General features: G+C 34.6%; 26 protein-coding genes and 2 long non-coding RNA genes across 34 annotated transcripts; 13 read left to right on the top strand and 15 right to left on the bottom strand.

The window, feature by feature from the left end:
• Nucleotides 1–5,150: 5,150 nt before the first annotated feature.
• On the bottom strand, nt 5,151–22,347 carry LOC126755696 (rho GTPase-activating protein 92B). The gene is made up of 5 exons (XM_050468446.1): nt 22,115–22,347; nt 21,521–21,762; nt 18,650–18,825; nt 8,677–9,637; nt 5,151–7,961 (listed from the first exon to the last, which is right to left on the bottom strand). Exons 1-5 carry the CDS (start codon nt 22,162–22,164, stop codon nt 6,808–6,810), a joined length of 2,583 nt encoding a protein of 860 aa, XP_050324403.1. The 5' UTR covers nt 22,165–22,347; the 3' UTR covers nt 5,151–6,807.
• Nucleotides 16,979–17,869, bottom strand: LOC126755707 (uncharacterized). The gene is made up of 2 exons (XR_007666517.1): nt 17,397–17,869; nt 16,979–17,276 (listed from the first exon to the last, which is right to left on the bottom strand). It is a non-coding gene; the product is annotated as an uncharacterized LOC126755707 (long non-coding RNA).
• A 316-nt stretch (nt 22,348–22,663) lies between the features above and the next one.
• Nucleotides 22,664–23,780, top strand: LOC126751558 (surfeit locus protein 6 homolog). Its single transcript, XM_050461926.1, has 2 exons — nt 22,664–22,877; nt 22,940–23,780. The coding sequence occupies exons 1-2, from the start codon at nt 22,772–22,774 to the stop codon at nt 23,713–23,715; spliced, it is 882 nt and encodes a 293-aa protein (XP_050317883.1). The 5' UTR covers nt 22,664–22,771; the 3' UTR covers nt 23,716–23,780.
• A 599-nt stretch (nt 23,781–24,379) lies between these two features.
• Nucleotides 24,380–30,776, top strand: LOC126751557 (ATP-dependent Clp protease ATP-binding subunit clpX-like, mitochondrial). Its single transcript, XM_050461925.1, has 6 exons — nt 24,380–24,986; nt 28,104–29,064; nt 29,177–29,453; nt 29,541–29,690; nt 29,828–30,049; nt 30,118–30,776. The coding sequence occupies exons 1-6, from the start codon at nt 24,914–24,916 to the stop codon at nt 30,319–30,321; spliced, it is 1,887 nt and encodes a 628-aa protein (XP_050317882.1). The 5' UTR covers nt 24,380–24,913; the 3' UTR covers nt 30,322–30,776.
• Nucleotides 30,777–31,328: 552 nt separating this feature from the next.
• LOC126751556 (uncharacterized) lies at nt 31,329–45,345 on the bottom strand. Its single transcript, XM_050461924.1, has 8 exons — nt 42,059–45,345; nt 41,805–41,941; nt 33,586–33,674; nt 33,287–33,520; nt 32,946–33,216; nt 32,435–32,884; nt 32,043–32,201; nt 31,329–31,959 (listed from the first exon to the last, which is right to left on the bottom strand). The coding sequence occupies exons 1-8, from the start codon at nt 44,052–44,054 to the stop codon at nt 31,894–31,896; spliced, it is 3,402 nt and encodes a 1,133-aa protein (XP_050317881.1). The 5' UTR covers nt 44,055–45,345; the 3' UTR covers nt 31,329–31,893.
• A 4,532-nt stretch (nt 45,346–49,877) lies between these two features.
• LOC126767745 (opsin Rh1) lies at nt 49,878–52,799 on the top strand. Its single transcript, XM_050485342.1, has 6 exons — nt 49,878–50,113; nt 50,981–51,038; nt 51,153–51,643; nt 51,700–51,847; nt 51,914–52,191; nt 52,294–52,799. The coding sequence occupies exons 1-6, from the start codon at nt 50,106–50,108 to the stop codon at nt 52,418–52,420; spliced, it is 1,110 nt and encodes a 369-aa protein (XP_050341299.1). The 5' UTR covers nt 49,878–50,105; the 3' UTR covers nt 52,421–52,799.
• Nucleotides 52,800–53,374: 575 nt separating this feature from the next.
• LOC126767743 (mitogen-activated protein kinase kinase kinase 15) lies at nt 53,375–60,259 on the bottom strand. Its single transcript, XM_050485339.1, has 12 exons — nt 59,579–60,259; nt 59,317–59,511; nt 57,952–58,112; nt 56,991–57,885; nt 56,586–56,927; nt 56,317–56,517; nt 55,642–56,243; nt 55,414–55,572; nt 54,796–55,349; nt 54,420–54,723; nt 54,096–54,338; nt 53,375–54,037 (listed from the first exon to the last, which is right to left on the bottom strand). The coding sequence occupies exons 1-12, from the start codon at nt 59,696–59,698 to the stop codon at nt 53,749–53,751; spliced, it is 4,065 nt and encodes a 1,354-aa protein (XP_050341296.1). The 5' UTR covers nt 59,699–60,259; the 3' UTR covers nt 53,375–53,748.
• Nucleotides 60,260–60,524: 265 nt separating this feature from the next.
• On the top strand, nt 60,525–81,572 carry LOC126767746 (tetraspanin-8). Its single transcript, XM_050485343.1, has 5 exons — nt 60,525–61,078; nt 74,987–75,181; nt 76,467–76,646; nt 76,810–77,025; nt 77,860–81,572. Exons 1-5 carry the CDS (start codon nt 61,013–61,015, stop codon nt 78,007–78,009), a joined length of 807 nt encoding a protein of 268 aa, XP_050341300.1. The 5' UTR covers nt 60,525–61,012; the 3' UTR covers nt 78,010–81,572.
• Nucleotides 63,488–69,715, bottom strand: LOC126767748 (uncharacterized). The gene is made up of 3 exons (XR_007669156.1): nt 69,552–69,715; nt 63,780–63,955; nt 63,488–63,718 (listed from the first exon to the last, which is right to left on the bottom strand). It is a non-coding gene; the product is annotated as an uncharacterized LOC126767748 (long non-coding RNA).
• A 4,846-nt stretch (nt 81,573–86,418) lies between the features above and the next one.
• LOC126767744 (methanethiol oxidase) lies at nt 86,419–92,641 on the top strand. Its single transcript, XM_050485340.1, has 6 exons — nt 86,419–86,527; nt 86,977–87,140; nt 90,839–91,311; nt 91,425–91,917; nt 91,989–92,114; nt 92,196–92,641. The coding sequence occupies exons 1-6, from the start codon at nt 86,515–86,517 to the stop codon at nt 92,391–92,393; spliced, it is 1,467 nt and encodes a 488-aa protein (XP_050341297.1). The 5' UTR covers nt 86,419–86,514; the 3' UTR covers nt 92,394–92,641.
• Nucleotides 92,642–94,362: 1,721 nt separating this feature from the next.
• Nucleotides 94,363–123,449, bottom strand: LOC126767747 (Kv channel-interacting protein 1). Of its 3 annotated transcripts, none has more exons than XM_050485344.1 (8): nt 123,272–123,449; nt 122,734–123,196; nt 103,571–104,721; nt 102,702–102,771; nt 102,476–102,546; nt 102,203–102,397; nt 100,460–100,708; nt 94,363–100,381 (listed from the first exon to the last, which is right to left on the bottom strand). In XM_050485344.1, exons 3-7 carry the CDS (start codon nt 103,724–103,726, stop codon nt 100,580–100,582), a joined length of 621 nt encoding a protein of 206 aa, XP_050341301.1. In that variant the 5' UTR covers nt 103,727–104,721; nt 122,734–123,196; nt 123,272–123,449; the 3' UTR covers nt 94,363–100,381; nt 100,460–100,579. The 3 variants fall into 3 exon arrangements, with proteins under 3 accessions (XP_050341301.1, XP_050341302.1, XP_050341303.1); XM_050485345.1 differs by having other exon boundaries at nt 122,734–123,271; nt 123,332–123,449; XM_050485346.1 differs by lacking the exons at nt 122,734–123,196; nt 123,272–123,449 and adding an exon at nt 121,179–121,248.
• Nucleotides 123,450–126,581: 3,132 nt separating this feature from the next.
• On the bottom strand, nt 126,582–129,241 carry LOC126760809 (gamma-taxilin). Its single transcript, XM_050476730.1, has 6 exons — nt 129,062–129,241; nt 128,727–128,926; nt 128,452–128,661; nt 128,247–128,393; nt 127,999–128,179; nt 126,582–127,930 (listed from the first exon to the last, which is right to left on the bottom strand). The coding sequence occupies exons 1-6, from the start codon at nt 129,134–129,136 to the stop codon at nt 127,049–127,051; spliced, it is 1,695 nt and encodes a 564-aa protein (XP_050332687.1). The 5' UTR covers nt 129,137–129,241; the 3' UTR covers nt 126,582–127,048.
• A 479-nt stretch (nt 129,242–129,720) lies between these two features.
• On the top strand, nt 129,721–130,955 carry LOC126760567 (V-type proton ATPase subunit G). Its single transcript, XM_050476289.1, has 3 exons — nt 129,721–129,932; nt 130,106–130,206; nt 130,319–130,955. Exons 1-3 carry the CDS (start codon nt 129,851–129,853, stop codon nt 130,487–130,489), a joined length of 354 nt encoding a protein of 117 aa, XP_050332246.1. The 5' UTR covers nt 129,721–129,850; the 3' UTR covers nt 130,490–130,955.
• A 625-nt stretch (nt 130,956–131,580) lies between these two features.
• LOC126750906 (protein SYS1 homolog) lies at nt 131,581–132,498 on the top strand. The gene is made up of 3 exons (XM_050460698.1): nt 131,581–131,905; nt 131,973–132,094; nt 132,153–132,498. The coding sequence occupies exons 1-3, from the start codon at nt 131,741–131,743 to the stop codon at nt 132,346–132,348; spliced, it is 483 nt and encodes a 160-aa protein (XP_050316655.1). The 5' UTR covers nt 131,581–131,740; the 3' UTR covers nt 132,349–132,498.
• Nucleotides 132,499–132,879: 381 nt separating this feature from the next.
• On the bottom strand, nt 132,880–139,492 carry LOC126750899 (ATP-dependent RNA helicase bel). The gene is made up of 4 exons (XM_050460685.1): nt 139,031–139,492; nt 136,372–136,675; nt 134,413–136,260; nt 132,880–134,293 (listed from the first exon to the last, which is right to left on the bottom strand). The coding sequence occupies exons 1-4, from the start codon at nt 139,073–139,075 to the stop codon at nt 134,160–134,162; spliced, it is 2,331 nt and encodes a 776-aa protein (XP_050316642.1). The 5' UTR covers nt 139,076–139,492; the 3' UTR covers nt 132,880–134,159.
• Nucleotides 139,493–140,308: 816 nt separating this feature from the next.
• On the top strand, nt 140,309–142,254 carry LOC126756258 (protein FAM114A2). The gene is made up of 3 exons (XM_050469206.1): nt 140,309–141,174; nt 141,246–141,613; nt 141,682–142,254. The coding sequence occupies exons 1-3, from the start codon at nt 140,419–140,421 to the stop codon at nt 142,091–142,093; spliced, it is 1,536 nt and encodes a 511-aa protein (XP_050325163.1). The 5' UTR covers nt 140,309–140,418; the 3' UTR covers nt 142,094–142,254.
• Nucleotides 142,255–142,349: 95 nt separating this feature from the next.
• On the bottom strand, nt 142,350–145,107 carry LOC126756250 (parafibromin). Its single transcript, XM_050469194.1, has 8 exons — nt 144,803–145,107; nt 144,636–144,741; nt 143,887–144,559; nt 143,708–143,818; nt 143,430–143,650; nt 143,159–143,321; nt 142,940–143,081; nt 142,350–142,865 (listed from the first exon to the last, which is right to left on the bottom strand). Exons 1-8 carry the CDS (start codon nt 144,931–144,933, stop codon nt 142,829–142,831), a joined length of 1,584 nt encoding a protein of 527 aa, XP_050325151.1. The 5' UTR covers nt 144,934–145,107; the 3' UTR covers nt 142,350–142,828.
• Nucleotides 145,108–145,930: 823 nt separating this feature from the next.
• On the top strand, nt 145,931–189,784 carry LOC126755078 (protein neuralized). 2 transcript variants are annotated; one of them, XM_050467406.1, is made up of 3 exons: nt 145,931–146,138; nt 184,551–186,370; nt 186,483–189,784. In XM_050467406.1, the coding sequence occupies exons 1-3, from the start codon at nt 146,114–146,116 to the stop codon at nt 186,741–186,743; spliced, it is 2,106 nt and encodes a 701-aa protein (XP_050323363.1). In that variant the 5' UTR covers nt 145,931–146,113; the 3' UTR covers nt 186,744–189,784. The 2 variants fall into 2 exon arrangements, with proteins under 2 accessions (XP_050323363.1, XP_050323356.1); XM_050467399.1 differs by lacking the exon at nt 145,931–146,138 and adding an exon at nt 158,725–159,653.
• Nucleotides 189,785–191,229: 1,445 nt separating this feature from the next.
• LOC126760277 (uncharacterized) lies at nt 191,230–192,299 on the top strand. The gene has a single exon (XM_050475804.1). It carries the CDS (start codon nt 191,368–191,370, stop codon nt 192,232–192,234), a length of 867 nt encoding a protein of 288 aa, XP_050331761.1. The 5' UTR covers nt 191,230–191,367; the 3' UTR covers nt 192,235–192,299.
• Nucleotides 192,296–193,979, bottom strand: LOC126760271 (protein Peter pan). The gene is made up of 5 exons (XM_050475792.1): nt 193,520–193,979; nt 193,281–193,460; nt 193,039–193,223; nt 192,528–192,979; nt 192,296–192,461 (listed from the first exon to the last, which is right to left on the bottom strand). Exons 1-5 carry the CDS (start codon nt 193,850–193,852, stop codon nt 192,358–192,360), a joined length of 1,254 nt encoding a protein of 417 aa, XP_050331749.1. The 5' UTR covers nt 193,853–193,979; the 3' UTR covers nt 192,296–192,357.
• Nucleotides 193,980–194,649: 670 nt separating this feature from the next.
• LOC126750912 (ras-related protein Rab-11A) lies at nt 194,650–199,916 on the bottom strand. The gene is made up of 5 exons (XM_050460703.1): nt 199,821–199,916; nt 199,108–199,363; nt 196,871–196,992; nt 196,274–196,622; nt 194,650–196,200 (listed from the first exon to the last, which is right to left on the bottom strand). Exons 2-5 carry the CDS (start codon nt 199,145–199,147, stop codon nt 196,070–196,072), a joined length of 642 nt encoding a protein of 213 aa, XP_050316660.1. The 5' UTR covers nt 199,148–199,363; nt 199,821–199,916; the 3' UTR covers nt 194,650–196,069.
• A 496-nt stretch (nt 199,917–200,412) lies between these two features.
• Nucleotides 200,413–205,973, bottom strand: LOC126750911 (major facilitator superfamily domain-containing protein 10). Its single transcript, XM_050460702.1, has 8 exons — nt 205,262–205,973; nt 204,856–205,197; nt 204,717–204,790; nt 203,628–203,803; nt 203,388–203,555; nt 203,183–203,320; nt 202,273–203,126; nt 200,413–201,995 (listed from the first exon to the last, which is right to left on the bottom strand). The coding sequence occupies exons 1-7, from the start codon at nt 205,706–205,708 to the stop codon at nt 203,032–203,034; spliced, it is 1,440 nt and encodes a 479-aa protein (XP_050316659.1). The 5' UTR covers nt 205,709–205,973; the 3' UTR covers nt 200,413–201,995; nt 202,273–203,031.
• A 481-nt stretch (nt 205,974–206,454) lies between these two features.
• On the top strand, nt 206,455–209,336 carry LOC126750909 (exocyst complex component 6). Its single transcript, XM_050460700.1, has 3 exons — nt 206,455–206,628; nt 206,697–207,784; nt 207,848–209,336. Exons 1-3 carry the CDS (start codon nt 206,553–206,555, stop codon nt 208,952–208,954), a joined length of 2,271 nt encoding a protein of 756 aa, XP_050316657.1. The 5' UTR covers nt 206,455–206,552; the 3' UTR covers nt 208,955–209,336.
• Nucleotides 209,329–212,093, bottom strand: LOC126750910 (TBC1 domain family member 22B). The gene is made up of 8 exons (XM_050460701.1): nt 211,368–212,093; nt 210,988–211,255; nt 210,756–210,936; nt 210,516–210,677; nt 210,263–210,449; nt 210,012–210,194; nt 209,729–209,952; nt 209,329–209,637 (listed from the first exon to the last, which is right to left on the bottom strand). Exons 1-8 carry the CDS (start codon nt 211,747–211,749, stop codon nt 209,503–209,505), a joined length of 1,722 nt encoding a protein of 573 aa, XP_050316658.1. The 5' UTR covers nt 211,750–212,093; the 3' UTR covers nt 209,329–209,502.
• Nucleotides 212,094–212,793: 700 nt separating this feature from the next.
• LOC126750907 (uncharacterized) lies at nt 212,794–216,510 on the top strand. Its single transcript, XM_050460699.1, has 7 exons — nt 212,794–212,977; nt 213,081–213,211; nt 213,270–213,453; nt 213,511–214,795; nt 214,849–215,053; nt 215,134–215,306; nt 215,370–216,510. Exons 2-7 carry the CDS (start codon nt 213,088–213,090, stop codon nt 216,381–216,383), a joined length of 2,985 nt encoding a protein of 994 aa, XP_050316656.1. The 5' UTR covers nt 212,794–212,977; nt 213,081–213,087; the 3' UTR covers nt 216,384–216,510.
• A 710-nt stretch (nt 216,511–217,220) lies between these two features.
• LOC126751155 (uncharacterized) lies at nt 217,221–251,220 on the top strand. 4 transcript variants are annotated; one of them, XM_050461176.1, is made up of 18 exons: nt 217,221–217,777; nt 220,572–220,662; nt 241,920–242,407; nt 242,806–242,870; nt 244,979–245,126; nt 245,321–245,775; nt 245,850–246,172; nt 246,242–246,694; nt 246,814–246,990; nt 247,072–247,370; nt 247,448–248,159; nt 248,249–248,454; nt 248,528–248,671; nt 248,737–248,917; nt 249,328–249,444; nt 249,525–249,648; nt 249,744–249,898; nt 249,968–251,220. In XM_050461176.1, exons 1-18 carry the CDS (start codon nt 217,704–217,706, stop codon nt 250,190–250,192), a joined length of 4,437 nt encoding a protein of 1,478 aa, XP_050317133.1. In that variant the 5' UTR covers nt 217,221–217,703; the 3' UTR covers nt 250,193–251,220. The 4 variants fall into 4 exon arrangements, with proteins under 4 accessions (XP_050317133.1, XP_050317131.1, XP_050317132.1 ...); XM_050461174.1 differs by having other exon boundaries at nt 245,832–246,172; XM_050461175.1 differs by having other exon boundaries at nt 245,318–245,775.
• A 4,024-nt stretch (nt 251,221–255,244) lies between these two features.
• Nucleotides 255,245–266,734, bottom strand: LOC126751172 (hematopoietically-expressed homeobox protein Hhex). The gene is made up of 2 exons (XM_050461219.1): nt 266,188–266,734; nt 255,245–255,895 (listed from the first exon to the last, which is right to left on the bottom strand). The coding sequence occupies exons 1-2, from the start codon at nt 266,732–266,734 to the stop codon at nt 255,393–255,395; spliced, it is 1,050 nt and encodes a 349-aa protein (XP_050317176.1). The 3' UTR covers nt 255,245–255,392.
• Nucleotides 266,735–275,839: 9,105 nt separating this feature from the next.
• Nucleotides 275,840–279,579, bottom strand: LOC126751174 (doublesex- and mab-3-related transcription factor dmd-4). The gene is made up of 4 exons (XM_050461221.1): nt 279,412–279,579; nt 277,354–277,618; nt 276,255–276,538; nt 275,840–276,187 (listed from the first exon to the last, which is right to left on the bottom strand). Exons 1-4 carry the CDS (start codon nt 279,577–279,579, stop codon nt 275,993–275,995), a joined length of 912 nt encoding a protein of 303 aa, XP_050317178.1. The 3' UTR covers nt 275,840–275,992.
• Nucleotides 279,580–280,310: the final 731 nt, after the last annotated feature.

The following is a 280,310-nucleotide window of genomic DNA, read 5'->3' as shown; positions in this document are numbered from 1 at the left end:
GCTGTAGTCCATTTTCACAAAATTTCGTCATCAGGTGGCAAATCTTAAAGGCACTATTCGGGCAAAGTTTTACCCCATTACTTTCAATGATCTAATTTACATACTGGAAAGTGAAAAAATCTGAAGTAATAAAGAGTAACATCGCATATAAAGTTCGATCGAGCGTACAACAAACTGACCAGATATTCACCATGCGCCAAATCTTGGGAAAGACCGGTGAAAAAAGATCGACACACACAATACGGCTGTGTAAACTGACGTTGAGCAATACCAAAAGCTCCGTCAGGATCGAGAAGGCCGTCTCCAAACCGTTCGATACCAAACGAGGTTTCAGGCAAGGCGACTCCCTATCGTGCGACTTCTTCAATCTACCCTTTAAGAAAATAAATCGGCGTATGCCTATGATATTGATATCAATGGTTTCAACATCCGGATGGTTCTGCTTTCTCAAGACTGGAAAAGGAAGCGAAGAAAATGGGTGTGGTAGTGAAAAAGGGCAAGACGAAATATCTACTGTCATCAAACAAACAGTCGTCGCACACGCGATTTAGCTCCCACTTCACTGTTGACAATCATAACTTCGAAGTCGTATATAACTTCGTCTATCTTGGAATCAGTATTAACACCAACAACAATGTCAGCCTGGAAATCCCACAAAGAATAAGTCTTGCTAACAGATGCCTCTTTGGACTGAGTAGACAAGTTGAGAAGTAAAATCCCCTCTCGATGAACAAATACCAAACTCTATATGACACTCATTACTCCCATCCTGCTTAATGGTGCAAAGGCATGGAGGTTACGAGTTTTCGAGATAAAGGTTCTGCGGATGATTTATGGTCCTTTGCGCATTGGCCACGGCGAATATCACATTCGATGGAACTATGAGCTGTACGAGTTATGTATACGACGACATTGACATATAGTAGTTCAGCAAATTAAGAGACAGCGACTGCGCTGGCTAGTTCATGTCGTCCGAATGGATGAAAACGCTCCAGCTTTGAAAGTATTCGACGCAGTAGCCGCCGGGGGAAGCAGAGGAAGAGGAGACCTTCACTCCGAATGGGGAAGAACCTGGCTACACTTGAATCCAAGTATACAATTTACGCCAAACAATGGGAAGGGAGAACGATTGGCCCGCTGTTGTAAACTCGGCTATAACTACGTAAGCGATGTCTATGCCAATAAAGAAGAAGTCAAAAGTGAAGTAGTAGTTGTGTTATATGGAAAGTAGGCGTGATTTAGTCCGATTTCGCCAATTATCGCACATAGGAATGTTAGGATAATGTTTGTACCAAATCTGGTTGAATTTGGTAGAGCAGGTCCCGAGATATGGGTTTTCACCGAATTATGGGCAGTGCATTATAAAATTTTGATATTGGATCAACTCGAGAGCAAAATTTAGTGTCCTTTAGTAGTTTTCAACATAACCCTTATATGGAGAGTAGGCAAGGTTATAATGTGACTTCAACCATTTTTGCACTTATGTATATAAGTATGTTCATAACCCTATATCTATCTCGATTAGCTTTTATTGTACAAATAACCGACTATGAGACATATTTATGAAACTTCAATAATTTTGGATTAGAATATCTTAGACTTTATATGACTGCATTCTCCTTAGTTCATATGAATCCCTAGATACGAATGTTCTGCGAGTCAGTAATCTCGCCAATTTGATAATACAATAAGTTCCACAAAAATTGTTTCTCATAATGTTATAGCTGCATTAAATGCATTTTATTTATTTATCTTTTTTGCATAATTTTTTACGAGTATGTATGTATGTATGTAATACAACTGCAAAACTGTTCATGCTAAATTAAATTGCAATGAAGTTGCAAAACAATAATTGCTGACTAACATTTTGCCGTTGAGTTTGACTTTTCCACTTACAAATATAGAATATATTTCATTGTAATATATGTATATACTACAGTATACAGAGCCAAATCTATAAACGATAATTTTTTTTTTTTTTGCGCTCAATTATTTAATGTTATTTTTAATTGTGTTATATGTACTCGTCACATTAATTACATGCACATACATGTATATATGTATAATGTATAGTATATTCTCCTTAATTACAGAAATATTTCACTTCTCAAAGCAGTCCACTCACATATAAGATATGAGAATTGCCGCGACATACAATTTTGCCAACAACTAAAATGCCGTTGACATTGCAAGTGCAAATGCTTACAAAAACACCAAAAACAAAACAATAATCCTACCATCCAACTGTGCGCGCGGCCTAAGCATACAGTACATTTTGAGGTTATGATTTCAATAACATTTTCGGATATGCACGAAAAGTACTAAGTATATAAAATATAGGTTCTAACATAAGTTGAGTTACTAAGTTTAACTTTTTTGAATACACAAGTGCTTATTTATGTATTTTTTTTAAACATACATATATAAATTAATTTAACAACAAATGCACTTGAACTGCGAACTAATTAGCAAATTACTTTAATCTATGCATTTCTACATACATATGCATATTGTATATGTATATGTATGTACATATGTATGTATATTGCTCTTTTGCAAAATTAATTTTCCTGCTTTGCCGCTAAGCAATTCTATAAGTTAAACTAATTATAGTAGTTATACATATATTTAGACGATATGCAGTATAAATTTAGAATAGCAGCTTTATCAGCCTAAAGGATAATAGCCAACACACACGCATGCGCAGAAGGTGCCAGACTTGTTAGCACACACATTTATAGATATTTTACAGCAATTTAGCGCATTGCGTTGCGAATACAATTTGTAGTTTATCATTCTTGTGCGTCGTGTACTCTAGTTTCGTGTCAGATTTGTCTTTTAAATTACATAAGTGTTTTATATTCGCTTACAATACTCGTATAGTTTATGTATTCTTTCTTTAACTCTCTACAACCATCCACGAGTTGGGTTTATCTTTTGCGTGCGTTTTAATTATTGCATAATGAAAGCGTTTTCTCGACGCAATAAAACTTGCGCACTTCCAACATTCACAAACATCGTCACATCATCGACTGTCGACTGAGTTCATTTCACCTGAGCTGTGCCATTTTCGTGGAGGTATTCATACATTGTTCTTACATATGTATATACTATGTATGTACATATGTATATGTTTATTTTTCACTACCATTGCTAGTTTGAAGTGCAGTTGAAACTGTGTAGGGGGTAAAGTTTTGGAGGTTTGCACAATAAAATAGACACAAAGAGGTTAAAAAAAATAATAATAAATGTCTATTTATATTAATAATAAAAAAATAATAATATTTATAATAAAGAAATAATAATATTTGTAATAAAAAATAATTATTTTAATATTAAAAAATAATAATATTAATAATAATACAGCGCGTAAAAAATAGTTAAACAATACAATCAGTAAAATTTTGTAAACTTGTTAATTTTTTCCTTATACTGTTTTACAGATAAAGGTTAGATTGGTAAAAAAATTTGAATATTTTTTTTACATAAAAATTTTTTATATAAAATATAAATTTTTTTTATATATTTTTTGTTATATTATCAGTAAAATTTTGTAAATTTTTTCCTTATACAGTTTTGCAAATGAAAGTTAGATTGATTAAAAAATTCAACATTTTTTTATGTAAAACTTTTTAATATAAAATATTAATTTTTTATATATATTTTTTTTAATTTAATAATTTTGGTTAAAATATAGTGTTTTGGTCTGCATATAATCATTTTTAATATTTTAAAATAACATTTTTTTAAATTAAATCAGGGTTGCCATTTGCATTAAAAGATAATTGAATTAATTTATTTTTATATACTTTTATTGCGGTTTTTTTTTATTTTGTTAACCAAAAAATGGGACTAAAAAATATCAAAAAAATTTAATTCCGCAAACCGGATAAAAAAAATTAAATTAAACATTTTTTTTATAGGTTTTTATTTTATAAATTTTTGTTAAAATATCGTGTTTTGGTCTGTATTTAATCATTTTTAATATTTTAAAATAACATTTTTTTAAACTAAATCAGGGTTGCCAATTTGCATTAAAAATAATTGAATCAATTTATTTTTATATTCTTTAATCGCGTTTTTTTATTTTGTTAACCCGAAAACGGGACTAAAAATTAAAAAAAAAAATAGTTCTGCATACCGGATAAAAAATAATAATATAAATTTAATGTTTGACATACATTTTTTGTATTTATTTTTAATTAAAAAAATCGATACCCTGTGTTTAATTTTTTTTATACTTATAGTACTTTAGTACTATATTTATGTGCAAATTTTTCTTTTATATATAAGATATTTTTTATATTGAATAATTGTTTTCATAAAATACATTGGGTTTAATATAATGAATTTGTTTTGCTCTTGTTTTACTAATTTTGTATAAATTGTTTTTCTGTTCAATATTTTGGCATTTAATCTGTGACCATATTAGACAACTATCAAAACTTAACAAAATTGTATTTAAATTACTAAATAAACTACTACTTAGTTTGAAGCCAATTCCATATAAATACTCAAAATACCAAATATATAAATATAAAAAAATATATGTATATATTCACCAAAAGTTTTTAGCAGCACAAAGTGCAGTATTAACCCACTTTTTATAAAGAAAAAACCAAGTTTCAACTAAACAAATACTTAAATAAAGAAAAAGTGAGGTTATATAATATACGATTTATAGATTTTAGCGCTTTTGCGCCTACATACATATATAGTTTCTAAAGCACAAGTACGCACTTTACACGGTTATATAATTTTAGCGTTATGAATATGTATAATAGAGAGCTGCACATGATAATCTGTCTCGGAGAGAACCCGATCTATATTTTTACTGGTTTTAAACTGGAAATATTTTTCGTTTGCGCATTTATATAAGAAATATAAATTCTCAACACCTGTTCACGGCTTTGTATTATGAAGAGAGTTGCTTATGCGAACTTATATAAAATCTTAAGAAAAAGAAAAAGAGTGTATATGCGCACAGTTACGCTATTTTACGATATACATATATTACATCAACCGAATTGATTGCAGTAGTATTTTTTACAAAATGCATTGCAAACATTTTTCTTTACCTACTCTTTAAGATTTTAAAACTCGTATTTAATTTTTTGAAAAATTGAAAAACCCAAAAAATAAAAAACAAATTGTTCAATGAAAATTATATTTCAGTACCAAATATGCTCAAAACAAATTTTGTACAATACTGTGGCAGTCACTTTTAACTTTTTTTTTTAATATATATTTATTTGCAATCTATCAATTGACAATCAGCAAATTTTTTAATTACATAATTTTTGATAGACATTATTTTTCACGCGAACACGACATACAAAGTAATAGCACTCTTGATAAAAAAAAATCGAGGAGCAAACACAAAGAAGTTTATAGAAAATATATAATATTAATATTTTTATAAACGCATAAAGAGATCTGTAAAGCTTTGCTTTAAAACAAATTCTTTTTTCCAAATGATAAATGGACTTGTTGTTGTATGGTTGTTGTTTTATTGATATTATTTTATCATTATTTAAAATAATAAAATTGTGTTTTTTTAATAATTGAAAGTACTCTTAAAATTTCTTTATAAAAACAAATTTTCAACAAAATTTTCTTGACTTTAGTCAACAATCATTTAAATATGTGTTTTATATGTATATATTTTTTTATTTTACAAATAAATAACAGCTATTTTATTCAGGAGACTGTTTCAAAAATAGAACAACAAAATTTACAAATACATAGTTTTTAAATTTCAAAGAGGTGGTACACTGAAAAACAAGAGTTGTATTTATTTCAAATAAAGCAATTATTTAGTTACACTCCGCATGCAGCAATAAAGAAAATAACAAAATTTAAGCCAATATTAATAGAAGTATATTCCATAGATTTTCTTAACATAAAGAGTATACGGCTTTAATCGTATGTTGTCAGTTTTGAAAACGAAAAATTAAAAAAAATTAAATACACAGTTGCAGCAATAAACTTTATGAAATAAATAAACAAAAATAATAACAAATAAAAAATAATAATAAATAAAAAATAATAATAAATAAAAAATAATAATAATAAATAAAAAATAGTCCCAAAATATTAAATAGAAATTTTATTTTTTTTATTGAATTTTGTAATGAAAATTATTTTTCTTGCTAAATTTGCATTTTTTTTTTTATCAAGAATTTAAAATTATTTTATCTTAATTTTTTGTAAAGAAATCCTAATATAAAATTGTATAAATAGTGTAATCATGCAATAAGAATTGGAAAGTTAAACTTTTTTATTGCATAATAATAAATTAAGTGTATATTTTTTAGCAGTAAATAAATTGATTAAAATAAAACAAAAGAATAAGCATATAAAAGAATGAAAAAAAATACAAAATAATACACAACTTTAAGAAAATGAGAACAAACAAATATTTTTGGCGCATTGCAAAATTTTCCAAACGCCTGTCCACGAAAAATAATATCGCATATTTACTGCAAATATATTGCCAAATACATACATACATATATACATGCAATTTACCCAAAATACAATTTTTATTAGAAAAATACTCGTAGGTCTGTTTGTTTGTTTCGAACTCGAACACATTTCACCGTTACACAGTTTCAACATTTTTTGCACTGCCAAAGCAAACGCAACGCACTATTTATAATACAAATTGCTACATTTCTTACAGCTTAGTTCTCTACTAGTGTGTCTTCGTATGTGTGTGTGTGTATGCATACACATGAGTCAGTGTGCGTGTGTGCGCTACAAACAACTACAAATGTTTACAACGCAACGCCGTTATGAGCGCACTTAATCTGATTGCTTTTTCACCACCGAGGGCGGTGGTGGCGCTGGCACCGTGGGCCGCTTCGTCAATATCATGTGCGGCGAAACGGGTGTTGTGGGTGTGTTGCGTGTTATCGGCGCCGGTGTTTGTGTCTGCGCTTGTGCCGTGCTCACCGTTGACGTTGCCGACACCGACACCGATGCTGTTGCCGCAGTCGACGATGCCGCAGCAGCTGTCGTCGTTTCCGTTTGCTGCGGCTGCGGCTGTTGTAGTTGTAGCTGTGGTGGCACAAAAGTATTGGCATTCGCATTCGAATTGGAACGCGAGTGACCACCACCGCCGAAGCTGTAGACGCTGGCAATGCTGTTTCGATTGCTGTTGCTGTTACTGTTGCCTTGGCTGCCGACGCCAGCAGTGCTGTTTATATTCGCATTCTGCTCCGCACTCAGTAGCCGTTGATTGTGTTGATTTTCACGCATTGTCGTCGCTGCGCCGTTATCACAATTGTCGCTGCGTAGTTTCTCGATGAACTTCTCAGTGGTGCGTGACACTATACCGCCTCCACCGACAGCTACACTGTTAACACCGTTAGCGCCAATACTGGCAACGTTGCAAGTTTCGTTGGCTTGCGTTGGCGTCGGTGTTGTCTCATCATCACTTTTGCCACCACTGCCGCTTAGGCCCAGCACCATCGGGCGTTTGGGTATCTTTGGTTTTTGTGGTAAATCTGGCTTGAAGACCAGCGATCCTATGCTGTCGGTGCTCTTGCGATCCGCTACCGGTGAAGGTAAATTATCCAAACCGAAAAATTGTGTACGAGTCATGGGCACCGGTTTGGCCGATTGTGGTGGCTCTGGTGGTGGCATTTGCTGTGTCAGTGGCTGTTGGAAATGTGACAGCTTCGGTAATGGCGGTTTTTCGGGCTTCTCTGTGCTATTACTGTTATTACCATTGTTATTATTATTGTTATTGTAGTTATTATTGGCTGCCGTTGTGGTGGTTGCTATTGTAGTTGTTGTTGTCGATGTAGCTGCATTCGGGAAGAGTTCTTTAACGCCGTTTCGGTGTGACTCGTGATTGGTGTGGATTTTCTCCACAACTTTGGCGGCACTTGGCGGAGAGGGAGCGCAAGCCTTTTGGCGACGAATGGTACCGTAACGTGGACTCTCAAGAGAATCTGAAAATTGTTAGGATAGGTTAAAATGAAGATGCTCTTAAAAGTATCTAATACCCGTAGAATTGTTGAAAGAAAGCTAAAACGAGACTTTGTTTATAAAAAAAAAAATTAATAGTCTAATAAATTACTATTTTTGAGTTACTTTGTGTTTACGCTAATGGAAAATCTAAAACGTAGAATCACCTCTATACCAAGTCCAAATTTCTTTTTATTAGTATTCCAAAAAATATTCATTTATTACACTAAACATTATCTTTAGAGTGGACGCTTACGCTTTACGCAACACGCGAGTTTACGTTCGGCTTTGAGCGTCCACTCTTCGGGCTCCCTTAGGATATTTATAAATAAGAGCCGGTTGGGGATTATACATTATCTTTTGTAAGAGACAAAACTAAAGTTTTTTAAAGGATTTTCTTTCTATCTCTCTCTCTCTCTCTCCATCTTTATACAGATCTCTCTCTCTTTCTCTCAATCTTTATAAATCTCTCTCTCCCCAACTTTCATTTTCTGCTGCCGTCTTCCTCTACTAACTTTCCATCTATCTAATCACTCTCTCTCTCCTCTCTCTTTTTTAATGTGTCTTCGATTTCCTGTCTTCTCCGCAACATCAATCACACTGTGTCTCACCTCATCTCACTCTCTGTCTGTTCTGCACTCTCTCTCCCTTCATAAATCGCCCTATCTCTCACTTCCATTCTCTCTCCCTTTCACTCACCCGTGTCATTCCGATCCAAATTTTCGTTGGACGAGCCAGATTTGCTTTTACCTTCCACAAAGAGTTTATTGCGCGACAACGTCACAAAAAAGTCTACATCTCCTTCGAAAAAGTAATCCCACTGACTAATCAACAGTTCCACAATCACATTCACAGCCGATGAACTGTTCACCTGTCCCAGGTAGTCGGCCGGATTGCTTTTATCCATACGCGGCCACAACATATTCGGCGACATTACAATCGCCACATTCTGCGAACTCATCTTGTTCTGGTCGACATTCTGTGTGACCAGCCAGAGGAAGCGTGTCAAATACCGTAAATTGGCATAATTCGACGATGGCAATTTGGCCAGAGTAGCCTTGATTGCGGCTTTCCGCTCCGCTTCACTGCTACATTCCGTCGCGCTAATAAAGTCTTTATAGTATTTATAGGTGAGTAAGGGTTCAGGCAATTCACGCAAATACAACTTGAGTATCGAACCAATCACATGCGGATCCTGATACTCCACTGGCAGTGGCGTCTTCACGTATTGTGCTTCGAGCGCATGTTTCATACGTCGCAATTTTGTGCTTGCACAACCCACACGCAACAAACCCTCCTCGTACAGACCGTTCTCGATGAGGCAGCAAATGCAGAGCTCTAAAATGTGTGATATCTCACGATTCGTCGACTCCAGATGCTCGGTTAGCGAGGTGCCGAAGCGCGATTTCGCTGTCGATTGTATAATATCCTGTATGGAGGCGAGCGATGAGTTGACCTTCTGCAGGGCACGCTCGTGGTAGTTACGCTGGTATAGCACATAGTCGCGTATGCATTGGACGATGACGTCCTCTTTGGTGATCAACTCGAACATGAGTGCGGCGAGCGAGTCGCGCTCCTTCTCCAACTTCACTTCACATTGTTCCTGTTGGTCTTTAATGTGATTGATTTTTGCCGGTGCCTCGTCGAGACGTATGGCGGCCTAAAGGGGGGCGAGAAGAAGGCGAAATAGTTAATATGCGAATATAATAAAAATTTTGAAATAGCAGGTTTAGAAAATTTTTGAAAATACTTAATATTTTTTTAACAGTTATAACTACATATTTTAATTTTTAAAACAATTTTTCCTCAAAAATCTTTTTTGTATAATAAAAATTAAACATAGTCTCCCAATGCTCCTTATCTCGTTCGAAATTCGATTTGCCTATCGTAAATATTCACTTATTTAGACGACCCCCCCTCACTCCCTTCAATACAAAACAGCTGTGCAGCGATAAGCGTAGATTTCGCAAATCTGCTTTTATCGTCGAAACAATAGAATGATAGTGACATCAGAATCATGAAAAGGCAACAACAAAAACACGAACAAGTCTTGTCGGCGTAAAAAGAATCCAAAATACAAATCATAAAAATAGAAGAGTGCAATATGCCAATAAATCGGATTAAAACTCTGCAGCGCTGAAGAAGTGAGCGCGGAGAACACTGAAAAAGCACGATAGCCATACAACGGTATATGTATTTATGTGCACGCATGTATCTATGTTCGGTGCAAATTCAATCAATAAACTTCTGACTAAGCCAATTGAATAATCGCGTTCGCACCTTCCCGCATTTGCACAGATTCACACCATTGCAGCATAGAGCGACCATATAAGGCAGCCATGTTCACATGTACATATGTACATACATATATTCATACATACATTTACATCCAGAAATGTGATTTATACTTTTTGAAATAAACTTTTAATATGCAAATTGTATTTTTAGTTTATTGACTAATAATAATGAAAATATGAGCAAGAGTTCATCCGAAATTCTAGTCATAATTAAGACAATGTGAAAAGTTTCGTCATTGTTTCCTCTCATCCACCACAACCACCTGTGTCTCCTATACCGCATTACAGCCGGAGGCGTCACAAACTCACAATACATCTTGGTAAACCGGTAAAGCTAAAAACAAATTATGTAATGCGCTGTTCACACTACACTCCAGACTACTTCATTTCGCACAAATTACTTTTGACGGTTTTCAAGCATAAATCGGCCTATACTGCTGCAATTATATGTTCGATATTCGTAGAAAGTTCATCAATCTTCGCTGGCTTGCTAGCATAGACAATAGACTTAACGAAGCCCCACAGGAAATAGTCTAACCGCGTCAAATCGCACGACCGAGGCGGCCAATTGACTGGGCCATTTCGTGAGATAACACGTTCACCAAACTTGGTTTTCAATAAATCGATTGTGACATTCGCTGTGTGGCTGTGGTGCCGTCTTGTTGGAAACACATATTGTCCCAGTCCACGTCATCCAATTCTGCCGGTCTTCATCATCACGGAAGAAGTACAACCAAATGACCCCGCCGGCCCATAAACCGAACCAAACCGTAATTTTTTCGGATGCAATGATGACTCATGGAGTACGTGTGGATTGCCAACAACGCATATTTTGCTTATTGACGAGGCCGTTCAGCCAGAAATGAGCCTCATCGCTGAAGATGCCCAACGCCTGAAAACAAGGCGTGAGAGACTGATTTGGGTCTTCCTCAATTGATGCACTAGCGGCAGCAATATTCTCCACACAACGGGCACTTCTTTGTCTAACTGTCACGGAAACATTTTGTACTGTGCCTGTAGATTCCACTAGACCCTCAATTTTTGGTCTGACAGGACGATTATGACGACCATAAATTGGACGTAGAGCTCTTAAAGTTGAGACCACTGACTCCAAATTTCGGTAGTCAATTTTAATAATTTCGACTAGTTGTTGGATTTCATTTTTCCATGATGAAATGGCAAAATTTTACTGAAAAGAAATGTCAAAAGAGCGGGAAATGGATGTCGTTTGCTGTCCCTATCCACTTTTTGTAGCATCCCTATGAAAAAGCCCTGTATATGACCTTATACAAAATTCTTCTTTTAAGAGTTAACAGTTAAATTCAAAGATCATTAGTTTTGATATAATATATGACCATTATCTACTGTACTCTTTAAAATAAAATAATATAAAGACATTAGCACTTCCTGATAAGTGCAAAAGAATAAAAACAACAGGAAATCGCACATACATATGTACATATTAAAGAAGAAGAACGGTGCAAAGACCCACAAGTGAATAACACAATGAGACATAGTAAGAATATATGCGATTAATGTTTCGGCAATTTCCATAAATAATAGCTATGACTATGGGAAATAGCAGAGCAATAAAAATATAGCAACAGAATAAAGCAGAAATGAGAATTTTATAGGCGCAAATATGTACATATGTACATATGTAAGAATATTTAAAAAGAAATAAAAGCGCTAGCATTAAATGGAAATTAAAATTCAAGATTCATATGTCTTATATACATACATACAAACATACATACATATGTATGTACAGTATATACATATGTACATATATTTATATGTATGTATATAAAGCATGCATATGCAGCATTTCTATTGAGAATGGCATGACAGCATGTCAACAACATTACCATTAGGGATACAAGCACACATACATACATACCTACATACTCATATATGTACATATGTATATAATGTTTGCTCCAAAACTAATTTTTGGACATCGTAACACAGTTATTTATTTTATTACTTTTCTGTCACATTGCCACAGCTCTACAGCTCTAGCCACGGCTGCATGCTCACTTGTCGCCAGCGCAGGCGCCATATACGGCAGGCGGACTTCCTAAACAGTTAAGAGACATACATTCAAACACACACACACTTAAGGCAAATTGAGAAATACGCAACAAATGAAAGAAAAAGGTAATCAAACTTCAGCAATAAGATGTGGAATACACTTATAAGCAAAAGCAATGCAAAAATTTGCTCCAAAGACACAATTTCGCGTAAAAATCGTAGAAAATAAGATCTTAAACCGCTTAAACGGGCGAATCAGTACATAACGGTGACGAAATCTGACTCACGTTTGATCAACGGAACTGCAACGAATAAAGCAACAAAAGGAATAACATATGTCGAAAATTGCCAAATTAGTTTCAATGAATCGCAATAACGTCAACCAAAAAATTTCTAGGCGACCGGTATGAGTCAATAGACGGACCAAATCAATGCTTCGAAGCGGTGAAATGGACGTCACAGCAAAGGAATATAGTACATAGCAGTTGCGAATGACAAGCGGCATTCTGTTATTAGAGCTGTTAGCTGCTTTTCCACTGCTGCAGCAGAGAGCGGTTTGAAGTTTCTAACAGGCAATGGTTAATAGCAGACTATCGTCTTTGAACTCAGAGACTGATCAGGAACTTATAAAGCTCTTGAAACTGTAGGATCTCTTTTGTAGAGACAGTGCTGCTATCCCAGCTTTATGACTTCGATTATTTAATAATGAATTTCCAGAAAGAAATAATGGCCCCACATCTTTCTGTTGGGGTATCAAGATCCACAACTCTCAATACAACGGCTCCGACTAAATTAAATATTAATAAATTGGTCAAAAATCAAATACCTTTGATATGTTGAAGATAAAAAAATAGATATTGATAATCTTGGCTTTCATAACTCAATCCATATTATTAGCTACATACTTACATACATATGTACAGACATATGTATGAATTATTAAACACAAATATTGAGATATCTTACACACAAGAAACCTATAAAATAACTATAAACTATTAATATTAACAAAAATAACACAAACAAAACTGAAAGTTAACACTGTTGGAGAATTAAATAATATGTACATACATATGTATGTAAATGTTTGAATCAGTATTTATAGAGAAGGCGATGGCTGTAATAATGACGGAACCCCAACACTAATTTCGATTGCTTTGAAAGTGTGCATAGAAAGGTGGCGGAGGTGACAATGCCAAAATTAAATTGTCAAATTTTGTGACACAGCAACAAAAAACAGTTATAAATATGTATGAATAATTAAATAGATATACATACATATGTACTTAAGTGGCAAAAGTAATAGTAAAATGGAAATAAAAGCCATAGCAATTCCATACATACAAATACATATGTACATATAATTGGAAGGTTCAAGCTAACAATAATAACAACAAATAAGCGGTAAAAGCCAATGTCGAAGACGAAACAACAACAAATCGGCAATAAACTTAATATTTCTACAGAATTAATATTAAAAAAAGAGACGGCTCCTAACGTAATCGCCGGCACGCCCAACCGCAAAACCCGCTTCAGCGCTCACCGCAAAGTTAACATTGCCCTCCGCTTCCTCTGTCACACCTTCTCAACAGTAAAGCACTTGAATGACCAACACAATACAAACACGCACACACACAGTATAAGCCGACACTGCGATTTCGCTTAATCATAATAAAGAGGCATGCGAAAGAGAAATTAAAATGATAATAATAATAATAAGCATAATCATGACGAAAATTATACAAATATAAGTAAATAAAACAGTTACAAATGAACGCAACTGCAATAGTAAAACTGCATAAGTCATAAGCGAGTTAACCTCAAAAGAGTAGTAAGGAATAAGGAAATCATAAAAAAAAATAAATAAATAAAAAACAAGAAAAAACGTTAACTTCGGCTGCACCGAAGCTAATATACCCTTCACAGGTGCATTTCTTTTAGTAATTATGTGTTCAGTTTGTATGGGAGCTATATGCTATAGTTAATCCGATCTGAACAATTTTTTCGGAGATTATATTATTACCTTAAGCAGTAATCCATGTCAAATTTCGAGAAGATACCATGTCAAATGCGAAAGTTTTCCATACAAGCCTTTGATTCCGATCGTTCAGTTTGTATAGCAGCTATATGATATAGTAAGCCGATCTGAACAATTTCTTCGTATATTACATTATTATCTTAGAAAATAACCTGTGCCAACTTTTGTGAATATATCTTGTCAAATGTGAAAATTTTCCATACAAAAACTTGATTCCGATCGTTCAGTTTGTATGGTAGCTATATATTATAGTGGTCCGATATCGGCAGTTCCGACAAATGAGCAGCTTCTTGAAGAGAAAATGACGTTTGCAAAATTTCAAAACGATATAAAAACTGAGGTTCGAATAGTGACTAGTTCGTATAAGTATATACACAGACAGACGGACATGGATAAATCGACTCAGCTCAACATACTGATCATTTATATATATACGTTATAGGGTCTCCGACGCTTAATTCTGGGTGTTACAAACTTCGTGGCAAACTTAATATACCCTGTTCAGGGTATAAAAATCGGAAAATTTAAAAAAATATATATGTATATAAAAAAATAAAATAAAAATATAATTACATACAAAAAATATAAAAAAATAAAAAATATATATAAAAATTTTATATTTACATATATTAAATAAGAAAACGAAATAATAAGGAATTAAAAATAAAATTAAAAAACTTAAAATAAAAAAATTAAATAATATGCAATAATTCAATTGTATTTAGCTGACGCACTGATAAGCGAGTTAAACTCAAATTGAAACGATAAATTCTTGAAAAAAATTAGTAAAAATATAAAAAACATACATTTAAAAAGTATACAATTTTTTAATAAATTAAATAATTATATTATAATTAAAAAATCTAAAATATATAATAATTAAAAAATAAATTAATTAATTTAAAAAAATACATAAAAAATAAAAATAAATAAAAAATATTAAAAATAAAGTTAAACTAAAAAGAAAATGATACACAAAATATTATAAAAAATTGTTTAAAAAAATTTGCAATAATTCAATTAAGTTGAGATATAACCTTGATTTTTTCTAACTCTGCTCTTATTGTTGTTGTTATTATTTTCGAATGTTTGTGCAATGCGATGCGAACTGTTAGCTGTTTGGCCAAAATAACTGATTATCAGCATTAACTAATTATCTGATTCACAACAGCATTGGAGCAAATACAACAAAAACAACAACAAATGAGGACAACATACTGATGTAGTAGTATGCCATGCAGGTAGGCGTGTCGGCGGGCATTTACACGCGCCATGAACGCAATTTATGAATAGGCGTAGCAAGGCATTGGCTACGAAATTTCGGAAATAAATTATTTAGAGAGCATAAAACTGGATAAAAAATCAAAATCATGCCAATGAGAAAACGCATACAAAAATTAATTACAGAGATTCAGGGTTGCAAATAATACATTAAAAAAGTCATTGAATAAACACTTGAATCATTTTTTTTAATTCTACTATTCCAAATGCGGAATTAAAAAAAAATTTATTCCAAAAACCTTTTAATCCCAAGCATATACAAAATTATTTAAAAAAATTTATAATCCAAAATGTTTGAATTCAAAAATTCGCAACCCTGTCGAGAATACCCTCATTAATTGGCAGTAATGCTTAGCTACATTGAAATTCCAGAGATATGATTATCGATAATATAAACAACATACATAAACGCACATTAACAAGTAAATACAGGTTGTGTAGCAAACATAGAATAAGTATAGCACAGAAAAAATATAGATCATTTAGGGTGAGCTCTGCGAGGAGTGAGCTCTAGGAGAAAATTACATTTTAACGTACCTGAAGGGATTTAAAAATTTAAATAAAAAATATCATAAATAAAATGGAATAACAACGTGTATTTATACAGCTTTACAAGGTAAACAGCTTAAGTTGATTTTGAGAAATGGACGATATTGGCCTTTCAAATCACAAAATCACTTCAAAAATTTAGACTTTTCTGAAAAGAGTCAAATGTAATTGTCTATGTATCCCATCTTTTGCAATAACTTTAAGTAATTTTCTGACTGAATACAATTTGAAAGTTCTAAAATTGCCACTTTCATATTTTAAAATTCGTTGCATTGCTATATTTCACACACCACTACGTGCTTAGCCTTATGTCGCGTTAATTGGTGATATCACGATCAATTTGTCAGCTGTAAAAGCAAAACCACACGCTTATCATCACGCTTGTTGGCTTATCGAATAATAGCAAAACAAAAAGCAAAATCTACAGCCAATCAAAGTTTATACCGCAAGAAGCTTACGATTTGCTATTTAAAAGTATCGACAAATTCAAAAGTTATTTGTAGCTTTCTTATCACATCACGATAACAAAAATTTACTACGAAAAGGAGCTAAGGAAATTTATTGAGCAAAGCTTCAGAAATCAATTGATAATAAATTGTGAAGGTAATATTGCCGTGGATGTTTATTGTTAGGCTTTTAATATGACATAGATCACGCTTGGGAATACTTTTAGACAATAAAATATATAGTAATAGTTAACGGTTTTTATTACATAGCCTTAAAAATTATAACTTATCAGTTTTGAATATATGTATATCGAATTTTATTATCGATATTTATCAAAAATTATATTTTTTTTACATACATATATCCGTTTTTATTACATAACCTCAAAAATTGTAAAAACAAAATAATAACTTATCAGTTTTGTGTACTTAACGGATTTTATTACATAACCTTAAAAATTATAACTTTTGAGTGTTATTTAAATATTCTTACTGCTTTTAAGCTGCTAAATGGAATTTTTTTACATGCCAGAGAGACCTTATCCTTTTTTCAAATTTCCACCGATTCAAAAAATGTATCGCTGAGCAAAATTTTACAAAAGGTGTATGAAACATGACACGATCAAGCAAACGTTCGAATATTATAATATACATCTAGAATTTAGATATAATTAGGATTAGAGTTGCCAACTAAAAGAAAAATATTCTCTACAGAGCATCAAACGCTGTTCGAAAAATATTGCCCGCTATAATTAGACCCAGATTTGAACTCACCACACTCTTCGTGGTGGTCACGCACTTAAACAATTCTCTCTCAATTACCAATTAAACAAATTTGCTCAAAATACCAATCAAGTAATATTGAATGGCGTTAATTATTCAATGTCATTGCGAAGTTCAACAAATTAAGGAAGAAAACCTTAGCACTGCCAACGATGTAACGTAATTGCTGAGTATTATATAGCAATCCGATGTAACGTATGTATGTATATATGTATGTCATGTAAATGTATGTATGTATATTCGTAATATTTTATATTTTTATAGCAAATTGAAGACAATGACTGAACCGCGACACGTGTTTAAAAAATTAATCGATACCATTGTGCTTATTATATTGCCTATAATGCCTATAACGCAAAATATAATAAAAATACATATATGTTTTTTATATTATTTCCAGCTATCGCGCAGTAGGCATACAAAGGTAGTACGTAAGGTAAGGGAAAGGAAAAATGGATTTGTAATAGAATAGTTGCGGTATTAGCAATCATCAAGACGATAATTTTACATCGTGTAACTAAGCATACATACATATGTATGTACATATGTACTTATCTACTTATATACATGAACATATAGTTTTTCAAAATTTGTTATACCCTGAACAGTTAAGTTTGGCACAAAGAAACGTCAGAAACCCACCGTCTTTTTGTAGTCCCTCAGTTTTGGTCGGTATCGGTATCGGACTATTATATCCAGCTTCGATGCAACGAAAATTAACGATTTTGGTTTTATTTTGTTTTACAAATATGTACGAGTACTTTACATACTGTACTACATATATAAATATTACGGCAACATTTTATTTGGAGAGGACTTATAAAAAGCAATATGGCAAATATTTTACAAGCTTTAACGCTACTCCAATCAAGTGCTACAGCAGCGGACAGCAAGCATGTCAACGCCTTCATTTCCTAACTACTTTCTTTTATTGATTCACTTATTCTGCCATTCATACAGCCACTTAGACTTTTTCATTCAATTTTCCGCTTGTCAGCGCATAAACACTTCAGCTACATAAATACAACTTGGGAAACATTGAGTAAGTGTATTCAACGCCCATTTGACAGTTAACTGTTGACAGTTATGTCGACTTCCCAGGCGCACATTTGCACGCGTATTGTTGCACATTGATAAAAAGTAGGCAAATGTATGCTTATATAAAATATATATGTACGTGTTTATGTTATGTATGTCGATATACATATGTATGTATGTGTGTACGTGTTATTATGGGTAAATACCTCATAGCTGCGCTTTAGTGACTGATACTCCTGCACTGTACGTGATACATTGCGTTTGAGTGATGAGATCTCTTGGATTTCATTATCCAAAATTTGCTTCAAACGGCGCACCACTTCGTTCTCCGTCTCCAGTTCAGTGTCGACGATGCATTCCGCAATTGACTTCTCAAGTTCGCCTGCAATTGAGTAATACAACATTTAGTGACTAAATAGTTGGATGTATTGTATGTAAGTGTACATATATGTATATACATATGTATGTTTATCTTATAAATTATAGCACATATGCGCACTCAAGTTTTGCACATATGTATGTATATATGTATTACATCTGTAAAATGTAAGCATGTTTCGCATGAATAGTAGCAAAACAAAAAAGCCCAAAAATATAGTCGAATAGAAATAAACTGACGAACGAACAATAAAAGGGCAGTAAAGCTGCTAAATATGAGTAAACTACATAATTAACATTTGTATATATGCATCTGTGTATATTATATATTTAAATGTGTGTAGGTGATGTACGTTTGTAAGTGGAAAAGCAATGAGGCAAGAAGTCACAAGTGGTTGCGAACGAATGAATAGTAAATGCGATGTTTTTAAGAATGAGCTGTTAAAAAAGAAGTATTTTTAAATATAAATATATATGTACATATATACATATGTATGTACATATATAGAGTATTACTCAAGAAGGCAACTTTTCACCAAATTGTCTTTATAATACGGATAACGGGTTTTTCGTTAGGGAAATAAACCGATGCTGTAACTCAAAAATTTTGAATTTATAAAAATAATGACGTATTAATAATTATTATTTTTTATTTAAAGTAAAATATGTATTTGTAACTCTGTATTATTACATAACATTAAGAACATTCACAAAAAACACTTTTTGTAAACCCTTTTAATGAGAATTGTTGAAATAAATATTATTTAAATTTTAATAAAAATCTAAATAAGCAAAATAGTAGAATATATTCGAAAATATACAAATTTATGCATAAGATAGAAAATGATTAATGAATTTGCATATGTATAAATTTTTCTTAAATTTCAAAAATATATTTTTTTTAACTGAAAATAATTTTACTTTTGCACTCAAAAACTTCAATTAGCGAATTTTTAGACACGGATTTCCGATGGATCATACGAGGTAGACAATATACACATAGATGCTTTAAAGAGTATTTTCATATACTTATACAATACATATCCTTCATACTTCATGACTAAACACACACCGCCGATGGAAATGATAAAAGCCAGCCAAAGTCAATAAATTCACATGCAATGCCTAGCTTCGACGAAACTCAACATCATCATAGCCACTCTCTAACGCATTACAACAACAAAGTAAAAGCAATTAAAAATTTGCAACACTAAAATTAGCAGTTGTAATAGATGTTTGGACACAGACACCAACTCAAAGTGTAAGCTTAAGCGCAGGCCGAACTTCTATGAGTTTTTTGCAGAATAACTGCGATGGCAGCTGAGTAAGTAAATGATGAGTGGCTATTTAGTAGCTTGGTTGACTACCAGGCTGCCTGACTAACTGTCTATGTATCTGCTAGCTGGCCTAAGATGAATGGGTTACTTATGTATATACATATAAATGATATGTTAAAAAACGCAAAACTGTTGCTGCCACTACTGGTAGTATGGGATTGAAATGCAATTCCCACAATGTGGCTGAAAGCAAGCTTCGAGCGTGAGTTTTGGTTGCATGCCTATTGGCAGCTGAACAACAACATACAACCCTCGTTCACACAAATGTATATGCATATGTACACGCATATATGTATGTCGAGACATCCATAAATATATGTATATTTATGTTCATGTTTGCCTCTCAATTGATTTAGATGTTGTTGCTGCTCTCCGAAATTGTTACATAATTAGCAGTAATATAATTTGGTAATAATAAAAAGCAAGTCAAGAGTTTAAAGGCTTAAGCGGTTAAGAAATGAAATAGATGAGCTAAGAACTGGGTATCCAAACATGTACATAGTAACGTCACAGTTTAGTACATACAAGTGCATTACTTTTTCTGTTGTCTGCCATACAAAACAAAGTAAAAAAAAAGGTAGAACAAGTGGGGTAAACCTTTAAGATAGTAAAAAAGACTTGGCAGCTTAGAGAAAATTAAAAATGCATTACCAAAAAATATATATTTAAAAATGAGTTAATTCACTTCTCTGCAAGTGCCTACCGAAATAAAAACTTAGAAAAAGCAACAAAGTCAACCCTTTAGAAAAGGAAATTGAGCATTGTGTTTCCGACATGTATAAAATGTCAGCGATATGTCGACACGAGACAGCTTTTCGCTGACTAAACACAACAAGGCCAAGCACAGCAAAGGCGAGGTCAACGCCAGCGCCACACTCATCGCAGTTGACAATATGGTTTGTCCAGTGCTGCAATCCAATACATTAGGTCAATCGTAAAAATCATTGCAAATATATGAAAAAAAGCAACAAAATTTTGACGTGCCTTTCGTCCCGTGATCTATCTACATAATTGTTAGCACAACTACAGTGTCTATGCATGCCGTAAATGGACATAAATGACAATATATACTTTGATAGCACAATTCAAGTGGTCGCACAAACTTTGGCCATATAACATATTTTTTGATTAATACACTAGGCAATAAAGGCTTTTGAGGTATTATGTTTCGAAATTTTTTACGAAACTGACCACTCCTTTTATTTGCGTGTGTAAAAGTCTTTTGAAATTTATCAGTTACATTTATAAATTACACAATCACAACAATAAAATATTGCCTTAAACAAGTCTACCTTGCACTCTTCTACTTGTAACGGTCAGCACACAATATTTACATATTTTGTTTTATTGTAATATACGCACCACAATTAGATAAGACATGATGTAACGGCATTTCTTTGTAAAGATCCTTGGATGACTCCTCTAGCGCTTGCCCAATCTTGTAGTGACTGTTCTTTTTGATACGTTTATCACGGTCCTGTGTGTCGGTTGAGGAACTAGCTGCCGGCAATTTACGTACCATTTTTTCCAGTACATCTTTATACTTGTCAACTTGTTTTTCAATTATTTCCAATTCGGAATCCTTCAAATCGGATTTATTTGATCTTCACAGGATTTTCATGAAAAAGTAAAAATTAAAAACATAAGTCTTCGCTTGCATATTTTGAGTATCATGGCGTAGGGCTAGTAGCAATAATAGCTGCAATACATAACACATTAGCAAAATGCCGACACACCCTTCCCCTTTGGCACACAAATCAAAGAAAAGGTATAATCTTTTCACCATAGTGCAAGACCAGCAAATGCGGCCATCTATGCTTCAGTAATCTCAGTCCTTTTACGCATCGGCATCTATATACATACACTTGTATAGAACACAGTGCCACACCATTGTGTCTAGCCCATGCCTTATGACTTTGTGCTATCCAGCCAACTTCCAAAGCTTACAGCACTCACCTCCCCAAATTTTCAGCTGCAATTTTTATTTTCGTGAATTGTTTCTTCATTTTTGCAGCACTTCACAATTACACCGCAACCGATATTACTTTTTCAATCGAATAACTGTGTTTTGGTTTTTTTTACACTTCAATATTTCGATATTTTTCTTCAATTTTTGCAGTAAACATAAAAATTAGTCATCCTATTCTTCTATCACCAACGAATGCGAGCAATCAACTCAAGTCTGTGAAGCTTTAAGGGGTGTGTTCAATGGCAATATGACGTTTGAGGCAATTGAATAGGGTATGTTAAACGGACCATATGACCTTCTAGGGCTTAGTTTGCTATATATTGTAGTGGTATAAATAATTATTGTTATATCGCGTTATTGTAAGATCATTTGTTTGTTTCAAATCACATAATAACGTATTTCTTTCATTTATATCCATTTACTTATTTATAGATACTAGAATAAAAATCTTTCTTGTTCTCGGTCTAATTTCTTTCAGTGTATACAGTTGATAATTGCTGAACATACGATTGTCAAATTTGACAATTCGATTTGGTTTTTTGTTCTTCAATGTTTTCACTTGGAATCAAAGGTGCACGTGTAGAATTGTAAAGTTATAAATATAAAGAATATTAATTTATATAAAATACATCAAATTGTCCGTAATGACAATACAACTTGATAAACGGGGCTTAATGTCTCTAATGCGCACAGAGAATGAGCGTATTATGGATATGTTACTTACTTATAATGTACCGGATTCAATTGAAGGTATGTAAATGTACTAAGCACCGAGAAGAAAGGTAAATATTTATAATTTTACTTCTTTCTAGACATCGAATATGATGATTATCTGTTGAATAATGAAAAGTCTGCTGCAAAAGCCAAAAATGCGCTGGATGCGCGAAAAGCTACACCAATTGACGAATTGCAGGATCGTCTTAATATTATCAAAAACAAGATGAAAACCAAAAAGCGTCCAGCGTCAGAGCGTTCACTGAAAAGACGTGAAGCAAAAAAGTTGAGAAAAAATAAAGAAGTTAAAAAAATATTGGTCTCCGCGGCGAAATCAATTAAAAACGAAAATCAAAAACATGGAAATGTGAGGGAGAGTGGGGACGAGGACAAAAAGGATATTAAGAAAATATTACCAAAACCTGTCTTCAATGAGGAAGGTAAAATTGTATTTTCTAAATTTGATTTTGCATCTCATCCCGGTGCCAAGGTGAAGAAATCACATCAAAATCCTCGTGAGATTTTGAAGAAAATAAAGCAAACGGATAAAAAAATAAACGAACTCAAAGAACAAGGCGAAGTAGAGAAAGCTTCTGAAATAAAAAACGAAATGGCTTGGAAGAAAGCCTTTGATAAAATTGAAGGCAAAAAAGTGAAGGACGATCCGAAGTTGTTGTATAAGGCCATTAAAAAACGAAAGAGTGAAAAGAAGAAATCTAAGAAAGATTGGGTGGAACGTAAACAAAAGGTTGAGTCAGGCATAGAACAGCGACAAAAGAAACGGCAGGAGAACATCAACAAACGTATCAAGGATAAAAAGACCAAGAAACTAAAGAAGTTATCGAAAAAGGGACGGGTGATACCCGGTTTCTAATATAGTTAAGCAGTTATATTTAAGATCCTAATAAAATAAATTAAAAATATTCATAAAGCTGACTATTCATTGAAATTTCATTCAAACAATATTTGTATTCGAAAGATTTTAGAATAAGATAATTCTTTCATAAATTTTCTATTATTTATAAAAAATAAATTGCTCTAAGTGTGCTGAATTTGAAGTTAATAAAAGATCCTCTTTCGTTATACTCCCTTCCAGTAGAGGCAACGAGTTAACCATAATTAACGCGGAAACAATAACATTACGTCACGTTACGTTCGTTTTATAGCAACGCTCCGAAAACAGCTGTTTAGAATTTTGCATAGCTCGGCATTAACTGAACATACTGCAGATATCAGTTGCTTGTGATGACATTTCATTTTTGCATATGTTTGGTATCCTTGTCATATAATAATTCAGCCGCTGTTGACGCCGTCGCGAAAACATAAACAGTGTTGTATTTTGAAATATTGTGTTTGGTAATATCATTTTGTTTGTTGTAAATGGTTGTTTTTTTGTACAGTTTATCGTTCTTGCTAAGATGTGTATTATGAACAATTAGTACTATTTTAACCTGCTATAACGAGAGTATTAACTTGCAGATTTTACAAGTCCGTCAGTTGATATTCAAAGTGAATTGCAACCCTGTTCACAGCTGTCTGTCAATTTGCATAAGGTTTCGCAGTCGCAGCAGCGAAATAAAGTTGATAATTGACAAAGACAGCAAGGCGAAAGAAACATAAAAAGTCAGCAGTGCAGTTGAAGATGAAGAAGTTTGCAAAGGGTATAAAGATATAAATGTAAAGGAGGAAGTAAAAAAGCAAAGAAAAGCGGAGAGAAAGAAAGAAAAATATATTTTGACAACGTTTTTTCCATTCGCGAAACGAACTACGTCTTATAAAACAAAATAATCAGTTTAAAATTTAGCTGAAATACAAATTGATCATAAAAAAGATAGCGAAACACATATTATTAATCGCTGAAAGTGCAAAACAGTGAACGGGTTCGGGCAAAAAAGCCTGGAAGGTGACAAGGATCAACCAAGTAAAACAACAGCAACGAGACCATTAAAAATCACTACGTACGATTCCATTGGATTCAATTTGCGTATAATAAATAACAGAGCTTTACTGATAAAAAAGCGAAAAGTCTTGAGGAGGTGTAAAAATAGACGAAGGCAAGAATTAGCGGAACCATGAGTGTTGTACGACACTTTGTGCTACTGTCACAATTGCCTAAACTGGGACCAAATTACTACTGGTTAAAAGGTGAGTTAAAAAATAGAAAAAAGTGTTAGGCTACAAATTCAATCTGAACTTGCTTCTAAATTTTCTTACCTGGTGGTATATCCTAATCAATATGGCACTTTTATACTATTTCGTAAATGCTATCTTGTTGGTCTTAGGCCCTGCTTTTTTTGTCGTTACAAGCTTTTTCACCTTATAAAAATTATGTCTGTCTATTAAAAACAGAGGGAAAACAATCTGTTTCATACTACGCCTCGATAGAATGGTAGCGCCATCAAGAATAACAAAAATATGTTTATATAATATGCATACATATTAAGGTGTACGTATGTCTGTAAGTATATATGAGAGTTGTTAGAATCAAAGTCTGTAAACAGCAGATCTTGTATACTTCATATGTTTACATGTACTTATTTACCTGATTTAAGTTTCTCAATATTTGAGGAAGAATACAAGCTTTATAACATTTTTTTAGAAGATAGCATGATTGTATATACAATTTTTTGGAATAGTTTACCAAGAAATCGTACCTGATATAATATGTTCACTACACTAATATGTACAAGTAAAATATTACAACAGATTAAAATATATATGTACATACGAGTACATACATACATTTGTGTGTACATAAATTGTTGTTTTTTATTTACGTCAGCTATTTGTGCAGAATATTCAGTTTTTCCCTTCTGTTAGTCCTTTTCGTGTTGTTTTTCACTCAAATATAAATATGTATTTTTTAACAATTAAATTTTCAAAGAAAATTGTCCGTTTCATTATGCAGTCGCTCGTTAATGTAAGCAATTTTTACGCACTGATTTTCCATAGCATTTACTTTAAATAAATTAACTTTTCTAGATACATTGTCATATTTTTGGCACAATATACACATACTAAACAACTTACAAATAATAACTAGACTAGCTTGGTTAAAGTAGGTTGAACATTTTAGTGTTTATACATATGTATGTACATATGTATATAACTCAAGATTATACGCAACATTTAGCACAACTTTTTATATCATTGTCTCGAATTGCCTGTCATACGCTTTATTTTAAATATATACATATCTACATACATAAATCAGTAAGTTGATAAGTAAATTACAACACAAGTTTGAAGGTCAGATGAGCAAACTTTGAATTTTTAAATCCAATAATTAAGCACAACCAAAAATATCAAATGTATAAATTAACTTAGTGAAGTATTAATATATGTAAGTATTGTGTCCATATGTATCTTTATAAGTATTCGTATGTATGTAAATATTTCAGTACATAAATTTGCAAACTTCAAATCAAAACAGAACTAACAAAAAACAAGTCCATCAGTAAGCGAACAAGCTAGCGTCTTTCAAACCACTCTCCTCCTCTATTACTTTACCTTATCCAATTTGTTTAGCGTTGACGACAGCTTTGTTGTTTTTTTTTTTTTTTTGTTATAATGTTATAATTTTTTTCGCACAAACATAATATGTGGTAGCAAACGTTAAACAAAAAGCAAAAAAACAAAAACAAACAGCAACAATAATATTGGTCAAATTAAAAACTAATAAATATTTAATTATTTTTAATAGAGATGCACTATTTGCGCGCCCAAAGTGTTACGCACAGCATCGAAAGGGGAAATATAGATGCATTTTAGTTTTCGCACAAAATATTTATTTTTTTGTTTTGTTGCTTATCGCCTTTTTTCATTAAATTTTGTTATGGATTCCGTCAGTATTTTATTATCTGTTGCTTTCCTTTTGTCACGTAGTACATACAATTCATTTAAAGTTCGGCCGATAAACAAACACTCATGCATGCATGTCAATTCTTAACGGTTATAAATATACAGAGTCAAAAACGGGTATTTGCTCGAATACCTCTGGTAATGAACTTGTCTCACGCGACCCTGTCACTCCACATGCTATCAGGGTCTGTGTGTATTTTATTTTGGAGACAAGGCTAAGGCCAGATATAACAAACGCTCGTTACATCCAAAAAAGGGAAATGAAGTTGAAGGCAAGTTTGTATGCTCGGGGCTCTGAGCTGACAGCTTTAAACTCCATAATATTTTCGAACCATCTCTGCAGGAAGAGCAAGATATGTTCCATATTCTATGCTCTTAGAAACGATTCATATTGAATTTGAAAACCAATAGTGGTACAATTCAAACTAAGGCACTCATATTTTCAGATTTATTCATACATATTATAATACAATTATTTATGTAATCAAATTGTGCAACCTCAGTAAATAATCATAATAAAAATCAGAATTTTATGCATACACACATGCAAGTGCAGAGAGGCTTGATGCACGGAAAGTATCTCTTTCATTTTGCTTAACTAATTTAAACTGATTTCATATGTTTATGAGCATTATTATTCGCTGGCACTTTGCTTTCGAGTTTCGTACGAATACAGTATCGTGCAAAGAAATAAAATCATTCTTATAATGTTGAATAAATCAAAAATGTAATTCATATACACACTCTAAATATAGTAATTAAAAGATCCAATTATATAAAATACAAAATTAGTTTTAAGAAAATCCAGGAGAATGATTATTTTAGAGTTAGGTTTTCAATCCTAAAATCTTAACTTATTTTGCTATTGTATTATGTCGAATTTAGTTAAAAATATTAGTCATAACTATTTTTTTATCATATACGTACATACATATACATATACATACATACATACATAAGTGTGTATTCTATTTGGTACATTTTGATTTATGATAGAAACAACATTGTAGATCGTTACTAATTATATGGCCAACGCTCGTTTTTACGAAAAAAGCAAAGTCAAATGCCAATGCCCTCAGTTAAAATATAAAAAATTGCATTTTGAAAAAATATATTGTGCTGAAAAGTGCACTCGAAATTTGGAATACAAATAAAGATGATTATGAGCACTGTCTGTGTTTTTGGCTAAGTAGGCTATACTCATCTACTTGTTTTTGAAGCTATATCAGTTCAACGGCCCCGATTTTATTTTAGCGCATTTTTTTAATTTGCGACAATAAACAAAGCACATGCCAAATACTTGCAAAAGAACTCAAAATTCAAAACAAAAAAATATTTTTTTTATTTAATTACATTTGTCACACTAATTTTCTTCTTCTTCACTTTCTTTTCTCCATTTAGGAGTCTGTTGCGCCAGCGTCGTTAGTCAGATCAGAAGTCCCAATGGCACGGTAACCTCAACACGTTGCCTGCACAATCATACAGATGGCAATGGACCCTTCCGCACAACCGTCACAGCTACCGCGGCGTCGTCGGGCAATGGCAGCACCACTAGCGGCAGCACCACATCGGGCACAGGCGCCAGCAATGGCGGTTCGATGGGTGGTGTCGGCGGTGGTGGTGGCGCCACGACCACAGGCAGCGGCGGTGAACCACCCAATGACAAGAATATACTCTCCTGTCCGAAATGTGGTAATCCATGCACCCAAGTGGAGACTTTTGTCAGTTCGACACGTTTCGTGAAGTGCGCCAAATGTAATCACTTCTTCGTTGTGCTCTCCGAAGTCGATACGAAGAAGAATGCAAAGGAGGAGCCGAAAAATTATCGCAAACCACCACCGCCACCACAGAAAATTATGGAGTACTTGGATCGTCATGTGGTCGGACAGGATTTTGCGAAAAAGGTACTCGCCGTCGCCGTGTACAATCACTACAAACGCATACACCATAATTTGCCACAAGTGCAGACGCAAACGAACATACAGTCCAACGATGCAATGGGCCGCACCGATTTGCTGCATATATCCGGTATTGGACACACAATAGGTAACACATCAGGCACAGAATTGCCGCCGAAGGGGCACTTGTCCGGTGCTGGTAATAGCAGTGGCGCACATCATGCGCATTCGGATAGCGGTTCGGAAATATTGGATAAGCAAAATTACGAAGTCAAATTGGAGAAGAGTAATATTTTGATGTTGGGCCCAACCGGTTCGGGTAAAACTTTGATTGCACAGACAATTGCACGGTGTCTCGATGTACCGTTTGCGATCTGTGATTGCACCACCCTCACACAAGCCGGCTATGTTGGTGAGGACATCGAAAGCGTAATTTCAAAGCTGCTACAAGACGCTAACTACAAGTGAGTAGCACTGTAATATTTTTATGCTCAACTATAGAAATTTACTAATGACAGTTTCCATTCAATTTCCCTACTACCTTTCCACTCTCTTTCTATACACCTTTTGTTGCAGTGTTGAGCGCGCTCAAACCGGCATTGTGTTCTTGGATGAAGTCGACAAAATCGGCGCTGTGCCCGGCATACATCAGTTGCGTGACGTGGGCGGCGAGGGTGTGCAACAGGGCATGCTGAAAATGCTGGAAGGCACCATCGTCAACGTGCCCGAACGTAATTCACCGCGTAAATTGCGAGGCGAGACTGTACAAGTGGACACGACGAATATACTTTTTGTGGCGTCGGGCGCCTATACTGGACTGGATCGTCTTATTGCAAGGCGACTCAACGAAAAGGTTTGTATGGTTTGGGTCTACATCATTTTCCGAGCATATGATTTAACTATTTTATATAAATACTCTCGCTTTCCTCTTGCGTTGCAGTACTTGGGTTTCGGCATACCATCAACAAATTCGTCCGGGCGTCGTGCCGCTCAATCGACCGCTTCTCCGATGGACAGTGATCAGGAGGAACGTGATAAAAGCCTGAAAAAAGTGCAAGCTAGAGATCTCGTCGAATTCGGCATGATACCTGTAAGTTTAGAGCGCAACTTGAGAACCATTGTCACTATTGACGAGTTTTACGCCCATCGCCGTTATTTATGTTTCCATACATTTCGTCTCCATTAGATTTATTACCGTATTTCTTTATAATTCTGAATTATTTGTAGGAATTTGTTGGTCGCTTCCCCGTCATTGTTCCCTTCCACAGCCTCAATGTGAGTATGCTGGTGAGAATTCTAACCGAACCCAAGAATGCCTTAATACCGCAGTACAAGGCGCTCATTGGCATGGATAAGGTGGAGTTAACATTCGAGCGTGATGCCATCGAATCGATAGCCGCCATGGCAATGGAGCGTCATACCGGCGCACGTGGCCTCCGTTCGATTATGGTGATTTGCAAATAAATATTAAATTTTTAAAATTAACCAATATTAACCAATTCACTCTCGTACAACAGGAGCAATTGTTGCTAGATCCCATGTTTTTGGTGCCCGGTTCCGACATCACCGGTGTACACATCACCGCCGACTACGTGAAGGGCGACGCACAGCCTGTGTATGTACGCAAAGAAAATGGCGATGACGGTACCGCGGATGAGAATGATAGTGAGGGTAAAAACTATGAGGACAGCGAAAGCGCCAAAGTACGCATCACGCAATAAATTGACACTATAGAACACGTCAGAAATGTTGCGGCAACATGTTGCTATCAAAGCAGTGCATGAGTGCTTTTGTTTAAACAAAAACCAAAAAAACTCGGCTTTTGTTCGAAGCATTCTCACCAAAATAACAACAAAAAACAAGGCAAATGTGTTTGCGGTTGCGTTGTGGCGTTGCGTTGGTCCTCCTTTTACTACAACTACACAAATTGTTCAAGTACACCCCGTACTTTACGTTATATTTTTGAACAGCTAATAGGAAACAGAATATCTTTAAGAAATATTTAAAGGCAAAAAAGCAACAAAAAAAAAACACATTTATATATTGAAATTGCCCAGCAAACAATAATCAATTATTTTCAATATATATTATTATGATCATTATTATTATTAAATGAGCACTACTTATGTATATTTTTAGTCTATATTTTGCAATAAACGCAAATAAGAAAAGTTAATGAATATTTCACTGTACTGCGCATGTGTGAACGGCAAATGTGAATTACTTGATCAAAGCAAGCCCAAGGCGATGTTGTTTATCCACAAAATGTCTATGTATGTACGCTGAATGCCAAAATTCGAAAATTCTACAAATTTAAGCAATGTTTGTCTAATGTTATTAAAAGTGAAGAAGAAAGCGATAAACTATTTTTGTTGAAAAAAAAATGCAAAAATACAAAAAATGCTAAACGTTTGTATAAATATATATTACCTTTACGAAATACAGGTTAAAAAAATTGTTTCTGTGAGACATGTAGACAACAGCAACAAGAAAAACTATTACAAGTAAAAGGCAAAATAAAAAAAAATTGAAATTTTTTGAGAAAAATATTAATTTTTTTGATAGCATTAAATAATAAAATGTAGTGTCAAGTTTTATTTTAAAATAATAGCGTATTTTATATAATATAAATATATATATAATTCAAATAAATCAAAATAAAAAAGTAAGAAAACGAAACTAAATTTAAAATAAAAAATTAATTAATTAAGTCAACAACAAAAACATATTGAGACTAATTAATATAATTTTTTATTATTTTTGTATTCTTAAAGCGTGCTTGTGGTCAATATTTAATTGCACTTAATTGCTTTCACCAATGGTTCACATCGCTTATGTTGCTTCCGTTTCCATTTACCGGCTCAGCGCTGTTTTCTCGCTCATCAATTGTTATGATTGCAAGCGTTATGCAAATAATGAGTGTTTGTGACTAGATTTTCCGCCATTCAACGTTAGGTAATGGCTGTACGAGTGGTTCGTGGATTTTCACTAATATTCTCCAAATACCGCTCGCCTTTGGTATTTGTTAGTGTATGCATATTTTACTTTGGTTCATGCGAAATGTGGGTGTGTATGTTTATAAATAACTAGGATCATAAAAAATAAATATAATTTAATAGGTTATTGTTAGGTGTACTAGAAAAATTTGCTCCCTCTCCTTATAAACTTTCTTTCGTTTTTTGGTTTTGTTTTTGTTTTTGTATAAAAATAGCTTTGCACATATTTGCTTTATACAAAGAACTTGTAGATATGTATGTAGTTTGTACGATTTGTATGCATGTTATAGTATGTGTTCATTCGTTTTCCTCAGAGATGAGCAGTTCGTATTCCTGCGCCGCAAAGCGATCCCAATCCGAAGACTAAGCAATAGAAAGAAAGTAGGGTTATCAATTTAAATAATTTTTTAGTAATTATTATTTGTTGATTTTTTTCATTTACTCACATATTCATCTCTTTGCGAGGCAAATGGATCACGTTGCTCATGATCCAAGTATTTCTCCAGATTGAAGAATGTGTCGAAGAAGACATGTGTCATTTTGCAGCGCTTCAAATCGCCCAAAGTGACGCAGTCGCGACGTGCAGGCTTAATCATGTCCAGCATCTGAAATCAGATTAGTTTGTTTGTTAAAACAGTGCTTCTCAAACTGTATAGCATGACTCAAGTTATTTCTATTAGATATTTCTAAAAAAACATAAATTTCAATAATATAAGAGCAGCAGAACTGCTGGCTGAGCATCGGCCTCTGGTTATGGGGATACATGGCGCTACAATTGCGAATTTCCAATCCCCCTCTCCTACCTGCACTCTGTAGAAACATACTAAAGCGTACTCACCTGACACAAACAATCCTCGAATGGCAACGTCTCTATGCCAATCGATTCCATGCGCTGTTGTTGTTCCTCATAGAAGTACTCCAATTCGTACATGGACAAAACGCCATCACCATCGATGTCCATACAACGGAACCAATACTCGATTGCGGTAGGTGTACGCTTATCCTCCTCGGAAAGCAGAAACCACACAAAATCGGTATACGACATTTTCGGCTCATCTTCTGGCTGCTTCTTGTTATCGCCACGCGTTACGCAACCCGAAAATATTCGCTCAACAATGCGTGTGGACAAAGCATGATCACTATGCCGCGCCAGATCGTCCTGATTGATAAGCAGATCGTGATCTTTATCCAATTCCCAGAACTTACAGTAGATGACATAGAAGTGTTCATAGCTGAAGAAAGCCATAATTTGATTGATATCATCCTCCTCTTCCAGTAACTTAAGCACCTTAAAGTGAAAGTGTGACTTTTAGCAATAGCAGTTCAAGCGTTAGCCAGCATCTACAAACCTCCAAGAGATCGGATTTCTTCAGTTCCGATATGTTGATCCTGCCCGACCAGCATCTATTCACCGAGTAGAATATTCGCGCAATGACTGTGTGTACATATCTGGAATGAAACTCGGTGGCCTCTTTGAGGAACGCCAAGCCAGGATGTGTATCGACCACGTCTTGCACGAGCGGCGCCAAATCCTCTGGCAGTATGTATTGGCGAAAACGTTGACCGCGTGATAATATGTAAACGAAACGTGAGGCGGCATCATGACAGTAAACATTCATTCTAAATTAGCGAAATAATAGTTTCGGGTTATGCATAAAGATACTTCGGAATAATGTTGATTAGTAGTTACTGTTTCCAGAATTCCACGAATCTTTGTCGCTCCACCAGTCCAGAATTGCCCTGCTGACAGAAAACCATTACCGGCATGCGCCAATAGAAGGGCAGACCGCAGATTTTCAAAATGCGCGGCAGCTCGTCTTTGGTCACCTGATTGTTCGGAAATGAGTCGAACGCGGCCAAAATGCCGCGCAAAGTGCGTTCCAATGCGATTTGTGGCTGTGGCTTGCCATGTGGGAAGTAAAATCTGTGGAAGTGCGAGAATTGTTGTGAAGAAGTTTACATTAAGGGGCGCTTAAAGCGTTCACTCACCTGGGTATGTAAGCTGATTTGGTGTTCCGAATTTCACGTTGTATTGAATTGTGTTCGGGCGGCGGTGGCGGCGTTGAATGCAATTTAACCTGCGGAGTGGCGAATAAACTTTAATTTGGAATATTTAAAAATTATCAATAATTTTTGAAGAAATTTTGGCTTTTTGGCCGAAATTAACCTCTTGCGCGCAATTGCTATCGCCTAGAACATACCTAAAGGGTGATCCATTTCGAGTTCCCCTTTCTAAAGAAAAACACAGAAACTACAAATTTAATTGGGAAATGTTTATTATCCTTTGAAAAGACATTCTTTGGCATTTATTTTTTGAAGATTATCTCTTTCAAATGTGGGTCGCGGCTAAGTCTCAGTTGATCCATGTTGAGTACAATTTTCAATGGCTCGTTCGAACATTTCGACTAATAACGGGCGAATGGCACGCTCAATATTTTTCTCCAAGGTCTGAATCGAAGCGGGATAGACTTTAGACTTTACATATCCTAACAGGACAAAATCTAACGTTGTGATATCACACGATCTTGGTGGCCAATCGATCGACCCAAAACATGAACTTATCTGCTCACCGAAGTGTTCTTTCAATAAATCCATTGATTGATGCGATATGTGGTAGGTGCCGCCATCTTGTTGAAACCAAATGTCGCTGAGATCACGAGCTTCAGTTTCAAACATTTGGTCATCATTGCGCTATAACGGTTTCCATTGAGGGTTACGTTCTCACCGGAATCATTTGAAAAAATATGGACCGCATATAGGCTCAAAAAACCAACCCAAACCGTTGTTTTTTGTGGATGAAATGGCAGCGCTTGAATCTCTTCAGGTTTCTCTTCGTTCCAAATGCGGCAATTTTGCTTGTTTACATACCGATTGAGCCAAAAATGGGCGCCATCGCTGAACAAAATTTGCATCGAAAACGTCGGATGTTCTTGGAACTTCTAAAGAGCCTAAAGAGCAAAGCGATATCGCTTGGAAAGGTCGAGCGGCTTCAGTTCGTGCACAAGCTGTAGATCTCAACGTAAAATGCGCCAAGTCTTTCCATACGTCAGCACGAGTTGCTGCGAACGACGCCGAATCGACTCTCCACGGTCTTCACACTCTCAGCTATGACTGCTTTATTTTTTTCGATGGGCGCTGGACGTGGTCTATTTAGTCGAATATTGTCCTATAATGAATGCTGGCATAAGTCTTTCCATGATGAAATGCCGAACAATACTGAACAAAATTAACATGACAGCTTGACACGACTCACGCGTGATCTGCCAAAAAAAGCCTACTGAAAAAAATACCTCTACTTGGACCACCCGTTACAATTTAAAAATATCTAAAGCGCTTTGCCACAAACATTAACATTTTAGACTACTCGGTTTTCCAGCCGTCATAAGAAACTACGATGAAAATTTTACCAATAAATTAATTACAAAATTTGCGTTGTTCATTCTTCGCTCATTCCACATACACGCTTTTTATATACAATCACACGATTTTTAATCTTAAAATTATTTATATATAGATAATGTACATTTTGCTGTACTAATTCCAATATTGTTAGAGCCCACGTAATATAAAATTCTTTGTAAAACAATAATAATAAAAGAAACTCGATTTTTACATTTTTGGGCAGGGCTTCCCAAACTCTGATGACACATAATAGGGTATGATGTGCAAAATTACCAGACCATAGCAAAAAAACTTCCTTTATACACAAATCCCAGCAATTAAGACGTAAATAAAGTTTAGTTACTTGAGCTGTAGCAGTTTTAATGCTTAAAAGTACTACTTTATATTATGAGTGTCATGTGACGCTGATGAAAACCTTTGGAACAATATTTCTACTAATTTTCGTTGCGATCGTGTACTGATCTTAACACAGAAGCAGCCTAAAAACTGTTTTATCAAAGTCTATAAACATAATCGCCATACTAACACAGTTTGTGTGCCGCTGGTTTAATGAGAAAAATTCGCCATTAAGTGCATACTTTGGCCAATAAGTATGTTTGTGTTTTGGTTGCTTCCTTCGCTCTTGTGGGAATGTGCATACATACATATATACATATGTATGTATATGCAAATAATTAAAAGCGGAGGCGGTGCACCTATGTACATACATACATATGTACATTTTTTGGAGTGAAATAAAATAAACACACACGCATATATGTATGTACATATGTATGTATATATCGTCACCTAAAATGCAAAACAACGTATCATCAAAAAAATCGAAATTGAGTTTTTTATTGTTTACGATTCACTAAATCATGTTACATATAAGTATACAATTTTCAGCTTCCACTGTCAGATATAACCACTATATAACCAATATACCATCATATAACCATTTTATAACCAAAACTCAAATTTTCTGTGAATTTGAGTGGTTTCTATTATATCGTTTTTCCTCGCCTGTAAACTTATGAAAAGTAATGTTGCGTTATTTTGCATTATAGGTGACGATATACATACATATGTATATGTATATATGTGTGTGTGAAAAGGAAATTTCCGTGTTGAGCGCGTTAAATTTGCGCTGAATTCGTGCATATCCGCCTACATTTGCGCTCCCCCGACCGAGTAAGTGTGTGCATGTGTGCGCGTACCGACACACGAGCAGCAACGAGCGCGTGTTGAGTAATTGAATTAATTTCAACAAAAATATGTACCGATCGCATCGCAGTTTATGGAATTTCTGTACACACAAGAAATGCTTTTATTTATTTATGTAAAATACCTTAAAACAATTTGCAGTTAAACAAAAAACCGTCTGAAACACATGCCCATATTTATGAGATAGCAACACACATGCATTATATGTACATATGTATAAGTATATGTATATGCATAAGTATATGTATATGTATGTATGTACAAGTCTATATTAAACAAAATATTTTTAAATTGTTTACACATTTTCCCACTTGTTTGAATCAACAAAAGAACTAGCTCGGCCTATTATTATTTGCCTTTTTAAAATACCGATTTATGTACATACATACATACATCCTTATGCGAATGTAGGTTTATATGTGCATTGAAATATTTCGCAATGAGCGACAATTATGACGCATGCCATAAAATTATGCTTAGCATTGTTGCATGCTATATAAATTGCCGGCAAGCTGACAGGCGACGACATCTTCGTCACACGAAAGCGGCTTGAGTCCAACGATCACCATAAATGTACATACATATGTATGCATGTATGTATATAAAACATGCTTTAATATTTTTGCGAAAATTCGCTTTTTTCTCAAAATCGTGCAAATTTTCGGTTTAATGAACTTGTCGCCATGGCAAAAAGGGAAATTTCACACACACAGCCGCACATATTTTTATTGCGCAATAAAAGGAAATGCTTACACACATTGGCGCATATTGCATGTGCGCATGCAAATTTACAGTCGAGGCCGAATAACATTCACAGGAGCATAAAAAGAAAATTGGTAACAAAAATAATAATTTTAAATTTCTACTGAAGCATTTCAATTTCTAATTATATGTAGTACTATAGAATGATATCAGAAGTGGAGCGAAACTATCTAGGAAGAAGAAATAAAGTATATTGAAAATACTGATTATTATGATTATTATTAACGGTTATCTATTGTGTAGTCGAAAAAGTCGTTTCGTGTTTTGTCAATAGATATCGTTGCAGTCGTATATCTCCAGTGCTACCAATCACATTGTGGCATACAATATAGTGTTGAAAAGGTGAGCGAAAATAATGAAGAAATTGGCTATATTTTGAAATTTTTGTATAAAAAAGAGAAGAATGCCACGCAAGCCACCAATAAAATTTGTGAAATTTACGGAGACGGTGCTGTATAAGTTCGTGTGGCATAACAATGGTTCGCTCGCTTCCCTTCTGGAAATTTCGAAATTTCGATTTACACCGATGAAAGTTTTACACTGATGAAATAATGTCTCTAGCGGAAAAATGTCATAACCGCGTTTTCCAATAGGAAATTGGCTTTGCATTCACTTATGTATATTGACAGTTTGGCGTGGTTTTTGGACTGATGAAATCATCGGTCCATGCTTCTTTCGAAATGAAGCTGGCGACACCGTTACTGTCGGAGTAATTCAGATCAATGATAACCAAATTTTTATGGCCGCAATTGGAAGAAGTTGATCTTGACAACATCTAGTTCTAAGAAGACGGAGCTACGTGTCGCACAGTTCGTGTAACAACCGAATTATTGCGAGGAAAGTTTGGTGATTCGATTATTTCAAGTGATATTGTGACATTGAATGGCCTCCAATAAATTGTGATTTAACACCATTAGACTACTTCTTGTGGGGTTATTTGAAGTCATTAGTCTCTAGCAATAAACCAGACTCTCTTCAAGCTTCAGAAATCAATATTGAATGGGCTATTCATGACATACGACTTGATTTTGTGGAAAAAGTACTCGAAAAGTGGGTTCATCAAATTCGTTACTGCAAAAGAAGTCGTGGAGTCCATTTGAATGTTGTTCTTTTCAGAACTTAACAGTATCGATTTTACTTCAAATCAAATAAAAAACATTTGAATTTCCTCAAATATTTTTTTTTTGTTAAAGAAATCATATGCCTCTAATCGGAAACCCCTATATATAAATATAAAATCCGACAGGTATAAAAAGACTCGTAACTTCGTCAATTTTTTCTCTAATCAGCTCAAAATCTTTTGTTAGTTTTATTGATATTTGCTTTGACAATAAGTCTTTCCTCGATTAAAAACGCTTTGTAGCAATTTTCTGACCACCACTGTAATTATATACTCGCAAACAATGATTTTGCTAATTACTTAAGAGAACTCTTCTACTCACCAGCTACTGCATAAATATTTTAGCGCATGCTTTCGGTTAAACTTAAGATCGTTCGACACGTCACAATAAAATGAAAATACACTAATAACAATAAAAACGACTACAAGAAACCAAGAGTCAGAGTGTGCACATCTCAACAAAGAATTCGACTAAATAAAATAAATAAGCAAAAAAAAAACAATCTTGAAAGATAGGGAAAATTTGGAATGAGTGATTTTCCGTTTTTCCGATTATTCGATTTTCAAATTGGCCTTTTACAACTTTACCGTTTCGCTGGTCATTGGCGAATTGCACGAGGCGCAGACATTTCGACAATTATATGTGTGGCCGCCAAGGTGGGACGCTAATGCGTAGGTACACCATTTACACACACAGATACACTCACTTATGTATGCATGCGGGGCTGTGTGTGGGTTGTATTGACGGGCGTTCGTCTAAATTTATGTCGATTTATTTAGAAAGATTACAAAAATATATTCACAACTTGTGTAGATAAAGCGAATTGCCAATAAATCACAAGTAAAAACAATTTGTACTTCAAGCTAAATACACACATATGTACATATAAATGCCAATACATACATATGTTTACGTATATTTACGTTTAGATTATTCTATGAAGATGTACACAGAGCAATGCATGCAAATATTAAGGTGATCGTGGCAATGAATAGTGTTTTCTTAGTACGAAGCAAGAAATCGCATTTCTGTCAGCTTTAATTATTTCTTAATTATTTGGTGGAAAAAAGTTGATTTGCCTGCTTTCACAAACAATTTCACGCATTTTTCGCTGGGAATTCTATAAGCGTGAACGATTGGCGTAGCGTTTGTGGTAAAATATCATTTATGTATGCTCGTTTTTCTTCTTTTGACAGCAGAGACATGGGAGAACGGCGATATGGATTTGACTGTCAACCGAAATTGAATAGCATTAACGGTAACACATTGAAAATTAAATATTCAAATACATGTACAAGGTAGTTTTGAAAGTTATTTAATTAAAACGGAAGTTTCCATAGATACTAGGGTGGGCCAAAATAATTCGAGCTGCAGAACTAAATAGCAAAGGCACCATCTTCTATTAGAGTGTACAGCTGCTGGCGTGCGCCGATGACATCGATATCATTGGCCTCAAGTATCGCGCTGTTAGTTTTGCTTTCTCCAGAATGGATAAGAAAGCGAAGCAAATGGGTCTGGTAGTGAACGAGGGCAAGACGATCAAACAAACAGTCGTAGCACTCGTAGCTCTCGCGACTAGACTCCCACGTCACTGTTGACAGACATAACTTTGAAATCGTAGGTAATTTCGTCGATCTTGGAACCAGTGATAGCAGCAAGAACAACGTCAGCCTCGAAATCCAATGGAGAATATCTCTTGCCAACAAGTGCTACTTCGGACTAAGTAGACAATTGAGTAGTAAAGTCCTCTCTCGACGAACAGAAACCAAACTCTATAAGCCACTCATTATTCTCGTCCTGCTATATGGTGCAGAGGCATGGACGATGACAACATCTGATGAATCGACGTTACGAGTTTTCGAGAGAAAGGTTCTCACTACGTTGGAGGGACCAGGTGGAGAAGGACCTGGCTTCGCTTGGAACCTCCAATTGGCGCCCCATTGCGAAAAGAAGAAACGACTGGCGCGTTGTTTTTAACTCGGCTATAACCATAAGCAATTTCCACGCCAGTAAAGAAGAAGAAAAGCTGTGACGAAGTTTTAAACAGTAAAACTAAGTCTAAGAGTTCCTTAGATCATACACGGTGTCTCTTAAAGAGAGTAACTTAAAAAATATAAAACACTCACACTTTTTATTGTGCTTTTTGGGCGGGTTAGACGACTGACCAATGTAAATTAAATGATAATAACAAATGATCTTCATTATCAGCTGCTAATTACACGAATACCACCTTATATGTTCTTATATATTATATTGAACTTTTTCGAAAAAGCGGCTAGAAGTGGAAATAATAATAAGCTTCTCAAAATGTGTTGTCTAAAATTGTAGAAAAAGCGGTAAACACAAGCCGCAGCAATTAGCAGCGATATAAAACTGAAGAAGATCATTTGAAATCAATTAAATGAAAAAGTAGAGCCGAACAATAGCAAAGCAAACTGATCTTCGTTCCATTGTACAGAGATTACGCTAATCTCATGTCTTATCGTATTATGTCTTATGTCGATTTTTTATATTTTTATTTTAGTCGCTTTCACACATAATACTTTTGCTGTATTTTTTATTTGTCTGAGCAAAAAAAACGTTGCATTAACACAGTGGCGTTGCGGCGGCAACCTTTAAAATTGTCGGCACGCATTTGAGGTTCGGCTGCAGATCGTGTTAATTACGAGTACACTGTGCAATTGCGAAATGTTTATGGCGAAATTGGGAAAGAGTATTTTAATTTTGGGAAATAAATAGAAAGATTTTTCAATCTTAATCACCATATTTGTATGCTAATAAGATATGGAGAAAACTGCTAATTTATTCAATTAAATGTATATTTAATATATATTTTCATAATTGACGATCTTTAAGAAACAAACACGGATTCATCTAACACCTGCATTGCCAGATCAATTGAATATATGCTAATAATAATTAAATTGTTCTAATTAGATGTTTTTGAAGCTTGAAGTTAGAATTTTTTGAGCCAAGAAGTAAATGTTTATGTTTTATATTAGATGCTTGGAAAGGATATGGTACAAATGGTGTCAAAAACTGTATTTGCCTTAAAGAAGTCGGCTAAATCTTAAAAAATATAAAGCTGATTTTTGAAATGATAAGCAACTCAAACATAAACATCATTGTTTTTTTTTAAAGCAAAGGCTCTATATACAAATTATATGCAAGTAAGATTCTTCCAATCTGATAGTTGACCGTGAAACAGTTGTCAAATTTTTCAATTTTTGACATAAGTTTTTATAGACGAGATCGAAATTCTAAAATTCAACGTTTTGAATTTTTTAAATTTTTTTAAAAACCTTTTTCGATCTCTAACTTTTCGGCTGTTGTTGCACAGTGCAGCGACGTGATTCATTGGCCACTTTATGCATTTCGCACACCGCTTGCCGCACTTCACTGCCGTGCATACACCGCTCACTTCATTTTCATCATGTCGGTGCTTCGCGCTGTTGCTGTTGCTATTGTTTTTGTTTTTCATCGCTCTATTAGATAACCGTTTTGCAGTGTAGCGTTAGAGAAAAATATTGAAAATCCGTTGTGATTTTATGACGAGTCAATTTTCATTTTTTTAACGGTATTTTGCACCTGAACACCTCACATACAGACATACATATATTGAATGAGCGCACATACACAATCACAGTCACAAATGTAGATATGTATATAGGTGCTAGGCTTCGAAGCGCACGGCGACGTCAGTGATAATTTACTCACCTTGAGCAGACTTTTTGGTGGCGCATCCGCTGGATCGGGTCTTTTGATATTCAAAAACGAGTTCCGCACATCCGGACACTTCTCGAACATAAGCACACGCTCTGCAACCGAGCCGCGCGTAAGTATCGGTCGACCAACTAATTGAGCAGATAAATTCTTGTGGTTAATATTCAAATTTGCAAAGCGCTGCTAAATCTTTATATGTGAATATGTATGTATGTATATTGTAAGAATACTTTATGCTGGCGCTTTACCATATTTATCCTGTCCATTGGTCAGCGTACGTCCAGATTTGGCAAATTTTGAAGGTGTTGTTGTTGACGCGCCACTTGCTGCTGCAGGCATAGCTGCCATACCGTTCTCATCCGTAGCGCCACCAATTGTAGAGCCTGCCGTTGCTGCTCCTGTACCGTTGCTGTTAGCAGTTCTTATATCCTTTTTTGCGCTCGACTTGCTGCCACTACGATGTTGACTAGCGCCACTACTCAAGTGATTAGTAGTATGTGTATTGGTATTGTTGTTGCTGTCGTTCTTATTATCCTCCTTAATGGTAGGCGCTTTGATTGATTTGTTGCCACTACTGCCACTGACAGTTGCAATCCGCGTGCTCGGTGTCGCGCTCGTCGTTGTGGTGGTACTTTTTTCGCCGCTTTCTTTGCTCGATTGCTTGTGGCCACTGACGCTAATGGCACTATGATTCGATTGATTATCGGCTGGCGTTGATTTCGAATTGTTCACTTTCGCAGCCGCCGCCGTGCTCCGCTTGCCGTTCGTGGCTGTTGTAATGGCCGCGCCACCACCTTTGTCGCCACTGCTGCTCGCACCCGCGCCACTGGTGCCGCTATTTTTATCAACATTGACACTTTCTGCAACAACAACAGCAGCAACATCAGCAACGCCACCGTTGCCAACAATTGTGATAGCCGCTTTATTGACACTTCCTCCGCCGCCATTGTTGACAGCAATCACATCACCCCTGCCACCACCGCCACTATCGACATTGTTGCTTTTGGGCGTCAGCTCTCCGCGGCGTGAATGATGATTAGCGCTATGTCGCGCGGCGTCGGCGTCTGTCGTTGCTGTTGCATTAGCTGTCTTCCTCGACTGCTTCGTTCCGCTGTTTGTTGCTGCTTTCGCTGTTTGTGTTGTTGTTGTTGTAGGTGCATTTTCCTGCAGAAGTTCTTTGATTTTGCGCAAATTATGCGTCTGCAACTCTGAAAGGTCCGACAGATCTAGATTTAAGTCCACGGTTAAGTTAATATCCAGTGGTGCGGAATTCGAAACATGCGGCTTACTGCGCCCAATAGTGGTAGTATTAGCTGTAGGGTTTGAGGCAGAGCTTGTACCTCGCGACTTAGTTGACGTTGCTGCGCTATTGCCGGTGCTAGTTGTGTGTTGTTGTTTCTCATGTTTCTGTGCAAGCGCCGACTTATTAGTTACCGACGACGACACCGCACTGGAAGACGTGGCGCCGACCGTTTTACCATTGGATTTTGTAGTCTTCTTCTTTAGCGTATCCACTACATCAGCGCCGGGTGCATCGGCGCTTTTCATCAGTATAGCCGATGTGGTTGTGGGTGACTTCGGCGACGTTACGCCCTTTTTTGTTGTAGACGCCGTTGCCGATTTCAATTTACCCACCATATTGACATCGACGTTCGACTCTTGTATTGCGTTGGCGCTACCGGCGCCAACTAGTCCACCAACACCCCCTATACCAATAACACCGGCACTCACAACACCGCTACCTAATCTGCCAACCGCGCTACTGGGATTCGTGTTCGCCTTGCCCGCGCGCTGTTCCTTATCCTTTAACACAAATGTTTTGACCAACTTCTGCAGCCCCTCCGCTGTTTGCTCGTCATCGACCGCAAAAAGATCGCCGGCGTCACTTGCACTGTCGCTTGTTGCAGCTGCAGCCGCTGCATGCGTATAGAAACCCAACAATTCAGTCGGTGCTAGTCCCCGACTCTTCCACGTGTGGTATAACGCATCGGCGTGCTCAGATATTTTTTTTGAGATCTCCTCGATCTCTCGTGTGGGATCGTCGGAGAGCACGACGCTCGTTTTGCCGCTACCAATCTGACTACCAACTGTTTGTTGTTGCTGCTGCTGCAATGTAGACTGATATAGTTGGGAATCTATGTAGGGTTTCGTTTTCACTGGATGCGTTATTATGGTCGGTTTGGTTGTGGTCGTTATGGAGGCGGTTTTAGGTTTTGTGGCGGCGTTCGGAGGCGCTGCTTGCATATTTGCCCGCTGCGTAGGGACTGCGGCAGGAAATCGGTGGCACTGGTTTGTTTACAAACTATTTATTACTACTTTATTCCTCTATATTTGTTTCCGCGTATAAATAAAATGCCACAAGTTACAAGATTAGTTGCGTTGCAGCAAAACACACTACGCACAAACTCTAATTTCACGACGCGCAACGCGGAACAACTCACCAGCGTTCGAATGCTGAATAAATGGCGAAATGTAGCGAAATTTTACGGTATCGACACGATTCCCACAATGTGCCAGGGTGCGCTACTCTCTTGTTGTCTGTTTGTGTTTCCCCTTTGGTGGCGCGGCGCTTGCTTCATATCTTCCCGTCGACGTTGTGACGACAACAGCGGCAACTACGACAACGGCGTCGACGAAAGTGGAGATGTTGTAGGAAACAACGACCAAGTCGAAGTGCGCGACGCCTAAGCTGACGGCGTTGCTATCTACATGGGCTAATGCCGAAGAAAGCAGCAATGACGCAGACGTGAGCGACGTCAAAGACGCTCTATACATTCACCAAATGCCGTATGAGCACACTCAATACACTTGTGCTTCTTCTACTACTTCCACTTTTTTCCTTCTAGAAATCTTCCTCTTTTGCTTCTTCTTCGCGTTTCGGTCCTCCAACCGCCTATACCGCGATGTGTAGTGTATGCGCGCGCGTATATGTGTGTGCGCCGCTGCTATGTTTTTCGTGTACTGACTACTGACTGCTCCGTATTGCGGACGGCGGCACGTCTATTTTTAAACACCGATTTGCCTATTTTGTAGAGGTTTTTGTACTAATTTCACTACTGCTCGGATGCGTATGCAGCATTCGTAATCGCCGCGAATCGCTTGACTTTACTTTACTTTAATCAATTTTCCAATGCACTGCGTACGCTTGAATAAAAAATTATATGTGTGTGTGTGTTTAATTTCCATTTACATAAAAATTTTCACATTTTCGTTCTTATTCTCTTTTTTTTTTGAACCCCGCGCGTTACGAAAATCAAAAAAACATGCCAAATATGACATTCAACCGCAGCGATCACCTATAGAAGAAGTCTACCTTGTGAACCAGAAGAACCTTCACACCTTCGTTAAAATTGTAATTTTGCTTTCCGTAAATTTTTCAAAGAGTACTCGCACACGCTCCGCGAACGCACGAACTGAATTGACTCTCCGCCTTGAAGCAGCGTTCGTAGTTGTTGACGATCACTGCACAGCAGACAGCGACTATTGCGAGCGCCGCAGTGTATCTCCACAGTTTTCCAAATCGGCAAAAATGCTCGGAAATCAGGCCTAAGCAAGACTGAATGCGGGTGTTCGCTCACTAAATTATGGGCGGAATATAAGTTTGTGTGCGTTCAAGAGACACAGCTCTTTGGGAGTGTCAGGAAAAAAATTTGCAAAAACGTTATCAAATAAAAAAACAATTACAAACTAATATTCTTAAAAAAGTTTTTTGCTATGCTTTTGAAAAAGCACTAAGTTTTGCTAGTCTTTGCACACCATAATTCGTAGTGATCTCATGCGCATGAGATGTCGAAATTTTGTATACAACAGATTACAACCATTTGCGTTCGCTCGACGTTCAATTACTTTTTCAATACAAAATATCATGTTCTGAGAATGTTCAAAACTCTTTAATGCGCTCATTTTCATATTTTTTTTTGTTTCAAATATATATGTAGTTTTTTTTACATATGTATGTATTGCACATATTATTCGACAGCATCTTTCAAGTGTTTCAAGTGTTCCGAACGCTTGAGTTTTCAGCGCTTGCGTTTGAGCAGCAAAGACTCCTACTATTCACGCTATTCAGCACGCCGATCTCACTGTGATTCTCAAAAAGAAACGTACTATATTTGATGCTGAAGGAAAAGCAATTTTTCTTAAACACATGTCTCTTCATATATGACTAAATCGCTTGTTTATTTGTCGCATGTGTTTTTAAAAATGTGCTCATTCGACTCTCAATCTCTCACGATGTTCATAGAGTGCACATGAAACTAAAAAAAATATTCATATGTTAGTATATATTAAAAAGATGTCGCCCTTCGTCCCACAATTTTACTTATGACTTTGGCTACTTAAGCTTTTCACTTTTGCCCAGTGCAACATCAATAGGCACTCGCTCTCCCCAGTGCATCTGCCAGCGCGTTTTTTCTTAATTTTCAATAAAAGCCGTGTGTAGTAGTTAGTGGCTGTCTAATGTGTTTTCTTTGTCCGATATTTTGGCTTTTGTCAGCTTAATTGGCAATAATCTGCTTTGTTTTCATTTGAGGGAGAGACCAGGAATTCTTCCACGAGCGCTTGCGCCCACAAATATGTACATACATATACTTGCAATACTTTAGAGCTCATAACACCGAAATGCATTTATTAGAATGTCTATTATAATCATACTTTCAAAACATAAACACATTCAAATAGCTTCGTAAAAATAGCAATAGGGTGGTCAGAAAATACGCGATACTTTTTATAATAACGAGTATATAAATGGAGATAACTAAAAAATTAAATTGAATAGAGAAATTTTAACAAAAAATGTGTTATTTTTATTCATAGTCTATCGTTAATTCAAATTTAATTGATTTTGCTTCGGCCACGAATGAGATTTATCTATCTATGTACTATCGAAATATTTGGTGGCGGTACACGCCCGCAGGATGGCGCTGACAGATCAAGAAGACTGCAAGAAATGAGGGCAGGGCACCAAGGAAACAATGGGGCATCTCCTGTGCACTTGTTCCGCGTTGACAAGACTACGCTGTAAGCATCTGGGGCTCCCACGGTATGATGCACTGGAGGAGGTATCGATAGTGCGGCCGCAAAGTCTGTTAAAGTTCGCATCAAGCGCAGGCATCCTTTAGGACCAGCATTTTTTGAGAACTGAAAAAAGGAAATAGTCGCTGAGGGCCAGTTCTGAAGAATACTGTGGATGCGGAAGCAATTCGAAGCCCAATTAATCGATTTTTTCTCTCGTTTCGTGACACGGTCCAATAACGTTTTGTTATAGTCGTTGTTGATGATCCTTCTTTTTTGTAGGTAGTAAATAAAAATTATATCCAAAATACAGATGCCATAACCTTGCCAGCCGACTGTTGCCTTTTTCCACACTTTGGAGCGGGTTCATCGTGTGCAGTCCACTCGTTTGACTGCCGATTGGACTTCGGAGTGAAATGATGGAGCCATATTTTATCCATTGTGACATATCGATGCAAAAACTCGGGTTTATAACGCTTGAACATCTCCAAACACTGCTCCGTATCAAAAACTCGTCGTTGTTTGTGGTCAAAAGTGAGCTCGCGCGACAGCCACTTTGCTCAGAGCTTTCTCATACTCAAATATTTACGGTCATACAAAACTATTTTGTGGACTTATTTGATGTTTTCGTTGGTAATAACCTCTTTTGGGCGTCCACTGACTTTACCATCTTCGGTGCTCATTTCACCACGTCTAAACTTAGCATATCAATATAAGTACATATATATTTTCTGATATGCTGCATTGTTGTGGGAGCTTATTGTGTATGACAAATATTAATTTTATCACTGTCTTTAAAAAGGACAAGGAATTGATATAATGTTTTCAAATTAGTTTACCACGCATATATAGAAATAATCATTTATTAGTATAATACGCACTAACCCACGAATGAAACCGAAGAGCAATGAAAGAACCAATATTCTAAGTTTTGTCTTTAGCCTATCAATATTTTCATAATCGTGATATGGATCAGTATCCCCGAAAATTTAGCGAATATTCGGCTAGAGCGCTTATTTTGAAGTCACTAACAAATTGAACTACAAAAAACACTGTCTTATTTGCAGTAAAAGTTTATCTGATGAATTTTCTGACCATCTTTATCGCTGTGGTAATATGCTCGAAGGTTTGACATTACATTATTCCTAGGGACCCGAAGGTTTCCTTTTTACCTGATTCCTGTCTAATAATATGAGAAATTATCCCAAATCCTGGTAGAATTAATATATAAACTTCTGGATGTTCAAAGAATCAGAATAAATGTTGGTATGGAATGGGATCACCTCGCCCTGCTGGGTTGAAAAAATCCTCAGAAGAAACATACGAAAAATAAAACTTCTGATAAGATCGGAGCGATATGCGATAAATCTACTTTTCTATATATTGGCCGGAAACTGTCATCAAACTAACTTTTTTTGAAGAGATTTCCGAAATTTCCCAAATCAAAAGAAATATCAATAAATTATCCATACTTATGCTGCATTCGTAACTCATACGCACTGTCGTACTTGAAAGCCAGTTATAGATTGCAGGCAACTGAAATCGATCTTAGGCGTTGTATAAGTGATAATTGCTTATTATTACTTATTTTCTTCTTTCAAACACTGATAATGAAATATTTAATAATAAGAATACATGCATAAAGACACATGAATGTGTATATATGTACATATTTTTCACTGTCTTCAATATATTCTCGTATTGGCGAAACATTGAAACACTTTTGCGAAGCCGTTGAAATGTTGTATTGACATTGGCATCGAGCGAAAAATATACCGTTAAAAGATGGTATACAAACAATAACCCAAAATAATCGTCAAGGTGGTCAAAGTCGGCACTTACCAAGTCTACACATTCGTGTTTGCTGAAAATATTTGCAAAACTGCACCGTTACGTTTTTATGCAAGCACTCATGTGCGTTTGTTTATACAAAATATGGAAAGAATAGTTGTGAAGGTGTAGAGATAATGAGCTTAGCAGAACTATATGCATATTTTAGAAAATCTCACACCTACTAGGGTAATTTGTTAAGTCCGTGTGTTTTTTGACTTGTAACTATGAATTCAGTCCGGTTTCTCTCCACAAATATTCGTTATGAAAGTGTTTGGCGAGTCAACAATTATGCAGCACCAATATAGTTACAGGATTAATAGAACAGTCCAATTCGGACAGTAACATGATGATTGATTGAGCTTGACGGTTCCCGAGCACCCTTATATTATATATAAAATGAGATCTAGATGCCTGCTGTCAAAGAGCATAACAAACTATTATTCAACTCTATAGACATATTCTTAAAGTTATGGCGCCTCCTAGGAATATTAGAAGTTATTTTCACATTACAGTGATAACTCATAAACACTGCATCCTTGAAGGTCGTCCGGGGTGAGAAATTACCACACATCGTAGTTGAAAACCAACTCTCAATCAATCGAGCTCGTTAAAAATACTCGATGGAAGGTCTTTCCTTTATATGATCTCGAGAACAATCTCTAATTTCTTACAGTTTCTGACAGATAGAAAATATCAACAACAAACTAATACTTTACTAATCGCCGAAAACGCAGCTCTTGGTGGAATAAAATCCCAGTAAATTTCCGCAGCATAGAACCCCATTAAAAAAAGCAAGTTTCGTAGAGAGGACCTCATCGAACACTTCCTTATTGTTTCAAGTCCTCATTTTGTTTTTAGAAGAAATGCAACTTAAAAACTAAGTAACACATCCAACATACCTCGTATGTTCCCACAATTATCATCATGAAATGTAAACTACTAATTATAATCATTATTATCGTCATTATTATGTATACCCTCACAAGTAGCATTATCTCAATAGTTATTATCATCAACAACGGTTTAAAACGTTTTTCGTTATTTTTTTCAAATATTTTTAAATTTAGTTGTATTTACACATTAACTAACATACGCACAGGCTTTCTTCCATGGCAAACGTGCCGCTTAGTTCATAATTTAATTTAGTGAACTCATTAGCGTGGCTTGGGTCTTTATGAGATACTGAAGGACCGACGAACCTATAAATGCAATAGCAGCGTGCGGTTTGCTCGCAGGTTCCAACGACAAATCGCCGCGAACAGTCCACTCCGGGAATTATCCCAAAAAATAACAAAAAAAAACTTTACTTTGAAAGAAATGAGATTTAATCTTTAATTTGCATCTTTTTTGAACGTAAATTAAATTTAAAAAAAATCAAGAACGGTCTTTCGGCACGAAAGCACTTAAAGGCTTATAGACCAATACCCACCGAACAACAACAACTCAATAATGGATAGGTATGCGTTGGTGAATTAAAATATATAAACAAAATTATAAAAATGGTGTATTTTGAAAGTCATTATGTGTTTTTAATCCAACGGTGGATCATAATTGTGTGCTGTAGAATATGTTGTGGAACGCCAAAGCTTGCTTCAGAACAAAGAACTACAAAATTTCTCGTGGGTTAGCGGTGAGTCCGCGTATATCGGATTAGACTTCACATCAAACTAACTAACTGGAATTGCCGCACTACGGTACCAGAGCAACCTAAAATTCCGGTCTTGCAAAAGACCACAATACGAGTTCCTTTTCTAGGATTCGTCCACAATTTCGGTGAATAATATGGCCGATGAACTTTTAAAGGTCACGTAAGATAGTGAAAACAATAAAAAAGAGAATAACAGCTCTTTTGAACTTGAGTTCCTGACAAAGCCTCAATCTGCAGATAATTGTCTATAAATGTCAGCATAATTTTCCCAAAAATCGCCAGCACACCAGAACGATATTTAGTTATGAAAAATAATAAAACGTCGATAACACCCTACCTATCTGCTTCCGGTACTTCAAATAGAAAGCTTTTCTTATAGAAAAAATATTTTCATTGAAGGGCATTAAATTATAGTGTGAGAGCGAAACCAAATGAAAGGGAATGAATTAGACGACTTAGATAGCCTCGTGAACACATTTTTTAACAATTTTTTTACCAGGCAACGACAACTTAAAGTTTAGTCAAACTACGAATATTTTCAAAGTTTAACCCAGTGAAACAAGAAGCGCTCCAAAAGAAAATTCTTTTAAATTAACACTTGAATTTAAAAAACCTTCTTTAAGAATACCAAGTTATTATTTATTACTGATCTCACTTCCGATTTACTCAATTTTAGTTTACAATCCTTGGGGCCACACTTTGCCGCGCTGTCCAATGGGTCAGTCACAGACAAGGTTAGTAGAGAAAATAAGCTGAAAAATCATAAAAATCCCTTCAATATAGGCATCCCTAAAAAAGTTCACCTTCTTTACATATTTAACTCCCTTGGGTTCTCTCTCCACACACAGGTCACGCCCGATATGGCGCACTTAATTCACCCGTACTGGAATCAATTCCCAGCTATGGATCCCATCTGGGCGAAAATCCTCACGGCGTACATGATCATCATCGGTATGATTTCATGGTGTGGAAATGGCGTGGTGATTTATATATTCTCAACAACGAAATCATTACGTACACCCGCTAACCTGCTGGTCATCAACTTAGCGCTATCTGATTTCGGTATAATGATCACAAATACGCCGATGATGGGTATCAATTTGTATTTCGAAACCTGGGTCTTGGGACCGGCCATGTGCGATCTATATGGTGGTTTGGGCTCGGCCTTTGGTTGCAGTTCCATTTGGTCGATGTGCATGATCTCTCTGGATCGTTACCAAGTCATTGTTAAGGGTGTAGCGGGACGACCAATGACGATTAAGTTGGCGCTGATGAAAATCGCCTTCATCTGGGCAATGGGCAGCATTTGGACATTGGCGCCAGTCTTCGGCTGGAGCAGGTGAGCTGCGCTTGCTAAATGCATTAACAAGCGATGCTTAACACTTACTTTTAAAGGTATGTGCCTGAGGGTAATTTGACATCTTGCGGTATTGATTACTTGGAGCGCGACTGGAATCCACGATCATACTTGATCTTCTACTCCATCTTCGTCTACTACGTTCCGTTATTCTTGATTTGCTACTCTTACTGGTTCATCATTGCTGTAAGTGCGCGCATTTAATGCAAGTAATGAACTATAAATATATACTACATTGTGTTTGACATCTAGGCTGTATCAGCTCACGAGAAGGCCATGCGCGAACAAGCCAAGAAAATGAATGTCAAATCTCTGCGCTCCTCTGAGGATGCCGAGAAGAGTGCTGAGGGCAAACTGGCCAAGGTTGCGCTAGTCACCATCTCACTGTGGTTCATGGCGTGGACACCATACTTGGTGATCAACTGCATGGGCCTGTTCAAGTTCGAGGGATTGACACCACTGAACACCATCTGGGGTGCTTGCTTCGCCAAATCGGCCGCTTGCTACAATCCCATTGTCTACGGTATCAGGTAAGTGTGTGGAGATATTAAAATCTTTGCTATTGGTGAACTCCAACTCATCACTGTTCCTCTCTCTCTCTCTCCCACACACACTATTTTACGCTCAACTAGCCATCCCAAATACCGTTTGGCATTGAAAGAGAAATGCCCATGCTGTGTGTTCGGCAAGGTCGATGATGGCAAGTCCAGCGACGCGCAGTCACAGGCCACTACAAACGAATCGGAGTCCAAGGCATAAATTCTCCGACATGTGCCAGCCGTTAGCGATGTAATGACAGCAACAAATACGATAAAAATAACAACAATAGCAACAAAATTAGCGTGGGCATTCCGCGCGAATGCAATATTAGTAGCAACAACAACAACAACACTGACAACAGTTATGGAAACAACTAGCAGCAACATAACGAAGAGATTCAATTGTTTTATAAGAGAGAGCGAATTTATAAGAATGAAATTGTTTATGAGTATAATTATTGACATAGATAAATATATAAACCATAAAGTGCAACGTCATCAAAGACTTAAAAAAATTAAACAAAAAAATAAAAGAGCAAACGAACTTGTAAAAAGTTAATAAAAAAAAACAACGGTTTTTTCTTTAATAAAAAAACTAATTTTAGGTATATAATTTAACAAATTTCCGCTAATCTACCTCAATGTTTAAGCGAGAGTTGTTAACTTTCAAAGACCAAAAAAAAACAACAACAAAATAAAAACAAAAAAAATTCTGCTAATCTATCTCAATGTTTAAGCGAGAGTTGTTAACTTTCAAAGACCAAAAAAAAAACAACAAAATAAAAAAAAATAAAAACAAAAAAAAAAAAAACAAAAAAAAAAAAAACAAAAAAATAAAAACAAAAAAAATAAAAAAAAAAAAATAAAAACAAAAAAATTAAACAAAAAAAAACAAAACAAGATGGTTTGAAAAGCTCTTGAGAAGTATTTTGCCTTTAGGCAAAATTTGATAAGAAAAGTTTTCGTTGTTGTATTCAAATATTTTTATAATTTAACTTAGTAGTTCTAGTACCAGCTTAGTTGGGCATCGGCGTTATGTGCATTATTCCGATAAAACATATTTAATAAAAATATCAACTACTATATCGAGACATGTAAATAAAAAACATTAACTTACCCGCTATATATAGTATTCATCTCACCTGCTGACAGCTCACATAGAAATCCTCACAAGTAGTTATGTAATAGTTATTAACAGAATTATGCTCATTTTTTATTTATAACTTGCGGCTTAACTAAATTTTTAACTTGTTTAACATTAGAAAATATATATTTGATTTTTATTATTATTTCTATTTGTTTTTGATTGTAGTGATTTATGCGTTTTAGCAGAGGTTAGTAGTTTTCTCTTATTTTTTTTTTGTTTTTTTTTTTATGTATGCATGCAGATAAGTGCTAAATCTTAGAACGGAACGAAATTGAGAACAACAACAATGATAGAATTTAGTGGCGCTAGGCGCCCACAGGTGTATGAAACCAATGACACATATGAACAAGCACACATACTCGTATATGATACAGGTATAGGTTATGTGCTCGATTTGTAATTTATTCACTACAAGAATCATATTCACTTTCAGTTTGTCGCGTATTGGCGTTGGCATTATCATTAGCGCTGGTATTATTGTTAGCCGCATTCGCATTTAAAATCCGCTTACGACTACTCTCACTTCTGCTTCTATAATTTGGTACCGTAGTTTTACTACGCTTTAAGGCACCGACACTATCATTACTTTGTGCATTGGTCTGCTGACTACAAGTGCTCTCCGCATCAATCATATCCATACCCATGCGCGTTTGGTTGATCAACTTCCACAGACGCACTTCAACGCCCAGTCTGAAAATAATTGAAGCTTGCATCGAAGAAAATATGGTTAAATATTTGTGTCACCAACCTCAATTCCAAACGCATCAGATCTAATTTCTCTGTATTGAACACAAAATCTTCATAAGTGAAGCCCTCATTCAGGATTATTGTCTGTGAGAATTCGTCGATGCCGTGATTGGTGAGCCATTGCGCCAGCTGCTCATCGATTTCGCAAATATCATAAGTACGTTTATTCAATGAGCGACTAAAATTTTGTTGTTTTTGTGCGGCGGTGTGCTGGGCGCGACGATGGAGATTGGCGAATGGACGTCTGCAGCGTGAAGTGAAATAAAGATTCATATTATATAAAAATCAATTTATTTTCACCACAAAGTAGTTAAGCAAAACTCACCGCGCTTTGCGCGAGCCAGCAAAGATGTGTGCTAACTCTTTGCTTAAGTTGCGATGCGCTCTCAATAGCAGCTTTTGTTGTTCCAAATGCTGACGCTGGAATTGCTTGTCACTATCTCGCATATCGCGCAAGATGCGCACACATTCGCTCGGCGCAAAGCTGCCGTCATCCTCTTCGGGTAGTGTGACTATAGTCTGTTCGCCAGTGATCTTCTCTTGACTATCCGTTGAGGTGTGTTGTGGATTATTGACACTCTCGTCATCATTGCAGGAAAGCTCCTTGCCAGCTAAGTTGGCGCCAAGCTCTAAATTAAAAAACGAACAAAAATGCGAACAATAAAAATGCAAAGCCTATTTCGATGGCATTTGCCACAAACCTGGCGATAAAATCGTGACCGCCGCCTGCACAGCACTTTTCACCAAATTATCCAACGCGAACATCCAATGTGGTTTAATGAAATGTGAACGCAACACGGTGACGACAGCATCTTGGAAGGCATATAAAGCTAGGTGTAAATGGTCGACAGCAACATCGTCGTTTAGCGAGTGTTTCAGTCCAATTATGGTAGCCTCTAAATTCTTCTCCTTCTCATTCACAATATATTCGCGTAGTCCACGTATCAGAGTTTGTAATTCGGTTTTTGTTATTAAAACGCTTATTTTATGATCCGTTTGAATACGTTCCATCCATAAATTGCAAATCTTATCCTCGTCCATGCGCAGCACCTTCGATAGTGTAGTGCGACGCTGTGAATCCTTTTTCAAGCGATAGAAGCCGTCAGTTTCACTGGTTTCGCTTGCGTTTGTGCGCAGCGACGGTGTGGAAGCCTCAATTTCGGGAGAGAGCAGAAAGCCGGATGAATTGCGGCGTTCCAGAGCGAACTGTGTGCTCGGCAGCTCATCGATATCGACGGAAGACGCATGTGTTATTCTAAACGAGCACGAAAAAATTCATAAAATAGTATAAAATTACAATTGAAAAGCGTAAAACTAACTCTAATTCAGGCGTGGTGGGAGTATTACAGGTGTTGGCGCTGATTGAACTTATAAGGGCAGGCAAGGTAGACTTATTTACTAAACGATCGGCAGGCACTGAGATGCTGCGGCCGAATTCCGATGAAGATGGTGGGTTCAAGCGCAATTTACGGTGTTTACTACACAAAATGAGAATAAGGAAAAAATTAAAAACTAAAATGTCTACAAAGCTATGCACTACAACATACTCATTCAAGAACGGATCTTCCAATAATTGCGCAGACGTTGGCCGATCCGTCACGCTAATGGCAAAGCAGCGTAAAATGAAATTACGCGCCATAGGTGATAGCTCCTCTGGTATATTGGGATGCTTTTTATAGTAACCAACTTTAAACATGGCCGCCTGCGCACAACCCAACTCAATGAACGGCGGTTTGCCCGTTGCCATTTCTACATTCGTACAACCGAATGACCATATATCTGCTGCAGGTCCATAACCACGAAAGCCTTGATCGATTACCTCCGGCGCCATGTACTGTAGTGTGCCGGTAAATGTCTCTGTCATGGGATTAATGCCGGCTAAACGCTTTGATGTGCCAAAATCTGATATTTTCACCACACCACTGTAGGTGTTCACCAACACATTGTCGCCTTTGATATCGCGATGCACAATTTTCTGTTCATGCAGATACTTTAGGCCTTCGAGTATTTGTTTCGAATAGAAAGCCATGGTGGACTCATTATCCTTGAGCGGACCCCATTTCTTTTCCAGCAAATCAGAGAGTGAACCACCGGGCACTTGCTCCATGAAAATCTTAAAGAAGCCATCTTCTGATATGGAGCCCAAGTACTGAAAAAATATTTTTATATTATTACAATTAATTTTTTACTATATAACAATAAAAGAGGTAGCAATTAAGCACCTGCACGATGTTACGATGACGCAGCTGCGAATGCAGTTTGATTTCTTCGTGCAACGGTTGCACGTCCTGTGAGTTACGCTCTGGCACTTCTTTTATGGCAATGCGTACTTGTGTGTGTTTGTCACGCGCCGCATAGACAGTTCCGTATGTGCCTTTTCCCAGTATTATTTTCCGATTTTGGTCATCATAATCGTATTCATACTAAAGAATAAGTAAACAAATCAATTTTGAGTAAGAAAGAGATTTACGCGCTAAAAGAAAATACACACCTCAATTTGCCGCACTTCATCGACGTCAAGATTAACAAACACCTCTTGATCTGACGCCATTTCCAGTATGAGCTCATAAAATTTTTGACGACATTCCGTGGAGGGAAAATATATTTGGAAATCGTCTGAGTTATGATGCACATAAAGGTATGCACAACGATCATCCCGTTTATACAAGCTTACAGACTTAATTTGTGAAGCATTGAAGACGAAATCATGCACCTTTTTACAAGCATTCTTCGAGTGCGCCAAACAAATATTGATAATTTGTATTGATTTTTCATCAGCGTCCATATTAATGTTGACATAACTTGGCATGTAAATTTTCTGTGGCTCCAAGATCTAAAGAAACACAAAAATAGATATGTTCATTAATCAGAAAAATCCGTTAAAAATCAAACTTACGAGTATCGGCATGCGCACACTAGTGATCTCCTCTGTATTGGTGGCTACCATAAAAAAATCTATCCAAAATTGAAATATTTGCTCTTCTATTGAGTAAATGTGATCCTCAGGTTTCTTACGGAAGCGATGTATCAACGATATATTACCAATTGTTGACTTGAGATACCAATTGGGTGGCTTCAATTTGAACATGCACTCTGCCGCCTGTATCGCTTTCGCATAATCCTCAGCCAGCACGGAAATCTCAAAAAAGGTGGCCACATCCCAATATTCAGTCAGTGACGACAAGCTCCCCTTTTTACCAATGAGATTATTCAATGTTATACCAATATTTTGTAACTCTTCCGTATTGCTAAATTCTTTTCCATCAATTACTAACAAGGTAGCTAAATTTATACCGGCATATTCATTCGGTTGTACCTCAAAACTTTGCCGATACCATTTTATTGCATTCTTCAAACTATCTTTATCCTCATAATCGGACTCCACAAATATATCCTTATAAATTCGTCCACATAGGCACAACATATCAGGGAACTCGTTCTCTTTTTTCTCCAATGCCTTTAGCGATGATGCCAACGCTTTCTCGCGATCACCTTTGCGATTACGACGATTCAGGGCGAACGCATACAGAAAGCTCATATTTCCTGTCTCAACATATTTTCGTGTGTTTGGTATGTTTCGTAGATCGCTCACCAAGCGCACCATTGCATCGTAATCTTGTACATCGCGTAGTGAACACATAAAACTGTGCACCACTTCACCGGATAGCACATGCACATCATCCAAACGCTTGCGCATGTCATGGAGAAATTTTTGCAATTTTGGTGCATTCGCTCCGTAAGCTTCACGCGCCGAACGCAGATCGGATAGAAATTTTTCACGCATATGCGCCCTGTTGAAAGGAGATAGAATTAGAAAATTTAAATATTATTATTCCTTGTAATTAAAAATAAAATACTTGGATTGAATTTCTACATCCTGCAAAAGACGCTTCAAACGCGACAATAGTGTTGGCATTTTAGTATCCGCTGGCAGTTCCTTGTTGAAGTTGGTTAAAAAACAGGTGGAAGTCTCTTCGTTTCTTTTGTACGATAGAAATTGATAATTGGCACATGAAAGCTGAAAGAAACCCGTATATTAAGAGCTTAAAAAATATATATAATACATATTTAAGTTTTTATATTTATATAAAATAAATTTAGCTTGTTTCGATAAATTTTCATATATCATTACAATCGATAACAATATAAAGGCCGGAAGTGGCTTCACGCTATCGAATTAGCATAAAAGCCAACAAACCACAACCAGTATGAAATAATTAAAAATTGATATATACAAAATTAACAATATTAGCAATTCGGGCTAGAAGTCCAGCAACCGGTAAAAATAAATGAAAAAATAAAGTGAAAAAGCAGTAACCACATATTCGTATAAATTTATAAAGTAAACAAACGCGGAGGAAGTAACAAAACAAAAATGCAAGCAAAACAAACTGTTCAAGTCATACGCACACACATATGCAATCAACAGTACACAAAACAAAAAGTTAAAGCAACACCGACGTCGCAAGAGCCCGAATTACGTGAACAACAACAAAAATTGAGCAAAGATAACAAAAACAAAGCATAAAGCGGCTAGTACAACATTTAAATTAATTTATTTAGTGGTGTGGGTTTATTATTAGGTCCAACAAAAACATTGAAAACTTCTGTAGGAAAATGAATACGGCAGCTAAAATAGCAACAATAAAAGCAATTATATACGATTAGAATGTGGCAAATATTACACAATTGTTGTGGTTTCACGTGTGATTTTTTATTGCACTTTTTATTTTCATTTGCTTTTGTACACTAACTGGTTGGCTAAGCCGAATATGTACATAGGTGTTTTGTTATGTTGGTGGGAGATGTGGAGCATTGGTATTGCATACCAATCAAAAAGTGGAATGTGAACGCTTTTCTTTTCAGCTATAAAACGGAAGTTTATTATACATACATACATATGTAGATATATATTTTGAAAATAGTTTTGTTCTATTTAGCTAATGCTGTGAAGCATATGGACACTTTATTAACGCAAATGAAAATAATTAAGAACTTAACGAAGCATATGAATGTCATATCATTATTTAATAAATGCATCAAATTATGCATAATTTCATTAGACATGATTAGGTGTCCGTTGGTCGATTTTTAAAATGTAGATTATATTTATGTATATCGCTAGCGAAGTAATGAAAACACTTATCTTATCACAAGGTCTTTATTAGTAACAAGCGCAAAAACTCGATTTTAATTTATATTATTTCGGATATTAAGCTCACCTTAAGGCACAATGTTTGCTTGGACTGCATGTCATTGTATACGATTATATTTCCTTTCATACCGAAGCTTTCACGTACGCCCAGATGATAGGAAAGTGAACGCTGTTGTACCAATATACTCAAATCAATTATAGCCACATCTGCATTGTAGAAAGTTTCTAGCATGTTCGTTTCGCCAAAATCGAGTTTATCAAACTACAGTCAAGAAAAATTGGCATAAATTAATGTCTATTAGGCATGGTAAAATATGTGTTAACAGTACCGGCACGCGCTGAAAATTTGCGCCCACTGATTGAATGGCTTGTTTCATTTCCTCCAGGGCGCATTTTCTGTCTTCCAGATATTCTGTTATTTGCGTATCAATCACTACAGCAACATCCATTTTGTAAAACTTTTCTTTTTTCTACTCGTCGGTCAACATAACACCCACGCAAATCTACAGTTGTGCGTTACTAAGATTTCATATATACATATATTTATGATTTTGTTGCAGTTTTTTGCTTTATAAAATAACTTTTGCGTTTATCAGCTTTGAATGTTAAAGGTGCAGGCCTGACGGTGTTTCTTCGGATATAACAGTTACCGCTAGTACACCTTAGCACTTCACACCAACAAAAACAGAGACCAAAATTTCTTAGATACCGGGTGGGGTGCGGGAGCTGCCTCCTTTAGTTACAATTGTAGCGGCAGCTCTTCGCCATCGGAATTCGCGTGTTCATTTAATTGGCGTTGGGGTTAAAACTGATTTGCACTTTGATTTACTGTAGGTGAACACTTGTTATGTTTCTCAACTTTACAATTTCAAATAAACACTTCAATATGAACAATATAATGAAATTTTTAACAACCTAACAACAAATAGATAAATTGACGAACAAATAATGAGAAAATAGCACTGTTGATCGCAATTTGCAAATTGGATTTTTTCGTGTCTCTGGCGCAACATTGAAATGTCAATTGGCAGTGTTCACAGCCTTGCCATTCGCAACAATGTCGATAACTTTTAATAAATTTATCGCCGAGATATATCTAAATTCACTTTTAAATAAGCACACATAATTCATCGATTTAATAAGTGTTTTCAAGAAAATGGAAAGGAAGCAACAGTGGAGAAATATTAATATTACTAATTTACTTTTCGTATTTCAAGCACTGTAGTAAAACTTTCAAAGAACCAGTATAGTAAGATGATCAAACGTTAATTTGCCGAAAATTTTTTTCTCAGCTATTTAAAACCAAATGAGACTTAAGAGTTTTGAAATATCACACTGACTGGCAGCACTGTCAACACTCTGTATGATACACGCACTCAATAAACGCCATTCAGAAATAAATGAGCAGTGTACAGTGAGTGAGTGAGCTTCGAATGAAAACAGAAACAGAAGCGGATAGAGAAGCGGACGTAGCACAACCGATTAAAAACGTAACGGCAGCAGCAAAGCAGAGTGTTTCAAGTAGCAAAGATTAGTGCAGAAGAAAAAGTGAAGATTTTTCTCAAAATTTACTTAAAAAGTGATAGGTTTATGAAAATTTCAAAAACTAGAGCGATACATAACCACAAAATATTGCCTAGTAAGGCAGTGTGCAAAGGGGAAGTGTGTTAAATCAGTGCTTGTCAAAGTGAAAGATACCTATAGTGAAAAGTAAAAAGGTCAAAGGAATCAGCAGAGTAAAAGTATAATACAAAAGTGCAAAAATGGGATTGAACGGCTGTTGTTCGTGTGTAAAATACTTGATGGTGCTGATAAACATCTTATTTTGGGTATGTACTACGTGAAGATAACTCTATAGAGACTGAGTGGGTGGTGTTATGCATAATATTACGGCAATGGGTTGTCCGGTAGATTTACGAATATCCTATTGAATGAGAGTGAATACGTATGGTACATATGTATATGTAGTTGTGCAAGTGTGTGTGCCTATCTAGAGGATACGCGTGATGCTCTTCGAATAATTCGAAAATCGGTTTATAGAGAGCTTAGACAAAGGAGAGAGGAGTGCTAAACAACCAGAATGTAGCATATGCACAAATTTGTTTATATACATACATATATACATATATTTATGTACATATGTAAATAACGAAAAGCATTCATAAATTCTGTTAATCCCAATGAACGTTATGTCCCCTTTTGATTATGTCAATATGTTAATACTAATCTATCTACATACATATTTACATACATATGTATTGAAGTTTCATTCAGGGCGTATTTTATTTTTTGCACGTCTGTCAAAATTGTCGATATTTTGAGTGACAAGCATGATTCTTTTTGGTATGTGCGCCTTTTTTGGATTGCGAAAAGTAATTTTTTCATATTTTTTATTACCAATTCGCCAACTTTTTCTCTTACTGGCATAGTAGCCAGCTATTTTTCCACTATTTTTCAGTTGGCACAATTGCCCTCTTTTACAATCATATATGTATGTACCTCCTTGCGCCGAGTCGTAATTCTCGATACGGCCTTTTCACCAGCCTGCAGGTATTATAGACGCCCTATGTTGGAGTTCGTCCTAAATTGACTTTGCGTTGCAATCACTGCTTGTAGCACGCTTAAGAGCACACACATGCGGATCCACATAAATTCATACATACATACATACATATGTATATAAGTACAGACGTATGATTGTGTGCAATAGCTCACAACGTAAGCCTGCACAAAGTGTCATTGCTTCCGTTGCATTGCCGCTTTCTTACGTTCATAACATTGTACACATACCATTTTATAGGTATGCACCAACATAATATATATATGTTTGTATGTACATACACACGTACAGCAGTTGTTGTTGTTGCGTATTCAATTGTGGACAAACTGAAAAATACTTGTTTCTTGATAGTACTACAAGTGAACGTTAGCTCCCCCGCACTGCAGCCGGAGTTGTGTTTGTTGTTGACGTTGCGGTTGTTTGCCACACCAGCCGCAATGAGTGGCATCCTCATACACATATGCGTGTGGATGTGTGCGTGCTTATATATGGATATTGTATTTTCTTGTTGTGCTTTTCATTATTGTTTCTTTATTATCTTTTTGTGTTTTATTGACTATAAACAAATTTCTTATCTCTTGTATAACAAATATTGAAGAATTTGTCGCTGCTTCTTGTTTTATGTATGTTTGTTTGCTTATAAGGTTTTGATTTCCATCACCTTCGATTTTGTTTTTCTTTAAAGCATTACAAAATGTAATTTGTTTAGTGCAAAATCCCTTCTCTTCTGAAAGTTTCTAGTATGTATGTACATAAATACTTACATATGTATGTATATTTGTGTGCTCTCTCGCTTGCTAGTCTGTCAGCACAATAGAAAGAGAAAATATAACCAAATTTACGCAATGTATTGTATACGAAAACCATCATTCAATTAAAAGTACTATGATTGGAACAGGAAGTTAAAAGTTAAGAGTTTGAATACTTACAACAAAAAGGATGTGTACGTTTTTCGTATGGGTTTGCAAGACAAAACTACTTGGTAGAAACTGCTTACATGTATACAAATGCATGTTGTTGTTGTGATTGCAGCGGCAGAAAACATTCCTGAAATAAATTCGAGGAATGGTGCCGAGCTGACGGTCATTGGCCGGATAAAAATCCGGGACAGCTCCGATTACCCGACTGCCATGTCCAACGGTACAAAGACGGGTCTCGGTACTATAGGGCACAGGATATTAATTTCGGACTATTTCCGACATATTTTCAAAAAAAGCTTTCAAAGCAAATACCGACAATTTCGCCCACAAAGTTTTACAAATTTCAATTTTTTTTAAATTTATAACATCATGTGCAGATTCTTTTGAAGATTATAATATTACTATAGCTGAGAATTAGCGTATTTTTTGTGACTATAAAGCGTAGTTTAAACGATTTTTTTTAATTCTGCTGCAGCCATACTCCTTAAAAATAATTTAGACACGAAAATTTACATCTTTTTCTTTCATCATTTCAATTCGCAGAAAGCGTGTTCACAAATTTGAGAAATGTCGGGAAGAGCGAAATGGATAATTAATAATTACTATCTACCATCTTTAATTTTTTGAGATCCAACACTTTTTACTTTTCCTGAAATTGCGAGCACCTACATACCATATTGTTTTGGTTTAATTGATGGACGATATATTTCTATAAAATAAAATGTTTACCAAAGTTAAATATATTTTTTACACTCAAACATACATATTTACATATGCAATATACACAAATATCGCTTTTAATCTAATAAAACGTAATAATTCCATTGCAAATCCGATCAGAATGCCACTTGTATCGACAAACAAACTTCTAAAACGCCAGATTATATTTACTAGGTTGTGCGTCTGCCTTTAACCGCACTTCGAAAAGCCAAATATCGGTCATCGGTGGCAATATTCGAAGGCATAAAATCAAAAGCTTTGCCGCGCGTCTGTAATTATTTTCCTTTAAACAATATAGTGCACGCATTTCGTAAACCAAAAAAAACTCACCTTTCATATAAACATTTGCGTACACAAACATACACACATACACATATGTTGTACATATGAATGTATAGTTTGTGGTTTATAATAAACAAATACAGCAATCTGATGAGCAGTCATCAGTATGCAGGGCCTTCCTCCAGGGCAGCAATCAATTGGAACACAGCGCTGATGTGCGCGGGCTTTTTAGAGGCGTGCAGTGTTGGGCGAAATATAAGCATTTTTATAAAATATTATATGAAATTAAATTTTTATACAAATAAATGTGGTAATACTGTTAAAAAAAAATTGAGAAAATATTTATGAAATAGCACATAAAAAATTGTAGAAGAAGATAATGACTGGCCGAAGAAAAAAATTCCTGCTTGGACTACGTAAGGGGATAAAAATCTAGCTTGCGCTTGTTTAAAATTGCGTTGCATATTTTAAAATATGGATTATGGCATTTGAATTAAATTAAAAAAACAAGAATAGTTTTCAACCCTACCCAGTTTGAACCTCATATTGTAATATTTTGGTTACATTTTGCAGAATAAAAAATTTTAAACTCTGGCCAACTTACATTAAGTAGTTGGCATCTTGCAAAAATTTTATACGCTGAACAGGATAAATTAAGCCACCAAGGCTTAACCCCAGAAAGAAAGAATACCCTTTACAATATATATATACATATGTATATATGTATATATAAATGGTAAGTGTGATGAGGTGTGTGGTTTTAGACAGGTCCGTCCGTCTGTCTGTATACATATATGTAAACTAATCCTTCAGTTTTTGAGATATCGATCTGAAATTTTGCACACATTTTTCCATCTCCAACAACCGTCGAGACCGCTGATATCAACCCACTATAGCAAAATATCGAGCCAATATAGTACGATGTCGGGCCGTTCTCACGTCAGTCCAATTTTAGTAACCGAAACGGACTCGCAATTTTCTCTGGTCAACTCGGCATAATTCTCGAAGTTACTTAAGAAATGTTTTCTGCCGCTACAACAACAACAGCCACTATAGCATATACATATGTATGTAGCTATCATAGAAACGGACCGTTCAAAATAAAGTTCTTGTATAGACAATTTTTTTATTTCACAAGATATCTTCACTAAACCTCACTTTTAGTGCTTAATTTCACGCAGTGCTGTATAATATAATACAAAAGCATTTTTATATATGCTATGAAATTTTACATATATGTATATGTACATAGTATATATGTATTTACATGTGTATATGGGCGTATTCAGTATTCACATGGTGGCATCCACGCAAAACGCAAGTTGCCCCAGACGTTCAGCCTAAAGCAACTGTAAAGCATTTAGTAGCTGGTGGAGCCACCTATGCGGCATGCCGCAAACAATACAAATGTAATCTGTTCAAAACATACAAAACCACACTTGAGCAAACAATTGTGCGCGCCTACTTTTGGCCACACACACGCACACACACGTATCTACTTGGACGCAGACACATTTGGTAATTGCCTACGTTTCGCTGGGCGTCCCAGCAGCAGCGCTGCGGTCATTTGTAACTGTCGGAAGCCATTTCAAGTGTCAGTCAGCTGGTAGTGATGGCAACTGACCAGTATCTACTATACATATGTATATGGTATATTCGGATGTAAACATTTGTTTGTTTGTACATATACATATATTTATTTCGATATTACTTTATTCGGTTTTTTATTATGTCACTCTTATAGGCCCCTGAGCATATGTGCTGTCCTCCCTTTGACTTACCGCGCCCATTTCACACATCATCACACACTCAATTATGAAAATTACTGTTGCGGCTGTGTGTGTGCGCGTCTCTCATTTAGTCATACGAATATTTACAAGCACACACTCAATCATAGCAGCATCTATGAAATCATTTATATGAACTATCCAATTTTATTTTCTTATTTCATTCGAAGAGTCGTGCTTCTAGGTTCCTGACCATTCAATTCATCTCCTCACAAGTGTGCTCTGATGCGCGCGATTGCCTACAATAGGCGAATACTAGCCAGAAATATACATACAAACATATACATATGTATATATATAGTATATATTTATTAGTCAAGATCTATTTTCGAATATCAATACAATATGGAAGCTTTGTTTTTCCTGTTGTGTGTATGTATGAGCACGTTCGTCACACATATGTATGTACATACATACATATGTATAAGTTTGTATGCATGTACGTATGTCGATTTGCTATTATTGTTGCATTAGTTGCGCATTCATATCGCATCATAGCGTTTGAAGAATACCTCTTATTTATGTACATATGTATGTATGTATGTACAAATGTACTATATAGCATATTTGCCAATATTTTTCTGGTTGCGGCACAAATTTGTGTTTCAACACGCATACACACATACATTCATACATACATATGTATGTATGTATGTATGTACATATGAACTTCCTTTTGGGATTTTCACGCTAACGCAATTTTGAAAAGCGTCAAGGCAACAATGCCAACTAAAGTTAATAACAGAAGAAGCACTTATTTAAATATAAAAATAACAACAACAAGTGCCAAGAATAACAAAATATACACATACATATATATAAGCGATGCACGACCAGCTGTTGGAAAAGCAAAAACATATTAAATAATTTAGTTTTCTTTTTTATTAACGTTTTTCACTAAATGTTGTCGGCATAAATGTGTGTTTGTATGTACATGCATATGTGTGTTGTGTTCTAAAATAAACCTACAATGTCATTAGCACATAAACGTTTGTTTTGATTATGTCAGCGGTTCTTAAACATTTCTATAGCACTGCGATGGAAAGCCTTTAAGGAAGTTGGAAATCATTTTGGAATAAAGGAATCTTATTTACGACTTTTTCCTTCATCATACTTTTGTCGTTCGTTAGCTTATCGAACTTAAGAGGCACATATGGTGCGAAATTAAGAAAAAAATCGATTTTCTTTAATATTTTGATAAACGCATTTTCGAAAAACCATTAAGGGAAAAATAAAATAGTTTATGGGCGATCTGAGGTCGAGAAAGTGAGAAAAGAGAGAAAAAATTAAGAAAGTAAGTCTACACCAAATTTCGTGAAAGAAAAAAAAAACTGTACAAGTTAAAAAAATTTTTTTTTTTGTGAATTTTTTACATATGTAGGTTTTGAGGTTATGTGTAAAAGTTTTTATGCAAAAATTATAGATCCTTTCATTACCATATAATTTTTCTTCTATAAAAATGGTACTTTTGTCGGAAATGGAGAGGCACAAGAATGGTTTATTCTTAACCCTTTAAGATTCTATCTGCTTCCTTTTCCCGACTTCAGAACGCCCGTAAATTATTTATTATTTTTCCTTATCTTTTCGTTTTCCATAGGTTTCATTCTCCTATGATTTTTTGGTTTTCAAAAATTATCTACTTGCTTTAATTTCGCCCCGAACTGGTTATGCAATTCTATGTTGAATTTTACGCTAATAATATTTACTGTCTAATTAACAAAGCAAACAATGGCAAACATGAATGTATACATATGCAGATGCCTTTCAAGAATACCCGCCTCACTCAACGATTTTTTCGACATTTTACATCTTTTGCGAACGTTCTAAGTCTCTTCAGATACATATACAAATACCATATAAATATAACATATTATATATATACTTACATATATACATATATGTTTGGCATATATAAAATTGAATATTTATGTGTTGGTATACTTTTCGCAATACTCTAACTGCCATTAACAATTTTGAACGTAACTAGGTCATTGCAGCCAAAAGGGCTTTGTACGCTCTCACATACACTCTCGCACGTACTTTTTCACTCTCTAATCGTGCTCTTACTCACGGGTAGGCACTAGCAATATTTCTCTATACTACTACTCGACGCTCTCTACCATAATATACGCCTGCATAAAAGGATACTCGAAACGAAAACAACAAAAAAATGGGTGGGCGTTTTGACCCACTGTCGCTTTTCGTATACTCGTGTAGCTGTGTCTACAAATACACCCGTAGACAGACAATTTGACGTGCCGACTCTTGTTTATAGGTCCTTCTCGTCCGCGCCCTGCTACTGTGATTATATTTAGCACATCCTCGGTGGCATGTCGTCGTTCCACTTAATGCTCACAAAACGATTTTTATAATATTACAAAAATATATTATATACATATGTATAAGTACAAATGGATGCCTATATAAATGCATATATACACCTACTTGTATTCCTGTAGGCACGCGCATAACGTATATTGTTTATACTCCTACTTGATTGCTAAAATTAGTGCTGTCCTTCACTTTGCTGTTCGATCAGGAAAGTGTTTACAGTTATTTAAAATTTATCGCTAGCGATGATGAATTATGTACTTTTATTTATTGTTGTTGGTTAAATCCTTTGAACAGGGTTTTCCTAATATTGGGTTCATAAATATTGATTTTGCTACCAGGGTCCAAGAGTATACTTATTAAAAATAAAAATCTCTGACTTGCCCTATACTGACCTTATAAAAGAAACTTAGAGTGCTGAAAGATAAGATATCTAGAGAGTTGAAATGCGATTCTGAGTCCCCATTCACATTCACTGGATTATTATATACCAATATTAACAGATATTCAGACTCCTAGGCATGCATCTAATATACTGGTGAGATTTCTAATAATGAAAGGTGCACTAATTTTTGAAAGCAAAAACCCAGATACTTCAAATTTCATTGTCATTTATTTTTTGAAGATTATCTCTTTCAAATGTGGGCCACGTCTCAGATTGTCTATTCATTGAGTCCAATTTTCGATGATTCGTTCGAGCATTTCGACTAGTAACTGGCGAATGACACGCGTGATGTTTTGCTCCAAGGCCAGAATGGAAGCGGGATTGACCGCATAGACTTTAGACTAGATAACTCCATTGATTGATGCGCTGTGTGGGAAGTGGCGCCGTATTTTTGAAACCGAATGTCGCCGAGTTCACGAGCTTCAATTTCAGGCATCAAATGGTCGGTTATAATGGCGCGATAACGGTCGTCATTGACGATTACGTTCTCACCGGCATCACTTTTGAAGAAATATAGACCGATTTTTCCACCGGCCCTCAAACCACACCAATCCATTGTTTTTTCTGTATGAAATGGCAACTCTTGAATCTCTTCAGGTTGCTCTTCGTCCCAAATGGGGCAATTTCGCTTGCTTACTTACTTATTGAGCCAGGGATCGAAAACTTCGATCTTCTTGGAACTTTTCAAGAGCCCATAGAGCAAAGTTATGCAGCTTGTCATTGAACAAAAATAACATGACAACTTAACACGACTCCCGCGTGATCTGTCAAAAAAAGGCTATTGAAAAGAAGTCATCTACTTGCAGCACCCTTTAAAACCTCAAAAAAAGTTCTATTAGAATTGGGTTTGTGAAGAGTGTGAGCAATATACTGTATTGCTCTCCAAATTAAATTAAAAAAACAAGGTTCTGGGATGCACATTTTAAGATTAGTGATTTTAGATTACTCTTCTTAGGTCAGGTTTGGTTTCACTAGAACATTCGGTGGCTATTTATTTCATTTTACTTTGATTACATTTCATAAATTCTTCCTATATTAAACTTCTCTCTTCAAAACGTTCTTTACATATCATTGCTTGTGAAACAACCACACAAGGTTCCGATAACACCTCCTAAGATAAGTTGTCATGCCTGTAAACATTCCACATCTGCTTTAAATTTATTTATAGATTGTGGTAAAAATCTGGTAGTCCACCACCAGCTTCAACATCCATTCAAACAATAATTTTATCTTAAAATTCATCGCCTTATCACCTACCTCTGCCCATTTCGCGGAAATTATCTTCTTCCTTTGCCAACGTCCTCATTTGGTCTCTTCTTCCACCTTCGACATCAGCCTAACCGCCCGAACAGTGCTGCAATTGTGCATTTGCTACTTTTATCTTGTGAATTGCAAGGTTTGCCCGCTTTTGCGCGGTGCCGCAACGTCTCCTGCCACATAAAAATATGAAAAGTCGATTTGTAATTATTTCAGCCAGTCTGTGCGCCTAAAAGTATGTCACATCTTTTTATATGTGCACATATTATTGCTGTTGTTACGTCGGTTTTCTGCATGGTTTGGCGTTAATTTTTTTGTTTGAAAACTTTCCATATGATTTTGATGTGCCAGTTTTCAAATTTACTGACAAGCTGCTGAACTTTGCAAAATGACGCCGACGAGAAGTGTCTATTAACACTTATAAGAAATGCGCCTTAAAATATGTTAGTGTATATTCTGAAATGTATTGGTGGTAGTTAACAATGCCGTGAAATTGTATTGTGGTAAGTTGTTTTCAACAAAGGAAACCAAATAAAACAATAAGTGAAAATATTAATTGGATTAAGCATGACTTTTATTGATTGCATTATTTAAGCTCGGAACATTACTTGTGGGTATTTATGTTAGGTTTATCGCCTAACTGTAGACAGCAAGAAATGACAGTATAGTATATAGTTTTGCCATTTTTATAGTAACCAATTAGTTTTAGCGCCCGCTTCATACTTCTGAAATCAATTAAACGTCCTTACAAGCCGGTCTGAAGCCAACGAAGTAAACTTGTCTAACCAAATCGCATTTTTTTCTGCAGGCAATTCATTAATATCTACAAATTTAATGTATACACACATACATACATATATATCCATAGTAATATATTTCTCATACAAATTAAGTCCTCTTGAACTAATCAGACCATTTAATCAATTCAATATAGATGGACACGCTTATCTACCATACAACCAAAAGCTTTATATAATTTATTATAGATAAGAAAGTAATAAAACGATCAATATTCACATATCGTCACCTAAAATGCAAAACAACGTATCATCAATACGAATTTGAGATCTTACGATTCACTACATCATATTACATATATGTATGTAGCATAAAATTTTCGGCTTCCGTTGTCAGATTTAGCTATTTTATCACCAAAACTCAAATTTTGTTGCAATATGAGTGGTTTCTATTTTATCGTTTTTCTTTCGCCTGGAAACTTATGAAAAGCTATGTTATGTTATTTTGCATTTTAGCTGACGATATACCTGTAGATAAATGCCTATAACAACAACTACAAGATATTTTTCAAGCACGCCTTAACGAATAGCTTTGACAGCTATCTGTCTGTCAGAATTTTTGGTACTCTATAGATGTCTAAATTATAGCATCACCGGCTATAAATAAGTTATGGGAGTGAATAACAAATTAGCGAATAAGCTATATTGCTGACGACTGAATGCCTGACGAGAGAATTACGAGATGTTAGTTTATGAAAGCGAAGAGGAAACGGGGTGCTTTTTCATTAATTAGTATTATGCTGACATTATTAAATATCTATGAGAAACCGCTATGAAAAACATTTGTAGTCTCCGTAAGCGTGTCTATCAGAATCCAGACCGTAGCTTGGCCAGTCAACTTCGCTCCAAGATGCTTATATCACCGTAAATATCTAAACTAAACGAGCCTATGTCGATGTGAGATAATAAGAATGTGTAAAATCAACTCAATCGATGTGCTTTATCCAAAGCATTAGCTTAGAACTGAAAGCTTTAAACTTCAATACAACTGTTATAAAAGATATTTCCAGAGTGTACTTATAAATATATTTGGCTAAGTTGTCTTTATCTATTTTTACATTTTAGTTATTATTAAAGCTATTAAAACCTATAATTTCTCAATAAAACATCCTCAATCTGAAATTTGATTTAATTGATTTACATATCTCCACAAAAAAAGTTATTCAGCACTTATTGATATACAATAGTCAGCAATTCATTATTGCAAATGAGAAAAAAATCGCATTTCTGACAAATTGTTTGTATTAATCTAATTTATTGCCGAATGACTAATATTTTATCCCACAACACAAACAATATATGACGATTGTACTTCGCAGCTGTTGAACCGTTCGAAATGTATTCAATATTTAAAACACAAATATGCAGTATATATCAAAGTAATTTTCTACATACATATGTACATATTTTTCTATGAGTTTTAAAATATAATATATTTAAAAAAACTGTTTACCATTTATCTAACTTCTATCTCATTTACCACTTTGAGTAAAAAATAGTTAGATTTTGTTCATCATTTTCAAATTCTTAAGTTATTCCTTAAAATCTTGTTGTCCCCCCAAAGTAATGCCGACGGGGAATTATTGTGGTTCGAAAACCAAGAGATAATTCCGGCCTCCTTTTACGAAAACTCACTTCATTACACTCAAAGAGTATTCCTTGTTGACAATTGGCCGTGCGGAAGGAATTCGGAGTGCACCACACCTCAATAATTGAAGAAAACTGTCAACATAACCTTGATGTTCAACATTCTTTAACGTCGGCTTCGTCGTCCCTTTGACACGATATTCGGCCGATTGATCGTCTGTTTCCGGATCGTAAACATAGATCCAAGACTCATCGTCAATAATAACAGGTTTTATGATATCCTGGTAGCCGGAAAGCATTGTTTCACAGACGCTGTTTTTCAAAAAAATTTAGTGATTTTGGAACCAATCGTGCTTGCACTTTTCTTAAACTCAAATGATTTTTCAAAATGGCTTTCACTGATCCTTCCGATATTCCAACGATGCCAGTAAGATTTCTGACTGTAATCGTCGATTCTCAAGCACCAATTCCTTTTTTATTGACGTTTTGATCATCAGTTCATGATCAGTAAGGGCCATCCTGAACAAGGTTCGTCGTCAACGCGTTCTTGAATAATTTGTACCATCAAAAACACTTGCTCGCGACAAACAATTATCACCGAAGGCCTTTCCAAGATTCTAAACCTTTCGGCACTAGAAATTTGATTTCGCACACAAAATTTAATGGAATTTCTTTGTTAAATGATTTCACTCATCGTAAAAATCGCCGAATGCACTTTATATACTTTAAAAAGACAAGCGTATACTAAACACTAATTATTATTTTGATAAGACAATTGACACAGATGTCACTGACAGTCATACCAACCCAGAAAATAAATATTTCGACGAATGGGTTTTCGCAGAAATTTAAATTAAAAAGTCTTACTATTTTTTGCCCACTATATTTTACCTTTGAATAAGGTAGAGTCTATTCTGGTCATTATAAGACACAAAAATATATATACATATACATATTTTTTTAATAAAAAATTCTAGGCTTTGATCTCTGTACGATACCCCTCAGTCCCCTTTAATCGGAACAAAATTGTATACGTGTGTGTTATCCTCCACTACATAGGCATCGTTTGAGAACGCGGACTGACAAATATTGTTCATTTAAATTTTTTAAGAGCAATCCTAATATATGTACATATCATCTATCTATTAACGATCTACGAATGCACACATTGGAACGAGTATGCCAACTATTTCACGCCGTTGACGCACAATAGCGCCACCAAATAAATATAGCAAAGCATTTAACGATCTCCATATGGACGATTATAATTGAGCAATGCGCACAAATGTAAAAATATATGGACATGTATGTTTTTCTGGTATTTATGTTTGTAGATATTCAGGAAAGAGTTATAGTTTTCAAACAATTAAACAAATAATTGATTAGAAATGTTTTAAAGCATATATAAATAAATGAATGTATATAAACATTAGGGTGTTCGTTATTTCCGATGTTGGTTTTTTTTGCAAAAGCGTACTGAGCATTCATAACTATAAGTTCTTCACAAATTCGAAGTTGCTCATACGACATGGTGGTACTGTAGTGTACAGCTACTGAAGTACTGAGCTTCAGTGCATTTGAGATACATATAATTTAACTACGTATAACTTTCAAAGGAATGATTTTATGGAAAAAATCATTAAGAATTTTTTTGTAGTAGAAAAAATTTTACTTTAGAATATACTATTTTTAAAGATGGCGGATCACTTGTTGAACGCAAAATATTAAAAAACCGCATGATATACATACATATGTATATTATGCATACATGGGAGAAGAAACATGATTTAGACACGGTTTAAGCTTTATTTACGATGGATAGTTTTTTCAGAGCAAACACTTTAACTCCAGGAGGTGTGAGCATAACAAAAATCCACATGAGAAATAACGGACACCCTAATGTACGATATTTGCTAATTTATGGAATTTAACTAATAGAGTGCTGACAAGCCACAAGCTGGAAAATAATGTTTAAACGCATACATACATACATATATGTTAGAAACGTATATAAATATTTATTTTTCTACGAAATGGAAAACGTTTTCATAATAGAAGTTGAGATTTAACACCTATTCTATATAATAAAATAATTGGAAATGCAGGCGAATTTTGATTTTCGTGTAAACGCCTGGGCGATACCTTGTTTGTGTTCGACGAACGGTTTTATCAGAATCGGACTAGAATAGGACAGTGATTATGGGGATGAAAATACGGTGGACGATGGACATCAACGTGACGTTCAAGCTTCTCTATTATTATTATTATATTTTTTTGTTTAAATTAAAATTTTAAGAACGGCATTATGTTTATGTAAAAAATTAACCAATTTGCGTTAATTTTGAAGCAAAATATATTATTTCCGATTTTGTTTTTATTTTCTACTAACGGAATATGTTTAGGTTTTTAATTTTAGATGAACTAATAATAAGTTTTTGTGAGACACCCAGGAGGTTGAGGTCTTTATGGCTGAATTTTCAACATTTTTATATCAAAAAAAATTTCAGGAGACATTGTTCAAATACATATGTCTCTTTAATATGCCATATTATATTTATCAAATATATGGTTGCTTATACAACAAAAAAATCGTAAAAATACCTTTGTTTTGTTCCTCTGGAACCCACCTTACCCCTTAACTTAATCTTTCATAAACAAATCTAAGATTTTTAATTCGATTTTTAGAGACATTCCTCTATTAACTGCACATTTGCATAGTAAATTGTTTGAAAATTGTAAAGAGTAATTTCATTTAAAGCTTATGAACATAAAAATACAAAGTCAAAACAAGTTGTTTTCTCAATTTCCAATTCCTCACAACATGCCTTCATAGTCAAGCTAAGCGCTATACAATACAACTGAAATAAACAATCAACACTACATTATTGTTTTTATGCATTTCCACTCACTTAAATACTCATTAATCTTCGTTTTATTTGTATACATACATATGTATTTATTTTTTCCCGAAAATTACTCGTGCTTTAAATATTTCTGAAATATTCGCTGTTATTTTCATTGCTAATCTTTAACTTTTTTAATTTTTTGCAGATTATTGGCCTAATCATTGTGATCATCTCGGTGTGGATGCTTACCGATCCCTCGTTCGTGCTGTCGATGACCCAATCCTATAATCACTACTACATCGCGTTGTATGTCTTCCTTGGCATCGGTGTGCTCATCACGCTGGGCGGCTTCTTCGGCTGTTGTGGCGTCGTAAAGGAATCGCAATGTCTGCTTATATCGGTGAGTGAGACAACACAAATAAGTATATACATACATACATATGCATATGTACATATGTATGTATATGTATATTTTAATATAATAAGTCATATGGCAACCTCCAAAAGTTTGCGCTGTGATTTTCATTTAAATCAAACGCCAACGCAACGCGGCAACTCGTTACTTAGTCCAGGCGGTGTTTGGCGCACGCACTTAGCCACCCACTGCGTATGTTACTGCGAGTGCACAGCGTCTTGGTGCCTTAAGCTCATCAAAATAAATGCATATACATGCACACATACGAGGGAGGTCCGATAAGTGCGTAACCTCTTCGCACTACAGAATAAAAATAAAAAAGCGAAAATGGTAGGTGATTCAGTTCTTGTTTTGCAACGCGTAGAAAATCAAATATCGTCCCTCAAAAAACGAGTTTCAACGTCATCGAATTTCGGTTTTTACTAATTAACGCTCAGATGCCCCCAAAACTTCATTAACCGAACAAATTTCTGCGTCATTTCCTGATCGATGTTAAAACGTGGATCCACTGGTACACACTAGCGACCAAAGCGTCGAAACATTGGATTTCACGCGCCGAATCTGCTCCGAAGAAGGCGACGACTATTTTATCGGTCGAATAGGCAACGGTAACCGTTCTCTGAGATTTATAGCATATCGTTAATGAGTAGGCTATAGGTGCCATGGAGGTTTTGCAGACCTCTATTTTATACTTCAAACAAGTTAAGGGGTATTCTAGCCTAGAGCACAGAATTTCAAGCGTTTTTTGGCAATTGATAAAAAAGCATTTGATATTTTTACTATCCAGTTTTTTACATTTATTTATTTCTGTAAAATAAAACCATAATGGCTTCCTGATTAGTGCGAATGTCGCTACCTCAAGAAGCTACAAAACGTTTATAACTACGGAAATAATTCGAATTTTGAAAACCCTTTTAAAGAGATATTTTTGAATGTCTAAACAATAGAATTATGAAAAGAGTTCGTATTTTTAAATTTCTAGACTAGAACAACCCCTAAAAAGGTGAGGTCAAGCGGTAAGGAGACTATGTTAAGAAATTAATCGCCGTTTTCGAAAATGCTCGTTTCTCTTACTGTATGCTATGTACATATAGAACAAGCCTCGTATGTGCCCCGTAGGCGACTTGCGCGAATTCTTAGCAGCTGTAAACTTTTGGCGGCATCTAGCACACGTTTTTATTAGTGTGTAGTTGTTGTTGTTCTCATTTAATATTATATCTTCTTTTACGATCATGCACATGATTTATGACTTACAATGTCTACTTTGTAGTTCTTCTGCGTTATTCTGGTGGTGATGGTGGCACAGATTGCCGCCGGCGCATGGGCATTCCACAACAAAGACAAACTCGATGACATTGTACGCGCGTCGGTGAAGTATTCGGTGCAGGAGGAATATGGCCAATCAAGCATGAGTTCGCGTACGGTCACTTTTGACAACATACAAAAGAATGTAAGTGTCTCTGTTTGCTTGTATGTATGTAGTATGTGTGAGATTTGTGGCATGTGTTTATTTACATATTGGCGCCTGCCTATGTAAACACTATACATCAAGTTGATACTCAAATTTCATGAATTAATATGCTTTATTGTTGTTGCTTTCCGCTTCGTTACAGTTGAAATGTTGCGGTGCTGATGGACCGGCCGATTGGGCAACGAGCCGTTTCAACAATGTCGATCGCACAAATATCGTCGATATTGCCATATCATCGATGAATGTGTTCTACAATATACCCGAATCGTGTTGCAAAGACGAATTGAAGGAGAATGTGTGTGAGATGTCGAGGAAGTTAAAATTCGGTGGTTCGCTAAATACAGCAATATATCAACAGGTTCGTTATTTATATATTTAGTGCTGCGAAATGTCGTGGGACCAAGCAGAATTTACATGTATCAATAAAATTTCGAAAATATGGTGTTCGTTATCCATATATCTCATATCTGAATAGCGGGCTTTATACGGGCTTTGTCCTAAACTCGGAAACTTATTTGGAAACGAGTTTTCTCATCGTATTCTCATCACAGTAAGAAAACACTTAAACACAGCATTTGAGAATCGCAAAATTTTCATGGAATGTTAAGACTTGCTGAAATGTTGTCGCTTATAAAAGAATTGAGAACACGATTGTCCTCGAAACGCCTGGGTACAGTCTATGTTTACCTTCGATGTCAATTAATCACACAGGTCGAATTCTTTACACCTTGATGTGACTCATTTGCTTGCGGTGTGCCATGACAGACCGAGGCTATTCTTGAGGCGAATATAAAGGTGAACCAGGGTAAAAAAATGATATTGCAAATCGGTTGAGACGTTCATTTTAATTCATTTCATTTTAAACCATCTTGTATATAGTAGTTCCAAAGGCGACTTTGACTAAGCTTTTCCTAAGAACGGATTCATATCCATTTGCGATCCAACCTGCAAATTTATTTTCGTGCATTCATACAACCTAGATTGTACTTATGTAATAAGTTACTTAAAGGAAAACAAATGAATGTCGGCTATTCAATGGTCGGTTTCGCTCGAAAATTACTCTTCTACTTTCTTCTTAATTGATTTGTGATTTTGAGTTTCTTTGTTTTAATTTTTTATAATAACACATGTATGTGTGTTGGTATGAAAAAAGGAATCTTAAAATTTATGAAAATACATTTTTCCTTTTCAGGGTTGCGTTGACAAACTAATTGAACTCATTTACGAGAATTGGGTACTGATCTTCGGCATCTCAGCGGGTGTGATTCTATTGGAATTGTTGGCGTTGACCTTCTCATTGAGCCTTTGCTGTGCGGTGCGCAATCAACACTACAAAGCCTGAGAATTACTGAATTCCCAGCGGGAAATAAATGACGACGAAAAATATTAACAAACCAAACCGAAAAGGAGGAGAACAAAGGCGTTCTAATTCGTAACAAAACAAAGATAACAAATAAAATGATGAAATCAACACATGCGAAAACATGAGCGAGGCAAGCGGAACTACATATAATGGGGTAGAAGAAATTGAAGTAAACGCGGAATTAAAAAATATATAAAACACTTGATATACGAGTTGCCATGTGTAAGGCAGGAAACTTGCTGAGACCGGAAGTTTATGCATTCAGAAATACGCAAACGAGTGTAAGCTTGCAATTTAGTGCAAAAGGAGGAGAATTCGTAAAAACACATACATACATAATTCAAGCATTAAAAGCGAACATTGATGTATGTAAAATTGCTTGGAGTGAATCTCTGGCAAATAGAATTTACTACAAAATATGCTGGTAAATTATATCTAAGGAAAACAAGGAATTTTCATTTGTATTTTCCAAACTTTTGTAAAACACAGAAAAGTTTTGAGCAAAACTTTGTAGAAAAATGTGAAAATCTTCATCTTCATAAAACAATAATCAAAATGCATATGCCACACACAAACGAAAACAAACAAAACTAGTTAGTTATAATGGAATGTTGCAAAGAAAAAGAGGAAAAATTTAATTGCAAAATGCTCACCACACCATTTGCACTACTTTGTATAATTTATGGTATGACCATTTTTTAAACAATGAGAATTTACAGCTATTTAATACACTATGATGCCAAATTTACGTTTTTGCAAGTACTATTTCTATCGTAATTAAACAAATGCGTTAGTGCACAAATAATTAACGCCAATTGCACGAAATCTACCAAGTTCGAGGTCTTCCGCCATACAAAATATGTATTTATGTTTAAGTTTTTTGCCAAATGCCAAATGTAAAACACTTTTTATTTATTTAACATTAAATAAAAATGTTTTGAAAAACGCTGATTAAGACGCTTAGTACAGTGCGAAATGAAAATGTTTCCCGCAGGAAAAAAAATTAAAAATATATTTTTCGTAATCTCAACCGCATACGTGGTTTTCTCAAAAATAGTTTGTCGTGCGATTTGATTTGCATTAAATTAATAAAAACATGAAATAATATTTAAGACAAAAATAAAAATTACACTTTGAATTCAAGTAATGATACAATGTAGAACAATAATACCCTCAGTCTTAGCCGAAATAAAATATACATGAAATCTTGGAAAATTTTTGTTACAGTTAAACATAAAGAATTATGTCAAATAACTGTTAACAATTTTAAGGAAAAAAAATACATTAAATGGTGTATTTTCAGTTGTGGTAAAAAAAATAGCAAATTTTTAGCACTAAAATCAACAATATTTTATTTATTTGAAAACAAAATTAAAATTTAGAAGTTAAATATTATTGTGCCATTGAAATTATTTATAAAATATAATTGTACGGTTAACAGTTAAAATAGCTTTGATTTTATGCGAAATATTTTAGGAAATATTAATAATTTTTATTTAATGTACTACATACACATATTTTTATTTTTATTATTTTGTTTTCATTTTGATTTATTTTTATTGCTTACACTGTACATTATAATCTTTCGTAATTTTACATAATTTTTATATTGTAGCTCATTTATACTTTGAGTCAGTTCAATATTTTGCGGTATTGACATTCCATAAACGAAAGCAATTAGAGATGGATTGCGAAAACTAAGATGAGAAAATTTAATCAATTTGTGCAACTGTAAGAGTGTGACGTTTCCAATCGCATGTCAAACAGAGCAAAGCAGGTAGAGCGTCAAAAAAATTAAAAAAATCATATGTATGAAACTAGTCTCGTCGATCGCTATATTGATAACCTCAAACTGTTTAAGATAACGGACTTACGTTAACTAGAATGTCGAAAATTTTGCAAAATTTATAATCTCATTTTTTTTAAATATGTTTTAAGCATGTCGTTTGTTTTTAAAACTGGAAGTCGAAAAACTCGTCATATTTGCAAACTCAAACTTGTCTAAATATATATTTTTTGAATATGTTTGTCGTTAATCTGTAAACATGGTGCTCATACTTGTAAGACAATCTAAACATTACAAAAATATCAGTTTTTTTTATGAAAAACGACTCTCAAATATTTCTTTTCATAAATGTTATTTTAAATATTAGAAAATTTTTTATGACATGAATAAAGATCATGTCAAATAAGAAATAGTTTTGATAGAATAATTATTTTGACTAAAAAGTGATATTCGAATTTTTTCAACTGAAAATGTCAAATTTTATTAGATAAAAATTAAATTAAATATTATGTAACGATGAAGAAAAGGTTATTTGCGAATTTCATATGAAGGAATCCATCTCTATATTCGCTGAAAGTTAAACACTGGTGATGTAGTTGAGTATTTAAATCTTTGTCAAACAATATATGATTGCTATTATACATACATACATACATACCTACATAGGAATGTGTAAATTAATGTTCCGAGCAATACATTAGCCCAACATTTTACAAAACCTTGTCACAAACCTGTAAAGAATGTCAAAAACTCACAATTTTATATTTCTATACTTTTATTTCATACAACTTAAGTTTACTATTAAAATTTTTTAATTCTTTTGTAAAGAAAATTTTAAAATACGTAAAAAAAATGGTTTTTCTGAACTTAAAATGCTTACTTAATTTTATCACACATAATTTTATGCGTATTTTTACGAAAGAAATTATTAAACTTACTTAATCGCCTGAGCCAACGTAGTCCAAAAACAACAAGAATTTAGGTACCTAACGCACATTACAAAAACAAACAAATTTATTTTATAAATATTTTAAGTTTTAGTTCTATTTTGCCTTTGAAAAAAAACACACTCAAACGCATTCGAAATAAATTTGAAAATTTTTTAAACCATTTTCAAGTAAACGCCCATATAAACGAACGAGCATTCAGGCACAAACCTTCGTACACACGTACGCACATATTAACTGTTATAGTATATGTAAAAAAGCATAAATATTATATATGTATATATATGCATTTTTAATTTAGTTTATATTTTAAAATAAACTTTTTTATTAGTATTGTAACTAAATTAAATTTAAATAAAAAATAAAAACTTGTAGTTCAAGATGCCCCAAAACACACACACACAAAACGTAATTATTTAAATAAAATGACAGAAACTGTTTGTTGTTATTATTAATTAAAATGAATAAATGTATTTTAATAGACACTATTACTTATCACTGTATATTCATATGTAGCCACCCACTAGATACATAATTTGTTTGTTAAAAATGTATGACTTTTAAATGAAATATACAACAACAACTTAACAAATGGTAAGGTGTTCAGAATCGATAGCGAAATTTTCAACAGGAAGTTAAGCAGCCGAATATAATATTATATATAAATATTGATTAGTATATACAAACATATGTACTATATATACATAGTGAATGATGCACTCGTTTTGAATGCCCCAAGAATACGAAATGAAGGTGATTCAATATGATAAAGAAAATAAAGCGAAAACTGATGAAAATTTAAATTTAAAGGAAGATGTGTCTAGCTACATTTAGTTATAGGAAAATTGTTAGAAAAAATTTTGAGAAACACTTTGCGGAAAATGCCCACAAAGTATCAATTGTGCATATGTACATATGTATGTACAAATGTGCATAAGGCACATAAACGGTAACATATTTAAAGGTATTTAATGCTGAAAATATGTGGTCATTAATGAAATGCAATATTTACAGTGGTGGCGAAAATTTGAGAACCTTATTTTTGCCAGCATATGTATATTAATACATACAGATGTTTATATACGAACATATATATATGTTATATACGATCATATGGATGGCGCAAAAATGTGCAGATTCCCACAAAATAATCGAAAATTGAAAAACGTGACAAAAAGTGTGCAATGGTGCTTAAGAAAACCACGCCAACCTAAGAGTTGCTTCAAATATTAAGTAATATTGCGCCTGAAGCATTGATATTAGTAATTATTATTTTTATTTTTTACTATTATTATTATTATTTTAAAATTTTGTATATTTTGTATAAAAGAGCAACTACACGCCACCCTGCGTACTGTTGTAAAAACATTTTCAGCTCGTTAACTAATGCGATTATTTTGAAATACTCCCGTCGGTTAGAGAGTTCTTCAAAAAATTCCCAAAATAATTTCTTCCCAATATTGCCACATTTTTATGAAAATATTTCTTATAATATGATGAACTACATGTATGTTAGTGCATTTATAAAACTCGATTTTCCCGTCCAGACTTAAAGCTTTTCTTGCCTTACAATTTAGTTCTAAAGCTGTAAATCAATACCTGGCTTTTAGGCGATTTGGCATTCAGCTTTTTATTGAGCTAATTTCCTTTGAAGCTTAATAAGTGCTGTAAGCCAAAAAGAGTGAAAATTCCTTCACGAACTTTCAGCTTTGCTAAAATCAAGTTTGAAAAACAAGCAGTTCGGAAAACGCCAAAAGTTTAAGAAGCTGCGATCGATGTTGCTTTTAAAGGGAAAACGAAATTTGCTTTGTTTCCGAAAATTACCTAGTTTCTGGTATTAAAAGGTGTATTTTCGGAAAAAAATTGTGGAAAACGACTTATATGTATCTCTTATTTTGGTATCATTCCAAATTACTTTTGAGCGAGTCACTTTTTATATGAATAAAGGAAAAGACTTTTGAGGCCTTTTTAAGTATATAAGTAAATTTTAGGTATATAGTTTTTAATTGTTATAGATTAAATTTAAATTTAAATTTGGAGTTAAAAATCAATTAATTCACATTATTTTCACTTTTCACGATTCTGTTTCATTTATAACGGAAAATATGTATTATATAATCCGACTAGTGTTATAAACCGAATGGATATTCTTGAAATCTTGATTTTTGAAATTTTAAAACTGTTGTTATTCAGCTGTAAAAGAGTTTTTGAAACTTTCTACGGAACTTCGCAAAGAGAAAACAATATTCATATTTTTTTGGCACAAAAATTTTTGACAGAAAAAACAAAAACGAAGCATAAAACAGTCACCTTTTGCAAGCAGTGTTTTGAAAAGTAGATTTATAGGTCATTATATGATAAACACAATAAATGTCATCTTGAAAGTATGCTCAACTTTAAAGTAGTAACAGAATAAAAATAGAAGTATTAAAAAACTACTATAAAAAAATTTGATGAAAGAGTAAAACAAGCTAAATATTAATAGGAAAACTCCAACTTTACAACATAAGCATTTACAATAATAAAAGAGAAAACAAAAAACACTTGGAAACTTTATTAATGGAAAAATTGGCTGCCAGAATTATACAAACTTATTAAACACAAAAATACACTAAAAACACAATTTTTACTGTAAATGTCTTACGGCACAAAAATTGTGTGAAATTTATAGTAAGTGTGATTTTCATTAAAAGTTTACCCAATTTGCATCAGCCGAAAATAAAGATAAAATGAAATAAATTGGGAGTCTAAAAAATAATAAATGAAGTTTCACAAATTGTCTTTGATTAATGGAGAAGCATGGGAAAATCGATTACTTTATACAAAAATAAACATGTCAATAAATAAAATACACTTCGATACTTTGACACTTTTTTACCAGCTACGTAAATGAAAAAAGCCTTTAAAAATACACTTCTTTAAAAATAATATCAAAGAGAATCTAAAAAGAAATTCTCAGATCCAACTTTGATACAAGTTATTTGATTTATTTAAAAAAAAGTCTGGAAGGAATAAAATAAATTTTAGGAAAAATACGGGATACTTGGTTAAGAACTTTATGGAGTTTAATTATATAAAAGTTTGAGCAAATTTCAGATTAAAACCAAGTAAAACATTACTATATATATTCTGCTTCAACCCCTCAAAGTCCCGTGCTTGTTTTCAGTAGCATAATGAAAGAAGAATGAAGAATGCCTGTTTTCAACTCCAGTAACAATGAAATCGAAAATAATCTTCATGCAGCCTCTTTATATACAATTTTTTTAGTTGCTGAGTTCGCTTAGTTTTGAAAGGTTGGATTGTTCGTCCAGAATAAACGTATGGTATCAATGAATAGTTTAATCATCTCTGTAAATACTTTCAAGTATGTACCACATTAACGAAAATTCGTCGGTTTGCTTGTAAAAATAACAATTGAAATCATTTTTCCAAAGCTGGCTGATCGATTTTTGAACTATGTCAACAGCTTAACTGTAATATATGTATGTGTGTTTCTTTTGATAGTTTTGATTACTTGAGCTTTGCGTTAGGCTCGTGTTAATGCTCGATTAGAATTTCACAACTCTTTACTTATATTGTATAATATGCTTTGACGTCAATGTGATGAAATTTCCATTTGTCAAATGCAATAAATAAATCTGTGCGGAATAAACAGTCTTATTTTTAAGGGCATGAGGTTTAAAACTCGTTTTAGTGATTGCAATTTGAAACATATTGTAAAAGAGCGTTTTCTCCAAAAAATTGCAGTTTCATAAAAAGCTTTAACTTTAAGTAATTAATTCTTTAATACCTGCTAATATAATCCAAACTTTAATAAAAGAAAAAGGAGACCATGACAAAGAGCGATCTTATATGTCCAGGACAGTGGTAATGTCGGCGAATAACATAACTTATTCCCGTCATCCCGCAAAACTTTGAGAAAAGGGAAACGGAAACATTAAATTTAAATCTCAGAGACCATGACTACCATCAGGTCGGACCCATGACTGTTTTCCTTGAAACTTAGAAAGTCTAGATCAGTGTTTCTTATACTTGCTAAAAACCCATTTTCATATCTAATGATTTGCAGAGAGTGTTTTACTTTCATTTACCAGCATTAAAACGTGGATAATTGTGAATTGTGAAGATGTAATTAATATTTTAAAACATTTTGTTTTTTTACTCTAAGCTATAATCTATTGATTTATTCTATAATTAAATAATATCGCATGTTGGTGAAGAACGTACTTTATACACAGCATTAAATATAAAATGAAGCAATAAAAATAAATCTATAAGAATCAAAAATAGTAGGAAATTAAAATGATTAACAAAAAAATTTTAAATATTATACTTAAAAACTCAATTCTTTCAATTACAATATTTAATAAGTGATTTCATATAAATTTTATTTTATTTTCAAGAAAAACTGCGAAAACTTTTTCTAGCTGGATGACATTATATGTAAAAACCACAAGTAAATAAATCCATAAATCAGAAAATTAAAAAAAAAAAATACATCTATAAAAAACAAAAACAATAAATGATTAAATTAATAAAAAAAAAAATAAATGCGATTTAAAGCATATACTTCTTACTTTAACTACTTTTACAGCAATGTTAGAATAAAAATCCGCGGAAATCGGAAATCAAATTTGAGATGCTTATATACAACATTGTAATCTCCACTTGTTTAGATATGGATTGTATATCTTATTTCAATGGAACACTTATTTTGTTTTACATTTAAACTAGTATATAAAATACTGAAATATTTACTAGCCTTAAGATCTTCGAAATACATACATACTACATACATTCTACTTACATAACGATAAATAATATTGAAGAGCGAAAAAACATTGAAATCATTAAAATTAATAAATAAAATTACATTAGAAAAATAAAAACAAACATATATCTTTTACTTACGAAATCGAGAAAATCGCATTTTGCTTCAAATGACGATCACAAAAAGCTACCTGAATTTTGAAGCCTGAGCACGTTTTAATCGTCTCAAATGGATAACGCTAGTACTACATGTTTAAAAACATAGTTTTTGTGAGCTTATGCAACTTTAGACCGCTGTCTAATATAGCATAACACCATAATGAAAAATTAAAACTGTCAAACTTCCATAGTTATTGTAAACATTGTGCCTTCCCTGCTTTTGTTCATGACGTCATGAACTAACGTTTTTGCTGTCAAACGCATACCAAAAAAGTGGCTAAACAAAACTGTCGAAATCTCTTATCTCTATATAATGCTTGAGACGTACAACACTCTAAAATTAATTTCTCAGCATCCATATCTCTTTCTATAGTATAATATATTAACCGTAAGTGAGATATTTCTAAAGAGAAACTCGCTCCCAATTGTTTACTTGTGATAAAGAATAAGTTTTTAGAGAAGAAAATAACATTTGTTTAACTACTTATGAAAACTTTGAATTGAGAGAGAAAGCCGGCACAACACTTTTATATACCTGACTCCGTTTACCCATTTTATAATGATTAAACTCAAAAATGGGAGCACTTTAATTTCACCAAGAGAAAATTTTTCGCTCTCTTTATGTACATATATACTTATATCGTATATATTCTCAAGTTTGTGAGGGCATCTACTGCGCTATCACTTTCGCGCATTGATCAACTTGTTTTCGTCTACTTGCTTAATTATTGCCTTATTTGCGCCAGTCGCTCAGTGATCTTGATCAGTTGTGGATCGTTTTGTGTGCAATAAGAAATTGTTATCAACTGAAAAACATCAAAAATGTCTAGCAAAGGTAAGTCTTCATATTATTTATTACTTTTAAAGACTTTTGCACTTAGAAAATTAAATAATATTATAATTATAAAGCTATTTTTGATTGGCTTCATAGAAAACAGTGTAATCTCCGTCGAATTTCTTCAAAAAATCGGTGAAAATGAATATGTACGTATGTGTATATGCGCATGCATATAACCAAAAATAGGTATAGTGTTAGTGAGGCTTAGTGCCTTACTTCGAGTGATAAACAAAGCTTTTTAGATCTTATAAAGAAACCACTTGCAATTACTTCAATTGTCTGTGCCAAAATAGCGCTAGATTAGAAGCAAAAATAGGAGAAGCTTAAAAGTGATTAGTACTTGAATGATAACAGCATACTATGTAGTTACTTATATGCATGGGCACTTGTCTACTACATGAGAGTGCAGAATTTCATTTCTTATTCTTTTTTTTTTGTATTTCCAGCTTGTTGCCATGGTCCCGGTTATAAGAGCCCACTTGACGCCATGAAAAATGGACCTCGCGAAAAATTGCTCTACACAGTTACTGTGCAGCCTAATCTAGACGAGCCCCACGGAGATTACCTATCAACTGTGGATGTGGATCCCGAAAGTCCAACTTACTGTCAGGTTAGTTATAAGAAAATGCTATCTAGTTAGCAATACATATTTGTATATAAATACATATGTATAGCCAATTCTGAAATCAAAAAAACTGTTTTTGCTTTATGCGAATTGCATTGCATTAAAAATTAATTAGAATTCAATAATTACCCACATAGTAGATATATATAGTATATTATATATACATAGGTACAGAAAATTCATTAACAAATCACGTACAAACTTGGATTTTATATTTTGCTTAATTTTTAGTCTTTGCACATCGTTTAGAAAAATGCATACCATAAATATGGGTAGTAGTCATATATGTATGTATGTATGCTTAACAAATAACACAATAATATAGTGTTGGAAAAGTGAGATTTTAACCAAAAAAAATAAATTAAATTCGTGGATGCTGAAAAAAAGTTACAGCTGTTCGGAAATGAGTGAAAATAATGAAGAAATTCGCTATATTTTGAAATTTTTGTATAAAAAAGGGAAGAATGCCACTCAAGCCACCAATGAAATTTGTGAAGTTTACGAAGACGATGCTGTATCAATTCGTGTAGCACAACAACGGTTCGCTCGCTTCCGTTCTGGAAATTTCAAAATTTCGATTTACGCTGATGAAAGTTTTACACTGATGGAATAATGTCTCTAGCGGAAAAATGGCAAAAAGTGGTCGACTAAAATAGTACATTTTTGTTTATTTATTTATCATTGTAAATTAAAACAAGAAAAAACGGTTGCACCGAAGCTAAATACCCTTCACAGGTGCATTTCAGTTAGTAACTATGTGTTCAGTTTGTATGGAAGCTACTTATATGCTATAGTAATCCGATCTGAACAATTTTTTCGGAGATTATATTGTTAAGCGGGGATTCATGCCAAATTTCGTGAAGATACCACGTCAAATGCGAAAGTTTTCCATACAAGCTCTTGATTCCGATCGTTCAGTTTGTATGTTTGTGAGCCGATCTAAACAATTTCTTCCGATATTACATTATTTCTATAAACAATAACTCATACCAAATTTTGTTAAGATATATCGTCAAATGAGGAAATTTCCCACACAAGAACTTGATTCCGATCATTCAGTTTGTATGACAGCTACATATATGCTATAGTTAACCAATCTTAACAATTTCTTCGGTGATTACATTGTTGCCTTAGAAAATAACCTGTGCCAACTTTTGTAAAAATACATTGTGAAATGTGCATCTGCCGTTCCGACAAATGAGCAGCTTCTTGAAGAGAAAATGACGTTTCCAAAATTTCAAAACGATGTCTTAAAAACTGAGGGACTACTTCGCATACATAAGTATATACAGACAGACAGACAGACGGACATGGCTAAATCGATTCAGCTCAACATACTGATCATTTATATACATATATACTTTACAGGGTCTCCGACGCTTCCTTCTTGGTTTTACAATCTTGGTGACAAACTTAATATACCCTGTTCAGGATATAAAAAAATAAGTTAAAATTTGATTAGAAATACGAAAAGACTTTTCCGACTACCAATATTAGTGCCAATAATACTAAAACAAAATTTATTTAACTAAAAAAAATATATTTTTTCGATTTGGATTGAAAAGCAAATTACTGATTGCTTTTTTTTTGAATTTTCTTCATTAACTTAATTTATTTCTTTAAAATTTGTAAGCGTGCTCCAAGCCAAGTAAATTTAAATAATTGCATATACATACATATATTCATTCATATGTATATGTATATTAAACATATTTACATAAATCGGTAACAGTCAATAGGTGGTACGCATTTTAATGAGGACTGGATCTATGCATACGAAATGAGTAAATCTTTGATTGTTTTTGTAAACTTCAGCTATTAACATGGCATGTGAGTTTTTGAGCCCATTTAGGCAAATTAAGGGAGATGTCACACAACGGTAGCACACATTTTTTAACTTTTTTTTAGGCAATCCATAAAAAACGTTGACAGCTTTTAGAAAGAAATTTGTAACTATTAACACGAATGCCGAGATCTATAAATTTTATTACTAAGCCGAACTAGAGCGATTAGGCGTCTTTCTTATCTGGATGAGTGATTAACTTTTTGCCGAGTCACCGACAGATGTAGATCCGCATATGCCTGCATGTATGTACATATGCAGATTAAAGGGCAGGAGTCATTAATTACACTTGCTTTGATATTTTAAAATTAAAGATTATTATTATATTAAAACAAGTAAGGAAGGGCTAAGTTCGGGTGCAACCGAACATTTTATACTCTTGCAACTTGCAGAAATCAATGCCAGGGAAATACTTTAAGGTTTAAAATGTCAACATCGTATACATATACTCATACACTGACCGACATAATACTAGAAAAACGTCCAATTTCATATATTTTCAGCACAAAGATACACTGTAATGAGTAAAACACAATCTGTAATTTCCGTTGAGATAACTTAAGTATTGGCCGATATTTTCGGTCAAATACTAGGGCCCACATAATTGATACCTAGGGGCTGGAACAGTTTTTGTTGGATTTGTGCAGTTTTAGGTCGTACGGTCGCATACCTTAAAAGAGTTATTGCAAATTTTTATCCCGTTATAGTAATTACTTCTTGATTTCTTGACCGGAAAGTGAAAGAATCAAGTTGAATTTAAAACTGTGTTATATGGGAAGTAGGTATGATTGTAGTCTAATTCGACCATTTCGACCAATGTGACATAGTAATATGAGAAGAATGTCACGTACTTAAATTAGTCGGAATCGGTCTAGCGGGTCCCGTGATATGTGTTGTCACCAAAAAGTGGGCGGGTGCAAAGTTTAATGTCTCTGGCGTATTTAGTTACTGATTTATTGCACTTTCGATGGTTTTTAACACTACCCTTATATGGGGAGTGAGCGGGGTTATCTTCCGATTTCATTCATTTTCATACAGTATATATACATACATAGGAGTGTGGTAGGGTTCATATAATATTTGTGCTACGGAAATTTGGTTGTTGTTGATTTAGTGGTTTAAGAGATATGTACATTAAACTTTTTATAGGGAGGCCCACGCCTACTTTTTCAAAATTGTTTGCCCATAGGTGCTTCATGCTACTATGATTCTCTGTGCCAAATTAGATTTATATATCTTAATTTAGTGCTTAGTTATGGCACTTTACAGGTTTTTGGTGGGTGTGGCAGTGCACCGATTACGTCCATCTACGAACTCGTAATTTTTTTGTACTAAGGAACCCACATACCAACATTCATCAAGATATCTCAATTTTTACTCAAGGTGTAGCTTGCACGGTCGGACGAACGGAGAGACAAACAGTAAGCCAGATTTCAACTTTTCTCGGGATCCTATTTATATATATAACAATATGTCTATCTGATCTTAACCCGAATTTTTTTCGCTAAGTATATCAAGATTTCCATGGGATCGTTAAATAGCACTTTACTATATCAGAGTTGCCAAAGTCTATAAGTAACCCTGTTGCATTCAACCGGCTTTAACTGTGATATATACTCAAAATACTAGAGTTAGTGCCAAAACATGTTATATAGCAAAAATATGTTATATAACCGATAGAAGGTTCGAAGATCATTATGTCTTTTCAATATTTAAGTATACCAATTTATGTAGCTTATTCATTTTGCCACTCTCTTTTGTTAAATTTTTCAATGCATAGATATAAATAAATGTTTATAATTCATAATTTTTCATATTTCTCATATCTATTGATGTTTAGGTAATTCATAGAACCTTCACCAATCGCAAAGGCAATGAACTCCACCACTCGGGCTGGAATGCTTGCTCCAGCTGCTACTATGTGGATGAGAATTCTAAACAAATACCGAAGCGTGACAAACTTATATTGCCCTCGCTTGTTTCCGATTTCATTTACGTAATGGATGTGGCGACTGATCCACGCAAGCCCTCTTTATACAAGACCATAGATGGAGCTGTGTTCAAGCAACATAACGTAACTGCGCCGCATACAACGCATTGTCTGGCTGATGGTAATATAATGATTTCAACGCTGGGCGATGCTGAGGGTTATGCCAAGGGCGATTTTATTCTCTTCGAAACGAATAATTTCAATTGTGTCGGCACGTGGACCAAGGGCAACCAAGTGGCATTATGCGGTTATGACTTTTGGTATCAACCATATTTTGATGTAATGGTGTCAACGGAATGGGGAGCACCCAATAAGTTTAAACGGTAAGTTATGTCCGAGCTAAGTTATTCAAAATCCATATAATGTTTTTGTCAAAGAATGTACCGATTGACATCTTCCTTCTCTGCTTCTTCCCTTTTATAAAATATTTTAATAGCGGTTGGCGTACCGAAGACCTCGAAGATATGACACAATATGGTTGTCGATTGAATTTTTACAAGTGGTCAACGCATACGCTATACCAAACCATTGATTTGGGTGAGGACGGTACAACACCATTAGAAGTTCGTTTTATGCACAATCCGAAACGTCCGGATGGCTTTGTTGGCTGTTGCTTGAACGCAAATATATACTATTTCAAAAAGAAACCCGATTCCGATGAATTTATAGCAAAAAAAGTTATTGACATACCTGGAAAGCTGATTTCAATTGATGGTGGCAAGCCTGAGACTATGAACGGCATGGTTTCCGACATATTGCTTTCACTGGATGACAAATATCTCTATGTAAATTGTTGGCTGCACGGTGATCTGCGTCAATATGATGTTACTGATCCAGAAAATCCACGCTTAACCGGTCAATTATTTTTGGGAGGTTTCATTTGTGAAGACTGGAAGAATGTGGAAGTGCTTGAAGATAAAGAATTCACGGTTAGTCTTTTAGAACGGTTATAATAATTAAATATTTATTTAATTTCCAATCACCTATTAATAATGGTTAGAAACGTCCTGAACCACGCTTTGTTAAAGGCCGCAGACTTGAGGGAGGACCGCAAATGTTGCAACTTTCTTTGGATGGCAAGCGTTTGTACGTTTCATCTTCACTTTTCTCCCCTTGGGATAAGCAGGTATGTCTTTAAAACATTGGCAAATAAATTTTTAACAACTAGATTATTTACATGGCTTTTTTTCAATATTTCTTCAAACAGTTCTATCCGAAAATGGTTGAAAAAGGCGGAACCATAATTCAAATTGACATTGATGTCGTTAATGGTGGCTTAAAGTTGAATGAGGATTTCCTAGTTGACTTCGGTAATGAACCATATGGACCGGCATTACCCCATGAAATGCGTTATCCCGGTGGTGATTGCACCTCCGACATTTGGTTGGCTAACGATGAAAAATGAGTTTTGTAAAATGTAGGAGTCAATGCTATCTTCAATTCGCTGTAAATTTCAGTAAAATAATACGGAAAACAGCGCATTGCAACAATTACATATATATCTCATTCACAGCATGGAAGGCGGCTCTATGTGTCAAGAATGGCTTTTTAACTGTGCGATTTTCGTTTTTGTAAACTTCAAACAAGACATTTCATTCGAAATGAATTGTCAATTATGTAATGCAAAGTTTTTGAATAAATTTTAAAATGCAATTCTTTGTGCTGTTTATCATGTTTGTCAATATTTTCTTTATGTAATAGGCGATTATTTAAGGCATTTGTAGGCGATGTTGCGATCTCATCCTCAGTTGGTAAAGCTCTTCGTAAGATCCATGAACTTTTATGAAGTGACCGAAACTAAATACGACATTAAAAGAGAAATTCCTGACTACGCTCCTAAGTTGGCAAAAGCCATGTGAACTATCCTGGTCTCTTCTTGCATCGCGACCTTTTTGTATAATTAGTAATAAGCTCACCATTTTGGAGTAATATAATAAAATATTAACAATATTTTGTTGAGGTGGCTCATATAGTTTTTGAGCTATTGGCATCAAAGTTTACCGTTCCTCATTTAAGGGGTACACCTACTTTTTTCCAAAAATTTCAGAATTTCTTTGCTAATAGTGTATGTTTGTAACACTAAAAACTTCTAATAAAGTATTTAATTTTCTTGTATGAGAAAAAATTGTTGAAAAAATACTTGTTCAATTCACAACCTGTCGTAAAGCATCGTAAAATCGTAAAATTATAAATTTTTACACTTGTTTTTTTTAGGAAACCTATGTAATTCCTTAAGCAGTTTTCTTAAAAAATTCAAAAATAGCAAAATAGCAAATAAACAATTTTATATGGCTGAATATTAGCGGCATGAAGGCTCTTTATTGGTTTCAATAATTGACCGAAATATATATATTTTTTGCAATGCCTTCAATTTGGATTTAAACACAACACATATTTTTTTTTAATAAAAATGCTAAGTAGTTTAATTAATTCTTATTTTTTATTTATTCAATTCTCTTTTTTTCATTTTATTTACCAATTCTATTGCATAAGTAGGTGTTATTTCAAATTTCAATTATTTCTGCATTATTTTAATTTTTATTCTTACATTTTATTTATTATTACTAACAATAAATATAAGTTGCATAAGAAAAAGTTGAATAACAAATTTAGTCGTAAAATACATTTTATGAAATAAATAGTTTGAAAAATATTCATTTACAACAGAAACTAAATATATTAAAAATATGTTTTGTTGTTGTTTTCTTTTTGTCGTTTGACAACACTTACTATTAGTGTACGTGAACATTTGCTTAGACATACATATGCGCCTGAATATAGGCCACAATCAAAAAAATATACATGTGGCAATACATATGTATATTAAAGTAGCCTAAGTCAACTTCAGTTAATGCCAGCAATTGTAGTTTGTTTTAACCAATTAATATGAGATCCGATGCTATATTTTATTTAAGATAAAAACTGAGTATCGAGGCTCCAAATTAGGCGGAAATAGGGCAAAAAATTTGCACCGAATTTTTGTGGAAATTAAACTAGCCACATTCACTTTACTTGACTTAAGCTACTTCAACTAGAACGGCAAGTATACATATCTATATACACACTTCTATACAAGTATGTGTGTTTCCATTAGACTTTTTGGTATTTATTTATTTCATACAATAATTAATTTTTCTTTTTTAATATTTGCTTTTCAGCTAAATTTTTTGTGCTACTAAAAATTATTGAGTACACATAATTACTTACGAAATATCTTTTTCTAAAGAAAATACCTTCCCCGTAAATTATATTTTAATTTTTCTCATTGTATTTACTTTTTGTATGCTTAAACATTCCAATCACTAACCACAATTTGTTGTTGTTAAGTTCATTATTACTACATATTAACATTGTTGTGAGTTGTTGCCACTTCGTTTAAGATTTGCTGGTTTATATAAATCAGTTATGCTATTAAATATTACTGCTTTGATTTCTTTGTGGAACAACTCAACAACTCAGACTAAATAATAAGTAAATAATTATTATTAAGGTTTATTAATATGCTTATAAATTATTACTTTTAAATTACCAATTTCTAAAACTGATTTTTCGCAATTGAAAAATATTTATTTATTTAAGTTTTTATATTTTTCTTTATGCTTTATTTTTAACTTGTCTTGTTGGTATTTTCTATATTAAATTATGCATTTAATATATTATACAAATATATTATTTTCAAAAAATGTTTTAAACTAATTACTTATACTGAGTATGTTTGTATGCGTGGACATATTACTTTAATTCATTTAAATTTGATTTAATTAATTTTATTATTAACTTATTCTTACTTGGTCTAAGGTACATTTTGATTTGCAAATTTTATTAAAAGTATTGTTTTTAAAGTAATTTCAAGTAAAACGCAAAAAGCATATGGAGATCACAGTAATCGAACTTAAAACTCAGCAAATTTATGTTAGAAATTAATTTTTCGTAACTATAAAATACACATTTACAAAGTAGCTAAATTTAATTTTTTTTTTATGTTTTTGTAAATTTAAAATTACACTTAAATTATTTATTTTTTGTTATTATTTATAATTTTTTTTGTTGCTTCAGTACATAGTATACACATCAAAAACCATTTTAGTTCACCAAAATTGTTGTGTACTCATTTATGTTGTTTCTACAAAAAATTATTTTTGTAATACATAAAACTATTCAAAAAAACTATTAAAAGGAAAAGAAGATTTTAGTTAAAAATGTAACCTAAAACTGTTTTCCCGAAATGTTGCTTTATAAGAAAAAAGAATCGATTCTTTGACAAGTAATATCGATATTGTGTTATCAATGAAATCGGCTGAGACATTTGCTGAAATGTTTAAAAACTATAATATTGAGTTGATTTTAGCAATTTACTTTGAAAAAAGCATAAACAAGTAACAAAAGTAGTCAAACAATATTTTCAACCGTACGCTTTATTAACTTTTCAGTTTCAAGCCTTACTAACTTACTTACTTCTTTTCAGAAATGCTTGTTTTTTAAATAATAATTTCTTAATTATTTAACCCTGATTCATTGTAAAGAAAAAAACGATATTTAAAGGTAAAAAATTTCAATAAAAAAAAATAGTTTTTTAAAAATTATTTTCGCTCAAATATACGTATACATACACTCTGCCAATAAATATGTAAATTCACAATTTTAAATACGTAAATTTTTTATGAAATACATATGTATAAAGTAAGCAGAATCTTGCTTTCATAAAAAGTACCAGCAGAAATATTATCAAACAAGAAAGTAAGAAATAAGTTTTACGAGTAAATGTATAAATAGTAAATTTTAAGTCGTATTTCGCTACATAAATACACGCATAAGTTTCTTGGAAGGATATTCGTTCCGCTATACAAATATAGGACGTTAAATTATTCAGTTTTTTCGTATTTAGCTTTTTAGTTTTTAGCACTTGCTTACATTTAATAGATAATTACGCAGTAGTAGTAGTAATAGTACCTTCGTTTATCAGGTGAAGTATTTGCAAGAGCTTTCATGCAGCTTCCATCATTTTCAAGTTACATGAAAGCAATTACAAACACTTGCTTGAAACTAACACTCAATATGCAGCCTATGGAAATCACCTTGCAAAGAAGCCACTTGTCTAAATAGATTTAAATATAGTCAGTAGAGAAAATTTGTTAAAGGTTCGTAAGAACTCTAAAAGATCTGACGCTTGTGGCGAATAAGTAGTATGCTGTAAGGCCATATTGAAAACTTGCATGGTGATCCATAATGCCGCATTATCAATTATATACAATAAGACACATACACATAAAGTTAGTTAGATTCTTAAACACATACATATACTATACATATGTAGAGCAGATATTTTTCTGTTATAATTTAGTAATATTTAGTTATTTCACTTATTTAGAACTCGTTTAGTTTAACAGTTTCCTAAGTAGCTTAGACACACACATTTTTGGAAGAATTTTCAATTCAATTTCGTTTTGTTGGTTTTTGCTTTCATTAGATTAATTTATTATTTGCCTAAATGGAAGGATAACAGCTAATTCGATAGATTACTTCAATTTATTACCTAATTTATTATTGATTAATTTTGTATCTTTTTTAGCAAGCGAAATGTGTAGCACAAAGCATAGAGCTGCGAATTAGCAAGCCAAAAAGAAGTTCACTTTCAAATAATGCCTTGGATTTGCACAAATATAACGCATTAGCTGATTATTAGTAGTATTTGTTTGGGTCGATGCAAAACTTGTCAAAAATGTGAATCCGCTTTGATTGTCCATTTCGTCTAAATACGAGTTGTAGTATTACAGTTGCAAACGACAGCTTCGTTAAGCGGCAAAGTTGTTGAAAAAATCAATTTAAATGAAAATATATACATATGTATGTATATATTGTTCAAAACAGCTGTCGTTTTGTGGTAAAAAAAATGTTGGTGTATGGGTGTGTTGAATTTTGTATAATGCAAACGCGTTTTGGAAAAAATTATTTTTAAAGTTAATAATCGTTAATTGATTATTAGCAAATATTGCGGCTTTATCGAATTCAATTAAGCAAACAATTAATTTCGAAGCAACTTAGAGCAATAATTATCTCGATAGTTGACAATAATTTTTTTTTTGTTTTCATTGAAACTAATTTTTTGCTAGTTTGACCAATCGATTCCCTTCATAAGCTGTTAATAGTTATTAAAAGGTTAATTTTTGTACTTAAAAGCAAATTTTTAAATCTCCGTTATAGATATTAAAATTTTTGGTTATAAAACGAAAAGTATATACTTTATAGTCAAATTTATCGGTAGCAAAATTGAGTTTAATGGAAAATCAAGCAGACGGTTTCAAGTCTTATAAAGCACAACTATTTGCGTTTTTTTATATATAACTCAAGAATTTTTTGACTTTACTCAGTTCACTATTTTCAACGTCATTTTCTCTAAGAACAATATAAAAAAATTTTAAGCACTCAGAAATGTCGCATCATCTAAATGTTGCTTGGCTCCAAAACGCTGCTCGTTTGCTATGAAATTAGTAAATTTTTGACAAAAATTAAATACCCGCTTAAAAAATAATATTATTCGCTTTATTTGCGTAGAAAAAAAAGCGTTTCAAAAATCAATAAAGTCAATGCTTATTTACATTTTCTCTCGTTATAACATTTTACAAAGTAATCCATTGGCATGTGTGTGTGTATGTATTCTGTTATTCTGTAAATGTTTTGCTTATTTTATTACATATTCTTCAGGTATTGCTTACAGCTTCGGTGGAATTTGGCTCCATGTACAGAAGTGAGAAATAAAATATGAATAAAGTAATTAAATTTAAAAATTTACACAAATACACTTTAAGTTCTTGTATCTTTTTATAAAATTTGTTTTAATATATTCTTAGTTCTTGGTGTTGATTACTCTTTTATTATTATTTTTTACTTAATATTTTTTTTTGTTTTTTTACAATAAGAACACTCTATAAGCTGCATTTTACGTTCAAATTCATTTTTGTTTGTTATTTATTCTATTGGCGCTGGGCTATCGGTGCACGAAATTCATTTTTGTGTTACTTTTTTTGTTTTCAATATTTTTCCTTTTGTGTTATTAACTATGTTTTTTTATTGCAATTCATGCTTACGATTTTTTTTCTCTTTTTTCGGATTTATTCACTATTTATAGTACAATATTTCAAGTGTCCGCTGTGTTGAAATTATTTTTAGTACAGTTTCAGTTCTACAGTCATAGTATAGTTTGTGATATTTGTTTCTGTTTCAACAGTTTTGTATGTGTGTATGTGTGTTTCCGTTTTTTGTTTACGTATGTATGTATATGTGTACTTAAATGAAATCTTAGTAGTAAATTGCCTTTGAAATTACATTTTCAATTGTCATTCATATGTTTCGGTGTTGGTTTAATTGACCGGAAATACGTAATAACAGTAAAGTAATAACAACTTTTGTTACGACACATATTCACCACATTTACAGAATTATTTTTAGTTTGGCAGATGTTCTTGGTATTTCAGTTATATGTATGTAGGTATTTTGCTGAAACTTATGCAATATAAATATATGTTTGTATGTATGTATATGTTATATGTAGTACAGTGTTTTCGTTTTTCATGACATTACTTTAATAGTACATATTTGTTTTAATATACATTGCACAGAGAATATGACGAAACCGTACATGCCCGCAGGGAAATTTATGAAATTATTTTGCTTGAAGAGATTTTTAAAATAAAAAATTCACATTTCTTATGAAAATTTATTATTTCGAAATAGCAAAAAAAAAATTGAAATAATTGATTGAAATTGAAAAATGAAAATAATTGATTTTTACGTGAAATTTACAAAGTACAGTCTGCTCTCGATAACCGTGCAATTCAAAACTAAATTATATACTTCATATTGCTCTCTAAAATAACTTTTTATGACGTAAGTAGGTAATATAATTGCTTTAAATAAAATAAAAATAACTACATACACATACGATATTATAAAAGGAACCAATTTTTTATAAAAAACATTTGACAAGTTCTATAAAAAGCACATTAATGTTATACCCATCTTGTATTATTTTTGCTTTTTATTTTTCCTGCTTTTCTTTCAAAAATTCACCCTGTGCTTGACTCAACTTATTGTCAAATTTACAAATATTACAGAAACTAACCTTAAATATATGCATGTTTCAATTTTGCCTTCCGCCTTGTCTTTCTACCCAATCCTGTTAACTTTAAAAAAAATTTCACACAGCTTTAAAAAACATATTAATAGTGCACGAAAGCATTCCTGGACTAGCAATTCAAGTTTAGCGTCCACGAATTTCAAAACTCCACTGCCGGCAGAATCAATCACAATGGAAAGTACTTAAATTAGTTTAGAATTTTCAAATTATTTATTAAATTTATTTTATATTTATTTATTAAATAAAATTTACTAATATTATTGTTATTATTATTATTACGATTTTTGTTTGGGTTTTGTGTGTCAATCGCTCTTCGCTAACATTTTCCAGTCACTAATTTGTAATTTTCAGTTAGCATACTTATTCGTTGGCTTTTATTGTTTTGCATCCATTCTGGCCACACTACAACTGCCAACGTTTTCGTACTAATAAATGTATGGTATCTATGTATGCAATTGCATACCGTTATTACTAAATAGTAAAGTAATTCATTCTCGGCAATTTGGTATTACACTTTTTTTTACTAAATTTACTGAATTTCAATTTTATCTGCTTAAACATGTTTAACTTTATTATTGCTTGACTCTGTTCAATCTAGCTTTGACATTGGACAGCTGACATCTATTTAATTAACATAAAAATCTTCTGGCTCTTATAGTTGAAAAACTTTTTTTTTTTGTTCATTGAAGGAACTCCGAATTTCTAAATCTTAAAGAGCTGTTTTTAATACGTTTAATCCACTGACATTTGTGAAAGTGAAAATGGGTCTCAGTTCACTCATAAACTAAAAAAGCATGTAGTTTAGGGCAATGCAGAAAAGTTGTGCAGGTAATTATGAAATACTGAAGCATTTATAATAAAAATAAAATTTTAAAGCATTACGTCTGACAGTGTCAAATGTCAATTCTGGCAACACGTACTTTTGTTGTATGTAATATGACTAATTGGAGCTTTAAATAGCTCCATGGGATATTTTAAGGCTATTTTCAGTTTGTGTACGACTCAGTTGTGACAATTCTTTTAGCATTTCTTTTTACAATACCCTCTCTTCAATGAAACTATACAGAATATTCGCAATCTGAAGCTTACTAACTGTTAAACATTTATATATGTATATATATACTACACGCATACAAATACACCTGATTTTACGCCTTTTCATCGACTTTCTTTTCGCTAAAACGAATTTCATTTTCTACAAACTGGAACTTCTGCTCGCAATTTTACGTCTTTTTATTTTTGTCTAACGGTTTACTCGTCTGCAAAAGTTACAATAGATGAAATTTATATTAATAAATTGTATATACATATGTATATGTGTGTGTGAATGTGCTTACCTGTGGACTTGCGCTGGCTTTGCGTGTGTTCCTGCCGTTATTGTTCTTGCTATCTCAAAGATCTATCAGCGATATAACTTCTTGATTATTCAAAATGCTCTCGAAGTCACTCTCCGACCATCAGGGATCCGAGTGAAATACATGGAATGAGTTCACAATGGTTCGATTGGTCAGCAAACCCTTCATCCACATCTCGAAATTAATATAGCCGACATTGTGCGGATCAAATGAACGGAAGGTGCGTTCCAACTGAAAGAAGAAACGGAGAGGTTTGTTAGATCACACAAATGAAGCACCAGAATATGTTAAAAGGAGGAGTCGAGTAGTTTGTTGAAAAATGTTTTCGAAAGCAAATCTTGTCAAAAAACAACATTATTTGATATTAATACTTTACGGTTGTTTGTATCTCCTATAAATAATCAAGGATGCATATAGTTATATATATATAAAATAAAATACCTTGAAACTGAACTTAATACATACGTATGTAAAAAGTAAGAACGAGTTCGTAAATGGACGTAATTGACCTACTGCCACGCCCTAAAACCACTATTAAACGAAAACCTAAAAAGTACCCTAACTAAGCTCTACAATAAGATACAAGATCGCTATTTAGTACAACGAATCGCACTAAAAAAATCTCCTAAAACGTTCGAGCTATAATAAACAAATTCGCTAAGAGCTAATATTTTTGGCATCTCTACGTAATCAGTGAAAATATCTGAATTCGGATTTTAACCCCGTCCATTCCCCATATAAAAGTTTTGTTAAAAACTACTTAAAGTTTTATACCCGATATGCTACGAAAGGACATTATAGGATCCGGGGTCAAATTTGGACGATGGGCATGAAAACCCATAACTTGGGCTCTACTCGACCAATATCGACCAAATTTGGTACGTAATATTATCTTGACATACTTATATTCCAGTACGAAAAATGGACAAAATTGGATTACAACCACGCCAACTTCCCATATAAGACAATTTTAAATTCCATCTGATTCTTTCATTTTCAAGTCTATAAATCAGGAACTAATCTACATATTACGAGCTTTTCACCGAAAATATCAGTCGACCTTTCAGATATATTATTGAAATTTAAAAAAAAAAAATTTCACGGTTTTGATCTTTGCAAGATCCGAACTTAACTTTTCCTTTCTTATTTAAATTTGATTAAACCCAAAACCATTTCAATTCAAGGTATTGGCATTATTCGCGAAACAAAATGCGTTCTAAAATTAAATCCTTATATATTATATGAGATTGTTAATGCTTTCAATGTCATAGGAATGACAAAAATATCTACCCTATATTGGACATTGACTTGGGATTGGCTTCGAATTCATTGAATGTACAATTATAAAGAAGAAAAGGAAAATTGTGCTCTATTAATTTCCGTCATTTAGTTAATTTCTGACCGACTAAAATACATCTATTCCATGAAAGTAAACGTCCGAGTAAACTGTGAAGCTGTTAGTGACCGTAACAGCATAATGAGCACGAAATCTACAATATGCTTCTTAACCATCACTGAAATATTTGCCCAAATTGCAAACCTGGTTTCTAGAGCTTGTTTCAACATAATCATCAAAATTTTGCCTACAACTCATAAGAATCCATTTTGGTTTTCTATTATATTCTTGTAATTGCATAAAACTACTCAGTCTATTACTTTAATGATATTCAATTATGTACATAACAGTATTTTATATAAATACCTTGCACTTTGGCTTAATTATACCTGTTCTTTGGCTTTTCGGTCCTCCTCCGGCTGATGCGGCCGTCGACCCATTAGCTCGTGTATGGAATGAAATAAATCGCTCATTTCGCCACGTGTTATCCGGCCATCGCCATTTACATCGTACAATTTAAAGGTCCACTTGACTTTGTCGTAAACTGTACCGCGCAACAGTGTTGAAAGAATATTGAGAAAGTCCTGCGGCAAACCAAAATAAAAAATATATGATTAAAAATAGCTAATAATATATGTATAATGAATAATTTATTTAGTTACCCGAAAGTTCACGGAACCAGTACTGTTTATATCGAAAGTCCGGAACACATGGTGAGCATATAAACTGGAATCTAAACAAAGAGCACATATCAATACAAATGTACATGTAAATATATAAAATGTATATGCTACGTTAGGAAATTTAATATTTCAAAAACATTACAGTTAATCAATAAAACTTAATTCAATTAGATACTTGTATGCTTTTTATTTTCGTGCTACTTACTGCCATGTGGAAAGAATTTGGCGTAAATTTCCTTGAAACATTCCTCATGGACAACACCTTCGGGACATTCCTGCAAAAGCAATGAGGCGTAAGTGAAAATGTATAAAAAACAGCTTTGGTGGCGTTCACATCGCTCAAAAATCAGGCAATAAACTTATCTTAAAGGTTTTATTTGCTCATAATTTTGTAAAAATATTTTTTTTTTTAATTTATGTTCATATGAAATAAAAAGTATGACTTTCGATTTCAAGTCATTACTAAAGACGTACTAAAGAGACTCAGTAAGTAAGGTTAACGAAAAATTCGGGTCCGCACACGCACCGCACCGTCTACAAATACATTTAACCAAAAGCCGTATTATCGAGAATGCTATACGGAGAAAGATTTATATATATAAAACGTACAACTTTGCGGTTTTCGAAGATCTAACGATAATTTTTACTAAAAACACGGTGTTCTAAAGTATGAAACCTCCATTATGACGGTAACCGGCTTCTCATATCGCAAATTGACTTAGGAGATATCGCTATGCAACAGTCAGGGAACTCGAAATTATGAAATGTTCCACAAGACTATACCTAGTTGTCTAGCGCTGAAAAAGTAAATCTAGTCTATTTTATATGTTAGCGCTTCTAAAGAAGCTAAGTACCCGAAACGTTTACGAAACAAACATAATTCAAATAATTGAAATTCTTCTGCTCTCTAAATCACTAAGTACAGAAACATGAAAATTGTCGATATAGTACACGTTCTCTTAGAGGGAAACTTTGGAAAATCATAAAATACAACAAAGTGGTTTTCAATTTCACTAACTACTTGTATATTATAAATATTCACGTTTCACTATTTATTACACATAATTCACTCACCGTTTTAAATCCTCGATACATAATTCGTATTTCTTGTTTTGAGAATTTCGTCTCACGATACAAATCTTCGATTGTTACATTAATCGGCTTAGGCACTCGAGTGTGTTCCAATTCGAAGACAACCTCCTCAATGGGGCTTTCCGGTGGCGAAGCCATTTTGAATTATCGTCTGTAACTTGTTATTTCCTGTAACTTTTGTATTATTCTGGTGTATTTTTTTGGATTCCTTTTTCACTTTCGTTCAGTTGAAATACGAGATGTTCCACGAATAACGTAGTATCTATATAGTATTGGGAAGCTAGCAGAGGCGAAAAAAACAGTGATGGCGTTTGTGATTGCGTTTGTAGAGACTTACAACAAGAAAACGCTTGTTCTTCTCAACTTGTTTCAAAATCGCTAATTCTTCGCAAGCTATGGCGTTGGCTAATTTTTGAGATAGTTGTACTTGGTAATTAAGTCAAAATGAGTAGCAAATAGTTTTGTGTGGCAAAGCGTAAAATAAGAGGGAATCGCTTTGGCTTCTATGTAAACGCATAGTCACGCGTGATAATTCCATTAAATTCAATTCCACTTTTTAAACTTTTTCATGTGCATGTTCTTTTTTTGTTTTTGTTATTACAGTTGTTGGTGTTAAAATTCTCATGCATTTATTGACTGCAGTGTGGTTTGTCTTTGTTTGATTGGTTAATTAGTTCGTTAGTTCGCTTGGCTATGGCTTGGCTTGGTGTGCTACCGCAGCTTTGACCCCATTCTTTGTCTAGCCGTTACGGTAACAATTTGGATACGAGTTGATTGGACAATTGTTGTTGCTCGCTTGCTCCTTTTCTAGCTGTTTTGTTATTGTTGTTTGGTATAAGTGCAGATTTGTATTTGTATTTTTTTGTTTTTGTTATCTTGTTAACTTATTGTTTCGGCGGTTTGCGGCGGTCTTGATTTTTACATAGTACTTACATATATACTACAAACGAGTTGTTATTGTTTTTGTTGTATTTACAAGATTTGCAGTTGAAGCTTTTTCCTTTTTGTTTCCTTCAAAATATTAATATATTCAAAACATAATTCAAGTACAATCGCTCATATTAGTAATCACAGTGTTGGCATCTTCTACTACGATCACAACTCTACATGTGTGTGTGTTTCGTTGCCAGCAACTGTAAATGTTAAAAATAAATATATGAAACTTTATTAAAATTTTTTGTGTCCGATATTCTTTAAATATTGAACACAATTGGTGATTGGTTGCTGCAAGAACTTGCTTTTAATCGGTCAGTTTATATAGCAGCTATATGTTATAGTAATGTGGTCTGAAAGCACTGTCTTGAACAATAATAATGGGTTGTCAAAAAAGTTTTGCGGTATTTTTATTCAATTTTTTTTTTTTTTTATTGAAATTGAAATGCATTTTTGATGACTCATGCCCTGCTCTTGACCGATGCTACGGCTGCTACTATGCCGGTCTCTTTCGACCAATTCAGCGATTTTATCGCAATTTTCGACGACAGGCCTTCCGGAGCGTGGCGCATCTTCGACCACCTCTACACCAGAACGAAAACGTTGAAACCATCGTTGTGCGGTGGAAATGGAAACTGTATCGGGTGCATAAACTTCACAAATTTTATTAGCGGCTTGAGATGCATTTTTGCCTTTATCGTAGCAGTACTGTAGAATATGCCGTATTTTCTCTTTATTTTGCTCCATGTTTGCGACGCTATAACTCACGAACGACTTAAGAGAAACGGCATTCAACACGTGTTAGCGCATGAAATGAGCTTTCCAAAAAGGTATAGCATGACCCGATGCGACAAATAAAACTAGAACTACGCGCTTTCAGTGCCAACCAGCGAAAATACCGCAAGACTTTTTTGACAACCTATTATATGCCAAATTTCCTGAAGATATCTTGTTCAATAAAAAGTTTCCTTACAAGAACTTGATTTTGATCTTAAATTTTTTTGGCAGCTATATGCTATAATGGGCCGATATCAGCCGTTCCGACCAATGAGCAACTTCTAAGGAAGAAACGTGAATAGAAGAAAAATGTGTAAAATCTCAGCTCGACAACTCAAAAACTGTGGAACTCGTTCGCGTATATACGAACCGACAGAAAAGTACAATGAAGGGTTTGTTTTCATATCGGAGATTATATCTGCTCTTCGCCCTCACTTATATTGGATTAAAGTTATTAGCTTTTAGGAAGACAGCATAACTTTCTTCCTTATATTTATTACTTAGCAGAATACTTGAGAGTTTGGTGAATAAGTTTGACGAGCATAAATATGTAGTAAAATCTTTTTTGTTAGTTGAATACCGTTTAAAAGCATTACACATATGTATATTGCACTGCAATATAAATTTTTTAATTATTCTCATTCTTACGTTCTCGAGATCACACAATGCGCCACTTTTATATCTTTTATGAAAGGATTGCACCTAACATTTCCTTTACTTTTACTGAAAGTGTATTTTACAACACATTACCCGTTCACTTACCTTGACCTATCATACATGTAAACTAGAAAAAACATTTTCGCACTGACTTGATTTATTATAATATCAGAGAAGAGTATATATTTACATATTTATATGTATGCATTAATATGCAAATACAAGTTTAGTTTTCGGCTTGGACAAAGAAAAATTCATATTCATTTCACTTCCTTGCTGGCGTGTAGTTTTTCATCGAGCAAATAATGAGAAATACGACTATCTAGTATGAAACCTAAAAATGTCGAATGTCATACCATAAAAGTGTTGCGGAAAAAATTACAACAACAACACATATAAATACTCATGTAGAAGTGAAAGTGCAGAATGACATTTATCGCAGTGTCTAAAATGTTTCGAAGTATTTATGTGCTTATGTATGATAAATGCATAGACGTATGTTTGTATGACCACGGCAAAGAATGAGTGAATTTTGAACGTGTGGATGAAGCGTAAAATCGCAAATAGTTTAAGACACGCAAGGCATTACTTGAGGGACGCCACTTTGGCTTCAATGAAAAGCCAGCAGAGAGCCTGCCATGCCCGCTGACTAACATGCAATGCATGAAAGGAGTGCCGCCCCGACTTTTACCAACGGCAAACAAGCAGCACACACATGCAAAATAATCAACACAGGCACACATACACACAGCTGGCGTGCGAAATAAGAATGTCAAGTATAATTGTTATGCACCAAAAACCACAAACCAAAAAAAGAACAAAAGGCATCAGAAATAGTAGGCCAAAATCAGTTATAAACCTACTTACATATTTGAATAAAGTAAATATCAACAAGAGCAGACGTCACGCAGTGTGTGTGTGTGCACCCTAAGCGCCAAAACCCACTCAGCTGGGCATTATGGTCGCAATTGAAGCGTTTACAAAGCGCGACTCTAAACAACTCCAAGTGACATAATTACGCGCACAAAACAAATTGCCAATTGTCATTTCCTTTGTTTTTACCAAATTCTTCAAAACATTTAAGCCAAAAGGAGCTTCATCGCTTGCCACATCGAGTTTATAAGCCTTAAATATCCTTGCCAAAAGTGTTGGCAAAAAGCACGACGAACACATGCAAAGGCACAATGAATAAAATAGAAATAATAAACTCAATGAGCTGCTTTTACATAAATCAACGCCAATAATTGCCATTTATTTTTTGTCAAATTAAATATCACAAAATGACCTCAAATTTGTGGCGATAAAAAGGAATTGGCAGAATTACAAGAAATGACTGAACGCCAACGAAAATGACAAGCGAAGTCGTAATGGGCGGCCAAAAGCATATTCGCGAAGCACGCGAGACAATAGCAATATAAGAAAGGAGACGTCAACTCGAGTCAAACCGAAATTTGCGGCGCTACTCAGCGTGCAATAGATACCCAAGGCAGGTATCATCAATGGCGTTGTAGCCTCTATAGCGATCTTTTAACTTTTGGTAGCATTTTGTTCTTTTGCTTCCCTGTTGGGAAAGTATAATTTGAAGGACAATCAATGCATTAAGATCGTTTTCGTTGCTTTGCTAGGAAACATCGGTCGATTGTGAACCCTCTTTGATCTTTCGCTGATAAACGATATATTTAACATGTTCTTTTAATAACTTATTTATTATTTCCTTTTTTGGTAAAACAATATATAGTTTAAAAAGGCTCTGAGAATTGCTGATTACGGGGCAGTCATTGGGAGGATGTATAACAGATCCGACCGCCGTCAGAACAACAGCATATTTGCCGTTAAACGCTTTTCGTATTCAAAAAATTGTGATAAAATGATTTCTTTGTTCAAAATTACATTCGGGAAATGCTGCTTTCTGTGAACTATTTTATAAAAACTACAATTCTTTGTCACAAATAAGGCAATCTAGAGAAGTGTCCGATCGATTTCTAGAAAAAAAGGTTGGGATAACTATTTTATTTTTTTATTTTTCTTTGGACTCGAGAGATAGATCTATTATAAACTTACATTTCTGTTGAGGTTGCTTTGTCTAAGTCTTTCTCACACCGTTTCGATCTCCTTTTCTCGAAAATAAGAAACAAATATTGACAGAAACCAGAGGCAGGTAGAGGCAGGTTGTAGTTAAAGTTTAATACAAAAAAGTCCTGAAATATCTAAAAGTTGCCGCCTTTAAATCACTTTCATTACTTCAGTTAAGTACTCAAAAAACATTCGTTCATTACTGACTTAGCGCGATCCCAACAACGACATAAATACCATTGCTGCCAAGCCACTGCCGCGTGTTCGCGGTTCGCCACATAGCCGAGTCCATTGTGGAACGCATTTAAATCGCTATTCTATTTCTACTTCTATGTATGTGACGTTATGCACTGGCATGTTTTTTGTTATTGTTTATAGCCGAGTTGAGCCGTCGACAAGCGCGTTAATACACATTTGTTTTGTAAGTGGGGAAGCGTCGTAAATTATTTAATGGCGGAAATAAATTAAACAAAGCAATAAATTTTCGCAAAAACTCCAAAGAATGAAACAAGCAAACCATAATAAAAAGCAAAGCCAAACAACAAACAAAGTTTCAGTATATGACATATGTATTTAGTTTTTTAAATCTAGAAATTGCTATAAAATCATTAAATTATGTTTACTCTGAATTTTAACTTCTTTAAGAAGTGATTTAAACTTAGACTACCAAATTGTTGGCATACTATAGATATGTATATATATTATGTATATAGTTATGAGTAGAGTCCCACCATTATCATCATAAATCATTATATATTAAAAATGCATATCGATCTGCTGATCAAATATCTTTTAAGCCAACTCTCGACGCTAATGGGGGTGAATATTGGTTTGTATTTTAAAGCAACCAGTGTCAAGAATAATAAAAATAAAGATTTCTAAAGTTTCTTTCGTTACTTACAGGTATTTTTGCTGGTATTTAAGAAGAAATATTTTACTTCCTGATATTACGGACGAAGCACAAGGGGAAAGTGGTTCATCATTACTATTAAAGCTAGACAGTTTCGATTGAGTTGTTGTGTTGAAATTCTGTCTATATCGTTCGTGGCAAGAAATATCATAGAGAACGGCACCCAAGAACTTGGCGCCCTTGATAATTCAGCCATCCAAGCGGTCTTCCGTGCCAGAGACGCTCCTGCTGTGCATGAAAATATACCATTACTCTTTTTCGCTGCCACCTACACGCAAAGTCTTGTATGAGCCCTTATTACGCACTCTACCAATTTTTCAAAAAAAAAAAAAAACAAAAAAGTGTAAGACGAAAGACAAAAACAAACTACTCATACGATTTCGACAATATTTTCTACTCAAAAGTTACTTGTTTTCCATTTTTATAAACTTTCTGTTTTATTTGCAAAGCGCTCTGTGTGTACGCCGAAAATACATAAACGTATCCTTGTAGCTTTTTCAGTAAGCACTTAAGCTTTGATAGCCTCATATATGACTTTCTGTGATTTTTATTTTTTTGTTGTTTTTATGTTTTTGGCAGTTAGAAGTTTGAAAGCGCGCCCTCGCGCACGCAAAAACCCACAAACTTATGTAATAAATTTAGTTAAATTTTTGGCTCAGTATGCAAAATTTATACAGTTATTTTAGTTTTACCAGACGGTGGGGCGACGTCACTCTCCTCTTCGGCAATGGCAAACTTTTACTTTCGCTGATGCTTGAATGTGATTTGGGTTAGAATTTTGTTTTGCTGCGGTCACTTAGCTATTTACCTGCTCACACGGTTGCATTGGCATGAACTGGACTTCATTTTCATTTGAGCTGAGTGGCGTTGGCCTGGTGAGTGGTCGTTGTGTTGGCGTTTTCGGGCTAATTTTACACGGACTGTGTATGCTTGTGGTTTGGATGGTTTATGTGGTTTTGTTGTTTTCGTTTTTGTTGTTCACTCATTTCGTTACTATTTTGGTTTGTTAACTACATGGTAATCATGTTGGCTTATACTACGTGTGTGTGAGTGTCTATATTTAGTACTTGGAATATTTCGTGTTTTGGAATGGCGGGCGACCGGAAACGCGGTTGTAAAAAGAATGCCAGCAATGGTAATGATACGGAAATGATAAGCGTCCGTAAGGTTTACTGCTTATTGCAATTTTACTTGCAAGCAGTTTTCTCAACAATTTTACGCATCCAAAGAACAAAACTATATTTTTAACAGTATTTTAGGCACTATTATTTGCAACCAATTCATAATAGACCAAAATTTATTTATAAAATTTTCCCTTAATCAAACATAGCTTTAAGCTACTGGTACTCATTTGTAGGAGAGCACATATCACTTATAAAATAAGAAGCTTGTACTAGTATATTTATCCTTCATCATATTATAGCTTTTATTCCTGGACCTCCGGTCTTTAGAGTGTCAATATATTGTTCAGAAGGATGCTATAGTTATTGGAGGTGCCCAGTAGCACTATACAGGATTAACGTTTCTATCCAATTCCATGCAACACCCCAAATAACAAAAGAGTTTCATTCGAATATTTATCAGTAATGCAAATATCAATATATGGTAGCCATTTAATATAAATAGTCATCTCGTATATTCGAAAATCTTGGAAAAGACCATGAAAAGAGGATCGACACACACCCCCTCTTCGTCGATTTAAAACTGCTTTTTACAGCACGTAAAGAAGCAGCCTTTATGCTGCTATGTCTGAATTTGGTATCCCCGCACTAATACGACTGCGTAAACTGACACTGACACTATCGGGAAGGACCTTTCCGAGCCGTTCGATACCAAACGAGGCTTCAGACATGGCGACTCTCTATCGTGCCACTTCTTCAATCTAGTGCTGGAGAAAATTATTCGAGCTGCAGAGCTTAATCGAACAGGTACAATCATCTATAAGAGTGTACAGCTGCTGGCGTACACCGATGATATTGATATCATTGGCCTCAACACCCGCGCCGTTAGATCTGCTTTCTCCAGACTAGGTAAGGAAGCGAAGCAAAATATCTCCTGTCATCAAACAAACAGTCCAGCCCTGAAAGTATTCGACGCAGTACCCACCGGAGGAAGCAGAGAAAGAGAAAGCCCTTCACTCCGTTGGAGAGATCAGGTGCAGAAGGACCTGGCTGCACTTGGTATCTCGAATTGACGCCAAATTGCGAAAAGAAGAAACGACTGGCGCGCTGTTGTAAACTCGGCTATAACCGCATAATCGCCATCTACGCCAATAAAGAAGAAGAATGCAAATACCAATGTAGCCAGTTTATATAGTCATCTAGTATATTCGATAACATTCCAAGCTCCATTCCCTCGACCATGAATTTATATATAATCAAGCTTTGAAGTTCAACTAAAATGGTCGTTCTGTTGGTCACTGAGAGCAAAGAAGTTATTATGTATCTCCTTGCAGTCACAATATATCCACCTTTATTCGCCCAGTTTACCATATATGGCAGCTATATGCTATAGTTGTCCAAACTAAAAATTGTATTCAGAGATTGTATCGTTGTCTTAGCCAATGATCTTGCTAAATAAAACATTTTTTGCGACCATTCAATAGGGTCTCTGATGTTTCCTTATGGGTGTTATAAACTTTCTTTATGCCATGTGATAATGGCTATATATCAAATTTACATTTAGTTCCCCAATCGCATGCAGTGCCAATTATATTTCAGAAAATTCTTTACAATTCACTTACACTAAAATGAAACTGCACAAAAACCTCACTACCATTAACTGTATTTCCGTTTAATAGCAGCACGCCACGCATACCGTTAATCAATGCCAAAGTTTCTCATACTGTCGGTCAGTCAGTCAGTCACTCAGACAGCCAGTTAAGTTATCGTGTGAAATCCGCAACTACTTAACTGTTTTCACTATTTATAACAGCACGTTGAGCGAGCCATACAAAAGCACTGCTAAAGAGCTTGAAAAAAATAAGAATAAAAAAGCCTTTAATGCACTTTCACACATGCAAAGAAAGTTGTGAAAAGTTAAAATGTAAAACAGAAAACAAGCTAACAACAAAGAATTCCTACACATTAGCATGCCTGTGTGGTTGTTGCACAATAAAAGCGATTCAAAGAGGGCAAGAAGGAAAACTTTTCTTTAAATGCACATTAGGGTGAGTTGCTATTGAGGGAACATAATATTTAAAGTGCATTTGTTTTATTTAATTATATACAAAACTTAATTTCTATGTATGCATGTAGTAATGTGCAATCGATATTTAGTGTGACCACAGTGCGTATGAGCAACTTTTGTAAATTTCCCTCATGCATAATGCGATTTAGATGGCGAAAATAGTTACGGGTTTTCGAAAATAATAATATAACATAATATGAAAAACAATTGTAAATGCAGACATCTATATATCTAGATTATTTCTACGCATATACATACATACAAGTATACCGTTTTGCATAAACGCCAAGCTCTTCAATGCCTTTTGTTTGGCGCTTAAATTTATTCACACATCAATTAGCGCTGTATTAATGTTAAGAGGAATCCAACAATCTATATAAAACTGCCTGCACTTGAGAACGACTTTGAAAAGTTTACGCTGGAACAAACTATGGCAATAACGGCAGAAAAAACGAACTTATGCGACTAGTGGGAAACCGCTTTTGTTATAATTAAGAGCGAAAATTCGTAGGAAGGTCGTTAAAATAGTTGTGCAAATTTGTTGTGCAAACAACATAACAACACATTTGAATACTTAATTGAAACAAAAATTCAAAACCAAATGAAAACATTAAAACTCAAGAATCATTGAAGTCAAAAAGTGAATATAAAATGTAAAACTAAAAGGCACAACATGAACCTAACAAAAGTTAGGCGGTTCTCGTAAAATGAGGAAAGGCCAAACGCAGATGTCTTTAATAGTGCCGCCATTAAAGTGTCAACGCCAAACGCAACATCACCCAAAAACAACAACAACAGTACGAGTATATGCATTAAACTTGGTTAGCGTCGTTATTGGAGGCAATTATAAGTTGTCAACACAATATCGACGTTCGACATATGCACTTACATCTACGAGGATGGCTTGATAAGCATGTGCGTAAATTAAATGCAATGCTGATTCTGCCAAGTGCTTATATTTGATAATTATTGACAGTAATTCATTTTACAAATATGATGAATTTCGAACACTCTGCAATTATTATTTTACAATAACTTCAATTTTAGGTCAAATTAGACAGAAAGTATGAAGGAAGTCACATAAATTTACAAGAAGCTGAAAGTTTGAGAATATGAGTACAACGTGACTATAAATAACATATTAAAACTCCTCAACATTTCTATATGTGAAAAAAACTGGTCAAAGCTCAAAAAAGACTTTTGTGATTTTCAGCAAAACGATCGGCTTTATAATAAAAATTAAAAAAATTGAATTATAAAATTGTCTATAAAAATACTTTTTTTTAATAGCTATCATTTCTGAATTGCCCGATGACGTCTTTTATTGAGATTATGCTTCCTTTAATGATAATATTTATTAATCCATAATGCCCAATAAATTTTTTACATTTTTCTCAAGAATTTTATGTTTACGTTTTTTTTATTTAAAGCAAAGCAGCTGATTCTGACATTATGATTTAAAACACTTTTAACAAATTGTTGTTTTTGGGCTATCGACACAAACTTTCATAATTGAATCATGACATCAGTATAAATCTTCCAACGGCACCGAAATTATACATATACAGACTAGTATCATTTCAGAGGCGCCGCTCCAATAATAGCTGCCAACTAAAGCAAATCAAATCACAAGCTTATCAAACCGTTCTCATACTACATATATGCTCACAATCACACCGCTTTAACTTGCGCCCAACAAGCCAATCAGCTAGTACATCCGCAAGTAAAGGGAGAAGAACACCAGCAACCTGCGCAGTCCAGGGAGGAGTTAACCCTCAAAAGCCCACTTTTAATTTTTATTTGCTTAACTAGCGCCTTTAATATATACTATATGTACATATACGCATATAAATATATGTTTGCACGTGTATTTGCATGTGAGCTTCATTCGCCTGCTTAGTAAGCTGGACATGCACACCATAGCTTTTACTTCTATACCATACATACAAACACACATACATATCTACATACATACATACATACATACGTGTATTAAGCGCGAATATTTGTTTACACAGTCAAACACTTAGCAAATATCGTAATAGCCGAGCGCAAATGAAGCGACGGGGTGAAATGAACAGTACAATTTTTATGTTAGTTATTTATGTGCGAATGGCTACAATGCGAATAGTTAGTACGTACACTTGGGTGTGTGTGTGTGTGTGTGTGTTTAAGTGTAGCCATGTGTTTGGGTGTGAGTTTAGCAACGCACATAACTTTTATGGACAGCTTATGGTTGGAGGCGCCAGTTTGAGTGCGGTTTGTTGTTGGTTGAAATCGTGGCAGGAGTTGGTCCTTCCTTAAGCGTAAATTTGCATTTTTTATTTGTTTTGTTCTGCTGTTTATTTGTTCTTTCATGTAACATCGATTTTTCATGCTGTTTTTTTTTTTAATTTTTTTGCTTTGGTGTTTGTGTTGTTATTATTGTGATTGTTGGTGATGTTGTTGTTTATTGTTAAAAACGTGTCCAACTAAGCACAGCGTGTCGGTTACGAATGGCAGTCGGTCAATGCCATTGTAGTTGGGAAAAGACCGTTAATGAATGAGACTTGCGTGGGACTATAGTGACCATTCGTTGCTTTCGCTCAAATACTAGTTATAAAAATAAATGATTTTCGCCATTCACGTTAGATAAAAATAGTTATGCGGAAGTTATTGATATTGAACTTCAACGAAGGCACGTGTTTCAGTGGACATTTGCATGTTTTATAAATATGTACGTACATTTATATAATGTAATACTTTTCAAAAATGTATATCGATCATCAATTTAAAATATATATGAATATACATTATATCTAAAAAATTGCATTTTGATTCTACAAACTGTAAAGTTAGGTTAAGTTTGTTTAAACATTGTTGATAGTTCATTTTGCTCCACATATATTGGGTAGTCGGTAAAATACGAAAAGACTTTTTCGACTACCCAATATAGTGGTTTCACTAAAAGTATAATACCTTTCACAATTAAAAAATATTTCCACACAAGAACTTGATTTTGATCGTTTAATTTATATGAAGCTATACGCTGCAGTAGTGACAGAAGTACGATCTGTACATTTTGTTCGAAGATTGTAAGGTTGTCTTGCACAATAATCCATTCCCAATTTCGTGGAGATAATTTGCCAAATATGAAACAAAACTAAAATCTTTATCAAATTTTATAAAGATATCCTGACAAATAAAATTTTTTTTTTCAATACAAGAACTTAATTTTGAGCACTTAGGTTGTATGGCAGCTCAATGTTATAATGGTCAAATATCGGCGGTTCCGATACATGAGCAGCTTCTTGATAAAAAAAGAACGTGTGCAAAATTTCAGATCGATATTTCAAAAAATTACGGATCGATATTTTAAAGAAAGACGGATATTCCTAAGTCTTAAGTATTCTTTATAGCGTGTTATAAATTTCGTGGCATACTTAATACACTCTGAATAGGTTATAAATGAAGAAGAAGTGCCAAGACTGAATTAAATGGATATGTAACATTTTCTCGCCTTTATGTCGCGATATCTTAATTTGGTATCCCCGCAAAACTAATGCGGCTGTGTAAACTGACGTTCAGCAATACCTAAGGCTCCGTCGGGAACAGGAAAGATCTCTCCGAGCTGTTCGATACCAAACGAGGTTTCAGACAAGCCGACTCCTTTTCGTGCGACTTCTTCAATCTAAGCTTGGAGAAAATAATTCGTGCTGCAGAACTAAATATAGAAGGTACCATCTTCTATAAGAGTGTACAGCTGACGGCGTACGCTGATGATATTGATATCATTGGCCACAACAACCGCACCGTTAGTTCTGCTTTCCATAGAATGGTTAAGGAAGTGAAGCAAATGGGTCTGGAAGTGAATCATTGGCCTCAACAACCGCGCCATTACTTCTGCTTTCCCCAGACTGACTAAAGAAGCTAAGCAAATGGGTCTTGTAGTAAACGAGAGTAAGACGTAATATCTCGTGTCATCAAACAAACAGTCGTCGCACTCGCAACTAGGCTCCCACGTCACTGTTGACAGTCATAACTTCGAAGTCGTAAATAATTTCGTCTATCTTGGAACCAGTATTAACAGCAACTCTTTCCAACAGGTGCTACTTCGGACTGACTAGTCAATTGAGAAGTAAAGTTCTCTGTCGACGAAAAACGAAACTCTATAAGTCACTTATTATTCTCGTCCTGCTATATGGTGCAGAGGCATGGACGATGACCACTTCTGATGAGTCACGAGTTTTCTAAGGGGGAAAGGTTCTGCGAAAGAAAAATAGTGTTTTGCGCACTGGACACGGGGAATATCGCATTTGATGCAACGATGAGCTGTACGAGATATACGACGACATTGACATAGCTCAACGATTTGAAAGACAGCGGTTATGCTGGACGAAGACACTCCAGCTCTGAAAATATTTGACGCAGTACCCGCCGGATGAAGCAGAGGAAGAGGAAGACCTCCACTTCGTTGGAAATACCAGGTAGAGAAGGTCCTGGAATCCCCAATTGGCCCCACATTGCGAAAAGAAGAAACGACTGGCACGCAGATGTTGTTTATTCACATTTTTTCCTAGCAAATAGCTTTAAAAACTATCATTAACTAATTAGAGGAACGAAGTTCAGTGTTGGTCCATAAATAGAACTGTGCGGTAGAAAGTATTTAAATTGTAGTGAGCTAAAATAGAGAATCGCAACACAACTCATATTCCCCCACACAACAATGAGAAATCAGAAACAATATAGAAACTTACCAACTTTATCTAAATATGGAGCATCCACCAGAATCCGGTATGATTAACTTCACAACCAAATCTTATAAAATGTTATAAGTTTCTATGGTAGTCTAATGCATTTAGCTGAAACTTGGCGTTACTCTTCTCCCAATGTGAGGTATAGAATGCCAACTGACTAAAGGTGTTTATTGAATATCTACTCAAATGAAATTAACATGATATCCGCCTTAAATACCTGTCTAAAATTTGCCGACAGTATTCCAACATCTAATTAATCCTTTCAATTATATCATACTTCCACATTCCAAACAATTCAGCTTCCTCATGTCACATTATAGGCAACGTGTAGTAATCTTAAGCGGCAAAATTAGGTCACAAGCTATTTGCATTTCAATGTAATTAGTCAATATTCGTATTCCACTCTATTCATATGTGCTTAAGTACATATAATATATACCGCACCATTGAGAATTCGAACCGTATTTGTGAGGTCTGAGAAATTCTCAAATTCCCAAATGCATCTGTCACAAAAATTAAAGCACACACACAAGCATACATTGTTTCATTTATTTTTGCCATCATTGCTGCTTTGCCTTTGAGTACACATTAATTTGATCTCTTTTGCATGTTTTTTGCTGTTAAGCCTGTCATTCAAACCTCCAGCTGTTTCTGCTTTTAATTATTTCGCAACTAAAAATAACCGTTAGGTCATGCTCTTGACTGAAGTAAAATATACCATTGCACAAATAATTGAAGGCACGAATATCGGTGCTAAAGACGTCTAAGAGTGACCATTGGTTAGTGTTAATCCTGTGTTCGAAACTTACTTAAGCTTAAAAACAACAAAAAAGTTATTCACCTGATTGAATGAACGCTTCGTAAAAGTGTATACCACTGCCGCAAAATAATGATATTTGGTTATGCCAATGAACTTGATTTATACCAGTTTCTTGTTCAATCCGCCTCCGAAGCTTAGAGCCAGCATAAAGAACAGAGAAATTCTACTGTTTCGGTTTCAATAAAATGTTAGTTATAGCAAATGAAAAAGTGAGTTCTGTGCCACAAAAAGTTGACTTTTAAATTTAATTAGTTTTGACCGCAGAAATGAATTCGGTATATCCAAAACTAAGTACTTTCTTTGAATTAATGTTTGGCCTATATTTTTTATCTCTCATTCAGCGTGCAAGGTAACTGCAAGGCGGTGTGTACAAAAAAAATTCGCTCATATTTTAAGTTGAAATCTCTTTAAAGACTCCGAATTTGCAAATAAGGAAGTGGAAGTGAAGTAACTTCGGGTGTAACCGAACATTTTACTCGCTTGCAACTTGAACAAGGAACAAAGACTGGGAAATTCCTTCAGGTGCTGACAATACTTTATATTATCTATTTTTGCCAATACCACATACTGTTAACACGCAATATATTAAAAAATGTTCCCTGAGCTTCATAAAGTACCTCATATACAATCACCAATCATATAGAGTAAAATCAGCCGGATTTTCGAAAATCTTGATATTAGTTATATGAGAGCCAGGTCAAATTTTTGCCGAATTTTAGCTATTTTAGGGAAAAAGATATACTGTTATGAGTAAAACACGCTCTCTAATTTTCATTGAGATATCACACATATTGGCCGATATATGCGGTATAAAGTCACCCGTAAGTTCGATTATCTTTATATTAGGGATATGGGGGCTCAGAGAAGTATTGGTCCGATTCAAACCATTTTTGATATAAGTCACAATCAAGAAAAGATTCTATTGAATTTCAATTGTATATCCCATATATTTATAGATATTTGCGATCAAAGTTGAACTATAGACACTGGGGTACACGTATTCGGTACCTTGTCTTGAACAGTTTTGGCTGGATTTGGACAATTTTTGGTGACATACTCTACAAGCATTATTCTTAGAAAGTTTATTCCTCTCGTCATTCTGATCATTTATATATATATATAACCCCATATCCATATATATATCTATTAGTTTTAGGTAATGTATACAACCGTCAGGTGAACAAAATTATTATACTCTGTAGCAACATGTTACAAGAGTATAAAATTCTGAAGGACATTTATAATAAATTGCAACCATCTTCATATAAATAAACGCATACTTATACGTACATGTATATATAATTATTTTGTATATTTATTCTCATTTAATTTTACAGAAAATATCCAGCTGGCACACTCACATGTCATTCTACTCAGATTTCATGACAACTTAAGCAAAAACTAAGAAAACAGTGAAAGGTTCAAAGCAAACTAAGAACAATGCGGTTAAAAGTTGTATTGCAATCATATGAATTCGTTATAATCGCTCATGGCATGTAAACAGGTGTCTTTTGCAGGAAATGACAAAGAACTTATTCTCAGCAAGGATATGGTCAACAAGTAAACGGACAGACGGAGTCATATTTGTACCTTGATCACAAATGAGTATACGTAGCACTGGACTGGAAAGATTTCAAGGAAAATTGGAATGAATTGGAAGGAATGATAAAACCAAAGTCGTCATGGAAAATGGTTAAAAAGGCCTCTCGACACCTCAACAAGTATTTAAATAACACCTTTCATTTGTCGAATAACATCCAGATACACTTGATAATAAGCAGAGAGAAGCGAGGCTAAGGATCTGACAATGATATATGAGCAAAACTATCCACTGGAACAATCTTTCATTACGGGGTATTGACCCCTTTTTAAAATAAAATATTTTATTGAAACATTTTATAATTCCATAGATATATATTTAACAACGATTTTGTGAAATTTCCAAAGGAAAATATTCAAAACTCCGCCATTACGACGACATTTCCGGCAGCCCCTCGAAAAAAAGATGCCTCCGCGTAGACAGCAGAACTTCTTACAGGATCATCAAAAGTAAAAAAGAAAAAATAAGTGTTTTAATTAAGACCATAAACTAGGCACAAACTAGGTATTACACGAAGAAACAAGTTAGAATTATATTTTTGGCAGACGTTTTTATAAAAAAACGCAAATTTTGAAAAAACACTTATCGACTTTTTTTTAAATAGTAGCTAATGAACAAAAACTAAATCCTTCGTTCTAGACCTTGTATATTATATGTATTTCAAAGGTTTATGCAAAATTTCATTAATGTCGGTTGAGTAATTAATATTTTGGGTGACTCTATAATTCATCTCGAGCACCCACCTTTCAAGGCGGTATCTCCCAAAATATTAATCGGATCAACTTGAGAATTTAGGAAAAATTTTTAGAGATGTTGTATAAACAATAATTCTTTCAAGCCTTGAAACCCATGTCCCTCTTAAACAAAGCTCTCGCTTTAAGCTTTTATAATAAAGATCCGAGCAACTATTGCGGTAACTTCTGGACTGAAGAAGCAATATTCGTAATGTCAATTTGAAGGTGATAATTCCAACTTTCGAATCTAGCCTTGAAAATAACTACGGAAATGAGTTCATTGAGGTGCTTAAAAATGTCAAGCTTTCTGAACTCAAGTAACGTAACTTAAATAAAAGGAAATTCTGAGACAAAAATTTCAAATTAAAAATTCAGGTCCAGACATTGCAGATCAAATATGATCCGCGCGTGCGAACCAAATATTTTATAAATTGGTATAACCTTGTTTTAGGTTCGTGAGGTTGGAGAGATCTCCCAATGTCAATTAGAGTGTGTTTAGCTACCGTTTATATGGAGCAATCTGGGTCAAATTTGATCCTAAGTGTAGATATCTTTCTTTCAAAATCGTTCAATATTTTAAACTTTTGCTGATAAGCTGCTTTATGCATTGCTCTGTGTGAACTACTCTTGAAGTGTGTTGGATCATGTTCTCTGCATCGATATACACTTAAATACAAATGGAAATGTGATACTATTACAGATTAATGAAGGCCAGCACAGTCCTTCTTTTCTCACCTTCTCGCTGAAATTTCTCATTAAATACTTAAACCGCACCAATCTTCAGGCATTGCAAAATGTTTATTTACAATATTTGTGTGTGCGTGTGTGTATACGCCTACATTGCCTATCACCCAGGGAGAGCCGCCCCGAAAAAATTTGCACAGAATTTCTACTTTTTCTCCCCGTAAAAAAACTCCGCCCCATGGCTTGACTGCTTATGCAGCTTGTCGGTAAACAGTTGTTGGTGTACTCATTTCACCTGACGGACTGCTTAATGGCTCGCGTGTTTCGAGCAATTCTAGGCATTCGAAAGCATTTTCACCACTAAGTACATGTGCGTGCATATTTTGCATTAAATGCGTTAATTATATTTATTTAATATACCATATATAGGATTTTCAATAGAAATGATTTAAACTTTTGCAATTCGCGCTTACTTACGATTATGGTGAGCAAAATAAACTTGCTGGTGAGCTAAGGAAGTTGTACGGAGTATTTAGATAAACATATATTTTTTTTTTATTTTTATTATTATATTTTTTTTAATAAATGGTATTATTTATTTTATATACTCATAATTTTTTTTTAGACACATTAATTTATTTTCTAAAACGGAAATTCCTTATTTATTTAAAATTTTTACAGCATCTTTGTCATCTTTTTAATATTATCTGATTCATTTATTTATATATTGCGGTATGTTCAATATTCTTATTATTTAGATTAATTATTTCACATTCTATTATAATCTTGCGTTTTTTAATATTTTTTAAAAATTTTTAACTTATCATTACTAAATTTAGTTTATTTATTTTATTTTTTATTTACTTCGTTGGGTGTGATAAGCTGCTTGCGTTGCTGTTTTAGTTGCTGTTGTTATTATTAATATTTATTACACATGTGTTTGTTGCTGTTGTAATTGGCACTTGAACTTTGCTTAACACCTTCTGGAACCCTACTGGCTGTTGTTGATGGCCAACACACTTTTTGTTCTTTTTTTCCTGCTCTTTTCACTCTTTACTTCCTGCTTCTTTTACGTGATGCTGTCTGTGCTGCGAAAAACTGCCACAACGCTGCCTCAAGGGGATAAATGTAGCACCTGCACTTTACATAAATGGTGACTTTCGCACTTTTCTGCATTTGCAGACACATATTCTTAATTAATTCAATTATTATTTTATTTATTTATTTAAATTTATTTCAGTAGCAGCCGCCGCAGTAATATCCTCTCTATGCCACGACCACATGTACGCACAGAATTCACACCAGTCGTTTGCAAACTTTTCATATTTGCCATTATCTCTCCTTCTTCGTATCCTTATTTGATCCGTCTGCTTACATTACGATTTCCACATCATTCGTAAGCTCGCATACACATCGCACAGCATCGCGTTGCTTTCAACTCCGCTTTGCGGCTATCTTCGGGGAACACCCTCCCTCCTATACACTGATTCGCTTGTTACCCTGGCTTCAACTCCTACACACCTATGCACATACTCACCCAAACGTCCAGCTGCCTTGATAATTACAAAATTTTAGTTGTTTTATTGCAAATATTTGCAGAAAGCTGTCGCTGACGACGCTGCTGCTAAGCGTGTGAGAAATAAAACTCCGCACAGCAGCTCGAGCTAATCGAGGCTGAGCTGAAGAGAGATAAAGCTAGCGCTTGTTGTAGTAGAAGTGGCGTCTTCGGCCTTCTGCTTGGGATGTGTGGCCCTAATGCACACCATAGGCAGACCCAACAGATAACAGATAAAGCAGAAACACCCGCCGCAGCAGCAGCAGCAAAGTGGCGAGGGAGCAGCTGTGGCTGTGAGCGCATACACACAACAGTTGAAAATCGCTTGCTATCTTTAACCTTTGCTGCTTCATCCGCCGCTGCTGCTGCTATTTCAAGGCATTTCACCCAAACTTTATTGCTAAAACGCATTCTACAAATGCGTTAAATTAAAAAGTAGAAATTATTATTATTTATTTTGCACAAATTCACACGCACCGTTTACCAGCCGCAGCAATTTACACTTGTGAATAAATTAAATAGATACCGAACCGCAGTTGCCGAAAGACAGTCCTACGTATACGCGAGCAATCCAAACACACAACTGATACTAAAAACGACTCGTTGGTGCTTTTCGCTCTGCTACCACTGCCATCAACTGCTGCCGACTGTCGCTGCAAACGATGTTTAGCCCTGTTAACGCTGACATTGACGTCGCTGCGCCACTAACTGTCATATCTACTTAGTTCTTGTGTGCAAATATGTGTACTTGTATCGACGATTTCAATTTAACACACACATTTCGCGGCCTTAAGGGAGCAGCATTTCCCGTGCCTTGCCGAAGTTCAAACGACAAGACATGCCGAACGCCCTCAGATAACATAGAAAGGCTTGTTTTGTAATTCTGACTTTCCGTATACGTTACTTTTTGGGTTGCTTTTTCAATGTCTGTCAACTTTTACTGCAAAAATTTTATGGAAATATAAAAATAAAAAAAAAAGTTTGAACATTTATAATAGATTTCAATTTGGCGAACCTGAAAAGGATACAATTTTGTGAGATTTTGTTTTGCAAATTGTGTTTTACGTTTTTACACTTTTATGTTTACATGACGTTTCCATGCATGCCAACTTGTCGGCTTATGTATACAAATATTTACTTGTTCATTTGACGTAGAAGTGCCGCCACTTAGTGTTTTAAATGCTCTCGAGAGCTTTTTAATGTCAGTTAGTTATCCTCTGTTAATGTTATCATTTATCTAACTGAGTAACCACGCACTTCAACATTAACAGTGCCTGCAGGCTCTGTTGGTAGTGCTGTTAGGTTTTGTGTGGGTATGTTGTGAACATTGTTGCCATTCTGCTTAAGCGTGTTTTACAAAAATATTTATATATTTTAAATCAAATAAAACTTCTAAATTAAATAATAATAAAACTACAGAGTCTTCATAATCGCATTGCAGTTTTTAAAGTATTTTCATATCCATATGTTTTTTCTAATATCTTTGGTCGCATGCATAGTTTTTCTTATTAAAAATCAGATGACATAAATGTAAATAAAGTTTTACGCGACGTTCCGATTCAAATTTTTTCCGATTTTTTTTTTTTTGCTAAAGAATATCTCGTACCAAAAATTTGCAAAAAAAAAATATAAAAATGAGTTTAATTTCTAAGCTTGACTTGTTCGTGTGGGAAATATCTATAACTTGGTTATGGGTTATTAGTTTTAAATAACAAGTATGAATTTACAAAACTGTTGGTTGGCAACTCTGTTCGTGAGTCTGCCTAACCTCCCCTATTTAAGCAAGTTCTCGCAATTTACAGTTAAGAGCGGCGTATTTTTATTTGTTTATGATAACATTTACTGTATATTTGTTGTACTCGTTCTTAACTTTACATTTTCACACGAACACACTTAACTGTAGTTGTAACAGCCAGTTGGAGTTAACTAAATGCCAAAAAAAAAATTGACTTTGTAGAGTTTTCCTAACTCTGTTCAACAGGTCGACTTGTTTGGAAGCGTTGTTTCGTTTTTTGAAAATTTTAAATTAAATAAAAAAATACCTTAAATGAAATAGTTTGAAATCTTTTGCTGATACGAAACAAAAATACTGAAGAGAAGACAGTATTCTAGCAAAACTATTCAAATATGGTACTCTACAAATATCAATTGAGATCGTTAAATCATAGAATGAGGTCGTCCAATGAAATAAGTTAGATTTTCAAAACGATGATTCATATTTATACAATTGAAATAATGAGAACAATGAGTTTATATAGCATTATATTATTTAGTTGAGATTGCGAAAACCTAAATGTATTGATGTGGCATCTTAGCTATTTATTTTGCCGAATATTTTAATAAGCTTACGAATTTCATGCAATTTAAATTTTAAATCAGATCGTGATCATATGAAGATGATGAGTTAGTGCAGAGAGGAATATTGTATAGAATATATGTATGTATATAATATATAATTTCCTGAAAGAATTCAATGCTTTTGAAAATTCAACTGAAGTGCAGTTTATCAGTCTTCTGCAGTGTCTAATCAGTTGTATAACTGTCATAATAAGATTATTTACTTTAATCAAATATTTATATTATTAGAAAAAAAATTAATATAAAGTGCGTATTCCCCTGAAAATTTCTACGCTGAGTAAAAACGAACAATATACATATAACAAAAATATTTATACTTGAAATCAATTATTAACGTCTACTAGCAAAATCAATTTCGTCCTTATACTTGAAATCTTACTATTATTAAGTTATAAATAGCCCTTAAAGTGCTTTATTTTACTATTATCTATGTTGCAAGCCAAACCACAACTTTGAAGTAGCTGCGCCAGTTTTTGTCCATTAAAAAAAAAATAAATTAAAATAAATAAAGTTTCCTCAATTACTTACACTTTCATGCCTATACGTATGTAATTACTCGTATAAACCTTTTCCCACAGCGAGTTTGCCACTGTCCACACTTAGTTTCATAATAAACGCAGCACTTACTTGAATAGGTGCCCTCTCTACCCCACATGCTGCTATTGCTTACAAACAGTGCCAACTTAGTGGCTATTCACAACCTTCTTTCGTGTTCGACAAGTGTGGCACTTAAAAACTGCCCAGAGGCTTGCAGTTGTATGTAAACAATATATTTTGCTGCTTCAAAATGGCGTTCACACAAAAAAGTGCTTACGTGCTTTTAAATGAATTGTATATAATTTTATATAAACGCACATCACACACACATTGCATATATATTTATGTATACCGTACATAATAGCTTAATTTCAGCTGCAATGCCAATAGCATGTCGTGGCGTATACGTAACATTGGCAATGCAATGGAATGTAAGATTTGTAATGTTACTTATACGCACTGTGTGCCAAGATCGGTGTGCCAGTGGACATTAAAGCATGTAGTTACCATTCTTGTATTCAGAAGAATTTTTAAATTGATAATTTTATTTTGAAAAGCTTTTATTAATTCAAAGGGAAATCAAATCTTTTGTATATAAGTTTGTAGCTCATGTGTACAGACAACAACAAAAATAATTTCGTTTATTTTTATTTTTACAGCAAACACAATTTTATCACTAGAAGCTTTTTCGACGCTTTTGAGTAGATTAGCTGTATTCCTTATAGCGGGAACCGTTCAGGGCACGTCTATTGTCTCTCTTTTCTATAATAAAGACAAGTAAAATAAAGAATACATACGAGTTGTCAACACCATTCAAAAGATTTTTCCCATCCACGTTTCCGGGTGACACTATACATATGTACATATATTGATATTACGAATATTGTTGGGCCAATATATTACTATAAAGGCACAATAGGGCTCACTAATATCCTCATTTAGTAAAATCCACAGCAGTTATAAAAATTTAAATACTTATGTGACCTGGTCTACGAAAAGGGAGCTAACGTGCGAAAACTAGTTTTCTGGGAAACACCGTTATCTCGTTATTGCTCCGTTCACCGTTATTTCTCGTTATCTCATTAATTTTGACACCTAAGCCCCCTTTCCGTAGACCAGGTCACATACATATATAAAAACATTAAAGGTCAATAATTGCACTATGCCAATATATTCCTGTTACCATCGTTGTAGCAGCACTTGGTCGATTAAATTTCGCATATTTTGGTCACATGATAGCGAACGTAGCGCCTAATTAAGAAGCCATCGAGGCCGTACAATTGCAACTGTAGTTTCGGCTGAAGTGGATTTATGCCAGATCCAATCAGGGCTATTAGCTGACGTGGGCTCAACGGTTATCTAAAAGATTAGTTGGCGTGGCGTCTTAAGGTCTAAAAGATAAACATTGAGCACTTCAAAGGGGCTGCATATACGATTTTCATATTTTATGATTTTATTTCAATATTTCTCGCGTATAATTTTGAAACATGAACAATTTTTGTGAAGTAATATGTGTGAAATAACTTAAAATTAATGTTAATACAAAATCAGATAAATAAATAATTCAATAGATGTATGTATATAAATAAAAATAAAAACAAAACGAAAAGAGTTATACATATTTAGCTATATATAACCAAAAGATCTAGAGAGGCAAGAAGTGTACATCTTCAGATGATATAACAAAACCAGGACCAGGACTTTATTTAGAAACTTCTTAAATTTTGCGGAGTGATAAAATAATCAAAAAAGGTTATTTAACGCATGAATGCGTACACATAAATAATTTTATAAAGAACAAAACAAGGTGAAGGATAATTTAGGTGGTTAGGTGTATGCGCTCAACTTGCGATGATGCATTGTATGAATATTATAAAAAGTGATGAAGGTGACAGCACTAATTTGGCACTGGTACGTCTAATGGTTGTTGCACTTGCTGCTGCGATGGCTCAGTTGTCGGTGCATTTTCGGCGCCAATCACCAATTCTGCGACAGTTGCTTCAGCAGCATCGGTTACATCTGCAACAGTCACTTCTGCTGTCTTTGCAGCAACTTCGGGAGTCATCGGTGTTTCTGGCTCACTTGCAACAGTTACAACGTTAGCGCTAGACTCTACTTCTGTCGATATTGTCGCTGGCGTCGATTCAACTACGACCGACTGCAAATTGCTTCTATCATTTTCTGTAGGAATATCACTTGTGGTTGCATTTGTAGTGTCATTTAGTAGCTCCGTTTCGGGAGCGGGCGAGGATTCTTTGCCATTCTTATTGCTTTTCGATTTTTGTTTTTTTCGTTGACGTTTCTTATTCGTGTCCTCCGACTGTTGCTGTTTAACAGCCGATTGCGTACCTTTAGCATTAGCGTCTGAGTTTACACCGGAATTGACATTCAAAAACTTCATTTGGCTTTGTAGATTAGCGAGGGTTTGTTTTAATTCGGCACAATTTCGTGACATTATCTCCATTTTATCTTTGTCGGATGCACCACCACTCGACGGTGTGGGTACCTGTGTTTGCATAGGCTCAGGTTCGGGTGGTAGTTGCGGCATGGCCGGACATTCAATGTTATTATCACGCAGCACTTTATACAGATGTGATCGTTCGTTTTGTAATGCGCGCAATAACTTTTGTAACTGGTCTACCTGTTTACTGCAACGAGTAGCATGTTCATCACGCTCCTTTTTCTCTGTAGCCAATTCAATAAGTATCGCATTGCTCTTTTCCCATTTACTTTTCCATTCAAGTGTTTCCTTTTCTAACTTGCGTGTGTTCTTGGCCATCTATCGAAAAAGTTGAATTTTGATAAAAAAAAAATTACAATATTGATAAAATTTAATAATTTACTTACCCGTTCTAGTTCAATTTTGTATGTTGCAAATATATCATTGGATTTCTGTAATGAACTTTGGAAGTCATCATATTTAGCTGTGTACAGAGTAAGCTGCTCTTTCAGTGCCGCCTCGCGTTCTGTCAATTCTTTCAGCAATTTTTGGGAGTGCACAAACTTTTCCAGCGCAATTTGCTTTTCTCTACGTACCCAATATTGTAGATATATGAATATACGAATGTTAAATATTTGCGAAGAAGCATACTCACTTTAACAAAATTTCTTTTTCCATAGCCGCTTCAACTTGCACCTTATTCAATTTGGCCTGATGTAATTGTGATTCCAACTGTACTTGTTCGTTTAATTTCTCCAACTGTTGTTCACGCATATGATATTGTTCTGCCAACATTTTTAATCTACGTAAAATTTTTATATTAAAATTGTTATTCGTTTTTTTTTTAGCTTTTGTTATACTTTTTGGTCATTTCCAAATTGTGATCTCGCAATTTCAAATTTTCTTCATTGTTTTTAGTTAACGATTGTGTGATCTCATTCAAGGATGTTTGGAATTTTGATTGGCTTTCCTTGCGCCTTTCCTCTTCTTCACGAATTTTTTGTATACTCTCATTTTTCACAGACTTTATTAGCTTCTGCTGCTCGCGGCAAACTTCCTGCAATTTGTCACTAACAGGACCCGGGAACGGACAAATGATTATACTAAATATTTGAAATTCTTACTACTACCATACCGCATCAATACACTTTTATTGTATTCACGTTGCAAATTTTCCTTCTCTCGCAACACCGTCTCCAACTGCTTCTCTTGCACTTTCATCTCCTGACGCAATTTTCTAGACGCTCGTTCACTTTCTACGTGCTTTCGAAGTAGAATTGCAAATTTTTCCTCCGCTGTTGTGCCAGCTGCTTCTTCCTCTAACATTTTCACGATCTATTGTAGTTAAAACACCAGATACAATGAAAAGTTAAGCATTTATTATACAAATCACCTTGGCCCCGTTAGCCGGCATGCCACCAGAAATAACTTATATCTATATCAAAATTGTATATATTTTCGTCGACTTACCTGCTCTTCAATCTTTTGATCTTTTTGTTTCTCATCTTTGGCTTCTTTTTTGCTTCTTCCTGTAGCCTTATCCATTTTGAAAAAGTGTGAAAATTTTCTAATTTTCACACACGGCACTTTTTGTTGTCGAATATTTTTAAAATTGTTTTCGGTGATTTCCTTATTAGGAAAAATCTTCTAATATGTCAAACTACATGACAACCGGTAGGGATGCCAAATTATTTATGTTTGCATGTGCTGCCTAATTATTTGTGAATAAGTTTCCTAAATTATTCAACAATTTAATTGATTAACTTAAATAATCAATTGCTCAATCAAAATAAAAGAATTTACTCCTTAAGAAACTTATAACAATATATATTTACGCTGTTGAAATACAAATAAATACCTTTTATTTTATACGTATGCTAATAAGCAATTTAATAATTACATATAAAATTTGACTAAAATTAGCTGTCGAATTGCTTTATTGTCTTAATTCCTGTTTAATATTAGAGAAATGGGCAGATTTTACAAATTAACTTTTCACATATTCTTTAATGGCCATACATTTCTGGCAGCGCTATAATATCCAATCAGAATCCACGAACGAGTCTCGTGTGCCGAACGATTGTCCGAATTACCTTCCATTTAATCAATAGGTGGTTTTTTTCATGTGACTACGCTTGTCACACATTGAACGTCACTTGGATTTTTCTCCTTGTCTTGTGTGGAACGAAGTTAGAAAAAATTTGCAGCGTAGTTAAGAAGGAACTTTACTAAAGATTTCTTAAAATATTACAAGTGAAAATGACTAGCCAAACGCAAGGTATCCAACAGCTGCTCGCTGCTGAAAAGAAAGCCGCCGAAAAGGTAGCAGAAGCTAGAAAACGTAAGTAAAACAGCAATAAAAACAAGTGTTTTTTTTACATGTTACTAGTCACCCAACCCCGTAACGAACAATCAAAGGGGTCATGTGATAAGCAAAAATTGAGCAAAGTAGTTATTAACTGCTTTGAAAAGTTTATATGCCTTTCTGATGCATTAATTTTTTTGATATTTCAGGCAAGGCAAGAAGATTGAAGCAAGCCAAGGATGAGGCCACCGAAGAAATTGAGAAATATCGCCAAGAACGTGAACGTCAGTTCAAAGAATTCGAAGCCAAGGTAATTTCTCATAATTAAATAAATTTTTAGAGTATTAAGTATCACAATTTTGTACAATATTTTATAAGATTTACAACTGAAATAAAAACGAAACACTTTAACTTCTTTATAGCACATGGGCTCGCGTGAAGGTGTTGCCGCGAAAATCGATGCTGACACCCGCACTAAATTAGCCGAAATGGAGCGTTCGATTTCCACACGCAAGGAACCTGTAATAGCAGAAGTCCTACAATTTGTGTACAACATTTCTCCCGAATTGCACAAAAACTACGTACAGAACTAAATGGTCTTAGCCAGGGTGAAGGGATAAATGCCAGCTTGCATGCATTTCTTTTATTCGTCGTGTACTTGTAAAGTTAATTAATGAACTAACCAAACAAACTAGCTAACTAAGCAGCATATTCCCAAAATTTCGTATACGTTCCATTTAAATTCATATTTGTGGTGCCGTTTCGCCTTTACTTAAGAAAAATTCCAGATATCAGCGTATCCTTTCACTGAAAGTCACTACTTAATATATACTTAAATACAAAAGTGGGCGCAAATGCACCGAATGATTTGAAGCTAAAATATTCCAAGTATTATGCCGAAAAGTATGAAGAAAATGTATGCTATCATTGTTATCATAAAGTGTAACTAATATATAATTTGTGTTCTTGTTGTTATGCAATAGTTAAAGAAAAAAGTGTGAATATTTAAGCAATAAAAGTTCATTCATATTTTTCTTTTATGGCCTAAAAATTCTCTAATTTTTAGTTTCCTTTATTTGAAAAAAATTACATCCGATGGACGTGTAAAGTGATCAGCTGACGGTCAGTCAGTCTAATTGGATTCACTCATGTGACCTACAAAAGTAAGAAGAGTCTTTAAAAAATAAACAAGTTTTATTGAAGAGTAACAAATATATTTCAACATACGTACAAGTTTGTGCAATTGTATACATGTAAACTGGTATTTTATTTTCTTTTGTTTCGTTTTTAAAGTTTGGAAGAACTTAGCAGTTTACCTATTCATATATCAGTTTAGAAACTGTTATTCCCATTATTGTCTTGCAACAACAACAATAATCGTTGGCGACATTGAATAAAAATGTTTTTTGATTGTTAGGTGTGGTTTGTTACAAATGTTTGACAAATTCAGAAATAAATATTTATTCTGTGAAAAATAATGGTGAATGATACTTTTATTATGAATTGAGTAAATAATAAGAAAATAGTTATGAAGTAAAACCATTGGATACCTCAACCGTAATATCCATTTGATTTGACTGTATTTCATTATATACTCTAGTACCAAATAATTAGGTATCGGGTACTAGTTTTAATTTTTTAAAACAAAGTGGCAGCGCCTTAAAACATATGATTGTGCCAACACTCAAGCAAAGCAACTTTTGACATTCGTCATTCGTAATTTTGTTTATTTGTGCATCTACAAAAATTTAGGTAATTTTCCTACTTTCTAGCTATAAAAAGAAATATAACTACTGAATATCGAATTTGCTAAGACACAAGGGGAGCATAAGCAGTGCCACGCTATGAAAGCGGGTACATTTCGTAACACACAATGGGATCCTATGTTGCTCATAGCACAGATCATCTCAATGCAATCCTGCGTCTATTTTACATTGGGATTGTTGGTGTTTATAGCAAATATATTGGCCGGTGATAATTACACATTGGATAATGTTTTTGAATATCATGTATGTATATCATGTAATAAAGCCATAAACGCATACTAATGTCTGTAATTAATGAAACGCGAACAAGGAAATACATATATCCGATGCAGGTGGACGCCTCATAATTCTCGCTTTTGTATTGAATTCATTTATTGCTTCCTTTGCGCTTTGGTTTATTGTACGGCGTGCGAAGTTGTGTTTAGATTTTAGGTGAGTATGTACAAAATCAATATTTTTGTAATTTATTTAACGAACAATTTCGTTTCAGTTGCACATTCCACATTCTACATTTACTTATTTGTTGGTGGTATAATTCAAATTTCCCTTCAAATATTAGTTGGTGGCTATTAAATGCCATTACAACGACGATAATGTGTATAGGTGGCGAATTCCTGTGTCTTAAATCCGAATTAAAAGAAATACCCGTTGGCTACGCAGCTCTTAATCAAAAATCTGATGTTTAAATTCCCGAGAATTTGTACGATAGCTGTGAAACGATCACGTATTAATCGTTAGGATAAAGTTAAATGTAATATTCGTGATTTATGATTATATTTATACTTGTTCATAATAATTTTATTTAATATTGTAATAAAATTTACAACTACATTTAATATCATAGCATTGCAAACTATCTTAAACTATGATACAAAAATGTTTTCTTTACCAAAGTCAAAAAATTAATAAAGAATTATTTAAATTCATAAATACAAAAGAATTCATACATATAGCGATTCCGAAAAATGAGCAGCATCTTACAGAGAAAAGGACATGTGCAAAATATCAAATCAAGATCTCGAAAATTGAGGGTCTAGTTCGCGTATATACAAATTGATGGACAGTCATCTAATCGATTAACAAATTCTATTGCTTGAAAATGCCATTTCGATTATTCCCATAAGTTCAACTGATAACTAACGTATCTAAATTTTCATTTAGGAATGTTAATGTTTCATATTATACCTAGTGTTGTCCCGTAATAAATAAAAAGTTGCTTTCATTTCATTTGCTAAAAAGTACATTTATTTAGCAAACTTGTTTAATATATGTATATTTTTATTGTATTTGTAGGTTCGTGGTAATTAACTATTTGAAATTGCTGTTGTTGATGATTTCTTCTATATTTTCTTGTATCCGCTGTGTACTCTTTTTTTATATAATTTTATTTTTTGTTGTAAACGCGTTTTTTCACGCTTTACATATATGTATATCTTTTTTTTAAATATGAATTTACATTTTCAATATTTTATCAGATTCGTGGTTTAATGCAGTTACATACATCATTTGATTTAATAATAATAAAATGAAATTGAAAAATGTATTTGTATTTTTTGAATGGGTTATTTCGCTTGTTTTGCATTTTTTAGTTATTACAATCGAGTGAGTGCTTTCGAAAGTATTATGTACTACGTATTTTCGTATTTCCCCCCATGGCGAATTCGATTAGAATAAGATCGAAGTAACCGCCTGTTTAACCACACCTTATTCATTATATTACCAATGCTTTTGGTTCTAACTAATGACCACGGACTGTGTATCCACTTGTTCTACTCAAATCATTCATTCATGCATCCAATTCAAAATATTAATTCGTGTCTTGTCATTCGTGCTCCTTGTTTTAAATTGATCATGTTACATATGCTAATGCTTATTTTCTTAGATAGTTTTATTTATATTTGCAATTTAAAATAATTTCTTTCATTTGTTGCAATTTAGATTTTTCACAATTATGTCACATTCGTTATTTTTCCCATTTCGTTTTTGTTTCACACTTCTATGTCCATATGTGAAAGTTTTTAGCTGTGATTATGAAAATCGTATCGTAGAATCACATTTGGATACACTTCTGTTTTGTGGTTCGTAAATGTGTATAAAATCCCTTTCGATATACATACATATTGCATGTATGTTTACATTTTGTGGTGTGGGGAGGGATGCATGTTTCTTATTCGTATGTAAATGTGTTTGTTTTAATGTTTGCTGTTTTATAAAATTAATAATCTATACATAAATAATAGTAATTAATATATTTTATTTAAATATATTCAGAAAGTTCCTTTTCTGATTCTTCCTTGCTTCGTACTTTTTATTTTTTGTGTGTTTTTTTATAATGTCTTCTGTACTCATTATTGTTAATAGTTTTTTGCTCTGCACTCTCTCAATTCTAGATTTCTGTTGTTACTAATTTCATATTTTAATTCTTTTTCATAAAATCATATTATATTTTTTAATATTTTTTCGCTTTCAGCGGATATTCGCAATTAGTTCGTATTATTTAACTTCCCCACCAATCGGGGCCACCGGAGTTTGAGTTGGCATGCGATGATGAATAGCTACCGCCATAGGAGCCGCCGCCACCGCCGCCCCCTCCACCGCTATTTCCATAATAACCACCGCCAGAACTACCGCCTGAAAAAGTAAGAGGCAAATTTATTAACCATACATTTGTAACATATTTTACGTATAAACTTAAAAACTGGAAAATTGAAGTGACTTCGCGATGTGTTTAACACTATGTAGAAACTTACCATTGCTGCGATAAGATCCGCCACCGCCTCCACCACTACGTGAACCACCACCGCCGCCACTGCGTGGGCCACCTCCACCTCCGCCGGACGTTTGACGGTAATCGCGAGAGCCAAAACCGCCTCCATAGCGTCCACCGCCACCGCCGCCGCCTCGTCGTCTATTACCACCGTGGGAGCGGTCTGATGAGGACATATCTTCAAGGAATACGGGGATTTCCTGTTTTGTTTCGATAAGCAACTCCAGCAAATCTCCACATATATTGCGATTCTTTTCATTGAAAAATGATGTAGCTACACCAAGGTTACCCATACGGCCTGTACGACCGATGCGATGTACGTATTCCTCGACATCAGATGGTAAATCAAAGTTAATGACATGCTTTACGTGGGGAATATCTAGACCACGAGCTGCCACCGCGGTGGCAACTAAGATGGGACAGTCGCCGGAACGGAAGCAGCGCAAAGCTTCCTCGCGTTCCTTTTGTGTGCGATCCCCATGAATGCTTGTCACGGGATGATTGCATTGGTAGAGGAATTCCTCCAGTGCGTCGGCACCTTTCTTCGTCTCCACGAAAATCAGTGTGAGACTATCCTTGGAATATTCAACTCCTTCGCGTATTGACGACAGTAGATCAAGCAAATAAGAACGCTTGTCTTGTTCATATACCCATAAAATAGTTTGGGTAATATTTTCAGAAGTAGAACCAACACGTCCTACAGCCAAAAATATATAATTACTTAGAAAATCAGAAGCTAACTCTTGGATTTGTTTGGGGAACGTAGCGGAGAACATCAAAGTTTGCCTCTGGCCGGTTGGTGGCATATTCGATTGCTCGACGATGCGACGTATTTGAGGTTCGAACCCCATGTCCAACATACGATCGGCTTCATCCAATACCAAAAATCGTATGTTGTCCAAACCCACTTTACCGCGTGTAATCATATCCTCCAGACGACCCGGCGTGGCCACAATCAGATGACAGCCGCGATCCAATTCGCGCATTTGCTCACTCGTATTATTGCCGCCATAAAGAACGGCGGGACGCATGCGTGAGCGATAAGCGAATTTTTTGGCCTCCTCAAAGATCTGTGTGGCGAGCTCGCGCGTCGGTGCCAGCACTAAGCCGAGCGGATACTGCTTGCGGCGACTGTACTGGCGATTATTTTGCGGTGGCGGGGTTATGCCATGCTCATACATCTGATTAAGAATGGGCAGCAAAAAGGCTGCTGTCTTGCCCGATCCGGTCTGTGCGCAGGCCATTAAATCGCGCCCATTTATAATGATTGGGATCGCATATTTCTGCACCGGTGTCGGTTTATCATATCTAGCCAACATCACATTATTGCGTATGATCTCGGTCAGCTGCACGTCATCAAACGATGTGATGTTAGACGGTACATTCTGGCCCGTCGCCTCCACGGGTATATCCTCGTATTTGTCAAAGTTAATACCGGTATTACCGACACCGAAAAGCTCTTGCTCAACGCGTTCATCGCGTGGCCCCAATTTAGTGTAATCAATGTCGGCGCGCCGGTCTTCTTTCCAGCGCCCGCCATAGTTCCTTTCTCCTCCACCGCTGCCCCCGCGATCATTACGTTGTTGCCCAACGTCCTCGGGACGACGTTCTGGTTCTTGCCAACGATCGTTGCGTGGTTGTTGTGGCTGAGTTTGATCGTCAAAAGCTTCACTATTTCGATTGCTGTTGCTACCGCCGCCGCCGCCGCCTTGGCCGCGCCCTCCACGATAGCCACCGTTTTCACGACGGTCAAATGTTCGCGTATTCTGTTGGCCACGTCCTCCGCGATTCCAATCGTCACCACCACGTTGTTGTCGTGACTCTCCGTCTCCTTAGGGAAAAATAATACAGAAATGAAATTCACGACAACTAATTTTTATATATTTTTTTATGTACGTATGTACGTTCGGACGAAATTAACGAATTTATAAAGTTAACTTACCGTCAACACCGCTATTATTATCCTCGTATCTGTTACCACCACGACGTCCGCCGTAGCCACCACCGGAATTGTTATAACCACGACCACCACCGCCTCTACGATACTCTCCGCCGCCGCGCTGTTCTCTGCCTTCGTACTTTGTCGATGGAGCTCCTTCCTCGCGATTATCACTATTAGCGTTAGGTGCGCTATTGCCACCTCCGCGAAGATGAGGAGGAATATAAACGCCGGAATTGGATGAACTCTTCGTTGTTATGGGGCTGCTATTATTAGCTTTGCCGCCATTCAAGTCCAGACCAGCAACCTTTAAATAATTAAATAATCATTCCCAATTAATATAATATTATAAATGATGAATAAAAACATGTTGGTGAAGAGTGCGTGCGGGCGGGGAGTACGCGTTGTAATATTTTGACAAGAACTTACTAACTCTCCAACCATTTTTGGAAATACTTTTCATTATGAGATTTTGAAGTTGAAAAATCTATTTTTTGACGTACAATAAAAGCCGATTTCTTGCTTTATTTGAGAAGAGAAATTTTATCACTTTGCAAGTTTACCAACAAATTTAATCAAATTAATTTCATTCATTTTTGGATGATTTGTGGGAATTATATGTACTTATAAATGTTTATTAATTACACTGCAAATTGTAACCTTCAAAAATACATGACAATGGTTGTGTTTCTTATGCTCAAACTTTATTCGCTTTTACAACTTGTATACCCGCTTATCAAAATGATAGTGACCCTCATAAAGAATTTAAAGTTTGAGTTCTATTTTGTTTGAAAATTATTTCATACTAAACAGTGTAAATTTCATCAATTTCTGAACAAAACCAATTGCTTTAATAAAAGCATAACTTTACAGGAGATGGACATGACACTAAAAACGGCACCTAATAACGTACATATGTATTTACATATGTACATATATGTATACATGTACATAAGCGTATACTTACAGACGACCCCGTGACGCATATTTTATGAGGCCACGCGCTTGTTATCAAACACCTTTGTGCTCATGTATGTATAGTTTAAAAAAGCGAAATATTCGAATGAAACTATTGATAGAATTAGAAAAGGAAATACAAAAACATCGCAGAACAGCTTTCTAATTACTTAATTAATCTTCTACAAAATTACAGTTTCAAATTAAAATCAGGACCGAGATTAATAGTAATTAGAAATAATAATAATGAATACGACGTCACATTAATAAACCGATTGACCACGTCATTCATAAAAAATAGACATTGGTTGAGTAATTCATTCATATACGGAAAATACTACAGCAAAAGTAATGTGTATCATTTGGCGATCACACATACAGCATCCCTCAACAAAAACTACGTGCATATACTTGTATTTATTTGCTACTATCTCCACTAACCTAACATGTATTTGTGCCATAACATTTATTGCGCGCGAAAAGCTTAGTAATAGCGAATAAATACACTGACACAAGGTTTATAAAATACCTGCAACATCGATACCAGGTAGTAAGAGTTCTTTTGTATCGTGTACAAATGCGTAAGGTGTTCAAATCAAAATTTCACAACCATGTATAAAAGCGATAATGACGTTGACAATGATGCTAACAGGGCCAAAGTCGCCCGGCAACAATGCGCGAGTTCATCTTTGTTCCGTGCGAATGAGAGAAACAGTGAAAGTTAAAGAACATATTTTTGTCTACAAACCGTCAAATATCATCCACACACTCACAAAATTAACTATATTAGTGCTAATTTAATAATCAAATTTATAGAAAAGTATGTTGTAAAACAATCGTATTAAAATTTAACCGCAGATTGTGAGAAAATATGTATATGTTAAATTTTACTTTAATATTATATAGGGTTTATATGAAGTTTTAATATAAATTAAAATATTATATATTTTATTAGCAAAGATGGTACCGTAGAAACATTTTCACAATACAAATCAATACCAGTTGTCTCGCATATAATTACTAGATGGTTATTTTTAAGCCATACAAAAGCTATACATGGTGGTGCACTTTATTTAAGAAATAAGTAGTGCACAGATTTGAGAATGTATCACCCACTACCTCTTCACTTTCAAAAATTACAAAGCCCAGAAACACACAATACAAACGCATAGCAACAATTCCCCGGAAAGAGACGTAAAAAAAAGAACCAAGTCAGCGAAATTTAACTCGGCTCAAATATAACCGAACCAAACGGAATGGAACAGCACAAGTCAAGCAACCGGAACAAAGCGAAAACAATAGGTTTTACAATAAAGAAAATAATATAAGAGATAAGAAATATAATGGTTGACATGGCATATAAAAAAACACAAAAAGTACCAACCAATTAAAGTAAGCAAGAGGAACAGATAAGCATAAATTCAAAGGAAAAAACCAAAACTATTCACAATGCCACATGAAAATGAAACGATGAAATCGCACGAGCGCATCACGAAGGGGTTGAAACGAACGGTCAGCGGTAACGAATGCGACTAGGAAAAAGAAAGGACAGCATGTGTGCATGCACAATGTTATGAAATCAATAATTTTTTAATTATGAACAATTAAAAATCTTCATTTAATATTTATAAATAACTTTCCGCCCGCAGTATTATTGTATTAATTCAAAATAGGTATGGTAATTCAGAACTTGCACGCAACTTACCTGCTGCTCTAGACCTGTGCCATTTTGGTTAATAGCATTACTCATATTACCCTCCAATCAGTTGCTGGTTTTTTCTTTCTTTCCGTTTAGGAAAATCTCGAATACGTGCTCACTTGCTTACACTGCTTCTATTGTATATAGAAATCGAGAACAAATAAAATACTAAATTGTCTTTTCTCTATCTCTTAAGAGTCTCAGTTAAATGAAAATTATTTTTTTTTGTCTGTGAATGTATATTCTTTTTTACTATCTCATCAGTTACTTCTAAGACTAACGAAATTTCAAACAGTTATTATCACTGAAAATATTTAACACTTTTAATAAGTAAATAGTTTTTTTCTAGTTGAATATCACCAACTATTAATAATTAAGAAAAACTTGTAATAAGTTTTCACAATTTTTCTGCACACGAACGTGAAACGCGTCGAACGTCTACTTCACTCGTTCAGTAAAAGAAAAAGAAAAATGGCCGAATTCAGCCGACTGCTAAAACTATTGAAACGATGAAATGTACAAAGCAGGGATGCTTCTGTGGAACCTAATTCCAAATACAATCAAAGAATGGAAAGTAGTTAAATCACTTTTATTAAAAATACGGATGCTAACGCTATCTGTAAATATTTTTTTAATTTAACTACCGAAAATCGCATCTCAAATCACACTGCGTTTTTTAACCTTTACAAGTAATTTTTTTCTTAATATATGCAAAACAAGAAACTTACGAACAATTTTAGTACAAAACGTTCCACACCGTTAAGAAAATATTTTTTTATAAACTTTCAACTAAATATATTTAAAATATAGTATAGTCCCGTCAAAAACAGCAACTTATTTTTCTGTAATATTTAGTTTATTGAGTTGTGTTAGGGTCTTCTTCCAAATTAAAAAGATTAGAAAGACAAGCCAAAAATGTGTTGAAGAAGAATTTTGGTGAAGAAATAAAAGTGAAAAAGTCGGATAGATATTCCAATATTTGTATTTATTTTGATTCAAATTGCATAGAGTGATTGAAATATTTTGAGTGTGAATTTCAAAATCGTGTTATTGCCATACTAAATGTAATTAAAATAAAATGTTTTCCAAAAAACGAGTTGAAACTTATTGAAAGTTCTTCAACACAAGATCTCAAAAAATAAATAATAAACGGTACGAATTTTTCGAAATTCACATAGAGCTCTATTCATACCCCAATTTTTAATAAAAAAAAATTATGAATGTTTTTATAATTATCGATATACGGGTAGAAAAAATATCGATATTTCTTCTTTTTAACTTTTCTACATCACTATTATTATCCTCCTAAACGACACGTAAATAAAATTTGTGAAGAATTTTACAAATTTTTTAAAGAATTCTTGGTAAAAAATTAACGTCCTATTGGTGATAGAATGTCTACCAAAATTGATGCAAAAAATATAAACAATACAGCCTCTGAGAAAAACGACTGGGATCAAAATGATGATGATGACTGGGATGATTGGGGTGATGCCGAGGAGAATTTTGAGGATACACCCGGTTCCAATTTGTTGGAGGACAATGTTGCAAAAGGCAATATAAATGCAGAAAATAATAACTCATTGCATGCCACAAAGAAAACAGTTGAAGAAACTACACAAGATTTTAACAAGAACAAAGGGAAGGTAACAGAGGTAAGAAAAACGGAAAACATAATTACTACTACAACGCAAAAGCCAACCTCTGGATGGGGTGGGCTGTTTGGAGGCGTAGTTTCGTCCGTACTTTCTACTGCTTCTGAAGGCATTGGCAATATTACCTCAACAATGAGTCAAGGTCTTAATCAAGTAATTGGCGTGCCCGATCCAGAGGAACTAGCACGAATGCAAGCTGCCGAAACAGAAAAGCTACACAGTGAGTTAAAAGACGACGATAACCATGTCGAGCAAAAAGTTATAAACGATAACCAGCAGCATAGGGTTCAAGAACAACAAGAAGGAACGCCTTCCTTCGGATTGAATATCGTTAGTGGAGTGACGACTCTTGGGACGAAGGTACTCAACACGGGCTTGGATACACTTGAAGGAATCGGAAAAAAAACCATGCATATATTACAAGAAAATGATCCACTACTAATGAATAAGAGAAAATTACTTGGTTTAGAACAAGATAAACCAAATCTGAGTGAGGTTTGTACAACTTATCTTTTGTAATCTAAAAATAGTTTTGAAAGACACAAAAAATTTGTAACCTTTGGCAGGTACTTAAAGAAGCGAAAAAAGACGCTGATCACTTAGAAAATGCTTTGAAAGAGATGAAATTAGAAAAGTCACGCGAAATGCTGCGTTTCGATTTACTCTTCGAGAACAATTGCGGTCTTGTACACCTGGAAGCATTGGAAATACTTTCTAAAGAATCAGTGCTTAAGTTGCAAAAGTTGCAGGATGCAGTCAGTGGCAATGCGCTTAAAGAATTGCAAGAGACTATCACTGAAGTTAAAGAGCTGATGGAGTTGGAGGACTTAGAGGGCGAAAGTGATGGGGACTACGGCGTCGAAGAGTTAAATACACGTCTAATTAGCGCCATTGAAGATGCAGAACTGCAAATAAATTTCGATGATATAATAAGGTAGAACAATAACAAATTTTGTTGAGACTTAATTTGCGTATATCTTTTTACTTTTATTTTGTTTACAGCAATTGGAGACAAGCGTTGGAGTGGTTTAAATCAGCTCCAGTGAACGGTACACATGACACCGTACAGGAGACTTTTGCCAAATCTATTACAATGTTAGCTGAAGCTTGTGCCTTGCAAATAAATAAACTTCACAAAATCGCCGAGTTATTGTTGGTGAAAGAACATCACAGCACCGCCAATGAAGTTGATTGCATTGTACAACTGTGTAAGCAATTCACTATGCATTTGAATGGCCTGACAAATCGATTTGCCGCTACATTGACGGGCATTCAGTTAGACGCGCAAACAGAAACAGATGACATAATAAAAACGCGCATAAGCACGCTTTTCGCTGAAATGTTGGTGGCAATACAACAAATAGAGAAGGCGTTTCATTTGTTCTTACCGATTTTGCAAATTGGAGCGGTGTAAATAAAATGCAAGATTATAGCGTTTAGTAATTTGGTATGTCGTGATTATGTTGAAAATAATTTCTAAGTATTCTTATTTTATTTTTGTTTAATTGCCGCAATGGTCACTTGAGATTGTATTTAAAAGTGTATGCTGTTAAAATAAACAAATATTAATTAATATTGCACCATGTTGGCATTCCATAAATCATTTTGATTAGGTATATTGTCTGCGCCTTTATTTTTAAATTGACGCGATAATTTTGAAATAAAAGTCCTTTCTTGTTTATAAAACTATTAGTATTTTATTTTTTTCAACTCTTGTTTAAATAGCTACAATAAACAATTTTTTATTTGGTTTGCATTAATCAGAAGCAAACGCTATATATTTTGCAGGCAATTTGCGTATTAACTTCTTTCATTAAGTCAAATTTGTTTATTTTCGATGACTTTTCAATCAACATATACATATGTATATTCTAACGAAGCGAACTGTTAACAATTCAATCATGTCAGCACGCTGTACACTGAAAGGTGCCCATGAGCAATAGTGTTGTTTCCAAGTAGCCGAAGATATAATACATAACATTTTCGAGTTTATTTTAAAATAATTTCACTACTAGCTAATATATGTTTTTTCTGAATATTAAAGACACCAAAAAACGTATGTCTTATACTTTCTTCCACAAAATAAATTTAATTGTGTAGTGGAAGAGGAATCGGCGCTGCATTTACGGGTCGACTTTTTACAGAACATTCAAAATCTAAGATCCGGCTTATTTTTCGCCATGTATCTATAAAAATAAAATTATTACCATTAGTAAAATATACTAATTAAAATTATTTTGTTTAATTTTATTATACTCACTTATCCAAAGTCTCCCAAAACGTCATTAAAACAGCACGATCTAAATGTCGCTTATTTTGCGAAAGGTTCAACAATGTCACCGACCACTTCGAAACGTTGGTATCCAGTTTTAGTTCACTGAAGCGTAAATGAAAAGCACAAACTGCAAGAAGACGTACTTGTTAGTGTATACATTATATATTATAAATTATCAATTTCTATTTGCATTGTGCTACTTACTTTTGGAGAAAATTTCCACAGGATTTCCATCCCAAGGCCAACCTTTAAACTGCCATGCGGGTCCCATTACGAATACTGCTACGACACGTTGCCAATCTTGGGCCGAAAGCTTTTGCGGGTTATCAATAACGCGATATGGTACAGTTTGATTGTTTCGTTTACGCTAAAGTTAATAAAACAGAATAAAATTAAAATATAATTAAATGATTAGTATATGTTAGAAAATTACGAATAGTGCGTTTACTTGCACACATTTGCTCTGAACACTTACCTGCAGCAAGACTTCGTTGTCTCTTGCCCCACCTGCACGCTTTTTCTCTTCAGTTGAGATGAATTTCAGGTCTTGCAAAAGGTCCTTGGCATTGTACATGGTGATTAGACTGGTATTAGCGGAAGGTATAATAATGATAGGCGTGCGCGAAACGCGCTTCTGTGCCGATGGTGCCACTTGTCGAGCTTGAGCTGTAGGTAAAAGTTCCTTGGGGCGGCCAGCTATAAATATAATTAATTTAATAACAAAATTTTCTCAACTAAACGTGATTAGCTTACGTATTTGTGGTGGCATATTCGCCTTACGTTGCGCAAGTGAACCCTCAGTCACGGATTTCAGTGACATACCATGGTAAGTACCCAGTGTGTCGATTTTGAAGCCCTCCGTTTCTGAAAAAATTAATAAAAATTTAAACATAAGAAAAATTATATATGTACGCAAATACACAAATGCTTACCTTCTTTTTGTCTGTTGAAACGTTCCTGATCATAACGATTGTACTGCGTCAGCTGTGGTTGCGGTTTCGCAATACGTGCCGGTTCTGGCATCTTGATAGCTTGTTGCGCTGCTGGTCTATTTCGTCCTTCTTCACGCGCCTTTATGCCTTGCAATATAGCGAATATATTTTTAGCAAACATCTTTCCCGCACTCTGTAATATAGTGGTACGTGTTCGCCACTGACGCTCGCGGCTTATTATATGTTTCGTTGAATCTACATCGTAATCAAGTATGGCACGTAAATCTGTAGCCATCGCATCTTCATTGTCAGTGCGTTTAATGGTGGTACGTTTGTTGGCCAATCGTTTTGCTTTGATGGCAGCAATTTTTTCCACAGACATTGTTTCTGAGAGCGATTTGATATTGTCAATATTGACAGTGGTCTCCTTTTTGTTGACATCCCAACGTGCAGCCAGTTGTTCACGCACTTTTTGCACTTGGGTGTCTTCAAAGCGTGCCTTCTTTGCGAGTGAATCGCCTCCTGGTGCATCTCCATCTGCAGGCCGCTTGACTTGTGTGGGAATTTCAAGTGGTGCACTTTTGTCTATGCTGGCGCATGTTGAGTTCTCTCCATTAAGATAGGCAAGTAACTCTTTACGATCAGGACGATTAACAGCAGGTATATCTTCCGCCTGAAATTTGTTTTGACAAATTTTTAATCTTATCTTTTGAAAAAAAAAAGAAAACGTAATAAAATGTTTTACTTACCGCACATTGTCGCACATACACCGAGTGCTGCAGCATAACATTTTTAAGTAGATATAGTAAACATTCCAACGTGTAATATTCGCGTGGTGCCCCTTTTTTGCCAGAACTAAAAATAAAATTCAGCACTTAATATTTAGAAAGACAGATTCCTATTGTAAATTGCTTACCCATATTTCAAATAGTTTGTTTTCACATTTTTTGGCCACGAAAATTCACCAAAGATTATTTGATTATCTCGTTCAATAATTTCTTTTTTGTTTATATTGTATTGCCGTAGGAGACTTAATGGATCCGCCATTGTTTAAATTAGCAAATTAATTCCGCAAATAACACTGCACTAAATACCGTTTCTATATTAGCCGCTTAACACGACTTTGCGTTATTTTAACTTGAAGTGTTATTTTATGAATGAAATATTATTTAATTTGCGTGGAATTTATACTTTACTGCTTGATGCGAAAACTTATTGACGTTTGATAAATATGTCATATAAACAGTGTTGTATAACGATAAAGTACAGGGTTGCATTTTATAAAATTAAGCTCTGTTTCATGTTTATTTTGCGCATTTGCTTACTGACGTACCTAACTTAAAGTATTCAGCAACGCGTTTTTTACCGCTTAGCAGTAATGGCGCCGCTGCTTCACTAAATAATGCGTTATCATTACTCCAAATTCTCATTTAAACTCTAATATTAGTACAAAAAAAATTAAATGCAAAACAAACATATGTACAAGCGGTAAAAGTCGCGCGACAAGAAGTTTTTCAAAAAAGTTATAATATCTCCGTTTTCTGCAACCAGCTTTACTTCTTACCGAGCTGTAAAAATAGAATTTTCCAACACTCAACGTTGCCGCCGCGGTTATTTCGGTATGCGCCATACAAAATCTATTGTCATGATGAATTTTTGACAGTAATTTCCCGCTGCCGCTTTAAAACTTAATACCGAAATAACATAGCAAAGCACATAAACATGAAATATTATATGCTATTGTAAAGTTTACATGTAAAAAATTTATTTAGTAATTACAATCTTTTATTTCCTTTAGAAATTTTGCAAATAGCTCTAGTATTAATATAAGTGCACATTACTTCGAGATATTACTAGAATATTGTTAATATTTTAATTGTAATACATATAATGAAAGAAATACTAAAAATGAATTAAGAATTTTTAGAAAGTAAATTCTATATAAATATTTTGTTTGATGTGAAAACACTGAGTAAGTAAAATTTTATATCGGCCGTTACCGCGCTCCTGCAGCCAACAATTATCCAACGCAACACAGCTCTGCATGAAATGCCAAGTTATCTCCAGTTTCTTGTGCTGGTTCCGTATTTGTAAAATTGGTCTTACAAAATAGTGCAAATGAAATAATAAATTTATAATTTATCGTTAAATATCTTCTGTATAGTTATGCAAGTGCTAATGGTGTGATAAAAAACGAAGTGTTAAATAATTATCCACAAAAGCAGTCATGGGGCAGACCGCTGGCAAAATCGGTAAGTCTGTCGAAAGGAATTCCAATTAGATTTGTATATATATTTAAGTCAATATCAACTGGACATTTTTATTTACAAAAAACAAATGCATTATTTGACTACATTATGTTTTATATGTAAATGTAGATGCATAACATGTAAATAAAATATAATATACAATTTTAGCAATCGGCAAAATAATGCTGATACCGCAGCTTCATTGCTCTCGTCCATACATACATATGGATTGACATACATATGTTTAGTGACGTTTTTGTTGTTGTGTTCTTGATGTGAACATGTGTAATATTGTTTTGTTGCTCTACTAAATGCGGGGGTTGTTGCCTTCGATGTGTTTGTGATTGCATATTGGTACTTCCGCTTCCAGCAAATACGTATTTTCTATTGGAATGCGGCGACAATTTACATGTGGTATTTCTAAATTGGCTAGCATAATCACCTCTCCTAATCTGCACGTGTATACCGTTGCCTACATATAAAATGATATTCCGGAAACGTTCAGGAAGACCCTGTGTTTGCTACCTTATATCTATATAAAACACATTTCAAGTGTATTAGATATATATGTACATACATAAGTGAGATAATTTCCCCTTCCATGTCATACGAGTAGTATATAATTACATACATACATACATACGTATGTACAAATGTATGTATGTATATGAAACAAAAGGACCCTTGACCTTCATTTAGCTCTTCGATGGCCTGCTACCCTCCAGAAGTTTGTTTTTTCAATATAAAAAAGTAGCCGTTTTAAAGGGAGCTGTGTACATATGTATATGTACATATATTTAGAACAAAAGATGTTTATAAATAAAAATTCGCATGGTCCAAAATGCAAAATTATAAGTTCATGCCTAAAGTTATTATACAGACATGTTTGAAATAATGAAAATAATCAATGCTAACATAGAAATCCATGATTATAATTTTAAATGTATTTTATTCTTTTATTTCTGTATCTATATTTTTGCAACATGTTGGTCACCGAACGTTTTTTCGTATCACCTTAAACTAATCGACATACATAGGTATTTGTAGGGTTATGTAATAAATGATCCGTACGTCCGTCTCTCTCTGCAAGCTTTAAGCATTTCACCACTGCCACGCCCACAAAACGCAATTAAGGGAAAACCTATAAAGTGATATAACTAAGCACTAAACTAGAACGGCTTAGGGTGTCGCAGTAGCAAGAGGCACCTGTTGCCTAAAAATTAAAAAAAAGGTCTGGCCCCGCCCTAAAAAAGGTTTAAAGTATATACATACCTCCTAAACTACTTAAGCTACAAGAATTGATCGATGGGCGTGGCTCCTTCCACTTTTAGGTAGAATCACATATCTTGGGACCCGTCCGACAGATTTCAACCAAATGACTTTACTCCATTGATTGATTGGTGATGGTATGTGAAGTACCTTAATGAAGTCCAAGGAACATTTTATTAGTTTGTGGCATGTGTTGGTCGATACTACCCCCAACCCCGATATTCGATACGATATGATTTTCGTTTATCTAACAAACCTTAGGAAGAATATGTAAAAAATCCTTCAAATAAATCTGAGCAATGTACAAATTAATGCAATCAGCCTGTCTCTTTCTCTGCCCCAAACACCCCATACAATGATTTTTGTTTTTCCATCTGGCTTTAAATTACCTGAGCTTTGATGCTTTCAAGTTGTAAGAGTTGCACCCGAACTTAGCCCTTCCTTGTTTCCATTGATTTATATAGAATTTTTTTTACTTATAATCCGCTGTTTTTTGCCTAATAATTGTCCAAAAATATTTAATTTAATATTTTTACTCTTTGCTATTGCGTTCGGGACTCAAAACTCCAGCAAATTGATAAAATAATAAGAAAATTATCCCGCGCAACTTTTGATAAAGTAAATTCTTAGTCGCCTTTTTAAGTTTTTCTAATTTGAGCGCGTATCCTTGCTGAGGCCAAAGATCATCGTTGAAATGCGCTTTTAGAACTCAGTGGTATTTTTTAATCAATATACTTCCGATTAAAATTCCACAAGCAAGATGCTTATCTGTAATGAACCGCCTATTCCATTGCAACTTTCACTAGCTTAACAAAAGCAAAATCAACTTTGAGATCATTTCTTAAACCTTCCACATGTATTTGGTTCCGCTAAATAAATAATATCCGGCTCCGTCGTCGCCAATCAAATTCCCTTCCGAATTGCGTTGTTTTTTTAATTTTTTTATTTTTACTTTCTTCCAGCAACTTCATTAGACCACCATTGCATATGAAGATAAATGGCAGAGAAGTGTAGCAAATTTGTATTTGTATAAGGTAAAACATATGCTACTGTGGCGACTGCTGTCGATGGAAGATAAATGCAATTTAAAATTCATAAAATATTAAATTTGTATGAGGGTGAAAATGTATGAATATGTTATACATGTATGTACATATGTACATACGTATATGCCTATTTAGGGGAAATGGCAAGCTGCCAAAAACACGCAGGACAACCTGGAGGAGCCGCTATTTTTGGGGGCACTCATGGGGTCGCACATTGTTTGTGTCCGTAAGAAGAGTGGCTGTGTTTATTTATACGCAGGATAACAGTTGTGTAGAGCCCAAGCATCTAACGTTACCATATGTCAAATACACAATTCTTCGAGTGCTGGTATTTTTGAATATTCGAAGGGAAATTCTAGCATTCCGAAACATATGTCCTTACGGTGTAAATACACATAATTGTATGTATGATTTTAATGTTGTACCTATGTTTGTATGTTTATGCTGCAGCATCAATAAGTACCAAAACGAATTAAATACGAAATAATAGAAGAATAGAAAAACCAATATGAAAATCTAACGGCGCTGTGTGAAGTGTTTGTGGAAATTGTAAACGCCAATACGCAAATGTTAAATACACTGCAAAAACAACATCATATGTAGGTGCTTAATATGTTAGAAAGAATGTCTGCACACCCTCAAAGGCAAAGGTGTGTAGGTATGCCATCTTATATCTGCATACATACATATGTATGTACCTCGAACTCGCATATAATTGTGAAAAACCCCCTGCTCCCGACAGTCGACAAATCGAGTACACACCGTGGCGCACACATGTCGATTCTGTACGATTACTATGTGTGCATATGCGTGCGTATCAAATGATCGCTTGTCCTGGCGGTCAGCAGTGCTATCTAAATGTGCCGCTATGCGTAGCAGCCAATAGCTGTTCAACGCTTACCTGTATACCTTCGCTATCATTGCCGTTTCGCCCTTGCTTGAGTGCGAGCATTTTGTCGAGAAATGTGCGCAGGCGCATTTTACCTGTATTACTTGTCCTTACAGCATCCTGCGATATTTAATGTGCACTCAATTTTCCTCGCTTGCTTATCAGCTGTGTCCTGAGTTTGAAGAATTGTTGCTGTATGTGGCATTTGAAGCAAAGAGCAAGATTGAAAGGTGTTTTTTCTTTTTCTTCAACTTGCTTTTTTGTGTACACAAAATCAAAGTAATAAACTCGGTTATTTATGATGCCTTTTGATTTTAAGGATTTTTTTTATATTTAAAGCGCACAATGTTGCACTGTTTTTTTTTTTGTGGCTGAATATATAGATTTTTTATATAATATTGTTTCGTAAGCATCATTTATTTATACTCTATGAGATATGAAACAGGTACTTTTTATTGTTAGTGTAGTTTATAATGTCGATTAACTGTCCCCTTTGGTTCTTGCATCAGCTACTGCATTATGCTGGTGCGTTATATACCTGTAGGCATGTACATTTTATATACATATGTATATACATAAGTATATAACAGCTGTGATTGAAAAATTGGATCGCGAAAAGTACCAGAGCCGATATATCGACTCGCGCCTTGTTGCGGTTTACTCGCATTGCGGGAGAACTCTATCTCAAAATAAATTTGCAATGCGTTATAAATGATCTCATTTCATTACAAGATTATTAAAAAAATATATTTTTTTGCTTGAACTCTTTGTGGACGATGTTTTTCCTATCCCTTGTAAAACTGCGAAATTCGGCCGTTTTTTTGGAATAGGCGAAATAGAAGAAATATATGTATATTTTATTCTTGAATGAATAAGTGATACGTGAGTTCAATATGATACCACTTCATCTCATTACATTAAAACGATGTACAAGTATGTATGTATTTGGTAACAAGTTCTCTGTAACTTTCGCGGGAAAATTATTTTATTTGTAATCAACCACAGCTGATTCTCAAACTACTCTAGTTTTTATTTAGGAAGTTGCAAATATTTTGAAATTTCAGGTTAGAAATACTTTAGATATCAGAACATTTTTAGGTCCCTGTATGCTTTATACTATAGATGAACCTCATACTTTCGAATTTCTTGGATAAGTTGTCGATAGCCGGTATACAGGGGTTTCCAAATAAGAGTGATATGATTTCTTTTAAAAGAGAAACACACTAATTGTGTAGTACAACCGATGCAATTAAGTTCTGAATATAACATCATTCAAATGGCATCCACAACTTCTTTTGCAGAATTCGATTAACCCACTTTTCCAGTACTTTTTCCACTAAATCAAGTCGTATGTCATGAAAAGCATGTTCAATATTGACTTCTAAAGCTGGAAAAGAGTCTGTTTTATTGCTAACGATAAATGGCTTCAAATAATCCCACAAGAAGTAGTCTTCTCCAAACTTTTCTCGTAATCTTGTTGTAACCAGATGTTCACAAAATCACCTTCTTCCAAATTGCGGCCATAAAAAGTTGGCTATCATCGATCTATAACTCTCCCCATTGACAGTAACAGAATCATTTCGAAAGAAGTACGGACCGTTGATTCCACCAGACCAGAAACCACACCACTCAGATGAATGTGAGCCTCTTCGGAGGAAATGATTCTCCTAAAAACGACGTTTACGGTGGTCTAATGGCCAAAATCCTTTCTTAAAATCAGCCAGGTTATGGTTTGAGACAGTTCCAATTCTTGAGAACGTCTTGGAATCTACAAATTGCGGTCTTCAGCAACACTTGTCTGAACGACAGCAATATTTTCATTACTTCGAGCGGTTATTTGTCTTATTGGCACTTGAACATTATGTACAGAAAATGTACGCTCAAAATTTTGAACAATTCGACGAATAGCGAGCTCAGGTGGACCATTATTAAAATATTTTGATAATAAAATTGAATAACTTGTAAACGTTCTTCTTGACATATTAAAAATGGTCGGAACGACACTTAGAAATTATATCATCCTTATTGGAAAACCCAGTATTTCGCCAATTATTAGTATTAAATTTTAGAAGCCATACAACTTTTTTGGTGCTTTGTACACATTATCAAATTTTATGGAAATCTTTATCAATGAAATTGCCGAATATTTCCGCGGTCGGTTAATATCTGTAACACATATGTACATATGATCGTAATCTACTACTGTGGGCAAAAAATAGTAAGACTTTTAAATTTAAATTTCGCCCGAAATCCCATTCGTCGAAATATTTTATTTTTAGGTTGGTTGGTAGGCAGTTGACATCTGTGCCAAATGTCACATCAAACTAATTATTAGTGTTTTGTATACGCTTGTCTCTCTGATAAAGTATATTCGCTGAAAATCATTTTGAAAGATCATTTGGGCCTAAGAAAAGTGAAAGCATGATTTATTCCAAAATCACTAAAAATTTTTCGAAAAACATCGTCGCGTTAACGTTTTTGAAACAATGCTTGTCATGAAACATATTATTACTGGCCATGGGCCTTAGATCTATGCTTACGACCCGGAAACAGACGAGCAATCGACCGAATATCTAGGCAAAGCTGAGCCGATCCCTAAAAACTGCGTCAAAGCAGGTCAAAAATCAAGGTTATGTTGACAGTTTCCTTCGATTATTGAGGAAGTCTCCGGATTCCTTCCGGCGCAAGTGTGTTGGACCTAGGGGAATTACTTTTGGGGGGAACGACATATATTTTGACGAATAAATTAAGAATTTTAAAATTATGAAAAAAGTTACTATTTTTTGCTCATAGTAGTATACCGTTTTTCCTGCATATAAATGTATGCTTATAAAAATTACAAATTCTTAGAAATTTTGTTTCAATGTTATAATATTTATCTCTTTATTAATAAATGCTTCTATAAAATTGTTAGCTACTTAACAATACCAATTATACTTTTATTCAGCGTAAAAACATATTGAAAGAAAGATTTAATGTCTACCTATTAATAAAAATTGAAAAATAATAGCAAGTTATAGCTTAAGCTACTAAAGCATACATATCAACCCATACAGATGCACAAAAGTTTATCAAAATTACTCGGAAATCGATTGACTGTTTTATTTGCGATAAGTAAGTATATGTAGCATATATGTAGATATGTATATGAGTACATATGATTTATTAGTTTTGTACATAGCAAAGTGATTAATTAACATATTTGCTAATGCCAAAAACTTTTGAACTCGATAATATCTATACATATTAATTTTTTTATGAATTTACAACCAAAATTCTGAATGGTTATAAAGCAGTGATTATGCCGAAAAAAGAGTGCCTAAAAATGAATTTCTCTTCGCCTCTTCTTCGATTCTCTCCATTGCCTTCCTATTGAGGCACTTCTTAGGTGATATTTGACAACTGTGGTAAACCACAGTATTTAAAATAATCCTAAATAAATTTATTTTGCTATTTCGAAAACTCAAAAACTTTAAATTCGACTAAAATTTTTCCCCGGCAAAAAGAAGTCGCACAGTGCCAGACCTAGAAAACACAGTGATTGTAATGAAGGCGAAGGCGTGAGCCATCGCATTGTCATGAAGAAAAAGCATACTTTTCTTCGCCAAACGGCGAATTTTTTGTGAAGTCGAATAAACACTTTGGCATAGTGGAGCCCTGCAAACGTTTTGTCCATTTTCAGGTAGTTTATGTTGATTACTACTTTCGAATCCCAGAAAACGGTAGGTATCTCCTTTTCGGCCGTTGAAACAGTTTGGATATTCTTTGAAGCAGATTCACTGTTCCACTGTTTCGGTAGTTCCTTGGTATCAGTGGATCCAAGCTTCGTCGCAGATAATCCTTCGGGTTGCGTTTAAACTTCGTCAAAACTGCTAAATAGTCTTACGTTACGCTTCTTGTACGATGTAAGCTAACTGTTTTTGCATGCCCAATATTTATTGCAGTTTATGACCCAAGAAGTATTTTCAGATGCCTACCGTCTTTCTCGCACACCTTCAATCGGCGGTCTGCCAATTCAAGACCGTGGATTGTTGGCACAATATCAAAGCATGGCTTATAAAAACCGCCGTGACCACGTTGAAACTTTATAAACAAATTTTGATTAATTGCTTCGTCATCATAAAATAAGATATCCAAATAAAAATTAGAATTTGACGGTATCCGTAAATCTTCTCCTGCCGATACTGCGTCATCGGGCGTTGAGGCAAAGTACTTGTTATTTTTCAATATTTTAGTACACTGCTATGAAATGTTTAAGTCCGTTGGAAGGTGAGCACTAATAAAATACCAATTAGAGCTTGCATAATTTTGAAAAATAGATCCATTTAGAATCGCTGAACCCGCTTTCGGTCTCATTTAGCGTATGCACACCACTTTTTCGTTGTCATTACCTCTGCAGACGCTGACAACTGCAAATATTTTCTGTCTGTCCATCGGTCCGCGTGTCCGTTCGCAATGCTCCTACTAGTTCCTGTAGCGGCGGCTGCTGCTGGGGGTTGCAATAATTACTAGCAAATGCAGATTGCAGCTGTTTTTCCTGCCTTCCTTCCGTCCTGTCTGTCTTTCCTTCCTGCATGACGGTTTGCAAAAAATGCCAACCACAAATACTCACACACACAAGCGTTCATTTAATGAAAACCATTTAGAGTTTTAATATCAAAGATGCAAAAACGAAAAAGAACAGAAATTGCAAGAAAAAAGCATGTGTCTCCGCTGCAGCTCGACTGCGTTGTACGTACGAGTGTGTGCGCATGTGGTTGCCAAAGATGACGGCGATGATGATGATGATGGAGATGACGATCGCTAGTTGGCAAATTGGGGATGGATGCAGCGTCAGCTGTTGTGCAAATAAAATATGAACTACACCAATGCATATGTTTGTATACATGTATGTATGTGTCTAGGTGTATGTATGTGTTGATGTGTTCATGAAAATGTTGTCAACAAAAGCACTTCAGGCTCGCACACGACCACCTTTAGAGCAGTCACGGTGCCCGGAAAGGGTAGCAAGACAAGGCGTACAACTTGCTGCATTGTCTGTGCCTTTGCGCCTTCGCTTGGCATGTGGCATTCATTTCTCATTTGCGTGCCACAACGCAGCAATGTAGTGAATGTCGTGCAATCGGCCGCTTCTTACCCCCATCAAAACCGGCATTTCATTCAAGCAGTCTGTTCGCTGGCACCACCGTCTGTCAGCTTGTCGCTGGCTTGCCTTAATGCGCTTGCCGCTGCTGCGTGTAAACGTTGCTTGTAATCGTGTCAATTCCTTTAAATGCTTTTATTTACTCTTTTTTTCGAGTATTTGCAAATTCCAGGTGTAAATTTATCACCACAAACACACCAAAAAAAAAGGTAGTCAAATAATGACAAAACTCTTTCGAAATAAAGAGTTTAAATATTGATTGCTCACCTCATCGCTTAGGAAAATATCAGCTTGCTGTCGGCTGTCGGTTTGTTTGACTTTTGATAAGCGAACAGATGTATGTATGTATGATGTACTGCTATATTTCCAATAAACGCACGCGTAAGGATTTTTGGCTATAATTTGAAGTGTGTCGAATTTTTTAGTGTAAAATACTGGAACAGTGTTATCAAGAATTACACTGTGAAACAGCAATTTTAAAGCTATATGATAGTAGCTTACATTTTAATAGCGATTAGTTAGCAATAGCGATTTCACTTGCGTTCCTCCATTGTACAAAGTTCCTGGTTAGATCGACCGCAGCACTGTTTTTAACTTTGATCTTTAAGGGTTTAGTGTGAGTGAAAATCGTCGAAAGTGTAACATGTTATTTTCTATATACCAGCCAGGCTGGAAGCGTGTATCGATTTAAGAAAATTTCGATTTATTAATTTTTTTTTTCGATCGAAAGCAATTATAGCTTTCGCATTACTATTATTTTAGTACGATTTGACTTTTGTTTCGACGATTACTACTTTAGAGAACAGGAAAAAGTTGCTGGAGGCCAGACCCGAAGCCTATGGTGGCAATTTAAAGTTATTTTTAGTGCACTTTCTTCATATGGACCGTTTTTCCGCGTTTTCGTCCATCAAATATTCAAATAACGCTATATAATAGTCCCCGTTGATGGGTTGTTGGATTTTCAAGTGGTCCTTATGGAAACTCTCAGCCTGCGCGTCACGTTTGTTCAATCGTATGAGGATCTCGAGTTCATTTCAGATCTTAGCGAGGCGTATTTATAATCTTGTTGATCCACACAAAACTGATAAGCCGTATGTAATACATATAGGAAGTATGTCATTCAGAGTCCAACATATGATAATTTATGCGCTATTGTATTTTATATTCAAAATTCAAGTATAATTATTTGTGTGATCTTTGTATGAAAATTTTATTTCTAGTTTTCTATTGTTAGTTCAGATTAATTTCTAAATATGATTTTTCTAAAATTGTGAAGAATGTGTTTCATTACAAAATTTAGAACATTTCAGGTCTTACTAACTAAAGGTGAGCTAAGTTCGGCTTGTCTGTCTGTCTATACATATGCGAACTAGTCCTTCAGTTTTTAAATATCACTCTGCATTTTTCACACGTCCTATTCTCCACAATAAGCTAGTAATTTGTAGGAAAGGCCGGCACTTTTTATTTGAGGAGATAACTTCATGAAATTTGGTATGGATTATTTTTCAAATCAACGGTACAATCCTCGAAGAAATTATTCAGATCGAACCACTGCAGCATATATGTACATATGTACATGTCATACCAACTGATCGAACAAAACCCTGTCCCTGTATGGAACATTTTTGCATTTTACGAAACATCTTCACGAACTTGGAAAGATTTGGAAACAACTGCGTTCTCCGAAGATTGTTCAGATCGGACTACCACAGCATATAGCTACAAATCGATCGAGCAAAATCAAGTTGATGTATGGATTTCTTTTGTATTTGTGAAGAGTATTATAGCTTCGGGCAACCGAATTAAAATTTTTCTTCTTTTTATTTTTTTTTCAATATTGCCTTTCTGTAATTGAGTGTTTACATTGCTTTTCATTAATTTTTAGCTATTTTTTGACTAAATATATGAAATTCTGGTGAACTACTTATACATTATATTTACATACATACATATGTGTGCCTTTAAATGTACTATTAGCTCATATGTATGTCTACAATTTGTAGGTGTGTTGTTCTTGTGTATGCTCCTTTACTTCGTTCGTCCGTCGTTTCTTATTGCCTGAAGTCCATTTGCTCGCATGATATTTTGTGGTTGTTGTTTTATGCCGCTATGGAATACCTACTCCCACAAAATCTTTAAACATCTGCTTGGATTTCTTCCTGTGAATGTTTTATGTACTTGTATGTACCTATTACTGTAGAAAGGACAACGACACAACAGTTTAGTTTTATTTATATTTAAGAAACGTCATTGCATCCCTTAAAATCATATTTTTTTGATTTTTGTGATTACTTTGTAATTTCTGAGGAAAGGGTAAACTAGTGAAATTATTTTCAAATAAAATAGTTTTGATATTTTTCTGTTTCTCTAGCTTAGTCTTACACAAATATAACTTCATACTTTCAAAACAAAAAAAATGCAATAATGTAATGTAGAATATGTATGTAATTCAATAATTTCTTAAAAATTCCCATTTTTGGAGATAATACTATAACCTATTTTTAACTTTGGCAAATTTTGCAGTTTTTAATACTCTACAAATAACTGTAGTTATTGTAGATATATAAAATATATAAAATACATTTTATTTAGTAAATAATAAAATATAAATTTGATGATATATTTTTTTATAAATAATAATATAAAAAATATTAAAAAAAAATATAAAAACATGTATGTATGAGAATTTGAAAATATTATAAAAATGTTTTCGTAAATATAAGAAAATATACTTTTCCTTAGGTAGATACTTAGATAGGGTGGATATCTGATGACATACCGACGTAAAGGCTTACGAGACTCATTATGAAAAAAAGTTTCCTTACAATGAGACTAAGTTTAACAATATATAGTACAACGATTTTTAAAATATTTTTTAACTAATTGTTCATTAATTAATGCATTGATTTTACTACATATTAAACATAACTAAGGACTATATACATATAAATTAAGCATTACAGCGGTTGGTACACCACAAGGTGTCAGCAGCAGTTATTTAAAGAAACTTATTTGACTTCCGAGCAAATAACTTTACTTTGAACAACCTTGAGCAATATACATAACTCAATCAGCCATTGCAATTATTTACACGAAATACGGAAATTACCCAAAATTGCTATAGTCCGATTCCCACAAAATTAATAATACTCATCCTTGCAAAATCATTTTTCAATTTGCAAGAATATTTCGCCTTCAATTATTTGTTTAGGAGTGCAACACACACAAAAACTAAAGCGGATAAATAAAAAAGCGTCAAAATGAAAAATGTACAATTTCAACGGCAGACTTTTTATGCCATTTTTCTTCTCTTTGAGTACAAATGCGCGCTCAATCGAAACGGAGTTATTCGCAATTGAATTTTTGCACCGGTGCACATCGCGTTTACGGTTGGGCGAGGAAGCAAAAGAGTCCACCACCACCATCATCATCAATACCACCAACACCAACACCAACAACTATCAACCACCAAACGCGAACACTGGCAACATATGAAGGTAAAAAGCAACAACAACAACAGCCACAAATCTAAGGCAGATAGTTGCACTGTGCAACTGTGAGTACGTATGTACATATGCACATAAACAACAACAATTTAAACGTAAACGTGCAAACAGCTTGAGTGATTTGAGTCGGCGCGCAGGGCGAATGCAGAATAAACAGAAAATGTGTAAAAATAACGAAACAGCTGCAATTCTACCAGCGTATGAAGACGCCATCAACAATGAAACAACAAAAACACTACATGCATTGCATTGTTGCTGTGCCATCCAGGTTTGCCTGCCTGTGCGCATACAAGCGACAGCCAAAAAGCCAGCAGCAGTTAGTCACTCGGGCGTTTAGCCATAAAGTTGCCCGTACAAGCGCGCTAATAGTTTACAAACACAATCAAAGCGGGTCTATCTACTTGTGTATGTATGTGTGTGTGTGTTATCGCTCATATATTTAAAATTCTACTCGCAACTCGTTGTCGTACATTTGTTTATCTACTGTTTATCGCCTGTCTGCCTGCTTACCCGGCCCAAGTTGTGAGCAAAGCACTCAAGTACTCGAGTGCGAAGTTGAATTGAGTTAGTGAGTGAGTGAGTGTGTGAGCGAGTGGTTGCATGAGTGCGATACAAAGTCTGCAGCTGCTGCCTCCGCACACAAAGAGCGCTCAATGTTGACCTGGCCTTTCTTTGGCAGGAATTGTTGACGTCGTCGGGGTTATTCAGTTAATATTCTCACGTCAAATGGTTTAGATCGACTTTCGCGCGATTCGCAAGAAGCACCCTAAATGTACATTCGGTCGTTGGCTAGCAGCTTGCATGCTCGTTCGGTTTTCTTTTTTGACTTGCTTGCTTGCGGTTATAAGCTATGTACGCTAGTTAGTTTGCGCTGTTAGCAACTTCTTTTCCTTAGAAGCATACTCACTGCGGCTAAAGCGCATTGTTGTTGCTGCATATCGCCAAATAGCTTTTGTGTTGTACTTGTGTCGGTTAAAGTTTATATTCATTGCTTCCGCTCAGGCGCATATAAACTTTTGCGTTTCAAACAGGAAGCCGTAAACCATCATTAAAAACTACGAATATAATAGAAGGAGTTTGAGAAGCCTCTCGTTAAAATAACTTTCAGCGGAAAAACGACATTGTTAATGAAAAGATGTGTATAATGTTGAAAAGCTTTAACACAAAAGCATAACAATTCAAAGTTAAAGAAAACTGCATAAAAACTAAAAAATTCAAAAATTGTGTGAACTAAAACAAATTTATATAAAATAAGGATGTTAAACTACATTGAAAGCCAAACAATTAAATAAAATGTTTTGACAAAAACTTAAAACAGGCAAATAATCAACATTTATTGTTGCTGTTGTTATTTTAGTGTTTATACCCAAAGTAACTTGCATACCAAACCGTCGTTACGACCCAGTTTATTTAATCCAATAATTAATTTCTGTTTTAACACAAATTTAAACGTTTTGCAACTTGCCACCAAAGTTAATTAATTATTTGCTATATACTAAACTGAAAAAAATCACGCCATGGGTTTATCGGAAAATCAAGCCAATAGCTATATGCCAACTAGCACAGGACCTGGTGGTCAAGTTGTCGTCATGGAGTGCCCAAACCATCGCATCTCCAACAAAAAGCTGCATATCTTGAAGAAGATCAAGAAGCGTTTCGGACTAGGTTAGTACCAAGCAAGTGATTTTGTTTGATTTTTATTGCTCTTAAAATATAAGAGGTTCAGGTTTTGTTGAAATTTCTGCAAGACAATGCATATACCTGAATTTGTGTACCTTTAAATGTACATTTGCATATATTTAGGTGTTTGGGTATGTACATATGTATGTATGTACAACTTTGTATGTACAACTTTTAAAACCGAAAATGTTTTTATATCACCTTGTAAATAAAAGGTCATAGAATCATCCCCTACCAAAGATTTCTTCTTTTTTCTGCCTGTAGCGCGATCGTCGCTATATCATGCTGGCTTTTATGTAGCAAATAGCCAGAATTGGGGATGATTTTTCCTTTATCCTAAACAGCACAAAAAACACGGCTTGTGTAGATAATTTATCTTAAAATCTTTAAAAATTTGAGCACAAATGGAAAATGTTTCTATATGACAACATATACATATATGTACAGTGGTGGCCATAACATATGCAACTAATACATTAGTTTAGAAAAAGTGTATATATTTTACCAATAACCTTTGCAGACCGTCGATTGGATATGAAATTATTAAAATTTGGTATTTTTACTTTTATTTAACGTTTTTAAACAAAAAAAATTTCATTCATAAAAAAAAAATAAGAATACCATTTTGATTTCAACTCTAAAATTACGTGGACAAAACATATGCAACTCCGAGTTTGAGTTCAAGTAAAACTATTATAGCGGTATTTTTCTGTTACTATTGTGGCTCCACATTATAAATAATGGAATATCGTTAGTTTTTGTAAATGAATTAGTTTGTTAATTCCGCCAAAGAAACGTGGTTTTTGTTTTATTGAAAATGGCGAGAGACAATTTTGGAATTGAACTTTGGAAGAGAATTATTTCTGAATTTGAGAAAGGAATGGCACAAAAAAAAACATTGCTATAAAATATGAAATGCATAAAAGCACAATTTCACGAAAAATCAAAAAATCGTTACAACAAAAGAAGTTTTTGTTATACACCGAGGCGGTCGCGTTCGTAAGACCAGCCAAAGGACAGACAATTCAATAGTAAAACTAGCGAAAAAAATCCTGAAATCGTCTCACCACAAATAATTAAAGATTTATATTTGCAAATATCCACAAGAAGTGTACGTAGGCGCCTCTTAAAATCTTCCCTAAGAGGCGGTTTTCTCTAGTACAAATCGACGGTTTCGGTAAAAAAAAGCTAAGCGTTTGAAATTCGTAAAGGGCATCTAAAATTGGTAAATGGAAAAAAAAACGGTTCTTATTCGGTGATGAGTCAAAGTTTAACTTAATAGGCAGTGATAGGATGTCTTATGTGTGAAGGCCAGTAAATAAAAAATTTGAAGGAAATGTAATGGTGTGGGGCTGCTTTTCTGCTAACAGAATCGGGCCATTATATAAGATTAATGGAATTTTGAATCAATACGACTTCAAATGTATTTTAGAGTGTATATTATTGCCCTATGCTAGATGGGAAATGCCATTCCGTTGAGACTTTCAACTGGACAATGACCCAAAGCACTCGGCTAAAGTAGTATAAGTCTTGGTTTGAAGCAAACAACGTTAATGTTATGAAAAGGCCACCACATTCACCAGACCTCAACCCTATTAAGAACTTAACGGAGCTGGTTAACAGGCATGTAGATAGGACTAATCTTAAGAATAGCAATGAACTTTTTAAAGGACTTCAAGAAGCTTGGAAATCGATTCTGATGAAAATCATAGATAATTTAATTGCCGCAATCTCGAGAAGATGTGCGGAAGTGATAAAAAAAACTATGGATTTGGAACAAAATATTAGTAAATCCTATTATTTACCATTGTTTCCAAAAAGTTGCATATGTTTTGTCCACGTAATTTTAGAGTTGAAATCAAAATGGTATTCTTATTTTTTTTTATGAACTAAATTTTTTTGTTTAAAAACGTTAAATAAAAGTAAAAATACCAAATTTTAATAATTTCATATCCAATCGACGGTTTGCAAAGGTTATTGGTAAAATATATACACTTTTTCTAAACTAATGTATTAGTTGCATATGTTATGGCCACCACTGTATGTATGTATGTACGTACATATGTATTTTAATTGTAAACAACGTAAGCACGCTTTGAAATTTTTTGCAGTTTATATAGTATGTATTTGTAAAACCTAATTTTAATTTTATTATTATTTTTTAATTTGTTACCTTTTTTATGCAATATTTTTTCTAATTTTTTTAAATATTTTTTTCTATTGTTTTTAACAAAAAAATTATATTTTTTCTAATTTTTTAATTTTAGAACGTTTTTTAGATAGATTTCTTATTTTTATAAAAGTTGTTCAGTTTGTGGTATATATTTATAAATCACAAAAATATTCTCTTTGAATTAAAATAATTGTTAATTATTTAAAATTATTACCTTTTTAAGCAATGTTTTTTATTTAAAAAAATTACTGTTCATATATTCCTAAAATACAAAATTCATATGTACTACATGCATTTATTTTAATTTTAAATCTTTAAATTTAGTAGAAATTTATTCCTTGATTTATCAGTATGTTAAAATGAAGAGATTGCAAACCCGTACTTAAATCAATGAAGTATTCTTAAACAAATTTTTTTATTTAACTTTGATTTTTTGTTGTAAAAATATATTATTCAACAATTTTGATCTAACGTCCTTCATGATACATTAGCCATATTTATACTCAAGTACTTACAGGTTGCGCATAAGCCCATAAACACATAAATCAAGTTGTAATCCATTATACATATTCTGAGAGAATCTTTAATTTGAAATTTTTTTTTACATATTTTAAATGTTTTTTTTTTTTCATGAACTATTTAAGCAATTTTATGTTTTGGAAATTTACTCGAAAAATATCTTTTAATGAATACATATGTACATATGTATTATATATGGATATATGTCATGATAAAATTATATACTTCCATACATACATACTACATACATAGTACATACATACATACAATACATGTGAGAAACTTTGATCCTATAAGTATCTCAATAGTAGCGGCGCGGCGGCCATAAATAATTTCATTAAATTGTTGCTGCTCTGCAATGCTCGAAACTGAAAGCTAATAAAAGCTGTTTAAATGTTGATACTTATTTTTATGCATTTATTATTATTATTTATGTGCAAAAACAAGAAAATTTCCCACCATTTGCATTATAGTGTATATGTATCTACATACTATATGATTATGTATGTATGTATGTATGTACATGCATATGCACATGCTAAAACTTATTTGACTGTGTGTGAGTTTTCCGTCTATATACACGATTTCAAATTAAAAATTCAAAACATTTGTGTACTTTTCACAGCTGTCTGCTATACCTACACCCACACCTACAGCTATAACTACAATTTTATCGACACTGCCTTCAAACACTCCAGCTCTATATAAATACCATACATATCTACATACTCATATGTGTGTATGTACTACATACATAGGTACATTGTATGATTGTATGTGCACTTCACTACGTCAATTTACAGTTGTCTTAGCATGTAGTATATAATTTTTTCTTCTGATTTTGTTGTTGTTGTTAAAAAGCAAATTAAATATTATTGAGAAAACGTTGTACAAGCTTTCATTCAATTAAATTTTACGTGTTTTTCCTGTGAAAATCATGAAATCATGATTTTTCTCTCACTCATCGAAATTAATGTTTAATTTATTATTATTATTATTAAATTTATATGCATTTTTTATCGGTAAATTATCCACTTCTATTTTATGCTTTCTTTGCACATTCGCCTTTGTCTTGTTTGTCGTACTCATTTGCGGCCTTAACTCAAAAGCACTTCAACAACTAAAACAATAACAATATGTAATCCAAACAAAAAACCGTTTGTCACACGCAAACACACACACACACATACTCTTGCTGGGGCCATAATCACGTGTGTCCGCTTGCATGGCTGACGCATAACTCATACGCCCAGTAGGCTCGACTCGCCGCTCCCTTAGCAGGCTTAATTGTTATAATACACACTCATGTGCATACATATGTAACTGCGTGTGTGTGAGTTTATTATTACTACGCGTTTACCATTGCATTAACAGATAAAAAAATTACCGTTTGTTATGTTGTTGTTTTCCTATGAAATTTTTTCTTAATTTGTTTGTCATGTGCTGATCTTCGCAACGCGCTTCTGCAAAGCTTGTTTGGCGGCAAGCAGCAAAAAGCCTAAAACTGCTTGTCCATACTTCAATCGGCGCACGCAACGCTTTAAAGTTTTTTCTGGCTTCAAGTATACATATGTACATACATATGTAATTTTTGTAGTTCGCTTTACCTTTTCTATTGTCTTCGCCGGCGCTACAGCTGGCTGCCCGGCCAAACGCCGCCTGTCTACCTGACGTCATACGTCACTTAAGCATGGGAATAAATTCTGGTTTTGCTTTGCGGCACACATACATATTCATATATACATATGTATACGGTGCGGCCTCACTAGCTCAGCTGCATGTGAATTCATTGGTTCGCGCTCTAATGGCAATTGTGCAGCATCAACGCTTTGCTGTGAAATGCCAGTGTCAGCAGCTCTGTGTGGAAAAATTGTCACGTTTGGTGTGCCGCACCTCGGCAAAGCAGCGCGCTCTCAATGAACTTCAATTGGAGGGAACATTTGTGCACACCTAGACATATGTACATACATAGATTTGTAGCCTATAATTCAGAGAAATGTGCAACTGCAATTTGCAACATCGTGCATAAAACCGGTTCCCATTCCATTTGTGTGTGAATTTGTTTGCTTTCTTTCTCATTAAACATTTTTTCCCAACGCAATGTAATGCTCAATCAGCTGTTGTGTGTTGTTTTTGGCTTTAAAGCGCTAACCACCACATTTGCTGTTGTCATTACAGCGAGCATACACCCAGTGAAATGAGTAAGTCGTCAAAGCTAATGCACATTTCATGCTTATCTCCTTGACTTGACTCATCTTGAGTACCAGTTGTTGAGCACACTCCATTTTTACACTTCACAAGATTTTTTTAAAAATCATATTTAAGCGATTTGTTGCGGGCATTATTGTTGTAATTGCAACAAAGTCCAAAGCCACAAGTGCAACGATGATTCATTGCGTGCAGCGTAGCCACCTTTGCCACTTGTGCGCACTTAATTTAACCATGCATCTTTCCGCACTTATGGGCTTCAATTTTCAAGAGTCTATTGTGTGTGAGCATTCTTGTTAGCCACTCATTGGCACTTCACGTACGGATTGACGGTCTCACCTTATATTGACTGAAAGAGACGATTTTGTTACTGATATTACTGCTGCATAAGTTATATGCAAAGATAACTACAAAATTTAATATTTTTACTTAATACTTAATACTGATATTTGCAATTTTTATGTTTTATTTAAACAAAATTACTGAATGATTAATTCATTTTTTTGAAGATTTGTGTTTTCATAAACCTTATTTGTCAGAGCTGTGTCTAATATACTTAATATTTATATTTGATTTAATTCAATCTTGTGTAGATAAATTACTTACATTTAGAATATTTTGTTTTTCGTGCGGATGCATTTTGTTATTTTCTTGTTTTTTTTTGGTACAATTGTGGTTAATCAAAAAATTATACTTAAACTCACTACTACTTTCGCATACTGCTGAATATCAGTTTTTTCTTCAAGATTATGAATGTAAAAAAATTGTTAGTGTAGAATCCAGCGCAATAAACAAACCTTTTATTATAATTTATATTTATTTATCTTTGACACACATATTTTTGCTTGCGATAATTTGTCATTCGATCATTTTTTCGGTTTGCATTTATTCAGTTCTATGTTCTTACGTAGTTATCATAGATACCAACAACCTACCCACTCATTTACATATGTACACATCACAATTTACTATCAAGCCTAAAATCAGCCCTACTCATCTCCACCAAATATCTTCAATTTACCTTTTACAACCGTTCCATTAGTTTTCAACATGTTTTTATTGCTATCTTCTTGGTTACCTCCACAACAAACTACATAGTTTCGCCGTTAAGACAACCAAACCAATTGTCTGCCCTCTTTTTTCGTGCTTCCTTCCGCGATTACACCAAAACATTTCGTTACGTTTACTCAATCGTTGTTGTTTCTTATCTTCTCACGGTTTACTTTAACCCACTTTTCTCATTGCTGTTGTTTAGGTTTATTTTATTTATTTGTTTTCCTTTCTATTAGTAAGTTTTTCTGTTGTTGTGTTTGGTTTCTAAGTTTGTTTGTACACAACGTTGAGTGTCTTACTGTTTGTTACCTGCTTATTCATTATTTTGAGGCGCCTAAAGCTCTATGACTTCATTTGTTCAATGGCCCAGTGGGGGAACGGAAAAAAATTGCTATTAATTTGCTCAGCAATCAATCAACTTGCAATGCTCTGCGGCGTCCTCCGCTTTCAATTGAGTAGTCGCTTGCATTACTCACGGAATGCTCATCAGGTTGAGCGCGCTTGTACTGTTGCAATGTAAATTTTATATGGGTATGTGTCTCTACTTGTTTTCTGTTATTATTATTGAATTCCTGTACTTCTCATATGACAAACGTTATCACTGAAGCCAATATATTTTGGGGTTTTTCTGTAGTTGTTAAATAATAAAGAATATTCCTACTAGTGCAAACTGAACTGAAAAATATAGACGATATTGCACTGCATTAGTGGTCAATAATTTCATCATTCTCTGTATTTCTTTTTACAATTTATGGCTGACAAACACTCGTGATCTGGATATAAAAGCTTGAATCATCAAACGGTATTTCCCCTATTATTGAATTAATATTTTTTATTTCATCACTTATTGCAATTTTATTAAATAATTATTTTGTAATGGTAGCCGTAATAAAAGTATAAAAGTTGTCTTCAAAGTTGAAGTTTGTTTTGTCGTAATTTATCGATCAAAAAAAATGTTATATTTACACATACTCCTGTATAGATTATATGATCCCCACTTTTCTACTTTTTAGTTTTTACATTGAAAATTGTTTTAATTTACGCATATTTTTGCATAAATTACACGCGTCAATTTCTACGAAAACTTAATTGGTGCAGCTGTTATTTTGAACAGTTGTTTATCGTAACATTACATACATAGCATTTTGACACTCCTGCTGTTAAGGACTGTGACATCATATGTATTCAACTGTATGGAAAAAATTGTAAAAAAAAATATTTGGTTATAATTTTGCGTACTATTTTATGTACAACTAATCTATATTTAATCCAACCTTGCGTTAATTTTTGACCACCCTTCATTTAGCATAAGTTAATAAAGCTATCGTTTATCAAAAAAGAAATGTTGCTAATTATCATTTACTTTTTACATATAAATACATAAATTTGGAGTTATTTTTATTTTTTTTTGTTTTTGAAAACCGAAAAATTTGTGAATATATTTAAAAATTAATTTTAAAAATTTTAGGTGACGATATGTTTGTATATTTTTCTACCATTCGTGTATTCGTATATATTATATACATATGTATCTTCTCACTCTGTGAACATTTTAAAGCTCACAGCCCCTTAATTGAGTTTAAACAAAATTGAACAAATACTTCAAATCATTAACTTTTGTTTCTCAAAATGCCGCCTTCACATAATACGCTTTGTTGTACTCGTCTTTTATTAGTTTTTTGTTTTGTTCAAACACTTATCCGCTTTAATCAGTCGTTGGCCGACTTGACTTGTGAATTCATTGCCTAATTTCAATATTTATCTTTTGCCAATATGAATATTTGGATTTCGGTTAACAGTTTTCCCATCGTACTCGTCCAAGCGTTTTCGCTTTCAGGCAAAATACAAAATAAACCGGTTTTCATTAATGATTCTAAGCTACGTTTCGCGCACCCGGTGGATCAAGCGTAAATAAAGTAAAGACATTCTAATGCAAATAACCCGGTGGGAAAATGAGTAATAAGTTTAGGTGTTGCACGAACATAAATTGCGTGCAAAGCGGACGATGATGTCATTAAATATTGAGATAATTAAAAAATTATACAGTTTTACATATAAGCAATTTGAGTCCTTCCACTGAAGTGTGGCTATTTTTTATTTGAAGAAGGTATATCTAGACAGCAGAATAGTAAAATTGTATATTGTTGATTTTCCTAAAATGACGTTATTTAGCGTTGCTTGCAGCGGTCTTACGAACATTTTATTGGTAATGTGCATTCAGAACTGAAGGAATAATTTTAAATTTGTCTTAAATTCCGTAAATTAATGCACATTACCATAAAATTTATGTATATCACATTTTTACAACTTGCCTCTCTTATTATATGGAATGATGCATACTACATTAATGGTTTGCTGTCTTTAGTCTTGCCACCAATTACCACCGATTTTCACTGACCTCTACGTGCCTGTGTCTAAAGTCAGCCAACTACTCTGTATCTCATATATAAGTATACATACATGCGCTCCATGCAACAACTAAGTGAGCGTTCTCACAATTATATGCCCGTACGTACATATGTATGTAAGTATATTCATAGTTTGACTCGATTCACCTTCGTAATTGTAACTATTCGCTTTGAACTGCTTGCAACACGTACATACAGCGACGGTGGGTCAAAACGTGCTGTGCGTAATTGGCGAGCAAGTGGGCGCATAAGACCAGCTGCCTTGATAGACATAGCGTTTCAAGTGAGACGTACATACAAAAAATTCCTTAGCACTACCATCGCAGCCAGCTGTTTGCAGCGGGGGTTGCTGTCCTTTACTTTTTATAAGATTTATAGTTTTATATTCCTAATCTTCGATTTTCTTGCTTTTTTTTTACTTCTCGTTTTTCTTATGAGATTGCGTCCATAATGCAGCTGTATCGAGTTACCTGATATTTTACCTCATTTACCAGCGTTTACCTGTTAACCTTTTTTTTATACAAAATCCAAGCGCAGCCAATGGTGCAATCAGCTGCTATCAGCTGACAAACAGTTGACTGAGTGTTGCTGTGTGATGCGATTTCAAACTGACTTCAATCTTTCGCAGTGGCAACGCATGTTGCGAATATCAGTACTCGATTTTCGAGTGATGGCTAAAATGAGTTGGAATTTGCTTATTATCCATTTTTATTTGAAAATACTTGCTTCTTTAGGCAGATTTTTAGCTGAATTTTGGTTCGCCTAAAATGATAGACCAAAAGTTCAACGAACAACAGTGGCTAGTGCTGATATGCGTGCATACAAATGCACACAGTATTATAAAATGCATTGCGGACCCGCAAAAATTTCTTGTGGCATTCAGGCAGTAGTCGAAGTGCTGCAACTCGTGCTTACTTTTTATGCTGACAGTTTGCTCAGTTTCATATATCGTTTATTTTCACTAAAAAATTAACTAACAGCATTTTATCGACAAATACTTTGACACACACGATTCCAAATTAGCTCTATCTGCTCGCAGATGCTTGTACAGGTATGTTAGTATATTAATACTATGACCAAACAGTACCAAATTTTAAGTCGATGCCACTTGCACGTTTTTCACATTACCAATATATACATACATATGCCTCTATGTGAAATATACATACATACATACTTGCGTACAGACATTTGTACTACTGCAACATTTAACAGCAAAGAGCTGCTTGATGCGCTCGTCAGCAGGCAATCGGGTTCCAAACGCCACACATCCTGTGGCTATCGGCAGTAACGTGAGCATTTTAACCTCAAGTGCCGTTATAAACGTCAATGCAAGAGCTTCTGCCTCCCAAGTTTTTTTTTATCTCCGTTGTTGGTTTTTGTTTTGCATGCCCCACAATAGCCTATTACAACTAACAGTTTGTTAGCCTGTTGCTTGGTAAATAATTTCTTTCGCTCATCTCAAACGCGCATCCATGTACAACACAGCTTGTTGCCAGTTTCCAGCGTGTACCATATTGACGTGCTGGTTGAGATGCGCTTGCTTGTTGCATGCACCAAATTACCTTATTGCAAATGATTGCTATCAGAGTGCAGTGTTTGTTGTTGCGGAGTGGGAAGTGAGCACATCAATATGTTGCTTTGACTTTTTTCCACTTTCAATATACAAATTTGGTATCGTGGGAAATATGTTGTTGCTGTTGCTTATGCTTGTGCCGATTTATATGCCAATTACATTCATTTCTTTTTCTTTTTTTTCGTAATTTCAGCATTGATTCTGCGTTCTTTTTCTCACACTCGCATTTTACATACTATATGGTTTGCGATTTTTGCAATTTAGCCAATATATATATTTTTTTAATTTTCGCTTTTTTATTTTTCCTAAATTTATTTCTCATCTATTTTCCTCAAAAATACCCGCGCACATGTTTCTTTTTCACGAATCTCACGTTGCTTTATTGCATCGCTGACAATTTATTTATAGTATGTATGGGTATAACAATTGGCAACACTAGTCCGTATCGGCATCGTTAGCGTGGGAATTCGGCGCATTCACAGCAAACGGTAAATCAGGTTTCACTTGTTGTGGCTACCGCCACATCGTTTGATGGTTAAATTGATTTTACGCAATGGCATGCCAAACCAAAAAAGTACATTCGCACGCGGCGCGCACTGAGAGCCGGCCAACATTTACCTAAATGGGCGAACGAGATGAGCGTGCGCATGTGTTGTTTTACTTTTGCCCCAGCGTTTGTACGCCATTTCTATTATATGTTAGTTAAGTTCAGAATTATCTTTGTAAACATTCGTCACATCGCTTTGTTTATTTCGCTTGTCACTCACAACTGTCAAAAGGGGTCACAGCAATTAACCCGTCACATCACTCTGATAATTAAAAGTTATCAATGTTATTGTGAGAATTGTGTCTGGTGCAAAATAATGTAAATAACATAAAATAATACAAAATTGTATAATATTTTGAAATATGTATTGCTTTTGGTTCTTATACCTAAAAAAATATTTATGTAAATATATACTTGTACAAAGAGTAAAGCAGTGAGCAAAAATTTGTATTATAAATGTTTTTAGCACTACATTTCATATAATAATAAAATTTTAAATTTTAATTTTCAGTTTTCAAAAATTTTCAGAGAACATGTATTTTTCCCACTATTAGAGCACTTTGCTCGAAATAGCCCCATTAAATTTATTACCAGCATTTAATATTACGCGTGCTCTTTACACAATTTGTCAACTTACCTTATAAGCTTTTCAAAAAGCTTAAGGCTGCTTAAATACCCATTTAGATAAAGAATAGCACTTTGTTTTGTTTTGTAACACCAGCGCATTATTCTGGTGGCAGCTACTTTTTTCTTTATTTAGCGCTTCATTAGCATGTTAATCTGACGAAAGAGTCTTCAACAAATAACATCTTAAATTATATTTACTTTGTATTGTTCACTCTGGAGCTGTTTTTTGTGTAATTTTTCCTAAGAACATAGTTCCAAACTCTTCATCAACGACGCTGGAGCACAAAATCGTTCAATTATTTGTATTATCATTTAAAAATATGTTTTTAGTTTTTGTGTGTGAAATGGTATGTTTTTTGCGTACATACATATATACATATACAACTATTTGCTTATGCCGCAGGTCATTTGTTAGTGTTGGTGATTGACCCAATCTAATGGGTTATTCATCACTATGATTAACAAGATATTGAAATCTTGTTTACCAAATGTGATTATTATTATTTTTTGTGATACTTCTTCACTATTTTTAAGTTATTATTTTTTTATTTTATTTTATTAATACCTTTTTATTTTTACAATTTTTTTATCATTATATTTTTTTTGTAAAATATTAAATTTATTTATCCACAAACGATTACGTCAAATGCTGTTAATAATTTTAATTATTTTATTTTATTTTTACTATTTTATTTTTTATTTATATTTTAATAATTATACTATTTTTTTATGTTTTATTATTTTTTTAATATTGAATTATTATTATTTTTTTTATTTTTTTATCATTATTATTATTTCGGTTTTTTGTAAAATATTAACATTTCTTTAGCCACAAACGAACGTCAAACGCTGTTAATAATTTTCATTTTTTTATTTTTATTTCTTTTTACTATTTTTTATGATTTTATATGTTTTATTTGTTTTTTTTCTTTTTTTTTTTAATTTTTTTTTTTTAATTTTTATATTTTATTTTTTTTTTTGAATTGTTATATTTGATTTTTCAAACGCTGCTATGTTAATAATTTTCATTTTTTTTTTATTTTTATTTCTTTTTACTATTTTTTATGATTTTATATTTTTTATTTGTTTTTTCTATTTTTTTTAATTTTTTTTTTAATACAATTTTATTATTATTATTGGTTAGGTTTTTTTTTGTTAAATATTAACATTACATCAAACGCTGCTATGTAACATTTCCGTTAACCACGCGCTTCATTGACGCCTTTGACGCCTACTCCAACATCTGCAAAGTGCACTTGTTTTATTAGCGTTAACATCAAGCTTTATCGAAGCAGTGCATTATGCTAATCGTTTTTTGCATATTTAAATAAATAAGAAAACTTATTTATATTTTTTTGTCTGGGCGTTTATAAATACATTTCATATGCCTACCACATGAAATCATTCATAACTTTGGTATTAATTGTGCGTGGCGGTGCCAATGCCCACACACAGTGAACGCTGCCAGTTCAAGCTTTTTTTTTACATTTTGTTTATCGTTAAATTAATCGATTTCCACTCGATTGTGCCACAATTTATTATTTATGTATATTTTGTTAAGAGTACGCTTGTAACCTGAATGCATAACAATTTTTTTTTGTATAGAATGTGGGTGTTTGTTTTGTTTGACAGACTGGTTTGCGCTTTCTGTCTTACATGAATGCAACTCTGTTTTCACTTTTTCGTTTGTTTACACGACGTCATTTGAAAACTGCGTGGTCTGCTGTTGCGTTGGTGTTATAATTATGAAAATTAGCATTAACAATTTGATCGGTCAGTGCTGAGAAACTTAAAATGTTCGTAGGTGTCGAATGGACTTTGATTCTGTTAGTGCTTTACTTCTAGAGCTTGTAAACTGTAAATTGATATGCTAAACTAATATAAAAGTGACAGCTTCAAGTAATTGTGTTAGAAGTTTGATTTTATAATTTACAATATTTTCTCTTTTATATCACTACTTTGACGTCTGTTTGTTTTCATATTAACACCTAAATTTTGTTAATTTAATTTTCTTTAATTATATCATAGCATTAAGCTTTGTATATCTTCTTCATAGTTTAATAATTGTGCTATTTTTTTGAAATAGTTAACCAGTTTCGTGCATTTTAATGAATACCTCGCGTATGACTTCAAAAAGCCACCGCGTTTAGGCATCGCCATTGCCATCAATGGACACTCAACCTACGCATTTCCGGTTCCAATTACAGGCGGCAACTTTGCTTTTACATATTTAACCATTCAATTCATATTCACCAGCAAGCCTTTGACCATCTTTCAACACGATTTTCTCTTCCTGCACGCAACTAATTGCCGAAGTTCGATTTTGTATCGTCGTTTTGATTGTCTACACGCGTCATTTGCCGGCCCTATTGTGCAGCGTTACACTTCCGCCCACTGTTTTGCCGACGCGTGCCGACACCAATTTGCCTTACGCCGTTTAAAAATCATTACCGGTATAAAACAACAACAAGTAAAGTCAACGAAATCAATGCTTCAACGCCACACTGAAAGACTGCTCTCCTTTAGTTAGTGTTGGCCCTGTTGTTATTGTTTCAGTGTTGCGCTAGTGGCACGTGACCCGTCGACACGCACCCCATTGGCTTACTGATATGTTTATACGTATGAATTAGACGGGGCCACATTGACCTACGCAAAATGTAAAATGTCGCGTGGTGCAGTGATTTGTTAATCATTTCTCATTTCTGTTTCTAATTTGAAATGTTAATTTGTTGGGCATGTGTGTTTTGTGTAGGCGCATGCGTCACCGTCACCCAAGTTTAGTGAATGGTTGTGGGGGTAGATTGTAAAAAGTTGTAAAATTAATATTAGCTAATTTGAGGTTATGAATGACATTTTAGAATTAATTATATGTTAGAGTTAGTGAATCTGCAGACAAGTGTTTTTCGGATATATGTATAATTTGAATTAAAATTTTTTTTCAATTAGATTGTGTAAGGAATATTCAAAATTTGTTGGAATTTTTTTGAAAATATGTTGATTTATTGGTTCAAAATTGTTAATGTAAAATTTAAAATGTATTGAATCTGATTTTAGGTCTTCAATGTAGAAATTTTTTTGTATGAAGACAAGATTGATTGCTAGTAGACTTCGAAATATTACCACACAATTGAAATGAATTCATATTTTTGGGAATCTTTGGCAGCATTTCGTGTGTTTATTGGATGTGCTGTTTATTTTGTATTTTACTTATGCTTACTTCTTTATTAATGATTTTTTTATTTATTTAATCCAATAAAATCCAGTTATCTGCCTGCTCGTGCGTTGCCTCAACTTATGCCGCAAATTACCTCATCGGCGCGGATCAAACACACATACAATCTTATGTATCATATGCATACATACATACATATGTATGTATGCATAGAGATGTATGTAATTAGCTTTATAGCAGCAGCTGCTAGCTTGTGGGCATCGCGAGCAAGCATAAAATGTTTCTGGTCGCTCAAATTGCTTCCCAGTTCAACAACACCAAATAAAATTTTCTGCTCTAAAACATTTCTTTGGCATTAGAAAAAATACCAAATAGTGTTTCTGCTCCGTCGTGTGCGTTTGTATGTGTTTGTGTGTCTATAATGAGCCATCACCATGCCACCCTACCAGAGCCAACAATTTTCTATGCTTATTTCTTTGCTTGAAATTACGCGGACTCTTTCAAATTGTTGCTTCATTTTCTACCTATACCTACATACATACAGATACTAGCGTGTTTATGCATGTGTATAGGCATATCTTCAGGCGTTCGTACTTTGGGCACTGAAGCATGCGACCCCTTCTGAGAAATCGCATCAACACTGCGGGCGTAGCTGCTGGTGCATAGCATTGTGCATGCACTGCAACACTATATTTATTTGTTTGTGTGTATTTGTGTATATAATGAAAGCAAATGAAGCCACCGCGGAATTATTTTTACCTTGCTAGTCTGCTACGTTACAATTTCGTACGTTTTGGCTGCTTCTCGGTTTATCGAACCGTTGAAAATGCTGGCAGGAGATATACAAATGTACATAAAATATATATATGGAGCACGGGGATCAGCGCAGCAACACGTTAATAAATATTTTGTATTTATTTTGTTTACATTTTGAATATTTCTATTGCATTGCACGTTTGTAGGTAGTTTTCATGTTATTTTTCCAAAATTTTCTTGTGCATTAAAAACGAATGCATTGCCTTCAATCAGCTTGGGCTGCAGCTAAACACGAGAGCAACATGCCATTGCGCTCAATTATAAATTAGAGACTTGAGGCACTTCACGCATCCATAATTCTTTATTACTTCGTCGATAATTATACATTCATAAAATATATACATTCATACATTATAGTATGCACTTAAGCACAATCAAGTGATGTACAAAATTACATAAGTTCATATGTTTCAATTATAGAAATTAATCTGTTTTCGCTCATAACATCCCGCTTTTATAGATTTTATTTCAGCTTCATACCTCATGAACACATCATTAGTTAATGTGTTGCGTATGACGATATTTATAGTATCTGGAAATGCAATTCGACTCCCAGCGCGTTTTGAGTTCCCCTTTTTCAAAGTATTTTTTGCTGTTAGTGTTTGTGATGTTGTGAAAAAAATAAAAATAAAAGCGTACATATTTGGCCTTCGAGCAAGTAATGGGTTCAACTGCCAATATGTGCGTGTTTTTATAAATATACAGCGGCATGCTTTTTATCTTCATTTATGCTTACTTGTATGTTTGTATGTACATATATTGATGCAGAAGTGAACTTTTTTGCTCCAGCTATGCTTTAATTAATTTAAAGAAACACTCATTATGTGCTTATTATACATACACACACAATAGGAGAGAAAATTGTGTCGGTTAGTTTATAATTTTGCCGCTCCAGCAAGCGTCAAGCTGTGTTGGTCAAGAGTTCTAAAAGGCCATTCGCACTCAACTCTGTTGCGGTTAGTTGAAGTTTTGTTTTTATTGTGTTGCTCCAAAAACTTTTTTAGGTAATTGCAATGATACACTTTTATATTTTTTTCTCTAAATACAATGGAAAAAATTGTAGTTGAGTTTGCTTATAATTAAAATATTGAAGTGGAAAAAATATTTTAATATACTTATGTATGTAAAGTTGAAAGAAATTTCCTGCAAAGTTTCTTTTCACGGAGCTGGAAACGCAATTTTTGTCATTTTTATTAATACAAATTTATTTATTTATATATGTACATATATGTATATATGTATGTATGTATGTTATCTAGTTTACATATTGTTGTAAAAAATTTAAATCTGAAAGGTCACAAATCATCAAGTTTTTAGAAAACTGAAGTTATTTCATAAAATAACAATGTAGTCTAAGGGCTCATTTAACTAAGTTGTTCTATTCGCCTTCACTTTTTATGCATATTTCCGTTCATACGTACATATGTATAACACTTTTGCTGTGTTGCAATCACCTTTAAAAGTCGCGAATCGCAAACTGAAATTCACCACAAAACGTTGGTCAACTTTGGATGTCTCGTTATGCATTACTTGTTTTACATGCCCTAACAATAATGTCTGCAATTTATCTATTATTTTACATATTTTTTTTTACTTTCCAAAAGGTATCGAATGACTGACTGCTTCAACGATTTTGTCTACGCTCGAATTCGCAGTAGTAATGTAGAAGCGTGTCGCTCTACTCATTTCAGCTATTTGACGTAATCGGCTTGTGTGGTTTCGAATAACCAAAGCTTCATACGAGTCTAAATACTGTGTGTCCAATAGCATTGCAGCAGTGCATTGCACTCCACTTTGACCTCAACGCCTGTGACTGACAATTGTCCAACTGCTGCTGTTGCTGCGTTCATGCGCCTCTATTCTCGCTTGCTGAAATGCCAGAGCTATCAATTTTCTCATTGCAAGTTTTTTTCTACAATTTGTCGCAATAAAATTCAAATGTGCGCATTACTTCTCTTATTTTTGCAAACAAATAAAATGCTAGCGGAAATGCGCCGCAGTCGCCGACAAGTGCAATGCCCACAACAATTCAGCCGGTCGGCCATCGAAGCCTTGTGCACATTTTCACAGATTAAGAAGTTCATCACACTCATTGCTCAGTTTGTGCAACTAAGCTGCTGACTACTCGTTTGTGCTGCCGCTTCTTAGTTACACACACACACACTCACACAAGCACGCAACACGCCTGCGTTGTCCCTTCCCTTGCGACTGGCTGATTTTCTGCCATAAATACATGTTTACAGTTTTAGTGGCATGTAAGTACAGTGTTATGTGTGTTGTATTGCGGTTTATTCGCAGAAATTGCTGCTTCAGTTTGCTTTTGTGGCTTCCCTTTATTGTGTTCACATTCAAATGTTGTTGTGTGTAGTTCTGCGCCATTGCGCTCCACTGCCTCTCATGCTATAGAAATCTGAAATTGTGCAATCAACGGAAGTGGCCATCGCCGGGCAGCGCCAGCAAACTGCGTGAAGTGATTTTAAGCGTCTTTTAGTTGCCACAAATTGCAGTTGTTTTTTTATTTTTTAACTTCTGATATTTATTTAATATTTTTTTGCTCAAATCTGCGCACTTTTAGTTTGCAGCTCAACTTTTGATATGTACATCCATTGTATTGCATTGCCAACTCGTTGAATGAATGTGACGTGAGTTCAGAAACCTCTTGCTTAGACAGATTTGAAAAGCCTGGGAAGTGCCCCGCGATATGTTTGTCATTGACTGTTGAGAAACTAGAACCATTCGTTCTACTCAACCACGATCATATTAAACTGGTGTGGAATCTGGCTACAATGCGCTCAGCCGAATTTTTTTTATAAATATTTTTAAAAGTATTTACGAGTATGTATATAAATGATCAGTGCAACGTGCTGAATTGATCTTTCCATATATCAGTCCTATGAGTTTATGAGATATTGAACCGAAATTTCTTCTGAAAAATGCTGCTTATTTGTCGGAAACTGACCAATACAAACTGACCGATTCTAATCAAGTTCTTGCTCGGAAAATTTTTTTTATCTGACAAGATATCCACACGAAACGTCATACGGATGTTAAAAAGTGTGTTTTTATTTCAATTGTCACCGACTCGCCAATAACATTGATTGACGGCAGCAAGTGCAACGTGCTGTGGAAACGCTATTAGCGTTAATGTAACACTAATATCGCTTTAGAGTTTAACTTAGAAGTTATTTACGTACATACATATGTATGTAGCAACGAAGCAATGAGCAAGCGCAGTTAGAGGAAGTGGGCAACTGTGCGCAAAAAGTGCTAAACATCAACAATGAAAGAAATATATACATATATCAATGCATTAAATACGATAGTGAACTTGCAATGACAAAGATGTCAGGCATTTATAGCAAATATTTATATGTATGTAGACAAAAATTCATTCATAAATAGTATGTGGCGCATGCTTGCACGTTTAATTGAACGGAGTCCGTGTCGCCGAAAGGAAATCACGTACTTTAATACATTTTTTTCATAGCAAAAGAATAGAATTAAAGCAGAAAATATGTAGTGGCCGTGACCAGTAATAATGCGAAGCTAAAAGCGTTGGTCTAGCCGCTGGCTTAGTATTTAAAAGATGTTGTTGTCGCTTTGTTGACAGCAACAAGTCTTCCGCATGCAACGTTCCTCGGCCACAAGTGCTGCGCATGAATGAGGCGAGCCAAGCAATGCAGTGAATGAATGAATCAATGATCAATGGTCATATATAAATAATATTAGATGTAAAACAAGCGGCAATTTGTAGTTTGTTGTTGCAATGTAACTGCAAAATATTAAAGCAAAAACAAAACGTACTAATTTTTGACCGGAGACATGAGTGCAGCCAAATGACAAGTGTTCTCAGCCGTATGTTATGTGCATATATTTGTATGTATGGGTTTATGTATGTACATATATATGTACTCACGATTGTTTTGCTGGCGACTTCCGTGTTAATTTAATAAGCTTGCCACACGCACTCGCGCACTGTGTTGCACATTATTATTAATGTGCTTATTATTTATTTCCACACATACATATTAGCTGCCGTAGACTATTCATAAGCTGAAGCATGTAGAGAAATTATGATTATTTCTTCACGATAAATGTCCGCTGGAACGCCGCAATCCGACGCAGTAAGTCCTCTGAGCATAATCGTTATCGCCGATATTGCTGCAATGCTTGCAAGACTCCGACAATAGCTAATAAAAGTTGCCCACAGCTAATGTTATGGCCGCTCGCAACACTATAACTGTAAATATTCATTTAGAAACACAAAATGCTGTAAACTTCCTTAGTTATGCATGTAATCTTGCCTTTTATTTAGCATATTATGTGTCTGTTGTACTTTATATACATACATACATACTTATGCAAGCGCTATCTGCCCTACTCGCGCAGAATTTTGCCAGTTTTCTTCTCCTAAAACTCTACTCATAACAAATTATGCAACGACTGTTGATTCTTTAATTAGTTACAAGTCATAATTACCTATTTGTTACACATCAAAACTTCAAAACATAAAAAGAAAAACAAAAACAAAAGAGAGAAGTCGCTGGCGCTTGCTTGTTGCTTTGCGATTTTTAACGTTCATTGGTGTTTTAGTGCCTTCTGGCTTTTATTTTTCTTCCTTTAGAATTGTAGACAAACAATCGATTTTTCCTCAAATTCAAATTCCTTGCTGCAAAAACATGCATTTGCTTTATTATTTTGCTTTCAATTTTCACAAATAGTTTTGTGAATTTTAGCAGTGAATTTTATTTACTTCAAGGGACGGTGAGTTTGTTTGATCCACCGAGCGTGTGCTCATCCATTGGAAGCGCTGAAGCATCGTCGCTAAGAATGCTGATTTTTATATGCCGTTACGAGATGTAACTGCATTACCTTTCTAATTTCCATTGGTTTATTGTTTTTGTAAGCGGGTTAGGCAAGAAGGACGGTCAGCGCTTCCTTAAAATTAGAAAGTTATGGCGCCAAACGCCGGGAAGATGAAAGTTAGGTTACGAGCCATTAAATTTTTAAAACAACAATTCTTAGATAATACATAGTCCAAAATATTTCTTAACCAATATGTTTGTATATTTTTACGAAGTGGTAAGTTAAAGAATATATTTCCTGAACAAAAAATTACATAAGAAACCGAATGCAAATTTCATTTTGTCATTTTGTGATCCTTGAGGATTTTTTCAGGCGTCGAAACCCTGCTTAAGGTCACTTGAGCTTCTTCAGTGTGGATAATTGTAGATTTTGGGATTTTTGAGAAAAGTTCCCTATTCTGTTTATAATAACCACAGTAAAATATAAATATTTTTTGAAAAACTTAAATTATCACGCCATTGCAATTATTTTTCGACAGCAATTATTATTCTTAATGGATCTAAGTTATACCACTAAAAGTTAATATTTTTTTGTTTTTATATTTCAAAAAAATTAACATTATTATCACATTGTAAGTATACCGGAGCTGTCGCCTTCAATATGCATATTATTACACACATACAAACATGCATTTAAAGCAACATTATCACAAACTACTGCTACCGCATGCACTTGAACCTGCAGCTGCTCATGCGCTTTAATCAAACATGTTTCATGCAAACCCATTACAATATGTCGATATGTAAATAAGTGTGCACATATGTGTGTGTCTGTTAGAATACCAACAACAATTGCTATCTACCACAACCTATAATCGAGCAGCCAGCTGATTGCAGTCTCCATGTGAAGCTGAGTTTGCTTAGACTAATTGGTGTATGTGTATTTCTTCAAGGCCGGAAGTAGTATCGCACTCTCCACTTGGCTATTCATACAGTTTTTTGCTGTTGCTGCTGCTGCTGCTGCGTAGACATAACAGCGCTCTTACTCAGCTTACTTCCTTTCTACGGTCGAAGACTTCTTCTCATCCTGGCTTAATATATCGTTTTGGTTTGAATGTATGTGTGTGCGTCCCCTTCAGCGGCTTGAGAGACCGGATGTGTTCTTAATATTCATCCCGTACATATTATACATATCCGTATCGGTTGCTGCCGGTTTTAGCTTACACATTGAGCTAAGCGTGTATGTATAGTACATACTTATGTCTGCATACATATGTATATATGTATGTATGTGTATATATACATATTTACCTTTAAAATACGATATATTGTATGTTTGTATGTTACCCGTTTGTCTTTTATGAGACAAGATTCTGATTTTCACCAAGCCGTGTCTGCCCTAATATTGCCCCCCTGCTTTTGCGTGCATATAAGTTCATATGTTTGCATATATGTATGTATGTGTATGCCCAGCTCATATGCTCTGCTGAACTCGTGTCTCAATTGTACTCGTATTTAGTGTATTTTGTACTATGCTTTCAGCCGTTGTTGGTGTTGAATTTCAATTTTAAGCGTGTCTAAGCCCCGGTTTAATGCCCCCTTAATTTTTTTTACTTCAACGCAACTTATTAACTGTATACATGAGTGTATGTACATATTTACGCGTTTAACACCCCTCTAGACGTTACAAAAAAATATTGCATATTGCAGTTTTTTTTGTTTTTCTTACCTCAAAAATTGATTTAGCCAGTATATTTTACGGTTTTAAATAGATCTTAACTACCTTAAGACCTTACTTGTAAATAAATTTACATTTTCTAGAATTAAATCTGCACACACACAAAAATATATACATATATTGTATATAGGTAAGACTTGTTGTATGTACATATCAATGTATTGTTGTACATATGTATTTAATTTCAGTTTGTATGCACGTGTGTGCGTGTTTGTGGCTAAATACGTGCGTGTATTTTTGGAAATTTGAACATCTGCCGTTTCCATTTGCCTTTATTTAGTGTTTCGTCTTTCCCTTTATGTACATTTACTCGCAGTTGCATTGTGAATTTACCTTCATTTGGGATTTTACGTTAACTTTTCAACCCCCGAAAAATTGCTCTGCATTCACACCACATCATTTTATTTGCTTAGCGCCTCCATAAGGGCGCAATAACAAAAGTTATTCTTCATTTTATTAAGACTCTTTTAGTTCCTGTGGTGCATAAAATGCATTTTTTCTACTCTCTCTCGGATGGAGCGTTTGTGCTACTTTTCTCACAATTAAGGGGTTGAAGAAGTCACCTTTCTCTCTTTGTAAGGCACTCCTTTGAAAAAACACGCGTCGAGTTATCGCACTTTTCCACTCAAATATTTATTTTTGAGCATTAACAATATTAGTCACTCAATAGCGCCACTTTGAGTACAATTTAATAGAAATGAGTGTTATCAAAAGTGATTGAGTTGAGTTGAGCGTGTGTAAGAGTATTTAAGGCGCACTTAAATTTGTTTGTGTATGAATAAAAAATAATATTTATTTATAAAAAATCAAATGTACACTGAATCTCATGCCTATCAACACATTATTTGCGCGAAGTGAAAAAACAACACATCTCTAATAACTGAAAAAATTAAAAAAAAAAAATAATTATTAGAAAAATTAATTAAATCATTTATAATAATAAGATATCTACTATTTTTCATAAAAGCACATTCCAATAAACCACTTACATGCATATACATATACATACATATATTCATATGAATGAATAACTCTGAGATTTGCCTGACAAGCCAATCATAGTTATCTTTTCATTAAATTAAACTATAAGTGGCAATTCATTGATAAATTTACATGCTTAATATATTTATATATATGTACATGTGTTACATACATTCATATATTAGTTGGTTAGTGAAACTTTTAGGCCTACAGTTATCACAAAATTATTAGATTATCAAAGTTGGCCCATTAAAAATAGAATCTGACGAGAGCAGCAATACATATCAAAAGAGCAAAAGGAAGCCGCACATGAACTGTAAACAAATTTTGCCAAACTTTGTTTTTGTAAAGAAATTTTTATCTAATCACTTAGCTTTGCGGTTACATTTCAAAAAGGAAGAAATAATAAAAACTGTTGGTACCAAAGTTGCTGTATTCAAAAAAGTGTAGCAGAAAAACAACAAGCAAAGTGCGACAACAGCACGCCAAACAAATGACGATTGTGGTTAAACACAACAGCGACAGTTGTTTCCTTTGTGGCTTAAAGGTCAAAAAAATTTGCCAATTCTGTAGTAGATATGTATTATGTATATACATATATACATATATGTGTGTTGGTGTAGGGAAGGCATACATATACATATAATATAAACATACACATGTATGTGTAAGAACATAAGGAACTGCTTTAAGAACAATCAAGCAACTCAAAGTTTTAAAGTTTGCGCAAAAGCAATTGACATAAATTTTCTTCATAAATATGTATGTAGAAGCTTACCAAACGGACCGAACGGCCAACTTTCATAGGCCAGCGCATGTTATTAATTACTTAGCGAATTCTTTTAAGCGAAAACAGAAGCCTGCCGCTGCAAAGAACTCACAACCACTTACATACACATATTTATAAGTGTATTTATAAAGTAATAGCTGCGCAAAAAATGCTGGAGAAGGGCGCAAATAATTAATTTGCAAATGTGCTAGCAAAAGCAACAGCAGTTGCTGCAACGGAATGTTAAAAAATAAGCATAAAAGTAAAAACTGCAAGCCACAGCACCCAGCAGCACTTGCGTTCGACAGACGGTCAGGCGGTTAATGCGTCGACTCACCTACTGTCGAACGGCTGCTGCTGCCTGCAAAAGAGCAACGCATCACACAACATAGCATGGCAGAGTGTGACATACATACATACATACATACATACTTAAAATGCATAAAGGCATTCGTGACGGCTGGCGCGCACAAAGGCAAAGGCGAAAAAATTGAATTTAAATCAACCGCAACAACTTCAGCGACGACGCCATAAGGACGATCCCGAACGCGTGCCACTTGCGCGCATAATAACTTACAAAAAAATAAGAAAATATAGAATAAAATGTATAATGGGATCAACAATCAGCTACCCTTCAGAAAGTAAAGCCAAAAATAGGCATGAACGCAACAGCCGCGCAGCCGCATCAGTGAAATTAACATGCCAGCACACACACAACCATACGCATGCGCACAAGTAAATACATATGTATGTACATATGTATATGTTGAAGCATTGACGACACATTGATCCAAGGTAGCAGATATCATTCAACTCTATCACATGTTGTTGTTGTTGTTTTTTTATATTTAGATAAGCGCAAGGATCAAGTATTGTGAAGTAGCATCTGTTTGTTTGGTCCGACTTCAAATTAAGGACAGGCAATAAACCGGTTGCCTGGCAAGGATAACAACAACGTTGGCGCAGAAGACGCTACCTTAAGCAAAGCAAAAACAACGTTCACAAATGCCATTGCAGCCAAGCGTGCTGTCCTGTCTTGGTTGGTTTGTCGAAAAGAAGGAAGAAATATTACAAAGTAGGCATTGAGTAGGTAGTAACCAATTGTTGTTGCACGTTTCATGTCTTCACATTTTGCCTTTATTTCGAAAATTGGAAAATCGGCATGCGCCAGCTGCTTTTTGCTTTTCAAGTGGATAAGGATTTAAGGAAACGCTTTTGTGTATGTACAAATATGTATGTATGTAAATGCTGAAAATAGGTTAGGCATGTGCCTATACATACATATGTATGTATATAGAGTCAACCATATATGGTTTATGTAGCATGTAAAGTACTTAACTGTGCTTAAGGACATAATCTGTATGTACCTTTACTGAGCAATAATAGAGTCAGACTCCAATCCGTATACCCACACATACATGTACATACATATAATCTTTATCACATTTATTGTAAATATATCTAATATTTGTATGCTTTTTTCCTTGCAGTTCGTCGCTCACCATCCTCCTGCCCGGGTCCCAACAACTTGCCACCCCTCCAGTTCCACACCGTACACGGCGACAACATACGGATATCACGCGACGGCACTTTGGCGCGTCGGTTCGAAAGTTTCTGCCGTGCAATCACTTTCTCAGCACGACCGGTACGCATCAACGAGCGCATTTGTGTGCGTTTCTCAGAAATTTCGAACAATTGGAATGGCGGCATACGTTTCGGTTTCACCAGCAACGATCCGGCCACACTGGAGGGTGCGCTGCCTAAGTACGCGTGTCCCGACTTAACGAATCGTCCCGGTTTCTGGGCGAAAGCGCTGCACGAACAGTATTGCGAAAAGGATAACATACTTTATTACTACGTCAATTCGGCTGGGGATGTGATCTACGGCATCAATAACGTGGAGAAGGGTGTCATATTGAGCGGCATCGATACGCGTGGCTTACTCTGGACTTTGGTGGACATCTATGGCAATTGCACTGCGATTGAATTCTTAGATGCCCGTGTCTATATGTATCAACAGAGCGGTAATGGACTCGTGGCCGCCGGTGTAGCATTACCTGCCGGCAATGGTGGTGTTATTGGTGCTGGTGGCACATTGCCTGGTCCACAAATTCCACTGAATCCACATCACCCACATCAGCAATCGCGTCGCTCATTGCCAGCAGTCGAGCAGGATTTGGATCGTCATGTCTTGCCTTCAATGCAATCTCTGAACATCTCCATGGAACAAATGCCGTTTGCACAAGATATGGCCAATGGTCTGCCACCGTTACGTTACAATGCCAACGGCCGCCTTATACCGGTACCCTTTCACATCACCAAAGGCCGCAATGTGCGTCTCTCCATGGATCGCTTCATAGCGTCACGCACAGAGAATGACTTCTGCCAGGGTTATGTGTTCACAGCGCGTCCCATACGCATCGGCGAGAAGGTGATTGTACAAATACTTAAAACCGAACAAATGTACTTGGGCGCATTGGCGCTGGGCCTTACCTCTTGTAATCCGGCGGGACTGCAACCCTCCGACCTACCCAACGATTCTGATTTTCTGCTCGATCGTCCCGAGTATTGGGTGGTGAGCAAGGATATCGCCTCACAACCACAACGTGGTGACGAGATCGCCTTTTTTGTCGCGCCCAATGGTGAGGTGACCATTAGCAAAAACAATGGTCCGGCTGTTGTTGTCATGCATGTCGATCAATCGCTGCAGCTGTGGGCTTTCCTCGATGTTTACGGCTCCACACAGTCGGTGCGCATGTTCCGCCAACAGCTGCCCAATATGATTAATTATCCACAACAGCCGCTCTCCGCCGCACCGTCGACACAACGCCTGCCACAACACGGCAATATGTCAATTGCTGAATCGATGAATAGTCTGAACAGTCAAATGTCTGAATCGCGCAAAATGTTGCACACGTCTGCACTCACTGTGGCATCACACAATACCATGAACAGCTCAGCGGCGACACTAGCCTCCATCACGGCCAATGCGGCGATAGCGGCTCAAACTCATTGTAATGTACCTGCAGCGACGGTGTCGACGGTCACGCCCGTCACCAAAACTAATGGCAATACCACGGCGACGGCAACCGGTCACATGATCAGTATGCCATCAAGTGGTGATCTCATACAAATTCAGCCGAACGGTGGCGGTACTGTATTGGTTGTGAATTTGCCACCTGCGAACTCGACACACGAACTGAATAGTGTGAGTGGTAGCGGTAATGGTGTGAGCGCGACAAGGCAACCAACATCGGGTGTACTGGCTGGCGCTTGTTCGACAACGATGACCAATAATCAGTACATTGAGGTGAGTTACAACGCAACTGTAATCAAATTACTACATAAGCTGAAATACCTACCATATAATGCCAACAATTCTAACCTATAATTTTATTTATTTACCTTTCATTCTTTTGCAGCCTGTGTCCTCGTTGAACGGTTGCAATTCCACTCAGGAGATGAATAAATGGAAAGACACCGTCGACCACAGTGGCAATAGCAGCGCTGGCGCTGAATGCACAATCTGCTACGAAAATCAAATCGACTCGGTGCTCTATATGTGCGGACACATGTGCATGTGTTACGACTGCGCTATCGAACAGTGGCGTGGCGTCGGCGGCGGTCAGTGTCCACTGTGTAGAGCCGTCATACGTGATGTTATACGTACGTATACCACGTGAACGGCACAGTGAGGCACACCAAAATAGTAATACAAAAAATTAACCTGAAAACAGGGGAAATGGAATGCAACAACCTACGCTAATGCCAAATGTAGAGCCGATTTTTTAAATTAACAATTTCGCGTTGCAACAAAGCGTTAGATTATTACAATAATATATAAAACAATGAGAATGTGAGAGTGTAAGAAGATGAACACGTAATTCCTACTTTAGCTGAAATTGTCTCCTAACAAAGTAAATAATACGCGTATACCAAAAAGGAAGCAAACAAATATGAAAAAGGCTATTAGGCAACACTAAAACCGTCAAGTGCTTAAATTAAGCATACAAATTGTTACTCGCAGTCAAAGACAGATGAGATGAATGAAAGATAATCGATATATGTATGACCGAATGACTAAACAACTCGCAATTTTCTTAGAAGACTACATACATAATTAATAAAAAAATGCAACAAAAAAACACAAACAAAAGCAAAAAATTGTCCAAAAATATAAGAGAACACAGCACTTATGATTAAAAATAAACTAAATTGTAATTGAAACGTATTAAATTATTAGTAACATTAAAAAGCAGACTAGAGTACTTTAAGAAAAAAGCAAAAAAAATAATCTGACTTAAAAGCAAAAGAAAAACAAAAAAAAAAAACGCATTTACTCTAAAGCAGAGCAGGACACGTGTAGATTTTGTATTTAGTACCTAGCAGTTAGAACTTAAATATAATGCTACGTCAAACAAAGACCAAATGCAGAGTAGTGTTCAAACTCCGCCAACAATTGAAACTGAACGCTGTTAACATGCAAATTGTAAATTTAAACTAAACTCGAAAGATAAAATGCTAAGCGCAAATAACAAATAACAAAATAAAAAATAATTAAATAACAATTGTAACAGAACAATATTCTAAATTTGTGATTTTATAAAAGAAAAGCAAAAAAATTAGTATAATAATTTAAGCAACATTTATTGGCGACGAAATTATAATGAAATGTAGCTACGAGTAATATTTAATGCAATAATATTTCAATTTTATGGTGTTTTCAAAAATGTGAAGTCCAAAAAATATTTGTTTCGCTTAAAGTTCACTTAATATTGTGTGATTAATTACAAGGCTGATTGAATGTTGAAAGTTTAGCTTGAGTTTCTGCGTTAAGATGCTTCATATAGTTTTCTTTAATGAAATTAACTATAAATACACATATTTGCTTGTTTTGCTGAAAGTATTTTGGAGTGTTTATTTTTAGTGTCAATCAGAAGATTTTTTAAATTGCGTTAATAACCAAATCGGCCTTTTCCTCGCTCAATTAATCACATAATATTTTTATTGATAGTTACTATCGGTATTGCACACTCTCTATTTGCCGTTAGTTCAGCATTTTTTAATAAATCATGGAAAATTCCTAGTTACACAAGTCAAAGCGCATTTCTAAAGCGTAATATAAAAGAAACGTATAAAAGTCAGTTTCTTGCATGCCACATTTTTTATGTATAAACAAAACTGCCACAAACTGTTACAACTATTACAACAAAACTTTTGAATGCTAAAAGAAACTTGCTATTATTTGCTATTATTAATGGCACAATAAAAACTGCCTAACAATATAAAAAACACAATGAATCACAAAAAAACGATCTTAAAAAGTTAACAGCATTATCTACTTGTATTTCTTTCTTTAAGATGCTTGTGTAATTTTGTTAAAAAATAAAATTTCGGATTATACATAGTTGGAGAGGAAAATACTTTCCGTATTGTACATATTAGTGTACATACATATATACGCAGATTACAGCAAGCGACTTATCGTTTTTCACCAAATATATATGAAAAATCAAATTTTTATAATGAAAATTTCGAATATTTTGATGAAATGAAAAACATTACAAACATATTATTTATGTGTATAAAGTGGCAACACTGTTAGTTTCTTTTTTATATTATTAAACAAAGCAGAGTAACTTTTATATTTTATTAAAAAAAAAATCATTTCAATAATTTATTAAAAAGCTGTACAATAAATAGTATAGCTATACATTAAAAGACATTTAAGGATTATTTGCATGTTAAGCATTACCTCTACTTGTCATTCGATTTGTTATCTATTGTATTGTATTTTCCTCAAGTTTATAATGAACAATTTACTGAGCAAGATAGTTTTAGTTTCCTATTTTAAGACTTTAATATTTTTTATACTTTTGAGAAAATTATACATATATGCTTATGTTTAGTATTAAGTTATTTTTTGTATTAATTTCTAGTCAACGAATATTAAAAAATAAAAATATAAATAATTAAAAAATAAAATATGATATAAATTGTGTTTAAAGGCACGAAGGAAAAGTGAGATTTAACAATTTGAAATAAATGCAAAAAAAATACATATACATATATAGTGATCATGACTAATGATAAGGAAATGAAATGATAATAAAATAATAAATCTTAGTTTATATAATAAAAGATACCACTATTGTTATAAATGACGACAAGCCAACTATTTTAATGCCAGTTTTAATTAAAATATAAAATGCTACCGAATTAAAAGTTTTTAGGCTTTTTAAATAGCAATTCTAATATGGAAAAAACTGAAAGAAAAATTAAATCAAAATCAATTTTAACTACGAAATAATCATATATGTATGTACATATAAACTAAAAACGAAGAACTTAAATAACACGAAAAAAGAATTTAATATGACAAATGCCTAATTTATTATTTTTGAAGCAAATATATTTAAAAGCAAAATTAAAAGTTTACTTTATTGAAAACCAGATGTTAACAAAATATTTTTAGTGACAATCGTGCGAGTTCACTTCCGCCAAACAATTGTACGATTTATGTTTAATATGAAAACTCGCATGAAATCGTTCGTTTATTTATTTTTACAAATTGCTGGCAACCAATTATATTAGAAACTTTTCCTTTTGTTTTAAAATAATGCATGTTGCTACACAATGAAACACTTGTAAAGATTTGAAACACAGTTGCATGCATAGCGCCAAACAATATATATATTTAGAAACTATACATACATATACAAACCTAATTAAACACAAAAAAACTTACTACACCCATACAAACAAACCTAAAGACATAAGACATTAGTGGTTAGAATTCGCCTTAATTTTTTGTTATTTTTTGAAGTGATGGTATAAATGCATATATTTTATGTTTAAATAAAGGTGTCACGTAATTACTTTAAATAAAAAACTGAAATGCACTGACTAGGTCTTAGATTGAGCCACATCGGATCACACTATGGAATTAATGGTGTGTTAGATTCGTAATTGTAAATTATATTATATTATAAGATTAAAAATCTGAAGAAATTTGTTTATTATTATATAAAAACAATGGACGATGATGATTAAATTAAAATGAATATTAAAATATAAAAATCACGATTGTAATGTTTTTTCATGATAAAATAAGCCAAAACTGATAATGAAATGAGAATTGAAATCGACTTGCTAAATATTCGTTTCGAATAAAGCTAAGCAAATAAAGTTTAAAAATACCAAAAAATAAAAATGAGTGTATATTTGTAAATTTGTTATAATAACAAGGATATCAATCTAATCAAAACAAAACAGTGGGTAAGTAATTCAGACAATAACTAATTCAAGTGTGTTATGTTTTGTATTCCCAAAAATTACTCTCGAACCAATGTCGCATAGCACAAAAGACATTTGAATACTACATTGTGACAAAAAACTACCCGGAAATTATAAATAAAACGTAAAATATTTAATTATTTATCAATGTTTAATTTGTTTTGTCGCCTTCAAAGAATTCCCAGCTACATGTAATACATACTTATGCCAACGATTTCTTCAATCCTCGAAGCATTTTTTAGGATGGCCTTCAGCTTCAGCGAATTCAGGTACAATGTTAATATGTGAAATGTTGGAAATAGATTATTGAGAGAACGTGTTAAAAAAATTCTTCGTTTAATTTTGTTACTATTGAAACTCGAACCTACGATCCTGGCACTTATACAAGCCCGGTTATATTGAAATATAAACAGAAGCCTACCGGATATTATATATAGCTTTTGTTGCCGTTATTATTGTATTCGAATTTATTGGCAAGCTCCTGCTTAAGTCACAGGAATTGATTCAATGTCGTTCTTCTTTAAAGCTTCCAATGTAGGCTAGAATCGGTACTTAGACAATAAAACAAATGCACAATGGGCTTTTATCGAAATACACAATTTTTATTATTAACCTAATTAGATATTTGTACATACAAATATATGTTTACATATTTATATATATTCATTGGCAGAGTGCACCGCACACATAAAAAAGTATAGACTTTTTTATTTTAGTTAATATATTTATATATACATACATGCATATAATTGAGGGCTAATTAGATTTAATAAATTTACTATCGCACTTATTGAATTATTGATCAAACGTACCATAATTTACGTTCTCTTGCGTAAAGCTATATAAATTAACTTGGCAGCCCTGAATGTGTACTGTGAAAAATGTCAACTGGACTAAAAATACTGGAGTAATATTTGACAGAATTGTTTATTGTGCTTAATTTCAATAATAAATAGTAAAAATTACTTTTAAACTAGTTTTGTATTAAAATAAAATAAAAACTACTTCAAAATGGATAAATACATGCCAATTTCATGGTATATTGGCACCGAGTGGACTATGCCGGCTAAAGGTTTGCGCAAGCAAGTTCTATCCTTGGACAATTTCAAGTTTTTGAATAAACCTCATTTAGTGTCGAAAGTTGTGATAAAAGTGGAAGAAGTGCAAAATTTAAATGGACGTGAAAGTCAATATCTATCCAATGAATTAATTGAACAAGAGCAAAATGTAGAAATAGGTAGTGCTCTCACACCGGTTGATTGCTATGTAGAGCTGCTTGTGCGACAACTTGTGGTAGGTGAACGTGCCCGTTGCTTCATTGCCACAAAAAAGGAAGAAATAAGATTCATTTTGACTCTGATAAGGATAGAAGAAACAAAGGAAATATATAAATTAAATGTTGCGGAGATGTACGCCATCGCAATGCGTTACAAAGAAAACGGCGTAGTTATGTTCAAGCAGTACCCTTACTTTGCTCATGCTTATTTTTCACGCGCCGCTAAATTTTTGATCTCATATAAACCATTTGAAGGTTTAACGGTACACAAAGATGGTATATCGAGTGAGGAAATGCAAATGCTTTTTACGCAAATACAGACCAATTTAGCTGCTTGTTTGTTGAACGAACAGCGCTACGAAGATGTACTATATCAAACAAAGTTTGTAGAAGAGCACCCAAATGCAACAGAGAAAAGCATTTACAGAAGGGCAATGGCATTTTATCATCTTAAAGAATTTGAAAAAGCTCAGAAACTTATTGAGAGTGTTTCAAATTACCAAGGAAAAAAAGAATTTGCTAAACTTCACCAACGTTTAGGGGAAAGTTGGAAAACCAGTAACGAGCAATATAAGAATGTAGTGAAACGTATGTTTAGTTAGACTGACAAAAAATGTATACTTTTAAGAAGAATGATGTAATAAAGTTGTAAAAATAAGAAAGTAAACCGGAGAGAAAATGTTTTTTTTTATTGAGTGTTAACAATGTATTTAAATATGTATACATCACTTCTTTTTTTCCTGCGCTTTTTTCAGCTTCTTGTTTTTGAACCTTAAACTTGCCGGTAAGCTGGCGCGTTTCCTTGAACTGCTTTCAGCTTTGAAAAGCTCTGCGAAGTTAATTCAATATATTACTAACAAATTTATTTGAAAGAAATAAGTTATTTGATTCTCACCTTCATCAGGATCTTCGCCAACTTCCTCTTTATAATATTCTGCATCGTTTTCGGGATCGCTGTCCTCTTTCGTTTCATCACCAATAGTTGCAGCTTCGCTCTTATGTTTTTTGCGTTTGCCTGACACGTCTTCTTTTGCACGCAAATTCCGTTTACGGTTCTCTTCTTGTACTTTTTTTCGGTATTCTTTTAGTTTTCGTTTCTTCTCTATCATTTTACGTAGTGTTTCCTTTTCCTCTTCCGTCTTGACAATGTGATCGTGATAAAGTACTTCACCGGTTAGAAGACCTTCCTCGATTTTCATTAATTGCATAGTTAAGCGTGGACCAATTTCAAACAGACGCACCGCTGATTTATTATCCTCTAAATTGCCTTTACGTTTAAGAGATTGTGGCAGAACAACTTGCGATTGCTCATCATCTTCCATTTCCGACTCTGAAGCTCCACCGTCTCTGTAAGGATCGTTATATATTAAATTTAAATACCATTTAATCAAAATATATTAACTTACTGCATTATGAAATCAGCAATATCTTCACATTTGGATAAATTTGGTATTTTGCCCATTACAAGCTTTTTAACGCCTCGCGTTAAGCCGACTGGCACCACTTGAACAGAGTAATGACGCATTTCGATTAAATTTGTTTCCGGTGTATATGAGAATAACACACAACGACGGATTGTAGCAATGTTTACCTATTTTATAAATAAAACCATAGAATAATATTAAAAATAAATAGAATTTAAACCTACTTGTGCTAAATTGATTGCGGGAAACATATTCTGGAACGTGCTAGCCATTAATTTAAGATGTTTACCATCACCTGTGAAATTATTCATAATAACGAGTGGTGAATGTTTAAACATATCATCGTCCACAAATTGTCTTTTGCTGGTTGAAAGCACATCCCGCGCCAGGGTGAATTGATGCACCTGTTGTCAATTTTGTTTTATTTCCATTAATTATTTAAATTATTTATAACAAAATTTACCTTAAAAGTAAGTGTAGGACCACGCGGCATGCGCACAATTTTAAATGACAACTGGGATGTGGCTTTATTAAATATACCCATATGGGAAACATGAAAGAAACCACTCATTGCCACAAAATCTTTAATGCGATTAATTTTCTTCTCTTTTAATTGTAATGCTGTAAATGGTTCCATGATTTTTCGAAAATCCAATGTTAAATCGGTGATATAGGGACAAGAAAGCCCTCGATGTATTACAAAAGAATGCGGTGCTTCCACCAGTTCATTAGATTCTTTTTCCTTGAACGCTGCTGTGCGTTTTTTAGGATGTGCTTTCTTTTTAATTTTGCCCATTTTTATATTTCACTTTATAAATTTGATTTATAAACTATAAAATCTACTTTATTCAACTTGATTTATTTGAAAAAGAATACAAATTATAACTAAACTATAGAATGAATCGCATGAGTATCCTCGTGTTTACAATCTTCTTCTTTTTAATTATATGCTATTCACCATGACTTTTAAAGACTCTCAACTGTGAATAGACTATACCGTTTTTTAAAAAGTTGTATGTAATTAATGTTTTTTTATTTTTTCACATACACACACATACATATCATATTTTTATAAAAAAAATATATATATAGTATGGACAATAATAATTGCATCTCGGCAAACCATTAATTTATTTTCTGTTGGTATTATAACCAAACGGATTAAAAAAGCTTAGTTTCGGAAATATATTAACAAACCTGTATCGATCCGGTACTTTCCGGTTGTTCTCCCGTTAGCATTTCCGACTTATTGTTATTACCGTTCAAATTATCCAGAATTTTATTTCCAAAAACATACTCACATACATTTACATATACATATACTCTCAAAGGGGGTCCATAGAACAGTAATGTTTTCCAAAAACATACTCACATACATTTACATATATACTCTCAAAGGTGGTCCATAGATCAGTAATGTTTTCCAAAAACATACTCACATACATTTAGTACATATATACTCTCAAAGGGGGTCCATAGATCAGTAATGTTTTAATAAAAACATATCTTAAATTTACATTTTTGTTGTTTTAAATTTTACTTTATTTATTCAGATACACTTAACATAGGTAAATATAGCAAAACACAATATAATTGCTTTAATCAATCAATCGATTAATTAGGTTTTTATTTTTTAAATGTATAATCCTCAATAATGTACAACTGGCTGTTGCATGTTGCATCGCTTTTATTTAATTTTTATTTTTAGTTCATATAAGTTCACCAATGTTAATTAATTATTACTCGGTTACGCATTTTCTGTTTGCTATGTCTTCCTCTCTACCATTAGCTCCACGATATTTTATATTTTAGCTTCCCTTTATGTGGTGGGTCCACACCCTTACACTATCACCAATTAATTCTTTCAAGAGCTTTTCGTTCCGCCTACAGTAGACTACCTTTGCTGTACCGCTTTTTTCTCGCCATGCTCTTGTATATATTTATGTATGTATATGCACGAGTATGCATTACTCGCTGCGTACAGTATGTATGTATGTTGGTGTTTCGAGCGTTTATTTTTGATTACTTTATAGTAATTTTATATAAAATTTTATTTTTTTGTTTTAATTAAAAAAGCAGAATAATCACTTTTGCAGTTTTTTGTTGTGTGTGTGTTTTTTTTTCTTAATTATAATTAATGTTTAAATTAATTTCGTTTTCTCGCATTTGTTATTTTTAATTACTTTTTACTAAAACATTTACAATAGTTGTAAATATCCTTCGAACAATAAAAAATTAAATTTAAATAGAGAATTTTGCATATCGCTTTAATTAAGTTAATGTAAAAAATGTAGCAATGGTTTTAATAAAAAGTGAATTATACATTTAACTGAAACGATTTAATTAAGCAAATGTCGGTTAAACAAATTAGCATCCTTTGAAAAAACACACTTGCTCAAACTAAACTATATACATTATATATTTATGTATATACGAGCGCAAGGAACCAAATAGCAAGTGGCGTTATTGATTGGGCTACGGGTTGTAGTGTATATAAAATTGCATCACTAATATAATAACTCAGTTTGATTTTTTTTTGTATTGAAACTTTGTGGAACAACTTCTTCAAAGCGTTTAAAAGAGCTGGGACGAGTGCGGGGTAGTTCTCTAAGTGTAATAATAGCATAGAGGGGAATTCATTGCTCACTTCATTTTGTTTTCGTTTTTTTATAGAAAAACCACGTTAAAATTATAAATACATATCTATATTATACTTTTCTTTCAATAAATTTCAACGGAGTTTCACTATTTTCTGCTTCAATCATTCCTCATTGCCTTTTAATAAATTGTAGGTAGTATTAATAATTTTTGCTGCATCTATATATGTTCTTCTGTTTATGTTTTGCTGTCGTTTGTTGCCACTGGTGTAGTTTGGAATTGATTTGGATTAATTTGGGGGAAACTGTGGTCGTAGTTTTTGTATTTTTTCATTTATTGCAGTTTTGTTGGTTTTTGTTTTTATTATTTATGCATAGATGACATTTAAAAGTAATGCAGGACGTGCATAAGGCGGTCACTGACAGCACTGCTTGCGTACATCGGCTGTAACAGTCGGCTTCACATCGATGGGCTCCACATTTGGACGAATGACATCACCTTCAGGCGGATCTCTGATTTGTTTTTGCGATACGATACGATAGATTTCTAAAGACAAACAACACAGAGTTATATTCTAAATTTTCACACACACCATAGGAATTTCATTTCAATTTCTTACCTGTGAGTATATTTTGGAATGCAGTTTCAACGTTCGTCGAATCAAGGGCAGATGTTTCAATGAAACTTAACCCATTGCGTTCGGCGAAGAGTCTCGCCTCATCCGTCGGCACGGAACGCAAATGTCGCAAATCAGATTTATTGCCAACCAACATAATGACAATATTTTGATCAGCGTGATCACGCAATTCCCGCAACCATCGCTCCACATTCTCATATGTCAAATGTTTGGCAATATCATAGACAAGCAATGCACCGACAGCGCCACGATAGTATGCAGACGTGATGGCTCGATAGCGCTCCTGACCAGCCGTATCCCAAATCTGCGCTTTAATCGTCTTGCCATCAACCTAATTGTGGTAAATTATAGCAAAGTAATTAGTAGGTGCATATGTTAATAGGAGAGTTGTGGTAGGAGACAAATTAATTAATAAATTGAAATGAGATATCGTCTATTATTCGCACTAATGCGTTAAATATCTGCATTGGTAGTGCTAACTTGCGAAGACTATGCATTTATAGCTTTGGAATATTTATAAATGCATGCCAACAGACTAATTATATTTAATAACATAATACTTTAGAAAATTTCATTTACCTCTATGCTGCGCGTTGCGAACTCTACGCCAATTGTCGACTTCGATTCCAAGTTGAATTCATTGCGCGTAAAGCGGGATAGCAAATTACTTTTACCAACGCCGGAATCGCCGATCAGCACAACTATAAATGAGAATTGACAGAATTATTAATTTAAGCTGTGTAAGGGATGGATTACTTGCAATGAATGTGTAACCCGTGGTAGTTCGTAGTTATAATAATTAATAGAAAAGTATTGCATACTATGGAGTTTAAGGCGATTCTTATTTCAAACAATATTTTCAGAAGACTTACGAGAAAGTAACGGTAGAGGTAAATGGTAACAGTCGCTAAATGCCAAATTAATCGCTTACACCGATATACATATGTATGTATGTACGTATGTGAAAGTATTATTTCTGTTTGATTAAACGTAGGAGTACATACATACATATACATATATATTATATATAACATCGTTGATAAACACTGCTTTTCTCTCTAAAATATACTCGTATGTATGTATGTGTTGCTTTTAAGAATGTGGGCAATTTAAAATATCTTGCATTAAGTTCATTCTATGCTTCTCTTTATCTTTATTAAAATATTTTTTCTTCAACAGTTCGCACTTTGTTGATAACTGAGTAGCCAAAGAGTATGATTCACCAAATTTGGGGATTTGAGTTCCGAGTGGTATTGAACTCGCGTAAGCTTGCAATGACCACGCCACCCAAGCGTAAAAAGTAAAGATTTTGTTTCAAATAAAAAACAAATATAATAAAAAAATTCATTAATAACGAAGACAAAATAACCACTCAAAATATTATATTTATTCACACGTTACCTTACCAGCAAACATAAGCTCATACTTATTAACATGTGTATGTTTCATATATTCTATGTATGTATGTACATATATATTTTCTGTACGTTCTTCCATTGTCATTATGTACATAGCTACATACTATGTTATTACAAGTGGAGCAAAGTTATGCGTAATAAAATGCAATACAAGAAGTTTTTAAGGAAAACACATTAATAATAATACATATGAGTGCATATGTATGTATGTACGAATAGGTTATATACATAATAAAATATACGGGTGTTGTGCGCAATTATTGATGCTGGGAAAGAAATCCGGTCTGTTGCACCAACAACAACATAGAACGTGATGAGAAAAACAGAGAAATTATTAATATAAAAGCTACAAAGGAAATTGTCTGATAAAGGCATAATCACGATGAGGCGTTTGTGGAGGGTGGTATTTCTTACAGCTGAGAAAACAAAGGGAACATCTGAAACGTCACAGTAATAGATTTTGCGTCTATGCTTTTCAAACAGAAAAATTGGAAAACTCTTGAAAAAGAACTATAAACATATAAAAAAAAATACAATATTAAAAAACACAATCAAACACAATTTGATAAAAAAAAACATATATGTACATACATATATATGTACTATATATACATATGTACATATGTACATGTGTATATTTATCAATTATTTTAAGATTTATAATACGGAGATAAAATGTGATGTAAAACTAAAAGCATTAGTAGGAAACTGTCAACACTGCGGCTAACGCGTCCGAAATACTTTATGCAACGTGTCACTTAGCCAATTGTCCAATAACGATAGCAAAGCAAACGTGTGTTTGTATAAAGCAGAACATGCAAGAACAAGAGTATATTACGGCATGCAATAGAATGCCGATTAAAGTTGGACGTCTGGTTTTGCTTGGATGCATGTGGTTGAAAGTAGTCACAATGGTAGTTATTGCAGCTGACTATTATTAACCAGCGACTTAGAGGGCGGTAAAAACAGCTGAAAGGAAATCATAAAACAACTGAAGATATACTACTTACACACAATGCATCATTCTGAAATGTCTTCGGCATTCTATTATCGAATTAATTAAGCAGCTAACAATTTTAAATAGTGTGAACTGAATGTTTTTAATTCTGTTTTTGTATGAGAATAACGAAACATAGTTATACTTTTATTAAGGCTAATCTGTGTTATCTTTACATACTACACATTTCCACTCAATCTGTAGGCTGTTCAATTGAAACAATCAAAATTCGAACTAGCACCAACCAATTTCACATGAGCTACGTCATCGCACGGTATTGATGAATGACTCTTTAATTTTTCTTCCACTTTCATTGCAACTTTTTCACTTTACGTAAATTAATATTTTTACAGATCCATCTTTACATATAGGTGATGGAAACACAAATAAAATATAATTACCTTTAAATAAATAATCGTATTCATCCTCTCTAGTACCCATGATTGGCTGTGAATTATTTTTTCAACTGTTTTCGGTGTAGCTTCTTCCTCTCTTTTTTGCTTTGGCTATGCAATTGGGTGACCTGCGTTTATCCTTTTTGAGTTACTCCACTTGTTTTATTTTCCAAAAATTTTCTTCTTTATCGTCGGTTTCACTTGGAAAGTTTCTTTTCGCTATGTAATTTGCGTATCTTTTTACTACTCTTTCTCAAAAGCTCTTTTTTATAGTAATAAAAAATTCACGATTATTCACCGAAATGCGATGAAACACACAAACACATAAGACAGTGAAATCAAAGGGCAATGCGACGGTCCAGCGGATGGGTGACAATGACGACGACGTTTAACGACAGCACAGACCGTAAAACCAATGAAAGAAAAAAGAAAAATATTAAATTAGAAAAAATTACGGGGCGGTAACTTTTTTCCACTGATTGACAGGCTGCTGCTTCTACTTCTTCAGCATTTACTTCTACTTAATTGTCTATACTGTGGCTTTATTTCCATCGGAATTCGCCTAAATTTTTCATACACAATTTGCCAAGTTACACTTAAAAATATCGCTTATTTGTTATTTCTATCCCCTTATCAAAGTTTAAATCTTAATTTTAATCATAAATGTATGGAAACAATTATATTTGTTATGCTTATTTAAACTTTTCAAAATTAATCACCTTTTTACGCGACAACTACGACGACGACACAAGAAAATATCTTCTTCTTCTCTGCTCGATGTGCCGTTGTTCAATATTAAATATGGCGTGCGACGAAGGCGAAAATTAAAAGGTGAAGAGAAAAAGACTCTATTACTTTTCTTTGCTCTACTACGATACATTCGGAACATCTCCAACTTGATTGCATTGATCGTTTCTTTAAATTTATTAAAAATTATGTTTTAGCTTTACAATAAAATGTGATTGTCCACATAATCCAACTGAGCTTTGATGTTAAGAGAACCGTTTTGGCAGTTTTGCGGTTTTTTCCTTTTTCTTCTCTACGGACTGAAAATTATTTGCTAGATTATTTTGAAAGAAAAGGATAATCGCTGAGACCGACTATTTTTTAATCATAAGACAAGTTTAGTATGACATAATAGATATTTACTTATAAATATATACACACATTTTTATTGAAAATTCATTTATTTCACGATGTTTATTTTGACTCACTATAACTAAATAAAAACACAAAGCTTTGACAATATGTGGAATATAAATTTGCTTAATTTTTTATCAAAAGTAATCATAATAAATTAAATATTTTAAATAATATTCGATAGAAATTTATTGTTAAATACTTAAATAATATAAAAACATAATAAGTATAGAGTATTTCGTAATACACACTTCATTACTGATAGTTTTACGCTCACTAAATTTAAATTTTTATTTCATTGTATTTAAATTATGAAAGCTTCGATTTTTGTAAAACGTAGTTTTGGGGTGACCACTATATCTCCGAACTGGATCCTCTGAAATTAAAAAACCAAACAGATTTCGTTAAAATAATGTTAAATCTGGTAATTAATCGAAGAAACAAGAAATATGCATTTTTTTTTGACAAAATGGCGTTTTCTAAAAACATCGCTTTTTGACCAAAATTTCGGCTTAAAATTGTTTACAGAAAAAAAAATGTATCATTGAGAAAAAATCACCAATTAATAAAAATATATTTAAGAAGCTCGTGTTAATAATCGGTTAAGCAGTTTTCGAGTAATGTTGGTCACCGACTTTGAAAACACCACTTTGAGAAAAACGCGTTTAAAGTTTGGGAAAACATTTCCAAAGACTCGGAAACGCCTGTTCCAATTTTTGAGTAAAATACACTATGTCAAAATATTTATATATACATATGTATGTACATATATACATATGTATATAATATAGATGGACATGAACATTCATCATTTGTTGTAAGACTTAAAATACGGAGATAAAATGTGATATAAAACTAAAAGCATTTATAGGAAACTGCTAACACTGCGGCTAACGCATCCGAAATACTATACTTTATGCAACATGTCAGATAACCAATTATCCAATATCGATAGCAAAGCAAACGTGTTTGTACAAAGCAGAATATGTTACCGCATGCAATTGAATGCCGATTAAAGTTGGACGTCTGGTTTTGCTTGGATGCGTGTGGTAAAAGTAGTGACAATGGTAGTTATTGCAGCTGACTATTATTAACCATCGATTTAGGGGCAAGATTAAGATAAATCTATGTTTTACACGGGTGTATAACGTAATGCCGACAATCAAACTACCGACAATCAAACTACCGAAATATCAAAACACCGACTAATCATAATAACGACAAATCAAGAAAAAGAGGCGTTGTTCGTTCGAGGCCCTGCGGACTTGAGCCTCCGACCACGAACACGCTCAGGATCATAACCCTTAGTCAGTAGAATTCTTTTTCTGTGCTTCGATAGAAATAAGGGCGGATAAGGTAAAATATTCTTCACATGTCGGCATTTTGGTTTGTCGGCGTTTTGGTTTTTCGGTATTTTGATTTATTTAGATGATTTAAATTTTGATGTGTCCGCATTTTGAACTTCGGTATTTTAAGTGTATCCCTCTCTACACATTAGGCACTAAATTTGGAGGCTGTTCAATTGAAACAATCAAAAGTTGGACTAGCACCGACCAATTTCACATGAGCTACGCCATCGCTCGGTATTGATCCATCTTTACATGATGATTTCACACAAATTAAATATAATTAACTTTAAATAAATAATCGTATTCATCCTCTCTGCTACCCATGGTTGGCTGTGAATTGTTTTTTCAACCGTTTTCGGTGAAGCTCCCTCCTATCGTTTTGCCTTTACTATGCAATTGGGTGACCTGAAAAAAGGAAAATATTAAATTAGAAAAAATTACGAGGAAATAATTTTTTTCCACTGATTGACAGGCTGCTATCTTTACTTCTACTTAATTGTCTATACGGTGGCTTTATTCCCATGAATTCGCCTTAATTTTTCTTATGCATTTTGCTAAGTTACACTTAAAAATATTGCTTAATGTATTATTTCTGTTTCCTTAATTCCCCTGAATTTTAATCATAAATATATGAAAACAATTATATAAGCTATGCTTATTAAAACTTTTCAAAATTAATCACCTTTTTATGCGACAACTACGACGACGACACAAGGAAATATTTTCTTCTCTGCTCGAGTGCCGTTCAAAATTAAATATGGCGTGTGACGAAGGCGAAATTTAAAATGTAAAAAGAAAATTTACGCTATTACTTTTCCTTTCTACTACAATATATTCGGAACATCTCCAACTTTATTGAACGTTACTTAAAATTTGTTTAAAATTATTTGGTATTTATCTTCATAAATAACTATGAATCAATTACATTTTTATCTTTACAATAAAATTATAATTGCCATAATCCAATTGAGCTTTAATATTACTTAAACCGTTTTGACAAATACAAATGGTAAGTGATGGACGGTGAGAAGAAAATGGCTTGCTATTTCTAATCATTAGACCAGTTTATATTGAAATGTTGTAAGCTGGCTTTAATCCGTGTACGGGTCTTTGGAAACTACGTAGTATGATATCGATTTTTACTTATAAACATATATTCATACATTTTTATTGAAAATTCATTTATTTTACAATGTTAATCTTACTATAACTAAAAAAATAATAGCATATAGCTTTGAAAAATTAGCTTAATTTTGTATCAAAACTAAGCACAAAACATTTAATCAATTTTAAGCTCTATTCGATAGCACTTTATTGTTAAATACTAAAATGGTATAAAAACATAATAAGTATAGAGAATTTCATAATACACAATACATTACTGTGAATTTTACGACCAGTATGTTCAAATACTTTAAATTTTTGTTTCATTATATCTAAATTATGAAAACTTCGATTTTTGTAAAATATATGCTGGGCCCAGTAATAAAAGGCCACCAGTAATATAAGTTAATCGCGAACCAAAACTCCAAAATGCTGCAAAGACATCAACGTGAAAATAAATGTTGGGATTGTTTGAATATGATACCTACAAATACAACCAACAACAGGACCAATGGCACGTGCCAAGGCACCCAAAGAACGGAAAATTCCGAGCACCGAGCCTTTTTGATCGGCATTCCCATAGCGCGAAACCAATGTGGTTAAGCAGGTAACAGCAAAGGCTGTGGCTAGAAGTGTCAAATGCATCAATAGTATATAAACTCTTTTGAACACAATAATTTTAGGTAAACTTACAAACTGCAAATAGAAACATGCCTGCATATAACAAACGTCCATCTTTCGCAAACCCAACTAATATAAATGCAGGTACAATAAGATACAAACTAAATACAGCACAAGGCTTTGTCGCATGAGGAGGTAGCCTCCGAACAACCCCTCCTTGCAGAATGGCCATTACAATACCTACATTAATAAAAATAGAAAAGTTATATAAAAATACATATTAATTCAGAATACATATAAATAAATAAATACCTGTCATAAGAAACATTTTTGCTTGCTCCATAGAATTGTAGCCGAACTTGTGATACATTAGGAATGTAACAGTGAATTCCAAACCGGAATACAGAAATAGGTATAAGAAGTAAATTAGTCCTATTTTACGTAGTGCTAATATTTCGGCTTTGGATACTTTCTTAATTGCAGAGAATCTATTTATGTAAACATGTTAATAAATTATGTAAGTTTATAAGTATAAAACACTTATCGAAAATATTCTTAGCTGTCTGATTGTTAAGGCGGGAGTACAGATTTTATTTTTTTAGATTTGCCTTTGTCTTAATTTAATATATAAATACCTTAAGAATGTTGCATCTAAATAATTATATTATTAAATTGAAGTTATGGCTATTTTTATATGTATCTTATAAACGTTTTCCCCATCTGATTTCGAAACTTTAAAGCAAAACTCACGTTTTCTAATTCGGTGCTTCTCATAACTTTAAAACTATTTCACCGATCAAATGTTAAAAATTTTCATTTACAATAAAAAGTCCTTCAAAGTGCTCCCAAAAAGGAAAATTTAAAATTTGAAAGTTGTGAGGGGGACCACAATAAAATATGTCGAACTATAATGTACTATTAATTTGATTGATTTTAACTGTTTCATAAAAAAAAAGAAAAAAATTGTTCTTGTTTTAAACATATTAAACCTCTTAACCCTCCTTAAGAAAATTTAAGCTGTTATTCTACTTCATAAAGTTTTCTTGTTGTAGTTTGTGTGTTTTTTTCAAAGATTACTTATATACGCATTTGCTTTTTAATCTTTAACAAAAATTCTTCAATTGTTAACTAAAAGTAGTTTCTTATCTAACTTTGAAAAACGTGCACAGTGCTAAAGGGCTGACAAATATGCGGCAATTAACATACTATACTTCACAAAGAGGATAAAAAATTTTAAACATACATAGATAAGAGCACGATACGATACGTGTACGATGGCTGTAACAGTAATTAAAACAATGTGCTATTCATATACTTACATAGAACTAGAAAATATATTTTCTGTAGCACAGTTATAATAAGTATGTATTGTATATTAGTTTTGTTTTATTTTATACGCACTTGAATATTGACCGCACGTCCAGTAATTGAATTGCATATGACATCGCCGATGATATCTCTTTAACACGTTTCTCCTGATATACATATGTATATAGTGTATATTTTCAACTTGTAATCCTTTAATCTAACAATTACTCACCTTTGGTAATGTTTCCTTCAGACCAAATGCTATGATTCCTAAATCACATAGAGCAAATGCGAAGGCACATAATGAAGGTGCCAAATACCAAGATCCTACTGATTTATTTAAAGAACGCGCAAATAAGGCTCCAATTGTGGGGCCAGCAATGAAGCCCACCGAAAAAGCGACACCCACAAGTGCCATACCAAATGCACGTGTCTTAACGCTGGACACATCAGTGATAATTGACATGCAAAGGGATATGTTACCTTTGCTGATCCCACCGACAAATCGTGCTAGTACAAAAAGTGCAAAATTACTGGAGAATACCCATAGGAGGTAGGAGAACGCAATACCGCTCTGTAAAAAACACATCAATAGAAATAATTTATTCTGACAATTGATCGGTATATTTAATACTTACCGCACAAAGTAACATTAGCGGCTTACGTCCATAATAGTCAGATAGCCCACCAACTATGGGACTAGCTACAAATTGTAAAAAACTGAACATGGATCCCAAAAAGCCACCATATAACACCGATGTGTATCGTTCTGGTGCCCCAACAAGTTGCTGAAACCAATGTATTCGCTGCGTCAGCAAGTTATACAAACCAGAACTGTCATTCTGACGGTAATGCTCGAGCAAGGAAGGCATTAATGGGAGGATCATGGTAAAAGCGAGTAAGTCAAACAAAAGCGAAATAAATATTAAGGTCACCATTGAACGCGAATTATTTCCAGCAGAATCATCACTATTTTGAAAACTATTAGTCAGCTTCTTATGGCTTTTTGTGGTAGGCACTTCTGCATCGTTGTTGTTAATAACTTGATTGCCATTGCGGCTTTTTAATGTAGACGTTGCAGTCATGTAGTTTTAAATAATTGTGTTATTTAATAAATAAAATGATATTGCTTTTAGCTTTTACGCTAATAGCTACTTTATTACTTTTTGGCGAATATTACAGCACAACAGTCATATGCTTAACCGGATTGGTTGGTTGACTACACATTTGTAAAGTGAAAGTTACTCCAATCATAATCTGCACCCACTAATATATGCAACAAGCTGGCGACGAGAAAAAAACAACTATTGCTATAAACAAAAACATTGTAGTATTTAAGTGTTGCCACGTTATATGAAAATGTGTTACATTCAAATGGGTACTGGCGTAGTCAAGAATGAATTTTTCTGTCATTCTTGGTGCGTAGTTATATTTTAAGGGCCACTTTCTCAATGTCTGGTTAAACGCTTAACTAGAACTTTATCGGTCCTGAATACGGATTTCTCTATGTCTGGATATCAACCATCTGTCAGTTAAGTTTTGGTACACAGTACCGAAAGAAGGAGTCTTGGTTATAAACTATATTTTGGTCATATTAGTTTTAATTTCACTGGTTGATTTAAACTTTGTAATTTAACTTTCCATTATATATGTTTTACTTTAATTTGTAATATATATAATATATTTCTATAATATTTTATTTTAAATATGAAGTAGAAATTAGAATTTCAAAGAATTTTTTTCACAATTTTTAAAATTTTCAGTTGATTATCCTTCATCTTCTTGCTAACTATTGAGAATAGGTCACTGTAAAAGAAGTAGAATTTTTTCTGATTAGATTCACAGTATATACATTTATTTTGACCGGGCTAATAAAAAATTAATACAATTTTGTTTTCTCCCAAAAAAAGTAGATTACATTAATAAATAATGTCAAAAGTAACAGTGCAGGATATTGAAGCTGTGGACGACTATTGGGGACCCACTTTCCGATCCATTTTAGAAGGTATTTACGACTACTATATCCACCCACTATTAAAGTCTTTACTCTTCAATGTCATTACTATAATAAAGGAAATAACACTGAATCAATTTCTGAACAATTGGAGCAACGTATACGTAGTCATGATAAGGATATTGAACGCATCTGCAATCTATATTACCAAGGATTTATAGATTCAATACAAGAATTGTTGCAAGTGCGCACACAAGCTAAGCAACTTCATGAAGAGGTTCATACACTGGATAGATCGGTGCAGCAAATAAGCGCATCTGTGTTGCAGCAGGGGCAAGATTTAGTGCGTGCTCGTCAAATTGAATCAAATTTGGCAAGCGCTATTGATGCACTTCAAGCCTGTCTACCTGCACTTGAGTGCTATATTAAATTTACCCAACAAGCAAACAATAAGCAGTATTATCAATCGTTACGCACTTTGGAAACTTTGGAATCACAGCACTTGGTTGGATTAAACAATTATCGTTTTGCCACTCAAATTCGCCAAGCAATACCAGTTATTAAGGAAAATATAAGGCGATCCGCTGAAGCAGACTTTCGAGAATTCCTGGAAAACATTCGAAAATTTTCACCTAAAATTGGGGAGGTGGCTATTACGCATACAAAAAAATTGCAAAAACTGGATATCAACGCAATAATTGAGGAGCATAAGCTATTGCGACAGCAGGACAATCGTGATGAAGAAAATAATTTGAGTGCACAAGATTTAATAGATTTCTCTCCAATATATCGTTGTTTACACATTTACATGGTATTAGGGCAGCGTGAGTATTTTGAGAAGGATTATCGTCAACAACGACGCGATCAGTCCAAGCTAGTTTTGCAACCACCACCGGGTATGCACGATAATTTGGAGGCTTACAAAACTTATATTTGTGCTATTGTCGGATTTTTTATTGTGGAAGATCATGTGAAAAATACAGCAGGCGATGTTGTAACAACCTCATATTTGGAGGATTTATGGTCCACATCGTTAACGAAATTTGTAAATGAGATTAGCATGGCGTCATCATCTTGTACGGATCCAAATATTTTGCTACGCATAAAAAACTTAATAATGCTCTCTATAAATACTTTTAAATGTTACGGATACACAGTGAATATGCTATTCGAGTGCCTTCATAATATGCGTGATCACTACAACGAGGTGAATATGACAACATACCCACGTTATAATAAATGCATTCTTATATGTTATGTTAATTTATAGGTTTTGCTGCAACGTTGGGTTCACGTCTTTCGCGACATATTGGATAAAGAGCAATTTCAGCCCATGATCGTTGAAAATCAGGAAGAATATGAGTCAATTATTGAACGCTTTCCATTCCACTCGGAGCAATTGGAAAATGCGGCATTTCCTAAGAAATTTCCTTTTTCGCGTATGGTACCTGAAGTCTATCATCAAGCAAAGGAGTTCATGTATGCTTGCATGAAATTTGCCGAGGAGCTTACACTTTCGCCAAATGAAGTTGCAGCAATGGTTCGTAAAGCCGCAAATTTATTACTGACACGCAGTTTCAGTGGTTGCCTTTCCATGGTATTTCGCAATCCAAGTGTAGCGCTCCCACAACTAATACAAATTATAGTAGACACGCAGTATTTGGAAAAGGCTGGCCCATTTTTGGATGAATTCGTTTGCCATATGACCAATACGGTGAGTAACATTTCGCAAACACCCTCGGCTATGTTTCATGTGGCTCGGCAGGAAGCTGAAAAACAGGTTGGCGTGCGCATTTGTTCGAAAATAGATGAATTCTTTGATTTGGCAGCATACGATTGGTTACTTATCGAACCACCAGGCATTGCATCCGCTTACATCACTGACATGATTTCTTATTTGAAGAGTACGTTCGATAATTTTGCATTCAAATTGCCCGGCATAGCGCAAACGGCTTGTCGACGTACCTGTGAGCACATTGCAAACAAAATTTATGATATACTCTATGATGAGGAGGTGAAACAAATATCAACTGGTGCACTACAGCAAATCAATTTAGATCTGTTGCAATGCGAGTTCTTTGCAGCGTCCGAACCTGTACCTGGTTTACGTGAAGGCGAGCTTTCCAAATATTTTCTCAAAAATCGTCAATTACTGGACCTACTCATTATGGAGGAGTGGAGCACTTATTTACATGATTATGGCAAACAAGAAAATCGCTATCATTTAGTACATCCACAATCGATTATTGTTATTTTGGAAAAGATACGCGAGGCCGATAAGAAGACCATGTTTTCGGTATTGCGTAAAAATGATAAAAAGAAGCTCTTGGACACAGTGCTGAAACAATTGAAACATCTGACTGAACGACAGAATTAAACCGTTAAAAACTTTAGACCGATACCAATAATATAATTTATAAATATTTTACTAGGAAATCAAAAAGCTCTAACGATTTTATTTATTATTTTTTATATTCAAAATAGAAACCGGGAAAATTTAAAATTTTTCTCTCAAGGGCGCTATGAATATAAGTTGATCAAACTTTTTTGTTGCATAACATGCATTTTTGCTTTAATTTTATTTATTGTAATATATAAAAGAATTGCAACTTTGTTTACATTTCGTTATATGATATTTGCTTCGATTTTATAAATTCTCATCCGAAAAAATTTTATGCATCATTGAGTTAAACATTTTTTGTGTAATATATACAAAGTATATGCAATAATTTATAATAATAATTATTATAATAATCGTATATTTATGCTGGATGTTTGAATGCGTTTGGATTAATTAATTATGCAGTTAACTGTCTGTTTTGAGAATAATTAAGCATTTGAACGCCTTCATAACTAACGCATGTCTTTATTTAAACGAAATTATGCCACGTACTCATAGATATATGCTTTCTGTTGTTGCTGGTGTCAACTTTTCGTCTCCAAATGCTTGGGCGCATCAGCATAAGTGAATTTTAGACGAAACGCCTCCGCAACCAGTACATTTATTTGACGATCAGACCAGTTTTCCGTTGGCAGATTTTGTAGCAGAAGCAAGAGACCCTAAATGCATTAAGTTATGTACATACATATATATATATATATATTAAGTTTAGCAATAAGCGGTTTAGCTCAACGCCAGTTGTCGGCTTACCTGAAAATCATTTTGTTGCATTAATCTGTCTTTCCAATGCAATAGAAATGCTGCACACACATATAAATGGAAGAGTGCGAATCCATCAGACTCGGCGAGGTATGTGTCCCACAAGCGTATAGTGCAATGTAGCGGTAGTTCCCGTGTTAGTAAATTATTCATCCAACGAAAAGAAAATTGCAAATAATCCACGCCATGCGCTTGCAGGTGACGATGAAGATTCCCTACAAAAAACGTGGACATTATCAAACTGGAAAAAACGTTTATCACTTGTTAAACACACCATCAATCCGCTGTATAAGATCTTTTAGTTGATTAACTTTTTCTTGAATACCTAATTGCGCAAAAATGTAATTATCTTGTATGCAGTCGAGAAATTTGGAGAGACACCAAAAGGAGTCCGCTTCAATGGCGTCTCGCTTATCTACAGGTAAAGTGCTAATATCGAATTTTTCTAAATCCGTGCCTGTGCAAGAAATTGATATCATTAACATTATTGCATCATTTGAAGCGTAAATAAAAAAAAACAATTACCTGGTTCGAGTACTTCTTGCATAAAGACAATGAAAAATGGTGTCACCAAATCATTTATGCCTTGCACATAACCCGAAGCTGGATGACGTATCGCCCAAATAAATAAAATACGTTCAAACATTTCCTGTACGAGCTTTTGTTGAAAGAGTGATATTTGCGGATTCATACGTGGCACATCGATATGTATCTAAAAAAAAAAAGAAAAAAATATTTCTTTCTCCAATCACCAAAACAGTATTTATGGTTTACAAACCTGTCTATAGGTGTCTTGCTGTGATTCATCCTGACTGTCAACTCGAAAATAATTATGTCGCAAATCCTGATATCCTTGTCGTTTGCTTTCGAGCACGGCATTTCGACGTTCATTCGCTGGTGGTAAATACTTGGAAAGTAGCCGCCAACTCACCGCGCGCATCTGTCAAGATAAAATTTATTTAAAAATCCTCCAGTTATTTCCCCTCTATAAGTTTCAATAACATATTTGCTGGCAAACCTTTTTTGGTACACCTGACCAACTTATTTTTTTTAATGCCACTAAATCCAAGAGTGGCGATTCCAACAAAACATGAAATTTTTCAATTTTAGTCTCATATTCGGTTTCTTGGGAATTCGAACTGAACTTTTGCAGCTGTGGCCGCCCAGGGTATGCGTGGAAATTACGTACAACTTTAATTCTGTAATTTAAACATGTGATTAATCTATTCGAAAAAAGCTTTATTAACTACCTTGCTTCCGCTTCGCTCTTTGAATCATTTGATGACTCCGTTTCTTCGCTTCTTTTACTGACTGATGATTGCAATTTGAGGCATTGTTGTTCCTCTGCAGTTGGCACTCTAGTTGTTGTGTTATTGATTGTAGCTGCTTCCCCTATTGTCGTGATCGTTTCTGTTGCTGCTGCCGTTGTATGTGGGTTACAAGTATTTGCTGAATTCCGATGCGTTTCAATCACATTTAAAGCTGCTGTGTCTGAAACTTTTTTTGATATACGCGATTCTAGTGAAATTCATAAAAGACGAAATGGTTTTGAGATATGTATATATTGTGGGAGTTAATTTTTTATATTTTTAATTACTATAAAACACATAGTGACTTTTTGAACATTTACCATTTCTTAGCTGTCCACCTGATGCTGTACCCGATATGATACAAAATTCGTCATCACCCATGTCCCAAGCATCGCTAACAGACTGCTGATAGTCACGAAAAGTAGACACCATACCGTCACCCTTGCCACTAAAATTAGTGGCGTCAACTCGCTTAGGACTTGGACGTCCTGGCACCAATCTCCCGCTATTTTTCCAAAATGAAGAGTTCCCACTACTACTGCTGACGTTATTAATGCTGCTACTGTTATTTGTGTTTTTGATAGGCAATGTTGTTGTCGGTGCAGCGATGTTATTGGTATTTGCCACTGGGACTGCACTGGCCGTGTTGGTATTGCTTTTGTTGCTACCGTTTTGTCTTGCACCGTCTACATTATTGTCCATAGTATGCGCGAAATTCGTAATTTATAGAATACTTCTTGCTTTATAAAGACCCATATACTTGTTACGGAATGGATTTTCTTTTAATTTAAACTACAGTTCTCTTTTGTGATTATTTGTATTTTCGCGAATGCATATACCGAGTAGTTCTGGCGAACTACATAATCAAAAGAATATGGTATATGCATACACGTTATTCCAAATGGAACTGTATTCAATTTAATCGAAATATTCAAAACCTAAATTAATAATAATATTCTTATTGGGAACGAATAATACGTGTTTAATGTGTGAAACAAAAATATCTGGCTATCAAATGAAATTGCACCGAGCTCAAGTAGATCTGCTTACGGTATATCGATTTTTGCCAGACATCGATATACCACACGATAATATACGTTTTTATAAGTTTAACCATTTAAAAAGAAATGCTGACTATATAAAATAAAACATAAGTTTATAAACTGGGGTACATTTTGATATTGATGGCAATGCGATTAATTGTATATAAATGCATTAACAAAATTCGCAACCATAGCGAAGTGAATGCCTATTACTAGAGAATGTTAATCCATTGAGAAGGCGCAAATGTTAGCTGTTCTAAAATGTAAATTGTTATAAGGGAACATCGAAAACGACCAATTTCCCCTCATTATAAGGAAACTCCTAGAAGGAACCAATCAATTTTTCTCCACTTTATTAGAGAATGTGGCAACTCAAAATGTATTTATGCGTAGATGTTTTTTGACATGCATATCAGAGAATGTAGATTTACAGAAAAGATTCATGGAGTGCCGATTGTCGAAATGTCCCGCTCGAAGGGGTGCTAGTTGCGAATAGAGGATTTCACCACGAAATATTATTTACGGATTTCACCAAAACTTAGCCTCAAATAGCAGAATTGAGCATTATCAATGTTAAATGATACTAATTTCAATGCTTATAAATGTACGCTTACATATTCTTCTATTTACAATGCGCGAGCAATTGTTTTACATTCTCTGCCTTATATATCATATCTGCTTTGACATTTCATTATGTTATTTCTTTGACACTGCAGTTTCCATTGAATTCTATTAATTAGTGCTCAAAAATTTATAAATAGCTACTTTCTTATATAGTTAATATATCTGTGCTGTGATAAGAAATTGATATATCGATATTTGATTTAACAAAAGCAAAATATTACAACATAATTAATTATATGGCGCCGTTATATATTAAAAATCAAGTACAAGATTTAATTAGCAACAAAAACACCAACACTTAATTGACATTTAGCAGAGAACGTAAATCATATATGTATATAAATAATATTTGTTCTCTGCATTTAGTTACAATATGGATGAACGACTGGAAATAACTACTAATTTGAAGAAGATATTCGAATATTTCCTTGATGAGAATTTCATCACAAAGCATAATGTTTGTTTTGATAAGCTAGTAACACACTTGGCTTCAAAAGGTTTTTAGCTAGTTCATTACTTGCCCATGTTTCTTTAACATAATTATTATTATTCCAGAGAACGCTTACATACTACAAGCTCCTTTTGCCTTGGATTGGGTTGACCGCTGCATAAACATTCTTTGCGAGGACATCACCAAATTGAATTTCAAAGTCATTTCATTCGCTTTCAACGTTTTTGGCTTACTTATAAACAATGAGTGGACCATAATCGAAATAAGAGAACGTCGTTTAATCGACAAGTAAGTTCTTGCAAGTTTACTTTCCAAGCTTTATTTATAACCTTCAATTCTTACTAGAGTATTAATGGTCGTTAAACGTGAATCGCATCGTTTCAATCCGTCTATTAAGTTAGGTGTTATACGGCTTTTCCACGCTGTCTCCAAATACAGCATTGGCTTAGCTTACTTACGTACTATGAATGCATGGCAATTCCTCATAGAATATTGCAATCAAGATCACACATTGTACGTGGTACGTGAAGCGCGCCTTTTGCTATATGAGATGCTCTATAAATACGATGTGAAAACGAAAGATGAAAAAGTGGTAAAAGAAATACTTAATGAAATATTTCAGCCTGTTTTGGCAAATGTTTTTGAAAGTCATAATGAGAACATTATTATCAATGTGGATGATTATGAGGTGCAGCATAAACTGTCTTCAACATTGGACTTAATATCATTTATTCTTCAACAAACGCTCGAATCGGAAGAAAAGACTAATATTGCAGAATACTGCAGAACGGAGTATAATGTTGACATTACAGTTTGGAAATTAACCGAAATTTCATTTAACGAAAATTTTATTTGCAAAATTTTATCAACTTTATCATCGTATTACTTTGCTATATTAATATTTGATAAGTGGAGTGGAGGTCAAATACCAGCGGACAATTTCAATGAGTTCTGTGTTTCTATATTCAATGAAATGAAGTTTTGTGTCAGTCGTAATTACTATGTTACCTTTCTTAAGGTTGCCGAAATCAATCATAAATTATGGAAAAAACTTGGTAATCGTGTTCCTAGAGAGGTGTTGGTTGAAAATGAATTAGTACGCTTTGAACACCAGTTGATGACTTTTCAACTGCTACCTCTGCACATGCTTTTAAGGTCCCATATATTTCTCGAGGAAGAAATATTTGAAAAATATATGGCAAAGATATTCGAAATAATATGTGAACTAACGCTACGCATCGGTTACGCTTACAGAGACTTGCTATTTAATAAATTACCTGCAACAAATGCAGATTTATCATTGAAATCAATTCATGGTGTCATGTCAATGGTGAATATATTGGAACGTGATCAGGCAGTGCTTGTTTTTGAAGCTTGCATGTATGCACTGAAAGAGTTCATAATAACATTATACCCTAAAATTATTATTGACGGTCCAGATGTTACTGCTGTAAAAGAAATACCAAGTTTTTCAGCTATTTCTGAATTTTCCAGTGTCGTACATGCTATTTTGGTTGCAATGCAGACGCTAATCGAAAGATTTAAAATTACGTGGAAGGACTCAATCGAGACAATTTGCTTAGTAAATTGCGTGTTGTATCTGTTACAGGCAGAGGATCTACCAACAAAGGTATATAGAATATATATTTAATCTTTATGTTAACTTTTTTAATTTTGTTGCAGGTGTCTGTTCAATCTCTTAAATTGTTAAAACTTTCTATAGAACACTTCCTTTCACCGAACATGGCGCTGCTTGTAGATAACCTAAAAGGTTCCGCATTGTTAGTGATGGCCCCGGTTATTATGAAACGTTCTCATGACACTGCTTGGGAAGTGCGTGACAGTGTTTTAGAGCTTGTTATCTCAATTACTGATATATCACGTTGTAGTATGTTTCATGTTCATATTATTATTTTGAAATATATATTTGTTCACTTTAAATAAATTTTTTATAATTTTTTATTACAGAGTATCCCGCATTTCAGAAATTCTTAACCGAACACTGGATGTGTCGTATCGTGTATGATATGGCCAAACACGATTCCGAACCTTACGTCCGTGCTTCTGCACTAAAATGCATTTCAGAACTCGTAGCAATTGATGCTATATGGGAATCGGATTTATGCAAACAAAATTTACCCGTAAGTTTCAAAATTGTAAATCAATTGTTTTAAATTACCAAACTTCTTTCCAATACTTATAAGGATCATCTCTTTGATGTGTTACATAATGAGCCAGAAGGGATCGTGCGGAAAGAGGCATTATCTACATTTACTAAATTAAACAGTTTGCGTAGAATAACCAATCGCTATAGAGATATTTTTTACTCTACACTAGTCTATTGCGTCGTTAACGATTTACATTGGGAGGTAAAAGTTGAAGCTATTAAAGCCTGGAAAACAGAGATATGCAATTTGTTGTCTAATGAGGGCATGATTGATGGCATATTTCCGCCAGTTACATTCTCTAAAGAGAAACGCAAGATTGTTCAATTAAATGAAAAGGAAATAAGCTTACGATTTTCCAAAATACTAAATGAACTGTCGCAACGCGGTTGCCTCGGCGTAATACTAAAGTGTCTAAATGATGAGTGTGATGTGGTTGTAATTCGAGAAGCTAAATGTCTTATTAAAAATTTGGTTGATAAACTAGATGAATATAAATATACCTGTGCATCAGATACTACAATTCCGACAGCAAATCTCAATAACCAAACATCCGACAATAATATCAATAACTGTTCATCAAATAAGGAGGATTGTTTTTGCCGCTACAACAACAATACCAATATGAATAATTCAACAATAAAGTTGGAAAATAATTCGTTGGAAATAGCAAGTGGTGATGCAGCAACCGTCGAATTCCTCGATTCCGAAGAGATCATCGAATCTATACTTGATACAAAGGACATAAATTTATTGGCGGAAGCATATGAGCATAATATGCATATAAACGAGAAAAGTAAGCAAACACCAGGAAGCCTATATGAAGCAGATCACGTGGGAAAACATATAAACAAATTCTACTACCGGAAATTCAGTAACGTTAGCGCAAAGGACTTTCTTACATTAGTTAGGCGCACGGACTTCGAAGAAGAAATTTGTAAGCAAGACGAGTGGTTTTTGTGTAATGAAAATTTGTCATCACTTTTGGAAGACATTTTAAGTCTTTTTGAACCGGAATCAAATATCGAAAGAATATCGGCGGATTGCTATTGATCTACTGAACAGCTTTTGCAATTTATAGTTCTACATTATCATATATAAATGGAGATAAAGTTCAGAATTTTTTATAAAATGTTTAACAGTTTAAATAAACGTAAGCATATACAAATAAAAACAACAAGATTACATGTTTACTTCGGTTGCACCGAATATATAATACATTTCATTATTCAAACTTTCCATACAAGAACTTAATTTTGATCGTTCAGTTTGTATGACAGTTATATGCTACAGTCTTCCGATCCGATAACTTCTTCGGAGATGGTACCGTTGCAATTGACAACATCGTAATGACATCTCGTCAATTAAAAAAGTTTTCTATACAAATACATTATTTTGATCGTTCAGATTGTATGACAGCTATATCTTGTAGTGGACCGATATCGACAGTTCTGACAAATGACCAGCTTCTTGGAGAAAGGAAAATTTCAGATCGATATCTCAAAGACTGAGGAACTAGTGCGCGTATATATTGACAGACAGACGCTGATCATTGATATACAGGTTCTCTAACGTTTCCGTTTGGGTTTTACAAACTTGGTGGGAAACTTAGTATACTCTGTTTAGGGTATAATTCTAAAAATCATAATTAGTTCGATAACATGAAATGGTAAGAGAAATTTTGATAATTTATCGACTTATTGCTGGTTTAACCTTTGGGTATCACTTATCGATTCAATTTGTCGGTCAATATGTAAATGCTTTGCAACTCTGTGTATGTTTTCCATTCCCTTTGCTCTTTATTACATTTGTGGCTGTCAAGATTTCCTCCGGCATTCGTTTATTCGTTTCTCTTTTGTGACATTTGGGTTTATTTTCCTCAGTTACTTCATTTCTGTTGTACGTGCGAGCGAGTAATATACAATTAAAGCGGTAGTCGCGAAAATAATTTTTATATAAATTATATGTACATATATATGTATATGTGTATTTAACTAGGATAATATTGTATTTAAATAATTTAATGCCAATTTAATTTAAGTGCTTTAAAAATAGTCTATGCTCCTATCGGCTATGTGGTGCAAGATAGCAGAAAATGGCAAAGCTCGAATAATTCGAAATGTGGGCAGTAGCATTGACGAAAAAAAGGAAGTGTAAACGGGAGGAGCAACGTTCGCCGTAGTGAAAAACGGAGGAAAATTGCAGTACGCCGAGTAGGAAAGTGTTAAAACGTTCATGTTAAAAAAGGTTTTAGGTGTGTGTTTATAAATTATAAATATCATAAAAAAGAAAAAAGTTAAGATAAGAAAATCAAAGTGCAGCACAAAATTAAAAAAATTGTGTGCAGAATAGCGCAAGTCGCTCCAGCGACCTATGGAAAAGTCAGCGTCGACCATTCAAGGCGAACGCAATTGCGGAAAAATGAGTTCGAGTTGCAGCAACGAAAGGTGCGTATGTGAAGTATATACTATATATATATTTTGTTGTGTTAGTGGGTAAATATACATATGGATTTGCACGACTTTAGAATATTTTAAAGCCATACTATTTTTCTCCATCAGCGTGTTGCAAGGCAATAAATATGTCTGATTGTCGCAAATTAGTTACGATTACTTGATATTGTAGTCCGCAAAGCTGTAGCGTTACATCTTATTTGTGTGTACATGTTTGTGTGGGGGTTGATATGGGCGGCGGTAGTAATTTGCAAAGCAACACTGCAAAGGATGGGTGGTGCTGTAGAGTGGAGTGCGTTGCATATGTAAACATAAATACATTTATATAGAAGTATACATATGTATGTACATACATACATATTTATAGATATTTATTTGTATTTACATATCAACTACTTGAATTTATTTTGTATGCATGTCGGTATAGGTGTGTTGTAAAAATTGCTCATATATACATACATATGTACATGTATACATAGGCCTATGTAGGTTGTTGCATGAATAAAAAAGAACTGGAAATGTAATAACCAACAAGAAATTTGCTCTAGCAGCCGCTCCCCTTTGTTGTAGTCAATATTCATTTCTCATTTCAAACTAAGAGCGGTACGTCTTTGCTCTAAATTCTCTTTGCCTCCCTGTTATCCTTCCTTTGATTCTGTTTGTTTTGTCTAAGTTTCCTATATCCGACTGCGGCTTGTTTTTTGATCAACCTATGAAAAAACCTTATCCGGGTAGTGATATTTAAGTGATTCAAAAAATCGTTATAAGTTTAACAAAATAGTGTCGGATTTTTCGTAATTCAAATTCCTTTTTGAACTTAAGAATTTTTTTAACCGTAAATTAACGAGGTTGTTGTTTGGTGCCTATTATTTAATACAAATATCAGCTGTTGAAAATAAAATTTTATAATCTTCCTCTCAATATTTAGTTGTAGTTATATTATTTTATTTCTACACATAGTAAAAGTGAGTTGATCCTTTGTATATTTTTCTCCTTCATTCCATTGTTATCCGCCATGTGTGATTGTCAAAATCGATTTGTCACAATGTAACCAAATACATAGGAAATGTATAAATCCCTGCACACCTATGAAGGGGCGCATGAGTACATAAGCAATATCCGCGCAAAGAGCGAACGAAAGATTGTGTGTTTGGGAAAGTGAGAACAGGGAAACGGAAATATGAAAATTGTTTTTGGACAAATTAAGAGGCAAATGCAGTTTAGTGCGTATGTGCTAGCTGGCAATTCAAAATTTGGATACTAAATAAGTCCAAAAAGAAATGATAAGAAATTGCTAACATTGGTAGGAAAAGCCCAAAAATAAGGCAGACAGGGTGTGTGCTGCCCATATAAAAGGCAGTAGTGTTGCTGTTAACGATGACGAACACTTTTGAAACGAACAGCAAAGATAGCTACATACATACATATGTCAAAGCTGGGCCAATTTTGAATGAGAGAAGTGGAAAGCGAGAGAGCGTGCATGTGTTTACTTATGTACATACATATATGCATGTATGGATGTTTGAAGGATGCCCGGCAAAGCGGCGAATTTTTAATATTCTTCTGATATTGTTGTTGTTATTAGTTTGTTTTTACTGTTACACATATACAAATGATTATAAGGGAAAGGGTGTAGTTTTGCCTCGTGGAATTAATGAATGAACGCATTCGTGGTATGAATGGGTGAAATACGCATGTATGGTGAGTGTATGTGTGCGATTATTTTTTGTTTTATTGGATTGCAAAGTAGAAACTTGAATGAAATTCAACTAAAAAAAAACGTATAAAATCTAGCTTTTGTCAGGTTAGCAGGTATATTTCTTGATTTCCTTCTTATTCTAAGCTATATATGTATGTATGTATGTACATATGTATGTATACCTATCACCGCTGCATTGTATGTATAATTAAATATGAAAACGTAGCCTGCCAACGGTTTGCATCCAACGGAAAGCGTTTTCTTTTGTATTTGACAGGATATATTTACGAAATGGATAATTGTTGAAGACCACTTTGGAAAGTCTAGAAATTTACGTTGTAATATGAAAAAAAGGAAATCTTTTTGATTTACACAAAAAAAGCAAAAATCGAATTCAGATTGCCAAAGTTATGAATTGTCGATGAAAATTTTAAAATATACATCCTAATTTGCTGAAAATTAAAAAAAAAATACGCAAAGCTTCTGTAAGTAAAACATCGAAACGTGCTGATAGAGTCATCATCGGAAAAAGCAAGACTGATCCTCTTAAAACTTTCTAGAGATTGCGTCTGAAATAAATGAGGAATTCGGGTTTAGCGTATCCATTAGACTTGTACTAAGGCGTCTCAATTATTTTCAGTTGTTTGGACGATTAATTCGAAAAAAAAAACCATTTCTGTCCAAAAGAAACATAAAAGCACGGACAAACTTTACCAAAAAACATTTAGAAAAGCACGTAAATATTTGAAAAACAAACTTTGGATCAATGAAACAAAGTTGAATGTGTTTGATCCGATGGAAAACCCTTTATCCATCGCCACAGGTGTCAGGCATATACATAAATACAGATACACCACAAAAACCGTTAGCACTAAAAAATGCTGGTTCGTAACCAGTTTTAGGCTCACATCTCTTAGGCAAAGTTGTTTAGAATGATCTGTAGAACATTTACCGCATACGCGATATATAATTTTTCGAAGGGTAAATTAATTTTCGAAAAATTGTTATTGAAATAATTTCTTTTTCGTCTGGTTATTTTTCTAAAATTGTACCTTTATTTACTTTTTCTCTTCTCTCTTACATATGCAGAATAGAATGGGTGGAAATAATCGAACCACGCACCAAGGAGCACATGTACGCAAATCTCACAACTGGCGAGTGTGTTTGGGATCCACCGGAAGTAAGTATGACAGACCATATTTAAATATGAGATAAAATATCCTCACATACACATTAATATATTCGAGGGTATGTACAATACTTTAAATAATGCTTCCAAGCTGACTTAATATCCTGTTCGCTTTGCATTTGCTGATGTCGTCGTGAGGCAGTGCTGCGTTGCAGCCAAAAGTATTTCTACATACAGATTTCTGCTTAGCAGCATTATATTCGTACCTAGACAATGCTGTTTTTTCAACTACTGAAATTGTCTCTCTTTCTCTGTCCACTAAAATTTTTCATACACACTTGCGGAGGAAAACCAAAACAACAACATTGCTTATTGAAGTGTTGCAATTGGCTAGGTTCGAGAGCATCGTATGTTGTGCCTCCGCTCAGCATTGCCTCCAATCCCATTCTGCATTCACCCACAAAAACAACAAATAAATCTAGTTTGCTTGCATATTTTTGCCTGCATTGACCCAGTTAGTTAGCATTAGTGCCCGATATGACTTAACTTACCAGGCGACCGACTGACCTGTCGCATGCATCACGTTGCTCTACTTTCACACCTACCTACCTGAGTACACTAACTATGATTATTATGCGATTTCGTTTACAATTTCGTAAATGCAAAAGTAATATTTCCTTAAATTTGCATATTAAGTTATCTTTTAGGTATTAAGAAGGTATTTAACTTATTTTTAATATATGCATGTATAAAGTTTTTTTTATATGGTACTCGACATTATTCCATCAGTGTAAAACGAAATTGCGAAACTTTCAGTTCGGAAGCCAGCGAACCATTGTTGTGCTACACGAACAGCATCGTGGCCGTAAACTTCACAAATTTCATTGGTTGCTTGCATGGCATTTTCCCTTTTATATACAAAAATTTCAAACTGTTGCAAATTTCTTCATTATTTTCATTCATTTTTGAACAGCTTTAATTTTTTTCAACTTCCAGGAATTTAATTTTTTTTGGTTAAATGAATCTTAAAATCTCACGTTTCTAACACTGTATTGTATGCCACAATGTGATGGGTATAAAAAAATGATAAGGGTATTTTAAGTCATAAAGAGCGAATTAAATTGTAGCAGTTAATGATATAACGTTTTCTAGGTTATGTTCATATATCATTTGCATCTTTTTTTTATCACTTTTCTGAATTATCATACAAAATTAACAAGCGTTAAATGCTCTAAAGAGTCACGTTGTGACTTTTCAAGTAATAAATTGTGCTAATTTGTGCTAATTAATTATTATGAAGATCGGAACATTGTCTATCTTCAATTTATTTTTTTCACAAGTACTTTTCAATTTTTAATTTACAGCAGAGTATTTATAAATTTGTGTTTGTGGACATTTATTGCTGAGCAATATTTTAATAAACAATATACATACATACTATGTATATGTATACTGCTTTTTTTATCTAAAAATATATATTTTGCAAAATTGATATTTTGTGTCTAAAAATTAGAAAAATTCTGAAAAAAATGGCTGCAAAAGGTGACATTTTTCCATTTTATTTGTTTAATTAAGCTACTTACTTTTGTAAAAAATCGGTTTTGCTGTTTTTTTTTTAGTTTTCTCGGAATTTTTTGTAGTATCTTTAGCCGTAATTTTAAACAGAGACCCTATAAAGTATATAAATGATCAGTAGTTGAGCTGAGTCGATTTAGCCATGTCCGTCTGTCTGTCTGTCTGTCTGTCTGTATATATACGAACTAGTCCCTCTGTTTTTAAGATATCGTTTTGAAAGTTTGTAAACGTCATCTCTCGTCAAGAAGCTGCTCATATGTCGGAATTGCCGATATCGGACCACTATAACATATAGCTGCCATACAAACTGAACGATCGGAATCAAGTTCTTGTATGGAAAACTTTCACATTTGACAGATACATTGTCACAAAAGTTGGTACAGGTTATTTTCTAAGATAATAATGTAATCTCCGAATAAATTGTTCAGATCGGTTAATTATAGCATATAGCTGCCATACAAACTGAATGATCGGAATCAAATGCTTGCATGGGAAACTTCCTCATTTAAAGATGGTATCAGATATTGTTTATAGAAATAATGTAATATCGAAAGAAATTGTTCAGATCGGCTCGCTATAGCATATATGTATGTAAGCTGCCATACAAACCGAACGATCGGAATTAAGGGCTTTTATGGAAAACTTTCGCATTTGACGTGGTATCTTCACGAAATTTGACATGGATTACTGCTTAAGGTAATAACATTATCTCCGAAAAATTTGTTCAGATCGGATTACTATAGCATATATGTAGCTTCCATATAAACTGGACATGTACATATGTAGTTGCTGAAAGAAATGCACCTGTGAAGGGTATATTAGCTTAGTTAACTTTTTTTTCTTGTTTTTAAGTAAAAATATTTTGCTAACTGCGAGATTTATCGCTCCAATGGCACCTAGTAGTCAGCCACGCGCTCTAAAGGCATTACATTCTCACTCCGGTAACTTTCCAACAACATTCAATTTTGGAAAATTACTCTACCAGCACATTCTATGAATGTCCTAGATTGGATTTATGCAAAACAAGTAAGGAAGGGCTAAGTTCGGGTGTCACCGAACATTTTATACTCTCGCATGATAAAGTGATAATCGAGATTTCATTACACGTCATTTACATATTTTTCAAATACCGTATTTTTGTAAAGTTTTATTCCGCTATCATCATTGGTTCCTAATGTACTATATATTATACAGAGAAGGCATCAGATGGAATTCAAAATAGCGTTATATTGGAAGAAGGCGTGGTTGTGAACCGATTTCACCTATATTTCGTACATGTCATCAGGGTGTTAAGAAAATATTATATACCGAATTTTATTGAAATCGGTCTAGTAGTTCCTGAGATATGGTTTTTGGTCCATAAGTGGGCGAGGCCACGCCCATTTTCAATTTTAAAAAAAAGCCTGGGTGCAGCTTCCTTCTGCTATTTCTTCCGTAAAATTTAGTGTTTCTGACGTTTTTTGTTAGTCCGTTAACGCACTTTTAGTGATTTTCAACATAACCTTTGTATGGGAGGTGGGCGTGGTTATTATCCGATTTCTTCCATTTTTGAACTGTATATGGAAATGCCTGAAGAAAACGACTCTGTAGAGTTTGGTTGACATAGCTTTAGTAGTTTCCGAGATACGTACAAAAAGCTTAGTAGGGGGCGGGGCCACGCCCACTTTTCCAAAAAAATTACGTCCAAATATGCCCCTCCCTAATCCCTTGTGCCAAATTTCACTTTAATATCTTTATTTATGGCTTAGTTATGTCACTTTATAGGTTTTCGGTTTCCGCCATTTTGTGGGCGTGGCAGTTGGCCGATTTTGCCCATCTTCGAACTTAACCTTCTTATGGAGCCAAGGAATACGTGTACCAAGTTTCATTATGATATCTCAATTTTTACTCAAGTTACAGCTTGCACTGACGGACAGACGGATAGACAGACATCCGGATTTCGACTCTACTCGTCACCCTGATCACTTTGGTATATATAACCCTATATCGGACTCTTTTAGTTTTAGGACTTACAAACAACCGTTATGTGAACAAAACTATAATACTCTCCTTAGCAACATTGTTGCGAGAGTATAAAAAAATCGGTTGCAGCAAGAGCCCCTTAAAGAAAATTTATGGCTAATGTTAATGTGTCAAACAGCTGATTTTATAAGCGATAAAAAATGCAAGCAATTTGTATTAAATGTTTCATATAATTCGACAATCGGTTATATGAGTTTATTACTTGATTTCTTAAACTACAATGCATACTTTCGGTTGAAAATATATCGAATTATCAATCTCGATATCAAACATATTTTGAATTGTTATAAATTATATAAGAAGTTGTCAATTTGCGATTGTTGAAGCCATCTTTATAACGCTGTTTTAGTGATGCACCAGTATATAATCTATTTTACCGTTCGTACTGCGTTAAACATTAAGTTAGACCATTAACAGTCCTACCTAGAGCGGATTTGCAATAAAAATATGGCTTCGTCGAGTAACACTGTAGAACATTTTTAGGATTATTGTCTGGGGGGTGAGAAATTCCAAGTCAGGGTGATGGTACTAGGTCAGTATAGTAAAACCCTCAAAGGGTTCGACGTTCGTATGTGTCAGTTTTTTTTATGACCTTTTAAATTTTTTCTTTATCTTGATGTTTTTTCGCTTAGTTGTAACATTTTGGCAAAAACGTAGTTTAACATAACTCGCGAACCACCATTATCTATTTTTCCAATCCATTAGACGGTTGTAGCAGCTTTTACACACTATATTTGGTACCCAATTTTCGTTCACTGTAACATAAGAAAAAATTTAAAAGGTCATAAAAAACTGACACATACGAACGCCAAACCCTTTGAGTGTTTTACTATACTGACCTAGTACCACCACCCTGACTTGGAATTTCTCACCCCCCAGATTAGCTGTTGTACTGTGTAATTATTCAAATTTCAAAGCGTATATATGTACATATGTACATACATAGAAAATCCTATAAATGTATAATTTAAATAATATTCCAAAAAATGTATTCTATATCTATATTTTTCGCGCGATATTTATCGGAGCAAATCGTCGATAATATACTTATCGATAAATATTTCGCTTTTCTATATCCAAATGGTTATTCGTAATAGTTGAGTCAAGCGTATATTCATGTTCCTAAATTATTATTTGGTACATTTTTAAATATTATTCTAAAAAAATTGATATATCGATATTTTTCGCACGATATTTATGGAAAATGCAGAAATCGTTAATAATATAATTATCGATAAATATTTTCATTCTGTTATGCCCAATTGGTCAGCCATAATAGTTGCAGCAGAAGCGACAACGTCGATATTTGAGAAGTTTTAGGTTAAATGAAAGCTTTCTATTGTAGCTCAATACGATTACATATTTGGCAGACTTTTAGATTCCTAAGCACATTAATTATGCATATGCTTATTAAACATAACTCATTACTTATATACATATATGTACATATATAGATAGACAAGTAGGAACAATCGTTGAAATTAGCTTGAAATCTAGTAACAACCCAACAATAACAATGATTGAAGCAAAACAACGACTACCGTAAAAAATGGAAAAACTTATGAGTACACAATTTGCAAGCACAAACAAATCATGTGTGTATATAAGCTGTCTTGATGTGGGTAAAAGGTGCAAACGCGATAAAGACGACGGCCACTTTAGCAACAACAACAATAAGCGAATTTAAGTCAAAGCTAACACAATATATACATACATATATGTACATATATATGTATGTACATACATCACCAACTACATTGCATGCCAGTTCTGAAGAACATGCTTCCAGATTGACGTGGTGTGCGAAGAAAGCGCGGCGAAGGGGCTGCAACCAGAAATGGTGCGAGTGCTGGGCATAAAAGCACGTTTCATTTTCTAAATCTTGCCAACACACTATGCCACTTTTCGGGTGCTTCGCTTTCTTCCTCAGCAACGGTAACAGTATTTGCGGCGTTGGTGCAAGGTAACCGGCGTGCGGCACACCAAACAGCCAAATGGTTGCTGGGTTGGTTGATTGAGTGTTTGGTGGTCGGTTGCGGTGAGGGTAAGGCTGGCAAAGCAACTACCGGAAGTTTTGAATTGAAGCAGCGCGACCAAAAACCGACCGCTTATATTAGCAGACGAAAATAATTTGAATGACAGCTACAGTGGCAGGCATGTAATTAGAAACGAACTTCCAAAGTCATTTTTTCGATTAATAATTTTCTCAATTTCTATTATTGAGCTGTTAACTTTAATTGCCAGTAAATTTAACAAAAGGCGTTTTTTTTACCAGCAAATTAAGCTATTAGCTTATTTTGTATGGAAGACTTTGCCAGCAAAATTATGTTGGCTTGTCATAAGCTATCATAGCTTGTATATTGAATTAGAGGCATTGCCAACTTTTTTGCGTTTTATTTGTCTATGATTTAGCTATTAGCTTATGATGGTCAAATAAAACACGGCTAAATTTAGATACAAAATAACGGTAATGAAGGCATGTGATTTCTTTGCCACTACTATATAAATTATTTATGAATCTTTTTATTTTGTTGAAAATTACATTTTCTGACGTCATTTCTAATAAGTTGTCCACCGCTGTGTATATGAAAAATAAATATGAATGGCAAAAAAACTGTGTAACACACAAAATTAGCTAACAAGAAAAAGACACGATTTTCAGTTTGATGGCAGAGAAAGAAAACCGCGCGCTCAAGAATTTTATATGCCCACATGACATATGTACATACAAACATGCTTGTAAACATAGCTTCATGGTAGCTGTACGGAAGAAGTAAGTTTAAAAGCGTCTGCTTCTGATTCCAATTTCAAATCACGTTCCTCGTGCATCGGAAAAAGGGAAAAGCACAGCACAGGGGCGCAGGGGGCGTGCTATGTTCCGCAACGGGTGAAAAGAAGCAGCTCAACGCACAGCATAGCAGCAGCGCAAAGTGAATAAAGTAATAATGAGCACGTCGAGTGGGTAATAATGTGAAACTATAAAATTTCAAAAGACAGCGGCGGTAGCAGCTCAACGATAATGACAACAAAAAATATAGAAGTTAACAGAATTGCTGTTGACAATATGGTAGCAACGCCTTTGCAATTGCCACCGCTTGAAGAGTGTCCCTTTATACACATCTACTTGTACATACATATACAATATATCAACATATCAAGTATATCTGTGCTGTATCGAAGTTCGAACTAATGAAGACCGCTTTTGGAAAACGCTCGGTGGCGAACGGAAGCGCTTAAGAACGACCAAAAGCAGGGTGTAAAAATACATATTTATACATGTATGTATCCTTAAATGGGGAGTGTGTTTAAATTAGCTCCGATGGGTGAATCACTGACAGCCTAAGCAGTGACGTTTAGGCACTTGAAAGTAGTCGCACTTCTATTTCTTGAATACCTACGTGTTGTTTTCTTTTTTTGAAACATCAATATCGGAATACCCGAAGCTTATTTACGTGCTTAGTAGAGAACAATTTATTATGATTACACCCTGTCATTAAAGTATTAACTCTTTCAAACAATTCGAAAATTCGAATTCAGAAACAGTGTTCAGAAATTCGAATTTTCCATCCTAATTTCAAAAGGTTTAATGTATTGCAAACTCTGATTCTAATTTCTGGAACTTCTAATTACTGAAGGTTCTAATTTGTGAGTGTCGACTGTAGTATAATACCATGAAGAAAGTGACTGTCAAATTTCATTACGGTTAGAAACAAAACTTTCAGTAAACAAAAAATGTCGTTTTGAGAAAAAAAAAATAACAAAACGAAATCCGAATTGCAAGTGTAAAAAAGTACGAGTTTTCGCAAATTTTGTTTGAACAAGTATTTTATTTAATGGATAAATAATAATAATCTAAAAAAAATAATATACTTAAACAATCAGCGATTAATTTTGAAAGATTTTTGATTCCCTTAAGGGGGGAGCCTGCGTTAGAGGCTTCAAAAAATCGATTTTTTTTTGAGGATTTTTTCGGGAGGGAAATAAATAATTGATTAAAGCGAAATTTCTAGGATTTAGTTCTTTTTAGTTTAAATAGAAGATAATTTAATGTCAAAGATAATAAACTTTGCCCCAATTCCATACGACGTTTAAATTTTTTTCTATCGTGCCCGCCAATTAAGGAAAATCGTAAAAATGAGAAACCGAGAAATCGCGCGTCAAAGTTTTCGCTTTCTGCCCAATCGCTCATATATCTGCTAGACGCTCGTTCGCCTTTTCCCGTCTAGCTTCGAAAATATTTCGAATTCCCATCTAAAACTTTGGGGACATATTATTAGAATATTTTTTGAATAACCGTAGCCGATCTCCAGGAGGAAAAAAGGTGTTTGTCATAAGGAAGATTTTCTGCCTAAAATTATCTCAGAAACTCTCCAGGAAGAACTCCGAAAAAAGGGTGTTAGCATATGGAGAATTTTCTGTTTAAAATTAGGTATCTCAGAAATTCTCCAGGAGGAACTCCGAAAAAAGATGTCTGTCGTGGGAAGTTTTTTTGCTACTTGGAACCGACTCGGAAAACCGAGGTTCGTGAAAAACTCATTTACAGTTTTTGGAGTCGAATAGAATAAGTTAAAAAATTCTTACCAATACGGTCATATCTCCGAAACTATTCACAAGTGGTTATAAGCCCTTATAGGAATGGCATTATATTTCATCTAAAAATTTAAACGTTTCTAGAAGTGGCTAAAATAGAGTTATATACCATGTCATTACTTCATTCAAAGTAGTCTGTAAAATCTTGTTTATGGTAAACTCTGTAAAAAAGAAGCATTTAGGTCATTTACAAACCGGCCCAATTTGTAGACTTCAATGACCAGCCGCTCGTTTTAATGGAGCGTTAAAGTTGCACAAACTATTTATTTCAATACTTTTTTGGGTGCAAAGTGTTTTTGCCACTGCAAAGCGGCGCGGCACATAAAAACCACCAATGCAACGGAAAGTGGGTTCCCAAACGAGTAAGGGGAGTAAATATTATATAAACTCTGTGAAACTCAAGAAAAATCCATTACCAATACAAGCATGACTCATTTATGGTGTGCGGATTTCATAAAAGCCTTGACGAAGCGCACGCTTTTACAGCCGAGCATGTGCGCATATGCATACCCTGCAAGAAAAATAGCCGTAGAGTGCGTTTTAAGAATATCTCAATTATACAGTTTATGTACAATGTGGGCGCCACCAAATTCGTTCTAATGAAATTATTGTTTGGTTGTGGCATACCGGGTGCAACCCTCCTAAATTTCACAGCTTTAGTACAATAAAAAAGTAATTCAATTAACTGTTGAATCAGCATTAATAATTCAGAGAAACACGTTTAATTTTAGAACTTGGTCTATAAAGTAGTAAACCCCATAGAAACTGTGTGTATGCGCTACAAGAGCTAATTGAGTTTTTTAATGATATTTATAATGTTTTTTCAATGGAAAAAAATAAAAAGCAACAATAATAAGTATGTGCAATTTGCTGGATGAATGTACTACACAATAAATTGAGACAAAAAAGTACCCGGAAATTGTAAATAAAACGTAAAATATTTAATTATTCATCAATATTTATTTTGTCGCCTTCAAAGTAATCTCCCCCATCAGATGTAATAACATTTCATAAGCACTTTTTGCGGCAATTTTAGTTTGTGGGACAAGAAAAAATCACACGGAGCCAAATCTGGTGAATACGGTGGTTGATCGATGGTATTCATTGCGTTTTTGGCTTTAAATTCGGTCACAATCTTGGCTCGGTACGATGGTGTATTATCATCGTGTAAAATCTATGAATGGTTCTTCAACAATAACTTCCAATTTCGACAGATGTTCTCACGCAAACGACTCAATACGGCCAAAGAGAACTCACTATTGGCCGTCCATCCCTTCGCAACAAATTTATTATGCACCAAACCACGAATATCGAAAAAAATGAGTATTACCTTGATTTTTCGTCTTGTTTTTTTCCCTATTCCGATAATTATTGACTTGTCTGCATGTCTTACTCATAAATCCATGTCTCATTTCGGCTTTTGTAATGTTTTCCATGAATGTGGGATCGGAATCAGTAGGTTTAAGTATGTCAAAAGAGACCTATTTATTACGCTACGGTACGAAACGCGTTTCATACCCAAAACATCTTCCAAAATCATTTGAATAGACACGCGAGAGATGTCCAGCTCTCCTGCAATCTCTCTAACACTTGCCTGATGATTTTCAAGCACCATATCCATCACTTTTTTAATATTTTCAACAGTTGAAGAGATCGAAAGTCGTCCAGAACGAAGCATGTCTTTAACGATATCTCGACCGTTTTTGAAGGCTTTGTACCACTCGTAGGCTTCTGTTTTTGATAAAAGTGAATCACCGTGAGCCCTTTCCGACATTCGCAATGATTCCGCACCAAATTTCGTGGTTAGAAATACAAAATTTTAGACAATTTCTTTGTTCGATATTTTTACCTATTGTAAAAATCGCAACGCATTGCTGAGGGGTGTGAGGTAATCCGGAAAAAATAATTTTTTCGTAAGCAAATTTTTTTTAACTCTTAGGGGTATGAATACTATTGTAATTATATTGTAATATGAAAAAATTAAATTTACACGTGAAAATAACTAAATAAAAAATAACAAAAATTTATTAGGAATAAACATACATATATAGTATACATATATGTACTATCTAAGAAAATGCGTCACTGCCTTTGCATTAGCTCCGAATAGTTCTGATATAAATGCTTAGCTGATAATCTTTTTAAATATAAAGTCCTTTAATTTCTTACAGGGTTTTTGCATATTTTGCGGGCATGCATGCATGTGTAAATATGTACAGACATAAGTGGTTGTACATGAGAGCGTAAGGGTGGTCAACTTTTGGGGAGTTTTAAGTTTGCTTGCTTTTTTTCTGTGCAAAATCGACTTTTACCCACACTCAGATACATACTTGTCTATATGCTCTTTCACATGCTTATATGTATAAATAGTATATAGCGAGTATACATGCTGTACACTAATGCGCCTTCCGGGTGGCGCTCCAGTAATGAGTTCATTATGACATAAAAATGCATCCATAAAATTCATTCATGCATTCTTTGCTGCTTGCATAGTTTTGCATGTCTAATAGTTACAGCGCGTTCCATGCGGTGTTGCCAGCTTGCTTGCTCAACACATTTCGCCATAAATGATAGTCTGCTCCAAATACATTGTTGATGAGGATACGCAATGAAAAGATAGTCATTGGACATAGTAAATATTCGCACACAATTTCTTACACATGCAGAGAAACGTATGTACATATGTATGTAATATAACAAATATACCTACATATGGGTAAGTGGCGGTTTAACTGGAGCTGCAAATGTCTCTCTCCTCTATGGTAAGCAGCTGGAATGATTAGTGAAAGTTCAAATATAAACGAATGTAAGTGAAGTAATATGCGATAGTATGTATGTAAATATATAACTATTGTACATTCATTCATACATATGTATGTATATGTTTTCATTTGATTTCTTCTTTTCTTTATTGTTTTTATATCGTGAACGTGGTATATTAATTTTGCCACGAAATTTGTAACACCCAGAAGGGAACGCCAAAGACCATATAAAATAACTATACATACATATATAAATGATCGGCGTGACGAGCTGAGTCCTTAGTCATATAGCTGCCATATAAACTGAACGATAAAAATCAAGTTCTTGTTAGTAAAACCTTTTTATTTGTCGAGATATCTTCATGAAAATTGACATGGATTATTGTGAAGAAGCACGCTACAATCTTCTTACAAATTGTTTAGACCGGACCAATATAACATATAGCTGCCATAGAATCGAACCGATCCAAATGGAGTTCTTGTATAGAAAACTCTTCTATTTTTCAAGATATCTTAACGAAAATTGATGTGGATTATTGTTCAAGGGAACGAAGCAAACTTCAAACAATTTGGTTAGATCGGACCACTATAGCATATAGCTGCGATAGAAATGAACCGATCCGAACCAAGTTCTTGTATGGAAAACTTTTCTAACTGACAAGATATTTTCACGAAATTGGGATTCATTGTTCGAGGCACCGCTACAATATATCCGAATATATTGTTTAGATCGGACGAATGCAGCATATAGCTGTCATACAAACTGAACTATCTAAATCAAGTCTGGTATATAAACTTTTATATTTTCTTGTTTTAAATTTGTATTCCCATGCATAAAAAAAAATTGTGTAAAATAAAATATTTAAGTTTTAATATATTCAAATAAATTTCATAACTTTTAAATGAGCTTTTCGATTATTACAAAACGAGGCATGAGCGTTGCCATTGAAATGTGATTAAAATGTTTTCTCTCATTACAAAATCGTAACGAAGCAGAAAGAAAACACACACACAAAAGTCAGATTGTTGCTGTTATTGTTGTGTAACAGTGGTTTGAAATAAGCGCATAATGCAATAAGAAAAAGAATGAATATTACAATCCCGGTCACGCTTCTCCCACCCGCCCACAGCACAACAAAACATTTGATAAAGAATTATTCTATTAAAAAAAAGCAATAACGAACAAAAAATTGAAGACGAAATGAATGTGTAGAAAATGTGCAACAAACAAATAATATTGCTACACACATACCATCCTCCATATAAATCTAGGAGACCCCGAAAAGCATGGAATACAAAAAATTCAAAATGAAAATGAAAACGAAAATAAAAATAAAAAGTCAAAACAAAATTAGGTCATCGCTGGCAATCGGCAATAAGAGCAGCCAACAACAAGCCTAGCGCTTGCAATAATGAAGACACATTGATGGTTTGGCACATCCCAGCGCAGAACAGCGGGAGAATGTGAAAATATTCAAGAAATTACGAAAAAAATCACAAAAAATAAAGCTAAAAGTATTGTAATAACTCTACTGCAATCAAGAAGCAGATACATATGTACATACATATATAAGAATATTATTTTAAAACAAAAATTTAAAGCGAAAAAGTACAAACCTTATAATTAATACTAGTAAAAAAGTGTTGAACAAAAATAGGCGCACGAACAATGAGTAATTTCCCATATGTACATGAAAGTGTTATATAAATAGGTATGCGTGTGTACTACATATGTACATACATATATATATATGTATGATAGATTTATACTACTTAATATAAGTGTAAAACCTGCATGCCCTATAGGGTCAACATTAGCTAGGTATTAGTTGATATCTTTAGAGAACGGCCGCAAAACGGAGTACGAAAAGCATGAGGATCGACCGTTTTATTGGAATAGAGCCACTATCTCTCAATGAAAAGCTCAGTTCACAAAATAATATGCTTCCGTAAATGATAACAATGATTTCGGGCTTCCTTATTATATATTTTCAAATTGAGGATAACTGTCTTCAGGGCTGGCGCGTCCATATAGGCAAGTTAGGCCATTGCGCAAGAATTTTTGGGCAGCATTCTGGCTAAATATCTTTACATATTTATACTCTGAACATGTTATTAAGGCAAAATACGCTGAGCAGGGCCAGAGAATTAGCTAAGCCGATGTTGATTGTCTCAGAGGTAATTGATAGCCTTATCAAAAAATTTATTCGTGAAATTCGTGCTGTCGTTTCACATATTTTCCTTAAGCGGTGTGATTTTTACGTTTTTAATATAAAAACTAATGAGTAACATGGATTTTGCCTGCAGGGATATATTTATTAGGTCTACAACTTTGCTTCTGCCGTTTTCCAATAGATGTCTCTAGGGTCAAGCACTGGTCGATTAAACCGATTAAATCGTTTTATATCGATCTTGGACATTTGTGTCAACACTAACCCAACAAAATATTTGTAGAGATCTGTTTGCATCCCAAACTTATTCTCAACTGAAAATGTCACTTTTTGAGCCGAATTCTCGACAATTGCGGGAAATTTTGCTTTTCTTTTTTAATTCCAAGAAAAGTGCGGCTGAGGCTCCTCGAATGCTTTCGGATACGTACGTTTTAAGACTGGTGATTATGAAGTCGAAGACCGGCATGGTGGTGGAAGGGAGAAGATTTTCGAAGATGCTGAATTGGAAGCATTACTCGACCAAGATGCTATTCAAACGAATCGTTGCAAGTGACACAGCAAGCCGTATCAAAACGCCTCAAAGCCATGGGGATGATTCAGAAACAAGGAAACTGGGTTCCTTACGACTTGAAACCAAGAGATGTCGAACGGCGCTTCTTTGCATGTGAACAGCTGCTTCAAAGGCACAACCGATAGGGATTTTTACATCGCATTGTAACTGGTGGCGAAAAATGGGTCCACTACAATAATCCTAAGCAAAGAAAGTCATGGGGAAAGCCTGGACATGCTCTGCATTTGGTGGGACCAGCTGGGGGTGATATATTATGAGCTGCTAAAGCCAAGTGAAACCATCACAGGAGATCGATACCGAACGCAATTGATGCGTTTGAGCCGAGCACTAAAAGAAAAACGGCCACAGTACGAGGAAAACACGATAAAGTCATTCTTCAGCATGACAATGCTCGGCCTCACGTCGCAAAGGTGGTCAAAAAATATTTGGAGACGCTGAAATGGGAGATCTTACCCCACCTGCCGTATTCTCCAGACGTTGCGCCATCTGACTACCCCTTATTCCGATCGATGGAAGAAGTCAAAAATTGGATTGTTACTTGGATAGACTCGAAAGATGAGGAGTTCTTTCGTCACGGAATACGCATGCTGCCAGAAAGATGGTCAAAAGTGGTAGCTAGCGACGGCCAATATTTTGAATAACATTTTTGTAACCGTTTTTATACAATAAAGCCTTAAATTTACAAAAACAAAACGGCGGAAGCAAAGTTGTAGACCCACTCTTAGGTTAAGTTTGATCTTTTAGTCATAAATAATTCGTACCATAATATGCTCAAAAGTAAGAAATGAGATGAAGAGTGTTTTGCTTTCGACTTAACCTAAAAATTCCTTGATATGGTATTTTTGTGATTGCAGCAGGTGTTTGTAGCCAACTACAGCACATCTAAATGACTCATATGTGTGTTACGTTAGGCACATCTGGATGTTCGACATTCTTCACAGAAGCTGCATATATAATTTCTTCCAAACAAACCAATCTTTCCCCACTGGGTATGCCTGTTAGTTTCGTATTAGTAAGTTTTGTAGCGCAAAACAATAAAATTTGAGGCATGTGCCTGACTGGTCGTCTGCCCAACCCAATACACATAAGTTTAAATCTATATGTATGTATATGTATTTATAAGTGTATGTTTGTATGTGCGACCGATGTGGCACAGCCTTGTATTGCATGCCACGCCATCGTGTAGCGGTAGCCAACGCAACGCCACCACACTTCCACCGCAAATACCGCATAGTTTATTGCAACAAAATGACGGTTGTTGTTGTTGTTCTTTTTGGCTATGGGCAGCGCCGACAACTGCGGCAGTCAGTGGTGATTGCCCTAGCAATGGCGAAGGCGATGATAGAATTCAATTAATTCAACACCAGCGCAGTCAGGCAATCATCAAATACAGCCCGGCCGTGCTGTTAGTCAATGCTCAACCAACCATCCAGCCGCAACCACAGCACTATTGAGCCAAATACAATAAATAGAAAAGGAAATAAAAAATAAAATAAAAATAGAAATGGAAACAAAAATTGCACAAAAATGAAGTAGCGCGAGCAATAAGTGAGTTGATTTGCCTGCTTCAACTCGAAACACGCACACATGCACATCGAGCTAATTAAAATGCTTCAAATTAAACATTCACTATATAAAATTTGTACATATGTGTGAGTGTATGTATGTATTTATGCTATAAATACGCGCAATTCGATACTCAAGCGCACAGGAGTAGGCACTTGTTTGGACGTCGGTATGCACGCGTGTATGTGTGTGCTTGTGTGGCATCCATAAAATGCTCTTGGATTAGCAGCAGCGCATTTAACCCATTATAATAAAGTAAAAGCTTGCAATTCTGCGATAATTATGGTGGTGCAATGCAGTAAGTGAGCACACACACATATGCATGTGTATTTATTAATGCAAATCAAATTAAATAGTTCGAAATTATAGATAATCGCAATCAAATTATTTGAAAGCGAAAGTTAAACACGCGCGCCACGCCATTGCCCAATAGTTGCGCCGCTCATTATGGTTATTTAATTTTATTAATGTTTAATTAACGTACACACTATCTTCCGTTATATGGAAAGTGAGCGATAACAAAGCGCAAATATTAACACAGCAATTGCTACTTAAACAAGGCGTAGCGCCCGCATTCTGAACTTACAATACGAAATCTTGCGTACCTTTGCTTTTTTGAGTGGAGCGATGATTTCAAGGCCGCAGCAAAATAAATACAACAAATTTCCCATATCAAATAGTTACAGTCGTACAATTATAGATATTGTTGAAATATTATTTGGTTTAAAGCTCTATTTCATGCTGTCCGATTTTTTTCAGATTTTTTGTTAGTCTTAATATAACTAAAAAATCTTCTAAGCTATTAAAAAATATATGATTTTTGACTTAATTTATTTTTATACTCTTGCAACTTGTATCTACAGACTATAGCAGTTTTGTTCATCTAACGGTTGTATGTATCACCTAAAACTAATCGAAATAGATTTAAGGTTTTTTTTTATAGTAGGAGGAAGCATCGAAAGCCGGAGTGCGGGACTTTAATCCGCTTAACCTGACCTACTCGCAACTCAAGACTCTCCCACGGAACCTCCAGATAAGGTGTTACTTCATGGGAGGTATTACTTCATGGGAAATGATCAGGTTGGCGAGACGAGTCGAAATCCGGGCGACTGTCTGTCCGTCCATCCGTGCAAGTTGTAACTCAAAAGTAAAAATCGAGATATTTTGATGAAACTTTGTATGCAAGTTCGTAGATAGGCGTAATTGAACCACTGCCACGCACACAAAACTTTATTTAAGGAAAACGTAAAAAGTGCCATAACTAAGCGCTAAATGAAGATATAGAATTGTAGTTTGACCCAGAGGATTGCAGTATAATGGAGCACCTGGGGGGTAAAATTTTTGAAAAAGTGGGCATGACCCCAGCTCCTACCGACATTATGAAAATGGATGATAATCCCGCTTACTCCTCATATAACGGTACTGTTAAAAACTACTAAAAACGCAATAAATTCATAACTAAATACGCCAGAGAATAAATTTTACCTTCGAGATGATATAAGAAAGCTTTAGAAGATCGTGGTCACATATCTCGGAACCTGCTGGACCTATATCAAACAAATTTGGTACGCGGCATTCCACTGACATTTTTGTGTTCCAGTGTCAAAAAAGGCGCAATTGGATTACAGCCACCCCTACTACCCATATAGCACAATTTTAAATTCCATTTGAAACATTCACTTTCCCAGTATACAAATTAGGAACCGAAAAGTGAACCCCAGTATCTATAGCTGATTTTTTTTACCGAAAATATCGGTCAATGTTTGAGGTACATAGTTGAAATTCAGGGATAATCCTTTCTTGACAATGATATGCCTGTGTGTCAAAAATGGGCTGAATCTTGTCAATACTTCCCTTAGCTCCCATATACATACCTACATGTATGTATATGGCTTAATATGCCTTAAAATTCGCGTTCTCTTAACTTTTTTAATTTTTCAAACTTTTTTACCCCTGTAATTAGGCAATGCAAAACCTCAAGGTCACGCTATAAAACACTCGATAGCGGTAATGGACGGGAATGGAATTTCAATACTGCACTCGAACGCCCACACGCTGTCACACGCATAACCGTGCATGTGTTTGTACTAGCTAATGGTTCGTCACAGCGTGGGCGAGCAGCCAGCTGAGAGTGTTGTAGCGTTTTCAAAGCGTTTGCTTTCAAGAGCGAGTGAGTGTTTGTGGTGTGTCAAGAATCATCACGCGCATCAGCATTTCTTTCTTTACAGAAAGGATTTGATGTTAAACAGTGCGCTCGTGTTTTTTATTTTTACATTTTTGTGTGTTGCATTTTCGCTTTATGCCATTCGCAATGTTTGGTAATGAAGGGCCCCGCGTCACTCAAAACACTCTCACGCGGTTTATGGTGTGTGTAGGTGAGCAAATGTTCATATATTCTACTGCTGGATGCTGTTTGTTTTTACATGACGAATAATGGGTGTTTCATGGCAATTAATGGGAAGCAATTGTATTGTTGTTGTTGAAATATATATATTTTATAAGCGTTCAGGTTCGTTCCAGTTACGTACACCTGAGTGTCGTGGAAACGGTGATGAATGAAATATGAACTCAATTTCGGTCGAAAGTCACTTTAAATGTCCAAATCGAACGATTTTGGATATAGATGCCAAACCCTCTCGCCAAAGGAACGTGAATGAAGCATCAAATTCAAAGTTCGATATTACTAACATTTTGCCACGCCCGTACCATGTCTTTAAAGTCTACTTAACCAATGCATCATTAAAAATTGATCGGATTTAGATCAATGTGACAAAGATCTTAGCGCTGTTATAAAATTCTCTTAAATCAAATTTATATCACACAGTCACGCTATCTTTTATACCATTTCAACATCTAGGCGCTCTTATTGTGAGACCCTTTACTTGGTGGCATAACAGGCATCATACTTACATAAATGTTGCAGCATCACAAGCGGCCTTTCTTTGCAATTTGCTGACTTCCGCTGCATAACTCTTAGAGAGCCGAAGGACAAGCGTCGGACACACGCAGCGTGCAAATGCGAATGTGACTGCGAGCGAGATTAAAAGGTTGAAAGGATTGTGGTGAGCGCTGTGAGTGGTTGGACGCGAAGGCACGCGCTTGAAGGTTGCTCGAGTGCAGCAGCAAAGACGAAAAAGGAAGCCAAGTGGCCTCAGCGCGCAGCTAGCAGCATAATGGAAATAGCAGTGTGAAGCAGATTTATTTCTTTGTTTTTTTTTACATTTCTGCTTTTATCTTTGCGCAAATGTTGGCATTTCGCTATTGTTTAGGTTCGGATTTGCGAGGGCCACGTGACTTTTATCCTTGTTTCTGATTGCAATGTGCTTCCATCTTGTCGTCGTTGTTGTTGTTGCAGTGCGAAGGCTGTCATATTTGCAAGCACCACACTAACATTTTGTTGTTCGCAGCTTGTTGACGCTCGTGCAGGGTCTCATCGGCAACGTCATTGAGCTACCAAGAGTTCAAGGTCATGCTAGACAGGCCGCAACAAAAACAATCCGTTGACAACGAATCACAACAACCATTATTATGATGGATGGTATTTATGATAACAACAATAATGACGTATGGCGGTGAAAAAGTTGTTGATGTATGTGTGTTGAACTGCATTAAAATCGGCCCAATTTCAAGTAGCAACTATTTGATATATATGTACATATGTATATATACATATATATAAACATGCGTATATACATACATGTATATTAGGGTGCAACCGAGTACGTGAAAAAATATCTCGTTTCATAGGTTTTGTAGGAAATTGAATGCTCTACAAAAAATCTGTTATAATTTAAAAACCTGACGGCTTAAACGATATTAATGGTTAAAGTTTGATTTTTTAAGCCAAATTATTTTTCTTATGAACTCAATGAAAAATAAAATCATTATAAATCGGAAAACTCATCGTTGTGTAGAAAATTTAATGCTCTACAAAATGGTCTCTTAATCTGTTTTTCTTTTGACGCACCCTAATGTATGTATATGTAGTACATACGCATGAAAGCAAGCATCTGATGTGTGCGATAAAAAATGTACAAAACATCTGATATTAGGGAAAGCAAAAACAAATGTACTTAAATAACACCAACAAAGTGCCAGCTGCCATAGCTGGCCATATTCCAGCTGTTTTCAATGCGCCAGCCACATAAATTTTGTTTCAGTTTTCTACTTACATGCACACATACATATATATTTATGTATACGTATGCATTATTTGTACATATATGTACATATGTTTGGAGCTGTGTCGATATGTAAATAATCAACTTTGTGGGTGTTCAGAGCTGCTGACTGCGCATGAATGAAGCTTTAGGAGCGAGCGCGGTGCACTTCCATTTGCGTGTGTGTGTGTGATTGCACTGCTGAAGGGCACCGCGGCTCATATTACTTTTGACAGCAACAGCATTTTAATTTAGATATTTAGATGGGTCATTTCATGTGCAGTCGATTTCAGCACAAATGTGAGATGAGCTTCGTTTTCAGACAAAACAAGAAAAAACGTTAACTTCGGCTGCACCGAAGCTAATATGTATACTCTTCACAGATGCATTTCTTTTGTAACTATGTGTTCAGTTTGTATGGAAGCTATATGCTATAGTTAACCGATCTGAACAATTTCTTCGGAGATTACATTATTATCTTAGAAAATAACCTGCGCCAACTTTTGTGAAAATACATTGTGAAATGCGAAAGTTTTCCATACAAGAACTTGATTCCGATCGTTCAGTTTGTATCGCAGCTATATGCTATAGTGGTCCGATATCGGCAGTTCCGACAAATGAGCAGCTTCTTGAAGAGAAAATAACGTTTGCAAAATTTCAAAACGATATCTTAAAAACTGAGGGACTAGTTCGTATATATACAGACAGACAGACGGACTGACAGACAGACGGACATGGCTAAATCGACTCAGCTCGACATACTGATCATTTATATATGTATATACTTTATAGGGTCTCCGATCTTTCTTTCTGGGTGTTACAAACTTCGTGACAAACTTAATATACCCTGTTCAGGGTATAAAAATTAAAAAAAAGATAAAATTTATAAGTTTGTTGCATCGCCTACAAGTATTTTTAAGTTACAGACCATAAAAGTATCTGATGAGTCGACGTTACGAGTTATTGAGAGAAAGGAACCAGTCCCTGGGAGAGCTATCTAAATCAAATACTAGTGCGGATGTCTGATTTGACTGATTGTTATTTTTGTTATAGTGACAGAAAAGATTGCTCAAATTATGTCGAGGAATGCTGTTGAGAGTCCAAGAGTCCTTGACTTGCTGTAGATCAGGGTCACTTAGGTCCGACTAAATACAATGTATTTTGTTGTTTCTTTTATTTGATTCTGTAGTGTGAGAAACACAATACTTGGCATTTTAGAAATAAATGATATGAAAATAGTTAAAACTTCACTTTTTAAGAGAACGCTTAGCATTATAAATATGATTGAAACAACCGTTATAAAACTTTTCTAAAACTTAAAATTATTTTATGTTTGGGACATACACAAATCCATGATCTATTGGATCTTGGTCACGCTCTCGGCGACGAAACTAGCATAACTATGGTGTGTCACTAAAATTTTTTCTATTAGGTCTCCTGCAATTTTTAGCTAAATTAACAGCTTTTTTTACCTAATCCCCTACTTGTTTACATATCTAATTGGTTACGTGGGTATGTCGGTATGTAGATATGCCGTGGCATGTTGGCACTTGAATTTGACACAACCCATCGTGTGTCGCTTGCCCATCTCGCTAACGCGCATACGCCCACACACACACAACTGAGCACACCCGCTGACCGCCACTTGACCGACCAACGGGGCTTGGCTCAACTCAATTTAAAGCGGCATGACCGGCTCACATAATAATTTACTCAGCTATTTAATATTTTATTATAGTGACTACAGGCGCACACACACAAACACACATACACAAAAGTGTGGTAAACTGTATTTTAGCTATTGTTGTTGCATATTTTGTGTTTATTGCGGTATTTGTACACATTTCTAATTTGATATCATTTGTTTGTTGTTGTTTTTGTTGCACCGCAGGATGTACCAATTAAGCGCACCGACTCATCACAGTGGTGGGAATTGTTCGATACGAATACGCAACGCTTTTACTACTACAATGCGGCGACACAGAAAACCGTCTGGCATCGGCCAAGCAAGTGTGATATCATACCGCTGGCGAAATTGCAAACGCTCAAACAGAATACGGATCCGAGTGATCGCAAGGAGAGCAGCACACAAACGCAGCATACGACAGGAGGAGGCTCACAGTCGCAGTCGACGTCGGCGACACAATCACCTTTGGCCGCGGTCGGCAAGCTGCGCGCACAGCGGAGTGCAGCGCGTGAAGCGGCAGGATTGGCCGCCATGAATAACACGAATACCGGTGGGAGTGTCGGCAGTGGGGGCAAGCGCAGCAGCGCTGGCATGGAAGGCCGTAGCGCCAACGCTTTGCCGCTGCACGCCAGTTCAGAGGAGAAACTCTCCGCCGAATTCATTTCTAGTCCACGTGGGCGTCACAGTTTTCGGTGAGTAATACATAATATGCTTGGTTCAAGCCCGAGCGCCTTTTGATTTTTCTTTATTTAAGTGTAACATTCGTATGTATGTGTGTATATATACTATATGTATATTGTATGGATAATTCTGTATATGCAAATAAATTAATAATTCAGTGTCTGTGAAATGTAAATTCAATTGTGTATTTCTTTTCTTCTTACTTTCATAATTCATATGTGTCGCATAATTCACTGGGCACGCACTTGCTGGCGTTCATTGCCATCCGCAACGTCGTTCAAATTGTGCGATTCCTTTTTTGTCGCGCTTAAATGATCACTTCACCACATTTGCATGTACTTATACATATGTATTTGCAATATTTATCATTGCAAATGCTGATTCGTTCTACATACACACGTACGCACAGCGTTGGAACGGGTGATTCATCATCGTTCACGGACATGCAGCCATTCTCTTCGAGACGCTCACAAGGTAAGCTATTTACTCCATAAATAAAAATATCTACTGCATTTCACTGCACACACACATACAAATATGAATATGTAAGCAACGCAGTAGTTGTAGAAGAATTCAAAGCAATCCAAATTTATCCATACATTCACACTGCGGCTTCCCGATAAATTGGTTGGAGTACTTCTTTGTATAACGCCGTTCATAGCCAGCTGTTGGAGCCGGTGTGCCTTCGCCTAGTCATACAAGACATTAAGCCATTAATGAACATGCACACATGTACTCAAGCATAATAACTTACACACATACATGCACGTGCACATTTATAGATTTTTGAATGCCGTTGACACTATTCCTGCTGTCGGTGCTGCGACAGTGTGTCACTTCATGTGCTCCAGCTCTTGGGCTTGGTCTTGGTCTTCGTATATTTATATTTTTTTTAATTATTCTTATGCATATTTATTGTTGTTGCAACAGCCGGGTACCAGTAGAATGCACATACGCCAAAGATTAACGCAGCCGGGATAGATACTTGTGCATGCTCACCTACAATATACAGACATATGTACATATGTATGTACCTTTGTAGGCATGCAGCGGAGTATATATTAATACATATACATATATGTAAGTATGTATGTGTATATTTAATATGAAGTGGGAATAGTTGCAAGACGACTCATCTTTCTTGTCCGCCCATCTGGCTCGGTTGCTAGACCTTCAGAGGAAGAAGTACTTTCAAATATTTTTGAATGCCTGTGTATGGCTCGCACACATATATGTATACATAAGTATATATGTATTATAGTATTTGTTACTAAATCAGAAATCTCATTTTTTAAATACACATATGTTAGTGTGTATATTTTGAATATAGATCTATCTATTATTTCAAAGATTTCGATTCGTATAAATAATCTCAAGAAATACGTAAGATTTTCCAAATATTTTGGGTTTAATTTATTGTATAATATAACTATAGAGCAAAATTGGCCCGGACTGTCGAATTTCAATACAACTCTTTATTGTCACTTTCAAAACAGGCTTCTGAGCCCATGCAAGCACGCCAACGTTTAATCCAATTTTTCTATACACTTTGTATAAAACACGGCTGGGACGGTCTTGAGCGAATATTGGTTAATTTGGTTGTGCCTCATTTTTAGCACGCCATTCGCTAGAGTGTTGGACACTTTCGACGTCATATTCATAAACCTACTTTTAGTCACCAGTAATGATGCGTTTGATGAATCTTGTTCCATCAGCTATATTGGTAAGCATCTATTAACGACTTCACGTCAAAGGACGACTCGCATGAGGCAATTTTTCGATGATTTCTCGGTCTTCACTGAATGCTTAATGTTACTCAAATACTCGTTTTCGTGATAAGGTATACTCTCCAAAAGACTTCTGTAAAACTTTCCATGATTCCGTAGTAATGATTCCATTCGAAACACAAAATTTCAAGCAAACTCGTTCTTCAAGTTTTTTTCATCGTAAAAATCGTCAGGCAAACTATTCGTTTTTGACAGATGACGCGTGAGTCGTGTCAAGCTGTCATTTTATTTTGTCGGTCAATTGGCCACCAAGAGGGGGGATATGTGAAGCGTAAAGTCTATGCGGACAATCCCGCTTCAATTCAGGCCTTGGTGCAAAACATCACGCGTGTCATTCGCCAGTTATCAGTCGAAAGGCTCGAACGAGTCACCAAAAATTGGACTCAACTAAAGACCATCTGAGACGTAGCCGTGGCCAACATTTGAAAGAGACAACCTTCAAAAAATAAATGCCAATGCGAATGATAATAATCATTCCCCTTTTAATTTGAAGTTTCGGTGTTTTTTTCTTTAAAAAAGTATTGAACCTCGCCCAATCGAAATATTATATTCTCTTTAAAGAGAAGGCTGTGAGAAACGTTTCTGCTTCCATTGGTAATTCAGATATCGTGGTTTAGATTTGTAACGCTAATCCCTTATCCATGATTTTTAACTGCTATGACGAAATCTCGACTTTTAAACCATTTTACATCATGCACTAATTTTCGTTTGTAAAAAATCACTTTTCATCTAACTCTACTTAAATTACTCATGCACTCAATATATTTTCACACACGCATACATATGCAAACTCAGATTCAACCAATCATTACAAAGAGTCGGGCAAGTCCAGCGATTCCAGTTTGTCCAGCATACATGGCTATCGGCGTTTCAACGATGCTGGCGCTGGCGAAAGCTTGCGGTTGGGTTCACTTCAGAAACAACGCACACGGAAAGAGGGCAGGTGAGTGTTTTTGCTTTATATAGCGCTTTCCTCTATACCAGTCTATGCCCACCAACATGCTCACAACACCGTGTGTGTTTCGTTTCTCATTTCATTTTGCTTTTTCGTGGCGACTTGCTCATAAACGGCATCTACCGTCCAACGACGCCTACGTTACAATATGCTTACAACAAAAACAACAACCCACACAGCAGCTTTGATTTGTTGCAAGAGAGCAGTAGTTCGCACAATTTACCGCATGCCTCATCCTATGGCGGTAGTGGCAACGGCAATGGTAGCAGTGGTGTTGGTGGTGGTGTAACAGGTGATAAATATTTCGATCGTCATCATAAACAGACGCCAACGCATTCACCGCAGCAGCAGCAGCTCTTGCCAGGACATCATTTGCCGGGCTACTGCTCGTCCAAGTCGTCGGATGTGGCTTCGCCCACGCACTCGGCGCACACACCACAACCAAAGAAAAAAATCTCGCCCGACGGTGGCAGTGCTGTGGGCACAGGTGCTAGTGGTCAGTATCCACCGCTGGCCTATGCACATCAAAGGCACTCCCAGCCACAACAACAACAGGCACCACGCGCCCAACGTATTAGCGGCTCAGGAGGCAGCGGTTCGGGTGGCAGGCAACACAGTGCAGCAGAATATGCAGGCGGTAAGTGCACAGTTTCCTCTTTGCTTGTTTGAGTATGTATGTATGTATATTTAAAGGAGTTCTTCCTGTTGCAGAGCGCGAACGTGAATATAAAGTGTCGCTGGCGCGTTCGGGTAGCTTCATGTCAACCGCCATAAATCCCACAGCCGCAGGACATCACAGCAAGTCGTATCGCAAGTCGAGCGGTGAGGCAAATGGTGGCGCGGCCAGCGATGACTCCATGCATGAGAAATATTTCAAATCTGTGGAAAATACACCACTCTCGCGTCGACGTCACGCTGCCGCGTCCAAGACAACAAGTGGCGATGGCACTAGCGGTGGCGGGGGCACCAGCGGCAGCAGCAGCAATAAAAAGCACTCGAGTGACTCTAGTCCACAGAGTCCCATTAGTCCGCAGGTGCGTGGAAATATTGTAATTATTAGTAAATATTATTTTTTAAATCGAAATATTCCTCACTGAATATAGGTTAAATCAAAATCCTCGAAAGCCACTAACAATGCGCTCAGCAGTGCTTTCGCCACTAACACCGCATTGCATTCACCTGGTCACTCGCCAACTGCTCCCTTGCATACCAAACATCATAAGCAGGATTCTTCATGCAGCTTGGAACTTTTGAATATGGAACGCATGTCCTTGACTAAGCCGACATCGCCTCATTTAAGTGATGTCGTTGCTGCTTCCTCTTCAACGTCACCAAATAATCTGGTTGCTACCACCATGGGTATGAAAAATTTTCCATCATCGGATAATATTGGTGGCATGCTGACACATTCGTCGCGCAGTTCGACGGATTCGCGCAGCAAGCAGCGTTCGTCGACGGCCACGCGTGCATATCAACAGCAAACGTCACAGCTGCAGCAACACCAAAGTCAGGATAATCGCTCGGTTGGCTCTTTGCGTCATAACTCGACTGGTGTGGTGAGTATTTTAATCTCTTCCAATAACTAACGTAGCTATACTGATCGATATTTCGACGAAATTATAAGTTAGAGGATCTTAACGAACTGTACTTAATAAATTTCATTCGTATTTTGCAGGACAAACAGGCGAACCGCCGCTCAAATGAGCACTACTATGATAGCTCGCGTGGCAACAAGCACGAACATCGTCGCTCGCGTGGCTCACGACAACATAACAATCTGCTTAATGCGGACAATAGCGATGTGGAGTACGATAACGGCAATATATCGCCGCTTTACAGCAATTGGGATCAGGTAAGTGCTAACTGAACTGCTTTAGAATTAAAAAATAAAACAGTTATGTATGAAACTTCTTGTTTTCCTTCCGATATGCAGGAAATGCATCAACACCTGCTGCCATTGAAGAACTACATTATGGAGCAAGCCAAATTGTCTGGACATTACGTATTCGGTGATCCAATCGATTCAGACTCCTATCATTCGGATAGCCAATCGGAGCACTCGCTCTCCGGTCACGAGCCAGATAATGAAGATTCGGATGGTGGCTCAGACACTCATGGCGGATATTTGGAGCATAATTATGGCATGATTGATGACTATGCCAACATGGATGACAGCGTGTCCTATTACGCATATCAATATCCACCTTATGATCCATCAGGACGTGAGGATATGTAAGTTATTTTATTTATTACAATTACTTTCGTAACGTAAAATTCATTTGTTTGTATTTTATGCACATTCTCTACAGCTCCGACAATGTGGAAGCCGTTCTCGAGGGTATTGGCAGTCAAGGTGCCGAACGCGCATCGGAATTCGCACAAAAACCAAAGCAACGATATCAAATCTCATTTTATGACACCGCGCATACAACGCACACTACACCAACACAACAACAACAACAGCAACAGCAATACCAACAAAGGCAACCATCACTTGGTCATCATCAGCTTGGATCTCAAACACAAATACAACAAAATCAATTGTATTCCAATACACCAGCACTAGCGCCACATCATCACCTGCCACCACAACCACCTCTGCCACCACATCAGCACCTTCAACTCGATGCCGATACCAAACAAAAGCAATCACAAACACTACCCTCACCAAATCGACAAATTTCACGCATTGCTCAGTCGGGCGGCGTCAGCGGTTCAACCGCCATTGATGGCAATAACATCGCGGGCACCGGTGTTGTCGGTACGGGCGGTGGCAGTGTGCGTCTGCACCATTATGCCAAAGATGAAAGTGGTGGCGGCACAGCAAGCATGTCGCGTACGCCCCGATTGCCACCGCCATCACTGAAGCCGACAATTCAGCAAATATTTCCACCCAGCGAGCGCGCACCACCCAACTTGGGCGGCCTGAGCACCACGCTGGTGTGCATGAAGGAATGTGATATTGAGAAATTCGCCGCCGACAATCTGAATTTGCATTCGAAGGGCATCTTTCGTAAAAAGGTAAGTGGTGGCTGCATAAAAATGTCCAAAAGAAAGAATAATCAAGTAATGACAAGTCATAAAAATTATTTAATTATTGCTCTCCATAGTCTTCGGTGCGCGATATGCTGAGCTGGACTCCGGAGCCCATCAGCCGACCAATGTTGGCGTTGTCACGTGACAAATCAGACAAGAAAACTGCCATTGAACTCTTCAAATTGGTGCAAATTTACATGGGCGATCGAAAGGCGCGTGTCGGCATGAGTCTCAATTCGGTAGCGATCGATATAATAGTCGCTGCGCTGCCACAGCAACAGTTAGTACAACATACATACATACATATATGCATATATAAGAAGTAATATAACAATTTAAATGAAATTCCATAGACTACGCGATGAATTGTACGTGCAGCTATGCCGCCAGACCACGGAGAACCCGAAACGTGATTCACTCATTCGCGGCTGGGAGCTAATGGCGATTTGTTTGTCCTTTGTGCCGCCATCGCCCACATTTCAGCCAACTTTGTTGAAGTAAGATTAAAGAAAACTTTTGATATAAAATACAAGTATTATTAATACATTTATTGCGTTTACAGTTATATGAATCGGCATCGTGATCCGGCCTTCGCCACGTCATTTCCGGAGGTGGGCAAGTGGCCCATACATGTGCAGATCTCACACTATGCAACTGTTTGTTGCAGGCGTTTGGATCGTATCGGTAGTCATGGTCGGCGGCAGGCGAAGAAGCCAACGGAAGATGAAGTTGAGCAGGCGAGGGTGAGTAATATATAAATTAAGAATTTGTGGAAGTGAAAAAGTGCAGTGATGACGAATGTTTTGTTGTTGTAATATATATAACAAATAACTTTGAGAATGTAGCTGTTTAGAGCGGGTTAATAAATCTGGGAACACATGGAATATATGGATATTACTGAAACCCGAGATGTCGTTTTTATAGCACCGCAAAACATTTCTCAAATAGTTTTGGCAAACAATTCTTGCCCGATTATAGATTTATATCCATTCCCCTTTCGGAAACTACATTTTTTGAAATTCGCGCTTTTCAAAAATCACAAAAAAGCTAGTCGAGGTTATTACGGGAAGTCTATTTTAGAGCAGATCTTCAAGTGCAGTTTTGTAAAACTTCAAATAATAATGACATCAATATTTGTTTTTTTTTTTATTAGAATCAAATTCTACGCGTCAGCATGTTTGGCAACACAATCGCTGAGGTTATGGACTTGCAAAAGGATAAGTTCCCAAATCGCAAATTGCCGTGGATACAAACTACACTGTCAGAGCATGTAAGCACATTTAATTATTAAAGTCGCAAGCTATTTTTTTTTACATATGTATATTAAACATAATTTTTATTAAATTTCAGGTTTTGCTTTTGAACGGCAAACAAACTGAGGGAATTTTCCGTGTCTCCGCCGATGTGGATGAGGTGAATTGCTTGAAGAGTCGTTTAGATCGGTGGGATGTTCCTGATTATAAAAATAGCATGGGTAAGTTGCTGATAATAACTTACATAATATTTATACAAACATATATTTCCTTTACACCAAATATATAAAAAAAAATCAAATTTGTACTTAAACAGTGGATGCGCATGCACCCGCTAGTCTTTTGAAGCTGTGGTACCGTGAATTATATGATCCGCTCATTCCGGACCAGTTCTATGAGGAATGCGTCAATACTGAGGATCCGGACAAAGCCAAAGAAATTGTTGACAAACTGCCGGAGCTTAATAAATTGGTAAGTACGAAAATACAAACGAATATTTATATTTATTTCACTATTAATCTTCCGATATTATTCGTCTAGGTTTTGACCTACCTGGTGCACTTTTTGCAACAATTCTCCCATGCTGATGTGGTGAGTTGCACCAAAATGGACTCATCGAATCTGGCAATGGTGTTTGCACCGAACTGCTTGCGCTGCACCTCAGATGATCCGAAAGTGATATTAGAGAACGCACGCAAAGAGATGGCTTTCATGCGCACCCTCATACAACATATGGACACAACGCATGTGGCGAACCTGACCTGAGCGCACGACCTGGACTGAATGTAAATAAGTAAAACTATAGAGAAAATAAACGTTGAAATTCAAGATGATCGCTAGTAAAGGAAGACACAGCATGATAGTAGTAGCTTAAAGACGGAAGATAAACACCAAAAAATAATATACACTTTTATTTGCATTATGATATTTGCAAAATGAATTATGAAATGCGTTTTTGCTTCGTTTTTTTTCTTTCTATATATGATAATGTATTAAATAGTGTTTAAGTATTCTAAAAAATGCAAAGAAAAATACTCATTTGGGAAGCAACACTGCAGATTTAAACAGAGAACACCAACAAATCCATGTTATGCATATACATATATTTATTTCCTAAGTTAATATTTTTTGTTGCAAACACCCAGTGAAGTTCAGTTTTTGTCCTAAAATGAATCAAACCATAAAACGCTCTATACTCTCAATTTAAACAGGGCCAAAATCAGCTTATATTTTCCATATTTTGTATACGGAGTATGTATTTTACAAATTGCAAAAATCTTTCTTCCAAAGCAAGTAAGCCTCCGACTTTGAAAGAATTATATTCTAATATACAAAAGGCAAGGCTCCGCAAAAAATATCTGAATAATTTTTTTTTTTTCATAAAAATATGAATTTAGAAGTTATACGCAGCTAAAGTTATAATTCATATGGAACACCATGCCGTATGAGCAACTCAGAATGTACATATAAATCACTAGTATCAATGTTCAGGTCATTTGATGTATAACTTTAACTGCGTATAATTTTTAAAAGAATGTTTTTATAAAAATAAAATCCTAAGACCATTTTTATAGAGCGGAAATTTTTTTATTAGAATATCAGTTATCCAAAGTTGTAAATTTACTTGCTTGTTGCAAAATACCATAAAATCCCATGTTCATTACATGGGAAAATATAAATATGATTTAGGCACGATTTATAAAGCAAAGAGCTTGTTTACATTGTATAATTTTGTATACTGAAACTTCGGCGGCGTGTGTAAAAAAAAAAATCAACTTGAGGAATAAAGCACACCCTAATATATATTTAGGTGTAAAAACTTTATAAATTACGTATACATACATAAAGTACACAAACTGTCAAACGCTTACAAATATTGAAACAGTAAGGCATTGTATTTAAAAGTAGGTCACAAATCGAAATACTCTTATATGCTTATGTATACACGCATACATATATATATATATATATATATATATATATATATACAAACTCTTATATACATAACTAAATATATATATATATAAATATTGAATATATCTAATATAAAATATGAGTATGCCCAGATAATATTAGCTAATCCCAACAAAAAGGGCAAAAACTAGTAATCCTACTACTAATTGCTTTCCTTTGCTTTCTTTTCTAAAACGTATGCTAAATATTAACATACATACATGCTATTATAAGTGAAGATTGCAGTAAATAAGAAATGGATTTTAATTAATTGTGCATAGCGAAAACGCATTTACGGGCATTTGGATTTGTCGTGCGACTAGACGCAGTTTCGGTGCGTGCGTGTGTTAGCAGTTAGAATTCTAAATATCAGTAGTTGCATGCCAAAACTAATTAAAAAAAAAAAATTAAATTTTAAAAAAATTAAAATTACTGTAATTCTAGCTAAAACCAATTTAAGACCATACAACAACGTTAACGTAATAGAATTTCGTAACAAGAAAAAGAAGGCGCTTTGAATTTATTTTAGAAACGCAAATTGTAAAGAATGCCCAAACAAACATAAATTTACCAAATAATTAGTGACTAATATTAATTTTTCTACTCAGTATACTTTAGTTATACATTTATGTAGCATTTATAAAAATAATTAATTAAATATATATACATATACATATACATATATACTACTAAAATGAAGCTACGGTAAACAATAAAGATAAAAAATAATTAAAATAAAAATTGTTCAATTAATAATTGTTAAAAGAGTAATCAAAAATTAACTGACAAATACTTAAAACTCGGTGTATTAGGTGAATAAATAGCATTGATTCGTAAAATTTATCCAGGAAAATGCGCACATACACACACACATAAATATGCATATTTATAGTCAGAGTCTGAAAACTTTCGCTTTCGCAAAAATAGCTCGTTGAATTACAGCAACACAATAAAATTGTAATAATTGACTACGCTGACAGTTAACAATAACAAAATTGGTCTATCGTAATATGGAAATGCTTAGTTCTTAGTATGGACTTATGGACATTAGGGTGTTTCATTAAAAACTTTTTTTCTGTTTTTTCGCGGACACAAGAAAATTTTGTTTATGTTGAAAAGAAATTCTCTGAAAATTCCAGCCTTTCATTTTGACTTTAGGTAATTTTGATTTTCCACGTGTTTCTAATATCGACTAAAATGTTGAAAGCATTTTTTTCTACATAAAAAAATTGCATGTATTCGCGAAGAAACCAAAAAAAATTAATTGAAACACCCTAATGTACGTATTTACATATGTATATATGTATACATATTATAACTTCATTATTTGTAAAAAATTCTGTTTTACCTTCAATAACTGCCATTCAAAGCACAAAACCATTTTTATAAAAATATTATTTATTTATGTCTTACTGCCCGTGAATCAGTAGAAAAATAATAAACTTTCAAAATGAAAGTAGCAATATCCTGTTGAGCAATGTACGATCAAAAATTAAAATTTCACATTTTGAAAATTAAATAAATTTAATTTAATATGTAGGGAATGATATTTCCACAACAGTTTTGCGTTTTAGCAAAGCTCTCTCTGCCGCTCTACCAAAATCCTTGAAGGATTCTCGAAAGAAATATTTTTTTTATGAAAATTTTTCATTGATATGACGAATTTTTAAATTAATTAATAATTTTGATGCAATCTTTACATGCTTACAGGCTTTCTTACTTTTTTTTATTCCTCTCCATTTTTATTCCTCATCCGGGAAAAAATATTCGTGGTGTCAAATTTGACTATTTCTAAAGTTATAGTAAAAGTCTAGGAAGAGATAGACGATTAATTTTCTATAAATTTTAATTCCGATAAGCTTATAGAAGAATTTGAAACAAATAAGGTTGTTTCATTAATATATTTGGCTTCGTACCAGAGTTAACATCCAACCTTATCATCGTACTTTTCGGCTGACATCGACATCGTGTCGAATGCATTACTGATAATAGAAAGAATATAATTTCAGATACCATTTTCATTACTTTTACTAAGAAAAAACATATTCCTACAATTAAAATAAATAGATAATTATTGTTTTGCGGTTTCTTGCGTATAAATTTTATGTTTTATGTATGTATGTATGTACATACATATGTACTATATATGTACGGAAGAGCGGGTCGCTTTATTTCTATAAAATCGCCTATACGGAAAATGTTGTTCAGAATTATCTGTAGAATATTCGCCGTATACGCGATTTTTCCGTTTTTTGGCTCCCTGTAAATCGACCTGCTCTAATGTACAGGCTTCTAAAAGTAATACTCCATATACGATAGGACACGGATTTTAATGTAATTATTATTGATTTTATTTATGCGCCTTAAGAACAGATGAAATCAACTAAGTTGTGAAGAAAATAAATTTAATAACTTAATAACCAATATTTACATTAAGTAGTAAATAATTAAATAATAAACTAATAAATAAACACTAAATTCAATATATCATACATTCTATGATGTTATACAATCTCTAGAGCCATTACAAAGTTGCATACTAAATTATTTAAAATTATTTTTTTTTTTGACAAAAAGCAAAATGTAATTTAATTGCGTGAAATAAAAGAAACGGTTAAAACCTAAATATTTAATCACAATTCAAACTCAAAAAAATTAATTGTTGAAATTAAAAAACACTAAACATACATACATACGTATATATACATATATATTACAGTAACCTATTTTCACTACCACTACAAATTCCAAAAACTATGTATTACTCCAACAAGCAACTAAGGCAACAACAAATATGCATGATTAATCATAGCGATTAAAATGGCCCACAACAACAATAACTTATGTAATTAAAAGTAGTTACCGAATTACACATGCATAAATATAAACAATTAATTGACATGTTCGAAAACATTTATGCATTTCTCTGCTAAACTAAATACAGTACATAATATATTAAACATATAGATACTTATGTATATTATATATGTACATATATATACATCTAAATAGCAAATAAAAATCAAAGCAAATGATGTCAGAAGAATAAAAAGTGCTTACTAATTGCTTATAAACTCGGAGAAGACTTTGAGAGAAAAGAAGAATGAAGCGATTACGGGTAAGTTACAGATTATCTATATCTATACTAATATTGTATAGAGGGAAGATTTGTTTGTTTGAATTGAATAGGCTATGTAACTATTAGAAGGATTTGAAATAAGCTTTCATCGCTGGGAAGATACCCCGGTGAACATGGGCTATATCATATACATATATTCTGAGAAAATTTACCATAGTAATGTACATAGTTTTTATATTCCAACAGAAAGTAAAGACTTTAGCAAATATAAAGCCTACTGACTTTTTAAAAAATTTGATATTTTGAGTTGAGACTTTTTTTATTGAAAATTAGGGTTTTTTATATAACGTTAAAATAAGAAAAAACGATTTTACATAATAAATGCAGTGTGGGACATAAGAAGCTCAGTTTCCACTAAATTTTCAAAAACTTTGAGGTTATCTGAAAAATATTTACATACAAAATTTATAGATCATTTTATTACCTGCAATATTGCCTTATAACACTTTTCTATAGGGCTCGTAGTTTTGTCAGAAACTTCCTTTTTCCGACCTCAGATCCCCCGTAACTAAATTGTTTTAGAATTAACTTTTTTGCTGGTATATTAGAAATCTCAATATTCTGAAAATGAGCACTAATATTTTAAGTAGTTTTGCACACCTCTTTTTTCGGTTGTCGGTTTTGTCTTCATGTTTCGGTAATATAACTGCATAGTATGTAAACGTGTGACTATAAAAATTCAAAATTATATACACAATTTTATTTATTTATTTCTTTATTCCCCACACATTTTTTATAAATCAAAGCAATAATTTATATTAATTTAATTACATTACTTAAATCATAAAATAAATATAGAACTTTATAACACTTAAATTTAGAAATAAAAAACTATACGCAATCCCCCTAATTTATCCACCCAACATATTATTGCTATTCACTCCTCGTTATCTTGTCCTTTTCTTCATCGCTGTCTTCAACGTCATCGATATCGTCATCGTCTTCTTCCTCTGAAAGCAAATCACGACTGCTATCGATTTGAACGTAATCACTGCCAGTGCTACTACAGTGCGGCATAGCACCGCTCGAGCTGCTGCTGCTACCAACAGTCCTGCCACTACTACCGCCCAGCGCTTGACTCAAAATGTGTGAGGGCGATGTTCGTTTAGTTTGATTGGAGCGACGCCATTTGGCACGTCGATTTTGAAACCAAGTCTTTACCTGGCGATCGGAGAGCTTGAGTTGGAGCGCAAGGTGCCGCCGTTCTTCGGGTGACAAGTACTTTGAGCTAGCGAAGCGATTCTCAAGATTTTTCGTTTGTTGCGATGTGAACCGTATTTGACCGCCCTTACGTTTAACACCAAAATTGGGCATATAAAAGCCCGGATAGGCAGCATTACAGTAGAGAGCAGCAGCGGCGGCATTGCCAGGGAATCCTAAAAAAACAGATTGGAGAGAATTTTATTTATAAATTCATAAATAAATATAAATTGAAATTAATTAACAAAATTATTTATATTGTATGTAGATTATAGCATATATAAAATTTGACAATAAATGAGAAATAATAATATTTCTTTCGTGTCACCCTGCATTCGACATTTTTCCATTTTACATAATAACATTTGATTGGTGTTCGACGGCCATAAATACTGTTCTGTACGAAAAGCAACAAAAACCTGCTTGAGTGAAGAAGTACCGTAATGTATAGGCAATACCAATGGCAAGCACACACAACCAAAGTCATATTAATTCACCCTTATCTTGCCATAGCGTTGTTGTTTTCTCTCTCGCTCGCTCTAGTATTGGACTCCCGCAGTCAGCGCCATTGCACAAGCAACAAAATGATTGTGTGTGAGTACAGCAATAAAAAGCCAATTACTGCCATAATTGCTATCATTTATAGTTGGGTTTTTGGTTTAACGGTATCACGCAATAAATGGCGCAAACAACAAATTATAGATAATAAATGTTATAGAGAACTGTGATATGCGTATGTATAATAAATGTAAAGCCTCCTCTGAGTGTGTGGGCGTATTAGATGGTAGAAAAAAGATGCACTAAACAAATTTAACTTCGGTTTTCAATGTCGGTTTTTGGTATTTAATTATATTATATGCAATATGCAATGAAGACATATTTGTTGAACATTCATTAGCGCGTGATTGCCTATTTTGAAGAGTCACCAGCTTTTATATGACAGTGAGAACAAAATGCCCAACTAAGCTCTTAACACTTTTCTCAACTGAACGCTATCTTTATTTCCAAAAATATGGAAAGCACATGATTTGATAAAGGGAAATTTCGACCGGAATATTAGACACATTACGCGGGATTGTCGTGCATTAAATGGAGTTTTTGATATACAATTTTATATTGTTTGCTTATATTTGTTATATTGCTGATATTAAACTGTCACATTCCAGGTATAAGTTATTCGCACAAAAGCGAAATTTAGTATACTAAATTAGATAACAGTACAACAAAAAATAAAATACAATAGTTTAACGTTCCAAACTACATTAAAAGCATTATATTCAATAATACAATTTTAAACTTTACTTTAATAGCTGCAGAGCTGTTTGAGCTTAAAATTAAATGATTTTTGAAAAACAAAACTTTTCAATTATCTTATTTATTTTCTTACCAAAGTTATGAAATTGAAAACGGTAGAAATTAGTATTTCGTCTTGCCCTCGTTGCACTCTTATAGAAGATTGTACCTTCTCTATTTAGCTCCTCGCTTCGTGCTTCCGCGCCTGATACGGAGAAGCACTTTCCGATCTTGACGGAGCATTTGGTGTTGCACAATGTCGGCTTACACAGCCGTATTAGCTTTGCGGCGATACGAAGTTCTGCCATAGCGGGATAGAGGCGCTTCCTTTTCGAGCTTTCGAAGGCGACTTTAAAATCGACGAAGAGATGTTGTGTGTCGATCTTCTTTTCACGGGTTTTTTCCAAGATTTGGCGGAAGGTGAAAATTTGGTGGATAGTAGATTCTTCAGGCTTAAAGTCACACTGACAAAGTCCAATCAGTGTGTTGACGATGTGCTTCAGTCTTTCATACACTCCGCTCGATAAAATCTTATATGTAAGCTCGGCCGGTAATTCATCGGCCCCTACCGTTTTGTCGTTCTTCAGACAGGTAATTACTATTCGAACCTCATCATAGTCGTCATCTATCAACATCTATTCCATCATCATCGATTGGGGAATCCAGATGTTGCCCTTTCACTGCCGTTTAGCAAGCTGGAGAAGTGTCGCTCCATAGCTTCAGTATGCTCTGAACATCAACCACTGGGTTCTACAAGAGTATGCTCGGCTTTAGAAACATTCCTTTAGAGGCGGCTTCTTTTCCTTCCTTCTTAAGGAGCTTGAAATGTCGTCCCACAGTTTCCATATCCCGAGTTGGTGATAAGTGCTCTCAGAGCCACAAGAGTGCAAGTCGAGTAGAAAACCATTTCGCTGTCGGTTATGATATCAGCTTCTCGACGTCTTACCTTTCCTGTGTTTGGTGACGGGCGTGCTTTGCAACTGCTTTGCTTGATGAATTTTCTTGTGCTGGAATATGGTACTACAGACAACCATATTTTGGGCCCCTGCGAAGTTGATCAACCTCAACTCATTTGGAGAGGTTTCGCCATGAAGACTGTTGTAGCAAAGATGCCTTCTTTGCCTTAAATGCCAAGCACAATTTTTACATCGTGGCGGGGCAGTTGTCATAATCGTGCTTCAGACGCTCATAAAAGGCATCTTTGGTCATATCGTCCTACTGGGCCGTCGGGGCGTGGTCGCAAATCAATGTTATGTTGTAGAGTTTTGCTTTGATGCGGATTGTGGTTAGATGCTCATTCACCGGAGTGAATGCCAGGACTCGACGACTGAGTCTATCTCCCACCACGAATCCCACACCAAATTTACGTTCCTCTATACGGGCGCTGTAGTAAATGAAACAAATTCATCGCCGTCCCTGTCCCGTCCATCGCATTTCTTGAACGACGGTGATGTCAGTTTTTACTTTTACGAGGACATCAACCAGCTGGGCATCGGAACTTTCCCAATTTAGGGACCTCACATACCAGGTGCATACCCTTAAATCGTAATCCCTAATGCATTTGCAGTGGTCGTCATTAAAAGAGCGGGCCTCTAATTCGAGGCTGTACACCTCGCTAGGCGAGTAGTATAAAGCTTTATATGTACATACATATTTATATAACGAGCCGATTGTTTCATGACCGACGCCCGCTCGCAGCCGCACCTCTGGTGAACTGACTCTGGAGTTGGCTACCACATCTTATACAAGCGTTACTCACGTTTCCAGGGTGCGCGACGAGGACACAAGACTAGAAATTGGGTATAGTCTTACAACTGTAACTACTTCCCCAGAAGCATAACTATACCCCATAATATACTTACATAACGAATAAAAACATATGTAAACATCCATAACAGAAATGACCACTCAGTACACAATATTTTGAAATGTCTTCTACTGTGGGAGCTATTTAAGATAAGAAATAAAAAACTCCAAGGCATATCCAATGGATTAACAGTGAGAATAGCATTGAATTACTCAATTGCATTGATTAAAAAAAAAAACAAGAAAGTAGTTTACTGCACTAACATACACCCCTTTATTTGAAAATATACAATTTTGTAGCCTTTTAATTGCATAGCTATGCACATCCCCTTACACATATTCGTATACCCGCATATATTGCCCACAACGTTAGTCGCAGACATTGTCAACTTACATCGATTATAATTGATTAATGAGCATTGTTTGTTTGCACTGCTGTCAGCAGCGGCTCCAATGTCATCGAAATTCGGCTGCAGTTAAGCGCCAACTGTTTTACAACTGGTATCATCCATTTTAAAGATATACATATATGTATGTATATACATATTTTTGTATGTAAACTATGCATGCGTTGTTGGTATAAATTCATATGTGTGAATGTGTGTATGTTTGTGTGTATTTGTTTATAACTTCAAACGCTTATTTATTAATTTACTTTTGGCCTGTCTGTCCGCATGTTTGTTTGTCTGTTTGTCTGTTGGCCCGTTTATTTGCTTATCTGCTTGATCCAAGTCAAGTGTTGGCGCCAAATGACATTCGATGGCGCATTAAATGCACTTTTTGGGGGGGCACTTAAATCACATAAGACGCATAAAAGGGCCGCCAACAGCAACCACAACAGCACTCATATCGAAGAAACTGCATTAAATGGGGTGCTAGAGATGGTAGGACTATTAAATACTCGAAAGCATTATTTAGTTTAATATTTTAATTTTTTTAATGGATTATATAGTTAGAATTTAACTCGAAAATGGCTAAACCAATTAGTCTCTAATTTTAACACGAGCTTCTCAAATATATTTTTAAGTAATTAACAGGAGATTTGTTCTCACCGATAAATATTTTTTATAAACAACTTCAGTGTGAAATTTTGGTCAAAAATCGATTTTGTTTTTGAGAAACATAATATGTGCATAAATCTTTGGATCAATAAATTTAAAAGTTTTCTCAGAAAAAATTCTGGAAAATTCGCTCTTTTCGGCCTTCTAACTGTATATAAACCCTTAAGATATATAATTTGTTGTATATACATATAAATATATAAATCATATTCATTTGAAAACCGCAAGTTGTAGTGAATATTATGTAGAATGGTTGCCACCTACTAAATATGTATATACATACATATTTATGTATCTAAACATACACCGAAAAACTATAAATAACATAAATTTTTCAAAGAAATCTAATGATGGTAAAAAAATATTTAATCAGCCTTAACTAAAATAAATTATTTTACAGAGTTATCACTTGAATTTTGATATGGCTATAAATATTAAAAAACTTTAAAAAGAGTTGCCAGAGTAAATATATGTTGGAAGAAAAATGCCATCGCCATTACTTCTTCAAAAATTTTATTAATGTAAAATTTTAAAAGTAAAACAAATAAGATGTATGCTTTATTGAAAAAACATTATTCTCAGTTCGAAAATTATTATTATTGTTTTGTTAAAAAAAAATATAAAACCCAATATTACAAACTTTTTCTTTTAGAGATTTTGTAGCAAAATATAAAGCTATGTATGACTATAGTCTTAATATTCTCAAAAACTGAGCTTGCTGAACTTTATTCACAACACTCTCCATAAATTTTGTTGTTCCAATTAGGGTAAAAATTACTGCTACTTAATCTCATTTTTCTTCCTGAGCCCTAAAACACGCTGCTCTACTCTAAGTGTCACCACTACCACCAACGGTGCATTTCTCAGCCCAGTTCGGCATAAAAGCAAATAAAACAAACTTTGATTAAACATTTTTCAAGTGGCAGACTTTAAGGGGTAATACGTAGTTAAGCGAAGAAGTTAAATATTTATGGAATAGTATGTGCATGTGTGTTTGTGTGTGTGTTTGAATGTGATCACACACATAATTTTTGTGATTCTCCACCTAAGGACTGATAGTCGAGATGGGTACATCAGTTATTGCCTTATCATGTATCATACTGTTAAAATTTCATCAAAATAGAAACAAAAACAAATGAAACAAGAAGAAACGTTAACTTTGGCTCCACCGATGCTATAATACCCTTTACAGGTTCCTTTCTTGTCCATATACATATATATGTATATATATATCTCGATTTATATGCTTTAGTGAGGCGATCTGAACATTATGTTCGAAGGTTCAAGCGTTGTTTTGGATAATAATCTATGCAAAATTTCGTGAAAATATCTCATCAAATCAAAAAAATGTCCATAAAATAACATAATTTTGATCGGTCAGTTTGTATAACATATACATAAGTCCTATTGTCGACCGATATCAGCTTTTACAAGAAATTAACAGTTTACTGGGAAGACAGAAAAGGAAAGGAAAGAAAGAGTATATCAACTGTGAGACTAGTTTGCGTATATACAGACAGATGGATATCTATAAACCGAGTCAGCTGATCATTTATATATATTATATATTGTATAGGGTCTCCGACGTTTCCTTACACGTTGAGTGTTACAAACTTCATGGAGAATCTTAATACAAGGTGCGTTCCAAAGTAAACAGGACTTTTTGAATCTAGCGCCCTATGGTGGCGCTATCTACTGGTGCGTTAGAATCTGCTGTCTTTATCAATTGTCAAGTGAGAAGTTCATGACATTTCGTTGATTGGAAGTGAAGTTATTGCGTTTTAAGTGTCAGTAAGTTTGTGTTATCGGTGCGAAAATGAGCTTCGAACAAAGAGCCAACATTAAATTTTGTTTTAAAATTGGTAGAACTTTTACCGAAACATAAATGTCGATCAACATGTGGGCCAATCAAAATCCGTGATCACTGGAAATTCCATCGGAACTGTGAGTGAATTCATCAAAAATCAGCCGAAATCATCATTGAAATTCATGGAAATGGAATTGAACATCTCCACAACATCGATTTATCGCATTTTGACCGAGCGTTTGGGCTTACGAAAAGTGTGTTCACGGTTTGTTCCGCACAAATTGACTGACTACCAAAAATTGTTCAGAATCCAAAATTCGAAGGACATCATTGTGGCCGATTATTTGACCAAAAATCACATTTTAACCATTAACCACTCACCGAATTCACCTGACATGGCACCGTGCGGCGTCTTCCTTTTCGGAAAAATGCATTTGCCCATGAAATGAAAGCGTTATGCAGACGTAGAGTGCATTCAAAAGGCTTGCACCGGCATACTGGCGGCCGTACCGGTCAACGAGCTAAAACACTCGTTCGAAATGCTTTTGGACCGTGCAAAAAGCTGTATTGAAGCAGAAGGAGACTATTTTGAATAAAATAAATTGATTTTGCCGAAAAAACCATTGCAGAAGGTATACCCTGACTATTTTATATAAAAGAGCAATCAATGAGGACATCAACCAGCTTTGCCAGACATTCCAGAAAAAATTTCCATTGTTACTGTTCTGTTTTTTTACTTTGGAACGCACCTTGTATACCCTGTTCTGAGTATAATTTTGGTACAACAACTTGAAACACAATATTTGCACTCACCAAGAGCAATCAACACGAAAATGTGAAAGCAAAATAAGCTCTAAGAAATCGTTGCTTTATCTCTTAAATAAAAAGTGCTATTAATGGCGTTTAATAAGGTGCTGTCCATCAACGGGCTCGCAATAGCCGATAAGCGGCGTATGGACAAGCACACCCACACACACACAAGAAACGTTTTGTTGTTTATATGTTTAAACTTTATTTATTGCTGAGCGAAAACAGAGTATCTTTTAACAAATCAAAAACGCAAATATATATTAATATTGGACAGTTGAAGTACGTTCCCCGCTCGCTTCCTCGCTACCTAACATGCGCTGCTTATAAAAGAAAACGCTTATTTTTTTTCCTCGTCTTATCTACGCACTCGAACAAAACATCGTTTAATAAGTAATAGCAGCACATACAATTAGGCATTTGTATCTATATACTTATGTATGTATAGGCATATATGTATATAGATATATAGTATGTATATATTCTTATATCTGTACATTTTAAATTGTGATCATTTTAATTTGGCTTGCACCTAAGCAATTACATTGTTGCTGTTGTTTTGTTTTGTTTAATTTCAATTTTGTTATTATTGCTAAGTTTTTTAAGTTTCGATTTGACTGATAAGCGTATTATTATACAATATCGATTAGTAATTTGTTATATTTCAAGCTATTAGCAATAAAATTTATAACCTGCAATAAAATTCTCTTTCGGAAGTTTGGTATTATTTTTAGGTGATATCATGTCGACGCATGTCTGACACAAGTTAAATGGAACCACTTTTTAAGAGGAAAGTTTGGAATTTTTGGCAAATATTTTTGAAAATAAAAATAAGATATTTAATGCTAAAGATGTTATTTAATTATTTTTAAAAGCACATTGTATAAAAATCCATTAATTTTGAAATATTATATATAATTATATGTGACCTGGTCTACGAAAAGGGAGCTAACGTGCGAAACCAGGTCACATATGTATATATATCTGTTATCAATAGATAATAAAATCAAAATATAAAAACAAATGTTCATAAATAATTTAAAAATTAAACCTCAACACAATATTTTTCGTATTATAAAAAATATCTTCCAATATCATATTCATAAGGAAAATGAGACTAAAAAACCAATTATTATACCACAAAAATGATTAAGTTTGTCACAAAATTTGTAAGATCTAGAAGGAAGTGCTCAACGTCATTTAGTAATCTTAAAATTTTCACAAGTCCTTTTCTTCTCAAGAAGCTGCTCATTTGTCGGCCGACTACGATATATGCCATACAAACTTACTAATCAAAATGTAGATAAAGACCTTTTTTACCCTTTTTTGCTATAAAAAATGCGCCTGTGAAGGGTCTTGTAGCTTTGGTGCTGCTAAATTTAAAATTTTTTTGTTTCTTTTTTTGTTTGAATTGAATTAAAAGTACCTTTTCAGTTGCTATGTCTCTTTGTTGCTACCATCTATTAAATACCGCCTTATATCTAATAGTATATAGCCACTTGCTAATACTTAAATTCCTGAAGATATGTATATGTGTCAAGTTAAGTTAAATGGTCGATCCTAAAAATGGAATCTCAATTGAACAGCTTATACGTTAACGTCGGTTCATAGTGATACCCAAAACTCCTGTAAATATCATAATGAAGATATACTCGTATGAGACCTGAAAAACAATTTCCAATCAAACGATTTCAGTTCAATAAAGTACTTGCTATAATATTATGATGTTCATAACGTATCACGTTGATGACAGCACGTAAGCCGCGTCCATGCGTTAGGCAATAGGACAAAGGATCGTCCAAGAAATTGATAACATCATGAAACTTAATCGAGCTTAATCTTACATATTGACTATGCTTTCTTGTGTCAAAATGCTAACCAGGTTAGGCATATACATGCACATATGCATACATACCTACACGTGCTGGACGCTTTCACTAATTAAAAAATATTATAAGCTATTGTTATTGATCGCCTCATTGATATCGAATATTTGCGTAAAATACTTTTAATGTTAAATTAATGCCATTGAATAATTTATTTGGGTGTTAATGACAAAGCAGTAATTTTATTTACGCCATTATTGTGCTGGCAGAGGAAGTGAAATATTAGAATTAATGCCAGACAAATGGTGTTTCAAGGGTAGCAGATCTAAAACGCAACGTAAAATTTTGTGAGTAAAATTTTGTATAGATACTTAATAACTAAAGAATTTAACTGTTATTCGACTAGTGGACTTCATGGGGAAATGGACATAGAATCATCGTGCCCTAAATAATATTCCTGAGTCTAAATTCAGTAAAACTGTAATTATACAATTTAAATCAAAATTAAAGTAATATATAAACTTTGTGAAATTGTAATTTAAAATCCTCAGTTTGTTTACCGCAGCTCTCTAAGTCGGTACACCTCTGTAGTGCGTTGCGATTTTTACAATCGATAAAAATATCGAACAAATAATTTGCATAAAATTTTGTATTTCTAACCAAATTTCGTGTGCGGAATCGTTGCGAATGTTGGAAAAGGCTTACGGTGATTCGGTTTTATCAAAAACACAAAGCCTTCAAAGACGGTCGATAGATCGTAGAAGACATGTCTCATTCTGGACGACCTTCGACCGCTGCAACTGAAGAAAATTTAAAAAAGCGAAAGATATGGTGCTTAAAAATCGTTAGGCAAGTGTTAGAGAGATGGCAAGAGCGCTCGAAATCTCTCGTGAACCCGTTCGAATGATTGTGTTGAATATTTTGAGTATGAAACGCGTTTTTGCTCGACTCGTCCCGATAAAGCCGAATCTCTTTGAATATGCTTGATCGTGCGAATTCTGTTACCACATTCATGGATAGTATTATAACTGCTGATGAGACATGGGTTTATAAGTTTCACATGCAAACAATTCAACAGTCAACGGAATGGAGGAAAAAAACGAGCCGAAACTAAAGAAAACCACGATAAAGACGCTCAAAAATCCAGGTGATGCTCATTGTTTTTTTCGATATTCGTGGTTTGGTGCATCATGAATTTATTCCAGAGGTACAGGCGGTCTATAGAGAGTTCTATTTGGCCGAATTGAGGCTTTTGCGTGAGAACATCTGTCGAAAACGGTCGGAATTGTGGAAGAACAATTCATGGATTTTACACCATGATAAATCACCATCGCATCGAGCAACGATTTTGACCGAATTTAAAACGAAAAAAACGCAATGAAAACCTTGATCAACAAACGTATTCACCAGTTTTGGCTCCGTGTGATTTTTTCTTGTTCCACAAACTGAAATTTCCGCTCGGTGGAACCCGTTTTCAGTCGATCGTAGAGATAAAACAAAATTCGCTGAAGGAGCTGAAGGCTATCCCAAAAAGTGCTTATGAAAAGTGTTTCCAGAACTGGAAAAATCCTTGACATAAATGTATTACATCTGGTGGGAATTACTTGGAAGGCGACAGAATAAATATTGATGAATAATTAAATATTTTTCTTCTGTTTTAAAGTTCTTGAACAGTATGTGTGACCGACGGCTCTCGACTTTGCTTACATATTTTCTAGGAATGTACTCTTCAAACTATTTCTACAATTTGTGATTAAATTCTTTATTTTGATTGCCTCGAGTTTATTATGAAACGCACGGTGTTTTGAGTTTATTACTTCTTAAAGCAATTGCTACAATTACAGCAACAATTTTCTTATATCACTCACCTTCGCATTCCAAAAAGGGATTGTATTGATCGCAATAACCCGACGGTGTTACCGCAGCCGCCACTGCCGCTGCTTGAAAGTGCGGCATAAATAAAGCCGAGTTCTTCTGCATGTTCAGCATTTGCTGATAGATAAGCGAAGCGTGATCGTAGACGGGTTCAAAGCGTAATGCGCCCGACGATGGCAACAATGGTGTGCCGCCAGCGCCATGATCACTCTTGAGTAGTAGATTCTTGAAAGCGGATTGTGCATCCGGCGGCAGCGTCGAATAACCTATTGTTGTTGCCATTGGATTGGCGATTGTTGGCGGAATCGGTTCACCGATACGCGACTGCAGTGTGTGTGCAACGCTGTTGGTGGTGGTGTTCCTTATGGATGAGGATGTTGCACTGATCATTTTCGCAACCGTCGGCAAGTGTTCACTGTTATGTGCGTTACTGTGCGCGGCGGGCGGTGTGTGTGGCGTGGGCAGCGTTTTACGCTCTAATATATTCGCGATGGAAAAGGAGGATTTGTTGCTGATCGGTTTTGTGCTCACTGTTTCCATTTTGTGAATAATAAAATCACTTTTCAGTTTAATTAAAACCTTTTGCTAAAATACTGTATTTGTGTTTTTTTTATTGTTATTTATAAACTCAAATTCTTTCAAAAATCATTGAAAACGCTCAGGAGTTGATATTTATCTGCTTAAACATGTTTGCTTGTACTCATGTGTCATGCGTTGAATCACTCTGCAGATCGCTTGTTGATCACTTTCTATTACTTTCGGCGAAGCGTCGCGCCGAATGCCCAAAAAACGAAATTAACGAACCGCACACAACGAGTCGTCGAGAACTAATAAATTGTGCTAAATCAGATTTCCATACGAAATACAATAATGATAATGTGCGGGTAATAGATATCTTTATTAATAACATTAGTTGTCATAATGGTTGAAGGCATCGAAGTATCGCACCATTGATGATAGTGTCCAATAGGTGTTGCTGATAAGGCGCGCTGCGGTGACACTCCAGCGGTTAGAGGTATGCTCTCATATGTTTGTATGTTGGTATATACATATGTATGTACATAAAAGTATACAGTGTTTCATTATCATATTTTTAGGGAAAATTTAAGAATAATACAAGCGATAGTAAAGTTCGGTTGTTATCGTAATTAAACGTTTTCTATTTTTTCAAGAGCTTCTTAACTTCCTTGATAATTTGATAATAACTGCGAAAATGCGGGTCAATGGAAGTTTTATAGACAATTCTTGTAAAAGTAATATTCGATTTTTGAGGTTATATTAAAAATAAAAACCTTTAAGAGCTTATACTTTGAATCAATGGCTGATTTTTGCAAGAAGCTTTTTTGTTAATACATTGTATGTTTCAACATTAGCTACAGACTTGAAAAAATTGTATTCAATTGATCGATATTTTCGGTTAAAAGTCAACTATATATACTTGAACAGTTTTGGTTGGACTTGGACAATTTTTTGTCATAAGGTGGCATACTCTCAAGGAATAATTCGTGCAAAGTTGTATCCCGTTATACTAATTGCTTCTTGATTTACTTAGTATATACTGGAAAGTGAAAGTTTCAAACGGAATTTAAAATTGTGCTACATGGGAAATAGACGTGGTTGTAGACCCATTTCGCCCATTTTCGCCCCAAATGTCACGGATTAAATTTAGGCGAAATCGGTCGAGCGGGTGCCGAGGTTGGTTGGTTGAATTTTTAAAGGTTAAAAACGGTGAATCTCGATTTCCGGCAAAACTAACAGTCTTATGAAAAAAAGTCAAAATACAAAGTTGGTAATAAATAGATCTACAACTTTTCAGCTAAAACACCTTATCACATACCTTCAAAATTGCTGAGTGAATTCAAATAACCAATTTAACTCGTTTCTCAATCGAAAATACTCACATAAAAATATCTGTTATTTGAAAAAAGTCGGTCGGCTTCTGCGTCATGTGTCAATAAATTTATACTTTCTGATAGTATAAAAAATATACAATGTGACAAAAAAGTACCCGGAAATTGTAAATAAAATGCATTTATGTCTATTTTGTCACATTCGAAGTGAACCCCACCAGTTGTTATACCCTTATGCCAAGGATTTTTCCAGTCCTCGAAACACTTTTCATAAGCACTTTTTGGGATTGCCTTCAGTTCCTTCAGCGAACTTTTTTTTTATCTCTTCGTTCGACTGAAAACGTGTTCCACGGAGCGGCAATTTCAGTTTGAAGAACAAGCACACGGAGCTAAATCTGGTTAATACGATGGTTGATCGATGGTATTCATTGTGTTTTTGGCTTTAAACTCGATCACAATCGTACTCTTTATGAAAAAAATGCAGCTTTATCGGGACGAGTCAAGCAAGAACGCGTTTCATACCCAAAATATCCATCAAAACCATTCGAGCGGGCTCGCGAGATATGTCTAGCTCTCTTGCTAACTCCCTCAATCAGTTAAAAATACAAAATTTGAGACAAATTCTTTGTTCGATATTTTTATTCATTGTAAAAATCGCAACGCACTACCGAGGTGTACCGACTTAAACAGCTGCTGTAAAACAACTAGATCATATTTACCATGCAGTTAAGGACAGTCGTACCAACTTGGCAAAATAAATTTTTTTGAAGTATCATTTTTTGAAGTATCATTTCAACTGTATAATTTTATTATTACAATGATCTGCAACTTCATTGGAAAAGGGAGCAGTGCTAATTGAATATTTATGTATGCTTCTAATAACATGACAACCACTGTATAGGTTTATTAGATTAGTAGCTACTGACAACCGACAGCCGATATCGACGATTTAGGCTGAAAGTGTTTAGCCTTCCTAAAATGATGTACTATAAAATTGAATTAAATACGCGTTTTTCTATGTATGAGTGCTTATTTTGTTTATGTGTAAATATGTATGGATGTATGTATGTTTTTATCGAAGGCGCGGTGAGGTGCGCACGTCGCTTCGTTGATTGTTGCGCGGGTTGTCCGCTTCGCGGTCCTTTTGATCGCCTAATTGTTAATCACCGCTTATCAGCTCGTTGTGCTACTGCTAAATAATTTATAGATCGGGGTATGCATTTATAGTATATCAATTGTATAATATTTATTGCACGCGCTGTAGCTGACTACCAAAATTATAACACAAAGGCAATACATACAACTAATGTGAAGTTGAAAAGTATATGAAATACCTAACCGTTATCTGTTTAACACAACAATTTTGGACAATTTGAGTTTCGTTTACAGCCCTCTTGCTCTAGCTCTCTGCAAATAGCAAATCATTTCAGAAACACATATTTGTTATGTATGTATATGTATGCAATTTTATATAAATATATATATGTATATAAAATATATTTGGTCATAACTATTGAAATTGGCAGCTGAATTAGGCGAAGTGCAGCATTCTATTAATTATTTGTGATTCATGACTGCGGGTGGAAGTGGGTGCGAAGCGTGCGTTGTCAATTGATAGATCGAAAATAAATTATTATTTTGTATGAGTTACTCAATATGATAAATACTCGTATACATATATGGCATATTATTTAGTTATGTATTTAATACGAATTCCACTTATTTATCGTAAATGACAGTCACTTCTTCCTACGCCTAAGTCGCATTTTGGAGAATTATTCTGTGTCATTAGAAGCGTATTTTTTACTTACATATGTATAACCATATAATATACAAGGTGCGTTCCAAAGTAAACAGGACTTAAAAAAACAGAACAAATGGTTTTTTCGGCAAAATCAATTTATTTTATTCAAAATAGTCTCCTTCTGCTTCGATACAGCTTTTTGCACGGTCCAAAAGCATGTCGTTGCCCGGTATGGCCGCCAGTATGCCGGTGCAAGCCTTTTGAATGCACTCTACGTCTGCATAACGCTTTCATTTCATGGGCAAATGCATTTTTCCGAAAAGGAAGACGCCGCACGGTGCCATACCAGGTGAATCGGGGAGTGGTTAATGCTTAAAATGTGATTTTTGGTCAAATAATCGTCCTTCAAATGTTGGATTCTGAGCAATTTTTGGTCGTCAGTCAATTTGTGCGGAACAAACCGTGAACACACTTTTCGTAAGCCCAAATGCTCGGTCAAAATGCGATAAATCGATGTTGTGGAGATGTTCAATTCCATCTCACGCACAGTTTCGATGGAATTTCCAGTGATCACGAATTTTGATTGGCCCACATGTTGATCGACATTTATGTTTCGGTAAAAGTTCTACCAATTTTAAAACAAAATTTAATGTTGGCTCTTTGTTCGAAGCTCATTTTCGCACCGATAACACAAACATATTGACACTTAAAAATCAATAACTTCACTTCCACTCAATGAAATGTCATGAAATTTTCACTGGACAATCGATAAAGATAGCAGATTCTATCGCACCAGTCGACATATAGATGGCGTCACCAGGGGCGCTAGATTGAAAAAGTCCTGTTTACTTTGGAACACCTCCTTGTACATGCAGTATATATGTACATTTAAGTGCGTTTTATATAAGTCCATCCAAAGAGAATAAACTTGGTATGCGAGTTACTTGGTAAAAAAGTAAGGACGTGTTCGTAGTTGGGCGTAATCATACCATTGTCACGCCCACAAAATGCTATTAACAAGGAGCATCTGTGGGTTATAAATTTAAAAAAAGTGGGCGTGGCACCGTTTTAATGTACATATCTCCTAAACCACTAAAGCTACAATAACCAAATCGCCTAACGCATATACCATTAGACTCCTACCGATGATGTGAATATGGATGAAATTGGATTATAACCAATTATATAATATTACAATTATATTACTTTAACCTTGTGCGAAAATGAAATCGGTAATTTTTTAAAGTTAATACCATAGTTTTTGACGTCTGTAAAAAATTGAAGTGAGAGAAGAGTCGACACTAATGCAATAAAAAATAATTTGATGCTTTAAAACATTAAATCATAATGTGATCGGGAGAATATCGAGTCCGCTTTTATCGACCTTATATCTTTTATCGAACTTTAAAAAAATTTAAGGAAATTTGGTTTGAAAATTATAAAGGGTGATCCATTTCGAGCTTCCCTACTCTTTAAACAACAACACAGACACTTCAAATTTAATGGGGCATGTTTATTACCATTCAAAAGAACATTCAAATGTTGGCCGCGGCTACATCTCAGATGGTCCATCCGTTGAGTGCAATTTTCGATGACTCGTTCGAGCATTTCGACTAGTAACTGGCGAATGGCACGCTCGATATTTTCTCCTGAATCGCCAATCGAAGCGGGATTAAAACGTTAGACTTTACTGCTCCCGACAGTAAAAATCTTCTGTGATATCACACAATCTTGACCCATTGATTGACTTAAAACGTGACTACTGCTCACCAAAGTCTTCTCTCAAATTCATAGTCATAGTCGGTTAATTATCGGCCTTCATGGTTAAAACTAAAAAAGCAAACAATCGCTAGAAGTTGCATACAATGATCAATCGTCGAAAAAACTCGAAAATTGACGGAATAGAGTCGTAAAATAGTTGAATTTTACCTAAAATTAGGTACATCATTGTTAAGAAAATATGCAAAAAAAAGATGTAAAAGTAATTGAATCGTTTGTTTCCGAGTTTTTACCTAATAAAAGCTCCACTGTATGTTTACTCTATATGGGGTATATGTATGTATATATGTAACGACTTTTGATGATATATCTCACTTGAGCACTTGGTTACGTATAAATTATCAAATTGCCACATTAATGGCTACTACCCAATCGTATTCGCCTCATTCGCCGGAATACTTACGAATACTACGCTGCGATTGGTTTATAGCTCTCATACGGGAAACGCAAATTAATAAGTCCATGTAATGTTCTACTCATTAAATGATTAAATGCGATTAAACATGAATGAATACATACGAATATATGTATAAACATTCATTTATATAAATATATGTACATTTATATATTGGAATAGTTAAATTGAATTACACATATTGCGGGGTTTCACACTATTTATCAGTATTGTGGCTTAAATATCATTGCGAAGCTAATGTTGCAGAATTAGAATTAGTAACAAATATTTAAGTCCTTGTTGAATCTCCAGTGATACTAAAATATTTCAAATATCATTATTTAATGCTTGATATTGCAGTTATATGTACATACATACATATGTATATATTTTCCCGTAGTTCCTAGGTGGAACATAGCGCCTCAATAAACAAATTATAATTAATTTTATTTAAAGCTATGAATTTAATTTCTCTCCAAGAATAACCACTTCTCTGTGCTTCTGCTTCGACTTCCCGTCTCCAGGTGCTGGCTGGTCTCCCGAGTCTTCAGTTTCCAATCTAGCGCTGTTCTGCTAATGTCATCGCAAGGCTTTCGCAGAGTGTGGCCGATCCATTTCCATTTACGACGTCGAATTTCGATATTTATCGGTAGCTGTTTGGTTACGGTACAGAGGTTAGCATTGCTAATAACGTTAGGCCAGAATATCCGCATAATTTTTCGAAGACATCGATTACGAAAGGATTGCAGCGATTGTAAAACGTTTGCTACAATATTCCACGTCTCGCAGCCATATAATAAAACGGATTTCACGCTTGATTCGAATATTTTTCGCTTCGTACGTATGGATATATGTGTTGATCTCCAGACTTTAAGTCCAGTTTGTGCGGCGAGATCACTAACAGCTTCAAGTTTCAAGGAGATTTGCGAATATTTATGGGACAACAGACAGATATCATCCGCATAGTCCAAATCTTCTAGGCAAACGCTAAAACCCCAAGGTATTCCTCTGTTAGTCGCACACGCTTGACGCATCACCAACTTGACTTGGATGCCGTTACATAAAATATTTTCACACCTTACTCGGCAACTAGCTCCGGAGTACATGTCTGTTTTATTAGGTTAATTAATTTTTCCGGAACTCCTTTGCATACTAGGACTCTCCAAATCGCATCATGTTTGAGAGTGTCGAACGCTTTCTCAAAATCGATAGAGCACAGGTAGAGAGGAGTACGCCACTCTACCGACTGTTCTACAATCACTCGTAAGGTATTAATGTGATCGACATACATATGAGCAATGGGGTATGAAAACAGCTTATTCTTTACGTAGCCCATGCTTCAGCGAATCAGATAACCTTTTGTGAACTATGTGCGTTTTTATTTTATGCACCATACTTATGTAGTAGTGTTATTCCTATCTAATTTTTACATTTCGATAAATTTCCCTTATTCGGAAGAAGAGTAATAACACCTTCTTTTAGCTCGTCTGGTATCTTTTCTGATGCCCAAATATCTTTGAGTAGAGGAAACAGTATCCGCGCAGTCGTCTGAGGATAAGCTTTTAGGAGTTCTGTCGGTCAGTCAGTCATTATCTCCGTCTCATTCGGGTACGAGGTGTGAATGTCATGTCTTGGTATGTGACGTTGGCAACCGCATGGCTGAATAGCCTCCGACGAAGTTGGTGAGAGCAATTTTTCATAATAACGCTCCCAGATGGTAGTCTGCTTATCTTTGGCCGTTGACAATTTGCCATCTTCATCTTTTAGCGGTTTGGTGGTTTTGAGCCTATATACTTATTCATATATATGTATATGTGTATATATATGTCTACATATGAAAAATATTATATATTTATATACATGTATATTTAATTTGTATATTGTATATACAGAGGTACTTATGTACATATATGTATGTATGTATGTATATTTGAAATACCTATAACTGCCATTAAATAGTTTTATTGTGTCATTTCATGGCTATATACTTACCAAAACAAATATCGAAAAAAGCAAATAATCAAAAAATATTGAAGAAGCTTAAGTCGTCCTAAGATAAGCATTGATTGATTGACTAATACGAGTACTGCTATGATTCTTATACAGGTAGATATGGTACTATTTCAAACGCACCACAAACGCACACATACATACATGCAAGCATTATTTTGTGTAAAGATGAATGAGGTAATGTGTGTATGTCCGTTAATAAATGCATATGTGTGTTGTATGTATATATGTACATCATATATTTGTGAAATCACTTAGCTAAGCGCTTATTTCCGTAGTGTTGACTGCTAAGGGTTAAATAATATGGTTTTGTTTTGTGTTTTATTGCAGTTGTAAAGTCATAATCTATGTAAATAATAACATTTTGGCACCGTGGATTTTTATTTAATTTCCTTTGAGATGCATTTTGCCGACGTTCGATAAAGTTTTTCTATTTACTGGCGGCGTAAGTGCAGCGTTATGTGTTGGCCACAATTGTCTAGTTGATTACGGTGAATAAATTCACACCCGCGGTAGTAATTTGACTGAATTTGGTTTTTATTGCCACAGGTTTATTAGGGTTGTTCATATAATTTTTAATATACATACATATGTACATATGTATGTACATATATTCCAGCATTTTGTAAACACACGATTTTTTGTCCAAATATTGAAATAAGCATGAATAAAACTATTTTTAAGAAAAATCAAAATTTAAGAATTTTTCATAAATTAGGAAAATAATTTTGTTCTATAACCAATTTTGAAAATCATGCATTAAAAAATAATGGAATTAGCATTCAAATTATGATGTTTTTTCTGGCCTTAAACCTGGCCTTAATCTCAACCTTACACCGGATAATAATACAAAAAAATTACACAAAAACTTAAAAAAATTGTTTTCAAATTTACATTTTTATAATAAAAATAATAGAATTAATATTTAAATAATTTTTTTTGCAGTCTAATACCGGATTAAAAAATAAAATTGTTTACCAAAACAAAAAAAATAATTGTTTTCAAACTTACATTTTTTAATAAAAATAATGGAATTAATTTTTAAATTAAATTTGCTTGTGGCCTTGAGATATTAATGTCTTTTTTTCTTATCCTAATACCGGATAAAAATTAAAAATAAATTAACTAAAACTAAAAAAAAAACATTTTTTTTTAATTTACATATTTATTTTACATTTTTTTGTAGCCATGAAAATCTTAATGTATTTTTTATCTTATCCCAAATACCGAATTGAAAAATAAAAATATGCTGTAAATATAACAAAAAAAAATTCTTTTAAAATTTACCTGATTTTGCTCTCTTCTGCAAAATTTTGAACTAGAACTCGCACAAAGCCATTATCGTCAAATCTCTAGAGTGGTCGGTAAGCTTACACATTCAATATATATTTTATAAATTTATAATTCTAATTTTTTTATTCTAAACATTTTTAAATTAAAAAATTCGCAACCATGCCCATAATAGCACAGCTGGAGCTGCCTTTTGAAATTCGAGTAACCGAATAGTTTAAATGAATTTTGAATTTAGAAGGAACAGGTGGAGCAAACCTCTGCCCAGCATTTCTTTGCGTGGCCTCTCAGGTTCACCGTTTGAAAAAATATGATTATATGAATTTTCTAAGAAGCACTCTAAATGTAAGTATGTATTTTAAGACAAAAAAAATATATATATATTCGAATAAATTCGGAATCATTTATGAAATTTCATAATTTTGCATTTTAGAACATTAATAATGGTTATTGTATTTAAATGTAAAAAGTTTGTTGCATCAATTAGTGGTGCAGTTTGAAAATATACGTACAATAAAAGCTAATCTAAATTTTCTTTATGTTTTTTGTTTTCAAATTTTATTTCCTACAGGGTCTTTTCATCATATAACCATCCGCCTAACAGCTGACAAACACGCCGGCAAAACAGGCAATCTTTATTCAATAATAAAAGTAATTAATAAAATTATAAACAAATGCCTGGTAGCCTATTTATATTGTATTTTATTGGTAGGAGATGTGTGCGGGCGGCATCAATTGAATTGATACGTATCCATGCAGGTGCAGTTGGGAAGGGTGCAGCGTGGCGCCAAATTCGATAGATGGCCCATTGTAACGGGAAAGGAGAGCGGTACAAACCATTTGGGATAGGCGCAGATGGCCGGTGAGCCGGTGGATACGGGGGAGCCGCTAACACTACTCACAGTTAAACCCGATTTGTGCGAATACTGAAATGGATGGCGAAATTTAAACAAAACTTAAGAATAATTCGCAAAAAACACTGCTAGTGCTTACCAACTCCGCTGTGACCGGCTTAAAGGCGCTTCGTATGGGCGTTGCTTTTATTGCTGTTGTTGCGTTAATTGTTGTGCTAGCAGTGGCAGTGGTTGTTGCTTCTGTGTTACTAATTGCAGGTGTTACACTCTCGATTGCGCGCACCAAATCCAAGTCACAACGCTTCAATATCAACTCTAGTACGGAGCGTTTCCGATGCGGAAAAAGTTGCGCCAACATATCGATAGCGCTCTGAGAGACCACCACTGGAGAGGGTGGGGTGGGTGTTGAGCCCAACGAAGTAGCTGAAAATTAAAAAAATTTCTTTACTTGTACTTCCATATTATCCACGATCCACCATATTTTGAAGTTATGATTTTTGGAAACAACTCGAAATATTTGTGGAAAGTACTTGACTCCTTGAACTATAAAAGTCTACAGAATTGCGCAGTCTTTAAACGCATTTTTCTCGAAACCGCGTTTTTGAAGTCGGTTGGCAAGATTTCTCGAGAACGTTGAGTAGTTATGAAATTTTACGGAGATTTTTGAGATATAATTTTTAAAGGCAAAGGCCGAGTTCAAAAAATTTCAAAATTTTTTTATTAAGAGTGTATGTTTGTAATAATAAAAAAGGCTGTTTTTTTACCCGAGGATACTCATGTAACCCCTTAATAGGAAGCATCACTTCGATCTGAGTCGATTTAGCCATGTCCGTCTGTCTGTCTGTATATATGCGAACTAACTCCTCAGGTTTTGAGATATCGAAGTGAAATTTTGCATACGTTCTTTTCTCCTCAAGAAGCTGCTCATTTGTCAGAACCGCCTATATCGGACCACTATAGCGTATAGCTGCCATACAAACTGAACGATCGGAATCAAGTGCTTGAATGGAAAACTTTTTTACTTGTGAAAAGTATTTTATGTAGCTTTGGTGCGCACATTTTTGTTGTCTCAATTGCTACTACATCTCATAACTATTTTGCTTTAAAATTGCCTTAGTTCATGACCTCATAGTAGCTCGTAAGAATTATAATTGACTACGATGACATTAGTTCGACTTTGTAAAGACTTTGTTTTCTTTTATATCATATTATTAAAATATGTATATTTATACACTCACTTGTTGCCTCGTGACTCAAACTGCCGCCACAACTGGACGTGCTGAGGTCCTCAGCCATCTGTTGTATTTGTTGTGATTTCATTTGACGCTGTGTTGGCAATCGTCTGTCCATTGCATCGCCCATCTCCGCACAATCATTTAAGACGCTCGTGGAGAGACCAAAGATTTGTCCCTCCGGCAACGCATCCATTTGTTTGCCCGTCTTGGTGGCCATCAGGCGCAGCGCAATGGCATTCTCCACCGCCTGTTGACGCTTTAGGGCAACCTGCAGATGTATAAAAATCACAAAATTTCACGGATATAAACAAATGGCTTAGTGAATAAAAATGGTGTGTAAACATAGTGGCAAATCACTTAAGCACACACACTTATACAAATACAAGGATATATGTACATAGAAGAGTAGACAACGTTGGCTCACATTTTATTCGGTGTAAAGTGAAATTAATATGCGATACAACCGACACATTTCACCATACCCGCTCTCCCCTCGTTCTCTGAACTTGTTTAAGTTTTTCTCTCGTATCTATTTACTTTATTCTATTAGCTGTTGTGCATTTTGATTGACTTTGGCGTCTCGCATTTCATTTATTTTCACATTCTGGTTATGTGCCGCAAATGACCCATACATACATACCAATTTAACTGCATTAATTTCAATGCATACTAACATACGCTATGTAGTTGTACTTATGTACATATGTATGCATATATAAGCATACGAGTGTTTGTTGCCTTTTGGCAAATAAATGGAATGGAAAGTAGGAGTTAAGAAATCTCGACGCTGTTGCCTTGTGGGAATACAAAGTCAACATTGTATACTATACATCAACGGCTGGAGACGATGGCTTACGGCCCACAGCTTTGTAACTTGAGTAGCCTTCGGCCGATTGATTACTAAACACGAAGTTTGTGGGAGTATTGAGTTGATGCGAACACTTGGGTAAACATGGAAATGGATATGTGGCTACATAGATTTGCCAGCAGCTAGCTGACAACTTTGTTCTAATCTTAATATCAAATAAGGCTGCCACATTGCTTAAATTGAAGCATAATTACTGTTATAAATAGCAGAAGAGGCCTTTGGTCGGCAGTTTGGTAAGCATTTCTTACCATCATATTTTTGCAACCAGATTTATGTTTATTTGCTGCAAGCGGAGCTCAGTGTTTTCACTTTATAAAGTAACCGTTAACAGTTTATTTTTTTATTATACTAAAGTTTTAAGGCTTTGCAAACAAGAGTTGCTGAGCTTAACCGATGAAAATGAATTGAGCTTAAGAGTTAAGGGAAAGATTCAAAGAATTGAGCTCACTGTTGAATTAAATTTCGAATCATTTAAAAAAAAAATTAACAAGACATTTCTAGCATTTGTGAGTAGTTTCTATAATAAATAGAGTATAGAAAACATAAATTGTAGAAAATTGTAAATAAATTTAAGGGATTCTATCCACTTGCAAGTCCGAAAATTAGCGTTTTTTGTGAAGATTTTTTAGAAAACATATTTTGTTAAATAAATGAATAAAAATAATGTACATTCAGAGAATTTAATGTTCTGTTTTCATAATCGGGCATTCATTTTCAAAATTTGATCGGGTAACCGATCTTCAGGAGAATCTACGTGAAAAGGTGTCTGGCGATAAGGAAGATTTTTCTGCTTAAAATGATCTCAAACGCAAAAACCAAAATAAAATTTTATTACTTTGGATGAATTCAGATCGAAGAAGTAGTCAAAATTTAGGCTTTCGACAAAATAACGGCTTCTAAAAAAGTTGTTTTTTGTAAAAAAATTCACACTTCAAATCAGGTTGCAAATAAAAGCTGTCTTTGGGAGTAAACTCCGTGAGTTGAAGTTCCACGACATCACTAAATCTCGAAATATATTTATACTTCTTCTTTTTTAATAGCGTAGACACTGCTTGCGCTTATATTTATACACACAATAGCAACCGCTAGCCTATAAGAAGGCGTACTATCACACAAACATCTTTTGAGCCACATGTCAGTTTTCCTCAAAATAAACATTTTTTTACGTAACGTAATTAAGTGAATCATATCACCTGCGCCGCCATAATACGCTGCCGTTCGAAGATCAACACGCACTTTGCACATTTACAACTTTTGTAGGTGCATAGCTTCTTGTGACCACGCAGCTCGGAGATGATGCCATGATTGCGGCAACGCGCACATTTTGGCACCCGATTAGCGCCTTTCGACGGCGCCGGCATTGTATTCACTTTAAAGGATTTATTTAAAATACCGCTACGCGTTTTCTTTGAGCCCACATTTCTATCGACGTTGGCACTGTCCATTTTAGCCGAAATCGCACTTCCGGTTTAAGTAAGAGCCGTATATTATGCAAGGACTTTCCAAATGAAACTAATCCAGTCGGTTAATTTATATCCGTTGCTAAATATCCCAATGAATTCATCGGCATTTGATTGGCAATTTTGTGCCGTTTTGTTGCCAATGATGTACTGTTATTTTACATTGCGCAAAAGTAAGTTGTATTTATTATATCAAATATAAGTGCATACATAGCAGCAGTCCTTTGCAACGCCTTGAAGGATACACCGTAGTGATTTTGCTACATATACTCTTACTGCAAATATCCTTTCCGCCGTGGCTATTCGTTTCAATATGTTGCTTTCTGTATGCTTCTTCCTCCATTCGAAAATATTTGGCCACACCTCTATGTTGTGATTGGTCAGTAGGTTAGGCGTCACCCAGCGATAATCTAAGCTGTTAATCTCTGCTGCTTTCTATGTACAGCTCTGTGCAAAATAAAAGCCACAACTTTACACACTATCAATCACTGTAGACACAATAATCCTAATAAATACAGTTTTAAAATTCTAATTATAATAACAAAAAAATAATAATAAAAAATTCAATTATGCAAACATAGAATAATAGTAATACGTCAAATGTCAAAGTCGCAAACTTACAGTAATAAAAG

This window comes from Bactrocera neohumeralis, chromosome 2 (assembly GCF_024586455.1).
Source record: "Bactrocera neohumeralis isolate Rockhampton chromosome 2, APGP_CSIRO_Bneo_wtdbg2-racon-allhic-juicebox.fasta_v2, whole genome shotgun sequence".
Lineage (NCBI taxonomy): Eukaryota > Metazoa > Arthropoda > Insecta > Diptera > Tephritidae > Bactrocera > Bactrocera neohumeralis.
This window is presented reverse-complemented; position numbering and strand designations above follow the sequence as displayed.

Bases quoted from the DNA above. Each gene is read 5' to 3' on its own strand.
- LOC126767745 (XM_050485342.1), top strand. The intron at 51,039-51,152 runs GTTAGTAGAGAA...CTCCACACACAG, and splicing joins ATGGGTCAGTCACAGACAAG to GTCACGCCCGATATGGCGCA. The intron at 51,644-51,699 runs GTGAGCTGCGCT...TTACTTTTAAAG, and splicing joins CCAGTCTTCGGCTGGAGCAG to GTATGTGCCTGAGGGTAATT.
- LOC126756258 (XM_050469206.1), top strand. From the start codon at position 140,419: ATGTCTACCAAAATTGATGCAAAAAATATAAACAATACAGCCTCTGAG. The intron at 141,175-141,245 runs GTTTGTACAACT...AACCTTTGGCAG, and splicing joins ATAAACCAAATCTGAGTGAG to GTACTTAAAGAAGCGAAAAA. The intron at 141,614-141,681 runs GTAGAACAATAA...TTTTGTTTACAG, and splicing joins AATTTCGATGATATAATAAG to CAATTGGAGACAAGCGTTGG.
- LOC126767747 (XM_050485344.1), bottom strand. From the start codon at position 103,726: ATGGCTTCGCCACCGGAAAGCCCCATTGAGGAGGTTGTCTTCGAATTG. The intron at 102,772-103,570 runs GTGAGTGAATTA...TTGCTTTTGCAG, and splicing joins TGTATCGAGGATTTAAAACG to GAATGTCCCGAAGGTGTTGT. The intron at 102,547-102,701 runs GTAAGTAGCACG...CTCTTTGTTTAG, and splicing joins CAAATTCTTTCCACATGGCA to ATTCCAGTTTATATGCTCAC.
- LOC126760271 (XM_050475792.1), bottom strand. From the start codon at position 193,852: ATGGGCAAAATTAAAAAGAAAGCACATCCTAAAAAACGCACAGCAGCG. The intron at 193,224-193,280 runs GTAGGTTTAAAT...TTTATAAAATAG, and splicing joins CCGCAATCAATTTAGCACAA to GTAAACATTGCTACAATCCG. The intron at 192,462-192,527 runs GTGAGAATCAAA...TTAACTTCGCAG, and splicing joins TGGCGAAGATCCTGATGAAG to AGCTTTTCAAAGCTGAAAGC.
- LOC126767743 (XM_050485339.1), bottom strand. From the start codon at position 59,698: ATGGATGTTGCTGTAGTGATTGATACGCAAATAACAGAATATCTGGAA. The intron at 56,928-56,990 runs GTAAGTTTGATT...GTGTTTCTTTAG, and splicing joins GTGTGCGCATGCCGATACTC to ATCTTGGAGCCACAGAAAAT. The intron at 54,339-54,419 runs GTGAGTTTTGCT...TTCACGCTGCAG, and splicing joins GCTGGCTCGCGCAAAGCGCG to ACGTCCATTCGCCAATCTCC.
- LOC126750910 (XM_050460701.1), bottom strand. From the start codon at position 211,749: ATGGACAATAATGTAGACGGTGCAAGACAAAACGGTAGCAACAAAAGC. The intron at 210,937-210,987 runs GTAGTTAATAAA...TTTAAATTACAG, and splicing joins AAGAGCGAAGCGGAAGCAAG to AATTAAAGTTGTACGTAATT. The intron at 210,450-210,515 runs GTTTGTAAACCA...TTTTTTTTTTAG, and splicing joins AGCAAGACACCTATAGACAG to ATACATATCGATGTGCCACG.
- LOC126751172 (XM_050461219.1), bottom strand. From the start codon at position 266,734: ATGGAAACAGTGAGCACAAAACCGATCAGCAACAAATCCTCCTTTTCC. The intron at 255,896-266,187 runs GTGAGTGATATA...CTGTTTTTTTAG, and splicing joins TCCCTTTTTGGAATGCGAAG to GATTCCCTGGCAATGCCGCC.
- LOC126750912 (XM_050460703.1), bottom strand. From the start codon at position 199,147: ATGGGTACTAGAGAGGATGAATACGATTATTTATTTAAAG. The intron at 196,623-196,870 runs GTAAATGAAATT...TACCACAATTAG, and splicing joins TCGCAACGCGCAGCATAGAG to GTTGATGGCAAGACGATTAA. The intron at 196,201-196,273 runs GTAAGAAATTGA...GTTTGTCTTTAG, and splicing joins ATTCCAAAATATACTCACAG to AAATCTATCGTATCGTATCG.
- LOC126751558 (XM_050461926.1), top strand. From the start codon at position 22,772: ATGACAATACAACTTGATAAACGGGGCTTAATGTCTCTAATGCGCACA. The intron at 22,878-22,939 runs GTATGTAAATGT...ACTTCTTTCTAG, and splicing joins TGTACCGGATTCAATTGAAG to ACATCGAATATGATGATTAT.
- LOC126756250 (XM_050469194.1), bottom strand. From the start codon at position 144,933: ATGGCGGATCCATTAAGTCTCCTACGGCAATACAATATAAACAAAAAA. The intron at 144,560-144,635 runs GTAAGTAAAACA...AACAAATTTCAG, and splicing joins TGTATGTGCGACAATGTGCG to GCGGAAGATATACCTGCTGT. The intron at 143,082-143,158 runs GTAAGTAGCACA...GTCTTCTTGCAG, and splicing joins TGTGGAAATTTTCTCCAAAA to TTTGTGCTTTTCATTTACGC.
- LOC126767746 (XM_050485343.1), top strand. From the start codon at position 61,013: ATGGGATTGAACGGCTGTTGTTCGTGTGTAAAATACTTGATGGTGCTG. The intron at 76,647-76,809 runs GTAAGTGTCTCT...GCTTCGTTACAG, and splicing joins TTGACAACATACAAAAGAAT to TTGAAATGTTGCGGTGCTGA. The intron at 77,026-77,859 runs GTTCGTTATTTA...TTTCCTTTTCAG, and splicing joins ATACAGCAATATATCAACAG to GGTTGCGTTGACAAACTAAT.
- LOC126760567 (XM_050476289.1), top strand. From the start codon at position 129,851: ATGACTAGCCAAACGCAAGGTATCCAACAGCTGCTCGCTGCTGAAAAG. The intron at 129,933-130,105 runs GTAAGTAAAACA...TTGATATTTCAG, and splicing joins GGTAGCAGAAGCTAGAAAAC to GCAAGGCAAGAAGATTGAAG. The intron at 130,207-130,318 runs GTAATTTCTCAT...ACTTCTTTATAG, and splicing joins TCAAAGAATTCGAAGCCAAG to CACATGGGCTCGCGTGAAGG.
- LOC126755696 (XM_050468446.1), bottom strand. From the start codon at position 22,164: ATGAAGAAACAATTCACGAAAATAAAAATTGCAGCTGAAAATTTGGGG. The intron at 21,763-22,114 runs GTGAGTGCTGTA...AATCCTGTGAAG, and splicing joins GCAGCTGAAAATTTGGGGAG to ATCAAATAAATCCGATTTGA. The intron at 18,826-21,520 runs GTGCGTATATTA...ACTCAATTGCAG, and splicing joins TCATGTCTTATCTAATTGTG to GCGAACTTGAGAAGTCAATT.
- LOC126750909 (XM_050460700.1), top strand. From the start codon at position 206,553: ATGTCAAAAGTAACAGTGCAGGATATTGAAGCTGTGGACGACTATTGG. The intron at 206,629-206,696 runs GTATTTACGACT...ACTATAATAAAG, and splicing joins TTTCCGATCCATTTTAGAAG to GAAATAACACTGAATCAATT. The intron at 207,785-207,847 runs GTGAATATGACA...GTTAATTTATAG, and splicing joins TGCGTGATCACTACAACGAG to GTTTTGCTGCAACGTTGGGT.
- LOC126751155 (XM_050461173.1), top strand. From the start codon at position 217,704: ATGGAAAAGTCAGCGTCGACCATTCAAGGCGAACGCAATTGCGGAAAA. The intron at 246,991-247,071 runs GTAAGTGCTAAC...TCCGATATGCAG, and splicing joins TTTACAGCAATTGGGATCAG to GAAATGCATCAACACCTGCT. The intron at 247,371-247,447 runs GTAAGTTATTTT...CATTCTCTACAG, and splicing joins CCATCAGGACGTGAGGATAT to CTCCGACAATGTGGAAGCCG.
- LOC126751557 (XM_050461925.1), top strand. From the start codon at position 24,914: ATGAGTGTTGTACGACACTTTGTGCTACTGTCACAATTGCCTAAACTG. The intron at 29,454-29,540 runs GTTTGTATGGTT...CTTGCGTTGCAG, and splicing joins CAAGGCGACTCAACGAAAAG to TACTTGGGTTTCGGCATACC. The intron at 30,050-30,117 runs GTGATTTGCAAA...CTCGTACAACAG, and splicing joins GTGGCCTCCGTTCGATTATG to GAGCAATTGTTGCTAGATCC.
- LOC126750911 (XM_050460702.1), bottom strand. From the start codon at position 205,708: ATGACTGCAACGTCTACATTAAAAAGCCGCAATGGCAATCAAGTTATT. The intron at 205,198-205,261 runs GTAAGTATTAAA...TGTTTTTTACAG, and splicing joins CGCTAATGTTACTTTGTGCG to AGCGGTATTGCGTTCTCCTA. The intron at 203,804-204,716 runs GTGCGTATAAAA...TTACATAAATAG, and splicing joins GACGTGCGGTCAATATTCAA to ATTCTCTGCAATTAAGAAAG.
- LOC126751174 (XM_050461221.1), bottom strand. From the start codon at position 279,579: ATGCCGGCGCCGTCGAAAGGCGCTAATCGGGTGCCAAAATGTGCGCGT. The intron at 277,619-279,411 runs GTGATATGATTC...ATACATCTGCAG, and splicing joins AGCGTATTATGGCGGCGCAG to GTTGCCCTAAAGCGTCAACA. The intron at 276,539-277,353 runs GTGAGTGTATAA...TTTAATTTTCAG, and splicing joins TTTGAGTCACGAGGCAACAA to CTACTTCGTTGGGCTCAACA.
- LOC126760809 (XM_050476730.1), bottom strand. From the start codon at position 129,136: ATGGATAAGGCTACAGGAAGAAGCAAAAAAGAAGCCAAAGATGAGAAA. The intron at 128,394-128,451 runs GTATAACAAAAG...AATTTTACGTAG, and splicing joins AATTTGGAAATGACCAAAAA to ATTAAAAATGTTGGCAGAAC. The intron at 128,180-128,246 runs GTGAGTATGCTT...TTGGGTACGTAG, and splicing joins GAAAAAGAAATTTTGTTAAA to AGAAAAGCAAATTGCGCTGG.
- LOC126767744 (XM_050485340.1), top strand. The intron at 87,141-90,838 runs GTTAGTTATAAG...ATTGATGTTTAG, and splicing joins AAAGTCCAACTTACTGTCAG to GTAATTCATAGAACCTTCAC. The intron at 91,918-91,988 runs GTTAGTCTTTTA...AATAATGGTTAG, and splicing joins TTGAAGATAAAGAATTCACG to AAACGTCCTGAACCACGCTT.
- LOC126755078 (XM_050467399.1), top strand. From the start codon at position 159,506: ATGGGTTTATCGGAAAATCAAGCCAATAGCTATATGCCAACTAGCACA. The intron at 159,654-184,550 runs GTTAGTACCAAG...TTTTCCTTGCAG, and splicing joins CAAGAAGCGTTTCGGACTAG to TTCGTCGCTCACCATCCTCC. The intron at 186,371-186,482 runs GTGAGTTACAAC...ATTCTTTTGCAG, and splicing joins CCAATAATCAGTACATTGAG to CCTGTGTCCTCGTTGAACGG.
- LOC126751556 (XM_050461924.1), bottom strand. From the start codon at position 44,054: ATGCAAGCAGCGCCTCCGAACGCCGCCACAAAACCTAAAACCGCCTCC. The intron at 33,675-41,804 runs GTGAGTAAATTA...GCCACTCCGCAG, and splicing joins CACCAAAAAGTCTGCTCAAG to GTTAAATTGCATTCAACGCC. The intron at 33,521-33,585 runs GTGAGTGAACGC...GCACTTCCACAG, and splicing joins AAATCAGCTTACATACCCAG to ATTTTACTTCCCACATGGCA.
- LOC126750899 (XM_050460685.1), bottom strand. From the start codon at position 139,075: ATGAGTAATGCTATTAACCAAAATGGCACAGGTCTAGAGCAGCAG. The intron at 136,676-139,030 runs GTAAGTTGCGTG...AATTATTTAAAG, and splicing joins GCACAGGTCTAGAGCAGCAG to GTTGCTGGTCTGGACTTGAA. The intron at 134,294-134,412 runs GTAAGTTTCTAC...TTACTTTTTCAG, and splicing joins CGGATCTTATCGCAGCAATG to GCGGTAGTTCTGGCGGTGGT.
- LOC126760277 (XM_050475804.1), top strand. From the start codon at position 191,368: ATGGATAAATACATGCCAATTTCATGGTATATTGGCACCGAGTGGACT.
- LOC126750906 (XM_050460698.1), top strand. From the start codon at position 131,741: ATGAAAGCGGGTACATTTCGTAACACACAATGGGATCCTATGTTGCTC. The intron at 131,906-131,972 runs GTATGTATATCA...AACGCGAACAAG, and splicing joins ATAATGTTTTTGAATATCAT to GAAATACATATATCCGATGC. The intron at 132,095-132,152 runs GTGAGTATGTAC...ATTTCGTTTCAG, and splicing joins AAGTTGTGTTTAGATTTTAG to TTGCACATTCCACATTCTAC.
- LOC126750907 (XM_050460699.1), top strand. From the start codon at position 213,088: ATGGATGAACGACTGGAAATAACTACTAATTTGAAGAAGATATTCGAA. The intron at 213,212-213,269 runs GTTTTTAGCTAG...TTATTATTCCAG, and splicing joins AACACACTTGGCTTCAAAAG to AGAACGCTTACATACTACAA. The intron at 215,054-215,133 runs GTATGTTTCATG...TTTTTATTACAG, and splicing joins TACTGATATATCACGTTGTA to AGTATCCCGCATTTCAGAAA.